At 47.9% G+C, this 288,358-nt stretch overlaps 1 long non-coding RNA gene and 1 pseudogene across 1 annotated transcript; both read left to right on the top strand.

Annotated features, from left to right (window-relative positions):
* Positions 1-12,600: 12,600 nt before the first annotated feature.
* On the top strand, positions 12,601-12,719 carry LOC134930561 (5S ribosomal RNA; annotated as a pseudogene).
* A 46,382-nt stretch (positions 12,720-59,101) lies between these two features.
* On the top strand, positions 59,102-274,955 carry LOC134928448 (uncharacterized). Its single transcript, XR_010177927.1, has 3 exons — positions 59,102-59,266; positions 191,826-191,998; positions 274,863-274,955. It is a non-coding gene; the product is annotated as an uncharacterized LOC134928448 (long non-coding RNA).
* The last annotated feature ends 13,403 nt before the right edge of the window (positions 274,956-288,358 follow it).

Here is a 288,358-nt window from a genome sequence, read left to right as displayed (position 1 = left end):
TACAGGGTCTCTCTGGACATCAAGGATGCTTACCTGCATGTCCCCATTTACCCTCCGCACCAGGAGTACCTCAGGTTTGTGGTACAGGACTGTCACTATCAGTTCCAGACGCTGCCGTTTGGGTTATCCACGGCACCGAGGGTCTTTACCAAGGTAATGGCCGACATGATGATACTCCTTCGCAAGAAGGGAGTTTTTAATTATCCCGTACTTGGACGATCTCCTGATAAAGGCGAGGTCCAAGGAACAGTTGGTAGTGGGGGTAGCACTTTCTCGGGAAGTGCTGCAACAGCACGACTGGATTCTCAATATTCCAAGGTCACAGCTGGTCCCGACGACACGTCTTCTGTTCCTGGGAATGATTCTGGACACAGACCAGAAAAAAGTGTTTCTTCCAGTGGAAAAAGCCGAGGAGTTGTCATCTCTAGTCAGAGACCTCCTAAAACCGGGACAGGTGTCGGTACATCAATGCACACGAGTCCTGGGAAAAATGGTAGCTTCGTACGGAGCAATTCCATTCGGAAGGTTCCACGCAAGGACTTTCCAGTGGGACCTGTTGGACAAATGGTCCGGGTCCCATCTCCAGATGCAACAGCGGATAACCCTGTCGGCAGGGACCAGGGTGTCGCTGCTGTGGTGGCTGCAGAGGGCTCATCTACTAGAGGGCCGCAGATTCGGAATACAGGACTGGGTCCTGGTGACCACGGATGCCAGCCTTCGGGGCTGGGGTGCAGTCACACAGGGAAGAAATTTCCAAGGACTGTGGTCAAATCAGGAGATTTCGCTTCACATAAATATTCTGGAGCTAAGGGCCATTTACAATGCCCTAAGCCAAGCAAGGCCCCTGCTTCAGAACCAGCCGGTACTGATCCAATCAGACAACATCACGGCGGTCGCCCATGTAAACAGACAGGGCGGCACAAGAAGCAGGAGGGCATTGGCAGAAGCCACAAGGATTCTCCGATGGGCGGAAAATCATGTGTTAGCACTGACAGCAGTGTTCATTCCGGGTGGACAACTGGGAAGCAGACTTCCTCAGCAGGCACGACCTCCACCCGGGAGAATGGGGACTTCATCCAGAAGTCTTCCAAATGCTGGTAAACCGTTGGGAAAGACCACAGGTGGACATGATGGCGTCCCGCCTCAATAAAAAGATATTGTGCCAGGTCAAGGGACCCTCAGGCGATCGCTGTGGACGCTCTAGTAACACCGTGGGTGTACCAGTCGGTTTATGTGTTTCCTCCTCTGCCTCTCATTCCCAAGGTACTGAGAATAATACGAAGGCGAGGAGTGAAAACTATACTCGTGGTTCCGGATTGGCCAAGAAGAGCTTGGTACCCGGAACTTCAAGAGATGCTTTCAGAGGACCCTTGGCCTCTGCCGCTCAGACAGGACCTGCTGCAGCAGGGGCCCTGTCTGTTCCAAGACTTACCGCGGCTACGTTTGACGGCATGGCGGTTGAACACCCGATCCTGAAGGAAAAGGGCATTCCGGAGGAAGTCATCCCTACCCTGATCAAAGCCAGGAAGGATGTCACCGCAAAACATTATCACCGCATTTGGCGGAAATATGTTGCTTGGTGTGAGGCCAGGAAGGCCCCAACGGAGGAATTTCAACTGGGTCGATTCCTGCATTTCCTGCAAGCAGGGGTAACGTTGGGCCTCAAATTGGGGTCCATTAAGGTCCAGATTTCGGCCCTGTCGATTTTCTTCCAAAAAGAACTGGCTTCACTGCCTGAAGTTCAGACTTTTGTCAAAGGAGTTCTGCATATTCAGCCTCCTTTTGTGCCCCCAGTGGCACCTTGGGATCTCAATGTGGTTTTGGAGTTCCTGAAATCACATTGGTTTGAACCACTTAAGACTGTGGATTTGAAATATCTCACGTGGAAAGTGGTCATGCTGTTGGCCCTGGCTTCGGCCAGGCGTGTGTCAGAATTGGCGGCTTTGTCCTATAAAGGCCCTTATCTGATTTTCCATATGGATAGGGCAGAGTTGAGGACTCGTCCTCAGTTTCTCCCGAAGGTGGTATCAGCGTTTCACTTGAACCAGCCTATTGTGGTGCCTGCGGCTACTAGGGACTTGGAGGATTCCAAGTTACTGGACGTAGTCAGGGCCCTGAAAATTTATGTTTCCAGGACGGCTGGAGTCAGGAAAACTGACTCGCTGTTTATCCTGTATGCACCCAACAAACTGGGTGCTCCTGCTTCTAAGCAGACTATCGCGCTCTGGATTTGTAGCACTATTCAGCTGGCGCATTCTGCGGTGGGACTACCGCAGCCTAAATCTGTAAAAGCCCATTCCACAAGGAAGGTGGGCTCATCTTGGGCGGCTGCCCGAGGGGTCTCGGCTTTACAACTTTGCCGAGCTGCTACTTGGTCAGGGGCAAACACGTTTGCAAAATTCTATAAATTTGATACCCTGGCTGAGGAGGACCTGGAGTTCTCTCATTCGGTACTGCAGAGTCATCCGCACTCTCCCGCCCGTTTGGGAGCTTTGGTATAATCCCCATGGTCCTTACGGAGTTCCCAGCATCCACTAGGACGTCAGAGAAAATAAGAATTTACTCACCGGTAATTCTATTTCTCGTAGTCCGTAGTGGATGCTGGGCGCCCATCCCAAGTGCGGATTGTCTGCAATACTTGTAAATAGTTATTGTTACACAAATCGGGTTGTTATTGCGAGCCATCTGTTCAGAGGCTCCTTTTGTTATCATACTGTTAACCGGGGTTCCTATCACGAGTTATACGGTGTGATTGGTGTGGCTGGTATGAGTCTTACCCGGGATTCAAAATCCTTCCTTATTGTGTCAGCTCTTCCGGGCACAGTGTCCTAACTGAGGCTTGGAGGAGGGTCATAGGGGGAGGAGCCAGTGCACACCAGATAGTCCTAAATCTTTCTTTAGATGTGCCCAGTCTCCTGCGGAGCCATCTATTCCCCATGGTCCTTACGGAGTTCCCAGCATCCACTACGGACTACGAGAAATAGAATTACCGGTGAGTAAATTCTTATTTTTTACCTTAAGGGAGTGGATGCATCACTTCTAGAATAGCATCATACAGTACTGCTGGGATCCGAGGATTCTCTTTCAGTCTTAAGGTTGCAAAGTACAGTAATTGTTGCCATGCAATTAAAAGTAGTGTCAGTGCTGAGGAGCTACACTGGCACCAACATTATTTGACAAGTACAGTACTTTTCCTTAAATAAGTGACACCTAAAACTACCTTTCAAGGATGAACTGCAGCTCATGGACTATTGTGATGAACTTGCTCCCTAGGTTAAAATTTGCCAGTTAGAATCTGATTACTGGGGTTTTTCTATGGGGTATATTCAATTGAGGTCAGATCCATTCCGACATGCATTTGGTATTGCTATTGCTATTCAATACCCATCTCAATTCGACTTTAAAAAAGGGATCGGAGAGGGGGGAGACGGGGGACAGCAGCGCTGCAGGAGGATGTGGCATAGCCGCCAGACCTCACGGCAGCGTCCACCCAGCTCCACCAAGCGGGTCCTCACTTGCTGGAGCCGGGTGGACGCTGCTGTGTGCGGCGGCTGTGCCACATCCTCCTGCAGCGCTGTGCTGTAGCGCTGCTGTACCCCGTCTCCCCGCGGCTTTCCCCCCTCTCCCCCCTCTCCTCCTCTCAGGTCCCTCATCTCAGTTCGACTTTTTATAAGTCAAACTGAGATGGTCGGAAACGGGGCCAAAACCTGTCGAATTTGGCCCTGTTTCCCTCAGGAGCGCGTGAATCGGCAGCTATACCGCCGATTCACGTACTATTCGACAAGTCGAATTCCCCGACTTGTCGAATAAAAAAAGCTGAGGACTGAATAGGTCGGAACCCCTTCCGACCTGAAAAAGTCGAAAACTGCCGTCTTCTCGACAAGACGGCGGTTTCGACCTTAATTGAATATACCCCTAAGTCTCTAGTTTAAGGAATTATGAGAAAAATAATGGGATAATTAGAGTTATTTAGATAGAAAAAAAAAAGTAATCTTTAACCTGTGCTATATATTTTTTAAACCATTTCACTACTGTATACCTACCAAAATAAAATGCCAATACGAAATATGTAGGTTACAAAAAGCAGTCAAGAATAACATTTATCCCCCCATTAAAGAAATGCACAAACAAATTATAAAATACCCCAATGAAGGCTTGACTAGTACAATAATAATAAAGGGGCATTTTGAGATGCATTAAAATATCTGCTTTCACATATTTTGGATCAAATATAATTTAAACCAGAACAGGCAAGAGACGAGATTTACTGAAAGATTATGTATGCAACCTTGTTTTTGGATCCCAACTTTGCAGGAAGATATAAAGCAAAATTGAGCTGCTTATCTCTAGTTTTTCTCTGTTATGGTCTATAGTTTTTGAAGGTCACTTGCATTGATTTTAGCTCATCCTCTTGCTGTGTAGCCTTTAGTTTTGGCCATTCCTTTTGCTATGTATAGTCTTTAGTTTGTCTCTTCCTCTTGTATTGTACAGACTTTGAATCTTTCTCTTGCTGTGTACTGTATGTAGTTTTGGATCTTCTTTCTGTTTATAGCCTGTAGTTTTGTCTCTTCCTCTTGCTGTTTAGTCTAGTTTTGGTTCTTCCCTTTTAAGACTAGTTTTGGATCTTCTTTCTGTATACAGTCTTTAGTTTTCACTCTTGTTTATAGTCTGTAGTTTTGGATCTTTCCATTTAGTCTTTTATTTTGGCTCTCTCTTCCTCTTGCTTTTTACAGTCTAGTTTTGGATATTCCTGTTCACAGTCTGTAGTTTTGGATCTTCTTGATATTTATAGTCTAGTTTTGACTCTTCTTGTTTACAGTCTAGTTTTGGCTCTTTCTGTTTACAGTCTAGTTTGGATTTTCCTTTTTACAGTATGTAGTTTTGGAACTTCTTGTTAACAGTTTGACAGGCATGAAAGGGAAGCGTAAAATAATCTGTGATTGTTTAGCAGATCTTTTCCTTTCTCCTGTTCCCTTCCTTTGAGGGTTTCTCTACCATTGGTGCTGGTTATGTTGCACTTTGGTTGAGTAATATGACTGCACTAGGAAGGTATGATAGACCGTTTACTAGGTGCCTTTAGACATAGTCATCGATTTGTTAGGATTGTTTTTTACAATAGTTCTTTTTTTTATGGTTAGGGTCCTAGTACTAAAGGATTTACATCTGCCAACTACCTTCAGTTCTATTCTGGGTACTTTATGCACCATGTGGAAGGACTTGTATTATGTGATGGGAGCAGTATTATCACCAGACAGTACTAGATGTTTTGGGGTTTTTTGTTTGTTTTTTTACCTTTATATGCAGTACAAATTTTCTAGAAAAATAGGTTCAGGGACTACGGGTTTGTGAATGCAGCTATTAAAAAAAGTGATAGATTATAGATTTTAGAAAAGAAGGCACTTAAAAATAGACTAAAATAAAATCTATTTTATAGAATATAAATTTTGGCCTATGAGAGGGTCAGGAACCAAGTTCCTGATTGTCATATTTATTGAGAGGTTCAGGAACTAAGTCCCTGCTAATAAATAGCCCTGCTTAAATGTATATGCTTTACTTTATGTTTTTCACATAACATTCTGTGAATATATTACACTATATACTGTTCCCCTCTTTCTTTTTAGACGTGAAGTTTTCTTTCAGGTGGTATATCCCTCCAGGAGTATTGGAGGACTCTGATGTTTTTTTTTTAGAGGGGGGGTTTGCTCTTTATTATACTGCATCAGTAGAGGCCTTCTTTCATTTATTATAACCAATAATTCATTTTCTCCAGCAGGGTCCACAGGTTATCCACAGGATAACATTGGGATATGATGGAGCGACAGCGGATTGGTACCAAACGATCACAAGCTTTCTGGGCTTCCAGAATGCACCAGGCTCGTCCATATAATCCCGCCCACTGACTCAGTTAAATCAGTTTTTTGTTTGGTGCGGCAGGAGCCGGACCATGGTCACAGGGCTGCTGTATTTGGCAGCCTAAGCTTTATTTGATTTCTTTTTATAGTCTTACTATGTTTTTTGAGTGATCTTTCCAAACAGCGTCTTACACGCATATTGGAAAGAGTCGCTCCAACAACTCTCCGCCGGGTCGCAACAACGCTTACCCATGGTACAAGTGCTGTCTCGACGGGCGTCTGTGTCGGATATACTAGCAGGTCCAGCAGGCATTACCAGGCTGTGGCCAGAACACGGGGAGAAGGTAAGGCATCGGTTCCGCTTAGAAGGGGAATACGGACACAGCTGCACTGATTTGGGAGGAGACTACCAAACAGTAGCTGGCGCGCCACCACCACGGGTGCTCTAGCGCTAGGCTCTAGGGATCATAAGGCGCCAGGATTAGTTGAGGCTGTGATCCCTAGGGTTGATGTCAGAAGTGGGGAGTCAGACGCCCTACTGGTCATCCCTCCCCCTAGTTCACAACCAGTTACCGTGCGTCTCCCACCATGAACTGATTGCCTCACTTCCGTCTCAGACGCTACCACGAGGGGACTCGGTCGCAGCATAGGCCGCTGTGTCTGTATACACTAAGGGTTACCACTAAGAGACTGGGTCGCGATCATGAGCGTCTGCATGCACTAACGTTCACTGAGCGTCTGTGTCCACAAATAATGACCAGAGTGGCAGTGTACACTAGTAGCATCTGGATCCACTCAGCATTCGCTAACGTATTGATCGATCCTGGAAGTGGGGTAAGTCTCCCTGTATCCCACTCTACTGAGTACGGGTTATACAGCACTAAAATTCTATCTACTTTTGTTAGTATGAATAGTTAAGTTTAGTGCCTATTGCATATGAGTTTTATGCACATTCCTGTGGTTTTCTTTGCAATGCGTCTGAATACTTTAAAGATCTGCATAGAACAGAATTCAGTTATATGTACTCCTACATGCTTTGAGATGTGATCGTAGTTGATCTGCTCATATGATGTGTGTGTGTATGTATGTATATATATATATATATATATATATATATACTAGGTGCTTCATCGCGCCCTACGGGCGCTCTTCACACCGTCGCAAGGGGCTACGCCCCCTTAACCCTTGCATGCCTTTCTGGGGTTTAATATTTGTATTATATGGAGTATTACCTGCATTCCTTTGTTAGTGGTTAAATATTGCACAATGAAAGGGCGTGCGATGGTGAAGGAGGCGCAGCCCCTTGCGACGGCGTGAACAGCACCTGCAGGGCATGATGTACAGAATGTAGCGGGTGCGGGGGGGACTGCGGATGGTGTCTGTAGATGCTGCGGGTGGAGGGGAGGCAGAAGTGGGGGTGGGGCCCGGATGGGGAAGGTTCGGGAGGTGCTGCGCGTGGGGGAGGGGCAGAGGAGTGGGGGATGCAGATGGGGGAGGGGTCCGGAGGCACCGCAGGTGGGGGAGGGGCAGGGGTGCCACGGGTGGGAGAGGGGCAGGTGTGGGGATGTTGTGGATGGGTGAAGGGTTCCGGAGGTGCTGTGGGATGGGAAGGGATGGGTGTGCCGGGGGTTGGGTAGGGGACCGCAGGCACCATGGGTAGGGTAGGGGCAGGTACGGGTGTTGCGGCGGATGGGAAAGGAGGTCCGGAGGTGCTGCAGGTGGTGGAGGGGCAGGTGCAGGGGTGCCATTGGTGGGGGAGGGGTGGGTGAGGGGGGGACCACTGATGGAGGAGGGTGTCTGCAGATGCTGCGGGTGGAGGGGGGCAGGTGTGGGGGGAGACGTATAAGGGGGGTGAATGGTGGAAGGGGCCTGGAGGTGCTGTGGGTGGTGAAGGGGTGGAGGAGTGGGAGCCACGGGTGGTGTAGGGGGTCTGGAGGCACAGCATGTGGGGGAGGGGTGGAGTGCCGCATGTGGTGGAGGGGAAGGTGCGGAGGTGTGGTGCATTGGGGAGAGGTCTGGAGGCGCTGCGGGTACTGTACATGCCATAAAAGGTAGTTGGAGGGTATGCAGTAACAGGGCCAGGACAGGGGTGACAGGGTCAGTACAGGGTTGACGGGGCCAGGACAGGGGTGACGGGGCCAGGACAGGGGTGACGGGGCCAGGACAGGGGTGACAGGGCCAGGACAGAAATGATAGGGACAGGATAGGGGTGACAGGGCCAGGGTAGGGGCGGCAGGACCAGGACAGGGGTGACGGGGCCAGTATAGGGTTCACAGGGCAAGCACAGGGGTGACAGGGCCAGGATAGGGGTAACAGGGCCAGGGTAGGGGCGGCAGGACCAGGACAGGGGTGACGGGGCCAGTATAGGGTTCACAGGGCAAGCACAGGGGTGACAGGGCCAGGATAGGGGTAACAGGGCCAGCATAAGGGTGACAGGGCCAGGATAAGGGTGAAAGGGCCAGAATAAGGGTGGCAGGGCAAGGCCAGGGACATGACAGAACACAGGGCACGGGAGAGATTGGTATTAGGGACAAAACAGTGGTAACAGACAGATGTGTCTTACCGGAGTCACTGCTGCTGGCTGCTGCTGTTCCATTCCAACCTGTTGGGATCTGCTGCTGCTGGAGACTTGGCATGGCTGACTCTCTCAGGCTGGAGTCCTGCTTTCTCTGCCAGTCCGCATCCCTCCCCCCCTCCTCAGTCACACACCGCAGACCTCGCGCAGCTGCCGGGCACTGTGGTAAGGTGAGACTGGAAATGACTGGTTAGCCCCTAGGAGATGCTGCAGCTGGAGGGAGGAGGGGGTCATAGCATGCACGTGGCGCGGACCTCACGGCTTCCGGGCACTGTGGTAAGGGGAGACTGGGAGTGACTGGTTAGCTCCCAGGAGACGCTGCGGCTGGAGGGAGGAGTGGGTCAGAGCCTGCAAGCAGCTCGGATTTCTGCAGCGCTACCCGCCAGCTAAAGTGTGTGAATGAGCTGGGCGCACTCCACTGCGGGTGGCAGCGCTGCAGCTAGCGGTGGGGTTGCCGGGGCTGGAGATAACAGAGGCAGTATGGAACCTGCACAGCGGCAGGTGCCTCACTAAACTGCAGCTAAGAAGCGTGGAGTGTGTCAGAAAGTGACGCTCCTCCGCACCAGAGTGACCCTGCTGAGTATGCCGATGTGGGGGGTCAAGCACACAGTGAGCCGGTGCCCGTCTGTCTGTATGACATACCCCTCACACACCCCCATACCTCCCAAATGTCCCGATTTTCGCGGGACAGTCCCATTTTTTGGGGTCTGTCCCGCTGTCCCACCCGCGGGTCGCAGTGGGCGGGGGGGGCAGTTGGGAAGCTCCTGTACTCGCTGTTCTGCTTAGCAGAGCAGCGGTGAATAGTGGAGACAGAGGGAGAGGGGGCATCAGGGGGTACGGATTAATGGGGGGGTTCCAGCAGCAGAGCCGGATTAAGGAGGGGGGGGGGGGGCGGGGGATACGTACCGTTGGCCCCACAGTTTTAGAGGCCCCCCCGGCTGGAGTAGCTCTGTCCCAGCTCAGAAGCTCCCCCCCCCCCGTCCTGCCAGCAACAGTGGCAGCATTGTGCTACAGTCGGCACACGCTGCTGCATATTGGCAGGTCTGTGGTGTTGCAGGGAGGCAGCAGTCTCCCTGCTTTCTTCTCCCTGTGCGGGTGTGTAGGGGGGAGCGACCACCTCCTCTGGATTTAGCCCTAGCTGAGGGGCCAAAATCCCATAAAATAAATAAAAACAAAAATCGGAATTTGCATAAGGGGGCGTGGCCGCGCGGTCCGCGAGGTCCGCGATTAGGCCACGCCCCCAACCACCAGCAGGCACAGCAATGAGATAGGGCACCCCTGTCTCAAGTGCCCTGGGCCCCCCGGACTCATAATCAGCCCCTGGGGGCATGCCAGCAGCTCACAGAGCGCTGGGCATGCCCCCTCACTGACGAAAACGGGGACCCTCCCGTGAAGCCACGCCCCCTTTTCGCCGAGTGTTTCCCTCCTTCTGCCTGGAGAAAGCTCCTGCAGAAAGCTGGGAGGTATGCAGCCCTGTCTGACATGCCCAATGTCCATGCTATCTGCTTCTGCTACTAGTCTCCTGTAGATTTGGCCAGATCTCTGTGACTCATTTGAATAACTCCGCCCACTGTTGTGACTCCGCCCAGCGTTAGCAAATGAATCACAAGGTCACAGAATAGGGCTATTATATAGGAGATATATATATAAAAATATGTGACTGTTAGTGTGATGCTGACTTAATAATAAATGATTGTCGGTTGATACTTCTGATCCTTAATGCAGGTGCATGGGAAGGGTCACACACATCACTTTAGAGAAAAGTGATTACAGTCACAAATTGTGTAGTACACTTTGAAAGTGTTGAGTATTTATCATGACTAAGGGCGGCATATACTGACAAAATAAAGCAAACACTCATATGTTGTTGTTTGGCAAAAACTGTATTATCCTCTATGATCTGGTACAGGATGGTTATGTGTAAAAATGATTTGTTGTTTAGCATAATACATTCCTGATTACATCAGGTATAGATAGAGCCATTGAGGCGATGTTTTGCACAGACCTTATACAGTTTAGCTGAAATGTTAATTCTTATATCATTAACACATGCTGCTCACTGATTGTGATATATCCCCAACAGCATCTCGAATAAGACAAGCTGATGACCAAATGTAGATAAATCATCGACTTCACAGGTTACACATGATAATCATCAGATGATGAAAGCTCTATGGGGGTATTTCTGAGTTGATCGCAGCAGGAATTTTGTTAGCAGTTGGGCAAAACCATGTGCACTGCAGGGGAGGCAGATATAACATGTGCAGAGAGAGTTAGATTCGGGTGGGTTATTTTGTTTCTGTGCAGGGTAAATACTGGCTGCTTTATTTTTACACTGCAATTTAGATTGCAGATTGAACACACCACACCCAAATCTAACTCTCTCTGCACGTTATATCTGCCTCCCCTGCAGTGCACATGGTTTTGCCCAACTGCTACCAAAATTCCTGCTGCGATCAACTCAGAATTACCCCCTATATACTCTACTTCAACATACGAAGAACAGGTAAAAGATATCAGCTAAGTAAATAAGCTGAATATATGAGAGCAAAAATAGGCTAGTCTGTCAATAGAGGCAGCAGAGCCTGGGGTAAAAAATAAGGCACTTCTGTTTAAAATGTCCCAAAAGACCCACCTGTTTCAAAAAAAAAATCTGCACGAGGGCAGAATTCAGGAAAAAGGTTTGGGTTACACCCAATAAAGCAGAATGCCCGGTAAATGGGATTCCAATATCTTTTTCAAGCTAGGGACTATTTAAAATAGGGAAGTGCCTCCCAAAATAGATATGCATATCATTTGATAATGCAAAAATCTATAGGGCCTCTGCCATCAAAAGAATAAGACCATATTGTCTTTGTCTGGGGCAGCATAAGGCCAGCCAGGACTTCACCTTGAAATCTACGACTACTCCACACTGGATAGGCCCAATCTCACTAGATTTTGGAAGCTAAGCAGTGTTTGGCCTGGTTAGTTCTTGGAGGGGAGACCACCTTGAAATACCAGGTGCTGTAGGTACATTGGGCTGAAGTACTGGAAGACCGGTTTCAGCGCCTGCAAGGGAGTAAGAATCCCATATAGCTCATATGGACACTAATGTTCTAGGGCATAAGCATAACAATAGCTGTTCAAGAACAGTTTGGTTCACATACATGGGAAGCTGATTCAGAATCTAAGAAGGTTCTGGAAATTTTTTGCCATGGCTGGAAGTTTTCTGTTTGAGTTAACAGTCCAGAATTAAAAACAGACTCCAAGAAGGTCACGTTTCCTTCCACATATAACCCCAAGTCTATGGTCAGGTTTGGCCTTGTCGGTCATAAAGGAACGTAAAGGCCCGTACACACTGGTCGATATATCGGCCGTTCTCTTAGTGCTAAGAGTGTGCATCTGCATCTCTCTTCCCCCAGGATCGGGCAGTGTGTATGCACAGCACACCGCCCGATCCGTACATAGATATATCTGCAGATCAATTGATCTGCAGATATATCTATTAGTGTGTACCCACCTTTACAGCCCCAATACAATAAAGTTTGGTAAGGCAAAGAAGCAAAGGCAACCAGAGGCCAGCTTCCAAACCAGAAGCCATCAGCAGGATGGTGTGGGTCTCCTTCTGGCAGATTCTAGAAGGATAAGGGTCCGACTTCTTCAGTTTGCACAGATTTGATAGCAATCTACAGATATATGCCTGGGTGCAAGAAGCAGTATTTCTAAGGTTATACTTTCCCTTCTGGAACCATTCTCCTAAAAGGTTTCGGTCTCAGCCCATCTCGGGTAGAGGCGTAGGCGAGGGATTGTCTTGAAGCAATTCAGAAAATGTTTTGTCTGGAGTAGTCATTCCAATAACTCATGCACAATCGGGGGGGGGGATGGGGGTTATTCCCACCTGGGTCAAAAACAATCCCTCGCCCCATTAGGAGAGTGGTTACAATGTCAAACAATATCAATTCACGCAGCAATGCGAATGATTGGTTTGGTGGTGTTAACAATACACATGATGGAGTGGGCATAATTCCACTCAAAACTTTTTCAACATCTCCATCTACAGCCGCATCACACTTGATATGCCCAATCACATTTGATGTTGGAAGTTTAGCAGTGTTGTGCCTGGTTAAATTATCTGATAAGAGACCACCTGTGAATACCAGGGGGTGTAAGTGGGCTAGATGGACAATAACCATCTACAGCCATACCACACTAGATATGGCTAATCTCACCTGATCTTGCAAGCTAAGTAGTGTGGGGTCTGGTAAGTACTTGGATGGTAGACCACTTGGGAACACCAGGTGCTGTCCGTATAACACAAGCAAGTACGTGGTACTGGCAGAAAGGGTAAGAAAGTAGCCTGGGGACTACAGACATTCCATCTAGGCCAGAGGACACCTTTTTGGATATCAGGTTGGGAGATCCTGACAACAAAGGCCAGTCTTCAGGGCTGTGGGGGCCATTGTCCGGAGGAGGATGATTCCGGGGACTATGGGCCACAGAAGAAAGTTGCCTGCTAATAAACCTGTTAGCACCTCGGGCCATATACTGGGTCCTGATTCAGGCACGGGACATTCCTATAGGAAGATCGTTCCAGATCCTCAAGGACAAGGAAAAGACAGTAGTGTACCTCAACTTTCAGAGAGGAACACGTAGATAAGTAGCAAGAAAGGAGGTAAATCACATACAGTATTAAAGTGTATAGAACTCCATCTTCCAGCCTTGTCCGCAAGGTTTGTTCCGGGAGTCCTAAACTGAAGAGCTGATTTCTCAGTCGACACGTCATTCAGGTAAATGAATGGGCTTTTTCACCCTAAAGTCGTTTCAGACTTGGGTAGACAGATGGACTTGGCCAGAAATAATTCTCATGGTGTCCCATTTGAACAAAAAAGAGCCATAATCGGGTCAGTAACAAAGGAAGTGATCTTTGTGGATGTCTTTTTTAAGGGGAATTTTATTTCTCTTATGTGTTTCTCAAATCATCCTGCTACTCCGGATAGTGAGGAAAATATGACAAAGATGCCAGGATTCTAATAAGCCCCGGCTTGGCCCAGAAGGCGTTGGTACACAGATCCGCAGATAATGTTGAATACCTTTTCTGTTTCCTCTACACCCAGACTAAGACAGGGTCCTTGATTATCACAGATATCTGGATCAACTGTTTTGATGGCGTGACTCTTGAAATCTATATACTGAGGTCCAGAGGATTCTCACAAATGCTCAGAGCAAGGAAAAACTTCCTTGACTCGTATTTATCACCAAAGAAGGCAAGCTTATATGCATTGATGTAATGAAAAAGCTATGAGTTTCCAGGGTTTTAGCAATCCTTCAACCAGCATTAGATAAAGGTTTAGCGGTGGCTTCCTTGGAAATACAAGTGTCAGCATTGACTGTATGGTTCCGAAAGAAATATGCCAAATTGCAGGATGTGCGCACTTTTACCCAGGAAATGCTGTGCATTCAACCTTCCCTTTTCCTACTACAGGGTCAGGGAATCTAAATCTAGTCCTCAAAGCCTGTCAAGTTGCTCTGTTTAAACTACTAAGTGAAGTGCATTTTAATGGTTGACAGCTAAAGTTCTCCGGCTGACTATGGCATCAGCTAGGAGAGTGTCGGATTTAGGAGTACTGTCATGTTAATCTCCTTTTCTGATGTTATCCAGATAAAGTAGTTCTCAGAATTAGGTCTGGGTATCTTCTTAAGGGGTGATGTATATTCCACCTTAATGAAGATATTATAGTCCCGGTTTTCCAGGAATCTGGATTTTCTGCGGGAGATGCGTCGCTGGACGTAGTCCGGGCATTAAGTATCTACATGAATCGTACCAGTGCCATTAGAAAGACAAATTTTCTTTTCATCCTCTATGGTTTTCACAAGAGGAGATGGCCTGCTACTAAACAGACGCTAGCAAGATGGCTTCGAATGACTATTTCAGACTTAAGCTGATCTCCCTGTCCCGGCTAATGTCTCTGCTCACTCTACATGTAAGGAAGGTCTTTCATGAGTAGCACAATATTGTGCTTGAGCAGAACAGATATGTAAGGCAGCCACATGGCTTCCAATAAACACATTCAATCAGACATCTTTGCCTCTCATGATGCTCAATTCGAGCGTAAGGTTCTCCTTTTAATCAGGAGCGTCCCCACCACTAAAAATTGCTTTGGGAAGTCCCAATTTTATACTGTGGATAACCTGTGGACCCTGCCGGAGAAATATACGTTATGGTAAAAATTTACCGTTGATAACGGTATTTCTCCTAAGTCCACAGGTTTCCACAGGGATCCCGCCCTGACGCACCTGATTTGAGAATCTTTATACTCACTAAACTCTTCCCTCTTGCATGCAAGAGTGTGCATGTGTGTTTTTTGCATAATGCTCCTGCCTTAATGCTTGAGAAACAACTGATTTGACTGAGTCAGTGGGCGGGATTATATGGACGAGCCCAGTGCATTCTGGGAAGCCAGAAAGCTTGTGATCGTTTGGTGCCAATCCACTGTCGCTCCATCATATCCCAACGTTTGGTGCCAATCCACTGTCGCTCCATCATATCCCAATGTTATCATGTGGAAATCTGTGGACTTAGGAGAAATACCGTTATCAACGGTAAGTTCTTACCATAATAACGTATATATTTTATACCAAATTGTGTCTACATCCTCTGGACAATAACCTTACACTTTCCCTTTTGATAACTGCATATAATAAATTTGGCTGATGATAAAATTATGTCATCATGTTGGAATGTAATGACAGTTGGTATGAACTCTGCCCCTCCCACTTTTCAGTGGCGCTACAGGAAGTAATGCTGGGTATACCTAGGCTGACGTATTGGCCATTCGGCTCATCCGCCTACCTATCTGACAATCGGTAAGTACATACTCACTTACCGTATGGACAGCCCAATGTTTTGTGCCTGACGTCACAACTAAGCAGGGATTTACATGTGCCTGCCTAATCATGCTGTAAGTCACAGGTAGGCTCTGCAGCAAGTGTGCCGACTGCCCGCACACATAGCGCGATGCACCAATATATCTGCAGATCTATCGAGCATCGGCTCAGCTGCAGGGCCTGCGCGATATGTCTCTGAGCAACATTGTTCACAGACATATCAGGGGTACATACTCACCGATGTTGCCGCGATACATATGCCATTCAGTTGAATGGCCAATATATTGGCCATTGTATAACCAGCTTAAGAGACAGTGGGTTCAGGGAGGAGAGGTGGGGAGAAATTTTGGGGGTGACGAAATGAGAATTGGGGAGAGGGAGATAACGATAAAGGAATGGGGGATGGCGACCGAGAAAATCTATGAAGAAGACATTATATCTAGCGTTAATTAAGTGAGATGATGAAAACTCAATAAAAAATTGCAAACACTTGATCCCTGTTACTGATAAAGACAGCCACGTGTAACATCTATTATATTTTAGATATCCTCATCATAAAATAGTTAATTAAACAATGTCTTACAGAACATTTAGAGGGCAAACTAATCCATCGATGGTAAGCACTATCCATTATCCTCACCGATTAACAACATTCTACCTCTGTGATTGTATGAAGTGTATAACCTTCTGGAGAATATCCATCGAAGCTTTGTCAGCGAAATTCATATATTTAGTACCAGGTCAGAAGTAGGTTGTGTGAATGCCGATGAGAAAAAACATTGTAATCTTGCAGCTACCAGCCTACAGGACCACAAAAGTAAAAGGTCTATGTACTACCAGCCAATCGGAACCTAACTGTCGTGTTTGAAAACTGAAGTTAGGAGCTAATTGGTTAGTACTTTATCTCCGTCCACTTTATCTCTCTCCAATGCTTAAGGTGGGTATACAACAGAATGATGGGTAAATGGTCGGACTGAGGACTGAATTCCCTTTGACCCAGACCATGTCTGATTGCCCGTCCACACCAACCTGATGTAATGAAGAATGGAACGATCGCTGTTCTATTCTTCATTACAAAGAGCCGGGTCGCATGCAATATCTTCTGGTTGACTGTGCAGCACAGCCAACCGGAGGATGTGGCATATGACCAGCAGGAACACGCAATAGTGAGAACACACTAGACGATGTACATGATTTGTCATTCCAATGCAGCAAAACGGTCCAATATCGTCCTGGTGTGTACCCACCCTTAGTACGTAGACCCCAGGGGAGATGCAGTCATCCTGTCAAAATTTACAATGTTTACGGTCCTAATGTCGACACCGTAATGTTGACCGTTATGATGTTCTCAGAATGCCGACAGTTAGGGTTAGGATAAGGATATGTCATTATTAATTAATCCATAGGCCCCGGAAGCTCACAGTGATACAGAAAAATGTACATTAAAAAAAAAAAAAGTGGGGGGGTAATTAAGCTAAGTTTAAGTGATGTATATACAATAATGTGAGAAAAGCAACACCGTGACAACAGAGTACACGGGTTAGTGGCACAGGACATTTTTTCTCATTTTTTGTATATCAAATTGCCTTTTGTGTTCCCGCTGTACACTGCCTGTTTTTTTTTCTAACATTAATTTCTCTAACGTCCTAGTGGATGCTGGGGACTCCGAAAGGACCATGGGGAATAGCGGCTCTGCAGGAGACTGGGCACAAAGTAAAAGCTTTAGGACTAGCTGGTGTGCACTGGCTCCTCCCCCTATGACCCTCCTCCAAGCCTCAGTTAGGATTTTGTGCCCGAACGAGAAGGGTGCAATCTAGGTGGCTCTCCTGAGCTGCTTAGAGTAAAAGTTTAAATAGGTTTTTTTATTTTCAGTGAGACCTGCTGGCAACAGGCTCACTGCATCGAGGGACTAAGGGGAGAAGAAGCGAACTCACCTGCGTGCAGAGTGGATTGGGCTTCTTAGGCTACTGGACATTAGCTCCAGAGGGACGATCACAGGCCCAGCCATGGATGGGTCCCGGAGCCGCGCCGCCGGCCCCCTTACAGAGCCAGAAGAGTGAAGAGGTCCGGAAAATCGGCGGCAGAAGACGTCCTGTCTTCAATAAGGTAGCGCACAGCACCGCAGCTGTGCGCCATTGCTCTCAGCACACTTCACACTCCGGTCACTGAGGGTGCAGGGCGCTGGGGGGGGGGGCGCCCTGGGACGCAATGAAAATACCTTAAATGGCTAAAAATACATCACATATAGCTCCTGGGCTATATGGATGTATTTAACCCCTGCCAGTTTTCCACAAAAAAGCGGGAGAAAGGCCGCCGAAAAAGGGGCGGAGCCTATCTCCTCAGCACACAAGCGCCATTTTTTCCTCACAGCTCCGTTGGAGGAAGGCTCCCTGACTCTCCCCTGCAGTCCTGCACTACAGAAACAGGGTAAAACAAGAGAGGGGGGGCACTAAATTGGCATATTAATATATACAGCAGCTATATTAGGGAAAAACACTTATATAAGGTTATCCCTGTATATATATAGCGCTCTGGTGTGTGCTGGCAAACTCTCCCTCTGTCTCCCCAAAGGGCTAGTGGGGTCCTGTCCTCTGTCAGAGCATTCCCTGTGTGTGTGCTGTGTGTCGGTACGCTGTGTCGACATGTATGAGGAGGAAAATGGTGTGGAGGCGGAGCAAATTGCCTGTGTTAGTGATGTCACCCCCTAGGGAGTCGACACCTGACTGGATGGTCTTATGGAAAGAATTACGTGATAGTGTCGGCACTTTACAAAAGACTGTTGACGACATGAGACAGCCGGCAAATCAGTTAATACCTGTACAGGCGTCTCAAACACCGTCAGGGGCTATAAAACGCCCGTTACCTCAGGTCGATACAGACACTGACACGGACACTGACTCCAGTGTCGACGGTGAGGAAACAAACGTATTTTCCAGTAGGGCCACACGTTACATGATCACGGCAATGAAGGAGGTTTTGAACATTTCTGATACTACAAGTACCACAAAAAAGGGTATTATGTGGGGTGTGAAAAAACTACCCGTAGTTTTTCCTGAATCAGATGAATTAAATGAGGTGTGTGATGAAGCGTGGGTTTCCCCCGATAAAAAACTGCTAATTTCTAAAAAATTATTGGCATTATACCCTTTCCCGCCAGAGGTTAGGGCGCGTTGGGAAACACCCCCTAGCGTAGATAAGGCGCTCACACGCTTATCAAAACAAGTGGCGTTACCGTCTCCTGATACGGCCGCCCTCAAGGAACCAGCTGATAGGAAGCTGGAAAATATCCTTAAAAGTATATACACACATACTGGTATTATACTGCGACCAGCAATCGCCTCAGCCTGGATGTGCAGTGCTGGGGTGGCTTGGTCGGATTCCCTGACTGAAAATATTGATACCCTGGACAGGGACAATATATTATTGACTATAGAGCATTTAAAGGATGCATTTCTATATATGCGAGATGCACAGAGGGATATTTGCACTCTGGCATCAAGAGTAAGTGCGATGTCCATTTCTGCCAGAAGAGGATTATGGACGCGACAGTGGTCAGGGGATGCGGATTCCAAACGGCATATGGAAGTATTGCCGTATAAAGGGGAGGAGTTATTTGGGGTCGGTCTATCGGACCTGGTGGCCACGGCAACGGCTGGAAAATCCACCTTTTTACCCCAAGTCACCTCGCAGCAGAAAAAGATACCGTCTTTTCAGGCTCAGTCCTTTCGTCCCCATAAGGGCAAGCGGGCAAAAGGCCACTCATATCTGCCCCGGGGCAGAAGAAGGGGAAAAAGACTGCAGCAAACAGCCTCTTCCCACGAACAGAAGCCCTCCCCCGCTTCTGCCAAGTCCTCAGCATGACGCTGGGGCGTTACAAGCGGACTCAGGCACGGTGGGGGCCCGTCTCAAGAATTTCAGTGCGCAGTGGGCTCACTCGCAAGTGGACCCCTGGATCCTGCAGGTAGTATCTCAGGGGTACAAATTGGAATTCGAGACGTCTCCCCCTCGCCGGTTCCTGAAGTCTGCTTTACCAACGTCTCCCCCCGACAGGGAGGCGGTATTGGAAGCCATTCACAAGCTGTATTCCCAGCAGGTGATAATCAAGGTACCCCTCCTACAACAGGGAAAGGGGTATTATTCCACGCTGTTTGTGGTACCGAAGCCGGACGGCTCGGTGAGACCCATTTTAAATCTGAAATCCTTGAACACTTACATAAAAAGGTTCAAGTTCAAGATGGAGTCACTCAGAGCAGTGATAGCGAACCTGGAAGAAGGGGACTATATGGTGTCTCTGGACATCAAGGATGCTTACCTCCATGTCCCAATTTGCCCTTCTCACCAAGGGTACCTCAGGTTTGTGGTACAGAACTGTCACTATCAGTTTCAGACGCTGCCGTTTGGATTGTCCACGGCACCACGGGTCTTTACCAAGGTAATGGCCGAAATGATGATTCTTCTTCGAAGAAAAGGCGTCTTAATTATCCCTTACTTGGACGATCTCCTGATAAGGGCAAGGTCCAGAGAACAGTTAGAGGTCGGAGTAGCACTATCTCAAGTAGTACTACGACAGCACGGATGGATTCTAAATATTCCAAAATCGCAGCTGATTCCGACGACACGTCTGCTGTTCCTAGGGATGATTCTGGACACAGTACAGAAAAAGGTGTTTCTCCCGGAGGAGAAAGCCAAGGAGTTATCCGACCTAGTCAGGAACCTCCTAAGACCAGGCCAAGTGTCAGTACATCAATGCACAAGGGTCCTGGGAAAGATGGTGGCTTCTTACGAAGCGATTCCATTCGGCAGATTCCACGCAAGAACTTTTCAGTGGGATCTGCTGGACAAATGGTCCGGATCGCATCTTCAAATGCATCAGCGGATAACCCTGTCTCCAAGGACAAGGGTGTCTCTCCTGTGGTGGTTACAGAGTGCTCATCTCCTAGAGGGCCGCAGATTCGGCATTCAGGATTGGGTCCTGGTGACCACGGATGCCAGCCTGAGAGGCTGGGGAGCAGTCACACAGGGAAGAAATTTCCAGGGCTTGTGGTCAAGCATGGAAACGTCACTTCACATAAATATCCTGGAACTAAGGGCCATTTACAATGCCCTAAGTCAGGCAAGACCTCTGCTTCAGGGTCAGCCGGTGTTGATCCAGTCGGACAACATCACAGCAGTTGCCCACGTAAACAGACAGGGCGGCACAAGAAGCAGGAGGGCAATGATGGAAGTGGCAAGGATTCTTCGCTGGGCGGAGAATCATGTGATAGCACTGTCAGCAGTGTTCATTCCGGGAGTGGACAACTGGGAAGCAGATTTCCTCAGCAGACACGATCTTCACCCGGGGGAGTGGGGACTTCACCCAGAAGTCTTCCACATGATTGTGAACCGTTGGGAAAAACCAAAGGTGGACATGATGGCGTCCCGCCTCAACAAAAAAACTGGACAGATATTGCGCCAGGTCAAGGGACCCTCAGGCAATAGCTGTGGACGCTCTGGTAACACCGTGGGTGTACCAGTCAGTGTATGTGTTCCCTCCTCTTCCTCTCATACCAAAAGTACTGAGAATCATAAGAAGGAGAGGAGTAAAGACTATACTCGTGGCTCCGGATTGGCCAAGAAGGACTTGGTACCCGGAAATTCAAGAGATGCTCACGGAAGACCCGTGGCCTCTACCTCTAAGAAAGGACCTGCTCCAGCAGGGACCATGTCTGTTCCAAGACTTACCGCGGCTGCGTTTGACGGCATGGCGGTTGAACGCCGGATCCTGAAGGAAAAAGGCATTCCGGATGAAGTCATCCCTACCCTGATCAAAGCCAGGAAGGATGTAACCATACAACATTATCACCGTATTTGGCGTAAATATGTTGCGTGGTGCGAGGCCAGGAAGGCCCCTACAGAGGAATTTCAACTGGGTCGTTTCCTGCATTTCCTGCAAACAGGACTGTCTATGGGCCTCAAATTAGGGTCCATTAAGGTTCAAATTTCGGCCCTGTCAATATTCTTCCAAAAAGAACTGGCTTCTGTTCCTGAAGTTCAGACGTTTGTCAAGGGAGTACTGCATATACAGCCTCCTTTTGTGCCTCCAGTGGCACCTTGGGATCTCAATGTAGTTTTGGGATTCCTAAAATCACATTGGTTTGAACCACTCACCACTGTGGACTTAAAATATCTCACATGGAAAGTGGTAATGCTGTTAGCCCTGGCTTCAGCCAGGCGTGTCTCAGAATTAGCGGCTTTATCCTATAAAAGCCCTTACCTAATTTTTCATACGGACAGGGCAGAATTGAGGACTCGTCCTCAATTTCTCCCTAAGGTGGTTTCAGCATTTCACTTAAACCAGCCTATTGTGGTGCCTGCAGCTACTAGGGACTTGGAGGATTCCAAGTTGCTGGACGTAGTCAGGGCCCTGAAAATATATGTTTCCAGGACGGCTGGAGTCAGGAAATCTGATTCGCTGTTTATCCTGTATGCACCCAACAAGCTGGGTGCTCCTGCTTCTAAGCAGACGATTGCTCGTTGGATTTGTAGTACAATTCAGCTTGCACATTCTGTGGCAGGCCTGCCACAGCCAAAATCTGTAAAAGCCCATTCCACACGGAAAGTGGGCTCATCTTGGGCGGCTGCCCGAGGGGTCTCGGCTTTACAACTTTGCCGAGCAGCTACTTGGTCAGGGGCAAACACGTTTGCTAAATTCTACAAATTTGATACCCTGGCCGAGGAGGACCTGGAGTTCTCTCATTCAGTGCTGCAGAGTCATCCGCACTCTCCCGCCCGTTTGGGAGCTTTGGTATAATCCCCATGGTCCTTTCGGAGTCCCCAGCATCCACTAGGACGTTAGAGAAAATAAGAATTTACTTACCGATAATTCTATTTCTCATAGTCCGTAGTGGATGCTGGGCGCCCATCCCAAGTGCGGATTGTCTGCATTACTTGTACATAGTTATTGTTACAAAAATCGGGTTATTGTTGTTGTGAGCCATCTTTTCAGAGGCTCCTTCTGTTATCATGCTGTTAACTGGGTTCAGATCACAGGTTGTACGGTGTGATTGGTGTGGCTGGTATGAGTCTTACCCGGGATTCAAAATCCTTCCTTATTGTGTACGCTCGTCCGGGCACAGTATCCTAACTGAGGCTTGGAGGAGGGTCATAGGGGGAGGAGCCAGTGCACACCAGCTAGTCCTAAAGCTTTTACTTTGTGCCCAGTCTCCTGCGGAGCCGCTATTCCCCATGGTCCTTTCGGAGTACCCAGCATCCACTACGGACTATGAGAAATAGAATTATCGGTAAGTAAATTCTTATTTTTTATTTTAGATTTATTCATTACTTTAATTCAGCTTAAGCACACCTTTGCGGAAAATAATTAGCAATAACCTTCTTGGCTTTGAAGAGATTCTGCAAATCTGGTAACAGGGTTTGTGAGACTAGAACAGATGAGTTTGTGGTGCTGATATTCACTTCTTAGGCTTACCTAGGGTGCCAAAAATTCTTGCTCTGGCCCTGGTGGTGAGCCATGGATATACTGAAAACCTGGACCGGTGGGGTGCCTCGAGGAGCTCGTTTCAGAACCTCCGGTTTAAAGGAAGGTCACTGTCATCAGGACCTGGCTGTATAGTGTCATTCAACGATCATCTACGCAGTTATTATAGTTACCATTACACTTAACTAAATGAGTGTATTACAGGCTTTACAAGGTCTGCCTGCTGCATTTTTCTGACAAGTGAAGGATTTCATTACTGTAAAAGATGAAGCATATTCTCTGAAGCATTACTTATGCTCTCTTAAACTGATTAATATAACACCATTTACAATGTGGTTTGTAATTACGTCCAGTGATCCTTATTAGATAAGATGATGGACTTCCATTGCTGCAAATGTTGAATGACCATTTCCACACATGCTCTTTCTTATTAGAATCACACATCTGACCGAATCGCCATCATGGGTGCTGAATTTACCAATGCAAAATTTGCATGCAAAAGCAGTGTATTTCACCCATAAGCAGAGCGCGGAATGTGTACAACTTCGTATCTGAAGGATATGCGCCTGTGCTAAGTGTACATTACATTCACTTACATCCCACATGTGCTCATATTTTAAACCATTCTATTACAAAAGCATTTGCTACAAAGCATCAGTGATCCTGTATCATACAGTACAAGCAACTCCCCTGTCTGGTTTTTGCTTAGACACATACACAAAGGCATAACATATGTCCCAGTGATGAAGAAAGCACCAATCAGGGAAGGGATGGCCATCGATCATCAATATTTCCTAATCATCAATGTTTTATGGTCAATGATGAATACTTTTGCCATCAAATGGTGAGAACCAGAGGGTTGCTCGCTATTGATGGTTGCTGATAAACATCCTGGATCTCAGGGCAATTTACAATGCTCTTCTGCAGGCTTCTCATCTCCTAAAGGATCAGTCGATCCAGGTTCAGTTGGACAATGCCACGGCGGTGGCATACATATACTGACAAGGGGGAACAAGAAGCAGAGCGGCGATGAGAGAGGTATCAAAAATCCTCCTCTGGGAGCAGGCCAATGTAAGGGCCATATTCATCCCAAGGGTGGACAACTGGGAAGCAGACTTCCTCAGCAGGCATGACCTCCATCCGGGGGAATGGGGCCTACATCCCCAGGTGTTTCAATAGTTAATTCACCGGTGGGTCTGTTCGCAGATAGATCTGATGGCTTCTCGACTCAACAAGTAGCTATGCCGTTACTGTTCCAGGACGAGGGATCCGCAGGCGGTTGCAGTGGACGCACTGACGACGCCGTGGATGTACCAGTTTGTATACCTGTTCCCTCCTCTACTGCTAATCCCTAGGGTTCTCAAGAGACTAAGAAGGGAAAGCGTTCAGACAATTCTAATTGCCCCGGATTGGCCTCGACGGGCATGGTACTAGGACCTCCTAACCATGGCTCTGGAGGATCCCTGGCCTCTACCGCTCCGAGATGATCTTCTTCAATAAGGTCCGTTCATCTATCCAGACTTACAGCGGCTTCGTTTGACGGCTTGGATGACCTTCAGTTTGGTCAAGCGGTTTTACAGGGGTCTCAGCACTCTCCCACCCATTTGGAAGCTTTGGAACTTCCCCATGGTACTAAAGTACAAGACCCCAGTATCCACTAGGACGTAAGAGAAAATAGGGATTTAATACCTACCGGTAATTCCTTTTCTCCTAGTCCTTAGTGGATACTGGCCGCCCGCCTCAGTGCTTTGTTCCTGCTTACCTGTGTAAGTGTTGGTTGGACCGATGTTGCGGTACCATTCTGTTGTTGGGATAGCTGTGCTGTCCGGGTTAGGTTGGTGTTGCTATCCTCTGTTCTGGTTAGCACTCTCTTTTTGTTTCTGGTTGTGTGTTGGCTTGTTGCCTCACCGCTGTTCTATTGTTTCTTCTCTCATATCATGTCCGTCTCCTCGGGCACAGTTTTCCTGGACTGAGTCTGGTGGGGGGCGGGGCATATAGGGGAGGAGCTAGCACACACTAAAAGTTTTAGGGTGCCAGACTCCAGTGGACCCGATCTATACCCCATGGTACTAAAGTACAAGACCCCAGTATCCACTACGGACTAGGAGAAAAGGAATTACCGGTAGGTATTAAACTCTTATTTTTAGCTATATATCATTTAACAGTTTGTATGTGTTTGCAATTGGGCTAAATGTAATTGCCTGTGGTTAAAGGCATAGGAGAATTTTCATCGATTTAGCTGCTAGATTAAAGCGCCGAATATTTAAAAGGAAAACCTGGTTGGTTTTGCCTTTTAAACAATTGGCGTATTAAAGCTAGTTGCTTAATTAACAGAAACTCACTGGTGCCTGCAAGTCGCAAGCAATTATTTATTTTTCATGCATCAGAAATTCCTCTTCCTTCCTATCTAGACGCAGGCATGCAAAAGTGGCAGGGTCACACAAATCTACTACACACAACATACACTACACAAGCTGCCGTACTACTCACTCCGCATTAGCTCCAATATAGGGCCTAATCCAGACCTGATCGCAGCAGCAAATTTGTTAGCTAATGGGCAAAACCATGTGCACTGCAGGGGGGGGGGTCAGATATAACATGTGCAGAGAGAGTTAGATTTGGGTGGGGGGTGTTCAAACTGAAGTCTAAATTGCAGTGTAAAAATAAAGCGGACAATATCTACCCTGCACAGAAACAATATATAACCCACCCAAATCGAACTTTCTCTGCAAATGTTATATCTGCCCCACCTGCAGTGCACATGGTTTTGCCCAACTGTTAACAAATTTGCTGCTGCGATCAGGTCTGACTTAGGCCCATAGTCCCCTTATTATCAAAAAGTGCCTGTGAATGCGGAGTATCTGTCACTGGCAGCCACATGCTGCACCCCCCTATCAGGGCCGGCCCCAGGCATGTTCGAATAGAGTGGCCATGCGGGGCGCCACCCTTAATGGGCGCCGCCATATTCGTACCTGGAGCCGACCCTGTGCAGCTCTACCTGATCTTAAACTGTCTGTGCTCGCTATGCGGCGCCGGCGTCTGACGTCCGGCGCCGCGCAGCGCGCATAGAGCACACAACCGTTTTGGAAGAGTCCTCCAGTCCCGCGCCCTCAGACAGCAGCACTCCCCCTCCTGGCGCCGCAGCAGGTATTGTGGGGGGCATTTATGGATCTATCGCTGTGGGGTCATATCTGGCACTGTGGGGCATATCTGGCACTGTGGGGTCATCTGCACTGTGGGGGCATTTATGTATCTGGCACTGTGGGGGCATATCTGCACTGTGGGATCATCTGCACTGTAGGGGCATATATGTATCTGGCACTGTGGGGGCATATCTGCACTGTGGGGGCATTTATGTATCTGGCAGTGTGGGGGCATTTATGTATCTGGCACTGTGGGGTCATATCTGCACTGTGGGGGCATTTATGTATCTGGCACTGTGGGGACATATATGTATCTGGCACTGTGGGGGCATATATGTATCTGGCACTGTGGGGGCATATATGTATCTGGCACTGTGGGGGCATATATGTATCTGGCACTGTGGGGGCATTTATGTATCTGGCACTGTGGCGGCATTTATGTATCTGGCACTGTGGCGGCATTTATGTATCTGGCACTGTGGGGGCATTTATGTATATGGCACTGGGGGCATTGATGTATCTGGCACTGTGGGGGCATATCGGCACTGTGGGGGCATTTATCTGGCACTGTGGGAGCATTTATGTATCTGGCACTGTGGGGGAATATCTGGCACTGGGGGGGCATTTATGTATCTGGCACTGTGGGGGCATATCTGCACTGTGGGGGCATTTATTTATCTGGCACTGTGGGGTCATTTATTTATCTGGCACTGTGGGGGCATTTATTTATCTGGCACTGTGGGGGCATTTATGTATCTGGCACTGTGGGGGCATTTATGTATCTGGCACTGTGGGGGCATTTATGTATCTGCCACTGTGGGGGCATTTATGTATCTGCCACTGTGGGGACATTTATGTATCTGGAACTGTGGGGGGCATGTCATGTGTATCTGGCACTGCTGGGGGGGCATGTCACGTGTTGCTGGCACTGCTGGGGGGCATGTCATGTGTTGCTGGCACGGCTGGGTAGCATATCATGTAGTGTTCCCGCTAGGTGTCTGTGGCTAGGCAATGTGTCTCAGTGCTCTACCTGGCGCAATGTGTCTCAGTGCTCTACCTGGCGCAATGTGTCTCAGTGCTCTACCTGGCGCAATGTGTCTCAGTGCGCTACCTGGCGCAATGTGTCTCAGTGCGCTATCTGGCGCAATGTGTCTCAGTGCGCTACCTGGCGCAATGTGTCTCAGTGCGCTACCTGGCGCAATGTGTCTCAGTGCTCTACCTGGCGCAATGTGTCTCAGTGCTCTACCTGGCGCAATGTGTCTCAGTGCTCTACCTGGCGCAATGTGTCTCAGTGCTCTACCAGTGCTCTTCCTGGCGCAATGTGTCTCAGTGCTCTTCCTGGCGCAATGTGTCTCAGTGCTCTTCCTGGCGCAATGTGTCTCAGTGCTCTTCCTGGCGCAATGTGTCTCAGTGCTCTTCCTGGCGCAAAGTGTCTAACGTGCTCTGCCTGGCGCAAAGTGTATAGGAGGTTCTACCTGGTGCAATGTGTATTAGCTGCACTACTGTGTGGTGTTATGCGAATTGCCACTATTATGTGGCCACGCCCCTTCCCCATGAAGTAACTCCCCTAAATTTTTGCTGCGCGCCTTCTTTGGCGCGCACTGTCCATGCTTTAGCATGTGGGTAGGTGAGCACCAAGCATTACAGTATGTACATAATTTTGCCCTCCTAACTTAAAAATGTGCCCTCCCTGTGATCAGCACCCTGCCCTAAAAAGTGAACACTATCAAGTGTAGCTGGCACTGCTGGGGGGCATATTCTGTGTAGCTGGCACTGCTGGGGGGCATGTCATGTGTAGCTGGCATGGCTGCGGGGCATGTCATGTGTAGCTGGCACTGCTGCGGGGCATGTCATGTGTGGCTGGCACTGCTGGGGGGCATATCATATCTATCTGGCACTGCACATTAACCCCACCGCTGACCGCAAAGTTCCCACCATTGAAACTAATGGAGGGAGCTGTGCAATGCGCTGTCTGCCAGCTTAGACGCGCAAAGCCAATCAGGAGAGTGCCACGAAGTGGCGCTTCCTGATTGGCTTGAGGGACCTTCTGTGACAGGAGTCACGGGGGGTCTCTGCATTCGGGGAAAGGGGTCCCATGTGTAAACATGGGACCCCTTTCAGTCCGTCTGGTTCGGGTAAATGCGTTTGTTTGTTTTTTGCCAAGTACGTGGATTATAATAAAAGAACTGGACACTGGATCAGGTGAGTATAATTTTATTTTCAGGTACCCCGGACGTCGACATTGGAGACGAGGCCAGAGTCGGCATGTCAACATAGGTAAGTATGTGTGTTGGCATGTATGTAATAAAGTTATACTTTCACGGTGTCTGTGTCCTGTTTTTATTTGGGTATTTTTTTTGCAGTAGAACTACAGGTACCAGCGGGCCCGTTTCCCCCCCCCCCCCGCATGCTGGTACTTGTGGTTCTCCAAGTACCGGCTTGCGGGGGAGGCTTGCTGGGACTTGTAGTTCTTCTGCAAAAAAAACATTATTCTTACATTTTTACACATGGCTATTAGCCCCCCATCCGCAGCCCTTGGATGGGGGGGACAGCCTCGGGCTTCACCCCTGGACCTTGGGTGGCATGGGGGGGACCCCTTGATTGAAGGGGTCCCCACTCCTCCAGGGTACCCCGGCCAGGGGTGACTAGTTGGGTATTCAATGCCACGGCCGCAGGGCGCTGTATAAAAGTGACCCCCGGCTGTGGCATTATCTGTCCAGCTAGTGGAGCCCGGTGCTGGTACAAAAAATACGGGGGACCCCTACTCTTTTTGTCCCCCGTATTTTTTGCACCAGGACCAGGCGCAGAGCCTGGTGCTGGTTGATAAAATACGGGGGATCCCCTGTCATTCCCCCCCCCCCCCGTATTTTGGCAACCAGGATCGGCTCAAAGAGCCGAGGCTGGTTATGCTTAGGGGGGGGACCCCACGCAAATTTTTTTCGTTTTTTTTTACCGTTTTTTGACCATTTTTAAAAATCGGATCAAAATCCGTCAAATCGGCCGTTTTTCGACAGCGGGACTGTCGAATTCGTTTTTTATTGAATATGTCGAATTCCGGCACCCACCTGCCGGAATTCGACCGCAATTGCATATACCCCTATGTGTATCTGGCACTATACTGGAGACATTATGTGTATTTGACACTATACTGGAGACATTGTGTGTAAGGAACACTACTGTGTAAGGCTGCTAATTGTGTGCGTAGAGGGGGGATGAAAATATATTTATAGTCTGATAATATGAAGTTACGAGGCCACGCCCACTTTTCCTGGAGCTAGCGAGCATAGGGGTTGTGGGGGGGGGGGGGCGCTTTTACATTTACTCGCTCAGGGTGCTAGTAAGCCTGGAGCCGGCCCTGCCCCCTATCTAAAGAATGGGTGGTCTTCAGTATGCCGAATGTCGGGATCCCGGCGCACAGTATACCGGCGCCGGGATCCCGACACCCGGCATACCGACAGCTATTCTCCCTCGTGGTTGTCCACGACCCCCCTGGAGGGAGAATAAATAGCATGGCGCGTGCATCGCTCCACCGTGCCCGCAGCGTGGCGAGCGCAGCGAGCCCGCAAGGGGCTCCTTTGCGCTCACCACACTGTCGGTATGCTGGCGGTCGGGCTCCCGGCGCCGGTATGCTGGTCGCCGGGAGCCCGGCTGCCGGCATACCATACTACACCCCTAAAGAATAACTCCAAATGTAATACTGTGGCTGCAGTGAAGGAATTTTGTGTGTGTGTGTGAATGCTTTAATCAGTGGCGGATCAAGAGAGTGTGTGTGTGGGGGGGGGGTGGCTGTGTTCAGCCCCTGGTTGCCTCTCTCCCATGTCTCACTGGGGAGCACATTAGACTCTGGTTTCCTCTTTGTACAGATTTGTGAATTAGTAGCCCATAATCTACTATATGATAATGCCTGTTAGAGATGGTGTTATCCTATCGGGACCAAGCTTGGTAATTCTGACAGCGGTCGCAGTCCCCATAGAAACCTACGGGAGCTGCAGCTGCTGCTGTAAATGGAGGGATCACAGCAGATACTGGAGATATCTGCTGCAGTCTCTCCATAGTTAGGCTTACCATACTATCCCTTTATACCGGGACACTCATGAATCTTGCAGGTTCTGTGGCTGGCTGATTTCATGCCTGCTTTTCACCTAGTTTTAATCAGCCACAGAACTTGAGTAATTCATGAGTTTCCTGGTTTAAAGGAATAGTATGGTAAGCCTATCCATAGTGCAACTGGGGGATCCTTAATATTTGCAGGTATCCCCCTAAAATATACACCAACAGAAAACGTGAGGAAGAGATGGCGCAACTTGTCACTTCTATGGACACACAGAGATGCTTACATAAAATATTCTCACAGCCGGAGAGAAAATGGGTGAATTGAGATTCACCTTCCACAAATATGAAATCTCCTATTTTCTCAAGACGTCACGTGAGGCTGATTGAAGTCACCACGTTGAGCACCCGCCAGCCTCCTTTTCAAGGCTCATCTTCATTGTAGCAGAAACGGGATCCACAGGTCACGTACACCACCAACCCTCGGTTTCACAGCTTTAGACGTATCTGCCTGCCCGCTAGTCTTTCAGCCCGGTTAGGGGTTTTAAATCGGTCACATGACGTGAGCCACACGTCATGTGACCGATTTAAAACCCCTAACCGGGCTGAAAGACTAGCGGGCAGGCAGATACGTCTAAAGCTGTGAAACCGAGGGTTGGTGGTGTACGTGACCTGTGGATCCCGTTTCTGCTACAATGAAGATGAGCCTTGAAAAGGAGGCTGGCGGGTGCTCAACGTGGTGACTTCAATCAGCCTCACGTGACGTCTTGAGAAAATAGGAGATTTCATATTTGTGGAAGGTGAATCTCAATTCACCCATTTTCTCTCCGGCTGTGAGAATATTTTATGTAAGCATCTCTGTGTGTCCATAGAAGTGACAAGTTGCGCCATCTCTTCCTCACGTTTTCTGTTGGTGTATGTTCTTGAAGTGAAACCACGGTGAAGGTTTCTTTGTGTGGGACGAGAGGCTGACACTTGTTAAAAGCGCAAGAAAGATCTCCTTTCTTTTTCTAACTATCCCCCTAAAATAGGCTGACCATATTAGCCCTGTAAACTGGGACTCTCATGAATTACACAGGTTCTGTGGCTGGCTGACTTCAAGCCTGCATGTCACCTGGTTTTAATCAGCCACAGAACCTGTGTTATTCATGATTGTCCCAGTTTAAAAGGGCTAATATGGTCAGCCTACCAAAAATGGCTTTTTGGGGTGGAATATCTTGCAAATATTATTTGCTAAAGAGACACCTTAAACGTATATGGAGTCTATCACAATCTGCTCAATCCTAATCATTAGTTCTTTTGTATCATCTGCTGTTCATCCCAATCCTTAATAAAATCCACAATCTCTGTACTACAACGCCAAGGGGGAATTGAAATAGGGTTTGAGAATCAGAAAGTGAGAGATTTTGGTAAAATTCTCCTGTTTTTTTTTTTTTAAGTGGAAAACATTTACATGGCAAAATCAACCTGGTTTTGCCATGTAAATGATTGCCACTTTAAAAACAAATAAACAGGAGAACGTTACCAAAATCTCTCACTTTCTGATTCTCACACCCTTTTACATATCCCTCCAAGACTCTGGTAGGGTGAAACCATGGGCCCACTCCGTCTCTCTGTAGAAATGCAAGCCATTTTCATCTGTGTCTAAGCATAACATGTTCTGATCATTACATTATTCCTAATTCATATCAGAATTACTGAGAGGCACATTAACAGCAGCAAACCGGAAGGTCCCTCTGCCTCCCCGCACTCTCCTCCTGTGTCTGCCGTGCTGCCGATCTCTGCTGATCGGTCAGCACGGCAGGATCCCCCCCCCCCCCATCCAGCGGCTGCAGACAATGGCTGCCGCTGGGGAGTGTAAATGAACCCTCCCAAGCCACCCCAGACACCCCCCTGTATACCTGCAGGCTGTCCCGGCTTTCAAAATGAAAGCAGTGATTGTCGCAATGTTCCCAATCGATGTTTCGATGTTTGCAAAAAAAAATATATATATTTTTTTATAATAAAAAAAACTAAACTAAAACTAAAAAAAACACGACAATTTTGGAGCAATTTTCGGCGAAATAAATAGTCAGTTAAGTGGTTAAGGAACTATTATCTTAATTGATTCATTTGTAACATGAAATTAGAATGGTCAACCTGTGATTTTCTAGAAATGGTTTGGGAGCCATAGCTTGTTGGCAGTAAATGTGTAACTGCTAACTCACCCCATGACATCTCTTAGGTAATCTCTGTCTGGGTTTTGAATAAAGGCTCTGATTTATCAAGCCCTGGAGAAACATAAATTGCACGGTGAAAAAAACCCAACAATCAGCTCCTAACTGTATCTTTTTTTCCCCAACACAACCTGTAGCGTGGCAGTTAGGAGCTGATTGGTTGGTACCTTATCACTTTGCAATTTATCACTCTCCAAGGCTTGATAAATCTGGGCAATAGTTCCATGTGAATGTTATAAAGTGATGATTGAAATATAGTATAATAATAATAAGCCATCACAGAGGTTTGCAATAAAAATGAACAATGTCACAAATTTTAATTTTGTCCTTGAAGAGTCACTGACTTGAAAACTTCTTTTTTGGGCACCATGCCCACTTATTAAGGAGAAAGCCGAAAGACATGTTTAAAAGGCTTTGCCAAGACATGACATTAATGTTATTCGTGTTAAGGAAGATTGAAATTCCATTTCCCAGATGAGGTAAGTCACAGTATGTAGATAGATTCCCTAGAAAGCCATAATATTTGTAATTAGCAGATATATAAATTCCAGTAACCATATGTCCTCTAGGCTGCAAAAATCCATACTTTACTTCCCGTAAGTATATGCGTGATGCAAAATGGACAGGTTGTTGGTGCGCTGAATACCCAATTGAATTGCTGTGATAATATTCAGAAATCACATCAAATGATTATGTACACTAAACTGTAAATCGTATAACACTGTTTAAAAGCAGTTGCAAATAACATGCTAGAGGACACAAAGACTCTGCAGGTTACGTAGATGAATTTGTAAAGTACAAGTTGCATTAAATAATGATTAACATTTATTTCTCTGACGTCCTAGTGGATGCTGGGTACTCCGTAAGGACCATGGGGAATAGACGGGCTCCGCAGGAGACTGGGTACTCTAAAAGAAAGATTAGGTACTATCTGGTGTGCACTGGCTCCTCCCTCTATGCCCCTCCTCCAGACCTCAGTTAGAATCTGTGCCCGGCCCGAGCTGGTTGCACACTAGGGGCTCTCCTGAGCTTCTAGTAAAGAAAGTATTTGTTAGGTTTTTTATTTTCAGTGAGATCTGCTGGCAACAGACTCACTGCTACGAGGGACTGAGGGGAGAGAAGCGAACCTACCTGCTTGCAGCTAGCTTGGGCTTCAAGGCTACTGGACACCATTAGCTCCAGAGGGATCGAACACTGGGCCCGTCCACGATCGTCCGGTCCCGGAGCCGCGCCGCCATCCCCCTTGCAGAGCCAGAAGCAAGAAGAATATCCTGAAAATCGGCGGCTGAAGACTTCGGTCTTCATTAAGGTAGCGCACAGCACTGCAGCTGTGCGCTATTGCTCCCTATGCACACCACATACTCCGGTCACTGATGGGTGCATGGCGCTGGGGGGGGGGGGGGGGGGGGCGCCCTGGGCTGCAATTAGAGTACCTTACATTGGCAAACAGCACATAATATAGTCTAAAAAACTATATATGTGCAAAAATCCCCCGCCATAATATAAATATAAGAGCGGGAGAAGTCCGCCGAGAAGGGGGCGGGGCTATCTCCCTCAGCACACTGGCGCCATTTCCTCTTCACAGCTCCGCTGGAAGACAGCTCCCCAGGCTCTCCCCTGCAGTTTCCAGGCTCAAAGGGTAAAAAAGAGAGGGGGGGCACTAAATTTAGGCGCAAACTGTATATGTAAAGCAGCTATAGGGAAACATCACTTTGTGTTAGTGTAAATCCCTGATTATATAGCGCTGTGGTGTGTGCTGGCATACTCTCTCTCTGTCTCCCCAAAGGACTTTGTGGGGTCCTGTCCTCAGTCAGAGCATTCCCTGTGTGTGTGCGGTGTGTCGGTATGGCTGTGTCGACATGTTTGATGAGGAGGCTTACGTGGAGGCAGAGCAGGTGCCGATAAGTGTGATGTCGCCCCCTGCGGGGCCGACACCTGAGTGGATGAATATGTGGAAGGTATTAATCGACAGTGTCAACTCCTTACATAAAAGGTTCGATGACGCAGCTTTGGGACAGCCGGCATCTCAGCCCGCCCTGCCCAGGCATCTCATAGGCCGTCAGGGGCTCAAAAATGCCCGCTACCTCAGATGGCTGACACAGACGTCGACACGGAGTCTGACTCCAGTGTCGACGAGGATGAGACAAATATACAATCCACTAGGGCCATCCGATGTATGATTACGGCAATGAAAAATGTGTTGCACATTTCTGACATTAACCCGGGTACCACAAAAAAGGGTATTATGTTTGGGGAGAAAAAGCACCCAGTGACTTTTCCCCCATCTGATGAGTTAAACGAATTGTGTGAAGAAGCGTGGGGTTCCCCAGATAAGAAACTAGTAATTTCTAAGCGGTTACTAATGGCGTACCCTTTCCCGCCAACGGATAGGTTACGCTGGGAGACATCCCCTAAGGTGGACAAAGCGCTCACACGCTTATCAAAAAAGGTGGCACTGCCGTCTCAGGATACGGCCGCCATAAAGGAGCCTGCAGATAGAAAGCAGGAGGCTATCCTAAAGTCTGTGTATACACACTCAGGTACTATACTGAGACCTGCTATTGCTTCAGCATGGATGTGTAGTGCTGCAGCAGCATGGTCTGATTCCCTGTCAGATAACATTGATTCCCTTGACAGGGATACTATTTTGCTAACTATAGAGCATATTAAAGACGTAGTCTTATATATGAGAGATGCACAGAGGGACATTTGCCGGCTGGCATCTAGAATTAATGCAATGTCCATTTCTGCCAGGAGAGTATTATGGACTCGGCAGTGGACAGGTGATGCTGATTCTAAAAGGCACGTGGAAGTTTTGCCTTATAAGGGTGAGGAATTGTTTGGGGACGGTCTCTCGGACCTCGTGTCCACAGCAACAGCTGGGAAGTCGACTTTTTTACCTCGGGTCCCCTCACAGCCTAAGAAAGCACCGTATTATCAAGTACAGTCCTTTCGGCCTCAGAAAGGCAAGCGGGTCAGAGGCGCATCCTTTCTGCCCAGAGACAAGGGTAGAGGGAAAAAGCTGCACCAGACAGCCAGTTCCCAGGAACAAATATCCTCCCCTGCTTCCACTAAGTCCACCGCATGACGCTGGGGCTCCACAGGTGGAGCCAGGTGCGGTGGGGGCCCGTCTCCAGAACTTCAGCGACCAGTGGGTTCGCTCACAGCTGGATCTCTGGGTTCTACAGGTATCTCAAGGATACAAGCTGGAGTTCGAGACGTCTCCCCCTCGCCGTTACCTCAAATCAGCCTTGCCTGCTACTCCCAAGGAAAGGGAGGTGGTACTGGCGGCAATTCACAAACTGTACCTCCAGCAGGTGATAATCAAAGTTCCTCTCCTTCAACAGGGACGAGGTTACTATTCCACAATGTTTGTGATGCCGAAACCAGACGGTTCGGTGAGACCCATTCTAAATTTGAAATCCTTGAACACTTATATAAGGAAGTGCAAGTTCAAAATAGAATCGCTCAGGGCGGTTATTGCAAGCCTGGAAGAGGGGGATATTATGGTGTCACTGGACATCATGGATGCTTACCTACATGTCCCCATTTACCCACCTCACCAGGAGTACCTCAAGGTTGTGGTACAGAACTGCCATTACCACTTCCAGACGTTGCCGTTTGGTCTGTCCACGGCACCGAGGGTATGTTCCAAGGTAATGGCCAAAATGATGATACTCCTTCGAAAGAAGGGAGTTATAATTATCCCGTACTTGGACGATCTCCTTATAAAGGCGAGGTCCAAGGTGCAGTTGTTGATCGGAGTAGCACTATCTCAGGAAGTGCTACAACAGCACGGCTGGATTCTGAATATCCTAAAGTCGCTGCTGGTTCCTACGACGCGTCTGCTGATATTGGGTATGTTTCTGGACACAGAACAGAAGAAGGTGTTTCTCCCGGAGGAGAAGGCCAAGGAGTTGTCATCTCTGGTCAGAGACCTCCTGCAACCAAAACAGGTGTCGGTGCATCATTGCACGCGAATCCTGGAAAAGATGGTAGCTTCTTTCGAAGCAATTCCCTTTCGCAGGTTCCATGCAAGGAATTTTTTTAGTGGGACCTGTTAGACAAGTGAGGATCGCATCTTCAGATACATCGGCTGATCACCCTGCTCCCGAGGGCCAGGGTGTCTCTGCTGTGGTGGCTGCAGAGTGCTCATCTTCTCGAGGGCCGCAGATTCGGCATTCGGGACTGGGTCCTGGTGACCACGGATGCAAGCCTCCGAGGTTGGGGAGCAGTCACTCAGGGAAGAAACTTCCAAGGACAATGGTCGAGTCAGGAGACTTCCCTACACATAAATATTCTGGACCTAAGGGCCATTTACAATGCCCTAAGGCAAGCAGAACCCCTGCTTCAAAACCAGCAATTGCTGATTCAGTCAGACAACATCACGGCTGTCGCCCATGTAAACCGACAAGGCGGCACAAGAAGCAGGATGGCGTTGGCAGAAGCCACAAGGATTCTCCGATGGGCGGAGTATCACGTGCTAACACTGTCAGCAGTGTTCATTCCGGGGGTGGAAAACTAGGAAGCAGACTTCCTCAGCAGGCACGACCTCCACCCGGGAGAGTGGGGACTTCATCCAGAAGTCTTCACGCAGATTGTGAACCGTTGGGAATGGCCACAGGTGGACATGATGGCGTCCCGCCTCTACAAAAAGCTAAAAAAGTATTGCGCCAGGTCAAGAGACTCTCAGGCGATAGCTGTGGACGCACTAGTGACACCGTGGGTGTACCAGTCGGTTTATGTGTTCCCTCCTCTTTCTCTCATACCCAAGGTACTGAGGATAGTAAGTAAGAGAGGAGTAAGAACTATACTCGTAGTTCCGGATTGGCCAAGAAGAACTTGGTACCCAGAACTACAAGAAATGGCCTCTGTCTCTCAGACAGGACCTGTTACTGCAGGGGCCCTGTCTGTTCCAAGACTAACCGCGGCTGCGTTTGAAGGCTTGGCGGTTGAACGCCGGATCCTAACGGAAAAGGGCGTTCCAGATGAAGTGATTACTACGCTGTTAAAGGCTAGGAAAGACGCTGCCTGAAGCTCAGACGTTGTTAAGGGAGTGCTGCATATTCAGCCCCCTTTTGTGCCTCCAGTGGCACCTTGGGATCTCAACGTAGTGTTGGATTTCCTAAAATCACATTGTTTTGAGCCACTTCAGAACGTGGAGTTGAAGTATCTCACGTGGAAAGTGGTCATATATATTTGGCCTTGGCTTCGGCTAGACGTGTCTCAGAATTGGCGGCTTTGTCATGTGAAAGCCCTTATCTGATCTTCCATAGGGACAGGGCAGAATTGAGGATTCGTCCCCAATTTCTCCCTAAGGTGGTATCAGCGTTTCATTGAACCAACCTATTGTGGTGCCTGCGGCTACTCGGGACTTGGAGGCCTCCAAGTTGCTGGATGTAGTCCGGGCCCTGAAAATCTATGTTTCCAGGACGGCTAGAGTCAGAAATACTGACTCGCTGTTTATCCTGCATGCACCCAACAAGCTGGGTGCTCCTGCTTCTAAGCAGACTATTGTTCACTGGATCTGTAGCACGATTCAACTTGCACATTCTGCGGCTGGACTGCCGCATACTAAATCAGTAAAAGCCCATTCCACGAGGAAGGGGGCTCTTCTTGGGCGGCTGCCCAAGGGGTCTCGGCATTACAACTTTGCCGAGCTGCTACCTGGTCAAGGTCAAACACGTTTGCAAAATTCTGCAAGTTTGATACCCTGGCTGAGGAGGACCTTGAGTTTTCTCATGCGGTGCTGCAGAGTCATCCGCACTCTCCCGCCCGTTTGGGAGTTTTGGTATAATCCCCATGGTCCTTACGGAGTACCCAGCATCCACTAGGACGTCAGAGAAAATAAGAATTTACTCACCGGTAATTCTATTTCTCGTAGTCCGTAGTGGATGCTGGGAGCCCGTCCCAAGTGCGGATTTTCTGCAATACTTGTATATAGTTATTGCTTAACTAAAGGGTTATTGTTATAAGCCATCTGTTCAGTGAGGCTCAGTTGTTATTCATACTGTTAACTGGGTATAGTTATCACGAGTTGTACGGTGTGATTGGTGTGGCTGGTATGAGTCTTACCCTGGATTCCAAATCCTTTCCTTGTAGTGTCAGCTCTTCCGGGCACAGTTTCCCTAACTGAGGTCTGGAGGAGGGGCATAGAGGGAGGAGCCAGTGCACACCAGATAGTACCTAATCTTTCTTTTAGAGTGCCCAGTCTCCTGCGGAGCCCGTCTATTCCCCATGGTCCTTACGGAGTACCCAGCATCCACTACGGACTACGAGAAATAGAATTACCGGTGAGTAAATTCTTATTTTATATAGCACCAGTATATTCCATTGCACTTTTATAAATTGGTACAAAACAGTTATAAAATGAGACTAATACTAGACAGAGAAAGAGGTCAGAGGGCCCTGCTCATAAGCTTACAATCTATAGGGAAATAGGGATGTGACGCATGATGATAAGTGTTGCATATTGCAGATTCAACTGCATCAACTCCAGCAGTCTTCTGCCACCTGATACTTATTCCAGTGTCATCTGCTGATGTAACTATGTTTATTTACCCTGTACTTGTCCTATACTGTCATCAACTGTAAGTTGCTGTTTTCCTGTTTGATTATTCATGTACTCTGTAATTGGGTGCTGCGGAACCCTTGTGGCGCCATATAAATAAAGGATAATAATAATAATAATAATAATAATAATTAATCAGCGGGATGTGAGTGCAGATAGAGATCCTATGTAAAGGTGTAAATGATAAGATATCTTCTGCACTCCAAAAGCAGGGGTGCTAATCACCAACCACCATATAAAGCATAATGAGGAAGCTTAAGTTTACATATTGTTTCTTATGTGCAAATCCAATATACAGTGCCTTGCTAAAGTATTCACCCCCCTTGCCTTTTTAACTATTTTGTTACATTACAACCGGTAATTTAATTTTTTTGAAATCTGAATTTTATGTGATGGATATGCACAAAAGTTGGTGAAGTGAAATGAGAAAAATGTATATAATTTTTTTTTTATAAATACAAAATTTGAAAATTGGCATGTGCATATGTATTCACCCCCTTTGCTATGAAGCCCACAAAAGTTCTGGTGCAACCAATTACCTTCAGAAGTCCCATAATTAGTGAAATTAAGTTCGCCTGTGTGCAATCTAAAGGGCCCTACACACTGGCCGATCCGCCGCCGAGCTGCCCGACGGCGGATACGGCCGACGGGCGACTCGGCGGCGGAGGGGCAGTGATGGGGGGAGTGAAGTTTCTTCACTCCCCCCGTCACCCGGCTGCATTGAAGTGCAGGCAAATATGGACAAGATCGTCCATATTGGCCTGCATGCACAGCCGACGGGGGACCAGCGACGAACGAGCGTGGGGCCGCACATCGTTCATCGCTGGAGCCTCCACACTGCACGATATGAACGTTATCTCGTTCATTAATGAACGAGATCGTTCATATCGTGCAGTCATGTCGGCCAGTGTGTAGGGCCTATAAGAGTCACATGATCTGTCAGTATAAACACAACTTTTCTGAAAGGCTACAGAGGCTGCAACACCACTAAGCAAGACACATCATATTATGAAGACCAAGTAGCTCTCCAAACTGGTCAGGGACAAAGTTGTTGAGAAGTAGAAGTCAAGGTTAGGTTATAAATATAATATCCGAATCTTTGATGATCCCGGAGAACCATCAAATCCATCATTTTCAAATGGAAAGAACATGGTACCACAACAAACCTGCTGGAGGGCCGGCCACCAAAACTCAAACCGGGCAAGGAGGGCATTAATCAGAGAGGCAGCGCAGAGGCCAAAGGTAACCCTGAAGGAGCTGCAGAGTTCCACAGCAGAGACTGGTGTATCTGCGCATTTGACCACAATAAGCCATACACTCCATAGAGCTGGGCTTTATGTAAGAGTGGCCAGAAAACAGCCATTACTTAGTGAGGGTGCTCTGTCATAATAAATGTTTGAGACATACCAACATTCCTGTCTTTGTTAAATTTCCACCTTACATAGCAGCAACTGAGGCATTCAATGTACTATTAAATGCATAGTTCATGTCTGTCTCTTTTTAAATGGATGCCCTTGCAGCACAAGCAAAAACTAAAAAATGTATTTAGAGGTTGTGTTTCTCCTAAAAACTGCAATGTAATTGTGCTTGAAGTTATATGTTCAAGCATCTCTAATGAGTAGTCCACAATAGGACAACTGGGACTTACAGTATCCTCCAGTTGAGCTGAGAGCCTATTATCATGCTGATGGAAATGCCAATCTGCCTAATCCTAAACTGGGTGTAGATGTTAGTTTATGAGGGTAGATGAGATGGAGTTTTCCAGCTGTACTCACAACAAGGTGATCCTGTCTGTGTAAAACAGACAGGGGCCAGCCCTTGGGCGCTCACTTTAATACTAAAGTGTCTCAGACAGGCACTACATCCGATCTGTCACAGTTGTACTTGGACACACACAAGACCAACATCTCTCCAAAGGGAGAACAGAAAAATTAGCGCTGCATGTCCTTGGTCCAGGAAAACAGTGGTCTGGGCATGGGTGACCTTCACTGGGTTTACTTTTAGCCTCAGACCTCGGTGACCTTCTACTGGGGGTATGGCCTATTTGCCACCTGAACACAATGCCTACTGAAATTAGTTTTTCTCATGAGAACCTGGGCTCTGGATTCCCAATTCATTTTTACATAATGCTGATCAGCTCTAGTCTCATTATAGCCCTAATTCCTTAGGAATTAAAGGAGGAAAGGGTCTTATATAATATGACTTGGCAGTCTTCCCTGTTTTGGGACCAAAATGGAGATTGGGTTTGGTGGAAAACCGATTTTAATAATGAAAACTCCTAACTCCTTGCGGTCCAGTGAATGGTCTGGGGGTTGGTAATTCCCTCACACCAGAGACACCTTATAGGTGTAACAATGACATGGCCCTACTGTCTGAATGTAATTGGTTCATGTGCCTACTGACATTTTTAATATAAGGCAACAGCATAATGCAGAGTTTATGCATGCCAAGGGCCTAGTATTCAACTTCATATATGCCACGGCCTAATGCGAGACCATGGTGGCCTATAGGGAATAATAGGTAGGCATACAGAGCCCACAGTTGCTTACTTCTGTTGTATTAAGGAATATACCTTCCGCTGACCAGTGAATTCCATCCTAAACATTATTGCAGTATATTTACCTAAGCTGACCAGTCCGGTGGGAGTCCGGATTCTTTAAAGCCGGTTTTTCTTGAATCTCTCTTATGAATATACAGGTGTATATCAATTCATAAGTTGATCGAGATAACAAGAATTTCTATACTTTCGCTCTCAGACTAACGTCGAACATAAATACTCACTCACAACCAGTGGGTGTGCTGTTAAATTTTCTGCCACCTACTTTACATCCAGTGAGTGACATATCACCATATTGTTATTTAATACTTGTTTTAATCTTTTTTTTGCTGTTATTTATATACAGCAATAGTTTTGTAATTTTATTGTCTTTTCGTCTGTCTAAAGTAATAAAAGTTAAGTTTTATTTATTTTTGCACATACATTGTACAAGTACTATCATTTCACCAATTAGTCAATCAATAACAAAGTGTGCCCCAGAGAGACACAAAAGTAGTCTTCTTTTTTTGCTTCTTTGCAAAACAACCCTCCAATTCTGTTGGGAGATGCCAGTGTGGGAAGCTTCCTATAGCTCTTTTTGCTTCCACCATCGAATGCCCTCTTTAGTTCTTGGTCCTTTCCTTGCCCCTTGATGATAGCTACTGTCTTCAAAGCAAAGTTTGGGAGTCTTCTACTGCCACCCCCAGGTCTTCTGTCATGACCACAGCATCTTCTGATTATTTTCTTGGGCCTTCCACTATCACTGCTGGATACTGGCAAATTGCCTTCTCTCTTCTTGTGGTGTCTAACCTAAAGAGGCAGAGGGGCAGTGCTAAATGTGACAAGCTAATCACGCATGATTGGGATTGGCAGTCTGAAGCACCAAATTCAAAAGGGACATTTATGATTGGTCGGATTCAAAGTATGGCCATGGTTGGTGTCATATTCAAGCTCGCCAGTGCTGTGAAAGGCATGATAAACCTCTGAAAGCCCCATTGGTAAGATTGCCTCCTCAGCACATACTGATCATTGATATCTGATCAATTAGTTATTACTAAAATATATCTGTCCAACAAGACAGCGTGTTACTACTCTATAATTCTTCCATACAGTATATCTCACAGCAGTGGCTGTAGGATTATACTGCATTGGAGATAGTAGCTAATACCTGACAGTGGACACACTGACATATTATAATGTAGCATCTATTACACTACACATGAGGCTGTAACATACCCAGGTTACATAACTATAACTGCAGCTATAAAATGCTTTGCACCTCTGAATATTACTTTATTATACTTATTAACGTAATATACTAATTAACGGTTATTATACTATTTGCTTTAGTACTTATAAAATACCCCAGTAACTGCCATTTTGTGCTGTTTTATGTGAATCTGAGCATCTCGGGGTATACAAGTATATTTATTTCTTGCTAAGGCACAACAATTATTAATGTGTGATTATTTATTAACCCTTTCATGCATAGAGGCCACTACAGTGGACAGCTGTTTTTAAGTCATTTTCTCCTATATAAACTTTCTTCTGGCATGGTGTCCTCCTCTTTGGACCTCCACTAAACTTAGAAGGTACGCCACCTAGTGGCAGCTTTTAATTCCTACAAAAAAAACAATAAAGTGAAAATTAAATGCGTGAGAAAAGTTCACCAGCACTGAACACTTCAGGGATTTCTGTAAAATATTTTTACTCAGACATCAGATCAGGTTAAAAAAAAATATTTAAAGAAAAGTAATGTTTAGTGCATAATATGGTAGATGCTTTGATCGAAAAAAAAAAAATTTTTAATGCTGGAGTAGAGTCATATGTCCACTTCAGTTGACGTCATGCAGAATAAGGATCCATACTGCCTGTAAGGCTTATCCTGACATATAGGCCTAATATAAATATGTTCCTCATATAATAGCCATACTGTATATGCCACATGGATCAGTGCGTGGTGATGTACCCACACGGGTGCAAAAACAGGAGATTCAGGTGTTCTTTCACTCTTGACGTGACCTGTGTAAATGCATGGCTGCTGTATCGGATGGCTGGTTTCAATTACAAGAATCAGTTGGATTTCAAAGCATCCTTTGCTCAAGCATTGATGAACACTGGCTCTATGGAGCAACGTCGAAAGAGGAAGACCAAGTGAGACACCACCTTCATTAAAGCATAGGGCCATGTCAAAGGCATCAGGTTAAGTGTGGGAAATCACTGGCCAAAGCTTATGGGTGCAAAACATGCTACCAGGTGGCACAATGCAGCTTGTACACGTAAAACTAAGTTCATCTGCATGCAGTGCCTTGGGCCTGTGCCCAGGGTGCGTCTCCAATTTTCACTTCAAGCGTTAAAAATAGTCAGTTTGTAAAAAAGGATAACTTTCTACATATAAAGCAAACTCAGAAGTAAATGAAAATATTTGTGTTATAAATACTGAGGACATCTGGATGAATATATCCCTAAATAGGCATAAAAATGTATTGTTTTGAGTATTTTTGTTTATGGAGAACAAATACAGTGAGCAACATGATCAGAACAAACTGGAACCATACCAGACATTTTTTATTTTTTTATTTGACCTTTTATGCAAAAAGAAAAAAATAATCCATTCATGGTTAAAATACTCAGGGTGGTCTGCAACTACCTATGATTTTGGCCTATTATCAGGCATCAGTCTTACCTAGGATCTTAGTTGCGTCCAGGGGTACAGCAGGGAAGCAGTGGATGAAATTGTAGTCCTCCTCTATGGATCCTTGCCTGTACAACCTGCTGTGGTGCTCTAAAATTATAGGCTTGGTCCTCCAACGGTAGGCCTCTCCTCTGAGATATCTTCACTCACGCCCATTCTTGATAACCCTCTCTTCCCTACTGGCACATCAGACTGGGTGGCAATCTTATGGAGGAAGGCATGTATTACCAGACTTGATCATCTGGATATTAATGGGGTGTTTAGGTCCTTCTCAGAACTCTGTATGTCTTCTGGTATTCCTGAATGAGATTGCTGGTTTTATTTTCAGGTACACCACTTTGCCTCAGGGGAATTTCTCGATTCAATAGGGCCCTTACTCCATTTGAGACTGTGTTCTCAACCCACAGATCCCTCTGCATAATTTCTGGTATCTATCAGTTCCTCTTACATGGCCACTTTCCTCTTAACCCGCATTTTGTGAAGCAAGGGAAGATGACCACATCCACTGTGGTATACACGTACACTGGGAAAAGCTTGTCAAATAACCTTTGCATATTCTTCTAGCCCAGAGGTACTTGAAACTCAATAAAAACTTTTGATGTAGTGGTACAGGTGCCTAGTCACATTACATACTTTTCCCTACTGTGTCCCCTCTGTACTGGAGATGTGGCAACAATAGAGAGACTCTGATCAACAAAGTGGGACTGCCCCCCAAAATTATAACACTGTCGTCCAAAATCCTGGGTTCCCAGGTCCAGACTGGACCTGACTTCTGGTAACTTTTGGACTCGGACACCCCTACTGTATATCCCACAATAAAAAAAATCATCTTTAAACATATGAATAATGTAGCAAGAGGGGTTGTCCCAGTTCGTTAGCGTTCAGTGGTTGCCCCTTTGATTTGGTATTGATGTCAACGATTGGACTTTTATATGAACATGGAGGATGTGACGTCCTTCACAAGCCCTATAGAAACACTCAGACTTTGTCACAACTTAGTTTAGCTGGATGGAGTTTTAGTCTTTTTCTCCATGTAAAGCCCTAGTGCCTTGGCAGGTCCGAAACTAGGATTTTCATCACCCGGGGCAAGGCAGTAATTTGCCCCCCCCCCCCCCCCCCCCAAACAAACAAAAAATACAAAGCACAAAAAACCCTGTCAGACTAAAATAATCAGACCCCTCAGTAACCAAATCTTGATTCCATGTGCCCTGTGGGGTTTATTTACTAATACCCGTTTTCCACTAGCTTTTTAAACACTGGTAAATGCGTGGGGGCATTCATGTGATCTCCCAGCGCCGCCCCTGCCTTGTCACTAGCAGCGTCACCAATATGCCGGTTTGGTGAGCGCTGTGTGAAAGGGGGCTGCAGCACGGGTTGCAGCCGTGCTACACAGTGGAAAAAGGGATATGAATGAAGGGTTATAAATCCCATCACTTCCAATTGTATTATGCCTGAAATTTAAAAGAGCAATACTTTTACTAGTCGTGTTTTGCTTGTAAAATCATTGCCCATTTAAATATTGGGCATAAACATGATTGGAAGTGACAGGTGTAAGAACCTAATACTTAGAAATGAAACCCCTATGTGGTAATGCACTCATTCAACATCTGCCTGTTAGGGTGAGATGTATCATAGAATGGAGAGAGATTAAGTACCACCCAATCAGCTTCTAACAGCCCTTCCAGGCCCACTCAGGTCCCCGCCAGGTGAAAGTGTAGTATACATGTACAGACTGACCGCCACGCATGTGCGTTACATAGTACTCCGTTGCCGGCTCAGGTAGAGTGGATGACACCATTGAGTAGAGGTAAGTAATGTTAAATACCAGTGATATAATCATTAGTATCACTGAACGAAATATGCTGCTGGTAACGAGGATCATTAATAAATGGCAGGGGCGTATCTACTCCTTGGCTAGGATGGCAGTCGCCAGGGCGCCGCCCAAAGGGGGGCGCAGCCACCCATGGCCAGGGATTAGAGTCACACCCGGATGCGGCATGTCCCTCTCCCACACCTGCCCACAGACGCAGAAAAAGCAGCGATCACGAACGCGTTCGCGATCGGAGCCACTGCTACAGAGAGCTCTGCTTGGCAGAGCTCTCTGTATACAGGATGCATGCTGTCCAGCCCCAACAGCAGCTCTCTTCGGCCTGGTTTCTGTCACGCTGGCCAAGGTGAGATGTACAGTAGCTCAGTAGCTGTGTGTCTGTTTAGATGTGTGTGCTCTATACAAAGTTCAAGCCAGCCCTCCAGCTTTCATTAATCCAGTATGGTCTTGGTGCCTTCCACGGCTGTTTCTACAGCCAAATATAGACAGGTATAATCAGAGGTGGCACTCTCAGGACTTTGCTGAAAATATGTTACATATTTTCAGCAAAGTCCTGAGAGTGCCACCTCTGATTGTACATTATATATACTGTATATATATATATATATATATATATATATATATATAGAAATGCAAAGATTGTCAGAGAAGCGCTCAAATTCACTTGAAAGTTCTTATAAATTCTTGTTGCACTTTTCTTTCAGAACGGTAGTTAGATGGAGCTGGTACCTCTGAAACAGACCCTTGCACCAAATCACCCAACAACAATACCACTCATTAGTTCATATTCTTCCAAAAAATTTATTAAAAAGTTTTTGTTAAAAATTGGATAAGACTCTTACATTAATCTTGACCTTAGTGGGTTAGTTGGTAACACTTGGGACATGCTGTCTCCCCCAGCTGGGAGGAGCTCCTAAGGCAGCCTGTCCACCCACTTAGTCTAAGATTGGCATCCAACGCGTTTCATCTATAAGACTTCCTCAGGGGTGTCTTTGAACAAGAAATCAAATCATACTTTGTTCATATAATATACAATCATAAAAAAACAATAAAAAGTGGCAATACAAAGGAAGAGTGGTGGCATAGTGGCTAATAAGTAAAACTGATTAGCACAAAATATCGTACTCAGAAATTGATTACGGCTGATGATAGTTCAACTTCTAGCTTCTATACAAAAAGATTACTTTTTAGATCATATGGGAGGATAGTTCTACTGTGAAGATTTGACAGCTTTTTACTATACAAAAATGTATAGCCACAATAAGCACTGGTCAATTGTATGATATTTTCTTAATAATTATGTTCTTATAATAATTTTTTAAAGTGATATTTTTAGTTAAAAAAAGTCATAATAATTTTTTTATTTTTTTTATTATTAAAACATTTCTACTAAGAAAACATTTTTTTTTTACTAAAAATTATCACTTTCAAAATTATTATAAGAACTTTTGAAAGAAAAGTGCAAAAATAATTTATAAGAACTTTCAAGTGAATTTGAGCGCTTCTCTGACAATCTTTGCATTTCCATACGTATTTGGACCTGTCTGGGATTAGCTGCCAACTCCCCCAAGGATTATTGTACCTTGGGTGGTTTTACAATCAAGTGTTAGCGCAATTTGGATATTTTGTTTATATATATATATATATATATATATATATATATATATATACACACACACATACAGTGGGGCAAAAAAGTATTTGGACAGCCACTGATTGTACAAGTTGACCCACTTAAAAAGATGAGAGAGGTCTGTAATTTCCATTATAGGTACACTTCAACTGTGAGAGACAGAATCTGAAAAAAAAACAGGAAATCACATTGTATGATTTTTAAAAAATGTATTTGTATATTCTTGCAGAAAATAAATATTTGGACAATCAAAAAGTTTAATTCAATACTTTGTAATATAACCTCGTTTGGCAATTACAGAGGTCAAACGTTTCCTGTAGTTCTTGACCAGGTTTGCACACACTGTAGCAGGTATGTTGGCCCACACTTCCATGCAGATCTTCTCTGGATCTGTCATGTTTTGGGGCTGTCGCCGGGCAACACGGACTTTCAACTCCCTCCACAGATTTTCTATTGGGTTGAGGTCTGGAGACTGGCTAGGCCACTCTAGGACCTTGAAATGCTTCTTACGGAGCCACTCCTTAGTTGCCCAGGTGGTGTGTTTGGGGTCATTGTCATGCTGGAAGACCCAGCCACGGCCCATCTTCAATGCTCTTACTGAGGGAAGGAGGTTTTTGTCCAAAATCTCACGATACATGGCCCCATTCATCATCTCCTTAATACGGATCAGTCAGCCTGTCCCCTTTGCAGAAAAGCAGCCCCAAAGTATGATGTTTCCACCCCCATGCTTCACAATGGGTATGGTGTCCTTGGGATGCCATTCATCATTCTTCTCCCTCCAAACACGGCGAGTGTAGTTTATACCAAAGAGTTTGATTTTGCTCTCATCTGACCACATTACATTCTCCCAATCCTCCTCTGGATCATCCAGATGGTTACTGGCACACTTTAGACGGGCCTGGACATGTGCTGGCTTAAGCAGGGGGACCTTTGCAGCGTAGGATCTACTAATGGTAACCTTTGTGACTGTAGTCCCAGCTCTCTTGAGGTCATTGACCAGGTCCCCCCTGTAGTTCTGGGCTGATTCCTCACCGTTCTCAAGATCATTGATACCCCACGAGGTGAGATCTTGCATGGAGCCCCAGGTCGAGGGAGATTGTCAGTGATCTTGTATTTCTTCCATTTTTTTATAATTGCGCCAACAGTTGATCTCATCTTGCCAAGCTGCTTGCCTATTGTCGAGTAGCTCATCCCAGCTTTGTGCAGCTCTACAATTTTCTCCCTGGTGTCCTTAGACAGCTCTCTGGTCTTGGCCATGGTGGAGAGGTAGCAGTCTGACTGTTTGAACTGGTTATCTGTATAAAAGACACCTGTCCATACCCTCAAACAGGTGCCATTAATACAGGTATCGAGTGGAGGATAGAAGAGCTTCTTAAAGAAGAAGTAACAGGTTTGTGAGAGCCAGAAATCTTGCTGCTTGGTAGATGTCCAAATATTTATTTTCCACAAGAATATGCCAGTAAATTGTTTAAAAATCATACAATGTGATTTCCTGGTTTTTCTTTTTCCAGATTCTGTCTCTCACAGTTGAAGTGTACCTATGATGGAAACTACAGACCTCTCTCATCTTTTTAAGTGGGTCAACTTGCACAATCGGCGGCTGTCCAAACCCACTATGTGTATATATATATATATATATATATAGTATGTATATATGTGTATATACAGTATATATAGTTTGTATATACTCTATAAATATATCCTGATGGGTCCACGGTTATGTTGGCTAGTTTGCTGCACCTAGGCACAACATGGTTTATTAACATAAACCCTTCATCTATTGTTCTCAGCTGCAATACAATACAGAGAACAATACAGCAGGGGATTAAGTCATTACAGCAGGGGATTAAATCCGACTGCTCAATCTCAGTTAATCCTATTAAAGGTCAAGATAAACATGGACCCATCTGTTTTTGATTAGAATTACAAAAGAACCAACCGACACTCTACATAAGGATTCAGATACCCCAGCGCCATCCACAGATAGAAGCAATGCAGTGGTGATTAGAGGTGGCACTCACACGGACTTCCAGATAAATAACAATTACTGTAGCCGCAGTCAAATCAAACTGCGGCTACAGTGTGTGTTTTTTGTCTGGAAGTCCATGTGAGTGCAACATATATATATATATATATATATATATATATATATTTCATTGCAGATGCAGGCAGTAGGCAGCGATGCTTCCATTACCCACAGAAGGAAGAGCTGGAGGAGCTTAGTCAGCGGGGATAGCAGGAAGCTATGCTTCCGCTACCCATAGTTTTTTTTACTGATACTCTGTGGCACTAGAGGGAGTGTGTGTAAGCACGCTCCTGCGACTAGTAGCAGGACAATTGTGAGCTAATTGCTGCGGGAGGTGATTCATGTGTCGCTGCAGTGCCGGGGTAAGCAGCAACAATATAAGAGGACACATATATATATATGGAACCCCCACCCCCCGGTAATTCCTGCGTTTGCCCCTGAAAACCCCCACTGACGGCACGCAGGGCAATTACTATCATGTGGCATATGTGTAAGGGGCACTACTGTATGGCATAATGTGTAAGGTGCACTACTACTGTGTAGGACTAATGTGTGGTATAATGTGAACAAGGGGATTACTGTGTGTCATAACGTCTAAGGGGTTACTGTGTGGTGTAAAGTAAATAACAGGCCCTACTGTGTGATATATTATGAATACGAGATATTAATATGTGGTGTAATGTGAGTAAGGGGCACTACTGTGTGGAATCATTTGAATTAGAGGTACCATTGTGCGGCCATGCCCCTTCACCACAAGGCCATGCCACTTTTTTGAGTGCTGCCCCTCCATAAAATATGGGGGAAAGGGGCACCAGTGTTTGTACTAGCACAGAGCATTATTATAGGGCTAAAAAAATTCCCAGAGGACTGCGAGTCCGCAATGGCCCCACTATAGGAAAGCATGATCCTGCATTTTGCAGGAAGTGGGTGTCCATTGTTAATAAATGCTCATTTGACCTCATGTTACTCATAATAGAGTTTTCTAATAAAGAGGTTAATATCATGCAAGAAAAGGTTAATTCATTTGAAACCATCCATAAACCTAACCTCATTGAAGACGCTAATACTGATTGGTATGCCAAACTAAATGCACAACTGCAGGTGTATAAGAGGGATCTTATTAAATTCAAGAAGGCTAAACAGGTTAAGGTGGACACTGACTATGAGCTGAATACTGTCTATCAATGGACATACCCAGCTAGGGGTAATGATTACAAGAAGCCCTTTTTTAGACGTAATAGAGGTAAGGGTGAATATCAAGTGGACTCTTCTACGGATTTTTATTCATCAAGTGATAATGACCGTAATACTAAAAGCAACAAAAGGAGCACTAAACGAGGCCAAATTGACCCTTTAGGGGTCACGACTCGGGCACGATATTCCCGCGACGACGACGATACACCCGGAGGGGCGGCCAAAACAAAAGGCAGAGGACGTGGAGGAAAAGCTGCAAACAAAACGTAATCGTTAATTTGTCATCATACGAACTGTCTGGGATAGAAATAGAAGTACTATCCAAAGGTTTATCGTTTGTACCGTCTACGAGGTTTAACATGTTAGATTGGAATGTGGAGAAACATAAATTGCACCGCCAACTGAAACTTAGTGAGTTTTATGGTAAACGTGACACCACTGCCAATATTCAAGTTGATAATGAAGCTACCTCTAAAATGGAGCTTCCTCCGCAATTATCTAAAATTCTCCCCAAATCTACATTCGAACCTCAGTCCTTTAATCCCTCCATCAAGACCTTCATGCGCCTTTTGGACGAGGAAACACAGATGGCGATACCTCAGTTACCCCCACAGCGCCAAAATCTAACCCCTGGACAACAGCTGGCTTTGGACAATCTATCTAAGAATAAATCTTTGATCTTTCGTCCAGCAGATAAGGGGGGTGCCCTGGTCATACAGGATCTTGCTCAATATAAACTCCAAGTAGCAGCACATCTTAATGACTGTATCACCTATAGGCGACTGCCTCAAGATCCCACGGTACTGTTTAAAAGAGAACTATCGACCATTCTACATACTGCTTTTGAAAATGGAACTATCACTGATCAACTGAGCAAAGCATTATTACCTGCATTCCCTTTGGCTCCACTATTTTACACCCTTCCGAAAATACATAAATCTGTCACAGACCCCCCGGGTAGACCAATTATTGCGGCCCGGGGTGGTTTGTCACAACCCATTTCTGTGTATTTAGATAGCCTGTTACAGCCATTTATTACAAAACATCCTAGATATCTTTTAGATACTACGTCCTTGTTGATTAAATTGAGAGCTCTCCCCAGACTAGATCCTGATACAGTGATGTTCACAATTGATGTTACCAGTTTATACACTGTCATTCCGCACGAGATGGGTTTGGCAGCTGTGGGTCGTTTTTTGAATGATCAGGCTGATTATAATGGTCCAGCAATCACATTTGTTTTGACATTATTACAGTTTATTTTGACACGTAATTTTTTTCTTTATGATAGTGCATTCTATCTTCAACTAATTGGTTGTGCGATGGGGGTGGCGGTAGCCCCCTCATACGCCAACATTTTCATGTTTGATGTTGAACAGTCAGTGTTCTTTTCAGATCCTGCCATCTTTTCGAACATTATTTTTTTCTGCCGTTATATAGACGATCTCCTGATCTTTTGGAAGGGCGACAGTAGTATTCTAATCGATCACATTAATTCTCATAATGCTGGTGAGAGCCCTGTAAAATTTACTTTTGATTATAGTTCTGACAAAATACACTTTTTGGATGTAGCAATATCTATTTGTGATGGGCTTATTTCCACAGATTTGTATACTAAACCCACTGATCGCAATAACCTTCTCTTGTCTACTAGTTGCCATCCCAGGTCTCTTGTTAAAGGCCTTCCCTATTCTCAATTTTTAAGGGCTAGACGTATTACATCCGATTCTACACAAGCTATAGTTCAAATCGATACTCTATTCCAAAAATTTTTAGAACGAGGATATGACCCATCTTTATTACAGGCAGCTAAATCCAAGGCCCTGGCACTTGACACTGAATTACTTTTACATCCTAAAAAAGTTGATCAAACACGCATTATGCCCTGGGTTACACAGTATACTCCAGCCAGTCAGACTATTAGTCTGATTTCAAAGAAACACTGGCCCATCATAAAGTCAGATCCTGATTGTAACTTAACCGATACAAAACTTATGTCATGCTATAAACGTGGCCGGAGTCTGCGTGACATCCTAGTGAGGTCGGATATTTCTGAAATTCCACCTAGTATATATAGAGGTAGTCTGGGCTGTATTCGTTGTACATGTGTCACTTGTAGGTTTTTAATCCCTGGTGGGACTTTCTACCACCCTCACACTGGGAAGATTTTACATATTCGTCATAGATTGACGTGTAACTCCACATTTACAGTGTACCAAATTATCTGCCCATGCGGCTTGTCTTATATTGGGAAAACCGAACGTCCTTTTAAAGAAAGGATGGCCGCCCATAGGTCATCAATTAAGTTAGCCATTAAGTGACTTACCTGTGGCCAGACATTTCTTGCTTGCATCTCATAATCTTACTACCCTTAGATATCGGATGATTGACCATGTGCCCCCTTCTTTAAGGGGTGGTAATCGTGGCCTGAAGCTTTTGCAGTTTGAGGCTCGCTGGATCCATCGGCTAGGAACCCTTACCCCTGGTGGTTTAAATGAGCAGTCGGGGATCAGCATATTAGCCAGTAGTAATTAATATGTCATCTTGATAGATTAACAGCTTCAATTACTGTGTTTATATTTTATGCTATATGAATTTTTTTGTCTTTTGCTCCTAACCTAATGTCTGTTTGATTTACCAGCTATCTATTTGTATGTATCGACTAGGCGATTGCTCTTAGTTATATATGGCATTGTAACATTTTATTATATACACTGCTATTTTTCTATTTGCATTTATTCCAAAGTTAACAGCCACATTATAGTAGCGTACGGCAGCTGGTATGTTGATAAGTGTTGTCATGGTGACGGTTCTTACACGTGTCGTATGACTTCCTTCTACAGGACGTCATTACGTCATTTTCAGTGCGCTCCCGCCGGGTGTGCAGTCCCGTTGCGGTAATTGGCACTTCACTGGGTGATACTTGCTATATAAGGTAGGTTGCTTTATGTTTTTGTTATATCCTGATGAAAATGCCTAAATAAACGGCATTGAAACGTTGTGTTTTATTAAGCTATACGATTGCTTCATTGGAGTGCCGCACCTACCCTTTGTGTATATATATATATATATATATATATATATATATATATATTTATTTCATTGCAGATGCAGGCAGTAGGCAGCGATGCTTCCATTACCCACAGAAGGAAGAGTTGGAGGAGCTTAGTCAGCGGGGATAGCAGGAAGCTATGCTTCCGCTACCCATAGTTTTTTTTACTGATACTCTGTGGCACTAGAGGGAGTGTGTGTAAGCACGCTCCTGCGACTAGTAGCAGGACAATTGTGAGCTAATTGCTGCGGGAGGTGATTCATGTGTCGCTGCAGTGCCGGGGTAAGCAGCAACAATATAAGAGGACACATATATATATATGGAACCCCCACCCCCCGGTAATTCCTGCGTTTGCCCCTGAAAACCCCCACTGACGGCACGCAGGGCAATTACTATCATGTGGCATATGTGTAAGGGGCACTACTGTATGGCATAATGTGTAAGGTGCACTACTACTGTGTAGGACTAATGTGTGGTATAATGTGAACAAGGGGATTACTGTGTGTCATAACGTCTAAGGGGTTACTGTGTGGTGTAAAGTAAATAACAGGCCCTACTGTGTGATATATTATGAATACGAGATATTAATATGTGGTGTAATGTGAGTAAGGGGCACTACTGTGTGGAATCATTTGAATTAGAGGTACCATTGTGTGGCCATGCCCCTTCACCACAAGGCCATGCCACTTTTTTGAGTGCTGCCCCTCCATAAAATATGGGGGAAGGGGGCACCAGTGTTTGTACTAGCACAAAGCACCAAAATGTGGTGGCAGGGAGGGGGAGCACCAATCCCTTACTTTGTCAGGGGCGCTCGGACCCCTAGATACAGTCACCCCTGATAAATGGGAACCTTTGTTTAAAAAATGACAGGATCTGGTTGGTTAGTGCTTGATCTCCCCCACTGGATCTCTCTCCAAGGTTTGATACAACTCCCACTTACTAAGAAGCATATCTACGAAACATGAATGTGAGGTGTCACATGTGCCATATGTCTTGCATTTGCATAACAGAGCATGACAATGACCTTTCAGATATATGCTGAGCTGAACTGCGGGCCTGATACCGATTTGCAAGTGAAGCAAAAATTTAAAAAAACAAGTAACTGTGAACCTGGGCATAACCATGTTGCGCTGCAGGTGTGTTGAAACTGAAATAAAAAATGCAGCGTAAAAATAAAGCTATCTAACATTTGTGGGCTACATGCAAAAGCAGCCAGTATTTACCCTGCACAGAAAAAAGTAAAAATGTATTTGCTCCCCTTGCATGGCAACATGGTTTGTTCCAGATAAGTTATGATAAAGCTAAATATTTATCTTATAACATTCACTATATATTGGTAAGAGACTCAGTACGCAATGGGCGTACGGGGTACCGTAAGGGTACGCACTTAGCGTAGCAGACGCTAGGCCGTGGTCGAGACGCACGAGCGACACGTTCGCTCACGGCTTACGCTGGGTATCGAGCACGCTATAGGCGCTCCGAGTACCGTAATGCTACGCTACTAGCGTAGCGGACGCTGTGCCCACAAGAGGAACACGAGCGGCGCAGACGCTCACAGGATGACACACAGTAAACCTTGTATGCAACACAATGAAAGGCTGAGCCTATACTGTAAACCTTGGTTTTGTAATGTGAACACAATGCAATGCTAATTAACCTCTATTATATAAAAGCCTCTTGAGCGATTGAGACGCTCTGAATACTCTCAGCAATGTAATAAACACACAATACCTTGCTAAGGTTCCAAAACCTTTACTAACGAGATTATAGTATGTAAAAGGGGAAAATACAGTTAACAGTTTATACACTACAGGCTAACATCAATATCTAAACATAATAACTACACATATACAATATACAACAGCGTAACAATAACAGAGAGAGAGAGAGAGAGAGAGAGAGTATGGCAAATACAAACAGAGAACAAGTTGGTTACAGAGAAAGACTTACACACTGGGGAATGATCGCTGCGCAGTCCTGGTCACCAGCTCTCAAGTTAGTCAGTGATGAAAACCTTTTGTGGAGAGTAGACTGAGCTGGCCCAAGCTGGCTGCCTCATATACACTGCATACAGTACACTACAAAGGGGCCTACAATCTCATTGTTCATTGGACGCAGGAATCTGTCCTTACATTATAACAAAAGGTCATAGGTTGATTCAAACAGGTGGGCTGTGACTATTTCATACTGCTCAGGTGGGAGGGAATCTCAGGATTCCCGCCGCATGGATAATGAACTGCAAATATAGTAAATGTCCATAAACTTCTTATAAACATAACTATTCGCAGGAGCGATTAATTTCTCTCAAACCAATACCGGAATGTTTCTAATAATATACTATGCATACCAAACACCACTGCTCAAAACCTGTCTGACCCTTCGTATCATGCAAAGAGGGATTTCTCTGTCCATAAACCAGTTACACTAAACAAACTTACTGATATTATTAAGGAGACCATAACCTACAAAATGCACTATTTGGATTAACTATGTGACAATTGAGTCGCCCGCCAGACGCACACAAACTCTACCGTAAATGCACATACCATGCGCTTGATCGCATATCCGTGGAGGCGCCGTAACGCAACTGCGAATATGCGCACGCACGGGAGAGAATGTGCACGTGCAGCGGGCAAGCGCATGGGGTTAGTACAAGGCATGAGAATAACGATATTTTTCGACTTTGACAGTCCACCCTTTGGCAGTCACCAATAACTGCCACTTCCTAAACAAAACAGAAAAATATATATCATCATGTAAACACCTTTTTATGATTGGGTAAGGGGAGGAGAGGAGAAGGTAGGAAAAGTATGACCTAGTGAGATAGTAAAAGCATGTGTGTATGAAATCCATGTTTGAGGGGTCATGTATCATCGTGCTCGTACGTGTTTTAAATCAAGCTTCGAGGTATTGCGAAGTATATATTGAATCCTTCTTATCCCGTATCAAGGGTCTGTGGATGGGCTGTCAAACTCTACCGAGCTCTTTTCGCCTTTTGGTTGCAACAAATGGGGAGCTCATTTAGTTGATGATACATGAAGGGGGGGGAACATGTGAATGCTGATATATGTGTCTATATTCCCTGTCGACTATGTGTGTCATTACCTGGAGGTTGTAGAGATGAAGATAAGAAACAATCATTATAAATGCAGTCGTAAACTATGTGAGTTTAAATAAACAGTCGCCGATTGAGGTCTTGTCTGATGTCTTGTCTTGATGTACATGTTGTCTGATGTCTCTCGGTGCTATTGCTATAAATAGCGAGCAAAAGCTTTTCCATTGTCCATAAAGTTACAGTCTCTAAAGCAGCGTTTTTCAACCACTGTGCCGCGGCACACTAGTGTGCCGCAAGCGGTTGTCAGATGTGCCGCTGCCCGCCCACCAGTGATGCCTACCACCCCAATGCCAGCTGCAGCAGTCGCTGCGTCGGGCTTCGGTACCAAAAAGCTCTTCTGCGGCTTGGGCCATGACCTAATGTATGCTGACGCGGCATGACTCATAGGTCACGCACGCCATGTGACATCACCTTCCCACCCGCCTAGTGCTGCTCCGTGGTGCTCTGCTCACTGCTCCAATGTTGGGATGGAATGCTGCTCTTCACTGCCCGATGGTGAGAAGGGAACTTGAATTTTATAGTGAGGTTGGAGCCAGTGTTTTTTTTTAACATTTATTTGATTGTTGGGGGAAGGGGGTGCAATGTGGGGGACAGTGTGCGGCATTACAATGGGGTGGGGGGCAGTGTGTCACATTACAATGGGGAGGACAGTGTGTGGCATAACAAGGGGTGGGGCTGTATATGGCATTACATGGATGGGGGCAGTGTGTGGCATTACAAAGAGGGGGGCAGTGTGTGTTGCATTACAATGGGGGGGCAGTGTGTGGCATTACAAGGAGGGGGCAGTGTGTGGCATTACAACGGGGAGGAACAGTGTGCAGCATTACAATGGGGAGGAACAGTGTGCAGCATTACAATGGGGAGGAACAGTGTGCAGCATTACAATGGGGAGGAACAGTGTGCAGCATTACAATGGGCAGGAACAGTGTGCGGCATTACAATGGGGAGGAACAGTGTGCGGCATTACAATGGGGAGGAACAGTGTGCGGCATTACAATGGGGAGGAAAAGTGTGCGGCATTACAATGGGGAGGAACAGTGTGCGGCATTACAATGGGGAGGAACAGTGTGCGGCATTACAATGGGGAGGAACAGTGTGCGGCATTACAATGGGGAGGAACAGTGTGCGGCATTACAATGGGGAGGAACAGTGTGCGGCATAACAATGGGGAGGAACAGTGTGCGGCATTACAATGGGGAGGAACAGTGTGCAGCATTACAATGGGGAGGAACAGTGTGCAGCCAGGGCCGGCGCTACCACTAGGCAGCTTTAGGCAGCTGCCTGTGGGCGGCGACCACTGGAGGGCGGCACCGCCCAGTGAATGAAAGACGCTTCAGCTCAGCCAAACTCCTCCTATTTTTTAAGAGACGAGGAGCAGCTTGTGGGCGCCCGCCAAGTCTGTCTTCAACGTGCGTGACTGACTGTGTGAGGGAGTCCTGTTTTTGCAACCCTGCCGCTACCCCCCCCCCTCCCCCCTCCCCCCTTCCCCCTTCCCCCTTCCCTCTGCGATAGCAGCACCTGACCCGGCATAGATATACGTACCGCTGCGGTGCAGCCCTGCATAGTGGAATGTTCAAATAGGCTGCTGCAGGCAGCATGTGCTCCCGAGTAGTCCTACATTATCATTATGAGCTGGCTGTCTCCCGCGGCGCGTCGTCGTCATGATGCCCGCTCTGGTGTCCCGCCCCCACCCTGCATTTGGGCTCTGTAAGCAGTTCCCCGCTGGGCCGCTCCGCTGCCGCATCTTATTACCCGCTCCAGCGTGTGTGTCCCTGAGTTGTGGCTTACGGATCAGTCATCCACTGGGCTTGTTACCCGCTCCGACGCTCTCCCCCACGATTGGCTCCTGCAACTAGTTGTCCACATGCCCCCCTCACCGAATGGTACCTGCTGCCTCCCCGAGTCCCCCTCCTGCATCTTGTGACCTGATCCCCCCACAGCTGTTGGGCTCCCGCTGCCTCCCTCCCCCCTTCCCCCCTCCTGCATCTTGTCACCGGCTCTTCTCACGGCTATTAGGCACCCGCTCCCTCTCCCCCCCTTCCTGCATCTTGTTAATAGGTTCCTCTTCCCCCCAGAATAGGGCTCCCCCATGTTGCCTCCCCCCCCCGTATCTTGCTGCTAGCTTCCCCAATAACACCCCCCCCCCCCCCGCAATTGAGCTCCCACAGCTTCCCCCCCCCCGCAATTGGGCTCCCACATGTTGCCTCCCCCCCCCCCCTCCTGTATCTTGTTACTAGCTCCGCCCCCCCCCTCCGCAGTTTGGCTCACACATGTTGTCTCCCCCCCTCCCCCTCCCTGGCAGGAGCACCCAGTACCAGGGGAGTACTAGGAGGACGTCTCCTCAACGTGAGTCGGTGAATGCATTCTTAACAGTCTTCGGGCTGTGTCTGGATCCGCGAGAGAGCTACACTGCACCTGAGGTTGATTGGACATGCGGCGGTGAGTGACTGGAGAGCCCTGTGCCCTCCTAACCCCCCCCCCCCCCCCGTGTGTGGCCCCTGTACTCCCTGCCCCTGTGTGTTTGTGTCCTCTTCCCCTCACCATGGTGTGTGGCCCCCTGTGCCTCCCTGCCCCTGTGTGTGTGACACCTTGTGCCGCCCTCCCCCATGTATGGCACACTGTACACCCTCTGCCCCTGTGTGTGTGAAACCCTGTCCTGCCACCCCCCCATGTGTGATTCACTTTGCACCCCCTGCACCTCTGTGTTTATGGTGCCCTGTGCCCCCTACCCCCCCCCCCCCCCCCCTTGTGGGACACACTGTACACCCTTTGCCTCTGTGTGTGTCACCCTGTACCGACCGCAGGGGTGTGTTTTTGATCTGTGGGAGGGGTTAAATTGGCATTTTTGTTGTATTTTTTTTCCTGCCCTCTTTCTAATCATGTCCTGTGTCCCTGTCTCCCGGTCGGCGTCCATCGGTTCCTCTGTCCCCTGGTCACAGCCAATCACAGTCCATCATCCCACACCCTTTGCCTCCATAGTCAGGGCCCGTCAGCCCAAAGCCCCTGCCTCGTAGTCGCAGCCGAACACCCATGACCAGGAATGTGCTCACCTCGGTCACAGCCCATCGCCCAGGGACCTCTGCCTCACGTCGCAGCCTGTACCCACACACCTACTGCCCCTGCTCACGGGCTCTCGCCTGACACAGTCTGACACCCTCTTACACCATCTGTCCACTGGTTGCAGCCAGTTGTCCCATGCATCTGCGCACAGGTCGCCCCATGACCTCAGTCTCCTGGTCGCAGTCCACCAACCTGTTGCCACATTGCCTCTGAAACTTATAGATGTATTTCAATGAGGGTCTGGCATTTTGGGTGTGGTTTTGTGTGAATCTGGTTTGTTGTTTGTGAATTTTCAGTGGATCTGGATTTTTTTTTCTGTGTATTTTTCTGGATCTAGCGTCTTTCTGTGTATTTTTATGTGGATCTGGCTTTATGTGTTTTTGGTGGATCTGACTTTGTTTTGGTCTATTGTGTGGATCTGCATCGGGGATCTGGCTTTTTTCAACATGTCTTTATGTGGATGAGACCTTTTTGGTGTATTTTTATGTAAAACTGGATTTTTTAGATGCATTTGTATATAGGGGGTCATTCCGAGTTGTTCACTCGCAAGCTGATTTTTGCAGTTTTGCACACGCTAAGCCGCCGCCTACTGAAAGTGAATCTTAGCTTCTTAAAATTGCGAACGACGGATTCGCAATATTGCGATTACACACCTCGTCGCAGTTTCTGAGTAGCTCCAGACTTACTCGGCATCTGCGATCAGTTCAGTGCTTGTCGTTCCTGTGTAGACGTCACAAACACACCCAGCGTTCCCCCAGACACTCCCCCGTTTCTCCGGCCACTCCTGCGTTTTTTCCGGAAACGGTAGCGTTTTTCCCCACACGCCCATAAAACGGCCTGTTTCCGCCCAGTAACACCCATTTCCTGTCAATCACATTACGATCGCCAGAGCGAAGAAAAAGCCGTGAGTAAAAATCCTAACTTCTTAGCAAATTCACTTGGCGCAGTCGCAGTGCGAACATTGCGCATGCGCACTAAGCGGAAAAACGCTGCGATGCGACAAAAAATACAGAGCGAACAACTCGGAATGAGGGCCATAGATCTAGCTTGTTTCAATGTGGTTTGTGTGAATCTGTCGTTTTCAATATATATTTTTTTAGTGAATCTGGCTTTTTTCAATGTATTATGTGGATTTGTTTTTTTCCGTGTATCTTTATGTGGATTTGGCTTTTTCAATTTGCTTATGGGTCTGGCATTTTCAATGTATTTTCTCTATCGTCCTAAGTGGATGCTGGGGTTCCTGAAAGGACCATGGGGAATAGCGGCTCCGCAGGAGACAGGGCACAAAAGTAAAGCTTTTACAGGTCAGGTGGTGTGTACTGGCTCCTCCCCCTATGACCCTCCTCCAGACTCCAGTTAGATTTTTGTGCCCGGCCGAGAAGGGTGCAATTCTAGGTGGCTCTCATAAAGAGCTGCTTAGAGAGTTTAGCTTAGGTTTTTTATTTTACAGTGATTCCTGCTGGCAACAGGATCACTGCAACGAGGGACAGAGGGGAGAAGAAGTGAACTCACCTGCGTGCAGGATGGATTGGCTTCTTGGCTACTGGACATGAAGCTCCAGAGGGACGATCACAGGTACAGCCTGGATGGTCACCGGAGCCACGCCGCCGGCCCCCTCACAGATGCTGAAGCAAGAAGAGGTCCAGAATCGGCGGCTGAAGACTCCTGCAGTCTTCTTAAGGTAGCGCACAGCACTGCAGCTGTGCGCCATTTTCCTCTCAGCACACTTCACACGGCAGTCACTGAGGGTGCAGGGCGCTGGGGGGGGGGCGCCCTGGGAGGCAAATGAAAACCTTTAAAAAGGCTAAAAATACCTCACATATAGCCCCAGAGGCTATATGGAGATATTTACCCCTGCCTAAATGTACTAAATAGCGGGAGACGAGCCCGCCGAAAAAGGGGCGGGGCCTATCTCCTCAGCACACGGCGCCATTTTCTGTCACAGCTCCGCTGGTCAGGAAGGCTCCCAGGTCTCTCCCCTGCACTGCACTACAGAAACAGGGTATAACAGAGAGGGGGGGCAAAATAAATGGCAATATATTAATATAAAAGCAGCTATAAGGGAGCACTTAATCATAAGGCTATCCCTGTCATATATAGCGCTTTTTGGTGTGTGCTGGCAGACTCTCCCTCTGTCTCCCCAAAGGGCTAGTGGGTCCTGTCTTCGTATAGAGCATTCCCTGTGTGTCTGCTGTGTGTCGGTACGTGTGTGTCGACATGTATGAGGACGTTATTGGTGTGGAGGCGGAGCAATTGCCAAATATGAGGATGTCACCTCCTAGGGGGTCGACACCAGAATGGATGCCTTTATTTGTGGAATTACGGGATAGCGTCAACTCGCTTAAGCAGTCGTTTGCCGACATGAGGCGGCCGGACACTCAATTAGTGCCTGTCCAGGCGCCTCAAACACCGTCAGGGGCTGTAAAACGCCCCTTGCCTCAGTCGGTCGACACAGACCCAGACACAGGCACTGATTCCGGTGGTGAAGGTGACGAATCAACCGTATTTTCCAGTAGGGCCACACGTTATATGATTTTGGCAATAAAGGAGATGTTACATTTAGCTGATACTACAGGTACCACTAAACAGGGTATTATGTGGGGTGTGAAAAAACTACCAGTAGTTTTTACCGAATCAGAAGAATTAAATGACGTGTGTGATGAAGCGTGGGGTGCCCCGATAAAAAACTGCTAATTTCAAAGAAGTTATTGGCTTTATACCCTTTCCCGCCAGAGGTTAGGGAGCGCTGGGAAACACCTCCTAGGGTGGACAAAGCGCTAACACGCTTATCAAAACAAGTGGCGTTACCCTCTCCTGAGACGGCCGCACTTAAAGATCCATCAGATAGGAGGATGGAAAATATCCAAAAAGGTATATACACACATGCAGGTGTTATACTACGACCAGCTATTGCGACTGCCTGGATGTGCAGTGCTGGGGTAGTTTGGTCAGAGTCCCTGATCGAAAATATTGATACCCTGGACAGGGACAATATTTTACTGTCGTTAGAACAAATAAAGGATGCATTTCTTTATATGCGTGATGCACAGAGAGATATCTGCACACTGGCATCACGGGTAAGTGCTATGTCCATTTCGGCCAGAAGAGCTTTATGGACACGACAGTGGACAGGCGATGCGTAGAGGAGTTATTTGGGGTCGGTCTATCGGATTTGGTGGCCACGGCTACGGCCGGGAAATCCACCTTTCTACCTCAAGTCACTCCCCAACAGAAAAAGGCACCGACTTTTCAACCGCAGCCCTTTCGTTCCTTTAAAAATAAGAGAGCAAAGGGCTATTCATATCTGCCACGAGGCAGAGGACGAGGGAAGAGACAGCAACAGGCAGCTCCTTCCCAGGAACAGAAGCCCTCCCCGGCTTCTACAAAAGCCTCAGCATGACGCTGGGGCTTCGCAAGCGGACTCGGGGGCGGTAGGCGGTCGTCTCAAGAATTACAGCGCGCAGTGGGCTCACTCGCAGGTAAATCCCTGGATCCTGCAGATAATATCTCAGGGGTACAGGTTGAAATTAGAGACAGAGCCACCTCGCCGTTTCCTGAAGTCTGCTTTACCAACGTCCCCCTCAGGAAGGGAGACGGTTTTGGAAGCCATTCACAAGCTGTATTCTCAGCAGGTGATAGTCAAGGTACCTCTTCTACAACAAGGGAAGGGGTATTATTCCACTCTTTTTGTGGTACCGAAGCCGGATGGCTCGGTAAGGCCTATTCTAAATCTGAAGTCCTTGAACCTGTACATAAAGAAGTTCAAGTTCAAGATGGAGTCACTCAGAGCAGTGATAGCGAACCTGGAAGAAGGGGACTTTATGGTATCCTTGGACATCAAGGATGCGTATCTCCACGTTCCAATTACCCCTCACACAGGGGTACCTCAGGTTCGTTGTACAAAACTGTCACTATCAGTTTCAGACGCTGCCGTTTGGTTTGTCCACGGCACCTCGGGTCTTTACAAAGGTAATGGCCGAGATAATATTTCTTCTTCGAAGAAAAGGCGTATTAATTATCCCATACTTGGACGATCTCCTAATAAGGGCAAGGTCCAGAGAACAGCTAGAGATGGGTTTAGCACTATCTCAAGAGGTGCTAAAGCAGCACAACTCGTCTGCTGTTCCTGGGGATGATTCTGGACACAGTTCAGAAAAAGGTTTTTCTTTCCGAAGAAAAAGCCAAGGAGTTATCTGACCTGGTCAGGAACCTCCTAAAACCAGGAAAGGTGTCTGTACATCAATGCACAAGAGTCCTGGGAAAAAATGGTAGCTTCTTACGAAGCAATCCCTTTCGGCAGATTCCATGCAAAGGGATCTGTTGGACAAATGGTCAGGGTCGCATCTTCAGATGCACCTGCGGATAACCCTGTCGCCGAGGACAAGGGTATCCCTTCTGTGGTGGTTGCAGGAGGCTCATCTATTGGAGGGCCGCAGATTCGGCATGCAGGATTGGATCCTGGTGACCACGGATGCCAGCCTGAGAGGCTGGGGAGCAGTCACACAGGGAAGAAATTTCCAGGGAGTGTGGTCGAGCCTGAAAAAGTCTCTTCACATAAGCATGCTGGAACTAAGAGCAATCTACAATGCTCTAAGCCAGGCGGAACCTCTGCTTCAAGGAAGACCGGTGTTGATCCAGTCGGACAACATCACGGCAGTCGCCCATGTAAACAGACAGGGCGGCACAAGAAGCAGGAGGGCAATGGCAGAAGCTGCCAGGATCCTTCGCTGGGCGGAGAATCACGTGATAGCACTGTCAGCAGTATTCATCCCGGGCGTGGACAACTGGGAAGCAGACTTCCTCAGCAGACACGACTTTCACCCGGGAGAGTGGGGACTTCATCCAGAAGTTTTCCACATGCTATTAAACCGTTGGGTAAAACCAATGGTGGACATGATGGCGTCTCGCCTCAACAAAACACTGGACAGGTATTGCGCCAGGTCAAGAGATCCGCAGGCAATAGCTGTGGACGCGCTGGTAACACCTTGGGTGTATCAGTCGGTATATGTGTTTCCTCCTCTGCCTCTCATACCAAAGGTATTGAGGATTATACGGCAAAGAGGAGTAAGACTAGTGGCTCCGGATTGGCCAAGAAGGACTTGGTACCCGGAACTTCAAGAGATGGTCACGGACGATCCGTGGCCTCTACTTCTGAGAAGGGACCTGCTTCAGCAGGGTCCTTGTCTTTTTTAAGACTTACCGCGGCTGCGTTTGACGGCATGGCGTTTGAATGCCAGATCCTAAAAGGAAAAGGCATTCCAGAAGAAGTCATTCCTACCTTGATAAAGGCAAGGAAGGAAGTCACCGCGAAGCATTATCGCCGTATTTGGCGAAAATATGTTGCGTGGTGCGAGCAGCGGAGTGCTCCGATGGAGGAATTTCAACTGGGTCGTTTTCCTACATTTCCTGCAATCAGGATTGTCTATGGGTCTCAAATTGGGATCTATTAAGGTTCAAATTTCGGCCCTATCAATATTCTTCCAAAAAGAATTGGCCTCAGTCCCTGAGGTCCAGATTTTATCAAAGGAGTACTGCATATACAGCCTCCTGTGGTGCCTAAGGTGGCACCGTGGGATCTAAATGTAGTTTTAGATTTCCTCAAATCCAATTGGTTTGAACCACTAAAGAATGTGGATTTGAAATATCTCACATGGAAAGTGACTATGTTACTGGCCCTGGCTTCGGCCGGGAGAGTATCTGAACTGGCGGCTTTGTTTTATAAAAGCCCTTATTTAATTTTCCATTCGACATAGGGCAGAGCTGCGGACGCGTCCGCATTTTCTCCCTAAGGTGGTATCAGCGTTTCACCTGAACCAGCCTATTGTAGTGCCTGCGGCTACAGACGACTTGAAGGACTCCAAGTTGTTGGACGTTGTCAGAGCCTTAAAAATATACATTTAAAGGACGGCTGGAGTCAGAAAATCTGACTCGCTGTTTATACTGTATGCACCCAACAAGTTGGGTGCACCTGCTTCTAAGCAGTCGATTGCTCGTTGGATTTGTAACAAAATTCAACTTGCACATTCTGTGGCAGGCCTGCCACAGCCTAAATCTGTTAAGGCCCATTCCGCAAGGAAGGTGGGCTCATCTTGGGCGGCTGCCCGAGGGGTCTCGGCATTACAACTCTGCCGAGCAGCTACGTGGTCAGGGGAGAACACGTTTGTAAATTTTTACAAAATTGATACCCTGGCAAAGGAGGACCTGGAGTTCTCTCATTCGGTGCTGCAGAGTCATCCGCACTCTCCCGCCCGTTTGGGAGCTTTGGTATAATCCCCATGGTCCTTTCAGGAACCCCAGCATCCACTTAGGACGATAGAGAAAATAAGAATTTACTTACCGATAATTCTATTTCTCGGAGTCCGTAGTGGATGCTGGGCGCCCATCCCAAGTGCGGATTATCTGCAATACTTGTACATAGTTATTGTTAACTAATTCGGGTTATTGTTTAGGAAGCCATCTTTCAGAGGCTCCTCTGTTATCATACTGTTAACTGGGTTTAGATCACAAGTTGTACGGTGTGATTGGTGTGGCTGGTATGAGTCTTACCCGGGATTCAAAATCCTCCCTTATTGTGTACGCTCGTCCGGGCACAGTACCTAACTGGAGTCTGGAGGAGGGTCATAGGGGGAGGAGCCAGTACACACCACCTGACCTGTAAAAGCTTTACTTTTGTGCCCTGTCTCCTGCGGAGCCGCTATTCCCCATGGTCCTTTCAGGAACCCCAGCATCCACTACGGACTCCGAGAAATAGAATTATCGGTAAGTAAATTCTTATTTTTGTTTAGATCTGGCTTTTTTAAATGTGAGACAGAATTTCGCATACTCCGCCATCCAGTCCGGGTTTGGGGATGGCCATGCTTTAGCACAGGTGACTTAGTAGCCATGCTTGAGCACAGGTGATTTAGTACCTCTCTTTGATGTAGCTATCTGGACTCAAGTATGGATATCCTGGGGACCTGGACTGTAATGGCGGAGTATGGGGGGCTCTGATGGGATCCGTGGTGGCAATGTCGTCAGTTCATAATTCATCTATTCCAGTGGCTACCTGCCCATAGTGGTGCACCTTTTGCTTCCTTGTATCTCAGCTGTAGATTGTAAGCTTGCGAACAGGGCTTCCCTACCTCTCTGTTAATACCCAGTTTTGTTTTATTAGTGTTGTTTCCAATTGTAAAGCGCAACGGATTTTGCTGCGCTATGTAAGAAACTGTTAATAGATAAAATAATATTGTGTACTGAGAATTGTGGTGCTATTTGTTACCTGTGCTCTGGTTTTAGTTTTTTAGTTACTGTAATGTTAAGTTCTGTGAACCCTGTTTTGTTCTTGGGTGTGCCGTATGTACGGTGCTGCAAAACACTTGTAACACCTTATAAAAGAATATGTAATAATGATATGGGGGGGCGCGCAGGTTAAAGTTTTGCCTAGGGTGTCGAGAAACCTTGCACCAGCCCTGTGTGCAGCATTACAATGGGGAAGAACAGTGTGCAGCATTACAATGGGGAAGAACAGTGTGCAGCATTACAATGGGGAAGAACAGTGTGCGGCATTACAATGGGGAGGAACAGTGTGCAGCATTACTATTACTGCGTTTTATGTCTGTGGGGGCAAATGTATTTTTGTCAATATTTGTTCTATATTTATATTATATTTGATTTAAAACTGACGGTGTGCCTTGGCATTTTTTAAATGTTGTTTAATGTGCCGCAAGTTTAGAAAGGTTGAAAATCACTGCTCTAAAGTATTGGGCTATCGTAAAAGTTAAAGTCACTAGGGATATTGGGGGCTTGTGGCATAGTTCATCAATGGTCTGTATAAAAGAGGTTGTCAAATTCTTCTTCCAAGCGGATGTCTTTGTACCTTGGAGGAAAACAAAGGAGAAACGGGTGAAAGAAACGGACCGTGGAATCACATTTTCATCACAACATTGTCTCTATCGTTGGGTCATAAATCAAATTAGTTGTTGTTATTACAGTGTCCTCGCTCCCCAGACTCATCACTCTGGTACTACCTTTACACTTCGTTAAAGTCCGAACGCATCTAAATATCAGGCCAACCAATATGACGACTCCCAGAATACACAAGAGAAATATCCCTACGTCCATTATAATACCTTGGGTCCATTCTCCTAAACCAGAGAACCAATTTCGTGGGTTCAACCATGACACCCAACTGGTCAGCTCATTACCCACAGCAGCGAGTGTGAGATTGTGTTTCCTTCGAAACTCCCACTTCAATTGCAAAATGTCATCCATCTTTTGGTCTATGACCTCGGCCGGGTCCTCAGTGCTGTTTGTAATATACGTGCAGCACTTTACCCCATACTGAGTTGCTAGGGTAACACAATACCCGCCTGTCACTGCTGTGAGATAATTGAGAATCATCCTATGCTGAACCAGCTCTGTTTTGTAGGCTTGTAACTCTTTCCCAGTGTACCTGAACGTGTCGTCATACATTTCGGTGATATTGTCTAACAATTTCGCTAGCGCAGATATATATTTATAATTTATCACTCCTCTGGCGGTACGAGTGATATCTAACGCGAGTAGGAATTGAATCCCGGTGGATTCATGGATCAGATCAGAGGCCGAGTGCTCTGTCCTCTCTATCAGGTGCCTTTTAACGACGTGCTCGTAATGAGTGTGAGTATAAGGAGCTTGGGCACCAGGGTGATTGTCTTTCATTTTGTTATGGGATACAGTCATTACTTCAGGCAGTACTTTTCCAATGTAACACAATCCCTCTGAGTTTGGGGCAAGCCACTTATACGCCTTTCTCCCGCATATGAAATATGCATCATCGGGGAGAACATATGGGACAGAGTATGACATTACCAACTTACAAATTTTCCATGTGAAATCTCCTAACCCTAACTCTCCCATCTGTCTAGTACACGTATCAGGTTTACGATATGTGCACAGTATCCTGGTGATACTTCTCCAACTCGCATGGTCCTACTTCCTAGAGCAGGGGTGGCCAATCAGTCAGCGACAAAGAGCCAAGAAAGATCTTTGGGCATGCCAAAGAGCCGACACCATGTGCACGCCAAAGGCACGCGTGCAAAAATGGGGCGTGGTCTTGTGCCTGCTAGGCCACGCCCATTATAAAATACATTGAAAAAGCCAGATCCTAAATAAAATACATAGAAAGGGACAAATCCACATAAAATACATTTTAAAAGCCAGAGCCAAATAAAATACATTGAAAAGCAAGATTAACATAATACATTTCAGTTCCTCCATGTGTCACTCCAGTCCCCCATGCCACTGTAGTAGCCCTTCATGTGACCAGTAGCCCCTGCTCCAAACCCGTGGTGGTCTATGCTGAGGTAGCTGTAGTGCCCCTTTGCTTGCCAGTGGGTTCTCACCTAGTATCCGGTTCCCTCAGTCCACTTAGTGACACTGGCAGTGCGTGCCCAGCTGGAGCACAGTGGTTTCTGGATCATTTGCGGTCACCTGACCTCAAGTGTCAGGAGCCGCATCTGAATGAAGAAAGAGCCACATGCGGCTCAAGAGCCACTGGTTGGCCACCGCTGTCCTAGAGTATACCTATACCGGAAATATTTTCCACTGTTGGCGATCTGGCGTATAAGCTCTGTGTCTATGGGCATTCTATCGGCTCTATATGAAAATGTCATGGTTTGATTACTCCATGACACTTCCCAATTTCCTGGCTTTCGGGGATTGGAAATGTTAAAGCATACTAAGGACTTATCCACGTGTTACTGGTGGAGCTTCAAACTAGGAGGACTAGAGATATTAAACCTCTTGTCCACCGGCCTCCCACCACTTAACTCAAGTACCTCTCCTACAGTTAAAGGGAATGGTACTAGTCCTGATTTGCTATGACCTTGAGGTACTTGAGAGCATACCCAACAGTCTGTCTGATTTAACACTTTACCCACTAAGGAGTGATAGTCACTCAATGGATGCCGGTCCATGTGGACATTAAAACTGGACTGACATTTCTTGATGCACCCATCCTCAACTATATTGTCACAAGGCCTACAGATGCAGTTCTCTTCAGCTAACAATACTTCACAATTCCTTCTATTGTCAATGCTACCAGATCGTTTTCTGATACTCGCCTTTACTCGGTGATTATGTTGCTCTTGGAAAACTACGCCTCCATCCTGGTCATCAGAACCCATTCCAGATCCTTTCTCGACCTCCATGGTACTCTCACCGAAACAGACTGCTCTGGTCAACATCATGGTCAACAGGAAAATCCGGATCACAGTCTCTTGGGGCAAGTCCATCTTATAGGAGGAAAAGGAGACAAATAAGACGGGGGAAGGAGAATAGGAGGGAGATGGGAACTGGAGAAATTAACAAAAGGGAAAAAGAAATCTGGCTCGACAAACGCCTCCGGTCTTATTATTCTCAGCGCTCAGGTGTCGTCTCAACCTTCCCGGAACAGACACTCTAGTGATACAACCTCTACCGTCTGTTCTTTATCACGGGACCTCTCTGGGTCAGCAACCTTTTTACAATGAGACGAATGGACCCAAGTCTCTCTCTCGGCAACCTTCAGTGCTGTTGTGCTGGTCAATAAGACTTGATATGGTCCTTCCCATCTGTCAATAAGGCAACCTGAGCGTAGAAAATTTCGTATCATTACATAATCCCCAGGTTCAATGTCATGACAATTACTGTCTGGCAAATCAGGAATCACCAACTTTAGATTATCATTCTGATTCCTCAATTGCTTACTCATTTTAACCAAATACTTTACAGTGACTTCATTGTTACATTTCAAATCATCCTGGGGGTTAATCATAACATGGGGTTGACGACCAAACAGAATTTCAAAAGGAGACAGATTAAGAGGGAACCTGGGAGTGGTTCTGATGCTGTATAATACGACTGGCAAAGCTTCGGGCCACAACAATCCTGTTTCAGCCATTACCTTGCTTAATTTGTTTTTAATAGTGCTGTTTACTCTTTCCACTTTCGCACTCGCCTGGGGGCGGTACGGAGTGTGCAGCTTACTATTAATTCCCATCAACTTACACATTGCTTGAAAAACTTCACCTGTAAAATGGGTACCCCTATCACTCTCAATGATTCTAGGGATACCGTACCTACACACAAATTCCTGCACAATTTTCTTTGCAGTAAACACAGCGGTATTTGTGGCCGCGGGAAATGCTTCAACCCAATTTGAGAACACGTCAATACAGACCAATACATATTTTACATTTCTACAAGGTGGCAATTGTATGAAATCAATTTGTATTACCTGGAAAGGACCATCTGTAGGAGGGATATGGGATGGCTCTGTTGGTATTGCCTTTCCGATATTCTTCCTCAAGCAGGTGAGACATGTCATCGCTCTTTTACCCGCATGGGAAGAAAATCCTGGGGCGCACCAATAAGCTCTTACCAACTTACACATTCCTTCTTTGCCTAGATGAGTCAGTCCATGTGCCGCTTCCGCTAGACTTGGAAGGTATGCTCTGGGTGCCACTGGCTTACCCTGTCCATCTGTCCAGAGTCCTGAGGACTCCTGGCCATATCCTTATGACCTCCAAACTGCCTTTTCTTGTGGTGAACACAAATCTTGCATTTCATATAATTTCTGTGTGTTTACAGTATTAAATACCATCAGTTGTGTGCTGTCTGTCTGTATGGGATTACTGGCTGCTGATTTAGCAGCTTCGTCTGCTCGGCTGTTACCAAGTGATACCGGGTCTTGGCTATACGTGTGAGCTTTACACTTGATAACAGCCACTCTGTCGGGTTCCTGTATCGCTGTTAGAAGTCTTTTGATGTGGGCTGCATGTGCTACGGGTGTGCCAGCTGCCGTCATGAAATTTCTGAGGCGCCATAGGGCCCCGAAATCATGGACTACTCCGAAGGCGTACCTAGAATCTGTGTAGATATTGGCTGACTTGCCTTTAGCCAGCTCTGGTTAGGGCAACCAGTTCAGCAACTTGTGCTGAGTGTGGTGGGCCTAGGGGTTCCGCTTCTATGGTACCTTGGTCATCTACGACTGCGTATCCAGTACACAAGTCTCCCGAGTCCGTCTGTCCGTGACAACTGCCGTCAAAATTTACATCTTCCAGTGGGTTGTCACTGATGTCAGGCCTTGCCGTGAAATTTTGGGCCAAATATTCCATACAATCATGTGTGTCATTTTCCTTACTAAATCCTCCTTCACCATCACTCTCATCCTCTACCCTTTGTGCCTGTCCAGGCACACCTCGGAGATATGTTGCAGGATTTAGTGCGCTGCATCTCCTTATGGTGATGTTTACGGGGGCCATCAACGCCAATTCCCATCTTGTAAACCGTGCTGATGAGACGTGTCTGGTTTGGGCCGAATTCAGTAAAGCTGACACTGCATGTGGTGTATGAATTGTGAGATTGTGTCCTAGCACTACATCTTCGCTTTTACTTACTAGCAATGCTATTGCTGCAACACTTCGCAAGCATGTGGGGAGGGATCGCGCTACCGTGTCTAGCTGAGCGCTATAGTAGGCTACCGGCCTGCTGGCATCACCATGCTTCTGGGTTAAGACACCTGCCGCGCACCCAGCACTCTCTGTTCCGTACAGCTCAAAGGGTTTTCCATAATCTGGCATGCCTAATGCTAGTGCCTGCGTTAGGCACTGTTTAAGTCTCTCAAATGCCATCTCAGACTCGTCTGTGTGCGAAATCCGATCAGGTTTGTTTGAGGAGACCATCTTCTGTAAAGGCAAGGCCAGTATGGAAAAACCTGGGATCCAGTTACGGCAATACCCACACATTCCTAAAAACGTTCTAATCTGTTGCTGGGTTTGTGGCAGGGTCATGTCACAATTGCTTGAATTCTATCAGCGGTGAGGTGTCTCAGTCCTTGTGTCAGACAGTGTCCCAAGTATTTTACCTTGGTCTGGCATAATTGTAACTTGTCTTTGGAAACTTTGTGTCCGGTGTTTGAAAGAAGAAACAGGAGTTGTTTCGTATCTCTCAGAGATGATTCCAGTGAATCTGAACACAGCAGTAGGTCATCCACGTACTGTATTAATATTGATCCACTCTCAGGTTGAAAAGACTGTAAACAATCATGCAAGGCTTGTGAGAAAATACTTGGACTGTCAATGAAACCTTGTGGTAATCGAGTCCAGGTGTACTGAACTCCTCTGTATGTAAATGCGAAATAGTATTGACTGTCAGGGTGCAGAGGTACCGAGAAGAAGGCGGAGCAGAGGTCAATCACAGTGAAAAATTTGGCAGTGGGAGGGATTTGCATAAGGATGACAGCTGGATTTGGCACTACGGGGTATTGACTCTCAACTATTTTGTTGATCCCTCTTAGATCCTGCACTATTCTGTAACCCCTCCCCCCACTCTTTTTAACAGGGAAGATGGGACTATTGGCAGTGCTGGACGTTCTTACCAGAATGCCCTGTTGTAGCAAGCGCTCTATTACAGGGAAAACTCCTAACTCCACCTCTGGCTTCAGAGGGTATTGTGGGATTTTTGGAGCTATCCTACCATCTTTTACTTGTACAACTACTGGGGCTACGTTTGCCATTAATCCAGTGTCTTGTCCATCCTTGGTCCAAAGTGATTCCGGTATCTGGGAAATCATTTCCTCTACCTCGGACGGACACCTATTTACAATAACAGTGTGTGACATTAATATTGTTGGGGAGTCTAGCATATCCTGCACTTCCTGAGCGTGGTTTTCGGGTATGTCCAAGAACACACCTTCAGGAGTACAATATATGACACATCCCATTTTGCACAGTAAATCTCTCCCTAGGAGATTAGTCTGAGCCGATGCAGCCAGCAGAAAAGAATGCTTGGTATGCAAAGGCCCTATCGTAATCTCTGCAGGTTTGCTTAAAGGGTAGTGCTGTACTACTCCTGTTACTCCCATGGCTGGAATTGTTTTACCAGTGGTTCTCATGCCCACGGTCGAATTTATCACTGACTTGGCCGCCCCCGTATCTACAAGGAAATTTAGAGATTTACCAGCTACATCAATTGTGACCTCGGGTTCACTTCCAAGGCTCGCAATTAATTTCACTGACTGCAGATTACAGGTGTGGCCCCACCCCTATTGTATGTGGTGACCTCCCTGTATTGCGCTGGCGGCTATTACCTGTGAAGGGGGTAAATGGGAACTATCAGAGACTTGCCAGTCTCTTCTTGGGGGATACCTTTTTGTTTCCCCTGCGTGTGGCTCATAACTCAGTCTCTGCGGTCCTCGATCCCAATTTCGTGTGTCATGTCGTTGTCTAGGGGGTTGATATGAGTTTTGTGTACTTTTAAATCTACAGTCTCGTGCAAAATGTCCCTCTTTATGACAGTAATAACAAGTTACCACATTTGACTTACCCACAGGGGTCTGAAACTTATGCTGAGTTGGCCTTGTGGTAAGGGCCTGTATACTTACAGCCATCAGCTTATCACTCTGCAACTCCCTGTGTCTGGTGATATTCCGATCATGGTCAATAGCGGCCTCTCTCAAAGTAGCCACCGACAAACCTCGCCAACATGGTTGGGTAGTCTGACCCTCGTTCTCAATACTTCCTTTAAACCATCCATTAACACAGATACTGCTACTTCTCTATGATTCACATTTGTCTTAATGTCTTCTATCCCTGTATACTTAGCCATTTCCTGTAGTGCCCGATGAAAATAATCAGCAGCTGTTTCTCCCTCCTTTTGCTTGATGGTGAAAATTTTGTTCCATTTAGTAACAGCTGGGAAATATACTCCCAGCTGCAAATTTATTCTTTTCACATTATCTTGGTTGTACTCCTCAGTAAGGGGTACTTCTTCATCTAGTCTACAGTCAGTTATAAAACTCGCTGAGTCGACATTGGAGGGTAAACATGCCCTCAGCAATGTCCGCCAATCTTTGTTATTGGGCTCTACAGTATGTCCTAGCTCTCTAATGTACTTCTGGCTTGCAACTAGATCTTTCCTAGGATCAGGGAATTCAGACACCATTGATCTTAATTCCGTTCGGGAAAAGGGGCAGTGCATGGCGATGTTTCTGACAGGAGTGACTCCTGAAGTGTCAGTTTTCCCATTTGGTACTGCAATTACCCTAACGGGATTAAGTTCAATAACATCATTCTGAGTAGATTCTACAACATGTGGTGTAATGGTTTCAGCATAGTGTACAGTGCCGTACTTACCAGTTGATACGACCTCACCTGTCCCTCCACTAGGGGCCTTTGATACTGCTCTTACTGGTTTGGACGTGCCCACTGTTGTTTCTGCTATGGTGGCTGCTAGAGAGAGTGCCGATATTGTTGTGGGTTTATCCTCTTGGTCACAATCCTGGGGAAAGTTTAAAACAGGGTACAGCTTGCACAAGTAAGTATTAGCATCAACAATCTTAGTTACATTATTCTTAACATCTATACAGTTACTAAGTGCATGTTTATCATACACCAGTGTGCCATTCTCTGTAACCACCTTCTCTCCCGTTATGTATGGTGGTGGTGGAGCGGTGGCTATCAGTTTTCTGATAGGGTTAGATCCAGCCGCTTGAGCCAATCATCTCTGTATTTCACCTTCCTGTTGCCATAATTGTAAATAATCATAATGTTTGATCCATCTCTTTGCAGATTTAATGAGACATATCCTTCTCCTTAGATTTTGTAACACCTCGGGGCTAAAACTGCCTACCCATGGGAACTTTTCCCCGTCATGCACAGTCATTCTTTCCCATTCATCGCACAAAACCTCTGTGTGTGAACCGTATTTCTCACACATGATATACCTTGCCGACCCGATTGGTCGGTTTACTGAATCAACTTGGACCAGGGTTGATCGCCCCCTACCTGAACAACTGGCCCCCATCTTTGCAGGTGTTGCTTTCGCTACCTCTGACCTTCAAATCAGGGTCTTCAGCGAACCCTTACAAAAACCAAGATGTCCGGGGTAGACTGACGGTGAAAGTTTACAGAGTACCTCCACTCACTCCGCCCACGTCGACCAATACGCCCACACACTGCCTTAGCGCTGGCGTACTCAACCTAGGGCCCCTGCGACCTGAACCTCTATTTACTGGAACATGTGGGTGTGATCCGAAGAGCACTTAACCCTTTCCAGTAAACATCAGTTGCTGGAGAATTCCTGAGTGACCAGCGAACCTCCCTTAAAATAAAAAAAATTACACAAATCACGTTAGAATGTACAAATAGCGTTTATGACCCCTCTAGCGTACGCAAATGGTACTGGGTCAAGTTACTAACTAATGCACACAATTACATGCGGTACAATCGTTCTGCACATAAGCAACTAATCTTATGTGCGGAACGACCAGTGGAATCGAAAATTGTGGCTGCGAATTCCTTCAGCCAGAGCTTAATGGCCTATATGGGTATTGAACCAACCCTCCTGGTGTTGTGCTTCTTGACTCTTATCTGTAGCGGACTTCCTAGTCCGCTGTACCTAGACCTCCTGGTCCGTTATCTCTAATGCTCTTTTTTTTTTAAATATGTTAAGGGATGCCTCCCAAGCCACCGTGCCGTCACTTGCACGTATGTACCTCACGAGAACTCGATTTCCTGTGATTCCACCCAAAAATGAGAAACTTATATATATGTATACACACTCTTTCACCTCATATACTCTTTACTTTAGTTTCTGCGCAGAAATCCCTTTAATTCGGTATCACAGTCTAGTCCCGAAAGGAGTTACAACTAGAGAAGGATTATTTACGCTAAAATTTAGGACACTGAGATTGACTTGCGCTATTATCGCGTTGCCTCCGTATCGCCTACTAAAACAATACTATCGTGTGATTTGTATTACGTGGGCGTACCCATACGCTCCGTTGCGTAATATACGCTACGTGCGTCAGCCCTTGCGTCGCGTACGCTTGTCCCGCCCTTTGTTAGGGACACATGTACACAGGCCAGACACGTCCACAGTAACACAAGTAACACGTTTATATCAATGTAAATGATCTTTAACTGTAATCATTTACTGAACACCACACAGAACTTCCTTGTATCTTAGGCAAGCCGTGTGCGTTTTTTACAAATTACTCCCTTACGTATTAATTTTACTTTTAACTACCAATAGCAACAAATCTTTCTCAGCGCGTTATCAATGATAAATGGCAAAACAGGAAGGCGAGATGTGAAAATTACACAAATGACAAATGCAGGTGTGTGCGTGTGTTGTGTACGCAATGCATATCAAACAGAAATAAAACAGTTTTAAAAGACAATAGCGTACTGTTCTTACCTTCCGGTTCCGGATTCCACCAGCACTCCTACAGCGTAGCGATGCAGACGCTTATCTAGTCAGCACTACCGTATCCCTCACCACCAACACGGATACAAAGGGATACGCCTTCCCGCCCTTTGCTGACAGATAAAGTCTGCTTGTGTTCGCTAGAGCGGATATGTGGAGGACGTACAAGCCGCCAATTGATAAAGCTAAATATTTATCTTATAACATTCACTATATATTGGTAAGAGACTCAGTACGCAATGGGCGTACAGGGTACCGTAAGGGTACGCACTTAGCGTAGCAGACGCTAGGCCGTGGTCGAGACGCACGAGCGACACGTTCGCTCACGGCTTACGCTGGGTATCGAGCACGCTACAGGCGGTCCGAGTACCGTAATGCTACGCTACTAGCGTAGCGGACGCTGTGCCCACAAGAGGAACACGAGCAGCGCAGACGCTCACAGGATGACACACAGTAAACCTTGTATGCAACACAATGAAAGGCTGAGCCTATACTGTAAACCTTGGTTTTGTAATGTGAACACAATGCAATGCTAATTAACCTCTATTATATAAAAGCCTCTTGAGCGATTGAGACGCTCTGAATACTCTCAGCAATGTAATAAACACACAATACCTTGCTAAGGTTCCAAAACCTTTAGTAACGAGATTATAGTATGTAAAAGGGGAAAATACAGTTAACAGTTTATACACTACAGGCTAACATCAATATCTAAACATAATAACTACACATATACAATATACAACAGCGTAACAATAACAGAGAGAGAGAGTATGGCAAATACAAACAGAGAACAAGTTGGTTACAGAGAAAGACTTACACACTGGGGAATGATCGCTGCGCAGTCCTGGTCACCAGCTCTCAAGTTAGTCAGTGATGAAAACCTTTTGTGGAGAGTAGACTGAGCTGGCCCAAGCTGGCTGCCTTATATACACTGCATACAGTACACTACAAAGGGGCCTACAATCTCATTGTTCATTGGACGCAGGAATCTGTCCTTACATTATAACAAAAGGTCATAGGTTGATTCAAACAGGTGGGCTGTGACTATTTCATACTGCTCAGGTGGGAGGGAATCTCAGGATTCCCTCCGCATGGATAATGAACTGCAAATATAGTAAATGTCCATAAACTTCTTATAAACATAACTATTCGCAGGAGCGATTAATTTCTCTCAAACCAATACCGGAATGTTTCTAATAATATACTCTACCGTTGCATACCAAACACCACTGCTCAAAACCTGTCTGACCCTTCGTATCATGCAAAGAGGGATTTCTCTGTCCATAAACCAGTTACACTAAACAAACTTACTGATATTATTAAGGAGACCATAACCTACAAAATGCACTATTTGGATTAACTATGTGACAATTGAGTCGCCCGCCAGACGCACACAAACTCTACCGTAAATGCACATACCATGCGCTTGAGCGCATGTCCGTGGAGGCGCCGTCACGCAACTGCGAATATGTGTACGCACGGGAGAGAATGTGCACGTGCAGCGGGCAAGCGCATGGGGTTAGTACAAGGCATGAGAATAACGATATTTTTCGACTTTGACCGTTACTTGCTTTTTTTGCTTTACTTCCAAATCAGAGTCAGGCCCTGAGACATTAACGGAGAATAGTCTTGGTTTGACTTAAATATGACACATTCAGCTAATTGTCTACATTAGCTGCTCAAATTACGATGCATCTCCAAGCAATAGTATGGAATGATTATAGTAATGAAGTCCTTGGGGAAGACTGCGAGAAGCTTCTTCAAATCCCAGGGAAAGTGACCTTTGATTCAAATCCCAGGATGTTTTTACCGGGTAAACCGACAGATTGATCTCCAACCTGTAACTCCCAAATCTCCTGCAAATTATTGCATGATATACAGCCACAGGTTACCGTAGTCACAGCCTGGAAACCTACATCCTATGACTGTACACATCCAACCAGGCTCAATACTGTTAATAATCTGAAATGTATTTATTTTGAGTCGTTAGAAGAATTTAAATAAATAAGTGGAATACTTTTTTTGATGTCACTTTATGTACCATAATAATTGTCACTTGTTCCCAATTCCAGTCCTCGGAGGCTGTCAGCTGCCCACATGGCTCCATAAATTATCTCTCCTGTGTGCTACAGCTTGCTTGGAGAAAATAACAACAGATGTGAAAGGTCTAATATATATACTCCTGTACTGCATTAGCGTAACATTCATCAAGTCTGGTATTTGCTGCCATTTGAATATATTGAACTTTTTTGTGGTTATTAAAATGCAAACTATAATTTTGTTAAATTCAAGTACTGGGTTCCATAGCCACCCCTTCATATAATACCTTTCTCCATACCTCCCAACTGTCCCGATTTTCGCAGGACAGTCCAATTTTTATTTAATTATTTATTTGGGGGGGGGGGGGGGTCTGGTTGCCCATATTCCCTCCTCCTCTTGTCCTTTTGGCAAGTGGCTCAAATTATGACAACAATAGCAATGGTACATAATACGATTACAAGAGCTGCCACCACATCATGCAGTTTAAGGGACAGAGCAGAGCTGCTGCACATGCCCAGTGGTAACAGCCTTTTCTACTAAGTTTGCTGTGTGTGTGGATTTGAGTATTCAATAAGTGCATTGGACGAGAGAGTAGCTACCAGGCAGAAGAGACAGGAGCCTTACCTCGAGGTGGGAGAATGTGTGCTTAGAAAGTTCAGTACTGGTTCTATTGTTTGTGTATTTATTTATTATTGTATGTTTAAGATTTTCCTGACCACTTTTTTTATTATTTAAATGTTTGATACAGCCTATACTATAGACTGGGTTACGGTCCTTAGGTCTGTGATGTTAGTGTATTAGAATGCTTAATATTTGTAGACACTCCCTTACTAATATGTGTAAGCCTGAATCTTCAGTGATGCTGCATGTGGAGCTGATACAGAGGCTGACAAAACTAAGGCATCCATTTTTCTTCATGTGATAGGAGAGGATGTGCTGGACATTTATAATACTTTTTAGTTTGCTGAGGGGCAGAATATGGTGCTATCTTCTATAATACAAAAGTTTGAAGATTACTTTGTGCCAAGGAAAAATGTGACATATGAAAGATATAAGTTTTTCACATGTGATCAGAAGTCTGTAGATGGATTTGATCAGTATGTTACAGAGCTGCAATCACTCAGTAAAACCTGTGAGTTTGGTGATTTAAAGGATTCACTGATTAGAGATCGTATTGTCAGTGGAATACCTGATAATGGAGAGAGAGATTGCTGAGAGAGCAAGACCCTAACACTAGAAAAGGCAGTGACTATGTGCAGATCTGTAGAAATAACTAGATTTCAAGCCAAAAAGTTACACAAGCAAACCTGTAGTGCAGGTAGTGCAGAAAACAGAGCCAAGCAAACCTCCATTCTCAAGAATGAAGCAGTCTAAGCCACAGTCTAACAAAGAAATGTGTAGTAGATGTGGAAATGCTCACAATCCTAAAATGTGCCCGGCTTATGGTAAAACCTGCATGAAATGTGGTAGACTTAATCCCTTTGCCAAATGCTGTAAAATGAAAAGTGAAACCAAAGTGCATGCTATTAAACAGAGGAATTATTTGTGGATTGCATTGAACTTTGCAGTGCAGATAAGAAAGAATGGATTGTCCATTTAACTGTGAACAAGATTGTCATTCCCTTTAAGCTTGATACTGGCGCGCATGTGAATTTAATATCGTTTCAAGACTATAAAACTCTTAGAGTAAAACCTAAAATTCATCCAGCCAAAGTGAAAGTTACAGGGTACACTGGGGAGGAAATTCCTGTGCAAGGTACATGCTTAGTGACACTGAAATATAAGGGACAACAGTTTAAAACATCTCTACTGATTGTGGATAAAAATGTGCAACCGATTCTAGGATTAAGTTCCTGTGAGAAACTAAGATTGCTAAAGAAAGTTTTTATGGTGACATCACAAGTAGACGATGACTGCAAATCGATGTTTACAGAATACAGAGACTTGTTTGAAGGTCTAGGTTGTTTGCCTGGAGAGCATAAAATAAATATAGACACGCAAGTTTCTTCAGTGATACACCCCTGTAGAAAAGTGCCGTTTGCGCTGAGAGAAAAACTGAAACAAGAGTTAAATCGCATGGAAGCCTTGGGTGTGATACAGAAAGTTGATGAGCCTACTGAATGGGTAAGCTCCTTAGTAATTGTTGAAAAGAAAAATGGACAACTCAGAATATGTCTAGACCCCAGAGATTTAAACAAAGCTATTAAACGAGAACATTTCAAACTACCAACCAGAGATGAAATCATGTCGCAATTTGCGGGAGCAAAATGGTTCAGTAAATTGGACGCCTCTTCAGGATTATGGCAAATGAAGCTAGATGAGGCCAGCCCAAAGCTTTGTACATTTAATACACCAGAAGGTAGATACAGATTTCTTCGACTACCATATGGAATATTGTCTTCTCCAGAAGTATATCACAAAAAGATACACATGATTGTTGAACATATTCCAGGTGTTGAAACAATGATGGATGACATTATTGTCTGGGGATCTACAAAGGAAGAACATGATTCTAGATTGAGACAAATAATGGAACTTGTCAAGAAAGTGAATCTAAAGCTAAACAAGGACAAATGTGAATTTGGCGTGAATACACTTACCTTTATGGGCGATGTGGTCTCGGATCAAGGTGTAAAACCAGACCCAAGGAAAATATCAGCCATAGTGAACATGGAACGTCCTAACAACAAAGGCGATGTCAGAAGATTCCTAGGAATGATTACTTACTTAGGAAAGTTTATTTCTCAACTCTCTGAACGAACAGCCTCTCTTAGATGGTTGTTGGACAAAGATAACGAGTGGATGTGGTTACATGAACAAGAAGAAAGTTGGCAAAACTTGAAACAGATCATTACAGAGTAAACAGTGCTAAAATTCTTTGATCCTGCGAAAAGAACAAGGATTTCAGCAGATGCTTCGCAATTTGGCCTAGGCTCAGTGCTGAATTTAGACAATTTGCTGATGAGTGGGAATTTGTCCATACTACATCAAGTCCCCACTATCCACGCTCAAATGGGTTGGTAGAAAGTTCAGTAAAAACTGTAAAGAGTCTCATGAAAAAAGCTCAAGAAGGTAAAGAAGATTTCTACAAAAGTCTTTTAATCAACCGCAGTACACCTTTACAGAATGGACTTTCTCCTGCACAAATGCTGATGGGTTAGGAGGATTAGAGCAAATCTCCCGATACATGATGAACTGCTTAAAACACATAACTCAGCATTGGTCAGACTGAGTAAGGAATGTCAACAGGTGAAACAGAAACTGTTTCATGACAGGCGAACAAAAAGCTTATCTGATCTAAAATCAGGTGACCAAGTCCATCTCAGAGATCACGAGAAAGGTATTTGGGTGCAGAAAGGTATTGTGCAAGCACAAGTAGCACCAAGATCTTATACTGTACGTACAGAGCGTGGAACGGAAGTAAGAAGAAATCGGGTGGATTTAAGATCTCAACCTAACCATAATGAAGACAACATGACTGAAGAATACCCTTCATTTGACATGTATGATGATCCTCATAATGGTGAACAAACCACGATTCTAGAAAGGTCCAACAAGGTAGATAAAACACAGACTGTGTATGAAAGACCCAAAAGGGAAATACGCAGACCTGAGAGACTCATTGAAACGTGTTAGATGATGTTCTTAATATGACGTTGTTAATTGTTGCATTGAAGCGTATAGGGCTTATCTTTAAAGAAAAGAGGATGTGATGTTAGTGTATTAGAATGCTTAATATTTGTAGACACTCCCTTACTAATATGTGTAAGCCTGAATCTTCAGTGATGGTCCCTGGGACCAGGGGGATGCTGGGAAGTGGGTGGTCCAGTGTGCAGTGTGTCTGGAGTTGGTGATGGAATAAAACAGCACAGCAGTGAACTCACATGTCTCTGTGTCCTTATGACTGGATTTACAAACATATGAACAAAACAAGGTCGACCTTACTTAGGTTGACACCCAATAGGTCGACCATTATTGGTCAACATGCATTAGGTCAACACCTGCAAAAGGTCTACATGGCAAAGGTTGACATGTGAAAAGGTCGACATGAGTTTTTACCTTTTTTTTTTACTTTTTCATACTTTACAAACCACGTGGGCTACGAGGACACCTTGCCCGAAGCATGGTGAGTGAAGCGAGGGGACACAGTGCACTGATTGGGGTTCCCGGTTACTTTATGATGAAAACAACACCAAAAAAATGAAATAAAAATCATGTCCACCTTTCTGCTGCGGGGTACACTGGGCTCCACAAGGATAGACATTGGGGTGTAGAGTAGGATCTTGATCCGAGGCACCAACAGGCTCAAAGCTTTGACTGTTACCAGAATGCACAGCGCCGCCTCCTCTATATCCCCGCCTCCCTGCACAGGAGCTCTGTTTTGTAGTTGGTGCTGCAGTAAGCAGGCACATAACAGAGGGGCTGCTCCAGGCAGCCCTAAGAAGAGCTTTTTTTTTTTAAGAAAAAAGTTAAGACTTCAAGGGCAGCAGCGGTGGTAAATGTCAGAAGACATTCACTGCTGCAGCTCCAGCTATCCCCAGCGGCGCTGTACACTTCCGAGCCCTGGTTGCCGGGTAACTACAGCAGGAGGCTCCGGTTTTCTTCACGTCAGGCAAACACGACGGGGGCTCTCTGGGATTGCGTGGCTGCGCTTCGGGAGGTGGAGAGTGGGTCCCGCTTGCGGGACCCGGTCTTTATCGCGATCCGGCGCTGTCAGTGGGAGGCGGGCCGCGCGCGCTGGCGGTGGACACTGTGTACAGGCGATCCCACAAGATCACCAGGGCATGGGTGCAGGTCAGGTTTTCTCTCTAAACCATTTTAAGTAGCCCACAGTACCAGGTGGTTTTGCCAGCAGGGGAATAAGGCTTAGACCTGAAGCCCTTCCCCCAGCCCCAGGGCGCCATTTCCCGCAAATGTTCCCACCCAGGACCTGCATATCTTTCTCTCCCTCACTCCCTGTCAGTGTCTGGGAGCCATTATCTCTCCGCTTCACTGTTCCTGGGACTGCTTGTTCCTGTGTAAAGCCGCCTGGTTGTCAGTGCTGTGACTTTACATGACACTTAAGTATTCTACCTGCCTTTTTAGACAGTGCTAGTTAAGAAAGAGTGCATTTAGTCAGGGTTTTCTAGTACAATTACCCTGTGATATACATCCAGTTCTTACTGTGCAGTGTTATATCTATTGACTATATAGCTATATATATATAAGCTAGTCCAGTGCAGTATTATTGTTAGTAATAACCCCTGCATTGTACAAACTGACTATCTGTGTGTGCATTAGATAGCTGAGTGGTGTCCATTTCGTGTCTTTCACTCAACTTGCTATCCCTATATTCTATAACCTGAGGGAGCTTGGTGCGTCAGGTTTTATATTGATATAGGATTTTCACAAAGATATACTATAATACGTATTTTTCTCTGTGATTTAGTCACCATATCTCTCCTTTATCTATGCTAGTGCTGACTACACTGCACAGGGGTTTGGGTATAAGGTATTGTGCTGCTGCCAATTTTGCTGTGTTACCTTATACTGCAAGTTATATCATGTCTGCTTCTGAGGGTAACGGTTCTGGGGCTGAACACACTGCCGGTGTTGCTGAAGCCACAGATCCCTATGAGGAGAATATAGCAGCTGTGGGCTCTGGTTCTGGGGGCTCCTTGCCCCCCAGTGGGACTGTGGCAACGGAGGTACATAATGACCCACCGTGGGCCGCTTTTTCCACGCTTCTACATACGCTAGTTAATAAACTAACACCCCCTATGGGAACCTAAATGCCGGTACAACCGTATGTGGTCCCTGCAGCTAACTCGCCGTGGGCGGACGATTTATCTGCTCAATTGAAGAAGTTGAACTAGTCCCTGACTACTAAAAAGTCTGACCATCGCTCGCCTAAGTCAAAGGGGTCCTCTAAGCGAGCTTTGGTCTCCTCACAATCCACTGCTGTCACTGACACCTCGTCTGATGAAGACGGCACTTACACTGACCACACAGGTTCTGACTCAGATACTGCTGATGGGGAGGGTAGTTCACATGTGGATGTTCCTTTTGGAGGCTATTAAGCTAATTCTATAGATTACGGATGAGCCCGAGCCATCCGTCCCTCCTAAGAAACCAGATAGGTTCAAGCGTCAGAAGGTGGTTAAACAAGTTTTACCTCACTCTGATCACCTCATGGATATATGTCAGGAACCCTGGGAAAACCCGGGTATGAAGTGTGTGCCTCAAAAGAAGATGCTGGCTCGCTATCCCCTCACACCAGAGCTGTCTAAGAATTGGGAAACGCCTCCTCCAGCAGACTCACATGTGGCTAGGATGGTCTACCTGTCACTACCGTCACGTCTCTAAAAGAGCCAACGGATAACCGTGTGGAGGGTTGTCTGAAAGTGATTTACACCCTCACGGGTGCTGCACAAAGGCCCACTATTGCAGCAACATGGGCTGCAGAGGCTATTGAAGCATAGGCCTTGGAGTTAGAAGCTGAAATCTCTTCTGACCATGCTAGACAATGCTTGTCATATATTGTCACAGCTTCTCGCTATATTAAAGAGGCGGCTTCTGATGCTGGTATCCTAGCAGCCAAGGCCTCTACTACATCAGTCCTGGCTCGCCGGATATTGTGGCTGAGATCCTGGTCTGTGGATCTGGACTCTAGAAAAACCTTGGAGGTACTCCCTTTCAAGGGAGATATTCTTTTTGGGGAGGACTTAAATAAGTGGCTGACTTGGCTACTGCCAAAACTGCCTGTATGCCAAGTACCACTCCTTCTGTGTCGAAAGCTAAAGGTACTTCCTTTCACCCCTTTCGTCCTTCAGGTAAAGCAAAAGGTCAGGCGTACATCAAGCAGGCCCGCACTTCCAAACCTGGTAAGCCAAAGCCAAAAAGAGCCTGGGCGGCCCGTCAGCCAGCTTCCAAGGCCGATAAGCCTGCCGTATGACGGGGCATGCCCCCCCTGGGGGATCCCAGGGTGGGGGGCCGGCTTCTTGGGTATATCCAGGAATGGTTGAAGACCACTTCAGATGCCTGGGTACGGGAAGTCGTCACTCGAGGTTATGCCATAGCCTTCAAAAACCGACCTCCTCATCGATTTTGCCAGACAGACGTCCCGCTGGACCAGACAAAGGCAAACACTTTGCATTCGGTGGTACAGACCCTCCTGGATACAGGAGTCGTAGTACAGGTGCCTCTTGCACAGAGGGGCCGGGGGTACTATTCTCCGCTGTTTCTAGTCCCGAAACCGAATGGGTCCTCCCGGCCCATTCTCAACCTCAAGGCATTGAACAGGTTTGTGAAGGTTTCCAAGTTCCGTATGGAAACCCTTCGCTCTATAGTTCTGGCCTTGGAACCTGGGGACTACATGGTCTCCCTGGACATACAGGATGCTTACCTGCATATTCCTATAGCAGCGTCACATCAGCAATACCTGAGGTTTGCTATTGGCAACCTCCATTACCAGTTTTGGGCGTCACCTTTTGGTTTAACAACGGCTCCTTGAGTCTTCACCAAAGTTATGGCGTTGATGACAGTGGTACTCTGCTGTCAAGGGGTCAGGATACTGCCGTATCTGGACGACTTGTTAATCCTGGTAAATTCCCCAGAACTTCTCCTACGTCATCTAGATATGACGGTCCGGTTTCTACAAGCCCACGGGTGGCTCATCAACTGGAAGAAATCCTCCCTGATCCCTGCTCAGAGCATGGTGCATCTGGGAGCGCTATTGGACACTCACAACCAGAGGTTGTTCTTGTGTCAGGAGAAAGTCCTGAAGCTTCAGGACAGGATTCGTTGCTTCCTTTCTCATCCGCAAGTGTCGATACATTCGGCGATGCAGGTGCTGGGCCTCATGGTATCAGCATTCAACATGGTGGAGTATGCTCAATTCCATTCTCGCCCCCTCCAGAGGCTGATTCTAGCCAAGTGGGACGGCCTGCCTCACCGGATCAGGTCTCAAATTATCTCATTGACTCCGGAGGTCCGTCTGTCGCTGCTCTGGTGGCTCCAGGACCAACAATTGTGCAGGAGCCGTCCCTTTTGGATATCCAACTGGGTCCTGTTGATCTACAAAGAAATATGAGTAGGCGCTGGGTCCTGTTGATGACAGATGCCAGTCTAAGAGGTTGGGGCGCGGTGCTGGAGCAACACTCCCTTCAGGGTCGGTGGACCAAGGAGGAGTCCCTCCTCTCAATCAACATTCTGGAATTGCGGGCGGTCTTCAATGCATTGAACCTAACCCAGCATTTAATTCGGAACCGTCCTGTTCAAGTGCAGTCGGACAACGCCACCACAGTGGCTTACATAAATCATCAAGGCGGCACTCGAAGCCGTCTGGCAATGAAGGAAGTCTCACGGATTCTACATTGGACGGAACGCCATCTACCGGCCATATCGGCAATCTTCATTCCGGGAGTCCTGAATTGGGAAGCGGACTTTCTCAGTCGTCAGGATGTACATGCCGGCGAGTGGGGCCATCCAGAAGTGTTTCAACTCCTAGTGGAAAAGTGGGATCTTCCAGACGTAGATCTGATGGTGTCTCGACACAATCACAAGGTTCCGATCTTCGGAGCAAGGACAAGGGATCCTCAAGCAGCATTCGTGGATGCGCTGGCGGTGCCGTGGAGGCTTCGGCTTCCGTACGTGTTCCCTCCGGTGTCACTCCTGCCCAGGGTAATTCGGAAGTTCAAGCAAGAAAAAGGAATTCTGCTTCTCATAGCTCCAGCGTGGCCCAGACGGCACTGGTTCTCAGACCTGCTAGGCCTATCATCAGAGCGTCCAATTCTACTTCTACAATGCCCAGACCTCCTCGTTCAGGGCCCCTGTGTCTACCAGGACCTAGCCCGGCTGTCTTTGATGGTGTGGCTCTTGAAGCTTTCCGTCTTAAGGGCTAAAGGGTTTTCTGAGGCGGTAATTCAAACTATGTTGCGGGCCCGGAAACTGGCTTTGGCTCGGATTTACTATAGGGTCTGGCATTCTTACTTTGTTTGGTGCGCATCTAACGATTATGTCACTTCCAAGTTTAGTATAGCTAAGTTGTTGGCCTTTCTTCAGCAGGGCCTGGACTTAGGCCTCCGTCTGGCCTCCCTCAAGGTTCATATTTCTGCCTTGTCGGTGTGGTTTCAGAGAAAAATTGCGACCTTACCTGATGTGCATACCTTTACTCAGGGTGTGTTGCGTATCCAACCTCCCTATGTCCCGCCTGTGGCTCCTTGGGACCTGTCGGTGGTTTTGGAGGCGTTACAAGAGTCTCCGTTTGAACCTCTTGGTTCAGCTGATCTTAAGTGGCTTTCCCTTAAGGTGGTGTTTCTGCTGGCTATTGCTTCGGCTAGAAGAGTGTCGGATTTGGGTGCCTTGTCCTGTAGTTCCCCATATCTGATATTTCACCGTGACCGGGCGGTTCTTAGGACTCCTCCCGGATATTTACCTAAGGTGGTTTCCTCGTTCCACCTTAACCAGGAGATTGTGGTTTCGGCACTTGTTTCTCCTGATCTGTCTCCCAAAGAGAAGTCTCTATGAAGAGACGGAGAGTATCTATGTGAAGAGAACTGCTTCCATTAGGAAATCTGATTCTCTCTTTGTACTGTTTGGATTTCACAAACGGGGCTGGCCTGCTCACAAGCAGACTTTGGCCAGATGGATTAGAATGGTGATGGCACATGCTTATGTGAGGGCTGGTCTGTTGGCTCCTGCTCACATTACGGCCCATTCTACTCGGTCTGTTGGACCTTCATGGGCGGCCCGCCGTGGTGCGACCCTTGAACAATTGTGCAAGGCGGCTACGTGGTCGTCAGTGAACACGTTCATAAGGTTCTATGTCTTTGATACTGCCGCTTCCCAGGATGCTTCCTTTGGACACCGGGTTCTTGTGCCCGCTACAGTGCATCCCCTCCCATAAGGAACTGCTTTAGGACATCCCCAATGTCTATCCTTGTGGAGCCCAGTGTACCCCGCAGCAGAAAATGAGATTTATGGTAAGAACTTGCCTTTGTTAAATCTCTTTCTGCGAGGTACACTGGGCTCCACAAGGCACCCACCCTGACGCACTTAGCTTCTTTGGGTTGGTATGGCATTAGCCGCTGACACTTCTCCTGTCATGAGAGTGTGGTGTATGTGGCTACTAACCGTTGTCGTCTCCTTTCCTGCTACTGCATTGGGCTGGTTAACTAAAAACTGAGCTCCTGTTCAGGAAGGCGGGGTTGTAGAGGAGGCGGCGCTGCGCATTCTGGGAACAGTCAAAGCTTTGAGCCTGTTGGTGCCTCGGATCAAGATCCTACTCTACACCCCAATGTCAATCCTTGTGGTGCCCAGTGTACCTCGCAGAAAGAGATTTAACAAAGGTAAGTTCTTACCATAAATCTCATTTTTCCCATGTCAACCTTTTCCATGTGTCGACCTACTGCCTATCGACCTAAATATGGTCGACCCAACAAACCCATTCCATGATAGGCCATCTATAGTGTTTAATATTAATACTGTATTACATACAATATCCAGTGTATAAAAAGACCAATGTTTACATTAATGTCTGGGGTCATTATTAGGTTCTTCTACTGCTCCCCCAAATTCCTGCGCTTGCTCCAATGTTATGCAGAGTGGGAAATTATGGATTGCATTTGGAAACCCCCCTCTATACATCCTGCATTTGCCACTGTACGTTGCAGATATTCCCACTATCACTGTACACTATTACGCAACAGTCCAGCCATGAGGTTTTTTTTATGAATCCCTCCACATTTTCCAAAACCTCTGCAGTTTCTTAGAAACTCCCGGTCCTCGAGAATATTCTGTTTAAAGTGTAGACAAAGAAAAAGTTTTAATTCACTCTAAAGAGGAAGTCTGAAAAGTTTTATACCTCTTGTGGACAGAGAAAAAAACATTATATGGATAATATTTTGATAAATGTAAAGAGTTTAAGAACATAGAGATATTTTTCATTTTGTTTGTTAAACATTACAAATTACAGTTTTAAAATGTCAAATGACAAGGCACCTATTCTTGGATTTAACCGATATTCAAGGTTTCAATTGATGTAAGTCTTAAGAGATGCTGTAATCAAGAGCTCTGTATACATAGTCAACTTGAAGAAGATACCAGGTAGGAAATGAAACGCATTGGCAAGCATACTTTATGCATAAAGCTCTGGCCGGGGAGACAGCTGATACTGAAATCAGTATACACCACAGGTGTTCCCGGGTACCCCGCTGTGCAAAGGACTCTTACTCCATATTCTATTACCTATGTTTAGAAAAGTCTCTATGTGGTAGGTTGTATTAAAAAGGATAATTCTGTTATAACAAATGTTTTTATCTGTAAGCGTTCTTCTTTGCTTTGATCTATTAAAGGTTTTAAAGATAATGCACCAGGTTGGCTCTTTTTCTGCTTTTCATACGAGAAAATACTAATTAACAGGAGGAAACAATATAAGAATGGCACACTACTGTGCTTTTCACAGAAATCTATGAGGTAATCTGATGGAGAAACTAGAGACATGAGCTGGAAAAAGACCCTCTAAAAGTTCCTACTGGTGTGGTACGAGTTCTCGACAATCAGACCATCAACATTTGTTATGACAACACTGTAATGTCGACACAGACAGAATGATGACATTTGACATGTCGATACTCACAATGTTGACATTGCTATAATGTTAACATCTTCTTTATGTTGAAAGTCATTATATAAACATTTCTATTTTAGCCTAATCTAATGTGTCAATATGTTTACGGTGTCAAGAATTTCAAACGTGTCAACATTTTACCTACCACATGTGCATAAACAGTAGCATTCATGTTTTTTGTTGGGCGCCAATGAACCTACCAGTATATTTTTGGATTGTGAGTAGAAACACAGGGAGAATATACAAACTCTACACAGAGCCGTTGGGGAAATTGAACACATGACCTCAGTGCTGTGAGGCTGTAATGCTAACCATTACACCATCCGTGCTGCCTCCCTCTGAATAACTAACGTGTGTCTAAATTGTCCAGTGGAATTTCAGGGAATATGGGTATCTTTAATTACTAAAGGATAACTGTGATCCTGATTGCCTTTTTATATAGTCTTCCATCCAAGAAGTCTGTTCTGCATAGATACGGATGTTTCCCGTAGTTTATATCCTTATCTTAAATGTACAGTGTTACTGAGAACTTCCCTTAATTATCTACTTATCACAGTTATTGATGTCTGGTTTATACATAGAACCTTGCATGATGATTTAAGATGTAAGAAAGGAACATTTAATATTACCCCGCTAAGAACTGATTTGTCCAAACTGGTATCATTTGATTAAACGCTAAAATATAGATTATATTTTATTTCATGATTAACTCATCTAATAGATTAGCTGCAGCTGTTTTTATATAAATAAATTGTCTGTCAATTGCATCTGCTTGTCTCAATTAGCGTTAGTTGAAAGTTTTACCTAACAGGAATATCTGTACAGTATGTATTTGTTGGCCTGGTTGAAAAATATGGTAAATATACTCAGGGCCGGATTAAGGGCCACATGGGCCTGGAGCTGAACATTTTCAAGGGCCAATACCGTGAAGAGGAGGAACTGTGACCAGTGCTGTGTGGGTGTGGTCAGAGGCATGTGGGTGTGTACACCCTAATATACACTATGACTCCCAATGTCTCCATAAATACATAAACGTACAAAAAATTGGCATAATTTTTTGGGGGGAAATTGCAAAAACTATTTTAATACTTATGATTTATGATTGCCAGGATAATGGACCTATTTTTATGTGGAGGCCTGGAGCTGGAGCTCCATCCGCTCCATTGTTAATCTGGCCCTGAATATACTATCTACATCACTGAGTCAGACACTACAGGCAAATTGTGGTAAATACATACTGTATCTGGGTTGGGTATGAAATACCGGCAGGGAAAATCCTGATGGTCAGGATGCCAACAGTGGTATACCAACAGCCAAAATCGCGGTTGATCCTGGTAAGTATTTAATCCCGACCCCTAACCATCCCCTCCCGCAGCCTAACCCTAAATATCCCCTCCCGCAGCCTAACCCTAAATATCCCCTCCCACAGCCTAACGCTAACCATCCCCTCCCGCAGCCTAACCCTAACTATCCCCTCCCGCAGCCTAACCTTAACTATCCCCTCCCACAGCCTAACCCTAACCATCCCCTCCCGCAGCCTAACCCTAACTATCCCCTCCCGCAGCCTAACCCTAACTATCCCCTCCCGCAGCCTAACCCTAACTATCCCCTCCCACAGCCTAACGCTAACCATCCTCTCCCGCAGCCTAACCCTAACCATCCTCTCCCGCAGCCTAACCCTAACTATCCCCTCCCACAGCCTAACCCTAACCATCCTCTCCCGCAGCCTAACCCTAACCATCCCCTCCCACAGCCTAACCCTAACTATCCCCTCCCGCAGCCTAATGCTAACCATCCCCTCCCGCAGCCTAACCCTAACTATCCCCTCCCGCAGCCTAACCCTAACCATCCCCTCCCGCAGCCTAACCCTAACCATCCCCTCCCGCAGCCTAACCCTAACTATCCCCTCCCACAGCCTAACGCTAACCATCCCCTCCCGCAGCCTAACCCTAACCATCCCCTCCCGCAGCCTAACCCTAACCATCCCCTCCCACAGCCTGACCCTAACCCTTCCCTCCCGCAGCCTGACCCTAACCCTTCCCTCCCGCAGCCTAACCCTAACTATCCCCTCCCGCAGCCTAACCCTAACCATCCCCTCCCACAGCCTAACGCTAACCATCCCCTCCCGCAGCCTAAGCCTAACTATCCCCTCCCGCAGCCTAACCCTAACCATCCCCTCCCGCAGCCTAACCCTAACCATCCCCTCCCACAGCCTAACCCTAACTATCCCCTCCCGCAGCCTAACCCTAACTATCCCCTCCCGCAGCCTAACCCTAACCATCCCCTCCCACAGCCTAACCCTAACCATCCCCTCCCGCAGCCTAACCCTAACCATCCCCTCCCACAGCCTAACCCTAACCATCCCCTCCCACAGCCTAACCCTAACCATCCCCTCCCGCAGCCTAACTCTAATCTTCCCCCTAGTACCTAACACCCCATACTTACCGGCAGGATCCCACTGTCAGTATTCTGACTGTCAGAATCCCGGCTTTCGGGATCCTCATCACATTCCTTTAAATTAATGTATAGTACATTATAGTTTTAGGACTTTATCTAGTTTTATGTTAGGACTGTATTTTTTTTTTTTTTTCATATATTTTTTTTGCCGAGCGCACCTTGTTTTTATTCCAGAGCTCTCCTATCCATTTAAGGCTACAGGGCAGATTTATTAATAGCTGAAATTTATCCCCATTAATTTTAATTTCTTATTGCTGCAAATAATGTCAATAAGATATTCTGCAGAATGCGGACATTAGGGTTAGCCTGCGGGAGCAGAGTGTTATGGTTAGGCCGGAGTACCAGTGCCACAGCCTTTTCTCCCTCTGTGGGTGTCCACCTGTGGTGAGTGCAGCAAACTACCATGACCACAGCATGGAGAGCGCAGTGAGCCTACAAGGACCTTTCTAGCGCTCACCCCGCTGCTGGCATACTGGTGGCCGGGATGCCGCTGTTGGTATACCAGCCAACAGTAATTCATACTGTACTGGAGCCACAGATGAACACATACTCTGAAGCCACAGATGAACACATACCCTGGAGCCACAGATGAACACATACCCTGGAGCCACAGATGAACACATCCGTGGCAGCTCCTTGCTGCCCTTGCAAGGACAGCACACATTGCTCAGCGCCAGCAAAATTACCTTGTTAGATCCCTCCTAGTCCCAGGCTCCTGTTCACCTTTCATTTCTCCCATTCTCCTTCCTGGGACGGCCCCCCCCAGGCTCCGCCATTCCTGGAAATGTCACAAAGAGAAGTTCTGCAGACTGTCGGGAATTGTAGCTTAAAACGGATACACGTTTCATGCTATTTACAGAGGGCAAATCAGTGAGCTAGACTACAACTCCCAGCAGCTCCCGCGGTACTAAGCGACGTGCACCCATGCTGTAATAGAAGCCTGGTTGTCATGTGTTATTAGTGACAGCTAGAACCATACAATACAGTACACGAAAGCAAGAGATGACAATCTGATTTTTAAGGTTAAAATGCACAAGTGAGACGAGTGATGATTCTATCACTAAAATAACCTTATTATAATAACACACACCTAAAAAACGACGTTGATTTTGTTGAAAAGTTCACTCATTAATAAAATTTCAAAAAGTTGCTTAAGGGCCCTGTAGCTTAAGCTTCATTAGTTTCATTGTAGATCCGCCGCTGGTGTCAACATGCCGTTTGTCAACATCATGAATGTTGACAAAATACACCTAACTCAATCAGAGACGAATAATTACAAATTACTTGAACATAAACCCAAAACATGGTTTATATGATATGTTATTTCACTTCTACAGAGAGGCAAGAAAAGAAAACATTTGACTAAAATGTTCTACACTCAGTGTAGTAATTAGATTCCTCGGAAACGCAATCTATTTCTTGTTTGCCACTAGCTTGGAGTGAGTCACACATCCAAGGGACCTGAGCGACTTCTATTACAAATGACAATTTGGCAGTAAAATTAGATTTGCAGTTTAGTGACACTTTGCAAAGTGTTTTCCGATGAAATGCAGAAATGTTTCCTGTGCAAGGTGGATATTCATAAATTTCCTTTACTCATACAGACCTCTCTAGACCTGGAAATGCTTTTCTATTATTGGTAGAATATTGTGATAACATTATTCACTTCACTGACAAAGTCCCATATTTTTTAAGTAAATGGCACAACAATATAAATTAAAACCTGCAAGAACCCAGCTTGCAGGGTGTGCGGTGCTGGTATATAGACCAGCATGAAATCCCTTTGAGATTTCAGTTTTAAAGTTTGGAACACTCCACATAGGGCATTCCATGCGTATACACCTATTTGTTATTTATTTATTAACAGTTTCTTATATAGCGCAGAAAATTCCATTGTGCTTTACAACTGGAAACAACAGTGATAAAACAAAATGTGGTAATAACAGACAGTCATAGAGGTAGGAAGGCCCTGCTCGCAAGCTTACAGTCTATAGGGAAATAGGCATTGATACGTATAGGCAGGGGTTAAAGTGAGGCGGAACTGCGTTCCATCAGTTCCACTTGGAGACGGAACGCAGTTCCGCCTCCTCCGGCTCACCTAACCCAATGTGTGGCGGCGCCGCAGGGAGATGTCGGGCGCCCACTGTGTTATCAGCGGCGCCCGGCTCTCCCTGCACAGCCGGCGGCAGGAGCTCACTAATGAGCTCCTGCTTCTGGCTCCCGGCTCAGTGCGCGCTATGAAGAGAGACATGTCTCTCATAGTGCTGGGGAGCAGAGTGATGCCAGGAGGATCACAGCGGGAGCGGGGATTGGTAAGTATGGTGTTTTAAACGTGTGACTACTACTGGGGGCATTACTACTTGGGGCAAACTGCATGGGGCAAACCTACAGGGGCACATTACTACTGAGGGCATAACTACAGGGGCACATTACTAGTGGGGGCATAACTACTGGGGGCATAACTACAGGGGCTAAACTACTGGGTGCATTACTACTTGGGGCAAGCTACTGGGGGCATTACTACTGGGGGCAAACCTACAGGGGGGCATAACTACAGGGGCATATTACTAGTGGGGGCATAACTACAGGGACGCATTACTACTGGGGGTTTAACTACAGGGGCATTAGTACTGGGGGCATAACTACTGGGGGTATAACTAGAGGGGCATTACTACTGGGGGCATAACTACAGGGGCTAAACTACTGGGGGCATTACTACTTGGTGCAAACTACATGGGGTTAAACTACATGGGTGCATTACTACTGGGGGCATAACTACAGGGGCGCATTACTGCTGGGGGCATAACTACAGGGGCGCATTACTACTTGGGGCAAACTACATGGGCTAAACGACTGGGAGCATTACTACAGGCGACATTACTAATGGGAGCAATACTACACAGGGGCATTACCATTAAGGGCACTACTAATGAGGGCATTGTAAAGGGGGCACTTCATAAGGGGCATCACTCCCGGGAACATAACGGGCACTACTACTGGGGGCATTGCATAAGGGGCACCACTACTATGGGCTCTATGTAAGGGGCACTACCACTGTGGGCACTACCAGTACAGTGGACATTGCATAAGGAGCACTACTACTGTGGGATTGTAAAAGGGATGCTACTGCTGTGGGCATTGTGTATTACGGGGTGCTACTACTGTCGGCAGTATGTGTATTGGGGGTGCTACTACTGTGGGCATTATTACTATTGTGTGACCATGCCCCTTCCTTTTTAGACCACAACCCCTTTTTGGGGGGGAGCACCTATGGCGCGCGCAATACCTTTATTGCATGGGCGCCGGGAGGGGGGGTGAGTTCCACCACCTCTCTCTACGACCACTTTAAGCACTGCGTATAGGTGTTATTCATTGCAACATGGTCCACCGGATTGCAAAGGTTCTTGGTGCACTGTATGATATGGTCAAAGAGTAATTTTGCCTGGGAACAGGAAGATGGGAAAGGGAAGAGAGAGAAAATATGCGAGGATATGTGTGGACTCTACAGTGGGGATGTAAATTGATAGGAAAGTTTATAAAGTTTATGTATTAAGGATTTTATATTGAATATGGTAGAATGTAGGTAACCAATGGAGGGACTGACAGAGTGGATCTGTAGACAATGAATGACTAGTGAGGAAGATTAGCCTCGCAGCTGCATTCAGAATGGATTGTAGTGGTGAGAGTCTCCAAGTGGTAAGACCAATAAGAAGAGTATTGGAATAATCAATACAGGAGATAATAAGAGCATGGATTAGAGTTTTGCAGTGTCTTGTGTAAGTTATGGTCGTATTTTGGATATTTTTTTTAGATACATGTATCCAGCGGCGGCTACTACCATACCGGTGAGGAAAGGAGAGTCCCGTGTCCTGCGCAATGGGCTGACAACCAGGCATGGAGTGGCTTCCCACAGGAAGCCAGCTCTCTGCTAATCGCAGCCTGGCCTGGCAGTCCCGGAGGAAGGAAACACGGGTGTAGTGAAGACCACCCGGAAACACCCCCCAATGGGAATACCTGTCCCGCAGGTGACTGGCAGGTTGGACTTCCAATAGGAAGTCGCTGCCAGTCACAGTGCAGCAGTGGCGTGCAGTGAGGTCAGTGGCTGGTGAGGCACTACAGCCATAATGTACGCCGGATCCTGCCGATGACCCCTACCGCCACCGAGCCAATGCCCACTACTGCCTCTGAGCCGATGCCTGCTGCCACCGCCAATGGCTTACAAACTTGCCCACCATCAACTGACCCAGCCCTCTGCCACTAATTTGCATCTCAATCCGATGCAGCCAATGCCCGCTGCCTGCCTGCTCATCATACTTGTGATATATTGTACATTTTTATAGAGAAAAAATAAAAATTAATGTTTGAGAATGGGAAGAGAGTGGGAGGAGGACATGAATGCAATTTTGTTGTCCAGGGCTTCCATTAACTTAATGGAGAAGGGACTGAATGGGTTAAAAAATTAAAAAAAAATGCGTGAGGTCCCCCTTCCTAAGTATAACCAGCCTCGGGCTCTTTGAGCCGGGCCTGGTTGTTTAAATACTGGGAAAAAATTGGACAGGGGTTCCCCGTATTTAGACAACCAGCACCGGGCTCTTAGACCGGTCCTGGTTCCAAAAATACGGGGGATGAAAGATGTAGGGGTCCCCCGTATTTTTGATACCAGCACCGGGCTCCACTAGCCAGGGACATAATGCCACAGCCGGGGGACACATTTATGTAGATCCCTGCAGCCGTGGCATTGCCCTCCCAACTAGTCACCCCTGGCTGGGGTTCCCTGGAGGAGTGGGGACCCCTTAAATCAAGGGGTATCTCCCCTTCAGGCACCCAAGGGCCAGGGGTGAAGCCCGAGGCTGTCCCCAGCACCCCTGGGCGGTGGGTGCCGGGCTGATAGCTATAAATGTGTAAAAAAAAGAATATTGTTTTTTGTTGTGGAACTACAAGGCCCAGCAAGCCTCCCCCGCTTGCTGGTACTTGGAGAACCTAAAGTACCAGCATGCGGGGAAATAACGGGCCCGCTTGTACCTGTAGTTCTACAACAACAAAAAATACCCAAATAAAAACACAACACACACCGTGAAAGTAAAAATTTATTAAAACACACTTACACACTCACACATACTTACCTACATCCCACGCCGGTCACGTCCACTTGTCCATGTAGAATCCAATAGGTGGTTCCTGTAAAAATGAGAGACAGATTACTTACCTACATTCCACGCCGGTCACGTCCACTTGTCCAGTAGAAACCAATAGGGCCGGTACCTTTAAAAATGAAAATTATACTTACAAACGAAGTAATCCACAGGAGGAGAGAGAGACAGAGAGAGAGAAATGAATGAATGAATATTATACACTCGCTGATGCGGGAGGACGTTAGCACAGACAGAGGAGAGTGCTGCTGCTGGCTGGGATGATGGAGCAGGCTCCCCCAATAGTTGTGAGCCCAGTAGCTGTACCCCCAGTAGCTTTGCCCCCTGCAGCAGTGCCCCCAGTCGCTGTGCCCCTTGTATCTGTGCCCCCTGTAGCTTTGCCCCTTGTGGCTTTGCCCCCAGTAGTTGTGACCCCTGTAGCTTTGCCCCTTGTAGTTGTGCCCCCAGTCGCTGTGCCCCATGTAGCTTTGCCCCTAATAGCTGTGCCCCCTAGCTGTGCCCCGAGTAGTTGTGACCCCTGTATTTGTGCCCCCTGTTGCTGTGCCCCCAGTCGCTGTGCCCCCAGTAGTTGTGACCCCAGTCGCTGTGCACCCTGTAGCTTTGCCCCCAGTAGCTGTGCCCCTTTTGGCTGTGCCCCCAGTGGTTGTGACCCCTGTAATTGTGCCCCCAGTTGCTGTGCCCCTTGCAGCAGTGCCCCGAGTAGTTGTGACCCCTGTAGTTGTGCCCCCAGTCGCTGTGCCCCCAGTAGTTGTGACCCCAGTCGCTGTGCACCCTGTAGCTTTGCCCCCAGTAGCTGTGCCCCCAGTAGCTGTGATCCCTGTAATTGTGCCCTAAGTAGCTGTGCCCCTTGTGGCTGTGCCCCCAGTAGTTGTGACCCCTGTAATTGTGCCCCCAGTTGCTGTGCCCCCTGTAGCTGTGCCCCTTGTAGCTGTGCCCCCAGTTGCTGTGCACCTTGTAGTTGTGCCCCCAGTTGCTGTGCCCCTTGTATTTGTGCCCCCCAGTTGCTGTGCCCCTTGTTGCTGTGCCCCTTGTAGTTGTGCCCCCAGTTGCTATGCCCCTTATAGTTGTGCCCCCAGTTGCTGTGTCCCTTGTTGTTGTGCCCCCCAGTTGCTGTGCCCCTTGTAGTTGTGCCGCCAGTTGCTGTGCCCCTTATAGTTGTGCCCCTGTTGCTGTGTCCCTTGTTGTTGTGCCCCCCAGGTGCTGTGCCCCTTGTTGTTGTGCTCCCCAGTTGCTGTGCCCCTGTTGCTCTACCCCCAACACAAACACATAAAAAAAAAAAATACACACACACATACTTACCGCTCCTGCAGCGCTGTCCTCCGTCTCCGTCCGCCGGCTCGTCTCTACTATGGGAGAGACGTCATGACGTCTCTCCCATAGTAGCACCGCTCAGACACTAGGGGTCAATTATGACCTCTGGTGTCAGTCAGCGGCGCTGGCTGCCACGGGCGTCCACACAGCACACGGCGCCTGCTGCAGCCGGGAAGGGGGATCGCTAGTGATTGGACAGCGGATCCAGCACAGGATCCGCTGGGCCAATCACATCTGGGGCAGTGACAGGGGCGTGCATTCATCGGGGCTGAATGCACGCCCCTGTCATTGAGGCACCTGTAGTGGTGCCGCTTCACCATTCATTTTCAATGGGCTTTCACAGGCCATTGCTGCGCCCCGCCCCCTGCCCGCCCCCCGCTGCTCGGACTTTTAGTGTTAGCAGCGGGAGGCACCTCTCCCGCTGCCTCACACCATCACACGCAGCCATAGCAAGAGGGGAAAAATGATGACAATAATAAAAGAAGATATTTATCACATACTCTGTTATAAATATCTTCTTTTTATTATTTTAATCACTATGGCACTGCCTCCCCTGCCTCCCCTGACTGCACGTCCCTGCAGTGCAGCCACTGAGCCAGAGCAGTCACACAAACTGCAACTGGCTCACCTGAGCTCGCTGAAGTGGCAGATTTCACAGGGGGGCTGCAGTCCTGCAGCCTGTAGGTAAAATCCACCGCTGTATGCAATTTTGAGACAGACTGAATGTGGGGAACAAAGGACAGTTCAGAGTCAAGGATGACACAGTGGAAGCGACCTTGTGGATTAGGCTTAATTGTCGAGTTCTCAATAGTGATAGAGATATCAGGTTGGTAACTACTATTGCCCGGAGGAAATATAATTAACTCTGTTTTGGAAATATTATATGACATTCAAGATGAAATGGCAGAAAGGCATTCAGTGACATGGACCAGATGGTGATAAATCTGGGGAGGAAAGGTAGATTTGGGTATCATCTGCGTACAGATGATACTGAAATCCAAAAGAGCTTTTAGTTTGCCAAGAGATGTGGTATAGATTGAGAGAAGCAGAGGACCTAAGACTGAGCTACCTCTGTCAGTTGGTACTCGGACATGCATCGTAGAGAACCTTCTAAAATTGACAATGGGGTCTGGCCATTGGCCCTCATTGCGAGTTGTTCGCTCGCTACCTGCTTTTAGCAGTAGTGCAAACGCTAAGCCGCCGCCCTCTGGGAGTGTATCTTATCTTAGCAGAAGTGCGAACGAAAGGATCGCACAGCGGCTACAAAATAATTTTGTGCAGCTTCAGAGTAGCTCCAGACCTACTCCTAGCTTGCGATCCCTGCAGACTATTTAGTTCCTGTTTTGACGTCACGAACACGCCCTGCGTTCGGCCAGCCACGCCTACATTTCCCCAGCCACACCTGCGTTTGCATCTGGCACGCCTGCGTTTTTCCGCACACTCCCTGAAAACGGTCAGTTGACACCCAGAACCACCCACTTCCTGTCAATCACTCTGCGGTCAGCAGTGCGACTTAAAAGCTTCGCTAGACCTTGTGTGAAACTACATCGTTCGTTGTAAGAGTACAACGTGCATGCACCGCATACGCATGCGCAGAACTGATTTTTTTTTGTCTGATTGCTGCGCTGCGAACGAAAGCAGCTAGCGATCAACTCGGAATGAGGGCCATTGCCTTTTATGCCCCTGCACTAGTCTAAATATTTTAGTGGAACGAACTCGATAGGGAAGCTTAATGTCCAGTCCGCCAGACACACAGGGCGCGTGAGTAGATAACATCTATTGTTCCTATTCATCTCTAATGTCCTTCGAGTCATGGCTGCATATACAGCGGTCGACCTCTATTTGCTGCTTTCTGTGATGCGATCACAATTGAACTGCGATCGAATCGATGGACGGCGCTACATATTCTGGGCTGCCCAGGGCAGTCGAGAGCCGGGCTGGGCCCAGGTACTTTTCAAGGGGCGTGGCCTAATCACAGGAGGTGTGGTCATGTCTTTTTAGAAAAAAAATAGTGAAACAAATTGTATTTTAAGAACTTCCATGGCAGCACAGCAGAGTGTGCTGGGCTGAGGAGATTAGCTGCAGCTAAGGCTGCCAGGTAAGGGGGAGGGGGTCTGGGCCCCTACTGGACCCTCACTGGGCCCCTCCATCAGACCTGGGCCAAGTAATTTGTACCCTATCCCCCCCCTTTCTCAACACCAATGGGGCTGCCTTGCTTTCTGCCTGGCGGCCCCCATCATGCAATTTTATCAGTAGCAGTTTTCGCTATGTTAGCAAAACCGGTACTGACTCTAAATATTACCGAGCCCACAGCGTGGAGAGCGCAGCGATCCTGCAAGGGGACTCTTTGCGGTCGCCCCGCTGCCGGCATTCTGGTGGGCGGGATGCCTCTCTCAGGGTATGAACAGCCGGCATTCCGCCTGCCGGTAAATCATACTGAATCCATCACAGGCACATGTAGAGGCACTGCAGAGAGCAGTGACTTGTTTGCCTTCCAGCAGCAGAGCCCAAATTTCCTTGTGGCGTGTCACTGGTTAAAACTTGGGGCTCATTAAACTCCGCACCTGTGTTATTGCCAGCACAAATCCAGTTTGGTGCAAATGAATCCAGTAAAACCACCTTGAACCAAGCCATGAAGTTAAGATTGTCTCTATTATATGTCACTACCCTGTATCTTATATTTTAATGTTTTATAACCTGCAAAGGATTGCTTTACTATTGCTTTACCTTATAATTTGTGCTAGTTGCAACAACTGTACGTAGTGGTAGTAATTGTTGGGGGCCGAAAACCTCATGCAGCTGTATAAAGCCAGTCCTTTTTGAGATGAAACAGGCTCTGTGATCCTACCCTCACCAGTGAATGCTCCTGTATATGCATACTGACCAGGATGGAGAAATGGGTCTTTGCAGTCATTTTTTTAAAAGCTGAAGCATGTGATTTGTTTATGCTTTTCAATACCTGCTATCATGTTAGTGTAGACCATCCTAAGAGAGCATACAGATAGAGCCACAGGCGGGGGCGAGCGGCGCGCCTGCACCTCGGCAGGCCGCAGAGCGCACAGAGGCGCTCCCATTCACTTTGAATGAGGCGCGTCTGCCATGCACGCGCGACCTGTTCATTTCCGGCGGTCTGCCTCGCCAGGCGCGCCCAGGCACAGGCAGAGCCATGATTAGCGTCATCTGTATACTACTGTATATACAGTATGTTAATTATGAGCTTGACACTGGACTGCAAGCTTAAATGTTTTGATCAAATATTAACAAAATCCTCATTTGTTATTTGCTAGACACACAGATTTGCAGTATATTATTGTTAGAGCCCTAACCACATCCAAAGAACAATCTTCAGCCGACAAGTCTGAAGAGATAAAGGACGGGACCACAATCTCTTGGTTAAGGTGAAAAGAGGAAACCACCTTAGGAAGGTAATCAGGTCTAGTTCGGAGAATTGCCCTGTCACGGTGGAAAAATCAAAAAGGGGTGATGACAGGACGATGCACCTAAGTCCGAAGCCCTCCTTGCAGAGACAATAGCCAGTAAGAAAAGAACCTTGGCCATCAGCCATTTAAGGTTCACAGATTCAGGAGGTTTGAATGGGGCTTCTTGAAGAGCCTCCAACACAACAGATAGATCCCATGGAGCCACTGGAGGGACATAGGGAAGTTGAATGTGAATAAACCCTGAAGAAATGTGTGTACATCAGGAATGCAGGCAATCTTGCATTGGAACCAGACAGACAAGGAAGAAGTGTGTACCTTGAGAGAGACAAGACGAAGACCTAAGTCTAAAACTCTTTGAAAAAATGCCAGAATTCTGGAAGTCCTGAACTTAGAGGCGTGAAAAATGCTTAGCAGCGCACCAAGTGAAGTTAGCATGCCACATTTTATAATAGATACGGGCAGAGGCCAGTTTGCGGGTCCTCAAAATAGTCTAAATGGCAGCCTCGGAAAATCTTTTTGTCCTTCGGAGCAATGCTTCAAGAGCCATGCCATCAAAGAAAGCCGGGCCAGGTCCGAATGAAGACATGGGCCCTGATGTAGAAGGTCCCATCATTGAGGAAGTAGAAGGGGTCACTCTGCAGAGAGGCCCTGGAGATCTGAGAACCAGTGACGTCTGGGCTACGCTGGAGCAACTAGAATATGTTTTTCTCCTTCTTGTTTGAACTTCCGAAGGTCCAGAGGCAGAAGTGACAGAAGGGAAAATGTAAGGCAGGTGAAAGGTCCACGGGACTGCCAATGTGTCCACAAACGCTGCCTGAGGATCTCTGGTTCTTGATCCGAAGACATGAACCTTGTGATTGTGTCGAGAGGCCGTGCGATCCACGTCTGGAAGACCCCATCTGTCAACCAGGACTTGAAAGACCTCGGGATGAAGAGCCCTCTCTCCAGTGTTAATATCTTTATGACTGAGGAAGGCTGCTTCCCAGTTGAGTACACCCGGAATGAATACCACCGATGTGGCTGGTAGATAACTTTCGTCCCAATGCAGAATCTTGGACACTTCTATCATCGACATGCGGCTGCGAGTACCGCCTTGATGGTTGATATAAGCCATGATTGCGGACTTGAACTGGTCTGTTCTGTAGAATAGATCGAGCCATGGTCAATGCATTAAACACTGCTCTCAACTCCAGAACATTGATTGTAAGGTAAGATTCTTCCCTGGGCCAACGTCCCTGAAAAGAGTGCTGCTCTGTTACCACTCCCCAGCCATAGAGACTAGCGTCCGTTGTTAGAAGGACACAGTTGGGGATCCAGAAAGGACGGCCCATGCTCAGTCACTAGTCACTATTCCATTTTGGAATAAGACTGTAACATAACAAAATGTGGAAAAAGTGAAGCGCTGTGAATACTTTATGGATGCACTGTATATCAGACAACCGTAGACCTGTTTGAAGGCTACCGTCAGTTGGAGATGACTGAGGAGAACTTCTTATGAGCTCGCCAGAATCAGCAAGTCGTCTAAGTATGGAAGAATCCGTACACCTTGGCGATGGAGATGAGCCGTCATAACGGCCATGACCTTGGTAAAGATGCAAGGGGCCGTAGCCAGTCCAAGCGGCAGAGCCTCGAATTGGTAATATAGGTTGCCAATAGCAAACCGAAGGAACTGCTGATGCGAAGTGGTAATAGGAAAATGCAGATACGCATCCTGTATATCCAGGGAAACCATGTACCATGGCCAGAACTATGGAGCACAACGTTTCCATTCAAAATTTGGAGACTCTCACAAACTTGTTCAAGGATTTGAGGTTGAGAATAGGCCGGTGTGACCCATTCGGTTTTGGAAGCACAAACAGGGTCGAGTAGTAGCCTCTGCCCCTTTGGGACCGAGGAACTGGCACAATCACTCCTGAATGAAGGAGAGAACTGACCGCATTTTGTAAGATTTGCGCCTTTGTTGGGTCCGAAGGACGTCCCTTGAATGAGACAGCATACCCATGAGACACAACTTCTAGCACCCAAGCATCTGAAGTGGTTGTGCGCCAACCCTGAGCAAAGTGCTGAAGTTGGCCTCCCACCCTGGGGTCCCCCAGGGAGAGGCCCGTCCCATCAGGGTGCAGGCATGTCTGTTTTTGCGGCAGGCTGATGGGTCGCCCAGGGATGTTTGGCCTTGGGCTTAGAAGATTTGAAAGGGTGAGATTGTCTAGGGAATGACTGTCCCTTAGCCTTTTTTTGTGGGCGAAAGGAGGTATTTTTAGCCTTCTGAGCAGGGTTAGTTGGGGGTAGAAAGGCTGTCTTGGCTATCGCCAAGGAAGTCACAATTTTAATCAGTTCTTCCCCCAAAAAAATATCCCCTGTGAAGAGAAGAATTTCAAAGGTTTTCTAGGAATCTAGGTCCACCTTCCAAGGTTTTAACCACAGAATACGACGTAGCAGACGCCTTGGTGACCAACACTCCAGCCTCATATGATGCTTTCTGAATATAATAAGAAGTAGTTTTAAACTTCCGGTGGGCGGTGCATCAAGGTGGCCGCATTTTAGACTAGCTCTGTTCCCCCTCTCTACAATCTGGCTGCATCCTTGATTAACATCGCTGATTACGGGGACTTACCTCCTCCTATACACGGAGGGGACGACGCTTTTTCATTAAAGCCGAAAATCGGGAGCTTTAGAGCTATATTTCCGCCGGAGTCTGGCCTGCAGTGTATCAGGCCTCGCCAACAATCTGTGGTGTGTCGTGGCTCCAATATCGGGAGGAACAGTGCTTCTTTGAGAAGAGCTGCCGCACCTCTTACCTCACCCTACTGTTACTAGGGCTTGGCGTGGATGTTCCCCCAGCTCCGGGACTACTGAGGAGCCGACGGTGAAGGGGTGCCTGTGACCGCGAGACGCCACCGGCGATACCGCTGCCTCTCCGGGGATCCACTAGCTTCCTCTCTGGGCGGAGAACGGCGGTGGTACGGTGAGCTCAACTTCACTTCCCCAGACCTGCTGAGACGACGGAGCCGCATGGTGCCGCTTGCTGCGGGCGCGCTATCTCATAGCCCCGCTTCGCCTGTCTATCTGCAGTGCTAGTGACCGGGCCACGCATCTACCTGCTGGGAGACCTTACAGATCTGCCTGCGGGACCATTGATCGTCCGGAGGTGCAGAGGTCGCTGCCCCGTGGATGCTGCTCCTGTGCAGTGATCTTGCCCATCTGCTTACTGCCCCTGATGTCCGGAGACATTGGCTGCTGGAGTCTGAGTGACCGGGGCGAAGCCTTCAGACCCCCCTGGCCGTCATCTGCTTGGAGCTTGCTGACTAGAAGCACCTGTGTTTCACCACTGTGCAGCATCGTTTCCTACTAACCCAGTATTTGTCTCCCCCCTACTAATATTTCTTCCCTTCCCACCTAGTGTGTTCTCCCGCCCCCCGATCCCCAGCTTTCCCCTTTGTTTTTCTTACCCCCCCCTTTTTCTCTTTACATATCATTGGTGGCTACTCCCATTTCTGGTCCTGGGCCCTAAAAACTGTTCCTAGTGGACAAACTTACGAGGACTCTCCTGCTGGACAGCACCTGTATTACCCTGCACTTCATAGGGGTTTTACGGTGTGTTTTGCTCGGTCACCTTGCACAATTTCATTCTTGGAGTGACTGCGTCTACTACACATCTTGGGCTGCAGGGACATACCCTCACTACCATTATCATTTATTTATTTTCAGTTTTATTGTGGGTGATTTGTTAATCCTTATTGCAGCAGTTTAGACGCCTGTGTATTGTCACCATTCATAATTAATGTAACACTGCCATCTAGTGGCTCAGAACCTTCTGATTGATTCTCACCTGTCCTTGATAGAGTACAGCACTGGAAATATCTCCACAGGTTCTTTGGCTGCACTCCTACATTTTCAAGGTGCTACCTGGAAATTGTGTGTAAATTTATTTATTTAATTTTCTTTTTTTAAATAAAAAATTGTGTTGTCACATTTATTTCTCTGTATGTCCTCACCTCTATATCTCGTAAGCTACAGTTTGTGGTCAATACTCTATAAGTGCGATCACAACTGAATGTTTAGGCACCACGATCTGAACGCATCCGTGGTTCGCTCATATGTGACGTTTGTTATTTTTATTTGATAATTCCATTCTGTATTGCTTGACATTTTATATTGTTTTCAGATATGGGTTTGCGCCCCGGCTGGGGTCTCCCATAGTTTGTTGCCTGGGTCGCCTCCCAGACTCTTTCGCAGGTTATGGACCATTGTAAATAATTGCAGCTTTCTTTTCCTTCGATGGGAAGGTTAATGTACTGTAGTATGTTCTGAATAATTTGGTTGGTTTCGCACTTCCGCTCGAGCTCCATATATAATTATTTTTGCTTTAGTATCATTGCCTGTACCTGTGGGACCACTGCCCATAGAAGACGCTGATTGTTCCACATCTCATTCCCTGGGGTATGGACAAATACCATGACAAAGCCATGCCCCCGAAACAATCCACCAATTCTTGTAAAGCGGGGAAGGGGAAGGACGCTCCCCCTAAGTCGGGACCGCCCTCCCCAGCTGAACATGGGTCGGAATTCTCTAGTTTACCTAGTGATAAATCCTCTCCCCTGACAGCTAAAGAAATTTCCGATTTTTTCATGCCCTTGCTTGATAAACGATTTGACGACTTACAAGCCCGCTTGGACACGGGCTTAGCTCGCATAGATTCCCATGCAACGGGCATAACCGCGTTGAAGACGAGGCTGAGTGACACTAAAGACTTGGTCCAGTCTTGTCGGGAGGCGGTACCAACCCAGGACAAATATATTCAACAACTGCAGGATAAGGTTGAGGACCTGAAAAATAGATCTCGTAGAAATAACCTCAGATTTATTGGTATTCCAGAGTCCTTGACGGGCCCGGCTCTTTCCTCCTATCTTAGTGTAGACCTCCCGACCTCATTGGGAATCGTAGATGATATTGAAGTCCCATATATCGAAAGAGCACATAGGCTGGGAGCGATGCAGGACGGGGCGTGGAAGAGTTCTCGACCAGTCATCGCCCGCTACTTAGACTACAGGGCCAAGGAACAAATTCTCGCAGCGTACCGTAAAAACAGAGAATTGTTAGTCAAGGGCCACAAGATCCTGATATTTCAAGATTTCACGGCAGCTGTGGCTCAGAAAAGAAAATAATTTTCTGACGTCTGCTCTCACTTGCACAGTAAAAATATCCGATTCGCCCTGCTGTACCCAGCTAAATTGCGGGTCTTAGAGAATGGAAATAAGATGTTTTATACTGACCTGGAGGTGGCACGGTCTCGCTTCCTGACTCACGGATCCCCGTCAAGGTCGTCTGTTAGTTAGGATATCAGTCAGCGGGGCGCAAAAGGTTGAACGGTTCGGGTACCACCGCTCGGGCAGATATGTGTTAACCTACCTTATAAATTTTTATTTTCTTTTTCTCTTTCTTATTCTAGTTGATTCTGTATTTACCTATAAGTATTTATTCTTACTAATTCAGTGATTATTTCTCTGACGTCCTAGTGGATGCTGGGGACTCCGTAAGGACCATAGGGAATAGACGGGCTCCGCAGGAGACATGGGCACTTTAAGAAAGAATTTAGATTCTGGTGTGCTCTGGCTCCTCCCTCTATGTCCCTCCTCCAGACCTCAGTTTGAATCTGTGCCCGGACGAGCTAGGTGCTGTTCAGTGAGCTCTCCTGAGCTTGCTGTAAGAAAGTATTTTGTTAGGTTTTTTATTTTCAGGGAGCTCTGCTGGCAACAGACTCCCTGCATCGTAGGACTGAGGGGAGAGAAGCAGCCCTACTCTCTGAAGCTAGGTCCTGCTTCTTTGGCTACTGGACAGCATTAGCTCCAGAGGGATCGTACACAGGATCTCATCCTCGTCGTCCGATCCCAGAGCCGCGCCGCCGTCCCCCTCGCAGAGCCGGAAGACAGAAGCCGGGTGAGTATGAGAAGCAAGAGGACTTCGAAACCGGCGGCAGAAGACTCCGTTCTTCACATGAGGTAACGCACAGCACTGCAGCTGTGCGCCATTGCTCCAAACACACCTCACATACTCCGGTCACTGTAAGGGTGCAGGGCGCAGGGGGGGGGGCGCCCTGGGCAGCATATGGACCTCTTTTGGAAAAAGTACACATATATACAGTTGGGCACTGTATATATGTATGAGCCCCTGCCAAGAAAATTTATATTTAAGCGGGACAGAAGCCCGCCGTCGAGGGGGCGGGGCTTCTTCCTCAGCACTCACCAGCGCCATGTTTTTTCTCCACAGCACCGCTGAGAGGAAGCTCCCCAGCCTCTCCCCTGCAGATACATGGTAGAAGAGGGTTAAAAGAGAGGGGGGGGGCACATAATTAGGCGCAAAAATCAATATAAACAGCAGCTACTGGGTTAACATTAAGTTACTGTGTTATTCCTGGGTTAATAGCGCTGGGGTGTGTGCTGGCATACTCTCTCTCTGTCTCTCCAAAGGGCCTTGTGGGGGAATTGTCTTCAGATGAGCATTCCCTGAGTGTGTGGTGTGTCGGTACGTGTGTGTCGACATGTCTGAGGTAAAAGGCTCCCCTAAGGAGGAGATGGAGCAAATGTGTGTGTGAGGGGTGTCTCCGTCGACAACGCCGACACCTATTTGGATATGTGTAATTAAGTGCTAAGGTGAATTTATTGCACAAAAGATTAGAGAACAGACAGGGAATCTACCCATGTCTGTCCCTATGTCGCAGAGACCTTCAGAGTCTCTCAATGCTCACTATCCAAAATAATAGACACTGATATCGACACGGAGTCTGACTCCAGTGTCGACTACGATAATGCAAAGTTACAGCCAAAATGGCAGGAAAGTATTCAATATATGATTATTGTAATAAAAGATGATTTGCATATCACTGATGACTCATCTGTCCCTGACACAAGGGTACACATGTTTAAGGGGAAGAAAGCTGAGGTAATTTTCCCTCCTCTCATGATGAAAAAGAGCGGGAATCTCCAGACAAGAGACTGCAGTTTCCCACAAAGATTTCTCAGGGAGTATCCTTTCCCTACTAGGGCCAGGATACGATGGGAATCTTCCCCTAGGGTGTCACGTTTGCCCAAAAGGTAGCCCTGACTTAACAGCTATCCTCAGGGATCCTGCAGATAGCGTGCACATTCTGGTACACTACTCAGACCGGCGATTGTGTCGGCATGGGTTTATAGCGCTGTAGCAGCGTGGACAGGTACCTTATCAGCAGAGATTGAGACCCTAGTATGTATATATATATATATGTATATATATAGATATATATATTAAAGATGCTGTCTTAAGATATATATATATATATATATATATATATATATATATAAAACATGCCCAAAGAGACATTAGTCTACTGGTTTCTAGAGTAACGCTATGTCGATTTCTGCTTGACGTGTCCTGTTGAATATGCAATGGACAGGTGATGCCGACTTAAGAGGCATATGGAAGGCTGAGGATTGTGTGGAGAAGGGATCTCGGACCTGGTCTCCACAGCTATAGCTGGTAATTCTGATCTTTTGCCTTATATTCCTGCACAGCCTAGGAAAGCACGACATTGTCAAATGCAGCCTTTCGATCACAAAGAAACAAGAAAGTCCGAGGTGCGTCCTTTCTTGCCAGAGGCAGGGGCAGAGGAAAGAAGCTGCACAACACAGCTAGTTCCCAGGAACAGAAGTCCTCCCCGGCCTCTACAAAATCCACCGCATGTCGCTGGAGCTCCACAGGCGGAGCTAGGCCCGGTGGGGGCACGTCTTCGTAATTTCAGCCACAAGTGGGTTCACTCCCTGTTGGATCCCTGGGCAATTGATATTGTGTCTCAGGGATACAAGCTGGACTTTGAGGAGATGCCCCCTCACCGACGGCCCTGCCGGCTTCCCCCCACGAGAGGGAAATAGTGTTAACTGCAATTCACAAATTGTATCTTCAACAGGTGGTGGTCAAGGTTCCCCTCCTTCAACAAGGAGGGGGTTATTATTCGACCATGTTGTAGTCCCGAAACCGGACGGTTCGGTCAGACCCATATTGAATTAAAATCCCTGAACATATACCTGAAAAGGTTCAAGTTCAAGATGGAATCGCTAAGAGCGGTCGTCGCAAGCCTGAAAGGGGGAGAATTTATCGTGTCTCTGGACATAAAGGATGCATACCTTCATGTCCCCATTTATCCACCTCATCAGGCGTACCTCAGATTTGCGGTACAGGATTGTCATTACCAATTTCAGACGTTGCCGTTTGGTCTCTCCACGGCCCCGAGAATCTTCACCAAGGTAATGGCGGAAATGATGGTGCTCCTGCGGAAGCAAGGTGTCACAATTATCCCGTACTTGGACGATCTCCTCATAAAAGCGAGATCAAGAGAGCAGTTGCTGAACAGCGTATCAATTTCTCTGGAAGTGTAACGGCAACACGGCTGGATTCTAAATATTCCAAAGTCGCAGTTGGTTCCTACGGCTCATCTGCCTTTCCTAGGCATGATTCTAGACACAGACCAGAAAAGGGTTTATCTCCCGATAGAGAGAGCTCCGGAGCTCATGACACTGGTCTGGAACCTATTAAAATCAAAACAGGTGTCAGTGCATCACTGCACTCGAGTCCTGGGAAGGATGGCGGCATCATACGAGGCCATTCCCTTCGGCAGGTTCCATGCGAGGACCTTTCAATGGGACTTACTGAACAAGTGGTCCGGATCACATCTTCAGATGCATCGGTTAATCACCCTATCCCCCAGGGCCAGGGTGTCTCTCCTGTGGTGGCTGCAGAGTGCTCACCTTCTCGAGGGCCGCAGATTCGGCATTCAGGACTGGGTCCTGGTGACCACGGATGCAAGCCTCCGAGGGTGGGGAGCAGTCACACAGGGAAGAAATTTCCAAGGTCTGTGGTCAAGTCAGTAGACTTGCCTTCACATCAACATCCTGGGACTAAGGGCCGTATACAACGCCCTACGTCAAGCGGAGACCCTGCTTCGCGACCAACCGGTTCTGATTCAGTCAGAAGCCACCAGAATTCTTCGCTGGGCGGAGAAGCACGTAAGCGCACTGTCAGCAGTGTTCATCCCGGGAGTGGACAACTGGGAAGCAGACTTCCTCAGCAGGCACGACCTCCACCCGGGAGAGTGGGGACTTCATCAAGAAGTCTTCACGCAGATTGCAAGTCGGTGGGAACTGCCACAGGTGGACATGATGGCATCCCGTCTCAACAAAAAGCTACAGAGGTATTGCGCCAGGTCACGAGACCCTGAGGCGATAGCTGTGGACGCACTGGTGACACCGTGGGTGTTCCAGTCGGTCTATGTATTTTCTCCTCTTCCTCTCATACCCATAAGAAAAAGAGGAGTGAGAACAATACTCATTGTTCCGGTTTGGCCAAGAAGGACTTGGTATCCAGATCTGCAAGAAATGCTCACAGAGGACCCGTGGACTCTTCCTCTAAGACAGGACTTGTTGCAACAAGGGCCCTGTCTGTTCCAAGACTTACCGCGGCTGCGTTTGACGGCATGGCGGTTGAACGCCGGATCCTAGCGGAAAAAAGGCAATCCAGATGAGGTCATTCATATGCTGATAAAGGCTAGGAACATTATCACCGTATATGGCGAAAATATGTTGCTTGGTGTGAGGCCAGGAATGCCCCTACGGAGGAATTCCAGCTGGGCCGTTTCCTTCACTTCCTACAGTCAGGAGTGACTTTGGGCCTAAAATTGGGTTCCATTAAGGTCCAGATTTCGGCCCTATCCATTTTCTTTCAAAAAGAGCTGGCTTCTCTACCTGAAGTTCAGACGTTTGTGAAGGGAGTGCTGCGTATTCAGCCCCCTTTTGTGCTCCCGGTGGCACCTTGGGATCTTAACGTGGTGTTGAGTTTCCTGAAATCCCACTGGTTTGAACCACTCAAAACGGTGGAATTGAAATATCTCACGTGGAAGGTGGTTATGCTACTAGCATTGGCTTCGGCTAGGCGTGTGTCAGAATTAGCGGCTTTGTCACATAAAAGCCCCTATCTGGTTTTTCATGCGGATAGAGCAGAATTGCGGACCCGTCCACAATTTCTGGCAAAAGTGTTTTCAACCTTTCATATAAACCAACCTATTGTGGTGCCTGTGGCTACTACTGACTTTGGAGGATTCCGAGTTACTTGATGTGGTCAGGGCTTTGAAGGTTTATGTAGCCAGAACGGCTAGGGTCAGGAAAACAGAATCTTTCTTTATCCTGTATGCTTCCAACAAGCTTGGTGCTCCTGTTTCCAAGCAAACTATTGCTCGCTGGATCTGTAATACGATTCAGTAGGCTCATTCTGCGGCTGGATTGCCGCTTCCAAAATCAGTTATGGCCCATTCCACTAGGAAGGTGGGCTCTTCTTGGGCGGCTGCCCGAGGGGTCTCGGCATTACAGCTGTGCCGAGCGGCTACTTGGTCAGGTGCAAACACGTTTGCAAAGTTCTACAAGTTTGATACCCTGGCTGAGGAGGACCTTGTGTTTGCTCATTCGGTGCTGCAGAGTCATCCGCACTCTCCCGCCCGTTTGGGAGCTTTGGTATAATCCCCATGGTCCTTACGGAGTCCCCAGCATCCACTAGGACGTTAGAGAAAATAAGATTTTACTTACCGGTAAATCTATTTCTCGTAGTCCGTAGTGGATGCTGGGCGCCCGTCCCAAGTGCGGACTTCTTCTGCAATACTTGTATATAGTTATTGCTGCAATAAGGGCTATGTTATTGTTGCATCAGGGTTGAACTGATGCTCTGTTGTTGTTCATACTGTTGACTGGGTAAGTTTATCACAAGTTATACGGTGTGATTGGTGTGGCTGGTATGAGTCTTGTCCTGGATTTCCAAAATCCTTTCCTTGTACTGTCAGCTCTTCCGGGCACAGTTTCTCTAACTGAGGTCTGGAGGAGGGACATAGAGGGAGGAGCCAGAGCACACCAAAATCTAAATTCTTTCTTAAAGTGTCCATGTCTCCTGCGGAGCCTGTCTATTCCCCATGGTCCTTACGGAGTCCCCAGCATCCACTACGGACTACGAGAAATAGATTTACCGGTAAGTAAAATCTTATTTTTTGATAGTGTTCAGTGTGTGCACCACTAGGCCTAGTTGGTGCCCACCATAGTTTTGGTTGTTAGGAAAATGTTAGAAAATAGAGGTACGAGATATTATGATACACAATTGATATCTCAAATACTGAGACTGTGCATTGCATTTCATGTTATACTGATGTCACTGCTGTCGAAATATTTGCTACCCTGGGGATCTTGGGTTAGGAGGGGAGCCGCCAATATATGCTTACTTATGTTGTTTATCCGTCAGATAATTTACAGCCCTGAGGGGAGTGGGTAGCCATGAGAGTCTTCCTCATCTGAGGTAATATCCCCGAAGCCACTACAATTCATCTCTTGGAATGTAGGAGGACTTAATTCCCCTGTCAAGCGACGACGTGTGGTCACGCACCTTAAACGTTCTTACCCGGATGTGATTTTCTTACAGGAAACACACTGGCTGACGGATGAGGAAAATGTATTGAAAGCTCCATGGCTTGGTTCTTGTATTGCTGCTCCTTTCCGTATGAAATCCAGAGGGGTTGCCATACTTTTTCGAAAAAATCTCCCCGTCACTGTTTTGACAGAAACCATTGACCCCGAAGGCAGATATATCATAATGGACATAGAGCTTTTTCATTCCAAATTTACCCTTGTCAACTTATACGCCCTGAATGTTAATACACACATGTTCCTTCAAGACATCACCCACATTCTTCTAGGCAGAACTAATTATTCTCTAATAGTGGGTGGAGACTTTAACATGGTAGACGACCCTACAGTTGACAGGTCACCGACTATGCCAAGAACCACTGACTCCCAGAGCAGACATTTACTGACATTTAGAGATTCCCTAGACATCTCAGATCCATGGAGATTGCTACACCCAACCGACAAAATGCACACCCATTTGTCACTGGCACATGGAACGTTGTCTCGTATTGACAGGTTCTCAATTGCCGATGACTTAATGTCCCAGGTTGCTGGGGTGGACATACTTGACATATTAATTTCTGATCATGTCCCTGTTGTCACTGACCTAGGTTGGGGGTGTTGTGAACTCGGGGGTTCTCCCGATGGTAGGGGAGAGGAACCACAGTTGGGTCGGAACAGGGATGGCTTGATATAGGTCTTCCTCATACAGGACTCTGACAGTAAAGCTTGGTGAAAATATTAAAGAACTTTATTGCAGGAAGGGAGCAACACAATGTCACACAGCAGAGAAGGAACGTATGGGGGGAATGTCCAGGCCTATAGGAGAACTAATATAACAAATAACTGGGCGCTGACAATAATTAATATGATATTGAATATCACTGATTGAGACTGCTGCTTCACCAAGAGGTCACTGCCAACCTCACAAAAAATTCCAAAAGATATGTACAAATAATGAAGCGCTGTCCAAATCAATGTGTATTTAAAACATATAACATTTATTTAACAAATACATGACAAACATAGATCACACGGCCGGTGTTATTCTATTATCACTTAAAACATATATAATATATATAATGTAGCCACTCCGGGGTTAATAAGCTTAATTAGTGCACTAGATGTTAGTAGCCATTAATCATGCCATAATGGAAAACTTAGAATCATCAAGGAAAATTCAAAGCATGAAACTCTTTCAGCTGATGAAGATTTTGATTAAAATTCAAAGCATGGAATTTGTTAGTAACAAGCGTATTAATGCAGGAATCCCTTTGCTCCAATGTATCCACTGCAAACAGCTTTTGGTAATGATTAAGTACTTATCAGTCCAGCGTGGCCACGCTTAGCAAGCAGCAACTCGGCGTGTCTTCAGACCTGGATGGTGATTATCCGGGTTGACGTCTCACTCCTTATGCTCCTAGCCGGTCCTCACGCTTGTGGTGCTGGTTGAAAACGACAATTGATCCCAGCCGAGGATAGCACTCCTCTAACGCGTTTCCCTATGTGCGACTCGGCGGCTTCCTCAGAGAGAATGAATGAATGAATGAATGAATGAATGAATAAGTGATAATAGAATAACACCGGCCGTGTGATCTATGTTTGTCATGTATTTGTTAAATAAATGTTATATGTTTTAAATACACATTGATTTGGACAGCGCTTCATTATTTGAACATATCTATAGGAGAACTTGTAAGCAATGTTAAAGATTCCAGGAAAAGAAGTACTTGTGAGTGTTGGTACAAGATAATAGTGACTGAAGAACTTGTGAGTGATGTTTTAAAAGATACTGATGATTTGAAGAACTGATGAACGGTGGTTAAATACTATGATGATTTGAAACACTTGTGAATGGTGGTTAAAGACACTGATGATTTGTATGACTTGAGAGTGGTGACTAAAGATACTGATGATTTATAGAACTTGAGAGCAGTGGTTAAAGACACTGATGATTTGTATGACTTGAGAGCGGTGATTAAAGACACTGTAGAACTTGAGAACGGTGGTTAAAGACACTGATGATTTGTATGACTTGAGAGCGATGATTAAAGACACTGTAGAACTTTGGAGCGGTGGTTAAAGACACTGGTAACTTGCAAAACTTGGGAGTGGTGGTTAAAGACACTGGTAACTTGCAAAACTTGGGAGCGGTGGTTAAAGACACTGGTAACTTGCAAAACTTGGGAGCGGTGGTTAAAGACACTGATGACTTGTAGAATTTGAGAACGGTGTTTAAAGACACTGATGACTTGTAGAACTTGAGAGCTGTGTTTAAAGACACTGATGACTTGTAGAACTTGAGAGCGGCGTTTAGCCTGCAGCCCACGCTGACTCCAAGAAGCACTGGTGACTGGATTGCAGAGGAACACACCAGCCGCTGTATACGCTGGAACTGTGCAGCAACTGGCACCTGGAAGTGCCGGAGACACTGGGGTACGACTTGCAGAGAGATTCGCCGGGAACAAGAGCACTGGCATCCACTTCAGGGAAAAAGACGATACTCAGGCGCCGAGGCTCTGCCCGGCATCTGCCTTTGAATCTCCCGCCTCCGCTGGATTGGCGGAACAGTCTGATGACGTCACCTGCTCCCCGCCCACGTGATACTGGGTGTCATGGCGGCGCCCCTGCCCTGGGGAACCGCCGGGAGCCGCGCCAGCCAGACGCCGGAGCCGGTGGACCATTGAAGGCCGCAACACAGACCAGCAGGCACGCAGGGGTAGCGCGGTGAACGCCGCCTATGGCGTGTGACAGTACCCCCTCCTCCAGGAGTGGCCCCCGGACACTTTCTAGGTTTTGTTGGATGTCTGGAATGGAAAATCCGCACCAGTCGGGGAGCCATAACTTCAGTAGCCTTGACCCAGCTCCTCTCCTCGGGGCCAAAACCTTTCCACTCCACCAAATACTGTGGATTCTTGTGAAGATAACGAGAGTCAAGAATAGCTTTGATTTCAAAGTCTGTTCCAGCTTCAGACTCTGCAGAGGTTGGCCTCGGGGACTTTAAATGGAACCGGTTTAAAATAAGGGGGCGAAGGAGAGAGACATGAAAGGAGTTTGGTATCCGGAGGTGGGAAGGCAATCCCAATTTGCAGACAACCGGGTTCAGGACTTGTAACACGGGGTAAGGACCAATAAACTTTGGGGCGAACTTCATAGTGGGCACCCTTAACCGGAGGTTGCGGGTGGAAAGCCATACCCTGTCAGCAACCTTGTATTGGGGAGCTGCTCGTCGCTTCCTATCCACAAAGAACTTATAGCGGACGGAGACTCTCTTGAGATTAGCATGAACTCGACTCCAAATTTGGCTGAAGTGCCGAAGAGTAGAGGCTGCAGCAGGAACATCCTCCGGAGGACAAATGGGTAATTCAGGAACTTGAGGATGGAACCCATAATTAATGAAAAATGGGGACTCACCAGTCGAAGAGTGGTACAGATGATTATGGGCAAACTCGGCCCATGGCAACAGTTCCATCCAATCATCTTGCGAGGGAGAAAGATAAACACAGAGAAAAGTCTCTAAATCTTGATTGACGCGTTCAGTTTGCCCATTGGTTTGTGGATGGTAAGCGGATGAAAACTTGAGTTTTATTTGTAAGGCTGTACAGAGAGCTCTCCAGAATCTTGCAGTGAATTGTCAGAGACGATTTCCTGAGGTAAGCCATGCAGGCGGAAATGTTCTAGGATAAATAAAGCCAACTTGGGAGCTGATGGTAACCCGGTCAAAGGTACAAAATGTGCCATCTTAGAGAAACGGTCGATAATTACCCAGACAGTATTGTGACCCTTGGAGAGGGGCAATTCGGTGACAAAGTCCATAGAGATATGGGCCCAAGGCCTCTGAGGAATGGACAGTGGATGCAACAACCCCACAGGAGGCAAACGAAGAATTTTGTGCTGAGCACACTGAGGACATGAGTTGACATAATCTCGAATATCCTTCTTCATAGTGTCCCACCAGTAAGACCTTCATAGAAACTCCCACATCTTTTGAACTCCAGGATGACCGGAAAACTTGGAAATATGAGCCCACTGCAACAACCTTGGTCGAAATTTAGCTGGCACAGACATTCTCCCAGGAGGAGGACCCAGAGCGGTGGGAGCCGCTCACATAGAAACTGGACTGAGAATCAAAGCCTTCTCAACGGAATTCTCCTCATCCGAAGCTGTTAAGGAACGGGATAAAGCATCAGCCTTGGTGTTAAAAGTCCCAGCCCGGTACTTAATAACAAACGAAAACCGAGTAAAGAAGAGCGCCCATCTAGCTTGATGGGGATTCAAGCACTGGGCCGTCTTGAGGTACAGCAAATTCTTATGATCAGTGAAAATTGTAATTAGGTGTTTAGCACCTTCCAAAAGATATCTCCATTCCTCCAAGGCAGATTTTATTGCCAAAAGCTCTTTGTCTCCAATGGTGTAATTCTGTTCCGCAGGAGAGAATTTGCGAGAATGGAAACCACATGGATGTAACTTCCCATCTGGAGCGTACTGCGAAAGCACTATGCCTACCGTGGAAGCATCAACCTCCAAAAAGAATGGTTTTGAAAAATTTGGTTGTTGAAGTACTGGAGCGGACATAAAGGCTGCCTTTAACTGAGTGAACGCTGCTACAGCTTCGGAGGACCAATGACTTGGGTCAGAACTCTTCTTGGTTAGGGCAGTAATAGGTGCCACGATGGTAGAGAATCCCTTTATGAATTTCCGGTAGTAATTTGCAAAACCCAGAAATCGTTGTACCGCTTTCAAGGAAAGAGGCTGAGCCCAGTCCCGGATGGCAGTGAGTTTCTCTGGATTCATACGAAGCTCCGTGCCCGAAATGATGTAACCAAGAAATGGAATAGAAGGAACCTCAAAAGTACATTTGGAAATCTTGCCATAAAGATGATTCTCTCGCAATCGAAGAAGTACCTTTTTGACCTGTATTCTGTGCTCTGTGAGATTTTTAGAAAATATCAGAATGTCATCCAAATATACCACTACACTTAGGTATAGCATATCCCGAAAGACTTCGTTAATGAATCCCTGGAAGACGGCAGGGGAGTTGCTGAGGCCAAACGGCATTACCAGATACTCGTAATGCCCATCCCTGGTATTGAAGGCCGTCTTCCATTCGTCCCCCTGTCGGCTACGTATGAAATTATAAGCTCCCCTTAAATCAAGCTTGGTGAAAACTCGGGCTCCGCGAACTCTATCAAAAAGCTCCGTAATGAGCGGCAAAGGATACTTATTCTTAATGGTGACATCATTTAGACCACGATAGTCAATACATGGTCTCAGCCCTCCGTCCTTCTTCTTCACAAAAAAGAAACCCGCCCCCGCCGGGGAGGTAGAGGGGCGGATGAATCCTTTCTGCAGATTAGACTTGATATAGTTCGACTTAGCTTGGGTCTCAGGCAATGATAAGGGATAAGTGCGCCCCCGAGGTGGCATTTTCCCCGGAATGAGCTCAATGGGGCAGTCCCAGGGTCTATGCGGTGGTAGCTGATCGGCCGCTTGCTCCGAGAACACGTCAGAAAACTCCCGATAGGCCTCCGGAATGAGCCCTTCATCTGACTTGGAAGATACACGGAGCGGAAAGACAGGGGTGAGACAATTTGAATGACAAAAAGAACTCCAAGATGTTATTTGTGTCGAACTCCAGTCAATGTGAGGGTTGTGAAGTTTAAGCCAAGGAAGGCCAAGAACCAGATCGTGGGGCATCTCCCGAATCACTAGGAACTCCAGGTTCTCGGAGTTCTTGATGCAGAGCTCCCACTTGCAGTTTGATTGGTACTGTACAACTTGAAATCAGACCGTTAGAAATTTGGGTCCCATTGATAGCAGTCAACGTAATAGGTCGTTCGACCGACCGTAGCTGAAAACCCAGATCCTGGGCACAGGAAAGGGAAATAAAATTCCCTGCAGCCCCTGAGTCCAGCAGAGCCTTAACGGGTTTGGCTATTGACTCGGAGAACAGAGACACGGAGAGTAAACAGTCCACTGGCGGAGAAGGTTTAGAAGAAACCCCTAGCTCGACTCCTCCGGAACAAGCTAGGACTGCCCGTTTCCCGGGCAAGACTTGCAAAACTTGAGAAAGTGATCCGTGGCTCCACAGTAGAGGCAGAGTCTACCCTCACGACGACGCTGACGTTCTTCTGGGGACAGCCGAGATCGATTAATCTGCATGGGTTCATCAGGACTTGGAATAACCGTTTGCTTAGACGGAAGAGATCGGACCCTTGATCTATCTGACCGACTACGTTCGCCACCTCGTTCCTGCATGCGAAGATCCACCTTTACACAGAGCGAGATCAACTGTTCTAAAGAATCCGGCAAATCTCTAGTGACCAACTCGTCCTTTAGACGATCGGAGAGCCCGTTCCAAAAGGCAGCCCGAAGGGCATCATTATTCCAGCGCAGTTCTGAGGCTATGGTCTGAAAATTAATCACATACTGTCCCACTGAACGAGAGCCTTGTCGGACACGAAGCAAGTCTGCAGAGGCAGCGGTCGTCCTGCCGGGCTCATCAAAGATCCTCCGGAATGACGTAATGAAATTGGTGTAACTAGAAACCAATGGGTCAGATCGCTCCCATTTCGGAGACACCCAATCCAACGCTGAACCCTCGAGCAAAGAAATAATGTATGCCACCTTGGACCGATCAGTAGGGAAGTTATGTGAAAGAAGTTCAAAATGTACCTCGCACTGATTGAGAAAACCACGGCAATTCTTTGGATTCCCATTATAGCGAGAAGGAGTAGGGAGCTGAAGGCGTGACCTGGTTCCAGAGGAGGATGGAACATTACTAGAGACAACCACTGGAGCTGGGGCCGGTACTACTGAAGCCAGAGAAGTCTGAATTTGATCCAGCCGGCCAGATAATTCCTGGAGATAATGCATCACCTGGCCCTGTGCTGCTTCCTGACTTTGTGCTCGAGAAATCAAGTTCTGGATGGCACTTGCCTCATGTCCATGAGGCCTGAGTATACTGTCACTGACCTAGGTTGGGGGTGTTGTGAACTCGGGGGTTCTCCCGATGGTAGGGGAGAGGAACCACAGTTGGGTCGGAACAGGGATGGCTTGATATAGGTCTTCCTCAAACAGGACTCTGACAGCAAAGCTTGGTGAAAATATTAAAGAACTTTATTGCAGGAAGGGAGCAACACAATGTCACATAGCGGAGAAGGAACGTATGGGGGGAATGTCCAGGCCTATAGGAGAACTTGTAAGCAATGTTAAAGATCCCGGGAAAAGAAGTACTTGTGAGTGTTGGTACAAGATAATAGTGACTGAAGAACTTGTGAGTCATGTTTTAAAAGATACTGATGATTTGAAGAACTGGTGAACGGTGGTTAAAGACTGATGATTTGAAACACTTGTGAACGGTGGTTAAAGACACTGATGATTTGTATGACTTGAGAGCGGTGACTAAAGATACTGATGATTTATAGAACTTGAGAACGTTGGTTAAAGACACTGATGATTTGTATGACTTGAGAGCGATGATTAAAGACACTGTAGAACTTTGGAGCGGTGGTTAAAGACACTGGTAACTTGCAAAACTTGGGAGTGGTGGTTAAAGACAAGTTGGGAGTCTTAAGCAAAAATGATAATGACATAGCGGACACACTAAATGAGTTTTTTTCAACAGTATTCACTAGAGAGGACCCAATTCAGGGACTGACACACAATCTCAATAATGAGAATATCACACTGATAGGTACTTATTTAAGCGAGGAAGTAGTCTGTGACCGATTAAAACATTTAAAGATTAATAAATCACCAGGGCCCGATGGTATTCATCCAAGGGTTCTAATGGAGCTTCACTCTGAACTGGCAAAACCGCTATCTTTGATCTTTGAGGATTCAGTTATATCAGGTATGGTTCCCAAAGACTGGCGTATAGCGGAAGTAGTGCCTATATTCAAAAAGGGAAGTAAAGCTGAACCAGGTAATTATAGACCAGTTAGTCTTACATCTATAGTGGGGAAAGTATTGGAAGGTATTCTAAGAGATAGTATTCAGAAGTTCCTTGAAACCAATAAGGTCATTAAAAGGAATCAACATGGGTTTATGAAGGACAGATCCTGTCAAACCAACTTACTTGGCTTTTATGAAACAGTAAGCGCAAACCTAGATCAGGGTAAAGACGTGGATGTAATCTTTTTAGACTTTGCCAAAGCGTTCGATACTGTACCACACATGAGACTTATATACAAGCTACAAGAATCAGGGCTAGGAAGCACAATATGCACTTGGGTCAAAAACTGGTTAGATAATAGGAAGCAGCGCGTTGTGGTTAATGGATCTTTTTCAACTTGGACTGAAGTGCTAAGTGGTGTGCCGCAAGGCTCAGTATTAGGACCGCTATTGTTCAATATTTTCATTAACGACCTAACAGAAGGTCTAGAGAGCATGGTGTCAATTTTTGCAGATGATACCAAATTGTGTAAGGCTATAAATACAGAGGAGGATGCCAAGTCTCTTCAGAACGACTTAGTTAAATTAGAAGCATGGGCAGCCAAATGGAGAATGCGCTTCAACACAGACAAGTGTAAGGTAATGCACTGTGGTAACAAGAACAAAAATTACACCTACCTACTAAATGGGGTAAAATTAGGGGATTCTGTACTGGAAAAGGACTTAGGTGTCCTCATAGATAGCAAGCTAAGCAGTAGTACCCAAAGTAGGACTGCAGCAAAGAAGGCTAATAAGATATTAGCATGCATAAAACGGGGTATTGATGCTAGGGCCGAGAGTATTATACTCCCGTTATATAAATCACTAGTGAGGCCACACCTTGAATACTGTGTACAGTTCTGGGCACCGTACTACAAAAAGGATATCCTGGAGCTTGAAAAAGTACAGAGGAGGTGGCCTGGCTGTATCCTGGAGCAGACGTGCTGCGGAGGAGCTCCCAGGGATAAAACTAACTAAACCCCTTATTTACAGCCAAACCTGGAATTAAACACACCCAGGTGGGTTACTTGCCGCAGGAGAGTGCCCTGCTGTACGTCCCTGGACAGCCCCGACATATTGCGGACGGATCCGGCATTGCGGCCTACGCCGACCACTGAAGCCGGGGCCTCGAGTTTGGAGGAGGCCCGGCGGGAAGCTCCGGAACGGCGCGCGGCCGCGGCGGGACCCGGGACGCGCCCTACGGACACCCTTTGGGCCCCACAGTAGTCTGGAGACCTCCCCAAGACCCTCAGGTACCTGGCTGTAGGGAGGGAATCATCCAGGGACCCACAGGCTCCATACACAAGGAGACATCCTCCAGCCTGTCACAGCTGCGGCGGCCATCTTGACTCCTAAGTTACAGTGCACACAGGCTGCTCACATAGAGAGCCTCTTCTGAGTTATCTGGCTCATAACTCCACACCTCACCAAACTGATCCAGGACTGTTATATTAACTAAAGCTCACTCACTCCCCACTGCCTGTGGGGGTGTCTGGAGCTGTGGGGTGATACACAATATGGGCCATCTTGCCGAACCCCGCTGAGGTCATCGGCCACCATCATTGCCCGCTGACAGACAAAGCGGCTCCTAGACGCCACCGGACCCGACGGGTGAGCCCTCACGCGGCCCGCTGCCTATTGCGGGACCCGCGACTCCTCTATTTCACCCCCTCGAGCAATAGCCCGTCTGAAGCCAACGACACAGGACCCCTGGACCTCCTGCGACACCGTATCCTAACCTAGATTCCTGGGGAGTACCCGCGTTCTAAAGGCACGGACTCGCCGACCCTCCACCCTCCCCTCGCAAACTACGAGGAAAGCTGCGGTCCCACAGTGCAGGTGCTTGGATAGCCCTCACCCCACCTACCCACCGCAAGAGCGACCTGCAAGTGTGACCTGCACTCCATTACCAAACCAAGTTTCTCTCCCCGCTCGCTGAGCCTCATAGAGCTCATGGCTCCTTAAGCATAACGACCACGAAGTGACAGGGGGCTCTGCCATACATATTGCATTATTCTATTACATCGATACAAAGCGCCTTATTTACAATGTCGCAAAAAAACCGCAAGAACTCTCAGATACCTAAAGCTAGTATCCTGCGAGCTTGGGAGAAGTCCGGCTCCTCCACCCGGAGCTCTCCATCAACTGAACAATCCTTTGATCCTGCTGACATCGCCACCTCCAGCAGCCCACTGACCACTCAGGATGTGGTGGCTATCGTTACAAAAACGATCCAGTCAGAAATGAGGTCGGTATTAACTGAGTTCAGATCCGAAATAGCCGACTTGGGCTCCCGCACAGATACATTAGAGCGCAAAATGGACGACGTCTGCCAATTTCAAACGGTGGTGGAACAGGAACTTTTGGATATTCGGGCAGATATGGAAGCGTACAAAGAACAACTAGAGGATATGGACAACCGCAATCGTCGGAATAACATCCGAGTCCGCAACATCCCTGAAAATGTGTCCCCTAGCTCTCTCCCTGAATATCTGGAGAGCCTTTTTTTACAACTGGCGCCGGATGTCCCCGAGGCCCTTCTCCAGCTAGACCGAGCCCACAGGGCCCTCCGCCCTAGACCGCCTCCGACACAACCGCCACGAGACGTCATTATACGTTTTCATTACTACGCCACCAAAGAGCGAGTCATGCTGGCGGCTAGAGGTCTACCGACGGTGTCTTATGCGGGCTCCCAGTTACAGCTGTTCCAGGACCTTGCCCCCTCTACCCTCAAAAAGCGCAGAGACCTAGCACATATTACCAAGGTTCTCCGAGCCCATTCCATAAAATATAAATGGGGCTTCCCCTTCTCACTGCAGGTAACGCAGAATGGGAAGACTTTCACAGTCAAGACACCAACGCAAGGGGCTGATCTACTTAAAACTTTCGGCATTTTTGAAGATCTCCCTGAATCAACCGAAGACCAGATGTCACCCTCAGTCTCAAGCCCACGGGCCCCAGCCCCGGAATGGTCTTCTACTTGAAAGATTTCAGATACTCCAAGTTACTACCCTTGTTAAATGTACACTCAATAATTACTGAAAGCTTACATACCTCGGTTCGCCACGTATTCATATACGTTTTTCAGGCTCTCCGCGTGACCTGCTGGCTGCGGCGCCATGGGCGGTGCTCTCCACTTGGTTACACGTGAGAGTCAAATAGTTCTCCATTTATATTTTTGTCTTATTTATTTATTTTTATTTTTTATTTCTATAGTATGAAGGCCTTCATACCTCAGTTTGCCACGTTTTCATATATGTTTTTCAGGCTCTCCGCGTGGCCGACTGGCTGCGACGACATGGGCGGTGCTGTCCACTTGACTACGCGTGAGAGTCAAATAGTTTTTCATTTTTATTTTATTTATCTATTTTTACTTCTATAGTATGTTCTCATGTCTGTTCATATTGGTTTGTGATTAGCATGGTGCACATTTGTTATTGTTATTATTCATAATCTGGTTAGACTGAGGTCGATTTTGACCCAAGACCAGACGTCACCCTTAATCTCAAGCCCAAGGGCCCCGGCCCCGGAGTAGTCTTCTACTTGACTGCTCGCAGGCACCCCATGATACAGTCCTTGTTAAATGTGATATGTATAGTCGCTGAATGCTCTAATCGGCATACTTTACTGCCTTGACGTGCTACGTAACCACATGTGTTTACTCAGGCCCTCTACGTGGACGACTGGCTGCGACGCCTCGGACGATGCGGTCCACTTGGCTACACGTGAGCGCCCCCCTTTTTTTTTTTTTTAATTTCTATAGTCTGTTTTCATGTTTGTTCATGTTGGCCCATGATTAGCGTGGCGCTCATTTGTTACTGTTCATGGTCTCCTGGTAAGACTGATGTTGGTTTAGTATCCGACACCACTGCATGCTTTATCCTTCTCCCTCATCATGTCTATACCGCTCACACTACTCCTATTTATCTCAATAATGCGATCCTCCTCGCTCCCTTTATTCCCCCTGTCACTTGGTCGTTCCTATTACAACCTCTCCCTCCCCTATGCTCCTCCTTACCCTATTTATCGTTCTGTCACAATGCCACGTCCCCCCCCGAAGGATACGCCAGGATGGCGTTTTTCCTTTTAGTGTTAAACCTGGCCCTTCTACAGGAAAAGGTTCTCCCCCTCTGTATTCTCATACAGTCCCTTTCCCCTTTTCTCTCTGCCTCTATTTCTCCTTTCCCCCTCTCCATCCCCATGGTCGGACCGCTCCCATCCCGCCCCTCTATTTGCGTCACCCACAGTTCTTCCCACCATGACCCTGAAAATTATATCGGTTAATGCTAATGGCCTCAACTCTCCCACCAAACGAGCCATGGCCATCCAATTCATTAACAGACAAAAGTCTGATGTGGTACTAATTCAGGAGACTCATTTTAAACCCCCACGCCCCTCTATGTCCTGCAAACAATTTCCACATGTCTATTATTCAAGCATGCCTACCAAACGAAGGGGAACCGCTATTATGATACGTCGAGGCCTCCCTATAACTGTTCATGATACTATCTCGGACCCCCAGGGCCGTTACGTTATCCTTTCATGTTCCTATAACCAAGCTCCCCTGATCTTGGCCTCCATATATGCCCCTAATGCGCAGCAGGGTTCTCTATTTACAGCCTTTTTCGACAGCCTATCCCGCCTTCCTACGGGCACGACTATAATTGGTGGAGACTGCAATGTCACGCTGGATCCACTCCATGACAGATCTCGCCCCGCCCCTACTACCTCTACTCCCGCCAAACTGGCCAAGCGTCTGCAGACACATTTAACACTATATAACCTGTATGACAGCTGGAGGACCTTGTACCCCTCAGCGAAGGGTTTCACTTACTACTCCCCGCCCCACGACCTCTATACCCGCATAGACTATATGTTCGTCGACCGGGACACTACTCGTAAACTCCTCAGTGCCCAGACGCTCCCTATCTCCTGGTCGGACCACTCCGCTGTTTTGCTCGAGATCTCATCCTCTTCACCCCTCCCCACCAGATTCTGGCGGCTAAACGAATCTCTTCTGCTTAAAAAATGCACCGTAGCTGATATTGCCACCGCCTTAGCTAACTATTATGCGGAAAATGCGACTCCTGACGTCTCTCCCTCCCTAATATGGGAAGCACATAAGGCTACCTTATAAGCCTTTCAGCTGCCCAGAAGAAAACTAAAGCTCAACGGATCCGAGTTTTAGAAACAGAACTTGCCGCCTTGACCCTTCTGCATCAGCGCCGCCCCAGAAAAAAAACGTATTCCAAACTCCTAGCAGTTAAAGGTCAGCTATCCCAAATCCTCACCAAAAAGGCAGTCAAGGCACTCTTATGGGCACGCCAAAGGTTCTATGAGAAATCTGATAAGGCTGACACTCTGCTAGCCCAAAAACTAAGAGCGAAACGCACTCAAAATCGCATTGTATCCCTACGCTGTGCGGACGGGTCTGCCACATTTGATCCATCGCGAATGGCCGCCCAATTTCGGGATTATTATACATCCTTGTACAATCTCCCTTCCACTCTTGATGCTGATCCTGAGCACGTCTCTAAACTCCGAGACTATCTTTCCACTTGCAAACTCCCTAAACTTTCCGACTCGGATATATTGACACTCAATGCCCCCATTTCCACAGAGGAAATCTCAGTGGCCATTCAGCAGTTACGCCGCACCGCAGCCCCTGGCCCTGATGGCTTCACCGCTCTATAATATAAAAAATGTACTACCTCTTTGCTCCCCATGCTCCAATCTCTGTTTAACGCAATCCTAGATGGGGACTCATTCGACGCAGCCACCACTAGGGCCAACCTTATCCTCATTCCGAAACCTGACAGGGACCCGATGGAGATGAAGAACTATCGACCCATCTCGCTCTTGAATGTGGACCTAAAGCTTTTCGCCAAAATCTTGGCTAATAGACTTGCTCCATTCTTACCCGCCCACATTCACCCCGACCAGGTTGGTTTCATTCCCTCCAGACAAGCCGCAGATAATACTAGGCGCCTCATTGACCTCATCCAGTTGGCACAAGACAAGTCTCTCCCGACGCTGGTCGTTGCTCTCGACGCAGAAAAGGTCTTCGATAGAGTGGCTTGGCCATTCCTACAACAGACACTCCTAAATATGGGCCTGCATGGCGCCTTCTATAAAGGCGTTACTTCGCTGTACCAGAACCCCTCAGCCTCTATCTTAATTAATGGCCTTTCCTCCGATCCTCTTCCCATACGCAACGGCACCCGACAGGGCTGTCCCCTTTCCCCCCTACTCTTCGCCCTTATTATGGAACCGTTAGCAGCTAGAATTAGACTAAACCGTAACATATCTGGTATCATATCGGGAGCTCACAACCACAAAATTGCTCTATATGCCGATGACGTCATTCTCCCCCTGACTGACCCACCTGCCTCCCTCCCACATCTGATAGAGGAGATAGCTACTGTACGTACAGCAGGTTTTCAAATTACAACATTAACTCAGACAAAACAGAAATATTGGCCCTACATGTCGCGGGCCCAGATCTTCGACTCCTACAGGCCGCCTTCCCATGTGCTTGGCGAGCTGATAAGCTCAAATACCTGGGCATCAATCTCACTAAGTCCTACTCTGGTCTCTATGCTGCTAACTTTCCCAGACTCTTAACCTCTATTAAACACGATATGACAAGGTGGAATAAATACATCCTGTCTTGGTTTGGACGGATGACAGCCGTTAAGATGACACTACTGCCCCGTCTGTTATATCTGTGGCAAACTCTTCCCATCCACGTCCCCACCTCAATCCTTAAAAATCTTCAAGCAGACCTCACCAGATTTATCTGGGCAGGGCGAAAGCCCAGAGTAAAGATGCGAATCCTCCAAAAGCATCGTCTAGAAGGGGGTCTAGGAGTTCCTGACCTCCTTAAATACTATAGAGCTGCTCACTTAACCACGTGTGTCCTTTGGCACGATAATCCTGGACACAGAATCTGGACGCAACTAGAGGCTACCACACTCCACAGATATTCCCCCTACAGCTTGCTCTGGTGTCGACCGAATAGCCGTCCCCCAGCTTCCTCGCTGTTGCCCACAGTGAAATTCACCCTTGCCATATGGGACCTCTGCTCACGTCTTTACCGGCTACGCTCCTTTCACCCTCTACTCACCCCTCTGTGGAACAACCCGGCATTCCCGCCAGAGGAGAACCACTTAGCTTTTGATTCCTGGACCAGCCATAACTCACTTTTCCTTCTAGACATCGCCCCGCTACAAACGTTCCCCACGTTTGACGACTTACAATCCCGTTTCTCGCTCCCACGCTCAACCTTTTATCAATTCTTGCAGATGCGCCACTTTTTTGCCTCTACCTCCGGAACACCGCCCGTGGGAGATAAAACGAGCTTTGAATCCCTCTGCTGTACCTGCCGATCAACTAAAGGCTTACTCTCAACTATATATCAAATCTTATTAGCTCACAACTCGCCTCTGAAGGAACCCCACGAAGTAGCGTGGGAGCGGGAGGTGGGTGAAACCCTGACGACAGATGAGTGGTCTGAGATCAGGCAAGAAATTTCCACGAGCTCCATTTCGGTCCGAATTAAAGAAAATGCCTACAAACTATATTACCGTTGGTACCTGGTACCATCGCGTCTCCATTCAATTTACCCCTCCTGCTCGGATAACTGTTGGCGTCAATGTGGCCAGCGCGGAACCCTGCTGCATATTTGGTGGAACTGCCCGCAAATTAAGGGGTATTGGACTAGGGTCCATAGACTTATTTTTAAGGTCCTCGGATTGACGATCCCGATGTCTCCTTTCTATTCCCTGCTCTCTCGCCCAATACCTCACACCCCTCGCCACCAACAAAAGCTAATTAAGCATATTTTAAATACGGCCAAATGCCAAATTGCGGCCAACTGGAAATCTCTGTCACCCCCCACGACCCCTGCTACCATTAATGCTATATGGCAAACCTATAGATTGGAACGTATTACAGCGGTTCTCCGGGACACCCCAGATAATTTTACCAATACGTTGTCACCCTGGACGTCACACTTCGGTGCTGAACCTCCACTAACTACCATATAAGATAATGGGAACCATCACAATACCCTATCCAACTGAGGATAATCTGACGCACTGCCCAGGCGACTGGGACCGCCCGACCATTCCTCCCTCTCCACCCTTCCCAATCCTCCCTCCCTTCTTTTCTCTTCCCCCTCCTTGCCTCTTTTCTCTTCTACCTCTAATCTTAAGCTTACTCTTTGTTTTTCTTTTATAAGCTATAATGCTTCATTAAGAGTTATTCCTTCGCCCTTAGCTACGGTACACACCAAATGTATTACACTATCTATTGACAGCTTTCTATACATCGGCATGCATGCCTGTTTGATTCTTCACTCACTCGATATTGTACATAGATAGATATCCTGCCACTGCTATTTGACAGTTAACTGCGAGATGTACCAATGTGTGATACCTGTAATGTATATCTTACGAATATCTTGTTAAAAGTATAAAATTCAATAAAAACTTTTTCTCAAAAAAAAAAAAGAAAAGGTACAGAGGAGGGCGACCAAACTAATTAAGGGCATGGAGACGATGGAATACAAGGAAAGGCTTGAAAGACTAGGCATGTTTACATTGGAAAAGCGGAGACTAAGAGGGGATATGATCAACATCTACAAATATATAAGGGGACAATACACAGAGCTTGCGCGGGACCTGTTTTTGGTTAGATCAACACAGAGGACTCGTGGACACTCGCTCAGGTTAGAGGAAAGGAGATTCCGCACAATACGGCGTAAAGGCTTTTTCACGGTAAGGACAATACGTGTTTGGAATTCCCTGCCCGAGGGAGTTGTAATGGCGGAATCTGTCAACACCTTTAAGAATGGGTTAGATAAATTCCTATTGGATAAGGATATCCAGGGGTATGGTGCATAGTCATGCATTATAGTTACTATAAATAGGGATAAAATGCAATGGCTGACAGCAGCATCAGTCAGAAATTTTAGTCAAATCATCATGCATAGGACACCACTAATAGGTTGAACTCGATGGACAATTGTCTTTTTTCAACCTCAGATACTATGTTACTATGTTAAAGACACTGGTAACTTGCAAAACTTGGGAGCGGTGGTTAAAGACACTGGTAACTTGCAAAACTTGGGAGCGGTGGTTAAAGACACTGATGACTTGTAGAATTTGAGAACGGTGTTTAAAGACACTGATGACTTGTAAAACTTGAGAGCGGTGTTTAAAGACACTGATGACTTGTAGAACTTGAGAGCGGCGTTTAGCCTGCAGCCCACGCTGACTCCAAGAAGCACTGGTGACTGGATTGCAGAGGAACACACCAGCCACTGTATACGCTGGAACTGTGCAGCAACTGGCACCTGGAAGTGCCGGAGACACTGGGGTACGACTTGCAGAGAGATTCGCCGGGAACAAGAGCACTGGCATCCACTTCAGGGGAAAAGACGATACTCAGGCGCCGAGGCTCTGCCCGGCGTCTGCCTTTGAATCTCCCGCCTCCGCTGGATTGACGGAACAGTCTGATGACGTCACCTGCTCCCCGCCCACGTGATGCCCGGTGTCATGGTGGCGCCCCTGCCCCGGGGAACCTCCGGGAGCCGCGCCAGCCAGACGCTGGAGCCCGTGGACCACCGAAGGCGGAGACCGCAACACAGACCAGCAGGCACGCAGGGGTAAGCGTGGTGAACGCCGCCTATGGCGTGTGACACCTGTCACGTTGGCATTAACCCACCCCCATATGCACTCGACAGATCGTATCTGGAGATTCCCACAAAAATTAGCAGACTCAGAGGATTTTAAATTGTATCTTGGACCAATTATGTAGATTATAATATAGATTACTGGGATAGACCTGACATCTTCACTTCTCTGGAATTCCCTACCTCTCCCACTCAGACTCTCCACCTCTCTACAAAACTTCAAACGGGCTCTCAAGACCCACTTCTTCACCAAACCCAGCCAAATCTCATCCTAACCCTCTGTTCTACACTCTCTATGTACCCCATCTGTGTCACCCCTGTCTGTCTACCCCTCCCCTTTAGAATGTAAGCTCTCATGAGCAGGGCCCTCTTCCCTCATGTGCTTATCCTTTCTTACTTTAATAATCTTCAACTGCATCAACTCCAGCAGTCTTCTGCCACCTGATACTTATTCCAGTGTCATCTGCTGATGTAACTATGTTTATTTACCATGTACTTGTCCTATACTGTCATCAACTGTAAGTTGCTGTTTTCCTGTTTGATTATTTATGTACTCTGTAATTGGGTGCTGCGGAACCCTTGTGGCGCCATATAAATAAAGGATAATAATAATAATAATAATAATAATAATCTTTTGGAACGCCTCCAAGGCAGTGATGAGGGGTCACATTATTAGTTATGTCACCCGGAAAAAAAGGGAATCCAAACTGGAATACACTGCGTTAAAAGCGGCAATGTCCACAGCCTTCCAAACATGCACTTCTACTCCAACAGAGCTCACCCTTACTGAGTACATGCAGGCTAGGTGCCTGCTTGAAACTTATTTAGCCACCCAGGTGAAACACTCCTTGGACTTTACCAAAAATAAATTTTATAGATGGGGCAATAAGGCTGGTAGATTATTGGCGGTCATTTCCCGGCCTCCCAAAACACGACACATTATAACCACTATACACCACCCCAGGTCCAGTCGTATTATCACCAAATCTCAAGAAATAGTGGAACAATTTCAATCCTATTTTCAATCCTTGTTTAGCTCGGCACATATAGATACTGACATACAATCACAGCTGCTCACAGATGAGGTATTGACCCTCTGACTCGAGACCAGAGAGAAGCTCTTGTGGGAAAAATAACGACGGAGGAAATTAACACTGTTATCTCCAATTTACCTCATGGTAAATCTCCGGGTCCAGATGGCCTGTCGGGAGATTACTACCGCATGTTACAGGCCCACATTGTCCCCACCCTATTGGAATTGTTTCAAGCTATACATGAAAGGAGCTCTCCATCTCCTTTCTTTAATGAGGCATTTATTACACTTATAACCTGGTAGGGACGCCAATTTTCTTTCCTCATACAGACCTATTAGTCTATTAAATGTTGACTACAAAGTGTTGGCCAAGATAATGGCGATGCGGCTTCAGTCCATTCTCCCTGATATACTCACTACAACACAAATGGGTTTTGTAACTGGTCGACATGCGGTTAAAGCAATCCGCATGGCGGTGGCGGCATCCCAGTCTCCATGTGCAGATTCGAATATGCTTCTCAGCCTCGATGCCAATAAGGCCTTTGACATGGTCTTGTGGCCACATTTGTTTACTGTGTTGGAGAGAAGAGGCTTTGATACGGGCTTTATTAATTATGGCCCTCATTCCGAGTTGTTCGCTCGTTCTTTTTCATCGCATCGCAGTGAAAATCCGCTTAGTACGCATGCGCAAAGTTCGCACTGCGACTGCGCCAAGTAACTTTACTATGAAGAAAGTATTTTTACTCACGGCTTTTTCTTCGCTCCGGCGATCGTAATGTGATTGACAGGAAATGGGTGTTACTGGGCGGAAACACGGCGTTTCAGGGGCGTGTGGCTGAAAACGCTACCGTTTCCGGAAAAAAACGCAGGAGTGGCCGGAGAAACGGTGGGAGTGCCTGGGCGAACGCTGGGTGTGTTTGTGACGTCAACCAGGAACGACAAGCACTGAACTGATCGCACAGGCAGAGTAAGTCTGGAGCTACTCTGAAACTGCTAAGTAGTTAGTAATCGCAATATTGCGAATACATCGGTCGCAATTTTAAGAAGCTAAGATTCACTCCCAGTAGGCGGCGGCTTAGCGTGTGTAACTCTGCTAAATTCGCCTTGCGACCGATCAACTCGGAATGAGGGCCTATGTCCGATACATCTACGACAATCCATCTGCCTCATTATTAATAAATGGGATCAGGGGCCAACGGTTCCTTTGGAAAGGGGTACCCGTCAGGGATGCCCTCTATCGCCGCTGCTATTTAATCTGGCCCTCGGCCCGTTGCTTAGGACACTGCAGGATTGGTTGGTTTTTCGGGGTATAAAAGTGGGTGGACAGGAAATTAAGCTGTCCGCTTTCGCTGACGATATCCTTCTGTATATATCTGACCCTGAGCATTCCCTTAATTTGATCCTAGACAAGATCCAATTATTTGGCCGCATTTCAGGTTTTAGTATCAATATGGATAAATCTAAAGCGCTACTGTTGTATGGTAATGTGACATGTCCGAGTTGGACCTCACACTTTCCCTTACACTGGGTGTCCACTTATATTATATATTTGGGGGTTATGGTGCCACGCTGTATGTCTGAGCTATACAAAATCAATGTAAGCAAGGCCATACACACTCTAACTGATGATATTAAGATATTAAGAGATGGGAACGTCTTCACTGTCATATCTAGGCAGGGCTAAGCTGCTAAAAATGGTGGCTATACCGCGCATATTATATCCACTGCAAACACTTCCCATACTACTGACTAAACAGGACGTCCAAACGATCAACAAACTAATCAGAACCTTTATATGGAAGGGAGGCCGGGCACGTATTGCTTTGCGTAAACTTGCCCAACCTAAGTCCAATGGAGGTTTCAACTTTCCAGATGTAGTAGTTTATAACCACGCTGCACTTCTGAGACACTTGAGAGATTGGCTGCAAAATAGCTCTGTATATACGAACACATCCCTCGAACCGAATTTTTTAGCACATGTGGGTCTGACATGTTTTCTTCACCAACATGATTGGGAGAACCCGGACCATATCAGGTCTAACCCACTTTTGTGGTCTACTAGGAAAATGTGGCACATACTGCGCCACAATGCAAAATTGAATCAATACTACTCCTTACACTTGCCCTTAATTAAAAACCCAGAGTTTTTGGATGGCATGGCTGCCCATCCCTTTACAACATGGAGGGAGGCTGGTATAACATCGATTCGGTCATTGGTATCTGTGGAGGACCACCGTTTGCTCACCTTCTCAGAGGTTTCAACGAGACATGCTGTAGTCGTTTCGTCTCCCCTTCCATTTTTGCAAACACAATTTTACAATAGGCATATTCTTACACATTTTGCGGAGGGGGATTGGACTAATCCTCTAGATAGCCGCTTACTGCACCCAGTACCGAGACACAAGGCCATATCCATATACTATACTTTTTTGAGGACAATATTAGATCACGCCACTGTGACAGGTGGCATGTCCAAATGGTTGGCTCACTTTCCTGGACTGACCATACCAACAATGGAAAAAGCACTACTATACTCCCGAAAGGTCCTCCCAGCAAGCATGTACACTGAATTATTTCTTAATGTGTATCATAACACTTATCTATCCCCGTTACGACGCTACCATATGGGAACGTCGGAAACACACTCTTGCCCAAGATGCCACCAGAGTGAGGCTGACACATATCATTGTTTGTGGGCATGCCCAATTGTACAGTATTTTTGGCATCTCATTAGGAGATATGCGGAGGCTAATTTAATAACCTATGTGCCCTTTACCCCCGAATGGGCAGTTCTGGGTATCATTGATCCCACTCTTCGCATGCCATCGGAATGTAAAAAATAGAGATGAGCGCCTGAAATTTTTCGGGTTTTGTGTTTTGGTTTTGGGTTCGGTTCCGCGGCCGTGTTTTGGGTTCGAACGCGTTTTGGCAAAACCTCACCGAATTTTTTTTGTCGGATTCGGGTGTGTTTTGGATTCGGGTGTTTTTTTCAAAAAACACTAAAAAACAGCTTAAATCATAGAATTTGGGGGTCATTTTGATCCCAAAGTATTATTAACCTCAAAAACCATAATTTACACTCATTTTCAGTCTATTCTGAATACCTCACACCTCACAATATTATTTTTAGTCCTAAAATTTGCACCGAGGTCGCTGTGTGAGTAAGATAAGCGACCCTAGTGGCCGACACAAACACCGGGCCCATCTAGGAGTGGCACTGCAGTGTCACGCAGGATGTCCCTTCCAAAAAACCCTCCCCAAACAGCACATGACGCAAAGAAAAAAAGAGGCGCAATGAGGTAGCTGTGTGAGTAAGATTAGCGACCCTAGTGGCCGACACAAACACCGGGCCCATCTAGGAGTGGCACTGCAGTGTCACGCAGGATGGCCCTTCCAAAAAACCCTCCCCAAACAGCACATGACGCAAAGAAAAAAAGAGGCGCAATGAGGTAGCTGTGTGAGTAAGATTAGCGACCCTAGTGGCCGACACAAACACCGGGCCCATCTAGGAGTGGCACTGCAGTGTCACGCAGGATGTCCCTTCCAAAAAACCCTCCCCAAACAGCACATGACGCAAAGAAAAAAAGAGGCGCAATGAGGTAGCTGTGTGAGTAAGATTAGCGACCCTAGTGGCCGACACAAACACCGGGCCCATCTAGGAGTGGCACTGCAGTGTCACGCAGGATGTCCCTTCCAAAAAACCCTCCCCAAACAGCACATGACGCAAAGAAAAAAAGAGGCGCAATGAGGTAGCTGACTGTGTGAGTAAGATTAGCGACCCTAGTGGCCGACACAAACACCGGGCCCATCTAGGAGTGGCACTGCAGTGTCACGCAGGATGTCCCTTCCAAAAAACCCTCCCCAATCAGCACATGATGCAAAGAAAAAGAAAAGAAAAAAGAGGTGCAAGATGGAATTGTCCTTGGGCCCTCCCACCCACCCTTATGTTGTATAAACAAAACAGGACATGCACACTTTAACCAACCCATCATTTCAGTGACAGGGTCTGCCACACGACTGTGACTGATATGACGGGTTGGTTTGGACCCCCCCCAAAAAAGAAGCAATTAATCTCTCCTTGCACAAACTGGCTCTACAGAGGCAAGATGTCCACCTCATCTTCACCCTCCGATATATCACCGTGTACATCCCCCTCCTCACAGATTATCAATTCGTCCCCACTGGAATCCACCATCTCAGCTCCCTGTGTACTTTGTGGAGGCAATTGCTGCTGGTCAATGTCTCCGCGGAGGAATTGATTATAATTCATTTTAATGAACATCATCTTCTCCACATTTTCTGGATGTAACCTCGTACGCCGATTGCTGACAAGGTGAGCGGCGGCACTAAACACTCTTTCGGAGTACACACTTGTGGGAGGGCAACTTAGGTAGAATAAAGCCAGTTTGTGCAAGGGCCTCCAAATTGCCTCTTTTTCCTGCCAGTATAAGTACGGACTGTGTGACGTGCCTACTTGGATGCGGTCACTCATATAATCCTCCACCATTCTATCAATGTTGAGAGAATCATATGCAGTGACAGTAGACGACATGTCCGTAATCGTTGTCAGGTCCTTCAGTCCGGACCAGATGTCAGCATCAGCAGTCGCTCCAGACTGCCCTGCATCACCGCCAGCGGGTGGGCTCGGAATTCTGAGCCTTTTCCTCGCACCCCCAGTTGCGGGAGAATGTGAAGGAGGAGATGTTGACAGGTCGCGTTCCGCTTGACTTGACAATTTTGTCACCAGCAGGTCTTTCAACCCCAGCAGACCTGTGTCTGCCGGAAAGAGAGATCCAAGGTAGGCTTTAAATCTAGGATCGAGCACGGTGGCCAAAATGTAGTGCTCTGATTTCAACAGATTGACCACCCGTGAATCCTTGTTAAGCGAATTAAGGGCTGCATCCACAAGTCCCACATGCCTAGCGGAATCGCTCCCTTTTAGCTCCTTCTTCAATGCCTCCAGCTTCTTCTGCAAAAGCCTGATGAGGGGAATGACCTGACTCAGGCTGGCAGTGTCTGAACTGACTTCATGTGTGGCAAGTTCAAAGGGCATCAGAACCTTGCACAACGTTGAAATCATTCTCCACTGCGCCTGAGACAGGTGCATTCCACCTACTATATCGTGCTCAATTGTATAGGCTTGAATGGCCTTTTGCTGCTCCTCCAACCTCTGAAGCATATAGAGGGTTGAATTCCACCTCGTTACCACTTCTTGCTTCAGATGATGGCAGGGCAGGTTCAGTAGTTTTTGGTGGTGCTCCAGTCTTCTGTACGTGGTGCCTGTACGCCGAAAGTGTCCCGCAATTCTTCTGGCCACCGACAGCATCTCTTGCACGCCCCTGTCGTTTTTTAAAAAATTCTGCACCACCAAATTCAAGGTATGTGCAAAACATGGGACGTGCTGGAATTTGCCCATATTTAATGCACACACAATATTGCTGGCGTTGTCCGATGCCACAAATCCACAGGAGAGTCCAATTGGGGTAAGCCATTCCGCGATGATCTTCCTCAGTTGCCGTAAGAGGTTTTCAGCTGTGTGCGTATTCTGGAAAGCGGTGATACAAAGCGTAGCCTGCCTAGGAAAGAGTTGGCGTTTGCGAGATGCTGCTACTGGTGCCGCCGCTGCTGTTCTTGCGGCGGGAGTCCATACATCTACCCAGTGGGCTGTCACAGTCATATAGTCCTGACCCTGCCCTGCTCCACTTGTCCACATGTCCGTGGTTAAGTGGACATTGGGTACAACTGCATTTTTTAGGACACTGGTGAGTCTTTTTCTGACGTCCGTGTACATTCTCGGTATCGCCTGCCTAGAGAAGTGGAACCTAGATGGTATTTGGTAACGGGGGCACACTGCCTCAATAAATTGTCTAGTTCCCTGTGAACTAACGGCGGATACCGGACGCACGTCTAACACCAACATAGTTGTCAAGGACTCAGTTATCCGCTTTGCAGTAGGATGACTGCTGTGATATTTCATCTTCCTCGCAAAGGACTGTTGAACAGTCAATTGCTTACTGGAAGTAGTACAAGTGGGCTTACGACTTCCCCTCTGGGATGACCATCGACTCCCAGCGGCAACAACAGCAGCGCCAGCAGCAGTAGGCGTTACACGCAAGGATGCATCGGAGGAATCCCAGGCAGGAGAGGACTCGTCAGAATTGCCAGTGACATGGCCTGCAGGACTACTGGCATTCCTGGGGAAGGAGGAAATTGACACTGAGGGAGTTGGTGGGGTGGTTTGCGTGAGCTTGGTTACAAGAGGAAGGGATTTACAGGTCAGTGGACTGCTTCCGCTGTCACCCAAAGTTTTTGAACTTGTCACTGACTTATTATGAATGCGCTGCAGGTGACGTATAAGGGAGGATGTTCCGAGGTGGTTAACGTCCTTACCCCTACTTATTACAGCTTGACAAAGGGAACACACGGCTTGACACCTGTTGTCCGCATTTCTGGTGAAATACCTCCACACCGAAGAGCTGATTTTTTTGGTATTTTCACCTGGCATGTCAACGGCCATATTCCTCCCACGGACAACAGGTGTCTCCCCGGGTGCCTGACTTAAACAAACCACCTCACCATCAGAATCCTCCTGGTCAATTTCCTCCCCAGCGCCAGCAACACCCATATCCTCCTCATCCTGGTGTACTTCAACACTGACATCTTCAATCTGACTATCAGGAACTGGACTGCGGGTGCTCCTTCCAGCACTTGCAGGGGGCGTGCAAATGGTGGAAGGCGCATGCTCTTCACGTCCAGTGTTGGGAAGGTCAGGCATCGCAACCGACACAATTGGACTCTCCTTGTGGATTTGGGATTTCGAAGAATGCACAGTTCTTTGCTGTGCTGCTTTTGCCAGCTTGAGTCTTTTCATTTTTCTAGCGAGAGGCTGAGTGCTTCCATCCTCATGTGAAGCTGAACCACTAGCCATGAACATAGGCCAGGGCCTCAGCCGTTCCTTGCCACTCCGTGTGGTAAATGGCATATTGGCAAGTTTACGCTTCTCCTCCGACAATTTTATTTTAGGTTTTGGAGTCCTTTTTTTACTGATATTTGGTGTTTTGGATTTGACATGCTCTGTACTATGACATTGGGCATCGGCCTTGGCAGACGACGTTGCTGGCATTTCATCGTCTCGGCCATGACTAGTGGCAGCAGCTTCAGCACGAGGTGGAAGTGGATCTTGATCTTTCCCTAATTTTGGAACCTCAACATTTTTGTTCTCCATATTTTAATAGGCACAACTAAAAGGCACCTCAGGTAAACAATGGAGATGGATGGATTGGATACTAGTATACAATTATGGACGGGCTGCCGAGTGCCGACACAGAGGTAGCCACAGCCGTGAACTACCGCACTGTACTGTGTCTGCTGCTAATATATAGACTGGTTGATAAAGAGATAGTATACTCGTAACTAGTATGTATGTATAAAGAAAGAAAAAAAAACCACGGTTAGGTGGTATATACAATTATGGACGGGCTGCCGAGTGCCGACACAGAGGTAGCCACAGCCGTGAACTACCGCACTGTACTGTGTCTGCTGCTAATATATAGACTGGTTGATAAAGAGATAGTATACTCGTAACTAGTATGTATGTATAAAGAAAGAAAAAAAAAACACGGTTAGGTGGTATATACAATTATGGACGGGCTGCCGAGTGCCGACACAGAGGTAGCCACAGCCGTGAACTACCGCACTGTACTGTGTCTGCTGCTAATATAGACTGGTTGATAAAGAGATAGTATACTCGTAACTAGTATGTATGTATAAAGAAAGAAAAAAAAAACACGGTTAGGTGGTATATACAATTATGGACGGGCTACCGAGTGCCGACACAGAGGTAGCCACAGCCGTGAACTACCGCACTGTACTGTGTCTGCTGCTAATATATAGACTGGTTGATAAAGAGATAGTATACTACTAATATTATATATACTGGTGGTCAGGTCACTGGTCACTAGTCACACTGGCAGTGGCACTCCTGCAGCAAAAGTGTGCACTGTTTAATTTTAATATAATATTATGTACTCCTGGCTCCTGCTATAACCTATAACTGGCACTGCAGTAGTGCTCCCCAGTCTCCCCCACAATTATAAGCTGTGTGAGCTGAGCAGTCAGACAGATATATAATATATATAGATGATGCAGCACACTGGCCTGAGCCTGAGCAGTGCACACAGATATGGTATGTGACTGACTGAGTCACTGTGTGTATCGCTTTTTTCAGGCAGAGAACGGATATATTAAATAATAAACTGCACTGTGTGTCTGGTGGTCACTCACTATATAATATATTATGTACTCCTGGCTCCTGCTATAACCTATAACTGGCACTGCAGTAGTGCTCCCCAGTCTCCCCCACAATTATAAGCTGTGTGAGCTGAGCAGTCAGACAGATATATATAATATTATATATAGATAATAGATGATGCAGCACACTGGCCTGAGCCTGAGCAGTGCACACAGATATGGTATGTGACTGAGTCACTGTGTGCTGTGTATCGCTTTTTTCAGGCAGAGAACGGATTATAAATAAAACTGGTGGTCACTGGTCACTATCAGCAAAACTCTGCACTGTACTGAGTACTCCTAATGCTCCCCAAAATTAGTAAATCAAGTGTCTCTCTAATCTATTCTAAACGGAGAGGACGCCAGCCACGTCCTCTCCCTATCAATCTCAATGCACGTGTGAAAATGGCGGCGACGCGCGGCTCCTTATATAGAATCCGAGTCTCGCGATAGAATCCGAGCCTCGCGAGAATCCGACAGCGTCATGATGACGTTCGGGCGCGCTCGGGTTAACCGAGCAAGGCGGGAAGATCCGAGTCGCTCGGACCCGTGAAAAAAAACATGAAGTTCTGGCGGGTTCGGATTCAGAGAAACCGAACCCGCTCATCTCTAGTAAAAAACAACTGATAGCCCTTAGTGCGGCCGGTAAAAAAACGATTCTACAAGGGTGGATAGATAGCATGCCATCACAGATACCATTATTTTTGAGTAAACTACACCATATATTCAGGATGGACTGGGTGGAGGCTATTGTTGATAGAGGTAAACAAGTAGACAGGTTTTTCAATCTATGGGAATCTTATATATCCACTTTGCCCCTTACTACACGGCTACACATTCATAACAGCCTCAAGAACACTACATGGTACTTAACTAGACTGGCTGCGCAGGACCAGCCTCTATCTTTGGTTTAAGAATAGACAACTGTGACGGCTCCCCTTATAGATACGTCTGTGATGTATAATACCATCAGTGTATTGACAGATTACTCAATTATAATGCAAAAGTCTTTGTGGTTTGACATATGTGAATTTGCTGTACGACCCCTGGCTATAATCCCTTTACGTTATTGTATTTTACATTCTCTGTACATCTTTATTTTGTAATGTGATATCAATGATGTCTCAATAAAAAGTTTATTGAAAAAAAAAAGAAGTAGTTTTAATGTGAGTCAGATACAGTCTACCTTCATCAGAAACATCCATAGGCAGCTCTTCCTCAAGCACCTGTACCCAAGCTTCTGTAGCCTTTGCGGCCCAAGAAGCAGCTATAGTGGATCTATATATAGCCCCTGTGAGGCAATAAATAGAGTTCAGGCAACTTCAATACGTTTATCCATCAGTTCCCTCAGGGAGGTGACAGTGGTAACAGGCAGAGTGGATGACACCACGAGGCCGTTGACATGAGAATCCACCGGAGGTGAATTTTTCCATTTGTTGTAGATATCTACCGGCAGAGGATAACAAGCTAGAGCCCGTTTAGACAAAGGGAACTTTTTACCTGGAGTGGTCCAGGGCTCCCACCTAATGTCTAGTAAATGATCTGAATGGGGTAATTCAGTCTTAGTTATCCTCTACTTTTTAAACATATCAGTTTTCTTAGCTACCGTAGAGGGTTTCTCCTCGTCCGTGAGTTGTAGAATCTGCTTTATAGCGTCTACAAGAGCAGGGACATCTACTAAAGTAAGGCCTTCTTCCTCAGCAACACAGGAGTCTGTGTCAGAAAGAGCTGTATACTCCCCCTCCTCTTCAGATGAAACATCAGTGAGAACAGTGGATTGGGAGGATGAGGTACAGGTAGCCTGCTTATAGTGACCAGAGACACGTCTGTGTCCTGTTGGAGCCTTATGTCTAGCCATTGACTGATTCAGTTGTTGCAGTCGATTAGACAAAATTTCTGCCCAAGACAGATTTACAGTAGGTACCATATTAGGACGTAGCGTCACAGGTGGACCCATAGGGAGCTCAAGGTGTTCCACCAAAGTGCGCGGTGGCAGGGGCAGCAGACTGGCTAGGAGGTGTGTAACAATTAGCACAGAGACCATCATTTATCATATCCTCCTCAGTTAAACCTGCTGAACAAACTCTGCATGATAAAAACACAGGTTTAGCATGCTTGTGGCCCTTTTTGTTAGACATAGCAGTAAAACAAAAGAGACACTGTACAATAAATGCAATGAAATAAGTACAGGGCAGTATGAGAATGAAAACACAGATATAAGTATACTTACATAGATATATTCTGTGAGCTGTACATTAAATGCAATGAAATAAGTACAGGGCAGTATGTGACTGAAAACACAGATATAAAGATATATATTCTGTGAGCTCTGACCCAAACAGCACCTTAGCCATACCTCCCAACTGTCCCGATTTTCGCGGGACAGTCCTGTTTTTTTTGGTCTGTCCCTCCTGCGGGCCGCAGTGTCCCGCGGTGGGGGGGCAGTTGGGAGGCTCCCTAGCACTTGCTGCTCTGCTCAGTTCAGAGCAGAGCAGCAGTGAATAGACGCTGTGCACATGCGCACAGCATCTATTCCAGTGAGGCAGAGGGACTGGGGGCATTGCCAGCAGCTCACAGAGCGCTGGGCATGCCCCCACTGTGATAAAAATTGGAGGCGTGGCTCGCAAGCGCGTAATCCTCGTGAGGCCACGCCCCCTTTTCAATAGGCCACACTCCTTTTCCGGGGTCCCTCCTTGAGACATCACAAAGTTGGGAAGTATGCCTTAGCTCAGGCTATAGAATAGCAGTGATAGTCATCTGAGATACACTAAAAGTGAAACCAGACAGCAGAATCAGCACACACAGTCACACACAATGCAGAAAATGATACATTATAATTATAACGGCAATGAACACTTATATCAACTACTCAGCCATTATAAGGCAGGTTGGATGTTTAAGTGATGTAAAAAAACCTGGCCTGTTCAGACGTTTTTACAAGGAGACATAGCCCAGCAATCCCGCAGACCTGCTTGCTGCTTTGCAGTAAGATGACCGTCCGGTCTCTGTGAGGAAAGAGGGAGACTGATGCAGCTCAAGGGCGGGACATCTGCAGTAGATGGCACACAGAGCTGGGGGAGGGGCTACAGGTCAAAGCGCAACCTCCCTCTATGCTGGACTTGAACCCCAGGTACAATTGGGCCTTAATAAATAGGTGTTAACACACCTGGACCCATAGGCATTGGAACGGTGTTGGGGGGGAGGGCAAGGGGACAGCTTGACCCCCCCCAAACATGATGGAGGCGCAGGTGTGGGGAGCGCTTACTTCCGCATCGCCGTGGGCAGCTTCAAAAGTAGTGTGCTGCCGCAGGCAGGGAGCAGTGTCCCTTCTGTACTACCTGGCTGTCTCTTCACTGGTGATGCATTACTGGGAGGATGCGTGGCTGTGGCCCCGGAAAGCCACGCCTCCTCCCAGTAATGCATCACCAGTGAAGAGACAGCTGGCTAGTACAGAAGGGACACCGCTCCCTGCCTGCGGCAGCACACTACTTTTGAAGCCGCCCACGGGGATGCAGAAGCAAGCGCTCCCCCGCACTGATTGGGGGAGGGGGTAGAAGGAGAGGAGACCGGCACCACAGCAAGAGCGCCAAAATAAAATTCAAACTTGGCCTCCCCCAGTGTGAAATCATTCTGGTGCCCCTGCCTGGACCTGTGCCCATATGCCCTGGTGGTCTAGTGGGGTCCCTGCTCTAAGACAGTGTCCACAGCAATGCCGCGGTCCGTCTCTCCAAACTGCAGCGGATCGCGATTTAGCCATGAGTCCCACAGAGGGAACCCTCTTACCTGCCTCCCCAGCGCTGGCCACGCAGTCCTGGGTCCACACTGCAGCGTGTGCTAATAACTGCGGGTGTCCCCTGCCACAAGTACCTGTCTGAGAGGTTTCGGTGGCGGCTGGGAGGTGATGGAGCTGCAGTGCTGAAGTCACGCCGCCTATCGGACGCCCAAGCCCGCCCGCTGAGATGGTGAGGAGAAGCCATTATGCTGTCCTCCCGCCCGCATATTTTATCTAAAATCAGTAAGATCTATTCACTCAGTGTCATCGTATTTGATACTGACTGGTATGCAGAGATGTCTTGTAGGGAGTATTGTCCAGCACTCATAGCCAGGTTAGGTTTTGCATGTGCCCACGTAGGCAATCTATGTAATGTGTATATGCGGTTCCTCTGTGCTGTAACGTGTATAAGCGTCTCTACTGTGGTGTGGCATGTATATTGGGCTCTACTGTGCGGTGTAATGTGAATTGATACTATTCTGTGGCCATGCCTCTTCCCCATGAAGCCATGCCCCTATATATTTTACTAAGGGGCGCCAAAATATATATTCACATACCCAAAAAATTAGGCTTGGGCCAGGCTTGCAAGGTAAGTATGTCCTACCCCCTAACCCTAGCCCTGCCTTCCCGCAGCCTAACGCTAAACTCAACCCTTAGTGCCTAACCCTAACCTACCCCCGGTGGTGCCTAAACCTAACCGCCCTTCCGCACAGCCTAACACTACCCTCCCCCTTAGTGCTTAGACCTAATCTCCCCCTGGTGGTGCCTTACCCTAACCACTCTCCCCGCAGCCTAACCCTAACCCTCCCCCAACAGCCTAATCCTAAACCAAAGCTCCCCTGGCCCTAACCCGCCTGCTATACTTACGGTCAGGATGCCAGCTGTCGGTCTCATGACCCTGATGGGTTCCGACTTCGGCATTTTGATGGGTGTCTGGATTCTGGCATCTGTATTCCAACTGCCGGGATCCCATCTGCCAACATCTTGCCCACTTCACTTGCAGAAGGTGGGTGGTCCACTGCAAGGGGTGTGGGGGCTGCACATGGGCACCCTGGGCTTTAATACACTTCTGCAAAAAGTGGAATGTCACCTCTCCTGACCATTTGTTTACTTTAATGGCAGAATGACAATGGGCACTCTACTAATAGTCTATGGATAATATCTGACAATACGACTGAGGACATAGCTGAAAAATACATGTGAATAAGGACTTATACCATTGCTTTAAACAGAATACGATAGAAAACGTTAGAAAAACATTGTGCAAATTCTCTATCTCAGCTTAAGAATTGGGCAGTTTTGTTAAGCATGTGCAGCTCTCATCCTGTACCCTGCCCACACTTGCCTACTTTCGAAAAAGTGTTTCAGGGAGATTGTGAAAGTAACACCTATCAGCGGGGACGTGTACTGCTACATTTGAGAGGCGTGTCATAAACATGACTTACATCCAAATGTAAATGAGCCCCGAAGTTTATAAGATCTACTTGTTACAGAAAAGACACTTATATTGAGCAGAATTTTTTGTGTATTGTGCTTTACAAGAGGTTCAATATACAGTAAGTGGCCACGAGAAACTTTATTTAAAATGTATGTAGCCATAGGGATCATTGGGGCAGATGTATTAACCTGGAGAAGGCATAAGGTAGTGATAAACCAGTGATAAATGCAAGGTGATAAACGAACCAACCAATCACCTCCAATATGTAAATAAACAGTTAGGAGCTGATTGGCTGGTGGGTTTATCACCTTGCACTTATCACTGGTTTATCACTTCCTTATGTCTTCTCCAGGTTAATACATCTGCCCCATTGTGCCTTATAACCAATGCAGGGAAATAGCACTGATGTTCTCATTTAAATATATATGTATCTGTAATTTACTCCCCCCCCCCCCAAGAATGTAACAGCTGCATAATGGGGTTAAGGTGCAACCAGGGAGATTGCTGGACTATTCAGGGAGTCAGGGAGATTGTTGCTATTTCAGGGAGTCTCCTACAGAATGAGGGAGGGTAGGCAAGTATGACTTAATGTGACTGCTCTGCAAAGGAAACTAATTGAGGCAGAGATTCTAACGGGATGTGGTGCATAGGCGTGCGCAGCACATATTATTAGGGGGTGCACCATCGGAGGGGTGTGTCTAGCACCGCCTTTTGGGCGTGTCTAGCACCATCTATGGACGGTCAACGCAATATAAAATATCCACCCTTGTACCAATCCTAATAAAGCAGATATATTGTCAGATGTTGTGGTGTGCACCAAACAAACACCCCTGATGGCACTCACTGCAGTTACAGTGCTCCTCCTCAGCCTGGTTTGGCCCCCACTCTCTTTCCCCTGCAAGCTGCAGCAGCTTACTTACAAGTCAGTCACTCACTGACCTGACAGTCGCAGACTAGTACTGCTGCTGCTGGAAAAACGAGTGACGTGTCAATGCTGCTGCCAACCACCTGCCAGTATTGAATTTGTCTTCCTAAGAGGAACCCTGGCTGCATGCTGATACTCATCAGTGGCTGGCGTTGGCATAGCATAGAAGGAGAGAGGTGGGCATGTGGCAGGTGTGGCGGGTGGGCGTACGAGTAGCATGACGTAATCACATCACATCACGCTGTTTTTGTACATGGAGGTGGAGACAGGAGTTTGAAAGCCGTTGGCAGTGGCACCCTTCATTAACCCAGGCGTCCAGTCCGTAATGCAGTCCTGACAGGGTGCAGCGCAGAGGGGACAGTAATCAGCCCACAGAGGGGACAGTAATCAGCCTGCTCGGCGATCGCTGCATCAGGCATGTGAGATCGGGGTGCCAGACATTAGGGGGTGCACACCAGGCACCCCCCTGTGCACACCTATGATGTGGTGTACGTGAGACTGTGTTTATAACAAAAAGGTGGCGTGGTCTCGTAGGTAGGGGCGTGGTCTCAAGGCCCGAATCTTCGTTTTTATCGCCCCTGAGTTGCGGGCTGCACTCAGGAACTAGTGTGTGCGGTGCTGGCTCCTGCACAGTGACAGGAGCTGGGTATTGCACATAATGTCACAGTGCAAAACCACTTTGGTGTCACCCATAGGCGTCGGAATGTGGGGGGGGCAAGGGGGCAGCATGCCCCCCCCCCTAAAAATGACAGAGGCGCAGGCGTGGGAGCGCTTACACCCCAGATCACCGCGGAGACTGTGACTTCAAAACTCCGGCGCTGCAGCGTGCTGCCCCGTGTCCTGTCCAGCCGGCTCTTCACAAAGAATTACTGGGAGGAGGCGGGGATGTCCCAGCAGGCTCAGCATGGCCACGCCTCCTCCCAGTAATGCATCTGAGAGCCGGCTAGGACAGGAGGACACGGGGCAGCACGCTGCAGTGCCGGAGTCTTGAATCAGATTCTCCGCAGTGATCTGGGGGGTAAGTGCTCCCCGCGTGGAATGGGGTGGGGGTGGATAATCGTGGGGGGAGCGCCAATTTTTTTTAAAATCTATGCTCCCCCCCCAAGAACAACACGTTCTCGTGCCCCTGGTGTCACCCCTTGGTGGGTGATACTCGGGTGTGGGCCGCACCCTTGTTGACCCATGGGAAGCTTTACGTGGCTTGTCCATGTGTTAGTAGCCCTAAGCATCTTTTATGTTAGTCCCTGAAGAAAAACTGCAAATATTGTTCACAAATAAATTTTGTGATAAATGGGCCTAATTCAGTAAGGATTGCAAATTCTGCAAATTCTGCTAAGTAGTAGAATTTGCAATCTTTTTGATCACATGCTGGGAGTCGCCCATCGCAGGGCAAGGCCGCCCAGCATGCCGCCTCCCCCCCTTGACCACGCTGAAATTGCGGTCGCACTGGAATTTCAGTGTGATCGTCACAAAAATGGGGTAGCCCCTTAAGGCGCAGCCTGGCTGCACCCACAGGAGGCCCGCCGCCATTTTTGTGATAGCTGCAGCTGCGTGTGCCGCACCAACCACGCCCCCTGTTTCTCCATTGCCGCCCCCATTTTGAAGCCTCTCCCCTGCCCTGTGACCATCTCTGCCTGATTGACAAGCAGAGACAATCGCATTTTCTGTGGGGCACCACAGAAAATGTGGGCGCATGCGCAGGACGGGCCCTGCGCATGAGCCCGCATCCTCTTAGCAATTTTTGCGGTTGGATCGCTGAAGGGTTAAACATGCTATATGAATTGTTATGTGTTTGAATAGACACGTACGCACTCTCTACAAGATGCCTTTGTCTGTTCATATAATATAAGGCTTGTGTGTGTCTTATCTTCAAGGACAATTACATACTAGATCAAAACTGTTACTTCTGTGTGTTACTAAAATATCCCGCATGTAATGTCGTATGCTACTTCTATTTATCCAATCATATGCTTGCACATATTGTATACACCCATGTTTCTCTTCTATATAGTACGCTGTAATTTATTAAATAAACAGAGTGATTCTTAACTACATGGTGTCGTGTATTATCTGTAACGTTAAGGATTGCTCTCACTGACGTCAGTGGCCATCACATCGAGGTAATCAAAGAGAGGTAGGGATCCTTTCAGCTGGGGGCTCTATGTCCGGAATTCAGTGATCGTCCCTGAATGGTAAGAATAGAGAATTTATTGTCTGTCTTTGCCATACAGGATTGCGGTCATACACTGAAGCTGAATCCGTGTCAGTGTTCCGGGAACACGTGACAAGGTAATATTTAAGTCCGGGACTTAATATTACGAAGTTTTATGTAAAAAACATAAAACAGGTATCAGGGATACCATAGAATCTTTAATGTCTGGGACTTAAAGATACGTCTGAGAAAGGACCAGGAGTCCAAGCGCAATTCTCCAAAGACGTTAGTATCTGGGATACTTAAAAAAATATATAGACCTGGGGTCTATACATAACGTAGATTATACCTCGATCTGATCGTCTATATATATATTCTTGTATGTTGTAGTGAGATAAGTTCTTATATTTGGTTCAGACGGCTGGTAAGTTTTCGTCTGCCAGATATCTTTACTCAAAACTCTTTTCTTGCTTCCTGTTTAAAACGCTGTATTTTTCTGACATCTTGTACGAATGGTAAGCGTACCCGTCAAAAGATTTCATGTTCTCATTATACAGATAATATTGTGATATTGTCAATGACTAATTAACTGGTGTTAGCTAATGCATGCATAGAAAGTTTTTGTAAATTGCATAGAAAGTATTTTTGTTGTGATATTGCATAGACAGTTGTTGTAAGTTGTTGTAGAAATTGCGTAGAAAGCTGGTGTAGATTGTATTCTTTACTATGGGAGGGGGTCAGAGTAAGACAGTCATTTATCCTCCACCTTTACCAGGAGAGACATGTAAGGAGTATGTAGCCCGTAACTCCACCACAGATTATTATCTAGTTAACCCTTGGGTAGATAACTTAGCGGGGTGGACAGAGAAAGTTGGCAGCCCCAGCCCATTCCCCCGTGATGGTATTAATTATCCATTTTATATGGACATGATCAAAGGGCTTTGTCTGGGAGACAAGGAAGCCTGGCCGTGGTATGATCATGACCCACAATGGGACATGACATATATGCGCGCTGGAGGAGAGCAATGGCTCACGATAGCACCTCATTGGTATGACAAAAATATCAAGCAGAAACAGCGTAGAATAAAATCTGTAACTTCCCGACTACACAAAGCTGAGGAATTTAGAAGCAACAAGTTTCTGAAAAACTCTTCTCCTCCGCCCTACAGTCCCCTATACCCCTCCTTAAAAGACACAGATCTTTTAGCTGCAGTTGCTTTGTCACGAATGCCGATGCAAAGGGGAGGGGGAGGAGGGGAAGGGGAAGGAGAAGGAGGCTCAGTTGCTTTGTCACGAATGCCGATGCAAAGGGGAGGGGGAGGAGGGGAAGGGGAAGGAGAAGGAGGCTCAGGAGGAATAGCCCCCCCTGACAGTACCCTCCACATAGACGTAACCACCCCCGCCCCTAGTGCCCCTACTCCTAACAGACAAACCGTCTCCCGCCGCAACGCTGACTTAACTATTGCTACTGACAACCCTCTCACCCCCTCCACAACGCGATCCGGCACTGGTTTCCTCGGTGTCGCCACCCACCTGCCCTTCATGACAGTAGGGGATCAGTTGTTAAAGAAACCCATTGAAATAGAGGATTTAGACAGAATTGTTAAGAACTGTCCCAAACCCACTGTTGCACCTGACGGCTGCATAGCTTACTTGAAAAAGGCTTGCACAGGACGCAGCTATACTCAAGAAGATATGAAGCTGATCATAGATGGGGTTATAGACCATTACAACGGGTGGGATTGGAAAAAGATTCCCACCATAAACACTCCTACCACCCTTAACGATGCCGTTCGCTACCCTCTCAATACTGGGGACGGTGTAACGGAGATGTGGAAGGAAATTGAGACCCATATGAAAGAGATTTTTAAAACCCGGGCTTCTCTTCCCATTGCCGTAGCATGTAAACAAAAGCCCACTGAAACTGTCACTGAGTTCTGGAAGAGGTTTAAAAAGTGTTGGTCTGAAGATGCAGGTCTCACTCTTGTAGATACAGACCATTTACTAATTTCTACCTTTGTAAATAACTTGTTGCCATCTGTTATGGTCCCAGTTAAGCAAGGTGTTTCTTCCTGGACCTCTGATAATATTAAGGAATTTGAAAAGCACTTATATGAAAAGGAAGCTGCAGGATGCTTTGATGTTAAAAAACCCTTGCAGAATGCCCCAACTCATAATTACCAAAATCAGAGAGGTCGGGGAGATAGACGCCAGCAGCACTCCACTGGCCCACCCCGTAATCCAGCCCGATATCAAAACCCACAAGCCAGGCCACCCCACCCCCCTGACTCTGCCAGCAGGAAACAAACCTCCTGCTTCAACTGTGGAAGGGACGATCACTGGGCAAGGGATTGCCCTTGTCCCTCACAAAACCACCGACAGCCCCAAGCTCCGGCTCCCTCCCGGGATCATCCCCGACAGTCACACAACAACCCCTTTCAGGATCATGTCCGATTCCGAGTTGACTGGCAGGACCCCTCCCACTGACGGGGCCCGGAGGAGGGTATCCCAGCCTTTGCCCAGCTCACCAGACACTGGAAGGACCCACCGCTACTAACCTTGATTATAGGAAAGAGAGCAATCCCTTTCCTGGTAGATAGCGGGGCAACTACTAGTGTTTTGTGTGTCGACCTGTACGATGGTCATTTGGTAAAGACTGCTCCTTCAATGGGAATCAATGGGATACCCACAGATGCTTACCTGACAGATGCCCTTAGTGTCAGAACCACGGGAGGCACATATATGGGTAAACACAATTTCACTGTAATACCTGAATGTCCAATTAATCTTCTGGGAAGGGATCTTCTTAGCAGGCTCGAAATCTCCATTCTCCCTTCACCCACTGGCAGTGGCCTGGAGGTTGAGTCCCCACACCTACCGGTGTGGGAAGCAACAGACATTACACCTGATTTTGACAAAGTAAACCCTGCTCTATGGTCGGAGGGTCCCTATGACACTGGCCTCATTCCTTGCACACCATATAGAGCAACCCTGAAACCTGACACACAACCTGTCTATCAAAAGCAATACCCCTTGTCACAAGAGAAGATTGAAGGTCTTAGACCAATGATACAACAGTTTCTCCAACAAGGCATTCTCAGACACGTAATTTCACCTTACTGCACACCAGTCAACCCAGTTGCTAAGTCAGATGGCAGTGTAAGGTTTGTACAAGACCTTAGGGCAATTAACCAACTCATTGTGCCTATAGCACCCATTGTACCTGACATTAACTCACTCATTTCAGCTATCCCTGCAGATGCTGCATTTTTTTCGGTAATTGATTTAAAAAATGCATTTTTTAGCATTCCAGTGGATGCACAGACACAGTTACTTTTTGCATTTTCTTTTGAGGGCAAGCAACTCACCTGGTGTCGTTTACCCCAGGGCTTCATTGACGCACCTGTTGTGTATAGCATTGTACTCCAGGCCACATTGGGGCCCTGACACCCTCACCATGGTTCAGTCCTGCTACAGTATGCAGATGATCTGCTGCTCTGTAGTCAAACTGAGGAGGCCTGCCGGGAGGATGGTATATCACTGTTAAACTGGCTCTGTGAATGTGGACACAAGGTGTCCAAAACAAAAATGCAATGGTGTAAGAAGCATGTGGATTACTTGGGTTTTGTGCTCACTCAGGGGGAAAGGAAAGTCAGTCCACAGCGCATTCAGTCTGTATTGGGCCTGGTCACCCCAACTACCCAGAGGGAACTGCTGTCTTTTCTGGGTATGGTAAATTACTGCAGACAGTGGATATCTGATTGTTCCTATTATGATAACATTTTGAGACAAGCCACACTGAAAGACAAACCTAATATTGTACAATGGTCACAAGAAATGTTAACTGCATATGAAAGCTTAAAGTGTATGTTAATGAAAAGTCCGGCACTTGGCCTCCCCAACTATGTACTACCTTTTCATTTGTTTGCAAGGGACAATTGTAAAACCATGGCGGGGGTGCTCACACAGTTTCATGGAGGAAAGTTGCGCCCAGTGGCATTTTTTTCCAAAGTAATGCCTGTCACAGTGCAAGGTATGCCTGCTTGCCTCAGGGCACTTGCAGCCTGTGCAATGGTAACTGAAATGGCCACCACACTCACCCTAGGCCACACAACAATACTTCACACCACTCATGATGTTCTAACCATTTTAAAAGGGTTACACACACAACACATGTCAGCTCAGCGCCTCAGTGGATATGAGGTTCTCCTTTTAAACAACCCCTCCCTCACCATTAAGTATGCCACCAACTCTTCAGGTCCTGCACCCATTCTCAACGCTCTACTGGGGCTCAAAGGTCCTGAAGACCACCCTCCTGAACCCCATGACTGCTCAGCTTCCATTGAGTCAGAAACATCCCCCAGACTGGACATGTCCCCTGTCCCTGTCCCCGACGCGGATGTCATTTTTGTAGATGGTTCCTGTAGCAGACCCAATGACACCACGTACCAAGCGGGTTATGCTATTGTCACTCTCCCTGACATTATTCTGGAAGCACAGCCCATTCCTTACCAGTCAGCACAGGCTGCAGAGCTCATTGCTCTCACAAGGGCTTGTCACCTTTACCAGAATAAACCAGTCACCATCTACACTGACTCCAAATACGCGTACGGCGTCGTGCATGACCATGGGGTCATTTGGCGACGCCGTGGTTTCCTTGGAGCTGATGGAAAAGGCATATCACATGCCCAACTCATCTCTGACCTTCTGCATGCCATAACCCTGCCCTCTGACATTGCAATCCTCCATTGCAGGGCACACACGGGGGGGAAGGATGCAGTCTCCCTTGGAAATGCTCTTGCTGACTCTGCTGCCAAACATGCGGCCTCACAGCCCATCACTCAGGCCCACATGTCCATCATGACCCCCCCAGCTCTCGACAACCACTACCTGATCACCCAGTTACAGGCCTCAGCCTCCAAAGCCGACCTAGCTGACTGGACTTACCCAGTTTTGCAGAAGAATCCTAAAACAGGATTAATCTGCAAAGAGGGGAAACCTTGTATACCCCAGTCCAGTGCACCCTTGTTTATTGCCCACTACCATGGCATAGGACACCACAGTAAGGCAACAACTACCTTACTCTTACGTAATGATTTCTATGTCACGGATGCCAAGTCATTAGTAGATCAGTATGTCAGTAGATGCATCACTTGTCTGCGAAACAACCCCAACAACCCTGACAAGGCAAAACATCAGCATCTTGAATACCCCACCACACCCTTTACACACCTGCAAATTGACTTCACCCATATCCCAGGTACTGGTAAACAGGAGTATGCCCTGGTCATTGTAGACATGTTCTCTCGATGGCCAGAGGTATTCCCCACTAAATCTGAGGATGCAAAGACAGTTGCTAGGATCCTAACTCAGGAAATCATCCCCAGATGGGGGTGCCCATTGCAAATCAATAGTGATAAAGGCTCCGCCTTTACAGCAAAAATTACACAGGCCTTGGTAAAGGCCCTGCAGGTGGAATGGAAATTCCACATCCCGTATCACCCGCAGAGTTCAGGGGTCGTAGAACGCATGAATAGGACCCTCAAAGACAAGCTTAGGAAGGCCACAGGGGGTACCTTCCATAAATGGAAGAAGGTCCTTCCTATTATCCTAGCAGAGATCAGAATGACCCCACAAAAGACTCTGGGTTACTCCCCATTTGAAATACTAATGGGTAGGCCTTTTCCTACACCCTGGGCTAAGAAACCACTAGTAATACAGGAAGGAGATCTAGAACTCATCAGAGAAGAGTATGTCAGGTCCCTGATAACAAAACTGAATGAAATTGAACATGAGGTTGTTTGTAAAAACCCTTTGAATCCACAGGAACCTACACACCCCTTTAAAGTCGGAGACAGAGTCGTGGTGAAGGTGCTCCCCAGGAACAAGAGCCCAGGAGACTTCACCTATGGTCCAGAGACAGAGGTCGTAGCAGCTACCCGAACAGCAGTCCTGACAGAGGAAAGTCCTACCTGGATCCATGCATCCCGAGTAAAAAAGGTTCCTAGACCAGACCTAGAGAGGGAAGCAAGTGATTCCAGTGAGGTACGAACCGGGGCAGACAGCCCTGACCTCCCACCTAGCGAAGACAGAAGAACAGAAAACGATGAAGAACCTGCCCCCTATCTCTATCCTGGGGACTATCTCGATAGCCCTACTGGCCCTCATTCACCTCACAATATGTGAAGTCAGCATCACACAAACAGATGGGGTCCCCACCTTGTGGTACAATTCCTCTAACACACACGTAGCCACATATATCCTTGACTATTTTATGTTCCCCAAAATTGCTGATGACAAATATTATATACAACAAAGGAGGAAATCAGGAATGTCTGAGACAATGTACATTTGTGTCACTGATGAATGGTGGATGGAAATATCCTATCATGGATCCAACTGTGATTACTGGGAATCTGTGGGGTGGAATACAGGAGCAGATTGGAAATATGGCCCATCATTTGCAAAAAATAGATGGAGCAAATATGGAGTACCCCTACTTTCTAGACTATCCATTCATAAGATGGATGAAGGCCCAAATTCATACAGGTTTAGACTAAACATAGTGAACCCTAGCAGAAGCGACAATGAGACTTATGTACTTGGTATATGGTGGCAAGCAGGGTACTATAGTGCAAGACAAAGGTTTTATTTATGGGATATGTACAAAAACCCAAAATACCAGCCTAAAATTGCTCCCCAAAACAAACCTTTAAAGCCCCATATTGCCACTTCTAAAGATATGGTGGCTATTACTAACCCTACCTTTGAAGACACCCTAGCTATTGAAACTGGTTTCTCTGACATTAATTTTTGGTTGGAATGGATGAAGTATAGTGCTAACAAACACAATAAAAGCAACTGTTATGTCTGTGGCAAATCTAGGCCCCACCTAGGTACAGTGCCCCTTAATATACCCCTAGAACAGGAAAATTGTTTTTTCAGCCTTTTTAATGACACCAAAACAAATGACAGTCAGTGCGAAATGTGGAAAAGGGAATATCCCATATTGTCAAAAAATCCCAACCCAGGAAATACCATAACCATATATCCTGGAAACTATACCTGTTATACATCTAACATCACCCCAGGGAGAAATTTAAAAACCTTCCCACCAGGGTATTGTGCAAATAAAAGAACAACTGTTTTAGTCAACCAAACTAGATCACTAGGCGACATTTATTATATATGTGGGGATATGAAGCTTAGAACTAAATTAGACACACCATGGTATGGTGAGTGTGCCCTGGCCAAAGTCATAATGCCACTCCTAATGATCACCGATGACCCCAATCCTCCCTCTAATACTCCTGCTAATCGAAAGAAAAGAGCACTCCCAGGAGGTAGCTTTGACCCCCACGTGTACATTGATGCTATAGGGGTCCCAAGAGGTGTTCCAAATGAGTTCAAAGCTAGAGATGAGGTGGCTGCGGGTTTTGAGTCATTGTTCCCTATAGTAACTGTAAATAAAAACGTAGCCTGGATTAATTATATATATTATAATCAACAAAGATTTGTTAATGATACCAAAGATGCTCTTAAAGGTATAGCTGAACAGCTAGAAGCCACTTCCCAAATGACATTTCAAAATAGAATGGCCCTTGACATGATTCTAGCAGAAAAAGGCGGTACATGTGTTTACATTAGTAAGGTGGAAGGCTGTTGTACATATATTCCTGACAACACTGGTCCCAATGGTAAGGTTACTTTAGCCATAAACAAGTTAGAAACCTTATCCATAGAACTCAAGAAAAATTCAGGTATTGATAACCCATGGAGCCAATATTTTGGGTGGTTTGAAAATTGGAAACAGGCTCTTGTGCAAATAAGCATATTCATACTTGTAACTTTAATTCTTTTAGGCATTATAGTTTATTGTGTAATTCCCTGTGGAAAGAAACTTACCTCCAAAGGCATTGATAAGGCCCTGATGTACTATGATATAACCCCCAGTCCTGTCACCTCCTCTGATAGTAAGGGACCCGACGATTATGCCCAATATCTCAAGAACTGGAGGAACAAGAAAGGAGCCTCACTTAAGAATCATGTCATATAACAATCATGATTCTAAGAGGGGATTGAAGGGTTAAACATGCTATATGAATTGTTATGTGTTTGAATAGACACGTACGCACTCTCTACAAGATGCCTTTGTCTGTTCATATAATATAAGGCTTGTGTGTGTCTTATCTTCAAGGACAATTACATACTAGATCAAAACTGTTACTTCTGTGTGTTACTAAAATATCCCGCATGTAATGTCGTATGCTACTTCTATTTATCCAATCATATGCTTGCACATATTGTATACACCCATGTTTCTCTTCTATATAGTACGCTGTAATTTATTAAATAAACAGAGTGATTCTTAACTACATGGTGTCGTGTATTATCTGTAACGTTAAGGATTGCTCTCACTGACGTCAGTGGCCATCACATCGAGGTAATCAAAGAGAGGTAGGGATCCTTTCAATCGCTTAGTGCGATTGCGATTCAACCTGAATCAGGCCCTATGGGTACAATATAAAATATACATCACAATATTAGATGCCACTAAGCGAGCAAAACTGCGGGCAAACGCTAGTAATAAAAATATTGTAATCTGAATGTAATAGTTTTAAATAATAAGTGAAATCACATTTCCCTTAGGTCAGTCATGTAAAAGACAACAGGGGCCTCAAACCAGAAATAACCAGTTTTGGCCGGTCTGGTGGGGTGTGTGAGGTCATACTGATGTCATAATGACAACTGCCTATATCAGAGCTGTGCTGTCTCTCACATATGCCTCCTGAGGCCTGGGACGGCATAGCACACTGGCAGAAGCTTAGTTCAAATTGTCGGCAGACTTTTAGCATGACTACTATAATATATGACTTATGACCTTGGGGATAGCATAGTATTGGATAAAAACAAAATCTCACATCTATTGGGACAGCGTCGTTACCTAACAACTAGAGATGAGCGGGTTCGGTTTCTCTGAATCCGAACCCGCACGAACTTCATGTTTTTTTTCACGGGTCCGAGCGACTCGGATCTTCCCGCCTTGCTCGGTTAACCCGAGCGCGCCCGAACGTCATCATGACGCTGTCGGATTCTCGCGAGACTCGGATTCTATATAAGGAGCCGCGCGTCGCCGCCATTTTCACACGTGCATTGAGATTGATAGGGAGAGGACGTGGCTGGCGTCCTCTCCATTTAGATTAGGAGAGAGAGAGAGAGATTGACCTGAGGCTGATACTGTAGAAGAGAGTGCAGAGTTTAGTGACTGACCACAGTGACCACCAGCAGTGCAGTTGTTTTATTTAATATATCCGTTCTCTGCCTGAAAAAAACGGTACACACAGTGACTCAGTCACATACCATATCTGTGTGCACTGCTCAGCCCAGTGTGCTGCATGCCTGCATCATCTATGTATATATTATATATCTGACTGTGCTCAGCTCACACAGCTTATAATTGTGGGGGAGACTGGGGAGCACTGCAGTGCCAGTTCTAGGTTATAGCAGGAGCCAGGAGTACAAGACAGTCACATACCATATCTGTGTGCACTGCTCAGCCCAGTGTGCTGCATCATCTATGTATATATTATATATCTGACTGTGCTCAGCTCACACAGCTTATAATTGTGGGGGAGACTGGGGAGCACTGCAGTGCCAGTTATAGGTTATAGCAGGAGCCAGGAGTACATATTATATTAAAATTAAACAGTGCACACTTTTGCTGCAGGAGTGCCACTGCCAGTGTGACTGACCAGTGACCTGACCACACTGACCACCAGTATAGTTAGTAGTATACTATATTGTGATTGCCTGAAAAAGTTAAACACTCGTCGTGTGACTTCACTTGTGTGGTGTTTTTTTTTTTATTCTATAAAAAACTCATTCTGCTGACAGACAGTGTCCAGCAGGTCCGTCATTATATAATATATATACCTGTCCGGCTGCAGTAGTGATATATATATATTTTTTATATCATTATTTATCATCCAGTCGCAGCAGACACAGTACGGTAGTTCACGGCTGTAGCTACCTCTGTGTCGGCACTCGGCAGTCCATCCATAATTGTATACCACCTACCCGTGGTTTTTTTTTCTTTCTTCTTTATACATACATACTACTACATCTCTTTATCAACCAGTCTATATTAGCAGCAGACACAGTACAGTACGGTAGTTCACGGCTGTGGCTACCTCTGTGTCGGCACTCGGCAGTCCGTCCATAATTGTATACCACCTAACCGTGGTTTTTTTTTCTTTCTTCTTTATACATACATACTACGACATCTCTTTATCAACCAGTCTATATTAGCAGCAGACACAGTACAGTACGGTAGTTCACGGCTGTGGCTACCTCTGTGTCGGCACTCGGCAGTCCGTCCATAATTGTATACCACCTAACCGTGTTTTTTTTTTCTTTCTTCTTCATACATACATACTACGACATCTCTTTATCAACCAGTCTATATTAGCAGCAGACACAGTACAGTACGGTAGTTCACGGCTGTGGCTACCTCTGTGTCGGCACTCGGCAGTCCGTCCATAATTGTATACCACCTAACCGTGGTTTTTTTTTCTTTCTTCTTCATACATACATACTACGACATCTCTTTATCAACCAGTCTATATTAGCAGCAGACACAGTACAGTACGGTAGTTCACGGCTGTGGCTACCTCTGTGTCGGCACTCGGCAGTCCGTCCATAATTGTATACCACCTACCCGTGGTTTTTTTTTCTTTCTTCTTCATACATACATACTACTACATCTCTTTATCAACCAGTCTATATTAGCAGCAGACACAGTACAGTACGGTAGTTCACGGCTGTGGCTACCTCTGTGTCGGCACTCGGCAGTCCGTCCATAATTGTATACCACCTACCCGTGGTTTTTTTTTCTTTCTTCTTCATACATACATACTACTACATCTCTTTATCAACCAGTCTATATTAGCAGCAGACACAGTACAGTACGGTAGTTCACGGCTGTGGCTACCTGTGTGTCGGCACTCGGCAGTCCGTCCATAATTGTATACCACCTACCCGTGGTTTTTTTTCTTTCTTCTTCATACATACATACTACGACATCTCTTTATCAACCAGTCTATATTAGCAGCAGACACAGTACAGTACGGTAGTTCACGGCTGTGGCTACCTCTGTGTCGGCACTCGGCAGTCCGTCCATAATTGTATACCACCTAACCGTGGTTTTTTTTTCTTTCTTCTTCATACATACATACTACGACATCTCTTTATCAACCAGTCTATATTAGCAGCAGACACAGTACGGTAGTTCACGGCTGTAGCTACCTCTGTGTCGGCACTCGGCAGTCCGTCCATAATTGTATACTAGTATCCATCCATCTCCATTGTTTACCTGAGGTGCCTTTTAGTTGTGCCTATTAAAATATGGAGAACAAAAATGTTGAGGTTCCAAAATTAGGGAAAGATCAAGATCCACTTCCACCTCGTGCTGAAGCTGCTGCCACTAGTCATGGCCGAGACGATGAAATGCCAGCAACGTCGTCTGCCAAGGCCGATGCCCAATGTCATAGTACAGAGCATGTCAAATCCAAAACACCAAATATCAGTAAAAAAAGGACTCCAAAACCTAAAATAAAATTGTCGGAGGAGAAGCGTAAACTTGCCAATATGCCATTTACCACACGGAGTGGCAAGGAACGGCTGAGGCCCTGGCCTATGTTCATGGCTAGTGGTTCAGCTTCACATGAGGATGGAGGCACTCAGCCTCTCGCTAGAAAAATGAAAAGACTCAAGCTGGCAAAAGCAGTAGCACCGCAAAGAACTGTGCGTTCTTCGAAATCCCAAATCCACAAGGAGAGTCCAATTGTGTCGGTTGCGATGCCTGACCTTCCCAACACTGGACGTGAAGAGCATGCGCCTTCCACCATTTGCACGCCCCCTGCAAGTGCTGGAAGGAGCACCCGCAGTCCAGTTCCTGATAGTCAGATTGAAGATGTCAGTGTTGAAGTACACCAGGATGAGGAGGATATGGGTGTTGCTGGCGCTGGGGAGGAAATTGACCAGGAGGATTCTGATGGTGAGGTGGTTTGTTTAAGTCAGGCACCCGGGGAGACACCTGTTGTCCGTGGGAGGAATATGGCCGTTGACATGCCTGGTGAAAATACCAAAAAAATCAGCTCTTCGGTGTGGAACTATTTCAACAGAAATGCGGACAACAGGTGTCAAGCCGTGTGTTCCCTTTGTCAAGCTGTAATAAGTAGGGGTAAGGACGTTAACCACCTCGGAACATCCTCCCTTATACGTCACCTGCAGCGCATTCATAATAAGTCAGTGACAAGTTCAAAAACTTTGGGTGACAGCGGAAGCAGTCCACTGACCAGTAAATCCCTTCCTCTTGTAACCAAGCTCACGCAAACCACCCCACCAACTCCCTCAGTGTCAATTTCCTCCTTCCCCAGGAATGCCAATAGTCCTGCAGGCAATGTCACTGGCAATTCTGACGAGTCCTCTCCTGCCTGGGATTCCTCCGATGCATCCTTGCGTGTAACGCCTACTGCTGCTGGCGCTGCTGTTGTTGCTGCTGGGAGTCGATGGTCATCCCAGAGGGGAAGTCGTAAGCCCACTTGTACTACTTCCAGTAAGCAATTGACTGTTCAACAGTCCTTTGCGAGGAAGATGAAATATCACAGCAGTCATCCTGCTGCAAAGCGGATAACTGAGGCCTTGACAACTATGTTGGTGTTAGACGTGCGTCCGGTATCCGCCGTTAGTTCACAGGGAACTAGACAATTTATTGAGGCAGTGTGCCCCCGTTACCAAATACCATCTAGGTTCCACTTCTCTAGGCAGGCGATACCGAGAATGTACACGGACCTCAGAAAAAGACTCACCAGTGTCCTAAAAAATGCAGTTGTACCCAATGTCCACTTAACCACGGACATGTGGACAAGTGGAGCAGGGCAGGGTCAGGACTATATGACTGTGACAGCCCACTGGGTAGATGTATGGACTCCCGCCGCAAGAACAGCAGCGGCGGCACCAGTAGCAGCATCTCGCAAACGCCAACTCTTTCCTAGGCAGGCTACGCTTTGTATCACCGGTTTCCAGAATACGCACACAGCTGAAAACCTCTTACGGCAACTGAGGAAGATCATCGCGGAATGGCTTACCCCAATTGGACTCTCCTGTGGATTTGTGGCATCGGACAACGCCAGCAATATTGTGTGTGCATTAAATATGGGCAAATTCCAGCACGTCCCATGTTTTGCACATACCTTGAATTTGGTGGTGCAGAATTATTTAAAAAACGACAGGGGCGTGCAAGAGATGCTGTCGGTGGCCAGAAAAATTGCGGGACACTTTCGGCGTACAGGCACCACGTACAGAAGACTGGAGCACCACCAAAAACTACTGAACCTGCCCTGCCATCATCTGAAGCAAGAAGTGGTAACGAGGTGGAATTCAACCCTCTATATGCTTCAGAGGTTGGAGGAGCAGCAAAAGGCCATTCAAGCCTATACAATTGAGCACGATATAGGAGGTGGAATGCACCTGTCTCAAGCGCAGTGGAGAATGATTTCAACGTTGTGCAAGGTTCTGATGCCCTTTGAACTTGCCACACGTGAAGTCAGTTCAGACACTGCCAGCCTGAGTCAGGTCATTCCCCTCATCAGGCTTTTGCAGAAGAAGCTGGAGACATTGAAGGAGGAGCTAACACGGAGCGATTCCGCTAGGCATGTGGGACTTGTGGATGGAGCCCTTAATTCGCTTAACAAGGATTCACGGGTGGTCAATCTGTTGAAATCAGAGCACTACATTTTGGCCACCGTGCTCGATCCTAGATAAAAAGCCTACCTTGGATCTCTCTTTCCGGCAGACACAAGTCTGCTGGGGTTGAAAGACCTGCTGGTGAGAAAATTGTCAAGTCAAGCGGAACGCGACCTGTCAACATCTCCTCCTTCACATTCTCCCGCAACTGGGGGTGCGAGGAAAAGGCTCAGAATTCCGAGCCCACCCGCTGGCGGTGATGCAGGGCAGTCTGGAGCGACTGCTGATGCTGACATCTGGTCCGGACTGAAGGACCTGACAACGATTACGGACATGTCGTCTACTGTCACTGCATATGATTCTCTCACCATTGAAAGAATGGTGGAGGATTATATGAGTGACCGCATCCAAGTAGGCACGTCACACAGTCCATACTTATACTGGCAGGAAAAAGAGGCAATTTGGAGGCCATTGCACAAACTGGCTTTATTCTACCTAAGTTGCCCTCCCACAAGTGTGTACTCCGAAAGAGTGTTTAGTGCCGCCGCTCACCTTGTCAGCAATCGGCGTACGAGGTTACATCCAGAAAATGTGGAGAAGATGATGTTCATTAAAATGAATTATAATCAATTCCTCCGCGGAGACATTGACCAGCAGCAATTGCCTCCACAAAGTACACAGGGAGCTGAGATGGTGGATTCCAGTGGGGACGAATTGATAATCTGTGAGGAGGGGGATGTACACGGTGATATATCGGAGGGTGATGATGAGGTGGACATCTTGCCTCTGTAGAGCCAGTTTGTGCAAGGAGAGATTAATTGCTTCTTTTTTTGGGGGGGTCCAAACCAACCCGTCATATCAGTCACAGTCGTGTGGCAGACCCTGTCACTGAAATGATGGGTTGGTTAAAGTGTGCATGTCCTGTTTTGTTTATACAACATAAGGGTGGGTGGGAGGGCCCAAGGACAATTCCATCTTGCACCTCTTTTTTCTTTTATTTTTCTTTGCGTCATGTGCTGTTTGGGGAGGGTTTTTTGGAAGGGACATCCTGCGTGACACTGCAGTGCCACTCCTAAATGGGCCCGGTGTTTGTGTCGGCCACTAGGGTCGCTAATCTTACTCACACAGTCAGCTACCTCATTGCGCCTCTTTTTTTCTTTGCGTCATGTGCTGATTGGGGAGGGTTTTTTGGAAGGGACATCCTGCGTGACACTGCAGTGCCACTCCTAAATGGGCCCGGTGTTTGTGTCGGCCACTAGGGTCGCTAATCTTACTCACACAGTCAGCTACCTCATTGCGCCTCTTTTTTTCTTTGCGTCATGTGCTGATTGGGGAGGGTTTTTTGGAAGGGACATCCTGCGTGACACTGCAGTGCCACTCCTAAATGGGCCCGGTGTTTGTGTCGGCCACTAGGGTCGCTAATCTTACTCACACAGTCAGCTACCTCATTGCGCCTCTTTTTTTCTTTGCGTCATGTGCTGATTGGGGAGGGTTTTTTGGAAGGGACATCCTGCGTGACACTGCAGTGCCACTCCTAAATGGGCCCGGTGTTTGTGTCGGCCACTAGGGTCGCTAATCTTACTCACACAGTCAGCTACCTCATTGCGCCTCTTTTTTTCTTTGCGTCATGTGCTGATTGGGGAGGGTTTTTTGGAAGGGACATCCTGCGTGACACTGCAGTGCCACTCCTAAATGGGCCCGGTGTTTGTGTCGGCCACTAGGGTCGCTAATCTTACTCACACAGTCAGCTACCTCATTGCGCCTCTTTTTTTCTTTGCGTCATGTGCTGATTGGGGAGGGTTTTTTGGAAGGGACATCCTGCGTGACACTGCAGTGCCACTCCTAAATGGGCCCGGTGTTTGTGTCGGCCACTAGGGTCGCTAATCTTACTCACACAGTCAGCTACCTCATTGCGCCTCTTTTTTTCTTTGCGTCATGTGCTGATTGGGGAGGGTTTTTTGGAAGGGACATCCTGCGTGACACTGCAGTGCCACTCCTAAATGGGCCCGGTGTTTGTGTCTGCCACTAGGGTCGCTAATCTTACTCACACAGTCAGCTACCTCATTGCGCCTCTTTTTTTCTTTGCATCATGTGCTGATTGGGGAGGGTTTTTTGGAAGGGACATCCTGCGTGACACTGCAGTGCCACTCCTAAATGGGCCCGGTGTTTGTGTCGGCCACTAGGGTCGCTAATCTTACTCACACAGTCAGCTACCTCATTGCGCCTCTTTTTTTCTTTGCGTCATGTGCTGATTGGGGAGGGTTTTTTGGAAGGGACATCCTGCGTGACACTGCAGTGCCACTCCTAAATGGGCCCGGTGTTTGTGTCGGCCACTAGGGTCGCTTATCTTACTCACACAGTCAGCTACCTCATTGCGCCTCTTTTTTTCTTTGCGTCATGTGCTGATTGGGGAGGGTTTTTTGGAAGGGACATCCTGCGTGACACTGCAGTGCCACTGCTAGATGGGCCAGGTGTTTGTGTCGGCCACTAGTGTCGCTTAGCTTAGTCATCCAGCGACCTTGGTGCAAATTTTAGGACTAAAAATAATATTGTGAGGTGTGAGGTATTCAGAATAGACTGAAAATGAGTGGAAATTATGGTTTTTGAGGTTAATAATAATATGGGATCAAAATGACCCCCAAATTCTATGATTTAAGCTGTTTTTTAGTGTTTTTTTAAAAAAACACCCGAATCCAAAACACACCCGAATCCGACAAAAAAAATTCGGTGAGGTTTTGCCAAAACGCGGTCGAACCCAAAACACGGCCGCGGAACCGAACCCAAAACCAAAACACAAAACCCGAAAAATTTCAGGCGCTCATCTCTACTAACAACCACAAGCGGCTGCAAATGGGCCATTGGAGATATTTGAAGAGTGTTCTCTAGATGGGCCTATAATGTTCCTAATTACATGCGAATGGGGCACACACGTCCAGACGTACGCGGTGCGGACGCGCCTAACAAGACGCAATCGCGGTAAGATGTAGCCACGATGAGAATGGCTACATTTGTACAGTTGTAATCCCTGTTAGCGTCAGAAATTAATGCTATGGTGGTTATGACTGTCCCCCTCCCCTGCCCCTCACTCACATCCATCTCTTGCTCTCTTTCTTCACTCTCTCACCATTGACGTGTAGGTGCGTTTTTCTCTGGCCAGGTAAATAGGTAAAAATAACAGATTTGAGGCGACAGAAGGGATGACTGGGTTAGTGCAAGGTTAGTGGGTGGGCAGGTGGTTTGGGCAAACTCTGCATAGTCTCTTAATGCCTAGAGGGATGGGCAGTCCTTCAGCCATGGGTCCCCAGAGGTTTCCTCCACAAGGGTTTTTTCCTCTCCTGAGTGCTGAAGGATGATTCTTCATGAGTTATGAGGCTTCCACCATCTTGTTCCTCTTATAGGACAAGTTTGTATGATTACTGGACCAATCTTAGTCCGAAATTCCCTATTTTAGAATGCAGAGTAAATAATAATATTAATAATGATGACAAAATATTAATAATCATCATAAGAAGAAGACAAAGAAGAAGAAAAAGAAGAACAAAAACAGGCTAAATTTAACTTCAAATAAAAATAGACATTAATTTTTTAACACAGTCAAAATCCCTAGTGCTTAAAAGCCACCCACCTATCCTGCTCAGTTTTTGGCATACAGAATTGTTATGAATATGCAGCTCCCAAATGACACCACTGAAGTGCCAGAAACTTAGACTATAAAGATGAAGATATTACAAATATCAAGGGAGCGCTATGAAAAATAAATACAAATTTATTAGTTAAACCTTGAAGATATAATAATTTAAAAACACTATAACATACATAGTAGTATACATATCCTCTGAGAAACCGCCGATATACAGGTGTGGAGAAACGCGTAAGTCACAAGAAATTGCACCCATGGGTCACATCGTCTCACCGGCACTGTTCCTCCAACAAAGCCCAGCCAGCAATTCACCTGCTCTCATCACGCTGTTATTGGAGCAAAGACTACCGCCAGATGCCCACAATCTTACGGCTACCTGGACCAGAGGCGTCACCAGGTGTGGTGACACCCGGAGTGCACTCTGTATTATCACCCCCTCGAGGGAGACCAAAAAGGGGCGTGGTCTAACAAAAAAGGGGGCGTGGACTCGCAGAGCTATTTTTTCTTCGCTCCGGGGGTTATGTCCAGCTACCCCGAAGATGCTGGCTGCCCCTGGAGACTGCTCAGAGTGCAGTGCCGGCTCTTATCTGTGACAGGAGCCGAGTGCTGCAGGGGTTTATCTCACTGCAGCACTCGGCTCCTGTCACTACAGAAGAGCTGGCACTTTGGTGTCACCCCTTCTGAGGGGAACACCCGGGTGCGGGACGCACCCCCGCACCCGCCTTCTGACGCCACTGACCTGGACACTGACACTGAGGGCATAGGTGGAGCATAGCGCCTAACGCTATAGAACATTTCCGGCACCCTCCCTCAGCCTCTACCATTGCAATAACTTACACTCAAGTAATGGAGGAGGACAACATATCGGTTTCTATTGCCGTTATAACACCTCATGATTTGCCGTTCAAACCTTAATACATTGCATAAAGGAAATCAATAAAGGTGAGCACAACATTAGGTCTACCTCTTGTCTGGATAAGACTTTTAAAAAGAAGATCTGCAATCTACGTGCCACATACATCCCTTTTTAAAGGACATTACAAGGCACTGATCCAGGGCCGGCGCCACCACTAGGCAGCTTTAGGCAGCTGCCTATGCGAATGCTTCTCCTCTTCCTTAAGAGGAATATGACGGGCGTTACCTCGGAGAGGAGCGGAAGACAGTTGCTATAGCAACTGTAACAATATCCGGCAGCACGCTGCTTACTCTATGTGCATAGAGCCGCTGCCGATGGGTTACACTCACACTGTCCGTGCTGCCGGCTGATAACAGTTGGTCGGCCGTGGCATCCCTTTAGCACGGACAGTGTAACCCATCGGCAGCGGCTCTATGCACATAGAGTAAGCAGCATGCTGCCGGATATTGTTACAGTTGCTAAAGCAACTGTCTTCCGCTCCTCCCCGCGGTAACGCCCGTCATACTCGGTAGCATCTAGTACTCCTGCCCCGCACCACAAGAACAGACTGCCACAAGCTCACCCCACATATTACACCCTGCCCCCCACGATAACAACCCCCGTGCAATTGTAAGAGCTTCAATGAATATATAAAGTGGGAGGGGGGAAATACTTAGGGGGTGGGGGATCATTAAATCTATACAGTGGGGGGGGGGGGGTGTATATTTAAATATGTAAGAGGTAGAGGTGATGGGTTGCTGGAAGGGGGAAAGGAATGACATATATATAATACACTAGTTCGAGGCCCGTCAGAATGACGGAACATCGTAACTGTAATGTCAGTGCCGGTGGCTGTGTGCACCCGAACGGAGCAACACTTTAACTACTCGATCAAGCACCATATAGTCACCGCCAGCACGCAAAACACTTGAATTCCCCCCATACAGGTGAGGAGCAGCATTAGTCTTTTATTACATAGTGTGTGTGTGTGTGTGTGTGTGTGTGTGTATATGTGTGTGTATATGTCACTGCATTCCATTCCACACACAGGAAGCCTCAGTGTCCGTAGAGAACAGTTCACATCCCCTTGATGAAGTCCTGTGCCATAGGACGAAATGCATTGGGACTGGGACTTGCTGCTTAACCCTGAACTTCCCAGAGTGGACAGATAAGCTGTTTTTATTTGTTTTTCCTGTACGTTTGCTACCTGCATTTGCTTCAGGATTATACCTCTATTTGTCATACTTTTGTATGGGATCGGGATTTGCTGTTTTAGCCTACTTTCCCAGTGGACAGATAAGCTGTTTTTATATATTTATCCTGTACGTTTGCTACCTGCATTTGCTTCAGGACTGCTATTAAATTGTCTTTTAATTTAACCAACATCTCATTTAGTTTCTGGGACCAGCAAGGTTCCTAATTAAGAAGTATTTGGTTTATGCAGTACACACTATGTTTCTCTTTTTTTCTTTTTTAATTTACATGCATCAAAGTGTCATCAGAATAGAAGACGTTTAGAGAGATAAGTTGTTCTCTGAAATATTTTACATTATTTCACGTCTCACATGGTGAATTATCACACATTTAACTATTCTTATGCCAAAACACCAGTAGGCGCTCTCGTGCACTTCATTTTGTATATATATATATATATATATATATATATATATAGTGGTCGAAGTGGGCTGGTATGCGGCGGTATGGCATACCGGCACTTCTCCACAGACCAGGAAGGTTTTTTTTTTATCACACTCCTGCTATGGCCGAGCATGCTCATGTTCCCCCCACCGCTGCTCCCAGTCACGGCAGTTGGTGCCGGAGCTCTGAGCCACACTACTCCCCAGCAGTTACGGCGGACACACAATCCCATCTCCCTCCACCAGCAGCCGCTCGTGCACAGTGCACAGTGCCTCGATTCCTCCAATTATTTAACCTGGCGGCTGCATAGACGCTGGCGCTCGGATCCTCCTGCTGCCGGCCTCCTCTACGGGCTGTGCCTGGGTCTGCGCCGCAGGACTCCCTGCAGCTCAAGCTAAGGTTGACTGGACATGGCGGTGGTGAGTGACTGCTGGAGAGCCTGGGCCCTCTGGCCCCTCTTCATTCCCCATGTGTGTGGAACTTGCCTTTGTGTGTGTGTCACCCAGTGCTCCCCTACCCCTGTTGCCCTGTGTGATGACACCCTGTGCCCTCCTGCCCATGTATGGTGCTCTGTACACCCCCTGCATGTGTGACACCCTGTCCCTCATGTTTCGGCTCATACTGTCTGCTATAATGTGAATTTTGGCTCATTCTGTGTGCTATAATGTGAATGTCGGCTCATACCGTGTGCTATAATGTGAATTTCTGCTCATACCATGTGCTGTAATGTGAATTTCGTCTCATACCTTGTGCTATAATGTGAATTTCGGCTCATTGTGTGTGCTATAATGTGAATTTTGGCTCATACCTTGTGCTATAATGTGAATTTCGACTCATTCTGTGTGCTATAATGTGAATTTTGGCTCATACCATGTGCTTTAATGCCAATCTTGTCTCATACCTTGTGCTATAATGTGCATTTTGGCTCATTTTGTCTGCTATAATGTGAATTTCGGCTCATACCGTGTGCTATAATGTGAATGTCGGCTCATACCGTGTGCTATAATGTGAATGTCGGCTCATACCGTGTGCTATATTGTGAATTTCTGCTCATACCATGTGCTGTAATGTGAATTTCGTCTCATACCTTGTGCTATAATGTGAATTTCGGCTCATTCTGTGAGCTATGCGGGTAATTCCAAGTTGATCGCAGCAGGATTTTTGTTAGCAATTGGGCAAAACCATGTGCACTGCAGGGGAGGCAGATATAACATGTGCAGAGAGAGTTAGATTTGGGTGGGGTGTGTTCGATCTGCAATCTAATTTGCAGTGTAAAAATAAAGCAGCCAGTATTCACCCTGCACAGAAACAAAATAACTCACCCAAATCTAACTCTTTCTGCACATGTTATATCTGCCTCCCCTGCAGTGCACATGGTTTTGCCCAATTGCTAAAAAAAATCCTGCTGCGATCAACTTGGAATTACCCCCTATAATGTGATTTTTGGCTCATACCATGTGCTGTAATGCGAATCCCGTCTCATACCTTGTGCTATAATGTGCATTTTGGCTCATTCTGTGTGCTATAATGTGAATTTCGGCTCATTCTGTGTGCTATAATGTGAATTTCGGCTCATTCTGTGTGCTATAATGTGAATTTTGGCTCATACCTTGTGCTATAATGTGAATTTCGGCTCATTCTGTGTGGTATAAAGTGAAAGGGCACCAGTACTAGATAGTATAAGGGGGGGTGGTATTCATGTGACCGGCGGTCGGGAGACCGACGGTCACATGACCTTCACCGACATCCCGCCCCCTCACTATCCCGATGGTCGGCATGCCGACCAACAGGGACTATTTCCACTCGTGGGTGTCCATGACACCCATAGAGTGGGAATAGAATGGTCGCCACCGAGCCCGCAGCGTGCCCCTCCCCGCCAGGATCCCGACGTCGGTATCCTGCCGGGATCCTAGCGTCGGTATGCTGACCGGCGGTCTCCTGACCGCCGGTCAGACATACTACACCCATAAGGGGTCCTACTACACTGAAGGACACACACCCTTTTGAGTGGCCACTCCTGCTTTTCCGGAGCGCGCGCACCTTAGGCGTGCGCATAGTTGCAACCTTTACTTTTACATACACCCAGTTCAAAATTTCCACTTCGACCACTGTATGTGTATTTATATATACAGCACCTGTCTAAAGTGCCCTGGGCCTCCTGAAGGCTTAATCCAGCCCTGGTCTAGCAGTTCTTGCGCACCCTGGGTAGATTGCCTGCAGCATTACAGCAGCAATCTGTCCTGAAGTTCCCACTAAGAGTCATCTGGATGGGATGTACTAACAATAAAATGTGATAAAACTAGTTTTCTGGGATTTACCGCATTTCCTGTATGTATTAAGACTCGGTGTGTGGTTTGGGAAGGCAGGGGGGCGCAGCGTGCGCCTCTCCTGCTCCTCAGTCCGGTCTCCAGCGGCGGCGCGGGTATCTTAAATCAAGTGCCGGTTCATGAGCCAATCAGTGCTCGCGGACCGGCAGCCAATCAGGAGCAATGCCAGAGTCTTTGCTTTCTATGTGCGGCGCCATCTTTCCGAAGAGATCACCGGGAAGATGGCGCCACTGACTGGCTACAACACAGGCATACTGGGGAGGGGTAGCAAACTGGGGGCCCTATCGGGCCCCTTCAGCAGCACCTCCACCAATGAACGTCTTTCGGCGTTTTTTGGGCGTTTTTAGAACATGGTGACGACACTGTAACACAGAGATTTTCAACCTTTTACAACTCGCGGCACACTGACAAGATTTAAATATTGCCAAGGCACACTCAAATATACTGGTGATGCATGGTGCAGTTGCGTGTCCTAGGATGTCATGTCGCAGCTTCTCCATAGGTAACACCTGAGCCACATCTGAGAAAGCCAGAAGAGCCCAACACTGCCCGGGCCCAAAATTAGAACTGTCTCTGCAACCACTAAACCCACCAGTATTGATCGTTCCAGGGCCTCAGTAGTGGCAGCACGCTGACAGGCCTGGCTCTGCTTCTATGGCGGCACACCTGGAGACTGCTCAGGGCACACTAGTCTGCCACGGCACAGTGCTTGATAAACACTTCTGTAGCATATGAGGAATGAAGGAGAGAGAAGAGCACCGGCCACCGCCGCACATACTCCCAGCTCTGGTCTTCCTGACGGATTAGCTGCACTTGGTTCTGCAACCTCCCTGGTGTCAGCTGCGGCGTGGTAAGGGAATGAGATCACCAGGCTGCGGCTGTTATTATCAGGCTCCCTCCACCACAAGGTGAGTCAGGGGGATGAGGAGGAGAGGGGAGATAATGGAAATCGCTGTAATGTGATCCTGGTGTGTGACTCTGAAATGCGCCTGGTCCTGCTCCTGTCCCCCCCCCCCCTCCCCGTCCTGCCACATAGGGGTGATTGGACAGCAGATCCAGCACTGGATTCCCCTGTCCAATCACATCTGCCTCGCTGACACGTGTGTTCTTTGATGTGTGCTGAAAGAACGTCCCTGGCAACGAGGCACTTGTGTAGGTGCCGCATTCCCCCACTTTATTTAATGGGCTTTTACAGCCCACTGCTTGGCCCCGCCCCCCGCTTTATCCCCATTCCAATTGTCAGCGGGAGGCACTGCTATCAGTGCCTCCCAAACTAATTTACTGTATTAAAATTATTGGAATAATATAAAGAAAATACTTATGACACAGAATATGTCATAAGTATCTTCTTTGTATTACTTTAATCATTAATGACAGGGGAGGCACTGCCTCCCCTGACTGCACGTCCCTGAAATCTATACATATAATAAACCTGTAAGGGTTGTGTCTGTACATAGACATTTTTGTGAGAGAATTATACTTCTAGGGACGGTTTATGGACCATCCAGACAAAAAAATATAAAAGAATAAAGTGAAATTTAGTCTGTCTGTCCGTTCTGGCATCACGCAAAAACTACTGTATGAATTTATATCGCATTTTCACTATTGTATAGCTTAGTGACCTAGAAAAGGACTGAGGTATGTATGGTCTCCATCTGACATCAGGGAGAGGAACAATAAATGAAAAAACCAGATGCTTGCAGTGTGCAGGCTCCTCAATTCCAAAAGGGATGCGGTTATGTGACCGGCAGTCTCACAATACCGGTGCCGGCATCCCGAACACTGACTAGCCCGCCGGTTGGCATGCCGACCAACAAGGATTATTCCCATAGAGTCGGAATAGAACCTGTGATGAGCCCTCAAGGGGCTTTGTTACCAGGGCCGGATTAAGGGCCACATGGGCCTGGAGCTGAAAATATTCAAGGGCCTATTGTGAGAAATGGGGAGGTGTGATCAGTGCTGTGTGGGTGTGGCCAGAGCCATGTGAGAGTGTACACCCCTACTCTGTCAGCCTACTCTGTCAGCTCCAGTGTCTCCCTAAATATGTATAAATATAAAAAATGGCATCATTTTGTGAGAAAAATAGAAATAGAATCTTAATAGTTATGATTTATGGCTGACCATGTGGCCAGCTACTGGCTAGTGATCATCATGCTGTCATGATGATGGGCCTATTTTTATGAGGAGGCCTGGAGCTGGAGCTCCATCCGCCCCATTGTTAATCTGGCACTGTTTGTTACGCTCACCCCCCGCAGGCCATCTAATAGAGGGATCCCAGCGTCTGTTTGGTGACCGCCAGTCACCCAATACCAGCCCGTCCAAAATAACTATACAGTATGAGTGGAATTATTAAACTCACTTAGGGGGTAAATCAGACCTGATCACTAGGCTGCGTGTTTTGCATCCCTGCGATCAGGTAGTCGCCGCCTACAGGGGGAGGGGGAATTCGCTGTGCAGGGGTGCGACTGCATGTGCAGAGAGCTGCACAAACAAAAGTTTGTGCAGTCTCTGCACAGCCCAGGACTTACTCAGCCTCTGCGATGATCGGGGCCGGAGCTGACGTCAGAAACCCTCCCTCCAAACGCCTGGATCCTCCTGCATTTTTCCGGACACTCCTCTAAAACGGTCAGTTGCCACCCACAAACGGCCTCTTCCTGCCAGCTTGTGATTGCCCGTGCGATCACTTTGTTCGCACCATCCCGTTGCAGCCCGTCGCTCCCCGTCGCTGCGGACCAACGCGCCTGCGCATTGCGGTGCATACGCATGCACAGTTCAGACCTGATCGCCCGCTGTGCGAAAAATCCACAGCAGTGATCGGGTCTGAATTAGGCCCTTAGTGCAGCTGGACTTCCAGCGTACAGCACTGCACCCAGTTGGTGTTCCAGTCATGCTTCTGCGGAACTTGACTCTGCCCAAGTTATACAACAAAACCCTACTTAGTGTAGGGGGTGCAAACCCATGTGCACTGCAGGGGAGGCAGATATAACATGTGCAGAGAGAGTTAGATTTGGGTGGGTTATTTTGTTTCTCTGCAGGGTAAATACTAGGGATGTGCACTTGAAATTTTTCGGGTTTTGGTTTTGGGTTCGGTTCCGCGGCCGTGTTTTGGGTTCGACCGCGTTTTGGCAAAACCTCACCGAATTTTTTTTGTCGGATTCGGGTGTGTTTTGGATTCGGGTGTTTTTTTCAAAAAACCCTAAAAAACAGCTTAAATCATAGAATTTGGGGGTCATTTTGATCCCAAAGTATTATTAACCTCAAAAACCATAATTTCCACTCATTTTCAGTCTATTCTGAATACCTCACACCTCACAATATTATTTTTAGTCCTAAAATTTGCACCGAGGTCGCTGGATGACTAAGCTAAGCGACCCTAGTGGCCGACACAAACACCTGGCCCATCTAGGAGTGGCACTGCAGTGTCACGCAGGATGGCCCTTCCAAAAAACACTCCCCAAACAGCACATGACGCAAAGAAAAAAAGAGGCGCAATGAGGTAGCTGTGTGAGTAAGCTAAGCGACCCTAGTGGCCGACACAAACACCTGGCCCATCTAGGAGTGGCACTGCAGTGTCACGCAGGATGGCCCTTCCAAAAAACACTCCCCAAACAGCACATGACGCAAAGAAGAAAAAAAGAGGCGCAATGAGGTAGCTGTGTGAGTAAGATAAGCGACCCTAGTGGCCGACACAAACACCTGGCCCATCTAGGAGTGGCACTGCAGTGTCACGCAGGATGGCCCTTCCAAAAAACACTCCCCAAACAGCACATGACGCAAAGAAGAAAAAAAGAGGCGCAATGAGGTAGCTGTGTGAGTAAGATAAGCGACCCTAGTGGCCGACACAAACACCTGGCCCATCTAGGAGTGGCACTGCAGTGTCACGCAGGATGGCCCTTCCAAAAAACACTCCCCAAACAGCACATGACGCAAAGAAGAAAAAAAGAGGCGCAATGAGGTAGCTGTGTGAGTAAGCTAAGCGACCCTAATGGCCGACACAAACACCTGGCCCATCTAGGAGTGGCACTGCAGTGTCACGCAGGATGGCCCTTCCAAAAAACACTCCCCAAACAGCACATGACGCAAAGAAGAAAAAAAGAGGCGCAATGAGGTAGCTGTGTGAGTAAGCTAAGCGACCCTAGTGGCCGACACAAACACCTGGCCCATCTAGGAGTGGCACTGCAGTGTCACGCAGGATGGCCCTTCCAAAAAACACTCCCCAAACAGCACATGACGCAAAGAAGAAAAAAAGAGGCGCAATGAGGTAGCTGTGTGAGTAAGATAAGCGACCCTAGTGGCCGACACAAACACCTGGCCCATCTAGGAGTGGCACTGCAGTGTCACGCAGGATGGCCCTTCCAAAAAACACTCCCCAAACAGCACATGACACAAAGAAAAATGAAAGAAAAAAGAGGTGCAAGATGGAATTGTCCGTGGGCCCTCCCACCCACCCTTATGTTGTATAAACAGGACATGCACACTTTAACCAACCCATCATTTCAGTGACAGGGTCTGCCACACGACTGTGACTGAAATGACGGGTTGGTTTGGACCCCCAACGAAAAAGAAGCAATTAATCTCTCCTTGCACAAACTGGCTCTACAGAGGCAAGATGTCCACCTCATCATCATCCTCCGATATATCACCGTGTACATCCCGCTCCTCACAGATTATCAATTCGTCCCCACTGGAATCCACCATCTCAGCTCCCTGTGTACTTTGTGGAGGCAATTGCTGCTGGTCAATGTCTCCCCGGAGGAATTGATTATAATTCATTTTAATGAACATCATCTTCTCCACATTTTCTGGAAGTAACCTCGTACGCAGATTGCTGACAAGGTGAGCGGCGGCACTAAACACTCTTTCGGAGTACACACTTGTGGGAGGGCAACTTAGGTAGAATAAAGCCAGTTTGTGCAAGGGCCTCCAAATTGCCTCTTTTTCCTGCCAGTATAAGTACGGACTGTCTGACGTGCCTACTTGGATGCGGTCACTCATATAATCCTCCACCATTCTTTCAATGGTGAGAGAATCATATGCAGTGACAGTAGACGACATGTCCGTAATCGTTGTCAGGTCCTTCAGTCCGGACCAGATGTCAGCATCAGCAGTCGCTCCAGACTGCCCTGCATCACCGCCAGCGGGTGGGCTCGGAATTCTGAGCCTTTTCCTCGCACCCCCAGTTGCGGGAGAATGTGAAGGAGGAGATGTTGACAGGTCGCGTTCCGCTTGACTTGACAATTTTGTCACCAGCAGGTCTTTTGAACCCCAGCAGACTTGTGTCTGCCGGAAAGAGAGATCCAAGGTAGGTTTTAAATCTAGGATCGAGCACGGTGGCCAAAATGTAGTGCTCTGATTTCAACAGATTGACCACCCGTGAATCCTTGTTAAGCGAATTAAGGGCTCCATCCACAAGTCCCACATGCCTAGCGGAATCGCTCCCTTTTAGCTCCTCCTTCAATGCCTCCAGCTTCTTCTGCAAAAGCCTGATGAGGGGAATGACCTGACTCAGGCTGGCAGTGTCTGAACTGACTTCACGTGTGGCAAGTTCAAAAGGTTGCAGAACCTTGCACAACGTTGAAATCATTCTCCACTGTGCTTGAGACAGGTACATTCCACCTCCTATATCGTGCTCAATTGTATAGGCTTGAATGGCCTTTTGCTGCTCCTCCAACCTCTGAAGCATATAGAGGGTTGAATTCCACCTCGTTACCACTTCTTGCTTCAGATGATGGCAGGGCAGGTTCAGGCGTTTTTGGTGGTGCTCCAGTCTTCTGTACGTGGTGCCTGTACGCCGAAAGTGTCCCGCAATTCTTCTGGCCACCGACAGCATCTCTTGCACGCCCCTGTCGTTTTTTTTAAAATTCTGCACCACCAAATTCAAGGTATGTGCAAAACATGGGACGTGCTGGAATTTGCCCATATTTAATGCACACACAATATTGCTGGCGTTGTCCGATGCCACAAATCCACAGGAGAGTCCAATTGGGGTAAGCCATTCCGCGATGATCTTCCTCAGTTGCCGTAAGAGGTTTTCAGCTGTGTGCGTATTCTGGAAACCGGTGATACAAAGCGTAGCCTGCCTAGGAAAGAGTTGGCGTTTGCGAGATGCTGCTACTGGTGCCGCCGCTGCTGTTCTTGCGGCGGGAGTCCATACATCTACCCAGTGGGCTGTCACAGTCATATAGTCCTGACCCTGCCCTGCTCCACTTGTCCACATGTCCGTGGTTAAGTGGACATTGGGTACAACTGCATTTTTTAGGACACTGGTGAGTCTTTTTCTGACGTCCGTGTACATTCTCGGTATCGCCTGCCTAGAGAAGTGGAACCTAGATGGTATTTGGTAACGGGGGCACACTACCTCAAGAAATTGTCTAGTTCCCTGTGAACTAACGGCGGATACCGGACGCACGTCTAACACCAACATAGTTGTCAAGGCCTCAGTTATCCGCTTTGCAACAGGATGACTGCTGTTATATTTCATCTTCCTCGCAAAGGACTGTTGGACAGTCAATTGCTTGGTGGAAGTAGTACAAGTGGGCTTACGACTTCCCCTCTGGGATGACCATCGACTCCCAGCAGCAACAACAGCAGCGCCAGCAGCAGTAGGCGTTACACGCAAGGATGCATCGGAGGAATCCCAGGCAGGAGAGGACTCGTCAGAATTGCCAGTGACATGGCCTGCAGGACTATTGGCATTCCTGGGGAAGGAGGAAATTGACACTGAGGGAGTTGGTGGGGTGGTTTGCGTGAGCTTGGTTACAAGAGGAAGGGATTTACTGGTCAGTGGACTGCTTCCGCTGTCGCCCAAAGTTTTTGAACTTGTCACTGACTTATTATGAATGCGCTGCAGGTGATGTATAAGGGAGGATGTTCCGAGGTGGTTAACGTCCTTACCCCTACTTATTACAGCTTGACAAAGGCAACACACGGCTTGACAAATGTTGTCCGCATTTCTGGTGAAATACTTCCACACCGAAGAGCTGATTTTTTTGGTATTTTCACCAGGCATGTCAACGGCCCTATTCCTCCCACGGACAGCAGGTGTCTCCCCGGGTGCCTGACTTAAACAAACCACCTCACCATCAGAATCCTCCTTGTCAATTTCCTCCCCAGCGCCAGCAACACCCATATCCTCCTCATCCTGGTGTACTTCAACACTGACATCTTCAATCTGACTATCAGGAACTGGACTGTGGGTGCTTCTTCCAGCACTTGCAGGGGGCGTGCAAATGGTGGAAGGCGCATGCTCTTCACGTCCAGTGTTGGGAAGGTCAGGCATCGCAACCAACACAATTGGACTCTCCTTGTGGATTTGGGATTTCGAAGAACGCACAGTTCTTTGCGGTGCTTTTGCCAGCTTGAGTCTTTTCAGTTTTCTAGCGAGAGGCTGAGTGCTTCCATCCTCATGTGAAGCTGAACCACTAGCCATGAACATAGGCCAGGGCCTCAGCCGTTCCTTGCCACTCCGTGTGGTAAATGGCATATTGGCAAGTTTACGCTTCACCTCCGACAATTTTATTTTAGATTTTGGAGTCCTTTTTTTACTGATATTTGGTGTTTTGGATTTTACATGCTCTGTACTATGACATTGGGCATCGGCCTTGGCAGACGACGTTGCTGGCATTTCATCGTCTCGGCCATGACTAGTGGCAGCAGCTTCAGCACGAGGTGGAAGTGGATATTGATCTTTCCCTAATTTTGGAACCTCAACATTTTTGTTCTCCATATTTTAATAGGCACAACTAAAAGACACAGTGGTAGCTACAGCCGTGGACTACCGTACTGTGTCTGCTGCTAATATAGACTGGATGATAATGAGATGAAATCAATATATATTATATCACACTAGTACTGCAGCCGGACAGGTAGATATATTTATTATGTAATGACTGATGACGGACCTGCTGGACACTGTCAGCTCAGCAGCACCGCAGACTGCTACAGTAAGCTACTATAGTAGTATGTATAAAGAAGAAAGAAAAAAAAAAAAAACACGGGTAGGTGGTATACAATTATGGATGGACGAGCGACTGCCGACACAGAGGTAGCTACAGCCGTGGACTACCGTACTGTGTCTGCTGCTAATATAGACTGGATGATAATGAGATGAAATCAATATATATTATATCACACTAGTACTGCAGCCGGACAGGTATATATATTTATTATGTAATGACTGATGACGGACCTGCTGGACACTGTCAGCTCAGCAGCACCGCAGACTGCTACAGTAAGCTACTATAGTAGTATGTATAAAGAAGAAAGAAAAAAAAAAACCACGGGTAGGTGGTATACAATTATGGATGGACAAGCGACTGCCGACACAGAGGTAGCTACAGCCGTGGACTACCGTACTGTGTCTGCTGCTAATATAGACTGGATGATAATGAGATGAAATCAATATATATATATATATAATATCACTAGTACTGCAGCCGGACAGGTAGATATATTTATTATGTAATGACTGATGACGGACCTGCTGGACACTGTCAGCTCAGCAGCACCGCAGACTGCTACAGTAAGCTACTATAGTAGTATGTATAAAGAAGAAAGAAAAAAAAAACCACGGGTAGGTGGTATACAATTATGGATGGACGAGCGACTGCCGACACAGAGGTAGCTACAGCCGTGGACTACCGTACTGTGTCTGCTGCTAATATAGACTGGATGATAATGAGATGAAATCAATATATATATATATAATATCACTAGTACTGCAGCCGGACAGGTATATATATTTATTATGTAATGACTGATGACGGACCTGCTGGACACTGTCAGCTCAGCAGCACCTGCAGACTGCTACAGTAAGCTACTATAGTAGTATGTATAAAGAAGAAAGAAAAAAAAAAAACACGGGTAGGTGGTATACAATTATGGATGGACGAGCGACTGCCGACACAGAGGTAGCTACAGCCGTGGACTACCGTACTGTGTCTGCTGCTAATAAAGACTGGATGATAATGAGATGAAATCAATATATATATATATAATATCACTAGTACTGCAGCCGGACAGGTATATATATTTATTATGTAATGACTGATGACGGACCCGCTGGACACTGTCAGCTCAGCAGCACCGCAGACTGCTACAGTAAGCTACTATAGTAGTATGTATAAAGAAGAAAGAAAAAAAAAAACCACGGGTAGGTGGTATACAATATTATATATATATATTATATACAATTATATATATATATATATATACATTAAACTCACTGGTGGTGATTATTAAACTGGTGGTCAGGTCACTGGTCACACTATCAGCAACTTGCAAGTAGTACTCCTAAGCAGACAATCACAATATATATTATACTGGTGGTCAGTGTGGTCACAATGGCAGTGTGGCACTCTGGCAGCAAAAGTGTGCACTGTACGTTATATGTACTCCTGAGTCCTGCTCTCAGACTCTAACTGCTCCCCACTGTCAGTGTCTCCCCCACAAGTCAGATAATACAGTCACACTATCTATCACTTCAGCAAGTAACTACTAGTACTCCTCCTAATGCTCCCCAAAATTACTACTGTGTCTCTCTCTACTGTCTCACTCTCTTCTCTATAAACGGAGAGGACGCCAGCCACGTCCTCTCCCTATGAATCTCAATGCACGTGTGAAAATGGCGGCGACGCGCGGCTCCTTATATAGAATCCGAGTCTCGCGATAGAATCCGAGCCTCGCGAGAATCCGACAGCGGGATGATGACGTTCGGGCGCGCTCGGGTTAACCGAGCAAGGCGGGAAGATCCGAGTCGCTCGGCCCCGTGTAAAAAAAACTGAAGTTCGGGCGGGTTCGGATTCCGAGGAACCGAACCCGCTCATCCCTAGTAAATACTGGCTGCTTTATTTTTACACTGCAATTTAGATTTCAGATTTAGCACACCACACCCAAATCTAACTCTCTCTGCACTTGTTATATCTGCCCCCCACTGCAGAGCACATGGAGCCTAATTCAGACCTGATCGCTCGCTAGGGTTTTTTTGCATTGCTGTGAGCAGATAATTACCCCCTACGGGCGGTGACTAAGAGTTGGTCACAGCAGCAAATTTGTTAACAGTTGGCAAAACCATGTGCACTGCAGGTGTGGCAGATATAACATTTGCAGAGAGAGTTAGATATGGGTGGGTTATTTTGTTTCTGTGCAGGGTAAATACTGGCTGCTTTATTTTTACACTGCAATTTAGATTTCAGTTTGAACACATCCCACCCAAATCTAACTCTCTCTGCACATGTTATATCTGCCCCCACTGCAGTGAACATGGGGGGTCATTCCGAGTTGTTCGCTCGTTGCCGATTTTCGCTATACTGCGATTAGTCGCTAACTGCGCATGCGCAAGGTTCGCAGAGTGCATGCGCTTAGTTATTTTACACAAAAGTTAGGTATTTTACTCACGGCATAACAAAGCTTTTTCATCGCTGTGCTGATCGTAGTGTGATTGACAGGAAGTGGGTGTTTCTGGGCGGAAACTGGCCGTTTTATGGGAGTGTGCGGAAAAACGCAGGCGTTCGAGTTGCAAAACGCAGGAGTGGCTGGAGAAACGGGGGAGTGGTTGGACAAACGCTGGGTGTGTTTGTGACGTCAAACCAGGAATGAAAAGGACTGAGCTGGTCGCAATGGCTGAGTAAGTCTGGAGCTACTCAGAAACTGCAGGGAATTATTTAGTAGCAGTTCTGCTAATCTTTCGTTCCGAATTCTGCTAAGCTAAGATACACTCCCAGAGGGCGGCGGCTTAGCGTGTGCAATGCTGCTAAAAGCAGCTAGTGAGCGATCAACTCGGAATCACCCCCATGGTTTTGCCCAACTGCTAACAAATTTGCTGCTGCGATCAACTCTGAATTAGGCCCATAGGGGAGTGTATTTTTGCTTTGCTAGTGTGCGATCGCATGTGCAGCCGAGCACTACAAAAAAGTTTTTTGCAGTTTCTGAGTTGCCCAGAAATTACTCAGCCGCTGCGATTACTTCAGCCTGTCCGGGCCCGGAATTGACGTCAGACACCCGCCCTGCAAATGCTTGGACACGCCTGCGTTTTTCCAAACACTCCCAGAAAACGGTCAGTTGACACCCACAAACGCCTTCTTCCTGTCAATCTCCTTGCGATCGGCTGTGCAAATGGATTTTTCGTAAAACCCATTGCTCAGCAATGATCTGCGTTGTACCCATGCGACGCACCTGTGCATTGCGGTGCATGCGCATTTCTGACCTGATCTCAGCGCAGCGAAAAAACCTAGCGTGCGATCAGGTCTGAATGGCCCCCATGGTTTTGCCCAACTGCTAACAAATTTGCAGCAGCAATCAGGTCTGAGTTAACCCCTTAAAGCATACTTGCCTACTTTTGGAAAAGCATTTCATGGTGACAGTAACACCTATCAGCGCGGACATGTACTGCTACATCTGAGAGGCGTGTCATAAACATGACTTACATCCAAATGTTAATGAGCCCCAAAGTTAGTAAGATCTACTTGTTGAAGAAAATACACTTATATTTTGCAGAATTTATTGTGTATTGTGCTTTACAAGAGGTTCCATATACTGTAAGTGGCCACGAGAAACTTTATTTAAAATGCATGTAGCCATAGCCATAGGGATAATTTTGCCTTATTATAACCAATGCAGTGAAATTGCACTGATATTCCCATTTGAATGTATATATCCGTGATTTATTTCCCCCCCCCCCCACCCCCCAAGAATGTAACAGCTGCATAATGGGGTTAAGGTGCAATCAGGGAGATTGCTGGACTATTCAGGGAGTCAGGGAGATTGCTGCTATTTCAGGGAGTCTCCTGCAGAATGAAGGAGGGTAGGCAACTATGGGGCCAATTCAGACCTGATCGCTAGGCTGCGTTTTCTCACAGCCTGCGATCAGATCTGAACTGCGTATGCGTATTTTCCGCAGCAACGGGAATCGTCGGTTAGCGACGGGATGGTGCGAAAGTTCGAAACGCACCGGTGATCGCAAGGAGATTGACAGGAAAAGGGTGTTTTTGGGTCGCAACTGAGCATTTTAAAGGAGTGTCCAGGAAAACGCAGGAGGGACCAGGCGTTTGGAGGGAGGGTTTCTGACGTCAGCTCCAGCCCCGATCATCGCAGCGGCAGAGTAAGTCCTGGGCTGAGCAGAAACTGCACAAAGTTCTGTTTGTGCAATTCTGCTACACATGCGATCGCACCCCTGCACACACAATACCCTCCCCCTGTAGGCGGTGACTACCTGATTGCAGGGATGCAAAAAACGCACCCTAGCGATCAGGTCTGATTTACCCCCTATGACCCTGCCACATCAGTGTTAGCAAAACAGCTGTACAGGATTCAGCATATCATCACTCAATGAGCATATGCACACAGAAATATATATTTACATGCTGGTCTGCTTTGGGTCCATTTGCATGACCACGCCCCTTGCTGTGCTTTGCCTTTGTGAGATAGCGCCCCCTTCCCCTCCCCTCATCCCCCCTCTCCGGTGGTAAGTGGAGATGCATTCAGAATACGGTTGCTTGCATGTACTCATTTAATGACCATACACAGTGCAAATTCACAAAAAAATATGCTACGCAGACAGGAGTATATTCAATTCTCAGCATTACCCTATTATGCAGTAAAACACCCTGTTGTTCAGAAAAATTAAAAGTGTTTCTTTGTTTCTCTCAGTTTCAGAAAATATCCTCAGATCTCCTCACTCTTAGAGTTGGTTTATATACTCTTACTTTCAGTTAAAACTTTAAAGGCTCTTAAAAACATTTTTGCGATCCCCCTTCATCTCCTCACAGCAGGGATTTCACTGGAATATCATAAAAGATAAACGTGGGAAATATATAGCGCAACACGGATTATTACAGATAAAAAATATTGTATATAACAGTTTGCTGCTTACATGAGAAGTATGGGGGTCATTCCGAGTTGATCACTCGCCATGGATTTTCGCAGCGTAGCGATCATGGCAGGACAGGGCTAATCTGCGCATGCACCGCAATACGCAGTACGATTACACAGTGGTTCATTACCCAGCGATGGCTTCTACGACAATTCCGTTCGCACAGCCGGTCGAAAGGAGATTGACAGAGGCCGTTTGTGGGTGTCAGACCTGATCGCACGCTAGGTTTTTTCGCTGCGCTGCAATCAGGTCAGAACTGCGCATGCGCGTGCACCGCAATGCACAGGCGTGTCGCATGGGTACAAAGCAGATCATTGCTGAGCAATAGATTTTACGAAGAATCCATTCGCACAGCCGATCGCAAGGAGATTGACAGGAAGAGGGCGTTTGTGGGTGTCAACTGACCGTTTTCTGGGAGTGTTTGGAAAAACACAGGCGTGTCCAGGCGTTTGCAGGGCGGGTGTCTGACATCAATTCTGGAAACAAAAACACTGAAGTGATCGCAAGGACTAAGTAAGTTCAGACCTACTCAGAAACTGCACAAAATGTTTTTGCAGAGCTCCGCTGCCCACGCGTTCGCACACTTGCAAAGTGAAAATACACTCCCCCATGGGCGGCTACTATGCGTTTGCACAGCTGCTAAAAGTAGCTAGCGAGCGATCAACTCAGAATGAGGACCTATATTAGAGGGCTTAAAGAACAAATCATTAAAAGCTGGACCTCCTACCAGAAATAGGATTGTATTGGGTGCATCAATGCACAGTGAACCAGATGGGTCCTTTCGCTGAGTGCAGACTTGTCTCTCCATCCCAATTTCAAGATAAAGTCCAAATCCAAGCCCCCTAGGTGGCAAAGAGCGTTTCAGTCACTTTTCAAACAAAGCCATTTGAAAAAGACTGTTGAGATTGAAACGCGTCAAGGCACTGGACAGTGTGTGTGGCCAAAACTGCAGCAGGGTTGCTACCATTTGGCTTGTCAGATGTCAGGTACTTTTCTTACTAGAGCCCCCTCTTGCCCCTTTGAATGTCTAAAAGCCCATCATGCAAGCAAACAAAATAGATTGGACAAAGGTGTCTGTCTCAAATTGCCCCATTGCCTGAGCTGTGTTCCGTTCATCTTCTGAATGCAGGTCAATGTACATACCTTTATTAAGTGATCACAAATAATATACATTATCATACTAATGGGAAGTCATTTATGAGATCAAACTCATTTGGGAACTAATACAAGAAATGTTAAGAATCTGGCCTGTGAGATGTTTTCTGTAGTTGTGCAACCATAACTACTGTATTTAGAGCCTAATTCAAGGTTGATTGCAAAACAACATTTTCCTGTAGTAGGCAAAACCATGCGCACTGCAGGTGGGGCATATACTGTATATGGTGTTCAGAGAGAGTTAGATTTGGGTTGGTTATTTTGTTTCTGTGCAGGGTAAATACTGGCTGCTTTTGTTTTACACAACAATTTAGATTTCAGTTTGAACACACCCCACCCAAATTTAACATTCTCTGCACATGTTATATCTGCCCCCCTGCAGTGCACATAGTTTTGCCCATTAGAGGAAAATGTTGTTTTGCAATCATCCTTGAATTAGGCCCTTAGTATAAATGTAATAATCCTGTAAATCAGTGGTCCCTTTACCAAAAGAAAGTCATCAGGGTGGTTTTCTGGGTACTCAGAACCCCACCTGAGTGCGCCAGTGTCCAATCATAGGATTCCAGATGGAAAATCCAATACTAACATCATTTGGGTTAATAATGCTATTGTTATATGAAATGTAGGTTGTGGACAATAAGTCAGTTAACTCTATCCTGAGAATGGATGAATTAAACACTTCACACTTTTGTCCAACTCCACATGAGCTCACTGAACATTGCTTATAGGAGAACGTCCCATTACAGCTTAGTTATGGATACGCAGTGCAAAAACACGCAAAATATACTTCGCAATCAGGTCATCCCATCCCTACTGTAATCAAAAGTATTTTACACATTTTTCCCCCCCATTACTCTTATCATGTTTTTTTTTGTTTTGTTTTTTTACATAAATGACACAATTGTAATTATATTTAAACTAAAGTATATTTATTTATTTCTTGGCTTATCTTTTATACTACAGCTTTGCTAGTCAGATATTCCTGAGTTATAGTTTTCTAGAAAGCATTCTTTTTGTTTGTCTGAACCTATTTTGTGGCTTCTGCGTTCTCATATCTCTATAAATCTCGCTATTATACTACATAGTCCTTTGAAACTGCAAAAGTCTTTATGTAAAAAGAGGGTTGACAAAACCGTGCTATTTAAGTCTTGGCATTACTCCCATTCAGACCACAAGCGATACTGAGAATAAAACTAGCACACTATAGCGACAATAGAATTCTTTCTACAGCTTCCAGTTTCCTCTGGTTCCTTTTGTATAAAGCAAGCCACAATACAGTGTTTTCCTCTTCTACATAAATAATATCCAGTTAATTATCACCCAATCCGGGTCCAATTTATTTCCTTTGTGGTCTTTTATTTTTGGATGCGAGAGAGCTACAGAAACGAGGAATAGGGAATGTAGTTCTGTTATTCATGAATCCACTGTATGGTGAAGTAATGCTTCTTTCAGACGGCAAATGCCGGATCCTACCCGGTAAGACAAACGTGTAGTTACCGGGTGGGATCCGGCATTTGCGCTCCGCTGCTGGCTTTCCGACCCGGCAATATACCGGGTCGGTTGCCATAGCAGCGGAGGGAGCAGCAGCAGCAGGGGCGGGGGTGGAGGCGGCGCCAGGAGATGAGCTCATCCCCTGCGCCGCCTCTCCCTATGCTGTGAATGGGAACCGCGTTGCATCGACACGGCTCCCATTCACACCGCACCTGACCCGGTAATCAACCCGGGTAAAACCCTTCTTTTTTACCGGGTTGAATTACCGGGTCAGGCGACCCGCTAAAACGACCAAGGACCTTTCACATCGCACACTGACCCGGTCGACACGGCAATATGCCGTGTCGATACCGGGTTATTTGTGCGATGTGAAAGGGGTATAAGACTCCCAGTCATGTGACTATTATCAGGACAGTCAATAGGTTACCTACTGTACTTATGGTACGATTGTATTACCATTAAACCTGGCCAAGATTTTTCAAGCCTTGGAGAGTGATAAACAGTACAAGGATAAGTACCAACCAGTCAGCTCCTAACTGTCATTTTTAAAAACACAGCCTGTAACATGTAAGTTAGGAGCTGATTGGCTGGTACTTTGAAAAATAGCATGGTGATACTCTCCAATGCTTGATAAATAGGGGCCTAATGGTATGATTACTATCCAGGGGCAGAATTTCATACCAGGAGCCCAGAGGCAAAACAGTTGTTGTTCCTGCTCTGGGGCACTTAAAGCAGAACATAGAGCAATGGAGGAAGTCAGGGTACCCACATCAGGGCCACCTCCTCCCATTGCGTCCTACATTTATATTTACGTCCCTGTTACTATCCATTACATTTCTTTTTTTTTTTTGCAGAGTTGCTGTAATTTGCATTTTTGGCAAATGTTTTTTTCCCATGCTTTTCTCCACTTTCCACATACTAGCACCTGTATTAGGATTGCAAATAACAGGATACTACAGATGTAGCAAACAGCAGTGCATCTTATGTGATAAGCTCTTAACTAAACACTAGTACAAAAGAAATGTGGTTTAAAAAATAAAAAAAATAAGTTAATGGGGCCAAAATCCCTTTTAATTTACTTTGAATAAATCTGCTCTATTTTTTGGAAATTGTTTTTATTTTTATAGTATGTCAAGGAATGGAACACAGTGACTTTACCAATCCTTTTCCAACTAACCCTGTTCCCAGAGGCTTACCTAGAACTTTGTGGGACCCATTGCAACATTGATGAAGGTGCACCCGCCCCAATACTTCTAGAGCAGTGGTTCTCAAACTTGGTCCTCAGGACCCCACACAGTGCATGTTTTGCAGGTAACCCAGCAAGTGCACAGGTGTATTAATTACTTAGACACATTTTAAAAGGTCCACAGGAGGAGCTAATTAGGTCACTTGGGATTCTCTGAGGAGACCTGCAAAACATGCACTGTGTGGGGTCCTGAGGACAGAGTTTGAGACCTGTGTTCTAGAGAGACACTTCTCCACAGCAGTTGTTTATTACAATTCACCTGCCTCTAATGTGTGTCAGGTGAATTACGAGAAGAGGATTACCACTGGAGATGCAGTAGTTACACAGCAATGAGCCAGTGCTTGAATACAGGACCAGAATGTATCACAATCACTGTAGCAGATAATGAATGTCCACAGATGTGAGGAAATACTAGGTACTTTATTGTAGCAGTGATATAATAATGTATGGCAAAGGAATTACAGTAACAATCCAAGGTACAATATGAGCAGATAGTAAATGGTTATCCAGAATGAGACTTGCAGCAAAGTAATGAAATAGTTGAACAAGAATCCAGAGTAATATAATCCACAGAACTCAGATTGCAGGATTTGCAAAATAAATCAGAAATGCATGCAGCATAGAGGAAGTCCACATTAATAAGTAAACACAAGTAATGAATGCTTAGAGCAGGAATTCCCAACCGTGGTCCTCAAGGCACACCAACAGTGCAGGTTTTAGTGATATCCAGGCTGCAGCACGGATGGTTAAATCAAAATAACTGAGCTACTAATTAAGTCACCTGTGTTGAAGGCTGGATATCACTAAAACCTGCACTGTTAGTGTGCCTTGAGGACCGTGGTTGGGAATGCCTGGCTTAGAGAATCCACAGGGCACAGTGAAAGTCCATAATACTTAGCTAAGGTATTCCTGGAACACAAACTGCCAAGAACAGGAGTTGTTGGATAACATGAACTGGCAGACCAGGTTTCTTGGCATGAACAGGCGTGAAGACTAAGACATCAGACAATGCCAACAGTTCAGGGAAGAAAATAGTATAATATCACCAGTGTGGAAGAACTCAGCGACACTAACAAATAAACAAAGCCAGGCTGGGAGTGTTAACTTTAATAACAAACCCTGTGCACCTGCTGAACTGCATGTACACAGAGCCTAAGGAACAGAAAATACACTGATGGATTGTTAATGTCAGCTGACACCAGGTGCATTCAGAAGAGAGGGAATACATGCCCCAACAGAATTATAACATTGTTAATGTTATGCCCTATAATAGTGCCCTAGCTCATTTTCATACCCTTAGTAGTGCCTAAGTTAATGTTATGCCCCATAGTAGTGCCCTAGTTCATGTTAAGTCACATTGTAGAGCTGCCATTACACATTCTGCATCACAGTACTCCCAATTCACATTGATATACAGTGTCCCCAGTTCATATTATGCCACACTTTAGTGCCTCCATTTCAGATTGTGCCACATTAGCGTGCCACAGTTCATATTATGTAACATTATAATGCACTCCAGTTATTTTATACCACACTACAATGAGCAGATCCAGAGGTATAACTAGATATATTGCAGGCCCCAAGGCAAAAGTTTATAAGGGCCCCTATGTACCGCCCAATGGTGAAAAATATATATAACACATGCAACTTTGACAGAGAAGGTGGGCCCCTCTTAGCTCTGGGCCCCATAGCAGCTGCACTCCTTGCACCTATGGTAGTTATGCCCTTGCCTGATCCCTGGGGTTGCCGAGTGATGAGCACCACATGTCCAAGGTACCTCTGTTGATCCCTGGCAGTCACTTATTAGTACCCCCATCATCAGTGCTGTAGAGAGCACTGCTGGCCTGGGTAAAATGTTGGGGGTATGGTCTAAAAAAAGTACTTGCAGAGACAAGGGCACATTAAGACCATCAGTCAGGGGCAAATCAAGGGGGGACACTGCAGCCCAGTACATAGCAGCTGGGCCGGTGAGAGAGGATACTGCTGCTATTAGTTCAGAGGGTGGCGGGCGGCAGATTTGTGCGCCTTCGAGGCCCCTCCAACAAGCCGGTCCCGGGAAATTAGTATCCACCCCACCTCTCGGTGGCCATGCCAATCTTGCCTGTGCCATCTTGCTTATGACGGCCTCTATCACTCATTTTGGACTCCTAGAAAATACAAAAGATGGAATATGAATGGTAACAGTTTAAATGTAATGGGAAATTTAAAGAAATCTCATGTCCTGAATGCCATAAATAGGGAACAATACAGGATGCTGCAAGTCAGTTAAGAACATTGCTGTATGTTAATTAGCAGAATTATACTAAAATAGCGGCTGGTGTGTTTAGTTTATGGAATCTGCTTACTGAACTAAGATTACATTCAGACAGGAAGTGTGTTGCCATAATGAGAAACACATCCATACAGCCCTACCATATAGATTTGATTTCACAAGGCCGACCCTTCTAGAGCATACAGATGCCTGCTTCCTGTTGGGAGCAGAACAGAAGCCACAACACATGGCTAATTATTATTTCAATTCTTGTGTGTGGATATTTATTTATGTATGTCTATTTCTGAACTACACATGGCTGATGGATGCCTAGAAAATCGTCTGTACAAGGTACATTTTTTGGCAATGTAAATAAAACAATTCCAGTTCCTTCTCTAGGAGAACATCTGTGCACAAGGAGGTTTGTTTATCATCAATCTCAGCATTTGGCATTTGACATATAGTAGGCATTACAAAAGACAGAGGTTTTGGCACCAGTTCATGGGATCTTTTGATATTTTATCCTACTAGAACTGGTAGGAACATCATCAACCTTCAGCTGTTTCTCTGAAATAAAAGAGGGGAATATACAGAACAAGAGAGCGTGGTTATGAATCTTAAAAGATTGATTTTATTTCGCAGCACGATTTAAACAAAAAAATGTTGATCCACCAGGAAATTTTTCCATGAATAAATATAGTTCCTTATTGAAGATTGTTTATGTTTCAACTTTTAATTGATGTTTCTCTCTTTCAAAGATGTTGGACACCAGGGACCTCTACCGTTATTAAGAATGGTTGTCACACTTTCTTAATTCTCCAAACCTTTCTGCCTGGAAGATATATTCTTGAGTATTTGTTTTCTAGAGGAAGACGATCATCATCTACAGTGAGGAATTCAGCTTGGGTGGCATTCAGAACTGTATGTTAAGGTGAAGTAAAGAACATTATTTACCTTCAGTGTGAAGTTCACCGGATCTGTTGGGCAGGTTGCCCATGTAATCTAGTGCAGACTCTCCTAGTGCTGCTTGTTGCACACTGGTAGGAGTGTTTTTGATACCCATCTTCTGGGGATTCCACAGCGTCATGGCAACAACAATTCTGTTACCTGTTTGGAAGTTGGAACACAATATTGCTGGACATATGAGACAATTTTCTCGATAACTCAGCAAGTGTGGCCCCAACATGGCCTAATAATAATCTAATCCAAATCAAATGGATCATTATTGGGCATGATGGATATGTTTGATGTCTCAAAGTAACAGCTACCAATTCATTTGTGCGTTATAGCAATCTCATTTGTTCTGAGTGTTGAAAGCTTGTTTATAATACAATTGGACCACCATTTTTAGTGTATCACTGGAAGGCCTCCACAGGACTTCAGGTGTCTGGCCTTCTCAGACCAGGCCTAATTCAGAGGGGTGCGCAGTAGAGTAGCTATTGCACCTGAAGGGTAATGATGCAGCCGATGGGTGTACTATTGATATAGCCACAGGCCGTGAAGCAAATCCACGTAACTACATACAAAGACACACTATTGGCAGATCAGTCGGCCGCACCGTCTGACAATCCATCTGCCTATAGCAGGCACAGATTGTCAGATCGTTTATGGCCGCCTGTGTCAGTGGAGTTGCATCTTTAGATGCAGTCACCGCCTAGGAATGCCCACTGAAATTGCATGAATATCCATGCAATTTCGATATGCGTAACCATTGGGACACGTGTAGTGAGTCTCGGACTCATGCGCAGAAGTAAAACATTGGGCCCTTGCACCTAGCTTCTACGCCTGAATCAGCCACACAGTGAGGTCCTGCTGAATTGAACAAAACAGATTCCAGATTTGGTCATCACAGCGCTTAAATTTTAGGAGCTTTGGTCCACACACTACTACAGTAGTCATCTTTAAACTTCCAGCGCTGGTATCTTATTACTACCAAGCAGAACCTACAGCCTAGTACAGGCATGCATAAATCATCCAGCTACAGAAACATGTATCCAATAAAGTTCATGACATTTACGGCTAATGAAATCACCAAAAGGGATCTTGGCACTGTCAGCTGCCCAGAGGCATTCCATGCTAAATGACCCGATAAGAAGTAATGAGGTTTTGATGGCTTTGTAGCTCATGCAATGAATCATAAGATGGCAAAGGGTATTCCCGCTATAAATATAGAGGAAGCAATGCACCACAGACTACTTCATTGCTAACATCTTATGTGTGTAGTCAGGAAGCACAGACAACATAAATATGACCTAATTGCACGTTTCTTTCCATATAAAGTAATTACTTTTAAAGCATGCAAGACAGTGTTTCTCAAACTGTGTGCCTAGGCACCCTGGGGTGTCTTGGGGCCAGTGGCGTAAGTTCGTTCCAGTCGCCTGGAGGCAAGATAAATATTGGTGCCCCCCTATATTTAGATAAATATATGTATTTAATATATATGTGTGCTTATATATATGTGTGTGTGTGTGTGTTTGTGTGTATATATACATTTCATTATCTTTTATTATAAATCACACATTTCTTAGCAGTCATACCCAGGATTAGAACCCATGGCCTGTTACACTGCAGCAGACACTTTACTGAAACATAGAAACATAGAATTTGTCGGCAGATAAGAACCACTTGGCCCATCTAGTCTGCCCCTTTTTTTTTTATATTATTTTTATCTCTAACCTTATTTGATCCTTATTTCTTTGTAAGGATATCCTTATGTCTATCCCATGCATGTTTAAATTGCTCTACTGTCTTAGCCTCTACCACCTCTGATGGGAGGCTATTCCACTTGTCCACTACCCTTTCTGTGAAATAATTTTTCCGCAAATTTCCCCTGAACCTCCCCCCCTCCAGTCTCAGTGCATGTCCTCGTGTCCTATTGCTTCTCTTCATTTGGAGAATGTTTCCCTCCTGGACTTTGTTAAAACCCTTGATATATTTGAAAGTTTCTATCATGTCCCCCCTTTCCCTTCTCTGCTCCAAACTATACATATTAAGATTTCTTAGTCTTTCTGGGTATGTTTTGTGATGTAGGCCATGCACCATTTTAGTTGCCCTCCTTTGTACAGTTTCTAATGTATTAATATCCTTTTGAAGATATGGCCTCCAGAACTGAATACAGTATTCTAGATGAGGCCGTACCAATGACCTATACAGTGGCATTATAACTTCTTTCTTTCTGCTGCTGATTCCTCTCCCAATGCAGCCAAGCATCTGACTAGCCTTCCTCATTGCCTTGTTACATTGCTTACCTGCCTTTAAGTCATCTGAAATAGTAACTCCTAGATCCCTTTCCTCCTCAGTAGTTTCCAGTATAGTGCCATTAATACTGTATTTAGCTTTAGGATTTTTGAGACCCAAGTGCATGATTTTGAATTTTTTGGCATTAAACTGTAATTGCCAGACTCTTGACCATTCCTCTAGTCTACCTAGATCCTCAATCATTTGTTTTACCCCACCTGGTGTGTCTACCCTGTTGCATACCTTTGTGTCATCTGCAAAAAGGCATACTTTCCCTTTAATGCCATTTGCAATGTCACCAATAAAGATATTAAAAAGCACTGGTCCAAGTACAGATCCCTGGGGTACTCCACTGGTAACATTTCCCTCCTGTGAATGCACTCCATTTACCACAACTCTCTGTTTTCTATCCTTCAACCAAGATCTTATCTATTCAATAATCCTAATATCCAATCCCAAACTTTCAAGTTTATTTAGCAGTCTGCGATGTGGAACTGTGTCAAAAGCATTACTAAAGTCTAGATAAGCTATATCCATGGCTCCACCTTTATCCATCACTTTAGTCACACAATCAAAAAAGTCAATAAGATTTGTTTGACATGATCTCCCCCCAGTGAATCCATGCTGTTTGGGATCCAGTAAATTGCCGGATTTGAGATAATCTACAACTCTTTCTTTTAAGAGTGTTTCCATCAATTTCCCTACTACTGATGTAAGACTCACTGGTCTGTAGTTGTTTGCCTCTTCCTTGCTTCCACTTTTGTGCAGTGGGACTACGTTTGCTCTTTTCCAGTCCCCTGGAATTACTCCTGTAGCTAATGACTGGTTGAATAATTCTGTCAATGGTGCTACCAGCACCTCTTTAAGTTCTTTTAGTATCCTTGGATGTATCCCATCTGGCCCCATAGCTTTGTCCACTTTCAGCTTTGAGAGTTCTGTTAGGACCTTCTCCTCTGTAAATGTACTTGTTTCATTTTCCTGAATATCCCTGCAACTTAACTGTGGCCCCTTCCCCTCTCTTTCAGTAGTAAATACTGAGCAAAAATAATCATTAAGATGATCTGCTATTAAATTGTCTCCTTCAACAAGACTCTCAGTGTACGTCTTTAGTTTTATAATTCCGCCTTTTGTTTTTCTCCTTTCGCTTATATACCTAAAAAAAGTTTTGCCTCCTTTACCCAATGACTGGGCCATTTGCTCCTCAGCTTGTGCCTTTGCACATCTGATTACCTTCTTTGTCTCCTTCTGTCTAACAAGATATATCTTTTTGTCTTCATTATTTTGTGTCTGCTTATATTTCCTATATATTTGCTCCTGTACAGGAAGCATGAGAATTCTAACTATATGAAGTTACATTTAATTGTCAGAGAAGTAACTTCATATAGTTAGAATTCTCATATTTCCTATACAGGAGCAAATAGCTTCATCAGTAAGGTGTCTGCTTCCAGTGTAATAAATTAAGATTTCTAATCCTGGCTATGACACTTATAAAATGTGTATATTCATTATAATAAAGAGGGTGTGATTTGTAAGGTGCAGGGACCAGTGAGGAAGTCGGCCACTGAAGAGACAGCAGCAGCTGTCAATTAACTTAATTCAATGGTGTCGCAGAATGGGAGGCAAGGTGCCCCCCTTCAGAGCAGGAGCCCGGCGGCAGATGACTCCGTTGCCTCCCAGAGTTACGCCTCTGCTTGGGGCACTTGCAGGGGTGCCCTGGGTTGGTGGTCCAAGACAAATTGAAATTATTTATGGTCAGTGTAATAGGCAAAACCAGTGCTGGTGGCTGCCAATCATAAAATATGTGGACACACAGAAGGAAATCTTGTCCCTCACCACATAACTGAACCTAAGGATGACATATAAACACAATTTAATATTTATTTCTAAATTTTTCAATAAGTAAATTTTGGCCTATGGGCTGCTGTGAAACAAAATTCTGATACTCTAGGATGCCATGATTCAAAAAAATTTGGGAACCACTGATTTAAGACATTATGGTGTTTTATCAGTATCAGGTTGTCTCAGGGGGTGGTATTCAGTATGCCGGCTGTTGGGATCCCGGCACGCAGTATACCTGCGCCAGAATCACGTCACCCGGCATAGCGACATCTATTCTCCCTCTTGGGGGTCTACGACCCCCCTGGAGGGAGAATAAATAGCGTAGCACACCACCGTGCCTGCAAGGGGCTCATTTGCGCACGCCCAGCTGCCGGCGTGCCGGCGTTCGGGATCCCGGCGCCTGTATACCAGGCGCCGGTATCCCGACCACCGGCATAACATACTACACCCGTCTCAGGTCCATGTTTGGAATTATTACTGCCCTAGACAATGTGAATGACCATGCTCTGAGGGCCTTATTCTGGTTAGCAAACCAAAAAAGCACGCTAATGGGCAAAACCATGTGCACTGCAGGTGGGGCAGATGTAACATGTGCAGAGAGAGTCAGATTTGGGTGGGGTGTTTTCAAACTGAAATCTAAATTGCAGTGTAAAAATAAAGCAGAAAGTATTTACCCTGCACAGAAACCACCCAAATCTCTCTTGATAAAGCTGAATCTATTTATCGTATAAATATCCCTTTAAGAGGTCTAAGAACACTATACGCTGACTACGTAAGAAGTACCATAAGGGTACGCTACTTGCGTAACGATCGCTCAGCCGTAGGCGAGACGCTCAAGCGTCGCGTTCGCTCACGGCCCAGAGATCACAGTCTGGCACACTATTGGCTACAGGCAAACGTAACGATTCGCTATGGCGTAGCGGACGCTCGAGACCACGAGGAGATCACCAGCGGCGCAGACGCTCACAACGCTAAACCTTTATATCTATACCTTTAACAATGAGATACACAGTATACCTTAGTGTAGAGACAATGTGTAAGTGCAACCTGGTGTAACCTGATTAACTACAAAGCTGTTTGAGCGTCACCGACGCTCTGTGAACACTTAACACTATGAGAAAATACACAGATACTTGTTTAGGGTCCAAAGCCTATTAAATGTATTATAACTAATATACTTGTAAAAAGGAATCACAGTACAAATGATACACTACAATATAACAGAGACTTCCTAACCAAATAACTACACTATGAATACAAAACAATTCAAGATACTTTAAGGAAAATATGAGAGAAAGAGTAGAGAGAGAGAGAGAGAGAGAGAGAGAGAGAGAGTTGAGATGAGAGAAATGGCTCACAGTAAGACAATATGATCACGGAGAAAAACTTACGCACAAGGGGAAACGATCGCATGCGCCTGGACATCCAGCACCCGATTTTCAGCAATGAGAACCGTTGAAGAGTGAGAGCTGGATGTGGTCGGCCTGCCTATTTATGCCCCACACACAATGCAATCCAATGGTCCCTACAATCTTGTCGTCCATTGGACACAGGAATTCAGCTTCGCATCATAACAAAAGGTCATTGGGTAATTCATACAGGTGGGCTGTGACGATTTCAAACAGCTCAGGTGGGTGGGAAACTGGGTTTCCCGCCGCATACCTGAGTAAGAGTAAATAATAGTAATGGACATAAACTTCTTATGTCCATAACTATTCGCACGAGCGATTAATACGCTCCAAACCAACACCGGAATATTGCTATTTAAATACTCTTCCGATGGGTACCAAACACTGCTGTATGACTCCTGTTAGACCCTTCCTACAATACAAAGAGGGATTCCTTCGTTCAGGGACATTCTATATTAACCAAACTTTCAGAATCTATCAAAAGGACCATGATCTATAAACTACGTTAATTGTGGAAATATGTAACGATTGGGTCGCACGCTACGACTACATACTCCTTACCGTAAATACGCATACCGATGCGAGCGGGTGCACGCATCAGCGGGTATGCGCTATCACGGGAAAGCGCACGCATGCGCAGTGCGGACCAGTGCAAGGTGCAAATATGGCTGCGTGTATAGGGATATTTCTCTGACTTTGACAGTCCACCCTTTGGCAGTCAATAATAACTGCCACCTTCTAAAACATTTCAAAAAGAGAAAAATATATGTCAGGGGTTAATTCATTTCCATGGTTGGGTAGGGGAGGAGAGAGGAGTAGGTGTGAAGAGGGTATGACCTAGTGAGATAGCAGAAGCATGTGTGTATGAGTCCATGTTTGAGGGGTCATGTATCATCGTTCCGTACGTGTTGTAAATCAAGCTTCGAGGTATTGCGAAGTATACATTTGAATTCCTTCTTATCCTGCGGTACAGGTCTGTGGATGGGCTGTCAAACTTTACCGAGCTCTTTTCGGTTTTTTTTTTTGAACAAAATGGGGAGCACATTTTAGTTGATGATACATGAATGGGGGAATATGTGATTGCTGATATCTGTGCCTGTATTCACTAAACTATGTGTGTTATTACCTGAGGGTTGTAGAGATGAAGATGAAGAACACTTATGGAAAATGCAATGATATTCTATGTCAGGTAAATGTACATCTGTCGTCGAAGTTTTGTTCGGTATCAGTTGAAAGTCGTCTTCTTTGCGCTGTTTTGCTCCTTAGGCATGAGCAACAAGCTTTGTCAGTGCCATCAGATTTACAAAAAATGTTGGGCTAGCGTGAGTTTAAAAATACTAGGGAAACTGGGGATCCATGGCAAAGTTCATCAAGTGTCCATTTCTCAAGTGGTCAAAACTCTTTCTTTGGTCCATCCGTTGTCTGTATAGCGTCTCGTCAACTTCCTCGTCCAAGGGGGTCTTGTTATCTTGGAGAAAAGCAGAAAAACAGGTGAAAGAAACGGACCGTATAATCGCATTTTCATCACATCCTGGTTTCTATCATTGGGTCATAAATCAAATCCAGGTTAATTACAGTTTCCTCACTCCTCAAACTCATCACTCTTGTACTTTGTTTGCACCTCATTAAAGCCTGCCCGCATCTAAATATCAATCCAATAGATATAACAACACCTAAAATACATAGGAGAAACTTTCCAACATCCATTATGACTCCTTGAGCCCAGTCTCCCAAACCGGAGAACCAATTTCGCGGGTTCAACCATGACACCCAACCAGTCAGCTCATTACCTACAGCAGCAAGAGTGAGATTGTGTTTTCGGCGAAATTCCCACTTCAATTGGAGAATATCGTCCATCTTTTGGTCTATGACCTCTACCGGATCCTCGGTGCTATTCGTGATGTACGTGCAACACTTCACGCCGTACTGTGTTGCCAATGTAACACAATATCCGCCTGTCACTGCTGTGAGGTAATTAAGAACCATTCTATGCTGTACCAGTTCTGTTTTATAAGCTTGAAGTTCTCTTCCAGTGTATCTAAACGTGTCATCATACATTTCAGTGATATTATCTAACAAATTGGCGAGTGCGGAAATGTATCTATAATTCATCACTCCTCGAGCGGTGCGAGTGAAATCTAACGCCACCAGAACCTGAATCCTGGTGGATTCATGGATCAGATCAGAGGCCGGATGCTCTAACCTTTCTGACAGTTGTCTTTTAACGAGGTGCTCGTAATGAGTGTGAGTATAAGGAGCTTGGGCACCACGGTGTATGTCTTTCATTTTATCATGTGTTACAGTCATCACTTCAGGCAATACTTTTCCAATATAACACAATCCTTCAGAGTTTGGGGCAAGCCACTTGTACGCCTTTCTCCCGCATATGAAATATGCATCATCGGGGAGAACATATGGGACGGAGTAGGACATTACCATATTACATACCTTCCAGGTGAAATCTCCTAGCCCTAATTCTTCCATCTGCTTAATGCACGTATCAGGTTGTACGATATGTGCACAGTATCCTGGTGATACTTCTCCAACTCTAGTAATCCTATTTCCTAAGGTATATCTATACCTGAAAGATTTTCCTCTACTGGCTATGTGGCGTACAAGCTCTGTATCTGTAGGCATTCTATCTGCTCTATGCGAGAAGGTCATGGTCAGGTTGCTCCATGACACTTCCCAATTTCCCGGCTGTCGGGGATTGGAGATGTTAAAACATAAGAGGGACCTATCCACATGGTATTGGTGGAGCTTCAAGCTAGGAGGGCTGGAGATGTTAAATCTCCTGTCCACCGGTCTCCCACCATTTAACTCAAGTACCTCCCCTATCGTTAAAGGAAATGGTACTAGCCCTGATTTGCTATGACCCTGAGGTACTTGAGAGCATACCCAACAATCTGTTTTGTTTAACACATTACCCACTAAGGAGTGATAGTCACTCAATGGATGCCGGTCCATATGGATATTAAAACTGGATTGGCATTTCTTTATGCACCCATCCTCAACCAAATTGTCACAGAGCCTACAGATACAGTTTTCTTCAGCTAACAATCCATCACAATTTCTTCTATCGGATCGTTTTCTGATACTCGCCTTTGCTTGTTGGTTAGGTTGATCTTGGAAAACTACGCCTCCATCATCATAATCGGAACCCATTCCAGAACCTCTCTCGACCTCCATGGTACTCTCGCCGGAACAGACTGCTCTAGTCAACATCATGGTTAACAGGAAAATCCGGATCACAGTCTCTTGGGGCAAGTCCATCTTTGAGGAGGAAATGGAGAAGAATGAGAAGGGGGAAAAAAGAAATTTCAAGGGAGAGGGGATGGGAAGTGGAGAAAAACAATAAAAGGGATTGGGGAGTCGACAACTGCTTTCGGTCTTCAAGGCTCAGGTGCCGCCTCAGTCCTCCTGGAACAGACACTCCAGTGATACAACCTCTACCGTCTGTTCCTTATCACGGGACTTCTCTGGATCAGCAACCTTTTTGCAGTGGGATGAATGGACCCAAGTCTCTCTCTCAGCAACCTTCAATGCTGTGGTGCTAGTCAATAAGACCTGGTATGGTCCTTCCCATCTATCAATAAGACAACCTGAGCGTAGAAAATTTCGTATCATTACATAATCCCCAGGTTCAATGTCATGACAATTACTATCAGGTAGATCAGGAATCACCAACTTCAGATTTTCATTTTGGTTCCTCAACTGTTTACTCATGTTAATTAAGTACTTTACAGTTACTTCATTGTTACATTTCAAATCATCCTGAGGGTTAATCATGACATGCGGTTGTCGACCAAACAAGATTTCAAAAGGGGACAGATTAAGAGGGGACCTGGGAGTGGTTCTGATGCTATACAAAACAATGGGTAAAGCTTCTGGCCACGTCAATCCTGTCTCTGCCATTACTTTACTCAATTTATTTTTAATCGTGCTGTTCACTCTTTCGACCTTCGCACTCGCCTGTGGACGGTACGGGGTGTGCAGCTTGCTATCAATTCCCATCAACTTACACATTCCTTGAAAGACATCACCTGTAAAATGGGTACCCCTATCACTTTCGATTATTCTCGGGATACCATATCTACATACAAATTCCTGCACAATTTTCTTAGCTGTAAACATAGCGGTATTTGTAGCCGCTGGAAATGCTTCGACCCAATTCGAGAAAACATCTATACAAACAAGTACATATTTCAAATTCCGACATGGGGGTAATTGAATGAAGTCAATTTGTATTACCTGAAAAGGGCCGCCGGCAGGTGGGATATGGGATGGTTCTGTAGGTATTGCCTTTCCAATATTCTTTCTCAGACAGGTAAGGCATGACATTGCTCTTTTACTCGCATGAGAGGAGAATCCTGGGGCGCACCAGTATGCTCTTACCAATTTGCACATCCCCTCCTTGCCTAGATGAGTCAGCCCGTGTGCTGCTTCAGCCAGACATGGAAGATATGTCCTGGGGGCCACTGGTTTACCATGTCCATCCGTCCAGAGCCCTGAGGACTCCTGGCCATATCCCTTTGCCTTCCAGACTGCTTTTTCCTGTGCGGAACACAAATTCTGCATTTCACACAACTTCTGTGTGTTGATGGTATTGAATACCATCAGTTGTGTGGTGTCTGTCGGTATGGGGGTAGCAGCTGCTAACTTAGCAGCTTCGTCTGCTCGGCTGTTACCAAGTGATACTGGGTCTTGACTATATGTGTGTGCTTTACATTTGATAACAGCCACTCTGTCGGGTTCCTGTATCGCTGTTAGAAGCCTTTTTATGTGAGCTGCATGCGCTATCGGTGTACCAGCTGCCGTCATGAAATTTCTGAGGCGCCATAGGGCTCCGAAATCATGGACTACCCCGAATGCGTATCTAGAATCGGTGTAGATATTGGCTGACTTACCCTTAGCCAATTCACATGCTCTGGTTAGGGCGACCAGTTCGGCAACCTGGGCTGAGTGAGGTGGGCCTAGCGGTTCCGCTTCTATGGTGTCTTGGTCATCTACGACTGCGTATCCAGTACACAAGTCTCCCGAGTCTGACTGTCTGTGACAACTACCGTCCGTGTAGAACGTGAGTTCTGCATCTTCCAGTGGATTGTCACTGATGTCCGGCCTTGCGGTAAAATTTTGGGTCAAATATTCCATACAATCATGTGTATCTTCCTTTGTATTAAATCCTCCTTCCCCAGCACTCTCACCTTCCACCCTTTGTGCCTGACCAGACACACCTGGGAGATATGTTGCAGGATTTAATGTACTGCATCTCCTTATGGTGATGTTTACTGGGGCCATTAGCGCCAATTCCCATCTTGTAAACCTCGCTGATGAGACGTGTCTGGTTTGGGCAGAATTCAATAAGGCTGACACTGCATGTGGTGTATGGATTGTGAGGTTGTGGCCTAGCACAACATCTTCGCTTTTTGTTACTAGCAATGCTATTGCAGCAACGCTTCGCAAGCATGTGGGGAGGGATCGTGCTACCGTGTCTAGCTGAGCGCTGTAGTATGCAACTGGCCTGCTGGCATCACCGTGTTTTTGGGTTAGTACACCTGCTGCGCAACCAGCACTTTCTGTTCCGTATAGTTCAAAGGGTTTCCCATAGTCTGGCATACCTAGTGCTGGCGCCTGCGTTAGGCACTGTTTGAGTCTCTCAAATGCTGTTTCGGATTCGTCGGTATGCGAAATCCTATCAGGTTTGTTTGAGGAGACCATTTCCTGCAAAGGTAGCGCCAATATGGAAAACCCTGGGATCCAATTACGGCAATACCCACACATTCCTAAAAACGTTCTGATCTGTTGCTGGGTTTGTGGCAGTGTCATGTCTCTAATTGCTTGGATTCTATCAGCGGTCAGGTGTCTCAGTCCTTGTGTTAGACAGTGTCCCAAATATTTTACCTTAGTTTGGCATAATTGCAACTTGTCTTTGGAAACCTTGTGTCCTGTGTCTGAAAGATGAAACAGGAGCTGTTTCGTATCCTTCAGGGATGCTTCCAATGAATCAGAACACAGTAGTAAATCATCCACATACTGTATCAATACTGATCCACTCTCTGGTTGGAAAGACTGTAAACAATCATGCAAAGCCTGAGAAAATATACTTGGACTATCTATGAAACCTTGGGGTAAGCGAGTCCACGTGTATTGGACTCCTCTGTATGTGAATGCAAACAAATATTGGCTGTCAGGGTGCAGAGGTACTGAAAAGAAAGCGGAGCAGAGGTCAATAACAGTGAAAAATTTCGCAGTGGGAGGGATTTGCATTAGGATGACAGCTGGATTTGGCACTACGGGGAACTGACTCTCAACTATTTTGTTAATCCCCCTTAGATCCTACACTAGCCGGTAACCCCTCCCCCCACTCTTTTTCACAGGGAAGATGGGACTATTAGCAGTGCTGGACGTTCTTACCAGAATGCCCTGTTGTAGCAAGCGCTCTATTACTGGGTAAACTCCTAACTCCACCTCTGGCTTCAGAGGATACTGTGGGATTTTTGGAGCTATCCTACCATCTTTTACTTGTACAACTACTGGAGCTACGTTTGCCATTAATCCAGTGTCCTGTCCGTCTTTTGTCCAAAGTGACTCTGGTATTTGAGATGTCATCTCTTCTACTTGGGATGGATTCCTATTTGTCATAATGGAATGTCACATTAATTTTGATGGGGAGTCTAACATGTCTCGTACTTCCTGAGCGTGATTCTCAGGTATGTCCAAGAATACACCTTCAGAAGTACAATAAATGACGCACCCCATTTTACATAGTAGGTCTCTTCCCAGGAGATTGGTCGGTGCCGATGCAGCCAGCAAAAAGGAATGCTTGGTATGTAAAGGCCCTATTGTAATCTCGGCTGGTTTGCTAACAGGGTAGTGCTGGACTACTCCTGTTACTCCCATGGCTGGAATTGTCCTACCAGTGGTTCTCATGCCCACTGTCGAATTTATCACTGACTTGGCCGCCCCTGTGTCTACAAGAAAGTTTAAAGTTTTACCAGCTACATTGATTGCAATCTCTGGTTCACTTCCAAGACTGGCAATCAATTTAACTGGCTGCAGATTACAGGTATGGCCACACCCCTATTGGGTATGCTGACCTCCCTGAATCCCGTTGGCAGCAACTACTTGTGAGGGAGTTAGCTGGGAACTACCAGAGGCATGCCAATCTCTGTTCGGGGGGTATCTTTTTGTTTCCCCTGTATGTGGCTCAAAACTCCGCCTCTGTGGACCCTGCTCCCAATGTCTTGTGTTGTGTCGTTGTCTAGGGGGTTGAAAAGATCTTTGTACACTCTTTATTCTACAGTCTCGTGCATAGTGTCCCTGTCTGTTACAGGAATAACAAGTTATTTCAGTTGACTTACTTACAGGATTCGATGGTACATACGCAGGCTGCTTTGTGGTCAGCGCCTGTATACTTACTGACATTAACTTATCACTTTGCGATTCTCTGTGCCTGGTGATGTTTCTGTCGTGATCAATAGCAGCCTCTCTCAAAGTGGACACTGACAGACCTCGCCAACATGGTTGCGTGGTCTGTACCCTAGCCTTTAATGTTTCCTTTAAACCATCCATCAGTACAGATACTGCTACTTCTTGATGGTTTGGGTTGGTCCTAATGTCTTCTATACCAGTGTATTTTGCCATTTCTAATAGTGCCCGGTGGAAATATTCTACTGCCGTTTCGGACTCTTTTTGTCTAATGGAGAATATTTTGTTCCATTTAACAACGGCTGGGAAATACTCCTTTAACTGTAAATTTATCCTTTTTACGTTATCTTTGTTGTACACATCTGAAAGCGGTACATCTTTATCTAGTCCACAATCAGCCAAGAATTGAACTGAGTCGACATTTGAAGGTAAACAAGCTCTTAGCAGTATCTGCCAATCTTTGTTGTTGGGCTCTACAGTGTTCCCTAGATCCCTGATGTATTTTTGGCTAGCAACTAAGTCTTTCCTGGGGTCAGGAAATTCGGACACTATGGTTCTTAATTCCATTCGGGAAAATGGTGTGTACATGGCAATGTTCCTTATGGGAGTGGCTCCTGATGCATCTGTTTTCCCGTTGGGAACTGCTATTACTCTAACAGGGTTAACTCTAACAACCTCATTCTGTGTAGATTCTACAGCTTGTGGTGAAATTGTTTCGGTATAATGCATGGTGCCGTACTTACCCGTTGACACGACCTCACCTATCCCTCCGCTAGGGGCCTTCACTAATCTCGTGAGTGGTGCAGTTCCTACTGTGGTTTCTGATATGGTGGCCGCTAGAGAGAGCGCTGAAATTGTTGCCGAATCGTCTTCTTGATCACACTCCTGAGGAAAGTTTAGAACAGGGTACAACTTGCACGGGTCAATAATTGCATGGGTTACTTGGTTAACATCATTAACATTTACAGGGTTGCTAAGAGTTTATGTTTTTCTCCGCAATCAACTTCTCTCCTGCAATGTATGGTGGTGGCGGGGCTGTGGCTATCAGTTTCCTGACTGCCCCAGATCCCGCCGCCAGAGCCAAACCTCTCTGTATCTCACCTTCCTGTTGCCATAACTGTAAATAATCATGATGCTGGATTCGTCTCTTTGTTGATTTTATGAGACATATCCTCCTCCTTAAATTTTGTAACACTTCTGGACTGAAGCTACCTATTCTTGGGAATTTCTCCCTGTCTTGTACAGTCATTCTCTCCCATTCATCACATAAAACCTCTGTGTGACTTCCGTATTTCTCACACATGATGTACCTTGCCGACCCGACTGGTCGGTTCTCTGAATCAACCCGAACCGAGGTTGATCGCCCCCTACCTGAACAACTGGCCCCCATAATCTGCAGGTGTTGCTTACTACTCCTTTGATCTTTATATCACGGTCTTCAGCGAACCCTTACAGCAAACCAAATTATTCAAAATAGGCCGGCGGTGGCGGTTTACCGAGTACCCCACTCACTCGCCCACCTCGACCAATACGACCTGATCACACCGATATGGTGCTGGCGTACTCGATACAGGGCCCTACCAAAAACCTTCTGTTTACTGGAACATATGAGGGTTACCCGCAGGACACTTACTCTTTCCAGTAAAGGTGGGGTTGCTAGATAGTTCCTGAGTGACCAGCGAACTTCCCTTTAAAAATAAAAAATTACACAAATCACGTCAGAATGTACAACTAGCGTTTATGACTTTTGTACGCAAAATGATACTAGTCAGGTTTACTAATGCACACAATGACGTGCGGTACAATTGTTCAGTACATAAGCACTACCTGTTATGTACTGAGAGATCAGTGGAATCGAAAATTTCGGCTGCGAATTCCTTCAGCCAGAGCTTATACGGCCTATATGGGTTCTGCACCAACCCCCGGGGTTGTGCCTCTTACCTTTATAGCGGACTTCTTTGTCTCCTTATGACCTCCTGGTCTTGTCTGTACGACCTCCTGGTCTGACCTCCTGGTCTTGTTCTATACTGGTCCGCTATACTCTAATGCTCAAATATTATGTTTAACCAAGGATGCCTCCCTAGCCACCGTATATGTCACTTACACGAATGTCCCTTACGAGTACCCGATTTCTTTTTGGTTCAACCTCTTATGTGATAAAAACACACTCACTCAACACATGTACACTTTCGTTTCTATATCTATTTCTGCGCAGAAATTTTCTTCAGCCCAGCTGTGTTACCAATTAGGAGCAGGATCTGTTAAACTAAATTTCAGATTTTCCAAAAATAGACTTGCGTTATTTATCGCCTTTTGCGCAATTTACCGCTTAGCGCTAACTATCGCCTTTGCGTTAAAATTCAACTTTTCGTGATTTGAGCTACGTGGGCGTAACCGGACGCTCCGTTGCGTAATGTACGCTGCGTGCGTCGGCCTTTGGATTGCGCACGCTAGTCTTTGTTAGAGACACGTGTACGCAATGCAAAGATCCACCGTAACACAATGTACTTTTATCAATGTAGACGATCCCTGATCATCTACCGCGTACCCCACTGGCTTTGCCTTATCTCCCAGGCAAACCTGTGTGTTTCTCTACACTTTTAACTATTACCTCTATTCTTAAACTATAAAATAACAGCAAGTCTCTTTTAGCACTTTTCTATCAACTATAAAATTGGCAAACAGGATAGTGATATACGAAAATGAAAAAGAAATGCAGATATATGTATGCGTGCGTGTGTACGCAAGACAGAAGACAAATAAACAGTTTTAAAAGACACAAGCGTTTTGTTCTTACCTCCGGTTCCCGGATTCCTTCAGCACTCTTTATCTAAGCGAAGCAGACGCTTATCCCGTCAGCACTGTGAGACAACCTCCCACCCTTTGCTGGGGGATAATGTCTGCTGATCTACCTAGTGCAGATATGTGAAGGACAGGACGAGCCGCCAATTGATAAAGCTGAATCTATTTATCGTATAAATATCCCTTTAAGAGGTCTAAGAACACTATACGCTGACTACGTAAGAAGTACCATAAGGGTACGCTACTTGCGTAACGATCGCTCAGCCGTAGGCGAGACGCTCAAGCGTCGCGTTCGCTCACGGCCCAGAGATCACAGTCTGGCACACTATTGGCTACAGGCAAACGTAACGATTCGCTATGGCGTAGCGGACGCTCGAGACCACGAGGAGATCACCAGCGGCGCAGACGCTCACAACGCTAAACCTTTATATCTATACCTTTAACAATGAGATACACAGTATACCTTAGTGTAGAGACAATGTGTAAGTGCAACCTGGTGTAACCTGATTAACTACAAAGCTGTTTGAGCGTCACCGACGCTCTGTGAACACTTAACACTATGAGAAAATACACAGATACTTGTTTAGGGTCCAAAGCCTATTAAATGTATTATAACTAATATACTTGTAAAAAGGAATCACAGTACAAATGATACACTACAATATAACAGAGACTTCCTAACCAAATAACTACACTATGAATACAAAACAATTCAAGATACTTTAAGGAAAATATGAGAGAAAGAGTAGAGAGAGAGAGAGAGAGAGAGAGAGAGAGAGAGTTGAGATGAGAGAAATGGCTCACAGTAAGACAATATGATCACGGAGAAAAACTTACGCACAAGGGGAAACGATCGCATGCGCCTGGACATCCAGCACCCGATTTTCAGCAATGAGAACCGTTGAAGAGTGAGAGCTGGATGTGGTCGGCCTGCCTATTTATGCCCCACACACAATGCAATCCAATGGTCCCTACAATCTTGTCGTCCATTGGACACAGGAATTCAGCTTCGCATCATAACAAAAGGTCATTGGGTAATTCATACAGGTGGGCTGTGACGATTTCAAACAGCTCAGGTGGGTGGGAAACTGGGTTTCCCGCCGCATACCTGAGTAAGAGTAAATAATAGTAATGGACATAAACTTCTTATGTCCATAACTATTCGCACGAGCGATTAATACGCTCCAAACCAACACCGGAATATTGCTATTTAAATACTCTTCCGATGGGTACCAAACACTGCTGTATGACTCCTGTTAGACCCTTCCTACAATACAAAGAGGGATTCCTTCGTTCAGGGACATTCTATATTAACCAAACTTTCAGAATCTATCAAAAGGACCATGATCTATAAACTACGTTAATTGTGGAAATATGTAACGATTGGGTCGCACGCTACGACTACATACTCCTTACCGTAAATACGCATACCGATGCGAGCGGGTGCACGCATCAGCGGGTATGCGCTATCACGGGAAAGCGCACGCATGCGCAGCGCGGACCAGTGCAAGGTGCAAATATGGCTGCGTGTATAGGGATATTTCTCTGACTTTGACACTCTGCACATGTTACTTCTGCCCCACCTGCTGTGCAGCATGGTTTTGCTCATTCGTGTGCTTTTTTGGTTTGCTAACAAACCTGAATAACCACCCAAGTTACTAGATTACTAGGCACATTACATATCACCCTCCATCATTATTGCCTGGGATTGATAAATTGTTGGAAGACTCAGTAGCAAGTGACACTCATTTTTTCTTGGATTGACTGCAGGGACATACTGGGACTCTCCAACAGCCCTGGCATATTAGTGTGCGTGTGCATGGCAAAGGGGCATTTTCACGGCTAATGGCGGCATGCCACGAGTCACAGGGGCTTAGCTTCATGGCACACCCCTATCTCTCTATGAAAGGCAGCCAGTCAGAGCACTGGGGGCGGAGCTTCCCAGCCAGCCCCTGTCTCTGTGAGCAAGACAGCCGAGCAGATCACCAGGACACTGAGCTGTTTGGCCAACTTCAGTCTCTCTGGGTGGCCGCACTTGCCCATCAGCTAATTGGACCTTCTGGCATTTGGCAGAAGTGGCGGAGAGCCAGTCCGGCCCTGATTGACTGTATTGATCTTTATCATCACTTCTAACCTGTGCATTCATAGGGGCATAAGCACTAAGCCATGGAGAGAGCTAAACTGTCAGCCAATCAGCTCCAAACTGTCATTTTTCAAACAAGGCCTGTAACATGGCAGTTAGGAGCTGATTGGCTGGTACTTTATCTCTCTTCATTTTATCACTCTCCAAGGATTAATACATATGCCCCATGGTCAGAAATACTGGAATGCCATGGGTGGATGGTGGGCTGAGTACAAATTTTTGTGGTTAGTCGTAGTTGAAACGTATCAAAAGACTCTTTTCACAGAGTATCACACTACTATTCACCGATTCAAGAGGGGATTCTGCATACAGGGTTTCAAAGCTTAAATGGCAGTAAGAGGTATAATTCTCTCCACATAAATTTAATTCAGGTCTCAACTCCCAGTAAATTGTCTCGAATGAGCTCAATGTATAAATCCAAAGAAATGCTACAATAAATATAGTTCCACTCCATATGCACTTTCATGTGCAGTGTGTATTCATATTGGGGATTAATAAGATAGCAAAGGTGCTTAACTGTGTAGGCGGTAGCGGGAGCTTGATGGTGGTAGCTTACCCGCGTCTAAGCTTCTGAGGAAACTGCCCCACCTGTAAGGCTGAGAAACGCGTCAGTTTAACCCTATTAGTGATGCCTGCAGACGTCAATTAGCCACGCAAGACAACTCCCGGCTCCCAGCTTTTCATCTGTGATCTAAACAGACGGTCTCACCCGGCGCCAGCGGCAGAGACCCAGGGTGATTGACCAGATCATTAACAGCCTCATTGAGAAGCTCCACACTCCGGACATCTCACAGAGCTTCCGGCTCACAACTGCGTGCTGACGGGAGGAGAGAGATATCCAAACACTGCAGCTAGCGTGGTGTAACAAGACTGCAATACGGGACCCCCGGCGGTGCATGGCAAGATGCGGGCAAGACTAGCACAAATGGTTATATATATATATATATATATACACACACACACACACACACACACACACACACACGCACACACACACACACACACACACACACACACACACACACACACACACACACACACACATATATTGCTCTACTAGTCATTAGTGCCTCTAGTCTCCAAACCTTTAAACGTTCCCTGAAAACTCACCTCTTCAGACAAGCCCATCAAATTCCAGACCCACCCACATAACCTTCAATGCTTCCCTATCTAATTACATCCTCTCTGTACAGTACGCATAACATCACATGTCTTGTCTTTCTTTACTCTCACACCCTCCTGACACTTGGCCAAAATTGCGGGGTATCATCATACAACCCATTAAGACAGTGGCGTAAGTTCGCCCCAGTCGCCCGGAGGCATGATAAAATGTTGGTGCCCCCCCCCCACCCCTATACATATAGGGATATATATATATATATATATATATATATACATACATACATCATACATATATGCCATATGTAGATATCTGGTACACAGGGTGAACAGTAGCAGCGTACTCAGGTGCCTTTCACAATAGTATAGATACACACACCTTTCGCTTACACACACATTCCTCTTTTCCTTGCACACACATGCCTTTTTCACTGAAAACACACACCTCTTTCACTTGCACACGCACACACACACATCCTATTCACTAACTCACACGCCTCTTTCACTTACACACATGCCTCTTTCATTTACACACACGTCTTTTTCACTTACACACACCTCTTTCAGTAACTCACACGCCTCTTTCACTTACACACATGCCTCTTTCATTTACACACACATCTTTTTCACTTACACACACACACACACACACACACACACACACACACACACACACACCTCTTTCACTAACTCACACGCCTCTTTCACTTACACACACACCTCTTTCACTTACACACACACACACCTTTTTCACTTACACACGCCTTTTTCACTTACTCACAATTACACACCCACGCCGCTTTCACTTACACACGCCACTTTCGCACAATTACACACACACACTTCACTTACACACACAATTACACACATGCCTCTCTCACTTACACACACACACACACACACCACTTTCACTTACACACACGCCACTTCCACTTGCACACAATTACACACACACACACACACACACGTCACTTTCACACACAATTACACAAACACACACATGCCACTTTTACTTACACACAATTACACACACACATGCCTCTTTCACTTAAACACACAACTTTCCTTTAAAAAACAAAGACACGCACCTCACTTAAAAACATTCACACACACAAAAAAAAACATTCACACACATAAACACAGTGCTGCCAACATTTATTAAAGATACACCCAGTAATCACCCCCCCCCCCCCCCCCCCCACACACACACACACACACATACACCACACACACACACACACACACACACACACACACACACACACACACACACACAATGCAGCAGCTTGAGGCAGGTGGTGCCAGTGCCTACCTGTTGCTATCCTCATGATGGAGGAAGAGAGAGCTTCAGCCGGCCAGCTCTATTGGAAGTCCTGTGAGCAGCTGTGCACTGGAGCTCCCCCTAGCTGCAGCCAGCTGTCAGCTGAGCTCACTCTGCGCATACGAGGAGACAGCTGCTGCTGCCGTGTCACGATAGTGACACCGCTCCTCTGTCCACTCCAGTCAGATGCGGCGATGGATTGTCGGGTGGGAGGCAGGGGCGTCAGAACGTTTTTAGGTTGGGGGGGGCAAGATATAATCTCAATTTGGCGCCCCTAAATTGCTGAATCGCTAAAGGCCAGATCAACACTAAATTCCACAACCAGAAAAGCAAACTATTGTTTTGGCTTCCTCATGTACAGATGTAGCCACACTCATCATCACGACATGGATGGCGTGCCTAGTGTGCCCGCATCTATGGCGTGCACTCCATAGGCTTCAATGGTGCAATCGCCGGCTGCGACTAGTTGCAGCACGGCGTATACTGCAGCTTGCGGCGATGCGTATATCCATGCATATGCATCGCGGCAACGATGAGTATGGCTATAACCGTAATTAGTGACCAGAATGTCTGATTGTATGATGTCACTTCAGCTCTCCCATGTCACTCTAGTTTTCTACCACGTGCCCAATGTAGCAGGGAGAGTATATCAAGCACTACCAGTGACCAGTGCAGTGCTGGCGCCGAGGTGACTGATAGTAGTGGCCGTGGAGTTACAGGGAGGACGAGGGCAGGGGTGCTGAGGGAGAGTTACAGGGAGGGCGAGGGCAGGGGTGCTGAGGGAGAGTTACAGGGAGGGCGAGGGCAGGGGTGCTGAGGGAGAGTTACAGGGAGGGCGAGGGCAGGGGTGCTGAGGGAGAGTTACAGGGAGGGCGAGGGCAGGGGTGCTGAGGGAGAGTTACAGGGAGGGCCAGGGCAGGGGTGCTGAGGGAGAGTTACAGGGAGGGCGAGGGCAGGGATGCTGAGGGAGAGTTACAGGGAGGGCGAGGGCAGGGGTGCTGAGGGAGAGTTACAGGGAGGGCGAGGGCAGGGGTGCTGAGGGAGAGTTACAGGGAGGGCGAGGGCAGGGGAGCTGAGGGAGAGTTTCAGGGAGGGCGAGGGCAGGGGTGCTGAGGGAGAGTTACAGGGAGGGCGAAGGCAGGGGTGCTGAGGGAGAGTTACAGGGAGGGCGAGGACATGGGATGCTTAACTGCTGTGGCAACCCCCCCAATGACTAATTAAGAAATTGGAATTTTCCAATTACCTTAATTAGTCTTTAATTACTCACCTTCCGCAGCACTGCCTCTCCTGCAGATCTCCTCTTCTTCTCACAAAGCGATCTTCCAGGGACCTGCCAACACCACTGTAAGGGACTTGTGGTTGTTGTTGTTGTTATTATTATTATACGGCAACAGTGGACATATAGCAGCAGCGTATACCACTGTGACTGCCTCGTCACTGGAATGACTGATAAGACAGGACACTACCACTAGTCTGATGCAGCACAAACACAGCAACACTGTAAGGGACTTGTGGTTGTTGTTGTTGTTATTATTATACGGCAACAGTGGACATATAGCAGCAGCGTATACCACTGTGACTGCCTCGTCACTGGAATGACTGATGAGACAGGATGAGACAGGACACTACCACTGGTCTGATGCAACACAACACAACACAACACCACTTTATACAGCTACACTGGATATATGGCAACAGAGGGCACCAACACTGTGACTGGCTGGACTGATGCAGCACAATACACTGACTACACTGGACTGGACAGCACAACACAGCACCACTTTATACAGCTACACTGGATATATGGCAGCAGAGGACACCAACACTGTGACTGGCTGGACTGATGCAGCACAATACACTGACTACACTGGACTGGACAGTACAACACAGCACCACTTTATACAGCTACACTGGATATATGGCAGCAGAGGACACCAACACTGTGACCCACTTTCCTGCCTCCACACAGACACTGAACACTGAGGACACGTCCTCTCAATACACTCTCCGAGACTGGAGTGAAAATGGCCGCGACGCGCGGCTCCTTATATGGAATCCAAATCCCGCGAGAATCCGACAGCGGGATGATGACGTTTTGCCGCGTTCGGGTTTCTGAGTTAGGCATGAAATCCCGAGCCAGACTCGGAACCAAACTCGGAAGGCAAAGTCCGGTAGGGTTCAGCTCTCTGAGAACCAAACCCTCTCATCTCTAATATATATATATATATATATATATATATATTGCTAAAAAAAACTAAAGGGAACACTAAAATAACACATCCTAGATCTGAATGATTTAAATATTCTTATTAAATACTTTGTTCTTTACATAGTTGAATGTGCTGACAACAAATTCACACAAAAATTATCAATGGAAATCAAATTTATTAACCCATGGAGGTCTGGATTTGGAGTCACAATCAAAATTAAAGTGGAAAAACACACTAGAGGCTGATCCAACTTTGATGTAATGTCCTTAAAACAAGTCAAAATGAGGCTCAGTAGTGTGTGTGGCCTCCACGTGCCTGTATGACCTCCCTACAATGCCTGGGCATGCTCCTGATGAGGTGGCGGATGGTCTCCTGAGGGATCTCCTCCCAGACCTGGACTAATGCATCCGCCAACTCCTGGACAGTCTGTGGTGCAACGTGGCGTTGGTGGATGGAGCGAGACATGATGTCCCTGATGTGCTCAATTGGATTCAGGTCTGGGGAACAGGCGGGCCAGTCCATAGCATCAATGCCTTCGTCTTGCAGGAACTGCTGACACACTCCAGCCACATGAGGTCTAGAATTGTCTTGCATTAGGAGGAACCCAGGGCCAACCGCACCAGTATATGGTCTCACAAGGAGTCTGAGGATCTCATCTCGGTACCTAATGGCAGTCAGGCTACCTCTGGCGAGCACATGGAGGGCTGTGCTGCCCCCCCAAAGAAATGCCACCCCACACCATTACTGACCCACTGTCAAACCGGTCATGCTGGAGGATGTTGCAGGCAGCAGAACGTTCTCCTTGGCGTCTCCAGACTCTGTCACATCTGTCACATGTGCTCAGTGAGAACCTGCTTTCATCTGTGAAGAGCACAGGGCGCCAGTGGCGAATTTTCCAATCTTGGTGTTCTCTGGCAAATGCAGGACGCACGGTGTTGGGCTATAAACACAACCCCCACCTGTGGACGTCGGCCTCTCATACCACCCTCATGGAGTCCGTTTCTGATCGTTTGAGTAGACTCATGCACATTTGTGGCTTGCTGGAGTTCATTTTGCAGGGCTCTGGCAGTGCTCCTCCTGTTCCTCCTTGCACAAAGGCGGAGGTAGCGGTCCTGCTGCTGGGTTGTTGCCCTCCTACAGCCTCCTCCACATCTCCTGATGTACTGGCCTGTCTCCTGGTAGCGCCTCCATGCTCTGGACACTACGCTGACAGACACAGCAAACCTTCTTGCCACAGCTCGCATTGGTGTGCCATCCTGAATGAGCTGCACTACCTGAGCCACTTGTGTGGGTTGTAGACTCCGTCTCATGCTACCACTAGAGTGAAATTACCGCCAGCTTTCAAAAGTGACCAAAACATCAGCCAGAAAGCATAGGAGCTGAGATGTGGTCTGTGGTCACCACCTGCAGAACAACTCCTTTATTGGGGGTGTCTTGCTAATTGCCTATAATTTCCATCTGTTGTCTATTCCATTTGCACAACAGCATGTGAAATTGATTGTCAATCAGTGTTGCTTCCTAAGTGGACAGTTTGATTTCACAGAAGTGTGATTGACTTGGAGTTACATTGTGTTGTTTAAGTGTTCCCTTTATTTTTTTAAGCAGTGTATAGATAGATTACATATATATATATATATATATATATATATATATACATATATATATATACATATACACACACACACAAACACACACACATGCAGGCCAATCTAGAGTCAGCGATAGGGCCGCGCATTGCTATCGGTATGGGGCATACACACAAAGAGTGATCCATGCTTAATTTTAAGCATACATCTCTACGTGTGTACCCCCTTACCTTTAGAGGGGATTCTGCCACTAGAGGGGGGTACACACTGAGCGATCTAGCACAGACCTATCAGCACACATCTCTTCTCCCGCTCATCACACAGTGCGATGTGTGTTGAGCGAAGGAGGAGGGGGGGGGGGGGACACGCTCACTTCACCCAGCGGTGAAGTCAGAGATCTAGCTAGACTTCGCATGAATGCATGCCAAATCTAGAGCCGGTGATAGCGACGTGCGGGACTGCGCATTGCTGTCGTTGGTACCCTACACATGGAGCGATGTGAGCTTAATGTCTAAGCAATCTAGTGAGATTGCTTAGAAATTTAGTAAAAATCTCTCTATGGTGAGTACCCCCCTTAAAGGTGCCCCCACACGGTGAGATTTGTGCTAGGTGATCCCATACAATGTGTGCTATGTGATTTGAACTAAGGGGGTCATTCAGACCCGATCGCACGCTGCAGTTTTTTGCAGCCATGCGATCGGGTCTGAACTGCGCATGCATGCAGGCTGCAGTGCGCAGGTAGCGACGAAACAAATGAAAGAAGCGAACGCCACGGTGATCACAAGACGACTGACAGGCAGAAGGTGTTCGTGGGCGGCAACTCACCATTTTCTAGGAGTGTCCGGAAAGACGCAGGCATGCCCGGCAGTTTTCAGGGAGGGTTCCTGATGTCAGCTGCTTCCTCGATCATCGCAGCGGGTGAGTAAGTCCTGGGCTGTGCAGAAACTGCATTAACTTTTGTTTGTGCAGCTCACTGCACGGCCAATCGCACCCCTGCAAATCCCTAACCCCCTCCCCTGTAAGCGGCAATTACCTGGTCGCTGCAGTGCAAAAAATAGCCTGCGTCCAGGTCTGAATTAGGCCCTAAGTTCTATGCGATTTGGACTGTACACACGGCGCGATTTGAACTACACCTGATTTTGACTACACTACAATATAAATTAAAATAGTGGACTGGTTGCGATTTAGTATAAAAATACCTGAATGCACATACTATTTTGCTTAGCGATATTGACTACGCTGGAGCGCGCATCGCATCGCAAGGGAAAATAAACACGGTGCGATTGAACTAGACGCAATGCGATTTGAACTAAAATGATCAAATCGCATGCGATAATCGCACCGTGTGTGGGCACCATAAGAGAATACTCACTAAGGTCAGCATATCCCAAATCATCCTGCTTTTGGAGGCATCTCCCCACTTTGCACACCCTGTTAGGGGTGGGTCATGATACATGTAATTGGAGGTATGGTTTCTGCAGCGCGGGGGCTCAGCTTTTGTCCCACTTTTGCCTGTGAGGAGGTATAGGTGCGTCTAACGAAGGTAGTAGCTCTAAGGGCACCAAGGGTTTTGTGCCAACGCTTTTTAATTATACTGGGGGAGATTTATCAATGCTTGGATATAAAGTGGAGAGAGGTAAAGTATTATCCAGTCAGATTCTAACTTTCATTTCACAGGCTGTGTTTGCAGTTAGTAACTAATTGGTTGGTGCTTTAGCTCTCTCCACTGTATCTCTCTCCAAACTTCAATAAATTTCCCCCACAGACCTCTTCAATAATAAACTGCTTAGATTAGCTAAGGACTGACTAAGTTCGAGGCTATTTAAGAGCCCCATTTTTTGTGATTGGTTGTTAGTGACTAAGCAGTTGCTAGGTGGTTTTCAAGGGTCCTGGTGTTTTTTTTTTCCATAGGTGTGTTTTTATGTCAATCAGGAATTTAAGGCATAGGCTTATGGGCCCTACACACTGGCCGATATTTTGAAAGATATGAACGATCTCGTTCATAAATGAACGAGATCTCGTTCATATCTTTCAGTGTGGAGACTTAAGCGATGAACGATGCGCGTCCCCGCGCTCGTTCATCGCTGGTCTCCTGTCGGCTGTGCATGCAGGCCAATATGGACGATCTCGTCCATATTTGCCTGCACGTCTATGGAGCCGGGTGACGGGGGGAGTGAAGAAGCTTCACTCCCCCCGTCACTGCCCCCCCCGCCGCCGGGTCGCTCGTCGGCCGTATCGGCCGTCGGGCACCTCGGCCAGTGAGTAGGGCCCATTAGAGTAGTATATAATCCTCAGTCACAGGCCCTCCAACATGACCCGCCCCACTAGGTACAAAATGGTCTGTTCCTGGACTTCCCTCTTAATTTATGATTTCCATCACCTGTGTTGAACTAGTTAAATGATAAGAAAGCTGTTTCTTCACAGGTGATGGCAATAATAAATTAAGAGGGAAGTCCAGAAACAGAGCATTTTGTACCTAGTAGGGTGGGCATGTTGGAGGGTATGCAGTCATGTGCCTCAGACTTCCTCTTGCCATTTTTTGTAATGCAAACAGGCTGAGTAGTGTCTTCTCCTCACCCATTGGTGGTCATTCCGAGTTGTTCGCTCGTTGACGATTTTCGCTATGCTGCGATTTGTTGCTAAATGCACATGCGCATGGTACGCAGCACGCATGCGCTTAGTTATTTAACTAAAAACTTAGCAGTTTTGCTGTTGTTCGTGCAACGCTTTTCAGTCGCACTGCTGATCAGTGAGTGACTGACAGGAAAGGGGTGTTTCTGGGAGGTAACTGAGCGTTTTCCGGGAGTGTGCTAAAAAACACAGGCATTCCAGGTAAAAACGCAGGAGTGGCTGGAGAAATGGGGGAGTGGCTGGCCGAACGCAGGGCGTGTTTGTGACGTCAAAGCAGGAACTAAACGGACTGAGGTGATTGCAATCTAGCAGTAGGTCTGGAGCTACTCAGAAACTGCATGAAAATTTTTAGTAGCAGTTCTGCTAATCTTTCGTTCGCTATTCTGGTAAGCTAAGATACACTCCCAGAGGGCAGCGGCCTAGCGTGTGCAATGCTGCTAAAAGCAGCTAGCGAGCAAACAACTCGGAATGAGGGCCATTGTCTATCACTGTTTAACCTTCTCCTCCTCTCACCACCCACCTTATTCTGTCCTCCCAGCCAGGCCTCCTTTGATTGTTGCTCCCTGTCCTCTCAATTCCCTCTATAATGCTCCGACCGCGCAGGGCAGCCCCCTCCCCCCGGCATCTTGCAGAGGCCGCGCACCAGCTTACATCAGTGGGATACAGGCGTCCTTACGCCCGCATGATGCCTGCATCCCCCTCCGTGCCTTCTCCTGCCCCTGGGTCCCGCAGGTTGCCGGGCGCTCGGATACGCTCCCCTCCTTCGTCTCGTCAGACTGGCGGGTGGCGCGGGGTCCCGGTCCTGGCGGCTGTTGGCAGGGCGTGGTCACGTGGGCGGGGATCTGCCCCAACGGCCGCTGTTCCTCCGGCGGCTGTCCCTGCCGCATCTGCCTCTCCTCCTGGGTCCTGCTCCCCGTCCGCGGCTCCGGCCGGCAACTGTGGCACCCTCGTGGTGACCGGTGGCGCCTCATCAGGGGGGGTGCGGACCAACACAGGTGCGGCGGTCTAAGGGGTCAAATTATGGCGCACATGAGGGGCCCCCCATGCGGGGGAGCCATGCCCGGCACCAGCTCAGGAAACTGGCATACTGCCAGCCACCCCCCTTTCTGCTGCGGGGTACACTGGGCTCCACAAGGAAAGACATAGGGGTGTAGAGTAGGATCTTGATCCGAGGCACCAACAGGCTCAAAAGCTTTGACTGTTCCCAGAATGCATAGCGCCGCCTCCCTGCACAGGAGCTCAGTTTTGTAGTTGGTGCCGCAGATAGCAGGCACATAACAGAGGGGCTGCTCTGGGCAGCCCTAAGAAGAGCTTTTTTGAGAAGAAAAGTAAAGACTTCAAGGGCTGTAGCAGTGTGTACATGTCTTGTGACATTCACTGCTGCAGCTCCATCTCTCCCCAGCGGCGCTGTACACTCCCGAGCCCTGGTTGCCGGGTAACTACAGCAGAAGGCCCCGGTTTTCTTCTGGTCAGGCACACACGACGGCGGCTCTCCGGGATTGCGTGGCTGCGCTTCGGGTGGTGGTGAGTGGCTCCCGCTCGCGGGACCCGTACTTTATCGCGATACGGCGCGGTCGGTGGGAGGCGGGCCGCGCGCGCTGGCGGTGGACACTGTGGCAGTACAGGTGATCCCACTAGATCACCAGGGCATGGGTGCTGGTCAGGTTTTCGCTTAAAACCTTTTTATGTGTAGCCCGCAGTACCTGGTGGTTTTGCCAGCAGAGGGGATAAGGCTTAGACCTGGAGCCCCTCCCCCAGCCCCAGGGCGCCATTTCCAGCAAATGTTCCCGCCCTGGAGCTGCATATATGTCTCTCCCTCACTCCCTGTCAGTGTTTGGGCACCATTTCTCTCAGCTACACTGTTCCTGGGACTGCTTGGACAAATCCTCCTTTGTAAAGCCGCCTGGTTGTCAGCGCTGTCACTTTACATGACACTTAAGTATTCTACATGTCAATTAGACAGTGTTAGTTAAGAAAGAGTGCATTTAGTCAGGGTTCTCTGGTACAAGTACCCTGTGATATACATCCAGTTCTTACTGTGCAGTGTTATATCTATTGACTACATAGCTATATATATAAGCTGGTCCAGTGCAGTATTATTGTTAGTAATAACCTCTGCATTGTTTAACTGGGACTATGGGGGTCATTCCGAGTTGTTCGCTCGGTAAAAATCTTTGCATCGCAGCGATTTACCGCTTAATGCGCATGCGCAATGTCCGCACTGCGACTGCGCCAAGTAAATTTGCTATGCAGTTAGGAATTTTACTCACGGCATTTTCATCGTTCTGGCGATCGTAATGTGATTGACAGGAAATGGGTGTTACTGGGCGGAAACAGGCCGTTTTATGGGCGTGTGGGAAAAAACGCTACCGTTTCCGGAAAAAACGCAGGAGTGGCCGGAGAAACGGGGGAGTGTCTGGCCGAACGCTGGGTGTGTTTGTGACGTCAAACCAGGAACGACAAGCACTGAAATGATCGCAGATGCCGAGTAAGTCTGGAGCTACTCAGAAACTGCTACGAGGTGTGTAATCGCAATATTGCGAATACATCGTTCGCAATTTTAAGATGCTAAGATTCACCTCCAGTAGGCGGCGGCTTAGCATGAGCAAATCTGCTAAAATCCGCTTGCGAGCGGACAACTCGGAATGACCCCCTATATGTGTGTGCATTAGCTTGCTGAGTGGTTTCCATTTCGTGTCTCTCACTCAACTTGCTATCCCTATATTCTATAACCTGAGTTGGGCTTGGTGCGTCAGGTTTTATATTTATATAGGATTTTCACAAGATGTACTTTAATACATATTTTTCTCTGTGATTTTAGTCACTATGGGGTATATGCAATTAGCCGCGAATCGCGGCAATTTTTCGCCCGTTTTTTAATTCGACACAATTCGACCATCGAATTCCGGTAAGTGGGTGCCGAAATTCAACATATTCAATAAAAAACGGATTCGACAGTCCCGCTGTCGAAAAACGGCCGATTTGACGGATTTTGATCCGATTTTTAAAAAACGGTAAAAAACCCGAAAAAAATTGCGTGTGGTCCCCCTCCAAAGCATAACCAGCCTCGGGCTCTTCGAGCCGGTCCTGGTTCTAAAAATCCGGGGAAAAAACTGACAGGGGATCCCCAGTATTTTTAAAACCAGCACCAGGCTCTGCGCCTGGTGCAAAAAATATGGGGTACAAAAAGAGTAGGGGTCCCCCGTATTTTTTACACCAGCATCGGGCTCCACTAACTGGACAGATAATGCCACAGCCGGGGGTCACTTTTATACAGCGCCCTGCGGCCGTGGCATTAAATATCCAACTAGTCACCCCTGGCCGGGGTACCCTGGGGGAGTGGGGACCCCTTCAATCAAGGGGTCCCCCCCCAGCCACCCAAGGGCCAGGGGTGAAGCCCGAGGCTGTCCCCCCCATCCAAGGGCTGCGGATGGGGGGCTGATAGCCTTGAGAAAATTGAAAGAATATTGTTTTTTTCCAGTAGTACTACAAGTCCAAGCAAGCCTCCCCCGCAAGCTGGTACTTGGAGAACCACAAGTACCAGCATGCGGGAGAAAAACGGGCCCGCTGGTACCTGTAGTTCTACTGGAAAAAAATACCCAAATAAAAACAGGACACGCACACCTTGAAAGTACAACTTTATTTCACACATGTCGACACACACATACTTACCTATGTTCACACGGCGACCTCTGTCCACTTGTCCAAGTAGAATCCATGTGTACCTGTGAATAAAATTATACTCACCTGATCCAGTGTCCAGATTATAATCCACGTACTTGGCAAAAAAAACAAAAACGAACACCCGGACCAAACGGACTGAAAGGGGTCCCATGTTTACACCCCTTTCCACGAATGCAGAGACCCCCCGTGACTGCTGTCACAGAAGGTCCCTTCAGCCAATCAGGAAGCGCTACTTCGTGGCACTCTCCTGATTGGCTGTATGCGCGTCTGCTGTCAGACAGCGCATCGCACAGCTCCCTCCATTAGTTTCAATGGTGGGAACTTTGCGTTCAGCGGTGGGGTTACCCGCGGTCAGCCGCTGACCGCGGGTGACCCCACCGCTGTCCGCAAAGTTCCCACCATTGAATATAATGGAGAGGCTTTGCGATGCGCTGTCTGACAGCTCAGACGCGCATAGCCAATCAGCAGAGTGCCAGGACGTTGCGCTCGCTGATTGGCTGAAGAGACCTTTCTGTGACAGCAGTCACGGGGCTTCTCTGCATTCGTGGAAAGGGGTCCCATGTGTAAACATGGGACCCCTTTCAGTCCGTTTGGTCCGGGTGTTCGTTTTTTTTTTGTTGCCAAGTACGTGGATTATAATCTGGACACTGGATCAGGTGAGTATAATTTTATTCACAGGTACACGTGGATTCTACTTGGACAAGTGGACAGAGGTCGGCGTGTGAACATAGGTAAGTATGTATGTGTCGACATGTGTGAAATAAAGTTGTACTTTCAAGGTGTGCGTGTCCTGTTTTTATTTGGGTATTTTTTTCCAGTAGAACTACAGGTACCAGCGGGCCCGTTTTTCTCCCGCATGCTGGTACTTGTGGTTCTCCAAGTACCAGCTTGCGGGGGAGGCTTGCTGGGACTTGTAGTACTACTGGAAAAAACAATATTCTTTCAATTTTCTCAAGGCTATCAGCCCCACATCCACAGCCCTTGGATGGGGGGGACAGCCTCGGGCTTCACCCCTGGCCCTTGGGTGGCTGGGGGGGACCCCTTGATTGAAGGGGTCCCCACTCCCCCAGGGTACCCCGACCAGGGGTGACTAGTTGGATATTTTATGCCACGGCCGCAGGGCGCTGTATAAAAGTGACCCCCGGCTGTGGCATTATCTGTCCAGCTAGTGGAGCCCGATGCTGGTGTAAAAAATACGGGGGACGCCTACTCTTTTTGTCCCCCGTATTTTTTGCACCAGCACCAGGCGCAGAGCCCGGAGCTGGTTTTAAAAATACGGGGGATCCCCTGTCATTTCCCCCCAGCCGGATTTTTAGAACCAGGACCGGCTCGAAGAGCCCGAGGCTGGTTATGCTTAGGAGGGGGGACCCCACGCAATTTTTTTTCTGATTTTTACCATTCCATTTAAAAAATAAAAATTAAAAAATAATAATATTTTTAAAAATATATAAATAATACTTGTGCCTCCAAAATAGACAAACCAAGTACCTAATCCCTTCTAATATAAATAGATATGCTATTACCAATAAAAAAAACACCAAAAAAAACATGTTTTTACATTTTTTTATTAGATTCCGCCACCAAAGTGTGGCGGATTGAAAATGACGAATTTACTATCTAAAAGCACTGTTGTCGAATTTCCAAACTTCAATTGAATATACTTTTGGCGAATTGCCGCATTTGTACCATTGCAGAAATGTCGAATTTGACAAATGTCGAATTTCAAAAAGTCGAATTTGGAAAGTCCGTTTTTTTGACGGAAAGTACTGAATTGCATTGTCGATTTTTTTTTTTTTGGCGAAAAAGTCCAGTTTTTCGACAATTTCGGGAATTCGACCGCAATTGCATATACCCCTATATCTCTCCTGTATCTCTGCTTGTGCTGACTACACTGCGCAGGGGTTTGGGTAAGAGGTATTGTGCTGCTGACAATTGTACTATGTTACCTGATACTGCAAGTTATATCATGTCTGCTTCTGAGGGTAACGGTTCTGGGGCTGAACACACTGCCAATGTTGCTGAAGCCACAGATCTCTATGAGGAGACTATAGCAGCTGTGGGCTCTGGTTCTGGGGGCTCCTTGGCCCCCAGTGGGACTGTGGCAACGGGGGTACATAATGACCCACCGTGGGCTACTTTCTCCACGCTTCTACATATGCTAGTTACTAAACTAACACCCCCTATGGGACCTCCTATGCCGGTGCAACCGTATGTGGTCCCCGCAGCTAACCCGCCGTGGGCGGATAATATGTCTGCTCAATTGAAGAAGTTGAACCAGTCCTTGACTACTAAAAAGTCTGACCCTCGCTCGCCTAAGACCAAGGGTTCCTCTAAGCGAGCTCTTATCTCCTCACAATCCACTGCTGTCACTGACACCTCGTCTGATGAAGATGGCGCTTACACTGACCCCACAGATTCTGACACAGATACTGCTGATGGGGAGGGTAGTTCACATGTGGATGTTCCTGATCTTTTGGAGGATATTAAATTAATTTTACAGATTATGGATGATCCCGAGCCATCCGCCCCTCATAAGAAACCAGATAGGTTCAAGCGTCAGAAGGTGGTTAAACAAGTTTTACCTCACTCTGACCACCTAGTCGATATACGTCAGGAACCCTGGGGAAACACGGGTAAGAAGTTTGTGCCTCAAAAGAAGATGCTGGCTCGCTATCCCCTCGCGCCAGAGCTGTCTAAAAATTGGGAAACGCCGACTCCAGTAGACTCACATGTGGCTAGGATGGTGGTTTCCTCAGCTCTACCTGTCACTACCGTCACGTCTCTAAAAGAGCCTACGGATAAACGTGTGGAGGGTTGTCTGAAAGCGATTAACACCCTCACGGGTGCTGCACAAAGGCCCACTATTGCAGCAACATGGGCTGCAGAGGCTATTAAAGCATGGGCCCTAGAGTTAGAAGCTGAAATCTCTTCTGACCATGCTAGACAATGCTGGTCATATATTGTCACAGCTTCTCACTATATTAAAGAGGCGGCTTCTGATGCCGGTATCCTAGCGGCCAAGGCCTCTACCACGTCAGTCCTGGCTCGCCGGATATTGTGGCTGAGATTCTGGTCTGTGGATCTGGACTCTAGAAAAACCCTGGAGGTACTCCCTTTCAAGGGAGATATTCTGTTTGGGGAGGACTTAAATAAGATAGTGGCTGACTTGGCTACTGCCAAAACTGCCTGTCTGCCAAGTACCGCTCCTTCTGTGTCGAAGGCTAAAGGTACTTCTTTTCGCCCCTTTCGTCCTTCAGGTAAAGCAAAAGGTCAGGCGTACAACAAGCAGGCCCGCACTTCCAAACCTGGTAAGCCGAAGCCCAAAAGAGCCTGGGCTGCCCGTCAGTCAGCTTCCAAGACCAATAAGCCTGCCGCATGACGGGGCACCCCCCCCCCTGGGGAATCCCAGGGTGGGGGGCCGGCTTCTAGGGTATACCCAGGAATGGTTGAAGACCACTTCAGATGCCTGGGTACGGGAAGTCGTCGCTCGAGGTTACGCCATAGCCTACAAAAACCGACCCCCTCATTGATTTTGCCGGACAGACCAGACAAAGGCAAGCACTCTACATTCGGTGGTACAGACCCTCCTGGATACAGGAGTCGTAGTACAGGTGCCTCTTGCTCAGAGGGGCCGGGGGTACTATTCTCCGCTGTTTCTGGTCCCGAAACCGAATGGGTCCTCCCAGCCCATTCTCAACCTCAAGGCATTGAACAGGTTTGTGAAAGTTTTCAAGTTCCGTATGGAAACCCTTTGCTCTATAGTTCTGGCCTTGGAACCTGGGGACTACATGGTCTCCCTGGACATACAGGATGCTTACCTGCATATTCCTATAGCTGTGTCACATCAGGAATACCTGAGGTTTGCGATTGGCAACCTCCATTACCAGTTTCGGGCGTCACATTTTGGTTTAACTACGGCTCCGCGAGTCTTCACCAAAGTTATGGCGGTGATGACGGTGGTACTCCGCCGTCAAGGGGTCAGGATACTGCCGTATCTGGACGACTTGTTAATCCTGGCAAATTCCCCAGAACTTCTCCTACGTCATCTGGATATGACTGTCCGGTTTCTACAAGCCCACAGGTGGCTCATCAACTGAAAGAAATCCTCCCTGGTCCCTGCTCAGAGCATGGTGCACCTGGGAGCACTATTGGACACTCACAACCAGCGGTTGTTCTTATCTCAGGAGAAAGTCCTGAAGCTTCAGGACAGGATTCGTTGCTTCCTTTCTCGTCTGCAAGTGTCGATACATTCGGCGATGCAGGTGCTGGGCCTCATGGTGTCAGCATTCGACATGGTGGAGTATGCTTAATTCCATTCTCGCCCCCTCCAGAGGCTGATTCTAGCCAAGTGGGACGGCCTGCCTCACCAGATCAGGTCTCACATGATGTCATTGACTCCAGAGGTCCGTCTGTCGTTGCTCTGGTGGCTCCAGGACCAACGATTGTGCAGGGGCCGTCCCTTCTGGATATCCGAATGGGTCCTGTTGATGACAGTTGCCAGTCTAAGAGGTTGGGGCACGGTGCTGGAGCAATACTCCCTTCAGTGTCGGTGGACCAATGAGGAATCTCTCCTCTCGATCAACATTCTGGAATTGCGGGCGGTCTTCAATGCATTGAACCTGGCCCAGCATTAATTTCAGAACCGTCCTGTTCAAGTACAGTCAGATAGCGCCACCACAGTGACTTACATAAATCATCAAGGTGGCACTCGAAGCCGTTTGGCAATGAAGGAAGTCTCACGGATTCTACATTGGGCGGAACGCCATCTACCGGCCATATCGGCAATATTTATTCCGGGAGTCCTGAATTGGGAAGCGGACTTTCTCAGTCGTCAGGACGTACACGCCGGAGAGTGGGGCCTCCATCCAGAAGTGTTTCAACTCCTAGTGGAAAAGTGGGGTCTTCCGGACGTAGATCTGATGGCGTCTCGACACAATCACAAGGTTCCGGTCTTCGGAGCAAGGACAAGGGATCCTCAAGCAGCATTCGTGGATGCGCTGGCGGTGCTGTGGAGGTTTCGGCTGCCGTACGTGTTCCCTCCGGTGTCACTCCTGCCCAGGGTAATTCGGAAGTTCAAACAAGAAAGAGGAATTCTGCTTCTCATAGCTCCAGCGTGGCCCAGAAGGGACTGGTTCTCAGACCTGCAGGGCCTATCGTCAGAGCGTCCAATTCTACTTCCACAATGCCCAGACCTCCTCGTTCAGGGCCCCTGTGTCTACCAGGACCTAGCCCGGCTGTTTTTGACGGCGTGGCTCTTGAAGCTTCTGTCTTAAGTGCTAAAGGGTTTTCTGAGGCGGTCATTTAAACTCTGTTGCGGGCCCGGAAACCGGCTTCGGCTCGGATTTACTATAGGGTCTGGCATTCTTACTTTGTTTGGTGCGCATCTAACCTTTATGACGCTTCCAGGTTTAGTATAGCCAAGCTGTTGGCCTTTCTTCAGCAGGGCCTGGACTTAGGCCTGCGTCTGGCCTTCCTCAAGGTTCAAATATCTGCCTTGTCGGTGTGGTTTCAGAGAAAGATTGCGACTTTACCTGATGTGCATACCTTTACTCAGGGCGTGTTGCATATCCAACCTCCCTATGTCCCGCCTGTGGCTCCTTGGGACTTGTCGGTAGTTTTGGAGGTGTTACAAGAGTCTCCATTTGAACCTCTTGGTTCAGCTGATCTTAAGTGGCTTTCCCTTAAGGTGGTGTTTCTGCTGGCTATTGCTTCAGCTAGAAGAGTGTCGGATTTGGGTGCCTTGTTTTGTAGTTCCCCATATCTGATATTTCACCGTGATCGGGCAGTTCTTAGGACTCGTCCCGGATATTTACCTAAGGTGGTTTCTTCGTTCCACCTTAACCAGGATATTGTGGTTTTGGCACTTGTTTCTCCTGATCTGTCTCCCAAAGAGCTGTCTCCGTATCTATGTGAAGAGAACTGCTTCTATTAGGAATCTGATTCTCTCTTTGTGCTGTTTGGATTTCACAAACGGGGCTGGCCTGCTCACAAGCAAACTTTGGCCAGATGGATTAGAATGGTGATTGCACATGCTTATGTGAGGGCTGGTCTATCAGCTCCTGCTCACATTACGGCCCATTCTACTCGGTCTGTTGGACCTTCTTGGGCGGCCCGCCGTGGTGCGACCCTTGAACAATTGTGCAAGGCGGCTACGTGGTCCTCTGTGAACACGTTCATAAGGTTCTATGCCTTCGATACTGCCGCTTCCCAGGATGCTTCCTTTGGACGCCGTGTTCTTGTGCCCGCTACAGTGCGTCCCCTCCCATAGGGAACTGCTTTAAGACATCCCCTATGTCTTTCCTTGTGGAGCCCAATGTACCCCGCAGCAGAAAACATTTGTTAAAACTCTTTCTGCGAGGTACACTGGGCTCCACAAGGCGGCCACCCTGACGCACTTAGCTTCTTTGAGTTGGTATGGCATTTGCCGCTGACACTTCTCCTGTCGTGAGAGTGTAGTGTATGTGGCTACTAACCGTTGTCTTTTCCTGCTACTGCATTGGGCTGGTTAACTAAAAACTGAGCTCCTGTGCAGGGAGGCGGGGTTATAGAGGAGGCGGCGCTATGCATTCTGGGAACAGTCAAAGCTTTTCAGCCTGTTGGTGCCTCGGATCAAGATCCTACTCTACACCCCTATGTCTTTCCTTGTGGAGCCCAGTGTACCTCACAGAAAGAGTTTTAACAAAGGTAAGTTCTTACCATAAAACTCGTTTTTTTGAGGTGTCGTGGGCGCCACCTGCTGGACACTCTGGAGTGTTGCGGTGGTGCCTGCACAGAGCTCTCTGGCCGCCTCAAGGCCATTATTGGGCCACCCTTCCCTGTATGCCAGGGGCCATTTCCCAGCAGGTTTCGCTGGAGCGCAGCCATTTGCGGTGCCCCAGCCATTCCCCGTACCCCCGGGACACGTCAGCAGGGGGCGCCGGTTTCCGTAGTACCCCTTTTTTCCCCCTATTTTGCGGGTTCGTTATCAGGTGTCCAGCCCACATGGTCCTTTAGCGGACCTTAATTTTCTATTCCCCCCACGGCATTTCCCGGGACATACGTGGGGGGTTTCACCCCCATGTCATCCACGCACACCCAGTTTTGTCTGTCACCTTTTGTCCCGGGGCAGTTTCCACCGGCCCCACAGTTGGATCCCTGGGGTCTTGCATATGTCGTTCCCCCCCCCCCCCCCCATCAGGGCCACTAGCTTACAGCATCGGGACCCAAGCACCTATCAGGACCTTTCCTTCGGCCACAGTATCCTCCCCTCAGTTCGTTCCTCTCACCCCGCCTCTTCCCCCAGGTCCTCCTCCGGTGGTAAGTGGGGAGTTGCCCCCCCTTCCTCCCTTGCCGCCTGTGGCAATTGTTGATTTACAGTCGTTAACTGCCATTGTTGTGCCCCCTAAGTCTTCCGTGCAGGTGTCAGCGAGTCCAGCAGGCCCAGTGTCTACGCCACAAAGGAGTCGGAGATCTAGGAGAGGGACAGTGGCGGCGTCAGCCGAAGGCGTGGCGCCAGGGCCAGTGGAAGAAGCGGATGGGGCTCCGGGCCCCTCAGGCACGGGTGAGCATGCTGTTATTTCTCCTTGTTCATCCAGTACTTCTTCTAGCTCTTCCACTAGTGTATCCTCAGGTTCTCCCAGGCGCCCGTGTAAGTTGGCTAGGCTTATAGCGCACCGCATAGAGAAGGAAACTAGGAAAGACAAAGTACCGTCGGCCATGGTTCCCTCAGATCCCCTGCGTTTCACAGAAATGGAACATTGCGCCAATACACGGATTCTCAAAATAAAAAGCTTCTTACCCCTAGCGTTTCAGGTTCACGCTTGGTGGCAAAAGGCAGGTGTTTTGCATTTAATGAGGTCAGGCGGAAGGTGGAGGCGGAGATTAGTTTGGGACGCATGTGCGGACCCTATGCTACCCCTCCACTGCCCTCCTTGTGCATCTCCTCCGTCGGGGTGGTGCCCAAAGTGTCCCGGGCACTTTCCGCCTCATCCAGCATTTGTCCCATCCACATGGGGGTTCGGTGAACAATGCCATCTCCGAATCAATTTGCAGAGTGCGTTATCAATCTTTCTCGAGGCTCTGAGTTTGGTTCGGGGCTACGGCCCGGGGGCCTTACTGGCTAAGCTGGACGTAGAGTCCGTTTTTCGCCTGCTTCCCCTTCATCCGGATTCCCTCCGGTTCCTGGGTTTCAAGTTGGGTAAGGATTTCTATGTGGACCGGTGTCTTCATATGGGCGGTTCGGTCTCATGTGCCTATTTGGAGAGATTCAGCACCTTTCTGCATTGGTGTGTCCAGGTCGCCTCCGGCCAACCCGGGGTTGCTCATTGCCTGGATGATTTTCTCTTTATGGGCCCGAGGGACAGTTCGGTTTGTCGCGATGTGCTGGCTTCCGCAAGATCATTATTCTGGGAACTGGGCGTCCCTGTGGCCTCTTTGAAATGCGAGGGCCTTGCCAGCCGCCTTAGTTATTTGGGTGTTAAAATTGTTACGGTGGCGGGTTGCTGTTGCCTCCCCGCTGACGAGGTGCGTAAGCTTCTAGGGTTGATCGACGATTGCATGGGCAAATGCAAAGTACGGCTTAAACAGGTCCAATCTTTGCTGGGCTCTTTCAATTTTGCATGCAGGATCATCCCCATGGGGAGGGTTTTTTTGCCAGAAACTTGAACGAGCCACGGCGGGGACGGTCAGGCAGCATCACAACATTTACCTCTTCCGTGAGATCAGGGATGATTTGCGGGTCTGGTCCTCGTTCTTGGTTTCTTTTAACCGGGAAGTTCTGTGGCCTTTGCAGCGCTGCACCAACACTTGCCTCCAGCTGTTCACAGTCGCTTCAAGAAGTTTCAGGTTCGGTGCCTTCTTCGCCGGCGAGTGGTGTGCTTCTCCCTGGCCCGCTTCCTGGGTCTCCCGTGGGTTCACCAGGAACCTTCTGTTATTGGAACTTTTCCCCATTATTGTAGCCTTAGACTTGTGGGCTACCAAGTTTTCGGATCGGAACATTTTTTTCCGCTGTGACAACATGGGGGTGGTCCACGCTATTAACAATCAACGTTCCTCCTCCCCACAGGCCTTGCGCCTTTTTGCGGTATGTAGTACTTAAATGCTTAAGACACAATAGAAATTTCAGGGCTCACCACGTCCCCGGCATTGACAACAAGACAACGGATGCTTTGTCTCGCTTTCAGTTTGATAAGTTCCGTGAGTTGGTGCCAGGGGGGCGGCTGAGGGTTTACTGTGCCTACCTTCTTTCTGGCAGATTATCGAGCTGGATTAGCTGAGTTGTCCAGGAAAGCTTTAGCTCCTTCCACGCTTAGGGCGTACGATGCGGCCTGGCATGATTGGACGGCATTTGCGAGTAGGTATGGTTCAGGGGGTAAGTCATCCACTGACTGTTTGATGGCCTTTGTCTGGAGTAATTATGAAGCGGGTAGGTCCAAGGCGTCCATGGGGTCTGCCCTTGCGGGAATTTCCTTCTATGTGCGGGTGTGTCGACAGGCGGACCCCACCAAGTCTTTCATCCTGTCCAAAGCACTAAAGGGTTGGGCTAAGGAAAGCTATGTGCCTGCGGATTCTCGGAGGCCTGTTACTTTGCAGATGTTATCAGAATTATTAGGGGTGCTACCTAATGTGACCAAATCCATTTTTGAAGTGGCTCTCTTTAGTTTGGTTTTGCGCTTGCTTTCTTTGGGGCTTTTAGGATCAGTGAGCTAGTGGCGAGTAGCAAGTCGTCTCGGGACTCTGGCCTCCTCTGGTGTAATGTGATGTTGCAGGACGATAGGTTGCTATGCAAAATTCCACGTTCTAAGACGGACCAAGCTGGCCGTGGTCGCTGGGTGTCCCTTGAGGCACGAGGGGGTGAAGCTATTTGCCCGTTGCGTCTGGCGAGGGAGTATGTACAGTTGCAACCCCCAGGGGGCGAGCAATTGTTGCTGCATGCAGGCATGGGTCCGCTCACCAAGTTCCAGTTTGCCGCAGTGTTTCGGCAAAGTTTGGGGGCCTTGGGTTTGCAATGTGCCGATTTTGGTACCCATTCTTTTCGGATTGGGGTGGCTACCCAGGCGGCTGCGGCAGGCTCCTCAGCGGCAGCGATTCAGGCGCTGCGCCGCTGGAAGTCTGCTGCATATAAGTCTTACATACATTTGGATAAGGTTCAGTTGCGCCTGTTGCGCTAACCCAGAAACTATGTTTACCCGTCGGTTTTTGAATGAGTAGCGTTCAGGAATCGGGGGTGTGAAGTGAATTTTTTTATTTTCCTCCGAGGGGGCCTAATTACAATTGCCATTCATAAGGTCCACGGGAGGTTTTTTTGAGTTTTCTCCTTCACCTGGGTCGACGATCCATCGGTACAAGTGTGGCTAGTTGTCCATTCTTATATTTTTTGGGCGGCAAGGCATCCCATGGCACATAGGTCGGGTGACATTTCTGGGCGCAGGGTTGTCCGGTGGTTAGGTGTTAGAGGTTTGAGGTGGGGTGATTTGCTGAGGCTCCTTTTTAATCATGAGTGAAGGTGGGGCCGCCTGTAGTGGATTGTTTTGCACCTGGGCGGCAATGATATGGGTCGTGTGAAGGGCCTCATTTTGTCAATGAAGGCAGATTTGGTGGCTTTGTGCTGTCATTGGCCTGGGGTCCATTTTGGTTGGTCCGAGATGGTGCCCCATTTTCATTGGAGTGGAGCTGTTCATTTCTCAGCCATTGAAAAGGCACGCAAGAAAGTGAACTCGGCTGTTTCTTTGTTTGACTCTGCTTTAGGGGGTGCGGTGGTCAAGCATCCATTTTTGGTTTTGCATAATAGGCAGTTTGGTGCCCAGTGGTGCAAGTAGAAAAAAATGGGCGTGGCCAATGAAAATAGGGGGCCAGATACACACATGCCGCCACAGTGCCAGATATGACCCCACAGTACTAGATATGCCCCCACAGTGCTAGATATCTCCCCACAGTGCCAGATACACATATTCCCCCACGTTGCCAGATATGCCCTCACAGTGACAGATACACACATGCCCCCACAGTGCCAGATAGGCCCTCATAGTGCTAGATATGCCTCCACAGTGCCAGATACACATATGCCTCCAAAGTGCCAGATAAGCCCCCACAGTGCCAGATATGCCCTCACAGTCATATTGTCATAGTCCCCATCCCCATCCCAGCACATAGCCATAGTCCCCTCCCAGTAAATAGCCATAGCCCCCACCTCCCCAAGCAATAGCTGTAGTCCCCCCAGCACATAGCCGTAGTCTCCAGCTCTCCCAACACAGCCATACAGTAGTCCCCACTCCCCTCCCATCACATAACAATAGTTCCCTGCCAGCATAGATAGCCATAGTCCCCCTCCCTGCACATAGCCCCTCACATCCTTAAGCACATAGCCATAGTCCCCATCCCCCTCCCAGCACATAGCTGTAGTCCGCCCTTAGCACATTGTAGTAGTCTCCCCCACTCCCAGTACATACATAGCCTCCCCACACAGCACATAGACCTAGGCCCTCATTCTGAGTTGTTCGCTCGTTGCCGAGTTTCGCTATATATTGCAATTAGTCGCTTACTGCGCATGCGCAAGGGTCGCAGAGCGCATGCGCTTAGTTATTTTACTCAAAAGTTAGGTATTTTACTCACGGCATAGCGAGGATTTTTCATCGTTCTGGTGATCGGAGTGTGATTGACAGGAAGTGGGTGTTTCTGGGCGGAAAGTGAAACTGGCCGTTTTATGGGAGTGTGCAAAAAACGCTGGCGTTTCTGGGAAAAACGCGGGAGTGTCTGAAGAAACGGGGGAGTGCCTGGGCGAACGCTGGGTGTGTTTGTGACGTCAAACCAGGAACGAAACTGACTGAACTGATCGCAATGGCTGAGTAAGTCTGGAGCTACTCAGAAACTGCTAAGAAATTTCTATTCGCAAATCTGCTAATCTTTCGTTCGCTATTCTGCTAAACTAAGATACACTCCTAGGGGGCGGCGGCCTAGCGTGTGCAATGCTGCTAAAAGCAGCTAGCGAGCGAACAACTCGGAATGAGGGCCCTAGTCCCCACCCCACAACATCTCAGCAGATAGCCGTAGTGTCTGGAAATACCTGCTGTGCTGAGCTGCCTGGGATGGAGGGCAGAAGATCGCTCTGCAGTCAGGAGCTGGCGCCGGTGTCGGGCACCGCACCAAACTACGTGAAGAAACTGGAAAAAAAAACTACAGCTCCCAGCAGCCCTTGCTGCCGGGGGCTCCCGACAGCAAGGGTTGCTGGGAGTTGTAGTTTATTTTCAGTTTCTTCCCTGTAGTGCATTGCGGTGCTGGACACTGTCACCAGCTCCTGCCTGCTGAGCAATCCTCTACCCTCCATCCCAGGCAATGCACAGGCAGCTCGGCACAGCAGGTATTGCCAGACACTACGGCTTAAGGGATTCCACCCATTGGCCGAGGGTGGCACTGTCAGGTGGCGCCCCCTGCTCAGCTGGCGCCCCTGGCGATTGCCATCCTGGCCAATAGGTAGATACACCCTTGGTCCAAGGTAAGGGAAAGAATCTTGAGACAGCGACAGCTGGTAATAAGCAATGGGGAATGATAACAATTGTATTATCTATATAAAACACAAGCCGAGTCCAGTGGTAGCGTGTACTGGCAGGCTTATTTACAGCTTTTCAAACATTAACTTCTCAACAACTGTACTCATAGCCAGATTAAGAGGGTGGGTGCAGGGCATACTATACCCCAGGCCCCCCTTTATCAGAGGGCCCCCCTGGCCGGAGCACGCTGACATCAATAGCTTTTCCTCTTATACAGCAGCAGAACCAACCAGCCAGCCAGAATGCAAGCAGGACAGTGGGCCTAATTCAGAGTTGATCGCAGCATCAAATTTGTTAGCAGTTGGGCAAAACCTCTGTGGTCATTCCTAGTTGTTCGCTCGCTAGCAGTTTTTAGCAGCCGTGCAAACACTATGCCGCCTCCCACTGGGAGTGTATTTTAGCTTAGCAGAAGCGCGAAGGAAAGAATCGCAGAGCGGCTACAAAAAAAGATGTGCAGTTTCAGAGTAGCTTCAGACCTACTCAGCGCTTGCGATGACTTCAGACTGTTCAGTTCCTGTTTTGACGTCACGAACACACCCTGCATTCGCTCAGCCATGCCTGCGTTCTTGCTGGCAAGCCTGCGTTTTTTCGAGCACTCTCTGAAAGCGGTCAGTTGACACCCTCTTCCTGTCAATCACTCTGCGGCCATCAGTGCGACTGAAAAGCTTTGCTAGACCTTGTGTGAAACTACATCGTTCGTTGTAATAGTACGACGCGCATGCGCAGAAGTGTCATTGTTTTGACTGATCGCTGCGCTGTGGACGAAATCTGCTAGCGAACAACTCGGAATGACCACCCATGTGCACTGCAGGGGGGGCAGATATAACACGTGCAGAGAGAGTTAGTTTTGGGTGGGGTGTGTTCAAACTGAAATCTTAATTGCAGTGTAAAAATAAAGCAGCCAGTATTTACCCTGCACAGAAACAAAATAACCCACCCAAATCTAACTCTCTCTGCACATGTTACATCTGCCTCCCCTGCAGTGCACATGGTTTTGCCAAACTGCTAAAAAATGTCCTGCTGCGATCAACTTGGAATTACCCCCAATACAGGGACGTGCAGTCAGGGGAGGCAGGGGAGGCAGTGCCTCCCCTGTGATAAGAAGATACTTATGACACATATTCTGTGTCATAAGTATCTTCTTTATTGAATCCTAATCATTTTACTGCTTTAAAGTACTTTGGGAGGCACTGATAGCAGTGCCTCCCGTGTATAATGGGAACGGGGACAGTGCGGGGGGCGGAGCCTAGCACTGGGCTGTAAAAGCCCATGAAAAAACATAGGGAAAGCGGCACTGTTTCAAGTGCCTCGCTGACAGGGACACCACCCCCATGTCAGCGAGGCACCTGTGATTGGACAGCGGATCCAGGGCTGGATCCGCTTGTCCAATCACCCACATGCGGCGCTGGAGGCGGCGGGTCCCGGCGTTAATGATAGCCGGGAGTAGCAGTGGGCCTTCAGAGTGTGCAGCTCTCCCCGCCCACAATCCCCCCCCCCCTCCCGTCCTCCTGCTCCCGCTCTCCTCACTACCAGCAGCGATGGTCCTGCGGAGCGTGTAGCTCTCCCCCCGTCCTCCCCCTCTGGCTCTGTCCTCCCGGCTCCCAATCACCTGACAGGCAGCAGCGGTGGCCGTGCAGTACGTGCGGCTGTCCTCCTCCGCCGGCTCCAGCAGCAGCAGGTTAGTTTGCGTCTCTCTCTCTCTCTCTTTCTCCCCTTTCCCCCTCCTGTGGATCATATGTCAGTATAATGTTCATTTTTACAGGTGCCTCTACCCCTTTGGATTCTACTGGACAAGTGGACGTGACCGGCATGGGATGTAGGTAAGTAATCTCTCTCATTTTTACAGGTACCCCTATTGGATTCTACTGGACAAGTGGACGTGACCGGCGTGGGATGTAGGTAAGTATGTGTGAGTGTGTAAGTGTGTTTTAATAAAATTTTACTGTCACGGTGTGTGTGTTTGTGTTTTTATTTGGGTATCTTTTTTGTTGTAGAACTAAGGGGACCAGCGAACCCGTTATTTCCCCGCCTGCTGGTACTTGAGGTTCTCCAAGTACCAGCAAGCGGGGGAGGCTTGCTGGGCCTTGTAGTTCCACAACAAAAAACAATATTCTTTTTTTACACACATGGCTATCAGCCTGGCACCCACCGCCCAGGGGTGCTGGGGACAGCCTTGGGCTTCACCCCTGGCCCTTGGGTGCCTGGAGGGGGAACCCCTTGATTTAAGGGGTCCCCACTCCTCCAGGGTACCCCGGTCAGAGGTGACTAGTTGGGGGGGGGGGTAATGCCACGGCCGCAGGGACCTACATAAAAGTGTCCCCCGGCTGTGGCATTATCTCTCTGGCTAGTGGAGCCTGGTGCTGGTTTTAAAAATACGGGGGACCCCTACATCTTTTGTCCCCCGTATTTTTGGAACCAGGACCGGTCTAAGAGCCCGGTGCTGGTTGTCTAAATACGGGGAACCCCTGTCCAATTTTCTCCCCAGTATTTAAACAACCAGGACTGGCTCAAAGAGCCCGAGGCTGGTTATACTTAGGAGGGGGGACCTCACACATTTTTTTAAATTTTTTTTTAACCCATTCAGACTCTTCTCCATTAAGTTAATGGAAACCCTGGACAACAGAATTGCATTCATGTCCTCCTCCCACTCCCTTCCCAGTCCCAAACACTAATTTTATTTTCTTTTCTGATGAGCAGGCAGGCAGCGGGCATTGGCGGCATCTGACTGAGATAGAAATTAGTGGCGGAGGGCTGGGTCAGTTGATTGTGGGCGAGTTTGTAAGCCATTGTCAGTGGCAGCGGGTACCGGCTCAGAGGCAGTAGCGGGCATTGGCTAGGGGTCATCGGCAGGATTCGGCGGACATTATGGCTGTAGTGCCTCACTAGCCACTGACCTCACCGCACGTCACTGCCCCAATATGCAGTGCAGGCAGAGACACAGGAGTATCAGGTTTCATGAAATACCAATGAAGCTTTCCAACCAGAAGAGAGATAGGAGGGTGGAGAGAGCTGTTCAATGACACAGGGATCCCAGCTTGAACTCTTCCCTGCCTGGGTGTCTGGGTCCTGTGTTATAAAATAGTTGTCTTTCAATTAGCTGGAGCTATAAACAGTACTCAGGCATTGTTAAATTATTAGTTTAAATCTAATATTCCCCATTGATTTAAATTTAATATACACCCATACATCCCAACATGACCCATTCCAGGAGGGACAAAATGCTTTCTACCTGGACTTCCTTCTTAAGTTATGAGTGCAGTCACCTTTCTTATCAATTAAATCGGTCAACACAGATGACACAAATCATATATAAAGAAGGAAGTCCAGGTAGAGAACTTTTTGTCCCTCCTGGAATGAGTCATGTTGGGAGGTATGCACAGTCACAGTCCCGTGCACCCCCAAAGCTTAATCCGGCCCTGGCTGTATTAAAGACTATCCACCACTCAATGTTAAAGGTCTATAATATGAAAATTATAATAGAAACATAAGTACAGTATAGAAATGATTATTCCTTGCTGTAGTGTCAGGGGTCAATAACCCGCTGGGACCCTCTTCCCACTAATGCCCACCATTATGGCCCCTACTCATTCGCCTTCTTCCAACACGACTAATGGGCCCTACACACTGGGCGATATTAGTGAAAGATATGAACGATCTTGTTCATTAATGAACGAGATACCGTTCATATCTTTCAGTGTGGAGGCACCAGCGATGAACGATGCGCGGCCCCGCACTCGTTCATCGCTGGTGCCCCGTCGCCTGTGCATGCAGGCCAATATGGACGATCTCGTCCATATTTGCCTGCACTTCTATGGAGATGGGTGACGGGGGAGTGAAGAAACTTCACTCCCCCCGTTACTGCCTCCCCGCCGCCAGGTCGCCCGTCGGCCATATCCGCCGTCGGGCAGCTCGGCGGCGGATCGCTCAATGTGTAGGGCCCATAAGGAAGTTTCAAACGGTTATACAGATATTTTTACAGAAAGTAACATTGTACTGTATATTATGTGATATACGATCATGACTTTTATGTAAGTAGTTAACCAGGTGTACATAGCAAATACAATGGTGACAATCTAGGAGAGAATTTGAATGTGGAGTGGAACTGACACCTATCCCTTCCCTCCATGCATCCGGCCGTGTGCGGGGAGATTCAGGTGCCAGCATATTGTTCTTGTGCCCCTCCTGACTTATTTTCTAGTCTCTTAGATCTGTTACGGTAGCTGGGCACCCATGTGGGTGAGAGGAAGCAGGAGTCGGCATACTAGCTAATAGCCTTCTGCCCTCCCCTATCGGCACCCCTGATGACACCTCCACACACACCTGGCACCTGGGACACAAGTTCCACCAGCCCCCCCATCACACTAATTTCTCCACTGCTTCGTAGCCAGGCCTTTTCCCAGCCATTAGAGAAGAAGACTCAATGATGTTTTTGTGTCTTCTGATGTAATTGCTAGTTTGTTATATTTCCTCTTGTATTCAGGTTTTTACTGATGCATTGATATGATGTATCTGATACGCTTCCATGCTAGTTGTTCTGTTTTGTGTATTGCTGACTGCACGGCACTGCACAATCCTTGGCGCCTCATTAACTAACAATTAGGATGACTTTACTTTTGGATTTAGAAGTCTTTTTTTTTATAGCGAAAAGTTCATGGCCAATAAAAACAAAATAATCCTCAAAGTATCTTTTATTTTGCTTTGATTTGTTTCTTTCATCTCTCCAAAACAAACTCCGCTCCTATCAAATAACTTTTAAAAACACAAAAAGTTTTTAAATGGAGCGGACATGTTTGTCTTAAAATTCCTCTCCATTGCCAAGACCGTTTTACCACATAATTGCATAGCTGTATTGAAAAACTTTTTATTTTGATAAATAACGCGCGCAGTGGCCAGGCTAAAGATGCTTGGGCTCAGGAACTAGTTCTTAATCAGTGGCCATATCCTTAAATTAATTAAAACAAATTAACAAATCAATATTACAGCGCAATCAACTTTAATTCATAAGATACCATTACATATACAAAGAAAATTATTCCTATATAATAAAAGGCTATCTCCGCTCCTCACCTCTATGGGCAGAATTCAAGTGTTGTGCGCACCAACAGCCACTAGATGGCGCCCGAAGGAGCAATTCAGGTCTTGCTCCATTTGGGTGTTCACAGCCGCCGGCACTGACATTGCTGTTATGTTGTTCTATCATTTTGACGGGCTGGTAACTAGTAGTAAATAAAGTATGGGAAGATGTAATGCCCCTTACTCGTTTTACGATACACAATAGTACCCCTTATTCACATTATGCTACACAATAGTGCCCCTTATACACAATGCCCACAATAGTAGTGCTGCTTATACACACAATGCCCACAGTAGTAGTGCCCCTTACACATAATGCCCACAGTAGTAGTGCCCCTTACAAATAATGCCCACAGTAGTAGTGCTGCTCATACACATAATGCCCACAGTAGTAGCACCCCTTACAAATAATACCCACCATAGTAGTTCTGCTTATACAAGTAATGCCCACAGTAGTAGTGCATCTTATTCACATAATGCCCACAGTAGTAGTGCATCTTATTCACATAATGTCCACAGTAGTTGTGCTGCTTATACACATAATGCCCATAGTAGTAGTGCAGCTTATATATATTGCCCACAGTAGTTGTGCTGCTTATACACATAATACCCATAGTAGTAGTGCATCTTATACACATAATGCCCACAGTAGTAGTGCCCCTTACACATAATGCCCACAGTAGTAGTGCCCCTTACAAATAATGCCCACAGTAGTAGTGCTGCTCATACACATAATGCCCACAGCAGTAGCACCCCTTACAAATAATACCCACCATAGTAGTTCTGCTTATACAAGTAATGCCCACAGTAGTAGTGCATCTTATTCACATAATGCCCACAGTAATAGTGAGGCTTATACACATAATGCCCACAGTAGTACATAATGTTCACAGTAGTGCATCTTATACACATAATGCCCACAGTAGTAGTGCAGCTTATATATATTGCCCACAGTAGTTGTGCTGCTTATACACATAATGCCAATAGTAGTAGTGCATCTTGTACACATAATGCCCACAGTAGTAGTGCAGCTTATACACATAATGCCCACAGTAGTACATAATGTTCACAGTAGTGCAGCTTATACACATAATGCCCACAGTAGTAGTGCAGCTTATATATATTGCCCACAGTAGTAGTGCATCTTATACACATAATGGCCCTCATTCCGAGTTGTTCGCTCGGTATTTTTCATCGCATCGCAGTGAAAATCCGCTTAGTACGCATGCGCAAAGTTCGCACTGCGACTGCGCCAAGTAACTTTACTATGAAGAAAGTATTTTTACTCACGGCTTTTTCTTCGCTCCGGCGAACGTAATGTGATTGACAGGAAATGGGTGTTACTGGGCGGAAACACGGCGTTTCAGGGGCGTGTGGCTGAAAACGCTACCGTTTCCGGAAAAAACGCAGGAGTGGCCGGAGAAACGGTGGGAGTGCCTGGGCGAACGCTGGGTGTGTTTGTGACGTCAACCAGGAACGACAAGCACTGAACTGATCGCACAGGCAGAGTAAGTCTGGAGCTACTCTGAAACTGCTAAGTAGTTAGTAATCGCAATATTGCGAATACATCGGTCGCAATTTTAAGAAGCTAAGATTCACTCCCAGTAGGCGGCGGCTTAGCGTGTGTAACTCTGCTAAATTCGCCTTGCGACCGATCAACTCGGAATGAGGGCCAATGCCCACAGTAGTAGTGCAGCTTATACACATAATGCCCACAGTAGTACATAATGTTCACAGTAGTGCAGCTTATACACATAATGCCCACAGTAGTAGTGCAGCTTATATATATTGCCCACAGTAGTAGTGCAGCTTATACACATAATAAACCACTGTAGGAGTTCCCCTTACCAGGGCCGTCTTTACAGCATTGTAGGTTCTGGGCAAAACAATGCACTGGGGCCCCTACACACTCATTCACATGTACCAATTTAAAAAAAAAAAACATGCCCCTCCTGTGGTCCCACACTGACTCTCCACATGCTTCCATTCACTGTCTGGCTGCAGGCTGGGAGGCAGGTAGAGAATGCTGCCACTATGTGTCAGTCAGCATTATGCCTTTGTGTGTGTCAGTCAGTACAATGCCAATGTGTCAGTCAGTCAGTCTTCTCTGTGTGTCAGTCAGCACTGCGCCTGTGTGTGTCAGTCAGTCACTAATGTCAGTCTACTGTGACACAGCACACACTGGCGTAGTGTTTACTGAGACACCCAGAGAAGACATTATTATTGAGTGACTGTCACACAGGGGTAGTGTTGACTGCTACAAAGTCACCAACACTATGCCTTTATGTGTGACAGTAACTAATGATGTCACTCTTCTCTGTCAGTCAGTACTAACATCAGGCTAGTGTGTGTGTGTGTGTTTGTGTGTGTCAGTGGCGTGCGGTGAGGTCACTGGCTGGGGAGGCACTGAGATTTATATATATATATATATATATATATATATATATATATATATACATACATATACATAATATATATAGAAATATATATGTGTGCGTGTGTGTGTGTAACGTGTATCCGGCAATGCACTCTGTAAATTTACATATATATGTGCACACAGGGCCAGCAAAAGAAATCTTGGAGCCCGGCAGAATGACATGTCTGGACCCCGCGACCTCCTCCCCCCTAACCCCAGATCGACAAATCCACCTTGCATGTGCCGATAAAGAATAATATACAATTACACAATTTGTAGCCCTAGCACTTTAATCCTGCCTAAAATCCACACTAAATAGCCTCTTTAAATCCCAAACAGCCAAGGTATCCAAAAAAGTATTCTAACTTGCATACATTATATTATCCCTATGACATCACAATCCCCCTTCCACTTACCCCCCCTCGAACTCGCCCAAATCAGTACAGCAACCCCCGTGCATACACACAGTACATCTTACCAGCTTCCCTCCTCACCTGCGCATAAACAGTACAACACTCCCCCCCTCACGCAAACACAAAGTACAGCTCCCCCGTGCATACACAGTACAGCCTCCCTCCCATACCTGCGCATACATACTGTACAACTTCTCCCCCCCATACACCCCCCACACACACACATTCACACAGTACACAGCTCCCCTTCTCCCAGCGCATACACACAGCTTGATGAAGGGTGCATTACCAGCGCCAATCATGACGGAGAAAGAGCACGGGTCCCGCTGCCTCTTCACCCCGCCGCGCTACTGTACTAGTGACGGCTGAGCTCCACAGTAGCGCCGGGTACCGCTGCCGCTTCACCCCGCCACGTACAGGTGATTGGGTGAGCGGATCCAGCACTGGATCCGCAGTCCAATCACATCTGCCTCGCTGACAGGGGCGGGTTTCCCCTGTCAACGAGGCACTTGTACAAGTGCAGCTTTCCCCTCTGGTTTTTACTGGGCTTTTACAGCCCAGTGCTTGCCCCCCCCACCACCTTAACTTGTTCTTCTTGTTAACGGAAGGCACTGCTATCAGTGCCTCCCAAAAATCTTTTTTAGCATTAAAATGGTTAGGATAATATAAAGAAACTACTGCTGACACAGAATATGTGTCTGTATCTTCTTTATATTATTTTAATCATTAATGACAGGGGAGGCAGTGCCTCCCCTGACTGCACGTCCCTAGTGTGTGTGTGTGTGTGTGTGTGTGTGTGTGTGTGTGTGTGTGTGTGTGTGTGTGTGTGTCTCAGTACTAATGTGAGGCTACTGTGTATGTGCACTGACTGACGTGTGCATCTCAGTGTAAACCAGTAAGGTGTGTATTGGTGGAAATAACAATTTTATTACAAAAATGGAGTCACAATGCTCCTACAAATAAACATATATCAATTGCATATGAGGGGAATATAAAACAATTGCATATAAGGAGAAATATAAACCATTTGTACATAGGTAACAATATAAGTCAACTGCATATATAAGGGAACAGTTGTGTGGATAAAGTTGTGTCCCTGCCCCATCACCTCTCACTGCTCCCCCTTACACCTCACTGCTCTCATCATAATTTACTGCACCCCCTCACACCTCACTGCCCCATCACACCTCACTGCTCTTATCATACTCACTGCTCTCATACCTCACTGTCAGCATCATACCTCACTGCTTCCCCTCAAATGTCACTGCCCTTCATCACAGCTCACTACTCCAACTCCCTGCTTTCATCACACCTCTCTGCTCCCCCTCACACATCACTGCTCTAATCATACCTCACTGCCAGCATCACACCTCACTGCTCCCCCTCACACCTCACTGCTCTAATCATACCTCACTGCTAGCATCACACCTCACTGCTCTCATCATACCTTACTGCTCCCCCCTCACTGCCAACATCACTACTCACTGCTTCCCTTCACACCTCACTGCATTCATCACACCTCACTGCTCTCCCTCACATATCACTGCTCTAATCATACCTCACTGCCAACATCACACCTTACTGCTCCCCTTCACACCTCACTGTCAGCATCACTCCTCACTGTTCCCCCTCACACCTCACTGTCAGCATCACTCCTCACTGCTCCACCTCACTGCTCCCCCTCACACCTCACTGTCAGCATCACTCCTCACTGCTCCCCCTCACACCTCACTGCCAGCATCATTCCTCACTGCTCCCCCTCACACCTCACTGCCAGCATCACTCCTCACTGCTCCCCCTCACACCTCACTGTCAGCATCACTCCTCACTGCTCCCCCTCACACCTCACTGCCAGCATCACTCCTCACTGCTCCCCCTCACACCTCTGTCAGCATCACTCCTCACTGCTCCCCCTCACACCTCACTGTCAGCATCACTCCTCACTGCTCCATCTCACTGCTCCCCCTCACACCTCACTGTCAGCATCACTCCTCACTGCTCCCCCTCACACCTCACTGCCAGCATCATTCCTCACTGCTCCCCCTCACACCTCACTGCCAGCATCACTCCTCACTACTCCCCCTCACACCTCACTGTCAGCATCACTCCTCACTGCTCCACCTCACTGCTCCCCCTCACTCCTCACTGTCAGCATCACTCCTCACTGCTCCCCCTCACACCTCACTGCCAGCATCATTCCTCACTGCTCCCCCTCACACCTCACTGCCAGCATCACTCCTCACTGCTCCCCCTCACACCTCACTGCCAGCATCACTCTTCACTGCTCCCCCTCAAACCTCACTGCCAGCATCATTCCTCACTGCTCCCCCTCACACCTCACTGCCAGCATCATTCCTCACTGCTCCCCCTCACACCTCACTGCCAGCATCATTCCTCACTGCTCCCCCTCACACCTCACTGTCAGCATCACTCCTCACTGCTCCCCCTCACACCACACTGTCAGCATCACTCCTCACTGCTCCCCCTCACACCTCACTGTCAGCATCACTCCTCACTGCTCCCCCTCACACCTCACTGCCAGCATCACTCCTCACTGCTCCCCCTCACACCTCACTGTCAGCATCACTCCTCACTGCTCCCCCTCACACCTCACTGTCAGCATCACTCCTCACTGCTCCATCTCACTGCTCCCCCTCACACCTCACTGTCAGCATCACTCCTCACTGCCAGCATCATTCCTCACTGCTCCCCCTCACACCTCACTGCCAGCATCACTCCTCACTGCTCCCCCTCACACCTCACTGTCAGCATCACTCCTCACTGCTCCACCTCACTGCTCCCCCTCACTCCTCACTGTCAGCATCACTCCTCACTGCTCCCCCTCACACCTCACTGCCAGCATCATTCCTCACTGCTCCCCCTCACACCTCACTGCCAGCATCACTCCTCACTGCTCCCCCTCACACCTCACTGCCAGCATCACTCTTCACTGCTCCCCCTCACACCTCACTGCCAGCATCATTCCTCACTGCTCCCCCTCACACCTCACTGCCAGCATCATTCCTCACTGCTCCCCCTCACACCTCACTGCCAGCATCATTCCTCACTGCTCCCCCTCACACCTCACTGCCAGCATCACTCTTCACTGCTCCCCCTCACACCTCACTGCCAGCATCATTCCTCACTGCTCCCCCTCACACCTCACTGCCAGCATCATTCCTCACTGCTCCCCCTCACACCTCACTGCCAGCATCATTCCTCACTGCTCCCCCTCACACCTCACTGTCAGCATCACTCCTCACTGCTCCCCCTCACACCTCACTGTCAGCATCACTCCTCACTGCTCCCCCTCACACCTCACTGTCAGCATCACTCCTCACTGCTCCCCCTCACACCTCACTGCCAGCATCACTCCTCACTGCTCCCCCTCACACCTCACTGTCAGCATCACTCCTCACTGCTCCCCCTCACACCTCACTGTCAGCATCACTCCTCACTGCTCCATCTCACTGCTCCCCCTCACACCTCACTGTCAGCATCACTCCTCACTGCCAGCATCATTCCTCACTGCTCCCCCTCACACCTCACTGCCAGCATCACTCCTCACTGCTCCCCCTCACACCTCACTGTCAGCATCACTCCTCACTGCTCCACCTCACTGCTCCCCCTCACTCCTCACTGTCAGCATCACTCCTCACTGCTCCCCCTCACACCTCACTGCCAGCATCATTCCTCACTGCTCCCCCTCACACCTCACTGCCAGCATCACTCCTCACTGCTCCCCCTCACACCTCACTGCCAGCATCACTCTTCACTGCTCCCCCTCACACCTCACTGCCAGCATCATTCCTCACTGCTCCCCCTCACACCTCACTGCCAGCATCATTCCTCACTGCTCCCCCTCACACCTCACTGCCAGCATCATTCCTCACTGCTCCCCCTCACACCTCACTGCCAGCATCACTCCTCACTGCTCCCCCTCACACCTCACTGTCAGCATCACTCCTCACTGCTCCCCCTCACACCTCACTGTCAGCATCACTCCTCACTGCTCCACCTCACTGCTCCCCCTCACACCTCACTGTCAGCATCACTCCTCACTGCTCCCCCTCACACCTCACTGCCAGCATCATTCCTCACTGCTCCCCCTCACACCTCACTGCCAGCATCACTCCTCACTGCTCCCCCTCACACCTCACTGTCAGCATCACTCCTCACTGCTCCACCTCACTGCTCCCCCTCACACCTCACTGCCAGCATCACTCCTCATTGCTCCCCCTCACACCTCACTGCCAGCATCACTCCTCACTGCTCCCCCTCACACCTCACTGCCAGCATCATTCCTCACTTCTTCCCCTCACACCTCACTGCCAGCATCATTCCTCACTGCTCCCCCTCACACCTCACTGCCAGGATCATTCCTCACTGCTCCCCCTCACACCTCACTGCCAGCATCACTCTGATCTGCTAGTGGGTACTGTGCTCCGCAGACAGGATGCTCATACAGCCGCAGGGACTGGGGCCGTGACCTCCAGAAGGCCTGCACACCAGTGCGCCGGTAAGTGAGACATCACTGAATGCTGATTCCTGACAACCTCACTGCTCTCATCACATCTCACTGCTCCTCCTCACATCTCACAGCCCCATCACACCTCACTGCCAACGTCACACCTCACTGCTCCACCTGACCACTCTCCCTGCTGTCATCACACCTCACTGCTCCCCCCACAGTCAGCTCACTGCCCGCCCCACTGCTACCCTCATGCCTCAGAACTGTTCATGCCCTTGACTTATTCATTACTTCCAGGCAACAACTCAATCCCCCCCTCTTTCCCTCACAGAGTTATCCTGATACACACACACACACACACACACACACACACATACACACACACTTGTTTTTGTGACCTCATCGGGACCCATGTATGGAACATCCCTCACGGGACACAATTTCCCTTACCCCTGGAAGGGCCCAGCCTGGAGCCTGTGCAAGGGGACAGAGGGTGCGGGTGTGCGTGGCCTGGGAGGGGACCATGGGAACACAATATATGGATCAATTTATGTGTGACACCCTCCCCCCAGGTGGCCACCGGGTGCAATGGCACCCACATTTTATTATATATTGATTTATTTATTCATTTATTTATTTGTGTATGTATGCATGTGTTTGTTTACTTATTTTTTATTTATTTATTTAGTTCATGCTCTTTCTCATTATCGCAGTTATTCGGTTCTTTATGTAGAATTTAATTGAAAGCCAGTTCCGAGCCTTCAGTGCTTGGGTTTCAGCCCCTAGGCACGCATCACAATCCTTCTTGCCCGGAACCTTGCAGGAGTGGATGAACCGCATCATGTGTCTTTCAACGGCTCTGACTTCCGCTGGGGTCCATGGTTTTCTCTTAGCACCTCTGCTGTCACCTATGTGGGAGAGGAAAGGTCAGTCACCCTGCAAAGCCATCACCAGCCAAGGCCACCCCCCACCAACCCCCCCACCAGCATGGGAGGTTGCACCCACCTTTAGGAGTGGCTCCCTCCACTGCCACACTGTTTGCTTCTTTTTCGGTGTGCACCACTGTCACCTCACTGGCTTGCCTCTCTGGCTCATCCCCAGAGTCATCACTTGCCACCTGGATTGGTTCTGGAAATAGAGAAAGACAGTAAACCCCGTCACACCAGCCCACTTACAGTGTCAGTCCCTGGAGCCACTCGTCCAGTGATACTTACCATCTGGATCAATGGAGATCTCCTCCAGACTGCAGCCCCTGAACTCAGCCATTCTCCCTTGCTCCAGGGCCACAAAGAGCTTGCTTAACTTGGCCAGCTGCAGGGTACCTTCTGGAAGATGGTAATACTGTCGATGCACCCGTATGTCATGTCCGAGGAAATCGGCTAGCTGGTCCATCTCGGTGTCGCTTAGGTTGAGGACCCTGGAAAGGGTGGCTACATGCTTCCGGAGGCGGGTGGAGGACAGTGCTTTGGGATGCTTGGCCCCACACTCCCAGGCATAGAGACGAATGCAGTCGGATCCCCTGAAGTGTGATAAGGCGGCTGGCCTGGCAAACATGTAGAAATTGTCAGGGGTGACACCACACTCTGCCCTCTTCTCGGTCAGGAGCTCCATGGCTTTCTGCATGCATGGGGATAACAGGACGGAAACCTTCCTGCCTCTTCTACCAGGTATCTCAATACGGGTGAAGTGGTGACAGAGAGCCTTCTCCATCTCCGAGAGGGCCTGGGCCACGTCACCCTGCAGGTCGGCTGTGTGCCATGATTCAAATGAGGATAGCCGCATCTTGGACACCTCACCTTCCCTCCTGCGGTTGAAGAGGATCAACTTTGTGAGGGTGATCTTGGCCAGCATTGACCACTGCTTTGCAGAAGGGTGGGCAGATAACCCATCCAAGTACTCCCACTGCCGGTCAAGGAGGTACAGGTTCAATCGCTTCACGTCGTCAGTGAAGGGTAGGAGGAGTGGGGCATTCCATTTTATCTCTCGTAGGGTCTTCAGGGCAGCAGTTGAGATGAGCTCACTCCACCTTGCCTCGTACAGTTTCCTGAAGCTCCGTGCGCTCTCCACTGTCAGGGCACTGCCCTCCATCAGCGCCTGGCACTCAACCATGGCGGAAATCTTTTGCAAGCTGTGGCCCACCTTCAGGGCCAGCGAGGGGACCCTATAGGTGTTGGTCTTGTCATCGTAGCCAGCCAGGCTCCTGACGGCATGCACCACATGGAAAAAGTTGGGTGGGCGGATGAAATCTTCCATGCTCTGCAATGAAGTGACCTTCAGCGCATGCAGCAGGAGACGACCCACCTCTCGAAGCTTCTGGCGGATGTACTCGTGCTTGCCGACATCAGACCCCAGTCGGTTGTAGAGGTGCTGCCCGAATTGCATGATGCAGCTGTCCCCCTTGATCACAGGTACCACATCATCATAATTCATTTGGCTCAACAACTTCCACAGGCCGGTGCCAACACCTGGCGGAACGGGTGTGGCGTAAGTGCACAGGGACTGAACCCGAGTTCTACCAGGTTTGGGGTGGCCACCCCTTTTTCGAAGAGGGCACCTCTTCACATGTCGCCACAGGTGTCGCCTGGAGAACAGACCATGGCAGTGTGCGCAGTGCATGAAATCTTGGGGAGCTGCTGCTTTGGCCGGCTGCTTGCAAGGTAGTAGGACACCGCTGCCCTCGCGGAGAACACCAATATTATGTGCAAAGTTCCCCGGTGGCGAATTAGGTCCAGCTGCACTGACCTTTCCCTGGAGTTCTTGTCAAAGCTCAGTGCCCTTGCTACCTCTGGCTCACTGCGGTGGACGGCTTCCACGTGCCTCGCAATTTTGGAATATGGCCTCTCACACCATAGGCAGAAGTTTTTCTTCTTGTTATATGTTCTGGAACCATCCCCTTCTCATAGGGCTGGACTGGCCTAGATGGATGCAGCGTCTCCGTAGGTATGAGACGCTTGTCAGTGGGTGACGGCGGCAGTAGCGAGTCTGGTGGGGGATGGGTACGTGGGCGTCTGATTAAAGATGCTGGCCGGGTAGGCTCTCGCTGACCCGGCAGGGGCTGGCAGCGTCTATGCAATTATAGTGGCTCTTTTATTTTTTTGTGAAAGAGATGTGTGTGTACACTACAGTATGTATACTATGGTGTCAGATGTGTATGCTGTGTATATCTATGCTACTATGTGTGTCTACTGTATGTATGCATGTTGTGTACTACTGCTATGTGTGATGTATGTATGTCATCTATGTGTATGTACACTATTAATTGAGTTTACTGTGTCAATGTATGCTGTGTGTGTATGTGTACTACGTGATTGGTGACATGCTGTGATGTGGTTTAATTATTAACATCTCCTAGGGGTGCCGGCCATTGTTTTTTTCTGAAGATATATATATTATACAGGTAATAATGCAAAAGGACTCTGTTTAATCCATCCTACAGCGTTTCGGGGCTATACCCCGTCGTCAGGGACAAAGCGTTGTCCCTGACGACGGGGTATAGCCCCGAAACGCCGTAGGATGGATTAAACAGAGTCCTTTTGCATTACTACCTGTATCAGTCTGCTTGAGTGCCGCCGGATTTGTGTGCTATAAAGGGTAGGGCTGTCTACCCACGGAGGGCACCGCAGCAAGTAATCTCCTGTATCCAGTATTGAGTGCCAGGTGAATAGTTTTTCTATATATATATATATATATATATATATATATATATATATAGAAATTCCCCCCCCCCCCCATAAAAATCCTGCGTTTGCCTCTGCGCCGTGTCCTCACTGTTCTGTAACTGACACCGCCAGCCACACCAACATCACAGGTCCAGCCCGGGTAGCGTTCCTCTCATGAGGAATCGGATCCACCACCGGAGCGGAGAACAAAGCTGAGCGAGCCTGAGACAGTTCAGCACTCAGCAGAGTGTAAAGGTGCATACACACACTGGGCATTTTTGCCCAGCGTGTATGCACAGCGATGATCACTGGGCTGAAAATCGCCCAGCGATGTCAGCGGGGGTGAACGGCTATCAATAACAGGACGCTATGAAAAGCCGTCCACCCCGCCGTTCATCTTCTGGTAATACCAGAAGATGAACGGCGGCCTCCTGCGATGAAGCGTAGGCACGCATCAGCGCTCATCGTCAGGCATACACCCTGGGCGGTTTTGAGCTGAAAACACCAAAAGTGACCTGCTCTCAGCTCAAAATCGCCCAGTGTGTATGGGCCTTAAGACACGCTATCTGTCAGTGTGTCACTGAGACAGCTCTGTTTAATATGTTAAATTTGGATTTTTTTTATTACTATTGATTATTTGTAGCCCTCAAAATATTTATTATTAATGATGTGCTATACTATTGTAATAATAGTGAGCACTACGGGGGTATTATGTGTACAGTATCTGGCACTGCTGGTGGCATAGTGTTTGCATAATGTGAATTCCGGCTCATACTGTGTGACATAACGTGAGTTTTGGCTCATACTGTGTGGCGTAATGTGAGTTTCGTCTCATACTGTGTGGCGTAATGTGAGTTTCGTCTCATACTGTGTGGGGTAATCTGAATTTTGGCTCATACTGTGTGGGGTAATGTGAATTTTGGCTCATACTGTGTGGGGTAATGTGAATTTCGGCTCATACTGTGTGGCGTAATGTGAATTTTGGCTCATATTGTGTGGAGTAATGTGAATTTCGGCTCATACTGTGTGGCGTAATGTGAATTTTGGCTCATACTGTGTGGGGTAATGTGAATTTCGGCTCATACTGTGTGGCGTAATGTGAATTTCAGCACATACTGTGTGGCTTAATATGAATTTCAGCTCATACCGTGTGGCGTAATGTGAAGTTTTGCTCATACTGTGTGGCGTAATGGGAATTTCAGCTTATACTGTGTGGCGTAATGTGAATTTTGGACCTAGGCCCATCACTCTCTAGTTCCGCCACTGGGTCAGGGATAGATTGGGGAAGTGCAAGCAGTGAATAGGGTACAGCGTCAGCTAGCACTCAGGGTTATGCCGTAGTAGACCGTCAGTACTGCCTGGTGGTTGCACCATTATATTTCATTATTTTTCTCTGGGGTGTATTATATCTACTTTATTATTAGAGAGAAATTATACCAAGCCATATGATTATACTGCGAGAATGTAAAATAGTTCTAGACATGTCTATAGGTAGTGCTAGAAAGGCGGTCCTTGATATGCCCAAAAGGTGGTGCTAGACATGCTCCTCCGGGGGTGCACCCCTTAATAAAATTAGCTGCGCACGCCTATGTGTGTGATGCTGTGTGCTTTGACCCTGCCCAGTTTAAAAAAAAAGTGCAGCTGGGTTGTCCAATATCCCCATCCATTGCTGCAGCACAAGGGGGGGGGGGGGGGGGGAAACCCACGCAAAACCAAAAAGAACCCTCCCCTAATAAAAACACACACATAAATACACAAAAACAAACAATTTTTCAAACCACAAAAAGACTCCCCAAAATAAACAGTACGGGAAAAATACCTTGGCCGGCAGCGGGGTTTGTCCAGTATCCCCATCCGCCACTGCAGTGCATGGGGCAAGAACAACCCCCCCAACAACAAAAAACAAAAGAAAAACAACACCCCCCCCCAAAAAAAAGACCCCCCCAAATAAACAGTACTGGAAAAATACCTTGTCCGGCAGTGGGGTTTGTCCAGTATCCCCATCCGCCACTGCAGTGCCTGGGGCAAGAACAAGACACCATCCCCCTCAAAAAAAAAAGAAAAAAAAAGAAAAACAACACACCCCAAAACACCCAAAAACAAACAGACCCCCCAAATAAACAAGAACAAAGCCACCCCCCAAAAAACAACAACCCAAAAAACTAAAGAAAAACAACATACACAAAAACACCCAAAAACAAACTGACCCCCCCCCCCAAAATAAACAGTACGGGAAAAATACCTTGGCCGGCAGCGGGGTATGTACAGTATCCCCATCCGCCACTGCAGTGCCTGGGGCAAGAACAAGACACCCCCCCCAAAAAAAAACAAACACCCCAAAAACAAAAGAAAAACAACACACCCCAAAACACCCAAAAACAGACAGACCCCCAAAATAAACAAGAACAAAGCACCCCCCCCCCAAAAAAAAAACATACACAAAAACACCCAAAAACAAACAGACCCCCCCAAAATAAACAGTACGGGAAAAATACCTTGGCCGGCAGCGGGGTTTGTACAGTATCCCATCCGCCACTGCAGTGCCTGGGGCAAGAACAAGACACCCCCCCACAAAAAACAAAAAAAACAAAAGAAAAAGAATAAACACCCAAAAACACCCAAAAACAAACAGACCCCCCAAAATAAACAAGAACAAAGCACCCCCCCAAAAGAAACCCCCAAAACAAAAGAAAAACAACACACAAAAAACACCAAAAAACAAACAAACCCCCCAAAATAAACAGTCTGGGAAAAATACATTGGCCGGCAGCGGGGTTTGTCCAATATCCCCATCCGCTACTGCAGTGCATGGGGCAAGAACAAGACCCCCCCCCCCCCCCACAAAAAACAAAAGAAAACCAACAGCCCCCCCAAAAAAGACCCCCCAAATAAACAGTACTGGAAAAATACCTTGTCCGGCAGTGGGGTTTGTCCAGTATCCCCATCCGCCACTGCAGTGCCTGGGGCAAGAACAAAACACCCCCCCCAAAAAAAACACCCAAAAACGAAAGAAAAACAACACACCCAAAAACAAACAGACCCCCCTCCAAAGAACCCCCCCAAACAAATCCCAAAACAAAAGAACCCCCCCCCCCCTCCAGAAAAAAAAACAGTACGGGAAAAATACCTGTGGCGGCGTTGGAAATGCCAAGAATCCTAATCCGCTGACGCTGCAGCGCCTGCGTAGAGAAAAAAAAACACCCCGCCCCCCAAAAAAAACAACAACAAAAAAAAACACGGGACAGCAGCAGGTGTGTCCAGCCCATGGGAGGGGGGGAAATAAAAACCTACCCCCAATCCCCCCCAAAAAATGGGGAAAAAAAATCCCCAGGCTGGGGCTGTCCAGTATCTGCATTCGCCATTGACCCGCCGGCCGGCGGGTGTTCCCTGGATGTTCAGCCCTGGGAAAGGGGCAGCCCGCCTCCGACTATTAAGCCCGGAGAGCGGGGGCTCCGGCCGAATATTAAGCCCAGGGAGGGACCAGCCACCGGGGACGGGAGGACCAGGGGAGAGGCCCCTCCGCCGACCCACCCAGCCGGCGGAGGCGCTGACCCTCGTGCCGAACGTATTGTCCCCGGCTAAGTCCCCGGGATGGGACACTGCGCGCGCCGCCGGCCCCCGACTATTAAGCCCAGAGAGCGGGGGCTCCGGCCGAAAATTAAGCCCAGGGAGGGACAAGCCACCGGGGACGGGAGGACCAGGGGAGAGGCTCCTCCGCCGACCCACCCACCCGGCCGGCGGAGGCACTGAACCTCGTGCCGAACGGATTGTCCCCGGCCAAGTCCCCGGGACGGGACACTGCGCGCGCCGCCGGCCCCGCCGGCCGGCGGGTAGTCCCCGGCTGTTCAGCCCTGGGGAAGGGGCAGCCCGCCTCCGACTATTAAGCCCGGAGAGCGGGGGCTCTGGCCGAATATTAAGCCAAGGGAGGGACCAGCCACCGGGGACGGGAGGACCAGGGTAGAGGCCCCTCCGCCGACCCACCCGGCCGGCGGAGGCGCTGACCCTCGTCCCGAATGGATTGTTTCCGGCCAAGTCCCCGGGACGGGACACTGCGCGCCGCCGCCGGCCGGCGGGTGGTCCCCGGCTGTTCAGCCCTGGGGAAGGGGCAGCCCGCCTCCGACTATTAAGCCCGGAGAGCGGGGGCTCCGGCCGAATATTAAGCCTGGGGAGAAACCAGCCACCGGGGACGGGAGGACCAGGGGAGAGGCTCCTCCGCCGACCCACCCGGCCGGCAGAGGCGCTGACCCTCGTGCCGAACGGATTGTCCCCGGCCAAGTCCCCGGGACGGGACACTGCGCACGCTGCCGGCCCCCGGCTGTTCAGCCCTGGGGAAGGGGCAGGCCGCCTCCGACTATTAAGCCCGGAGAGCGGGGGGCTCCGGCCGAATATTAAGCCCAGGAAGCGACCAGCCACCGGGGACGGGAGGACCAGTGGAGAGGCCCCTCTGCCGACCCACCCGGCCGGCGGAGGCGCTGACCCTCGGTTCCCGTATGAATGGTCGACCATGTTATGGTCGACAGTCATTAGGTCGACCACTATTGGTCGACATTGACATGGTCGACATGGACACATGGTCGACACATTAAAATGGTCGACACATGAAAGGTCGACATATGAAAAGGTCGATGCGAGTTTTTTAACTTTTTTTGGTGTCGTTTTTTGCGTAAAGTGACTGGGAACCCCAATTAGTGCACCGCGTCCCCTCGCATGGCTCGCTTCGCTCGCCATGCTTCGGGCATGGTGCCTTCGCTTCGCTCGGCACACTTTACCGTTCCAATCGTAGTCCATGTGGATCGTAAAGTATGGAAAAGTTCCCCAAAAGAAAAAAAAGTTAAAAAACTCATGTCGACCTTTTCATGTGTCGACCTTTCATGTGCCGACCATTGTCACGTGTCGACCATGTGTCCATGTCGACCATGTGAATGTCGACCAATAGTGGTCGACCTAATGACTGTCGACCATAACATGGTCAACCATGTGAACGGATACCCTGACCCTCGTGCCGAACGGATTGTCCCCGGCTAAGTCCCCGGGACGGGACACTGCGCGCGCCGCCGGCCCACGACTATTAGGCCCAGAGAGCGAGGGCTCCGGACGAATATTAAGCCCAGGTAGGGACAAGCCACCGGGGATGGGAGGACCAGGGGAGAGGCTCCTCTGCCGACCCACCTGGCTGGCGGAGGCGCTGACCCTCGTGCCGAACGGCTTGTCCCCGGCTAAGTCCCCAAGACGGGACACTGCGCGCGCCGCCGGCCCCGCCGGCCGGCGGGTGGTCCCCGGCTGTTCAGCCCTGGGGAAGGGGCAGCCCGCCTCCGACTATTAAGCACGGAGAGCGGGGGCTCCGGCCGAATATTAAGCCCAGGGAGAAACAAGCCACCGGGGACGGGAGGACCAGGGAAGAGGCTCCTCCGCCGACCCACCCGGCCGGTAGAGGCGCTGACCCTCATGCCGAACGGATTGTCCCCGGCCAAGTCCCTGGGACAGGACACTGCGCATGCCGCCGGCCCCGCCGGCCGGCGGGTGGTCCCCGGCTGTTCAGCCCTGGGGAAGGGGCAGGCCGCCTCCGACTATTAAGCCCAGAGAGCGGGGGCTCCGGCCGAATATTAAGCCCAGGGAGAAACCAGCCACCGGGGACGGGAGGACCAGGGGAGAGGCTCCTCCGCCGACCCACGTGGCCGGCAGAGGCGCTGACCCTCGTGCCGAACGGATTGTCCCCGGCCAAGTCCCCGGGACGGGACACTGCACACGCCGCCGGCCCCGCCGGCCGGCGGGTGGTCCCCGGCTGTTCAGCCCTGGGGAAGGGGCAGGCCGCCTCCGACTATTAAGCCCGGAGAGCGGGGGCTCCGGCCGAATATTAAGCCCAGGGAGGGACCAGCCACCGGGGACGGGAGGACCAGGGGAGAGGCCCCTCCGCCGACCCACCCGGCCACGGAGGCGCTGACCCTCGTGCCGAACGGATTGTCCCCGGCTAAGTCCCCGGGACGGGACACTGCGCGCGCCGCCGGCCCACGACTATTAGGCCCAGAGAGCGAGGGCTCCGGCCGAATATTAAGCCCAGGTAGGGACAAGCCACCGGGGATGGGAGGACCAGGGGAGAGGCTCCTCTGCCGACTCACCTGGCTGGCGGAGGCGCTGACCCTCGTGCCGAACGGATTGTCCCCGGCCAAGTCCCGAGACGGGACACTGCGCGCACCGCCGGCCCCGCCGGCCGGCGGGTGGTCCCCGGCTGTTCAGCCCTGGGGAAGGGGCAGCCCGCCTCCGACTATTAAGCCCAGAGAGCGGGGGCTCCGGCCGAATATTAAGCCCAGGGAGAAACCAGCCACCGGGGACGGGAGGACCAGGGGAGAGGCTCCTCCGCCGACCCACCCGGCCGGCAGAGGCGCTGACCCTCGTGCCAAACGGATTGTCCCCGGCCAAGTCCCCGAGACGGGACACTGCGCGCCCTGCAGGCCCCGCTGGCCGGCGGGTAGTCCACGGCTGTTCAGCTCTGGGGAAGGGGCAGGCCGCCTCCGACTATTAAGCCCGGAGAGTGAGGGCTCCAGCCGAATATTAAGCCCAGGGAGGGACCAGCCACCGGGGATGGGAGGACCAGGGGTGAGGCCCCTCCGCCGACCCACCCGGCCGGCGGAGGCGCTGACCCTCGTGCCGAACGGATTGTCCCCGGCCAAGTTCCCGGGACGGGACACTGCACGCGCCGCCGGCCCTGCCGGCCGGCGGGTGGTCCCCGGCTGTTCAGCCCTGGGGAAGGGGCAGCCCGCCTCCGACTATTAAGCCCGGAGAGCAGGGGCTCCGGCCGAATATTAAGCCCAGGAAGGGACCAGCCACCGGGGACGGGAGGACCAGGGGAGAGGCCCCTCCGCCGACCCACCCGGCCGGCGGAGGCGCTGACCCTCGTGCCGAATGGATTGTCCCTGACCAAGTCCCTGGACGGGACACTGCACGCGCCGCCGGCCCCGCCGGCCGGCGGGTGGTCCCCGGCTGTTCAGCCCTGGGGAAGGGGCAGCTCGCCTCCGACTATTAAGCCCGGAGAGCGGGGGCTCCGGACGAATATTAAGCCCAGGGAGGGACCAGCCACCGGGGACGGGAGGACCAGGGGAGAGGCCCCTCCACCGACCCACCCGGCCGGCGGAGGCGCTGACCCTCGTGCCGAACGGATTGTCCCCGGCCAAGTCCCCGGGACGGGACACTGCGCACAGCAGGCGAGCAAGAAGCGGGTGGCCGGCGGGTGGTCCCCGGCTGTTCAGCCCTGGGGAAGCGGCAGCCCGCCTCCGACTATTAAGCTCGGAGAGCGGGGGCTCCGGACGAATATTAAGCACAGGGAGGGACCAGCCACCGAGGAATGGAGGACCAGTGGAGAGGCCCCTTCGCCGACCCACCCGGCTGGCGGAGGCGCTGACCCTCGTGCCGAACGGATTGTTCCCGGCCAAGTCCCCGGGACGGGACACTGCGCACAGCAGGCGAGCAAGAAGCTTCGGGTGCGAGGGCACGGGACGTCCCATATGCCCACCCCCGCAGTCAGCCAAATTTTGACTGATTTGGTGGCGTTTGGTCATAATTTCAGAGATTGTAGCTCAGGCTCCTCTAGTTTCTCAGCTTTACACGTGCAGCAAATGTTTGATCTTATAGTTACTCTCTTATAGAGAAGTTCAATGGTGACAACACATCATCAGTAGGCCGACACAAACTTAACCACCAGCGCCCAATATCTCAACCTGACACCAAAGTGAGAAATTATGACAGCGGACCCCCCCCCCACCTCCAAGGTGAAGGGGTTACGAAAACCTCGCACAGCGATGACATTCAACCATGGCCAATAAGTAAAGGAACCAGCAAACCTCAGAACCCTGCAGTCACCATCACCAACCTGCAGGGCCTGTCACACACCCCACCACCTAAGTGGGGAAAGTGGTAGCTATCACTCCTCTCCAGAATGGAGAGGAGTACGGACAACCTCAATCGAGAGCCCCCTACCGTGCCACTCACCCACAAGCAGGCATCGGGGAATCCAGCAGCCCTCTGGATCTTGCAGTGATGCGGGAGGAATCTTCAGACGGGGCGTAGGAGCGGCCAGTGGAAGTGACACCTCCGACCAACATCATCCGCACTGCGGAGCCTGTCCCGCACCACGCCGCCTAAGGTGGGCGAGGGCGGCTGTCAGCTCCCCCCCTCCGGGATGGAGGGGGGGGGGAAAGACATCCTCAATCCATCCCTGACCTGTGCCGCTCGGCCGCCAGCAGGCATTGGGGAATCCGGCAGCCCTCTGGATCCTGCAGGGATGCAGGGGGAGGCTGCAGACAGGGCAGAGGAGCGGCCGGTGGAGGTGACACCTCCGGCCGACATCACCGCACTGCAGAGCCTGTCCTGCACCCCCGCCGCCTAAGGGGGGACGAGGGTGGTTATCACCCCACCTCCAAGATGGAATAGGAACTGACAACCTCCCGCGACAGCCCCCAGCCATACCGCTCACTCAGCCTCGAGCAAGCATCGGGGAATCCGGCAGCCCTCCGGATCCTGCAGTGATACGGGGGAGACTGCAGGTGGTGCAACGGCCAGTGGAGGATACCCCTCCGGCCGACATCACCGCCCTGCGGAGCCTGTCCCGCACCCCACCGCCTAAGGTGGATGAGGGTGGCTGTCACCTCCCCTCCTCCGGGATGGAGGGGGGGCAGACATCCTCAATCCATCCCCAACCCGTGCCGCTCGGCCGCCAGCAAGCATTGGGGAATACGGCAGCCCTCCGGATCCTGCGGTGATGTGGGGGGAGGCTGCAGACAGGGCGGAGCAGAGACCGGTGGAGTTGACCCCTCCGGCCGACATCACCGCCCTGCGGAGCCTGTCCCGCACCCCCGCCGCCTAAGGGGGGACGAGGGTGGTTATCACCCCACCTCCGAGATGGAATAGGAACTGACAACCTCCCGCGACAGCCCCCAGCCATACCGCTCACTCAGCCTCGAGCAAGCATCGGGGAATCCGGCAGCCCTCCGGATCCTGCAGTGATGCATGGGGAGACTGCAGGCGGTGCAACGGCCAGTGGAGGATATCCCTCCGGCCGACATCACCGCCCTACGGAGCCTGTCCCACACCCCGCCGCCTAAGGTGGACGAGGGTGGCTGTCACCTCCCCCCTTCCGGGATGGAGGGGAGGGGCAGACATCCTCAATCCATCCCCGACCCGTGCCACACGGCCGCCAGCAAGCATTGGGGAATCCGGTGGCCCTCCGGATCCTGCGGTGATGCAGGGAGAGGCTGCAGACAGGGCGGAGCAGCGACCGGTGGAGTTGACCCCTCCAGCCGACATCACCGCCCTGCGGAGCCTGTCCCACACCCCGCCGCCTAAGGTGGACGAGGGTGGCTGTCACCTCCCTCCCTCCGAGATGGAGGGGGGGCAGACATCCTCAATCCATCCCCGACCCTTGCCGCTCGGCCGCCAGCAAGCATTGGGGAATCCGGCAGCCCTCCGGATCCTGCGGTGATGCGGGGGGAGGCTGCAGACAGGGCGGAGCAGCGACCGGTGGAGTTGACCCCTCCGGCCGACATCACCGCCCTGCGAAGCCTGTCCCGCACCCCGCCGCCTAAGGTGGATGAGGGTGGCTGTCACCTCCCCTCCTCCGGGATGGAGGGGGGGCAGACATCCTCAATCCATCCCCGACCCGTGCCGCTCGGCCGCCAGCAAGCATTGGGGAATACGGCAGCCCTCCGGATCCTGCGGTGTTGCGGGGGGAGGCTGCAGACAGGGCAGATCAGCGACCGGTGGAGTTGACCCCTCCGGCCGACATCACCGCCCTGCAGAGCCTGTCCCGCACCCCCGCCGCCTTAGGGGGGACGAGGGTGGTTATCACCCCACCTCCGAGATGGAATAGGAACTGACAACCTCCCGCGACAGCCCCCAGCCATATCGCTCACTCAGCCTCGAGCAAGCATCGGGGAATCCGGCAGCCCTCCGGATCCTGCAGTGATGCGGGGGGAGACAGCAGGCGGTGCAACTGCCAGTGGAGGATACCCCTCCGGCCGACATCACCACCCTGCGGAGCCTGTTCTGCACCCCGCCGCCTAAGGTGGACGAGGGTGGGTGTCACCTCCCCCCCTCCGGGATGGAGGGGGGGAAGACATCCTCAATCCATCCCCGACCCGTGCCACTCGGCCGCCAGCAAGCATTGGGGAATCCGGCAGCCCTCCGGATCCTGCGGTGATGCGGGGGGAGGCTGCAGACAGGGCGGAGCAGCGACCGGTGGAGTTGACCCCTCCGGCCGACATCACCGCCCTGTGGAGCCTGTCCTGCACCCCGCCACCTAAGGTGGACGAGGGTGGCTGTCACCTCCACCCATCCGGGATGGAGGGGGGGCAGACATCCTCAATCCATCCCCGACCCGTGCCGCTCGGCCGCCAGCAAGCATTGGGGAATCCAGCAGCCCCCCGGATCCTGCGGTGATGCAGGGGAAGGCTGCAGACAGGGCGGAGGAGCAGCCCCCAGCTGTGCCACTCAGCTGAGGGCAAGCATTTTGGGTTACAGCAGCCCTCCAGATTCTGCGTTGATGCGGAAGGCTACTGGCAGGATCAACAAGGTAGCTCTCGGTAGCCAGCGGTGACAGGGGGTGAGCCAGCCGCCATCTCGAAAGCAGCAGGAAACCCCACAGAGAAGAAGGAGCCACACACCAAGCAGGCACCAGCAAGAGGAGTAGGCCCGGTGGATGGCCATCAGTGCGTGCCAAGTGAGAAGTTCAGAGTCAGATGGACAGTGGGGCCCGCTCTGCATGGTGCCCAGGCACCAGTGCACATTGAACAGCCCCCAGATAAAGGGGGACAGCACCCACTCGATCTCACATTTTTCTCCTCACCCGACAACCCGTTCACTAGGAAACCAGTGCAAGCCGCCCTGGGGGACAGTTTGGGTAAGCAGTGATTTAAAAAGGTCACCTCAGGCCTCCCAACCCAGATCCCCGCCGGTCGAGGCGAGTGTGAGCCGTCTGCCCCCAGGGAACCCCGCTGCCCCCAACCCACCACATCCCAATCTACACCTCACTGGTTTCATCTTGTCCCGGGGGGGTGAAAGGGTGTAAAAGGTTCATATCGTAAAGGGCTGTGCCACTCTCCGGGATACCGTCAATGATACATGGGTAGTCCCAGGCCCACTCAGTGTGCAGCTTCCACTGGATCCCTCCAAAGGGGCCTCCCACTCTCCCTTTTTCTACTGACGGATTCCAGCCAGCTTTGCTCAGAGCCTGTGCTTCTCTCTCATGCCATACGAGACTCCCCTTTCTTGCACACTTTCTATCTCACTCTACCTCCATCCTGTCTGGCTCTTCTCTCCGCAGGGCCCCACAGCTGAACCCTTCCGTGCAGCCACCTGCGGCCATTGACAGACCGCATCATTGGTTCATGGTGGCACTTGTGCAGTTCCCAGGAAATCATGTGCTCCACCAGGGTCCAATGGTGAGCTTTGCTAGGTGATGGGGACGCTTCCCCAGCACCCCTGGTGTTGTCAGGCACCTGCTGGGCTGATAAACAGAGCAGACCATACTGACTGGAGTCAGAAATAAGGCCCACCCAGCTCTGGCCAAGAGCACTGGGCGGACATTTGGGGACTAGTAAACCCTTACAGTGGAGGGTTTCCAGGCACGCCGTGGGCAGAAGGAGGGCCTTGTTCGCCTGGAGCTGGCCGGGACCCCTGGGTTCCGGCCAAGCGAATGGCCCTCCCCGCCGGGGCGCAGGGAGCCACATCGATCGGGTTTGCAGGACAAAGAAAAGAGGACCTTCTATCGAGTACCCATCTTTTCCCGGCTGGACTCTGTTCTCATCCTGTGAATCTCTCAGCTGGGTTCTCTTGGACTTAGCAGGACAGGTGATGCGCGTGACACTTTTGCAGTACACTCTCCTATTTTCCCCAGGCTCTTGGAACCACTCCCAGCCTGAGGGTTCAGCCATACACACTCATCAGCATGACTTCCACGAATTGCAGTACCCAGTTCAGCACACGGGGGGCGCTGCTCCCAGGCATAGGGAGCCAGGCCAAGCCCTGTCCGCAGGCTCCAACCGATGCCCGGAGGAGCCCCATTTCAGCCTCGGAGGGGAGACTGGAAGTCCCGGTGGGACTGCACTTCCCCCATCTGCCACAGGGGGGCGCTGCACCAGGTTAGAGGGAGCCGGGCCAAGCCCGGTCCCCAGGCTCCAACTGATGCCCGGAGGAGCCCCATTTTGGCCTCGGATGGGAGGTCGGAGGAACGGGAGACTGGAAGTCCAGGTGGGACTGCGCTTCCCCTGTCTGCCACAGGGGGGCGCTGCACCAGGGGAGAGGGAGCCGGCCCAAGCCCGGTCCGCAGGCTCCAACCGATGCCCTGAGGAGCCCCATTTCAGCCTCGGAGGGGAGATCGGAGGAACGAAAGACTGGAAGTCCCGGTGGGACTGCACTTCCCCCATCTGCCACAGGGGGGCGCTGCACCAGGTGAGAGGGAGCCGGGCCAAGCCCGGTCCCCAGGCTCCAACCGATGCCCTGAGGAGCCCCATTTCAGCCTCGGAGGGGAGATCGGAGGAACGAAAGACTGGAAGTCCCGGTGGGACTGCACTTCTCCCATCTGCCACAGGGGGGCGCTGCACCAGGTGAGAGGGAGCCGGGCCAAGCCCGGTCCCCAGGCTCCAACCGATGCCCTGAGGAGCCCCATTTCAGCCTCGGAGGGGAGATCGGAGGAACGAAAGACTGGAAGTCCCGGTGGGACTGCACTTCCCCCATCTGCCACAGGGGGGCGCTGCACCAGGTGAGAGGGAGCCGGCCCAAGCCCGGTCCGCAGGCTCCAACCGATGCCCTGAGGAGCCCCATTTCAGCCTCGGAGGGGAGATCGGAGGAACGGGAGACTGGAAGTCCCTGTGGGACTGCACTTCCCCCATCTGCCACAGGGGGGCGCTGCACCAGGTGAGAGGGAGCCGGGCTAAGCCCGGTCCCCAGGCTCCAACCGATGCCCTGAGGAGCCCCATTTCAGCCTCGGAGGGGAGATCGGAGGAACGAAAGACTGGAAGTCCCGGTGGGACTGCACTTCCCCCATCTGCCACAGGGGGGCGCTGCACCAGGTGAGAGGGAGCCGGGCCAAGCCCGGTCCCCAGGCTCCAACCAATGCCCGGAGGAGCCCCATTTTGGCCTCGGAGGGGAGGTCGGAGGAACGGGAGACTGGAAGTCCCGGTGAGACTGCGCTTCCCCCGTCTGCCACAGGGGGGCGCTGCGCCAGGGGAGAGGGAGCCGGTCCAAGCCCGGTCCGCGGGCTCCAACCGATGCCCGGAGGAGCCCCATTTCGGCATCGGAGCTCTGGCTGGGTTGCCTCTGAAAGGGAAGACCTCTCTCTATTGTTCAGCCTGTATCCAGTCTCTGAGCTCCAAGGCATTTTTGTCACAGATCCTTATCTGCAGTTCTAGCCTCTCAGCCACATCACCATCCCCTGAGGATCTGGCCATATCAATATGCCCGAGGGGTTCTTTTCAGGGTAGCAGATCGGGTGGAGCGCACGTCATTCTAGTGGGCCATGCTCAGATTTTACCCTAGCTCCTGGAAACGTGTCCAGGCACGAGGGATACACGTCCACACTCATTTGGGGGAGTTCCAGAATGGGAAATTCAACACTTTTTATTGAGATAAGTCGAATAGCTCCTCTCCAGCGCCCGTGAAAATTGTAAGAAGGGCCCGGCTAGAGCCCGTACTGGGGAAAGTGGGAGGGGGCACGTGCGGCGCCCCCCATTGGCCGCTGGGTGGAACTGCAGCGGGCCCCAAAAATTATGGGAAGGCACCCCGGGTGCCCAAAATTACGGGGAGGTGCCCTGACTGCTGCTCCTGCAGGGGGCAGAGGGAGGGGGCACGCGCGGTGGCCGCCGGGTGGAACTGCAGCGGGGCCCCAAAATTATTGGAAGGCGCCTCTGGTCCCCAAAATTATGTGGAGGCACCCTGTCTGCTGCTACTGCAGGGGGGCAGATGGAGGGGGCACGCGCGGTGGCCGCCGGGTGGAACTGCAGTGGGGCCCCAAAATTATTGGAAGGCGCCTCGGGTCCCTAAAATTATGTGGAGGCGCCCTGTCTGCTGCTCCTGCAGGGGGCAGAGGGAGGGGGCACACGCGGTGGCCGCCGGGTGGAACTGCAGCGGGGCCCCAAAATTATTGGAAGGCGCCTCGGGTCCCCAAAATTATGTGGAGGCACCCTGTCTGCTGCTCCTGCAGGGGGGCAGATGGAGGGGGCACACGCGGCACCCCCCGGTGGCCGCTGGGCAGAACTGCAGCGGGGCCCCAAAAATTATGGGAATACACCCCGGGTCCCCAAAATTACGGAGAGGCGCCCTGACTGCTGCTCCTGCAGGGGGCAGAGGGAGGGGGCACGTGCGGCACCCCGGTGGCTGCCGGGTGGAACTGCAGCGGGGCCCCAACCTTATTGGAAGGCGCCCCGGGTCCCCAAAATTATGGGGAGGTGCCCTGTCTGCTGCTCCTGCAGGGGGCAGATGGAGGGGGCACGTGCGGTGCCCCCCGGTGGCTGCTGGGCGGAACTGCAGCGGGGCCCCACAATTATTGGAAGGCGCCTCAGGTCCCCAAAATTATGGGGAGGCGCCCTGTCTGCTGCTCCTGCAGGGGGCAGATGGAGGGGGCACGCGCGGCACCCCCCGGTGACCGCCGGTCAGAACTGCAGCGGGGCCCCAAAATTATTGGAAGGTGCCCCGGGTCCCCAAAATTATGGGGAGGCGCCCTGTCTGCTGCTCCTGCAGGGGGCACGCGCGGCACCCCCCGGTGGCCGCTGGGCAGAACTGCAGCGGGGCCCCAAAAATTATGGGAATGCACCCCGGGTCCCTAAAATTACGGAGAGGCACCCTGACTGCTGCTCCTGCAGGGGGCAGAGGGAGGGGGCACGTGCGGTGCCCCCGGTGGCTGCCGGGTGGAACTGCAGCGGGGCCCCAAAATTTTTGGAAGGTACCCCGGGTCCCCAAAATTATGGAGAGGTGCCCTGTCTGCTGCTCCTGCAGGGGGCAGATGGAGGGGGCACGTGCGGCGCCCCCCGGTGGCTGCTGGGCAGAACTGCAGCGGGGCCCCAAAAATTATTGGAATGCACCCCGGGTCCCCAAAATTATGGAGAGGCGCCCTGGCTGCTGCTCCTGCAGGCGGGAGATGGAGGGGGCACGTGCGGTGCCCCCCGGTGGCCGCCGGGCAGAACTGCAGCAGAGCCCCAGAATTATTGGATGGCGCCCCGGGTCCCCAAAATTACAGGGAGGCGCACTGTCTGCTGCTCCTGCAGGGGCACACATGGCACCCCCTGGTGGCCACCGGGTGGAACTGCAGTGGGGTCCCAAAATTATTAGAAGGCCCCCGGGTCCCCAAAATTACAGGGAGGCACCCTGTCTGCTGCTCCTTAAGGGAAAGGGGGAATGCGCGGCACCCCCGGTGGAACTGCAGTGGGCCCCTAAAATATATAAATCTATATTTTTTTAGAGAACCAATCAGTTGCTTTAACACATAATCTGCATTGCACACACATACACACAGTATGGTCTGGCAAATGTGATTCTCGAGGACATGCCCGATTTTGATGCTGGGTAGTTGGGACATGCCCTTACTATCACCTCCTGGGGTCTGACTTGTGGGGACCTCATTTCAGGTCCCCACCATGTTGAAAGTCCCACCAGTGTTGGTGTGCTGTCCGGTCTGTGTCCCCATAAGGATAGGAATACGAGTGCACACACACACACACACACACACACACACACACACACACACACACACTCTGTCTCTGATTCCCTTCACTTACCTAACAAAATCTGTCAGGCCGGTTCTGTAGCAGCTTCTCCTCTGACATACTGTACAGCAGCCCTGTTCACTTAGGGTGGGATGTACTAAAGGTAAAATTTGTCCAAAATCCCGTTTTCTGATTATGGCCACATTTCCCTTATGTATTATGGGGGTCATTCCGAGTTGTTCGCTCGCAAGCTGCTTTTAGCAGCTTTGCACACGCTAAGCCGCCGCCTACTGGGAGTGATTTTTAGCATATTAAAATTGCGAACGAAAGATTAGCAGAATTGCGAATAGACACTTCTTAGCAGTTTCTGAGTAGCTCCAGACTTACTCGGCATCTGCGATCAGTTCAGTGCTTGTCGTTCCTGGTTTGACGTCACAAACACACCCAGCGTTCGCCCAGACACTCCTCCGTTTCTCCAGCCACTCCCGCGTTTTTCCCAGAAACGGTAGCGTTTTTTCGCACACTCCAATAAAACGGCCAGTTTCCGCCCAGAAACACCCACTTCCTGTCAATCACATTACGATCACCAGAACGAAGAAAAAACCTTGTAATGCCGTGAGTAAAATTCCTAACTGCATAGCAAATTTACTTGGCGCAGTCGCACTGCGGACATTGCGCATGCGCATTAGCGACTATTCGCTCCGTTGCGACAAAAAAATAACGAGCGAACAACTCGGAATGACCCCCAATGCCCAGCAATGTGGTGGGTAACTCCATCTTTGGGTTCTTTCTGCAATGTGCTCTGAGAGGGAGCCAATCAGATCCCTCCCAGCAATCCCACCCCCCATATACCCACAGCCGCCGCATCCCTCTGATGAAACCTGGAAACGCTGGCATCGCAAATGACACCTTTTATCAGAATAGCTGTTCTGTTGCATATGTTACTACATATGAAACTGATATCAATGTGAATTGTTGTGGAGTGTACTGCCATAGGTTAGTACAGCCCGCCCTCAGACCTGTATATAGCTCCACCCCCTCAGTCCTGTGTAGCTCCGCTTCTTTTCAGGCACTGATCACTGATGCTTTCAAAAAGGGGTGGGTTGGCACTTCTGGCGCCACTGCCTGTCATATAGTTTGATAGGTGCAGCGGCAACTGACAGCAACAATAGATAGCAGCAGGGTAGCAGAGTGGGGATAGCGCTTTGCAGCCTAGCGCCTCCCTACTTTGCATACTCTGCTAAGCGTGTTGCGCCGGCCCTGGGGATTGTAAGTAGTATCATTCCTGGCTCACCTCCTGTTATGTTATATTGGGATTTTCAACTTTGGATTGCTGGGGCGGTGCTGTGATTAGGGGATTAACTGTGAATTTTGGTCATTACTACAACTTGTACCATGCCCCCTTCAGGGGGGGTTAGGTGGTCCGGGGGCAAACGTGTTGTGTGGTAGAGTCACCAACCTTACTGGAAACTGGGAGACTCCCGCCTCTCACCACAAATAGAGAGCATCCTGGCAGTACTGAGGGACAGGTCACATGTGAACAACAGTGGCGTAACTAGAAATGTTGCTTCCACAAGCAAAATAAGTTTCCGCCCCCCCCCCCATAGCCATTTCAAAAGTAATGAATTTGCCCTCCAATAAAGGGGCGTGGCCTCACTGGAAGAGGCATGGTATTGCAGGACAAGACTACCTTATACCCCAGTTTTGCAACCTGCTCGCACAGACCACCACAGGAAAAAAAATTCCTGATTGATGCCCCAAATAATTCTTACATTATTTGTCATTTTTTGTCCTTATAGTAATGCCCCTTACACATTATGTCACACACCGCAATGCCCATTACACATTATGCCACACACCGCAATGCCCATTACACATTATACCTCAAACCGTAATGCTCCTTACACATTATGCCACACACTGCAATGCCTGTGATACATCATGCCACACACTGCAATGCCTGTGATACATTATGCCACACACCACAATGCCTGTGATACATTATGCCACACACCACAATTCCTGTGATACATTATGCCACACACCACAATGTCTGTGATACATTATGCCACACACCACAATGCCTGTGATACATTATGCCACACACCACAATGCCTGTGATACATTATGCCACACATAATGTAGGGTTAGGGCTAGGGTGCAGGGAAGGGAAGGGTATGGTTAGGTACCGGGGAGGGAGGGTTAGGTTTCGGCACTTAGAAGTGGAGGTTAGGGTTAGGCACCAGGCGGGGAGGGTTAGGTTTAGGCAGCGGGGAAGGGAGAGTTAGGGCCACCGGAGAGGGTTAGGGTTAGGCACCACCGGGGAAGGGCTAGGTTTATGCACCCACAGGGGAGGGTGAGGGTAGGAGGCAGGGGATGGTCGGGAGTCCACTGTCAGTATTCTGACTGCCAGCATCCTGTCCATCGGGATATCATACTGTTCCCGTTCATGATAATGACCTATGCATGTAGAGGACCTAATTCTGAGCCCAACACAAGTCCAAAAGAGGGCACATCTAGTAGCAATTGTTAGAAAACACTTGGTCCGCACTTTGATGGAGGGTCTGTACGCGACCGGTTCACTCTGACCATGAAATGGGAATTTCTGGCAGTCAACCTTCAGGTGGAAAAGCACCCTGCAGCCAGTGTCACTGCTGCATTCTTTGGCTGCTCCAGACACACAGCCTGTACTCAGCACCTACAGCATCCTGAGGATGCTCCCGCGGTGCTGCTGTTGTTCACAGCACTGGCAAACCCTCTCCATCGGCATAATATCATGACATGATGTAATTAGGGTCTGTGTCCACCACAGGATTCCCAGAAGCCCTGGCAACAAACACATCCAGGAGATCCATTTCATGGGAGTGTCGTAGTATCGCCTTGCACATGTAGCCATGGTTCCATGCTATATGAGGTGTGCATTTGGAGGTGGGAAGACTGTTTCTGATGTATCCTATGCACCCAGCATGGGGGGTAATTCCAAGTTGATCGCAGCAGGATTTTTGTTAGCAATTGGGAAAAACCATGTGCACTGCAGGGGAGGCAGATATAACATGTGCAGAGAGAGTTAGATTTGGGTTTGGTGTGTTCAATCTGCAATCTAATTTGCAGTGTAAAAATAAAGCAGCCAGTATTTACCCTGCACAGAAATAAAATAACCCACCCAAATCTAACTCTATCTGCACATGTTATATCTGCCTCCCCTGCAGTGCACATGGTTTTGCCCAACTGCTAAAAAAAATCCTGCTGCGATCAACTTGGAATTACCCCCATGGTGTATGTGTAATTGGCAATACTAATACTAATTAGAGATGTGCACCGGACATTTTTCGTGTTTTGTGCTTTGGTTTTGGATTCGGTTCCACGGCCGTGTTTTGGATTCGGACACGTTTTGGCAAAACCTCCCTGAAAATGTTGTCGGATTCGGGTGTGTTTTGGATTTGGGTGGTTTTTTTTTTCAAAAAACCCTCAAAAACAGCTTAAATCATAGAATTTGGGGGTAATTTTGATCCCATAGTATTATTAACCTCAATAACCATAATTTCCACTCATTTCCAGTCTATTCTGAACCCCTCACACCTCACAATATTATTTTTAGTCCTAAAATTTGCACCGAGGTCGCTGGATGACTAAGCTAAGCAACCCAAGTGGCCGGCACAAACACCTGGCCCATCTAGGAGTGGCACTGCAGTGTCAGACAGGATGGCACTTAAAAAAATTGGTCCCAAACATCACATGATACAAAGATAAATTAAAGAAAAAAAGAGGTGCAAGATGGAATTGTCCTTGGGCCCTCCCACCCACCCTTATGTTGTATAAACAGGACATGCACACTTTAACAAACCCATCATTTCAGCGACAGGGTCTGCCACACGACTGTGACTGAAATGACTGGTTGGTTTGGGCCCCCACCAAAAAAGAAGCAATCAATCTCTCCTTGCGCAAACTGGCTCTACAGAGGCAAGATGTCCACCTCCTCCTCATCCTCCGATTCCTCACCCCTTTCACTGTGTACATCCCCCTCCTCACAGATTAATAATTCGTCCCCACTGGAATCCACCATCTCAGGTCCCTGTGTACTTTCTGGAGGCAATTGATGGTGAACGTCTCCACGGAGGAATTGATTATAATTCATTTTGATGAACATCATCTTCTCCACATTTTGTGGAAGTAACCTCGTACGCCGATTGCTGACAAGGTGACCGGCTGCACTAAACACTCTTTCAGAGTACACACTGGAGGGGAAGGGGGGGGCAACTTAGGTAAAATAAAGCCAGTTTATGCAAGAGCCTCCAAATTGCCTCTTTTTCCTGCCAGTATACGTATGGACTGTCTGACGTGCCTACTTGGATGCGGTCACTCATGTAATCCTCCACCATTCTTTCAATGGTGACAGAATCATATGCAGTGTCAGTCATCGTTGGCAGGTCCTTCAGTCCGGATCAGATGTCAGCACTCACTCCAGACTGCCCTGCATCACCGCCAGCGGGTGGGCTCGGAATTCTTAGCCTTTTCCTCGCAGCCCCAGTTGCGGGAGAATGTGAAGGAGGAGCGGTTGACGGGTCACGTTCCGCTTGAGTTGACAAGTGTCTCACCAGCAGGTCTTTGAACATCTGCAGACTTGTGTCTGCCAGAAAGAGAGATACAACGTAGGCTTTAAACCTAGGATCGAGCACGGTGGCCAAAATGTAGTGCTCTGATTTCAACAGATTGACCACCCGTGAATCCTGGTTAAGCGAATTAAGGGCTCCATCCACAAGTCCCACATGCCTAGCGGAATCGCTCCGTTTTAGCTCCTCCTTCAATCTCTCCAGCTTCTTCTGCAAAAGCTTGATGAGGGGAATGACCTGACTCAGGCTGGCAGTGTCTGAACTGACTTCACGTGTGGCAAGTTCAAAGGGTTGCAGAACCTTGCACAATGTTGAAATCATTCTCCACTGCGCTTGAGTCAGGTGCATTCCCCCTCCTTTGCCTATATCGTAGGCAGATGTATAGGCTTGAATGGCCTTTTGCTGCTCCTCCATCCTCTGAAGCATATAGAGGGTTGAATTCCACCTCGTTACCACCTCTTGCTTCAGCTGATGGCGGTGCAGGTTCAGGAGTGTTTGCTGGTGCTCCAGTCTTCGGCACGCAGTGGCTGAATGCCGAAAGTGGCCCGCAATTCTTCGGGCCACCGACAGCATCTCTTGCACGCCGCTGTCGTTTTTAAAAAAATTCTGCACCACCAAATTCAATGTATGTGCAAAACATGGGACGTGCTGGAATTTGCCCACATGTAATGCACGCACAATATTGGTGGCATTGTCCGATGTCACAAATCCCCAGGAGAGTCCAATTGGGGTGAGCCATTCTGCGATAATGTTCCTCAGTTTACGTAAGAGGTTGTCAGCTGTGTGCCTCTTATGAAAAGCGGTGATACAAAGCGTAGCCTGCCTAGGAACGATTTGGCGTTTGTGAGATGCTGCTACTGGTGCCGCCGCTGCTGTTCTTGCTGCGGGAGGCAATACATCTACCCAGTGGGCTGTCACAGTCATATAGTCCTTAGTCTGCCCTGCTCCACTTGTCCACATGTCCGTGGTTAAGTGGACATTGGGTACAACTGCATTTTTTAGGACACTGGTGAGTCTTTTTCTGACGTCTGTGTACATTCTCGGTATCGCCTGCCTAGAGAAATGGAACCTAGATGGTATTTGGTACCGGGGACACAGTACCTCAAACAATTCTCTAATTCCCTGTGAATTAACGGTGGATACCGGACACATGTTTAACATCAACGCAGCTGCCAAGACCTGAGTTATCCGCTTTGCAGCAGGATGACTGCTGTGATATTTCATCTTCCTCGCAAAGGACTGTTGGACAGTCAATTGCTTACTGGAAGTAGTACAAGTGGTCTTCCGACTTCCCCTCTGGGATGACGATCGACTCCCAGCAGCAACAACAGCAGCAGCGCCAGCAGCAGTAAGCGTTACACTCAAGACTGCATCGGAGGAATCCCAGTTAGGACAGGACTCGTCAGACTTGCCAGTGACATGGCCTGCAGTACTATTGGTTTTCCTGTATAATGAGGAAATTGACACTGAGGGAGTTGGTGGTGTGGTTTACAGGAGCTTGGTTACAAGAGGAAGGGATTTAGTTGTCAGTGGACTGCTTCCGCTGTCACCCAAAGTTTTTGAACTTGTCAATGACTTTTGATGAATGAGCTCCAGGTGACGTATAAGGGAGGATGTTCCTAGGTGGTTCACGTCCTTACCCCTACTTATTACAGCTTGACAAAGGCAACACACGGCTTGACACCTGTTGTCCGCATTTCTGTTAAAATAATTCCACACCGAAGAGGTGATTTTTTTTTGTAATTTGACCAGGCATGTCAATGGCCATATTCGTCCCACGGACAACAGGTGTCTCCCTGGGTGCCTGACTTAAACAAACCACCTCACCATCAGACTCCTCCTTGTCAATTTACTCCTCAGCGCCAGCAGCACCCATATCCTCATCCTGGTGTACTTCAACAGTGACATCTTCAATTTCACTATCAGGAACTGGACTGCGGGGGCTCCTTCCAGCACTTGCAGGGGGCGTGCAAATGGTGGAAGGCGCCACCTCTTCCCGTCCAGTGTTGGGAAGGTCAGGCATCGCAACCGACACAATTGGACTCTCCTTGGGGATTTGTGATTTAGAAGAACGCACAGTTCTTTGCTGTGCTTTTGCCAGCTTAAGTCTTTTCACTTTTCTAGCGGGAGGATGAGTGCTTCCATCCTCATGTGAAGCTGAACCACTAGCAATGAACATAGGCCAGGGCCTCAGCCGTTCCTTGCCACTCCGTGTCGTAAATGGCATATTGGCAAGTTTACGCTTCTCCTCAGACGCTTTTAATTTAGATTTTTGGGTCATTTTACTGAACTTTAGTTTTTTGTATTTTACATGCTCTCTACTATGACATTGGGCATTGGCCTTGGCAGACGACGTTGATGGCATTTCATCGTCTCAGCCATGACTAGTGGCAGCAGCTTCAGCACGAGGTGAAAGTGGATCTTGATCTTTCCCTATTTTACCCTCCACATTTTTGTTCTCCATTTTTTAATGTGTGGAATTATATGCCAGTAATATATCAATAGCAATGGCCTACTCTACTGTACTATATATGTATACTGTTGGTCACCAAAATGCTGCACTGTAATACTATATATACTGCTCACAAAAATGCCGCACAGATATGGAATGGATACGTGCAGTGACACAGAGCTGCAAGATACAGCAATGGCCTACTGTACACAACTATATACTGTTGGGTCACCAAAATGCTGCATTGTAATATATATATATATATATATATATATATATACATACATACATATACACATACATACTGCTCACAAAAATGCCGCACAGATATGGAATGGATACTTGCAGTGACAAAGAGCTGCAAGATACAGCAATGGCCTACTGTACTGTACTACTATAATTATTATATACTGGTGGTCCCCAGTCCCCACAATGCAGCACACTGAGCACAGATATGGAGCGTTTTCAGGCAGAGAGCGTAGATATTTGCAGCACACTGAGCACAGATATTTGCAGCACACTGAGCACAGATTACGGAGCTTTTCAGTGAGAGAACGCAGCCACGTCCTCTCCGTTCAATCTCCAAAGCACGAGTGAAAATGGCGGCGACGCGTGGCTCCTTATATAGAATACGAATCTCGCGAGACTCCGACAGCAGGATGATGACGTTCGGGCGCGTTCTGGTAGACCGAGAAAGGCGGGAAGATCCAAGGCTGCCTCGGAACCGTGTAAAATGGGTGAAGTTCGGGGGGGTTCGGATCTCAAGGAACCGAACCCCTCATCTCAAATACTAATGTTGACAGTTATGACTGCAGATGAAAACACACTGGGCGGTCCAACAGTATGCATGAAGCTGTATGGATTAGAGAAGGGTACAGACCCCCATGTTTTGGTTTTGGTTATAAATCATTGTCATGTTTTGACAAAATCACCCTGAATGGTTTTGAATAGCTTTCGAATTGTTAAAAGCTGCTAAAACCATTGTATTTGCAACTGTCTTGTTCCTACAGTATTATTAACAGTATTAATAGCATACATTTTGACCACTTCACAGCTCACAATATAATTTTTTGCTAAACTAGGCGACAGAGCAGTGGCACAAGCAGGATGAGGTCAGTATCCCGACAGTCAGAATGCAGTCAGCAGGATCCTGAAGATCAGAATCCCAATGGAACATGCCGGTAAGTATGGGGGTATAGGGTTAGGTACTAGGTGAGAGCATTAGAGTTAGGTTTCAGAGGTGGGGGATGTTTGGGTTAGACTGCAGGGGAAGGGGGAAGATAGGGTCAGGCTGCGGGATGGGATGGTTAGGGTTATGCTGTGGTGAGGGGACGATTACGGTTAGGCTGAAGAAAGGGTTAGACATAGGGGTAGGGTTTAAATACTTACCAGGATCCATCAGGATTTTGAATGTTGGGATGCAGCTGTCGGCATTCCTGACCGTTGGATTTCTCACTGCTGGGATTTCGTACCCAACCCGCACAAACACAGTTTAACAGACTATAGCACATCAATGAAACATAGGGGCACAGCAGTGGCAGACAGGATGGTCATTTAAAACTATACGACCCTATAGAATGTTCTCATCAATCAAGAACTAATAGCCTAAAAGTAAAAGCCTAGTAGAAAATATAATATATTACAACACACTTATTCAAACAGCAAATCACAAGCTTCAGTCCAGTACAGATGATTGCTGCATGAGTAAAGTCTAGTTGAAAACTAGATCCCCATCAAACTTACGGTTATGAGTAACCGCTGTGACTCTTTCCTGCCTGTATTCCAACTGTATCCAAGCAACTGGGATGCTGGCTACTATGTGCAGCAACTCACCTGTTTGGAATACCATGTTACCTGACTCCAGCCTGATGTCTCCTGTTATTGGTCTGTCTCCCTTATATTAGGAATTCTGGGCAGTTCCTGTTGCCGTGATATTCTCTAATTCATGTAACCTAGTGAGCTTGTCACAAGTTCACTGTATCCTGGATAATTCCCAATCTCCCTGTCTGTTCCTGTGTCTTGGTGCCCTGTAATTGTGTTCCCATATCCTTATAGCCTGCTTATGTCCTCAGTGTGCTGTCCCTGCCAGTCCTGCACCTGTGTCCTGTTGGATCCTTCCCTGAACCTGCTATCCTGTGTCCATTCCTGTTCCCTATCCTTGTCTTCCTTGGCCCTCCAATTACTCTCATGTCTGATCCTGATCCCTGTCCAGGCTCCTGTCAAGTCTCTGTAAATATACTTTGCTAGCTCTGGTTCTGTGTACATCAAGCCTGTGTGTCCATGGTTGATAAAAGGCAAAGTACATACACTCCAGCCGTGCCTGTAGACTGCAAGTCTGCAGTATTTACAGTACACCTGAACCTGTACTCAAGTTATAGCTTAGCTTTTTTGCAGACTGCGGCTCAGTCGCACAGTTCATCCAGCAAATCTCTCTACAGCTAGGCTAATGCTGTCAGCACTCTGCTTCCAATCCCAGTACACACCTAGCACCTGATCGTTTCCAGCAGTTAACCATTCCTTGGCTATATTCACCTAGTACTAACACTTCATTACTTCAGTAACCATTATCCAGCTCTTAATCCTGCACACTCTCAGTTCAGCAGTCTTCAATCAGCATATCCTGCTAGGTCTGCCTGCAATTAACTCCTGCTTTGCCTTGTATCCAGTATCATCAAGTCCTGCTGTCTTCAGTCACATCAGCTTAGTCTGCTTTATCCTTTACCAAAGTCTGTCTCCAGAGGTTCTCAAACTCGGTCCTCGGGGGCACACACAGTGCATGTTTTGCAGGTAACCCAGCAGGTGCACAGGTGTATTAATTACTCACTGACACATTTTAAAAGGTCCACAGGAGGAGCTAATTATTTCACTTGCGATTCTGTGAGGAGACCTGCAAAACATGCACTGTGTGTGCCCCCGAGGACCGAGTTTGAGAACCTCTGGTCTAGACGGCATCTCAAGTACCGGTGAATGCATACAGCTCTATGGGAACAGGAGCAGCTGTTATTAGCAGAAGATTCTCTCACCGGCTCCAGGGGTCTCACACAAATAGTACTGGAGTTCCCTAAACCTCACTCCAAACAGCAAATCACGGACTCGAGACCAGGTGATTGGAGGTGAAGTAGTGAAGTAGTGAACTTAGTGGAAGGTAAAGCATTGATTACTGTAAGGAAAAGTAAATTGGACACATGGACCAAACTATTAAAAACCAAGCTTCCAAATATGAGCTTTACAAATGCAAACTTCTCAAACCAGCAAATCACAAGTCTCAGGCCAATACTAGCGATTCAAGCCAGAGTAACAGCACATTGTTTAGATTTGGAGTGCCCTTTCTTACACCTTCTTCTTACCCCTTGACCTTCTTTTCTTTTCTTTTTTTAAAGAGTTGAAGTTTTTTTCCTAGAGAAAAAGGTTTTCTGTTTTTTTTCAACTGTTGGAGTGCAGCTAACGGGACCACCAGTAAGTACTGTAATATATGCTTCTCTCTAAAACACAGTCTGCCTCTCCAAAACACACCCGAAAATAACAGTAAACCCACCCAAAGAATAGACTGAGGGGATAATTCTGACCTGAAAGCTCGCTAGGTTTTTTTTGCAGTCCTGCGTTCGCATAGTCGCCGCCCATAGGGGAGTGTATTTTCGCTTTGCAAGTGTGCGATCACATGTGTAGCAGAGCTGTACAAACAGATTTTGTGCAGTCTCTGTGCAGCCCAGGACTTACTCAGCCGCTGCGATCACATCAGCCTGTCCGGGACCGGAATTGACGTCAGACACCCTCCCTGCAAACGCTTGGGAACGCCTGCATTTTTCCAGACACTCCCAGAAAACGGTCAGTTGACACCCACAAATGCCTTCTTCCTGTCAATCTCCTTGCGAACGCCCGTGCGAATAGATCCTTCGCACAAACCCGTCACTGAGCGGCGATCCGCTTTGTACCTGTGCGACGCGCCCGCACATTGCAGTGCATACGCAGTTTAGACCTGATTGCCCGCTGTACGAAGACACAGCCTAGCGATCAGGTCTGAATGAGCCCCTGAGTTTGGGAGAAGCATTGTGAGAAGATTACAATGATCTGTGCAGGCTTCATTAGGTGTAATAGCTTGGAATTAAACATTTTAAAAAAATCAGTGCAACTGGAGCCCAGCATAGTTACCTACTTTGCTGTCTCCTCTTCCGGGAGGAGGCAGCGTTGTAGGTGCCCCCCGCTGTGCCGTGCCGAGAAACGAGCCGCTGCATAGCGGGGGGCGGAGCTACGATGACGCGATTCAGCGCGAATCGCGTCATTGGACCCCCTCGGGCCGCCCGCTTGTTCTCTGCTGCGGGCGGCCGAGGGGGAAAGCGGGAGGCTTGCCCACCTTTCCGGGGGGCCGGGAGGGTCACCCGATTTTTGGGAGCCTCCCGGCCATTCCGGGAGGGTAGGCAAGTATGGAGCACAGTCAATTACCAGTCTGCGCTCTGGAGAAATCAGATACCTGCTGAAAGGATTACAACATGTGGGGGATAACAACCGATTGGTTACAGGGGCGGGTAAATAGAGAATGCAGCTATACACTCCTCACTGATTTTTGATAAAGCTATTGGATCGAAATGCATTAAGGGGCTGAGGACAGATCTGTTTTTGGACACTGGGGGTCATTCCGAGCTGATCGCTCACTAGCAACTTTTTGCAGCGCTGCGATCAGGTTAAATCTTGACAAAACTGCACTTGCGCATGCACCGCAATGCGCAGGCACGTCGTACGGGTACAAAGAGGATCGGTGCTGGGCGACGGATTTAACGAAGAATCCATTCGCACAACCGCTCGCAAGGTGATTGACAGAAAGAGGGCGTTTGTGGGTGTCAACTGACCGTTTTCTGGGAGTGTTTGCAAAAAAGCAGGCGTGTCCAAGCGTTTGCAGGGCGGGTGTCTAGCGTCAATTCCAGGACCAAAAAGACTGAAGTGATCACAGCGGCTGAGTAAGTCCAGAGCTACTCAGAAACTGCAAAAAACTTTTTTGTGCCGTCGGCTGCAAAAGCGTTTGCACACTTGCAAAGCAAAAATACACTCCTCCATAGGCGGTGACTGTCTGATCGCAGCGCTGCAAAAAGTTGCTAGCGAGCGATCAACTCGGAATGAGGGCCACTATCCAGTAGGGCAGGACAGAAGGAGTATTGGCTTCACAGACTCGGCTATTTGGCTGACATACTAAGGGACTTATTTTCCATTTGCTTCCATTGCACAGATATAATATCTTATAATTTCTATCTGGCAGGGGATCCCTTTTTAAAATGATTTGTTTTTATATACTGTATGTTGCATTGTTTTTCTATGTAATATATTTTTGCACTATATATGTTTTATATTCTCCTTTCATGATAACCATAAAATGATTGGGTTTGGGTAAGAGACAATAAAGGAGGATCTGTAAGAATATCTTGATAAACTTGTAAACCGATACCTTAAGGGAAGTTGTATGACTGTACCTACAGCTGGGTGTAGTGACTAGAGATGAGCGCCTGAAATTTTTCGGGTTTTGTGTTTTGGTTTTGGGTTCGGTTCCGCGGCCGTGTTTTGGGTTCGACCGCGTTTTGGCAAAACCTCACCGAATTTTTTTTGTCGGATTCGGGTGTGTTTTGGATTCGGGTGTTTTTTTCAAAAAACCCTAAAAAACAGCTTAAATCATAGAATTTGGGGGTCATTTTGATCCCATATTATTATTAACCTCAAAAACCATAATTTCCACTCATTTTCAGTCTATTCTGAATACCTCACACCTCACAATATTATTTTTAGTCCTAAAATTTGCACCGAGGTCGCTGGATGACTAAGCTAAGCGACCCTAGTGGCCGACACAAACACCTGGCCCATCTAGGAGTGGCACTGCAGTGTCACGCAGGATGTCCCTTCCAAAAAACCCTCCCCAAACAGCACATGACGCAAAGAAAAAAAGAGGCGCAATGAGGTAGCTGTGTGAGTAAGATTAGCGACCGTAGTGGCCGACACAAACACCGGGCCCATTTAGGAGTGGCACTGCAGTGTCACGCAGGATGTCCCTTCCAAAAAACCCTCCCCAAACAGCACATGACGCAAAGAAAAAAAGAGGCGCAATGAGGTAGCTGTGTGAGTAAGATTAGCGACCCTAGTGGCCGACACAAACACCGGGCCCATCTAGGAGTGGCACTGCAGTGTCACGCAGGATGGCCCTTCCAAAAAACACTCCCCAAACAGCACATGACGCAAAGAAAAAAAGAGGCGCAATGAGGTAGCTGACTGTGTGAGTAAGATAAGCGACCCTAGTGGCCGACACAAACACCGGGCCCATTTAGGAGTGGCACTGCAGTGTCACGCAGGATGTCCCTTCCAAAAAACCCTCCCCAAACAGCACATGACGCAAAGAAAAAAAGAGGCGCAATGAGGTAGCTGTGTGAGTAAGATTAGCGACCGTAGTGGCCGACACAAACACCGGGCCCATTTAGGAGTGGCACTGCAGTGTCACGCAGGATGTCCCTTCCAAAAAACCCTCCCCAAACAGCACATGACGCAAAGAAAAAAAGAGGCGCAATGAGGTAGCTGACTGTGTGAGTAAGATAAGCGACCCTAGTGGCCGACACAAACACCGGGCCCATTTAGGAGTGGCACTGCAGTGTCACGCAGGATGTCCCTTCCAAAAAACCCTCCCCAAACAGCACATGACGCAAAGAAAAAGAAAAGAAAAAAGAGGTGCAAGATGGAATTGTCCTTGGGCCCTCCCACCCACCCTTATGTTGTATAAACAAAACAGGACATGCACACTTTAACCAACCCATCATTTCAGTGACAGGGTCTGCCACACGACTGTGACTGATATGACGGGTTGGTTTGGACCCCCCCCAAAAAAGAAGCAATTAATCTCTCCTTGCACAAACTGGCTCTACAGAGGCAAGATGTCCACCTCATCATCATCCTCCGATATATCACCGTGTACATCCCCCTCCTCACAGATTATCAATTCGTCCCCACTGGAATCCACCATCTCAGCTCCCTGTGTACTTTGTGGAGGCAATTGCTGCTGGTCAATGTCTCCGCGGAGGAATTGATTATAATTCATTTTAATGAACATCATCTTCTCCACATTTTCTGGATGTAACCTCGTACGCCGATTGCTGACAAGGTGAGCGGCGGCACTAAACACTCTTTCGGAGTACACACTTGTGGGAGGGCAACTTAGGTAGAATAAAGCCAGTTTGTGCAAGGGCCTCCAAATTGCCTCTTTTTCCTGCCAGTATAAGTACGGACTGTGTGACGTGCCTACTTGGATGCGGTCACTCATATAATCCTCCACCATTCTTTCAATGTTGAGAGAATCATATGCAGTGACAGTAGACGACATGTCCGTAATCGTTGTCAGGTCCTTCAGTCCGGACCAGATGTCAGCATCAGCAGTCGCTCCAGACTGCCCTGCATCACCGCCAGCGGGTGGGCTCGGAATTCTGAGCCTTTTCCTCGCACCCCCAGTTGCGGGAGAATGTGAAGGAGGAGATGTTGACAGGTCGCGTTCCGCTTGACTTGACAATTTTCTCACCAGCAAGTCTTTCAACCCCAGCAGACTTGTGTCTGCCGGAAAGAGAGATCCAAGGTAGGTTTTAAATCTAGGATCGAGCACGGTGGCCAAAATGTAGTGCTCTGATTTCAACAGATTGACCACCCGTGAATCCTTGTTAAGCGAATTAAGGGCTCCATCCACAAGTCCCACATGCCTAGCGGAATCGCTCCGTGTTAGCTCCTCCTTCAATGTCTCCAGCTTCTTCTGCAAAAGCCTGATGAGGGGAATGACCTGACTCAGGCTGGCAGTGTCTGAACTGACTTCACGTGTGGCAAGTTCAAAGGGCATCAGAACCTTGCACAACGTTGAAATCATTCTCCACTGCACTTGAGACAGGTGCATTCCACCTCCTATATCGTGCTCAATTGTATAGGCTTGAATGGCCTTTTGCTGCTCCTCCAACCTCTGAAGCATATAGAGGGTTGAATTCCACCTCGTTACCACTTCTTGCTTCAGATGATGGCAGGGCAGGTTCAGTAGTTTTTGGTGGTGCTCCAGTCTTCTGTACGTGGTGCCTGTACGCCGAAAGTGTCCCGCAATTCTTCTGGCCACCGACAGCATCTCTTGCACGCCCCTGTCGTTTTTTAAAAAATTCTGCACCACCAAATTCAAGGTATGTGCAAAACATGGGACGTGCTGGAATTTGCCCATATTTAATGCACACACAATATTGCTGGCGTTGTCCGATGCCACAAATCCACAGGAGAGTCCAATTGGGGTAAGCCATTCTGCGATGATCTTCCTCAGTTGCCGTAAGAGGTTTTCAGCTGTGTGCGTATTCTGGAAAGCGGTGATACAAAGCTTAGCCTGCCTAGGAAAGAGTTGGCGTTTGCGAGATGCTGCTACTGGTGCCGCCGCTGCTGTTCTTGCGGCGGGAGTCCATACATCTACCCAGTGGGCTGTCACAGTCATATAGTCCTGACCCTGCCCTGCTCCACTTGTCCACATGTCCGTGGTTAAGTGGACATTGGGTACAACTGCATTTTTTAGGACACTGGTGAGTCTTTTTCTGACGTCCGTGTACATTCTCGGTATCGCCTGCCTACAGAAGTGGAACCTAGATGGTATTTGGTAACGGGGGCACACTGCCTCAATAAATTGTCTAGTTCCCTGTGAACTAACGGCGGATACCGGACGCACGTCTAACACCAACATAGTTGTCAAGGACTCAGTTATCCGCTTTGCAACAGGATGACTGCTGTGATATTTCATCTTCCTCGCAAAGGACTGTTGGACAGTCAATTGCTTACTGGAAGCAGTACAAGTGGGCTTACGACTTCCCCTCTGGGATGACCATCGACTCCCAGCAGCAACAACAGCAGCGCCAGCAGCAGTAGGCGTTACACGCAAGGATGCATCGGAGGAATCCCAGGCAGGAGAGGACTCGTCAGAATTGCCAGTGACATGGCCTGCAGGACTATTGGCATTCCTGGGGAAGGAGGAAATTGACACTGAGGGAGTTGGTGGGGTGGTTTGCGTGAGCTTGGTTACAAGAGGAAGGGATTTACTGGTCAGTGGACTGCTTCCGCTGTCGGCCCAAGTTTTTGAACTTGTCACTGACTTATTATGAATGCGCTGCAGGTGACGTATAAGGGAGGATGTTCCGAGGTGGTTAACGTCCTTACCCCTACTTATTACAGCTTGACAAAGGGAACACACGGCTTGACACCTGTTGTCCGCATTTCTGGTGAAATACTTCCACACCGAAGAGCTGATTTTTTTGGTATTTTCACCAGGCATGTCAACGGCCCTATTCCTCCCACGGACAACAGGTGTCTCCCCGGGTGCCTGACTTAAACAAACCACCTCACCATCAGAATCCTCCTGGTCAATTTCCTCCCCAGCGCCAGCAACACCCATATCCTCCTCATCCTGGTGTACTTCAACACTGACATCTTCAATCTGACTATCAGGAACTGGACTGCGGGTGCTCCTTCCAGCACTTGCAGGGGGCGTGCAAATGGTGGAAGGCGCATGCTCTTCACGTCCAGTGTTGGGAAGGTCAGGCATCGCAACCGACACAATTGGACTCTCCTTGTGGATTTGGGATTTCGAAGAACGCACAGTTCTTTGCGGTGCTACTGCTTTTGCCAGCTTGAGTCTTTTCATTTTTCTAGCGAGAGGCTGAGTGCCTCCATCCTCATGTGAAGCTGAACCACTAGCCATGAACATAGGCCAGGGCCTCAGCCGTTCCTTGCCACTCCGTGTGGTAAATGGCATATTGGCAAGTTTACGCTTCTCCTCCGACAATTTTATTTTAGGTTTTGGAGTCCTTTTTTTACTGATATTTGGTGTTTTGGATTTGACATGCTCTGTACTATGACATTGGGCATCGGCCTTGGCAGACGACGTTGCTGGCATTTCATCGTCTCGGCCATGACTAGTGGCAGCAGCTTCAGCACGAGGTGGAAGTGGATCTTGATCTTTCCCTAATTTTGGAACCTCAACATTTTTGTTCTCCATATTTTAATAGGCACAACTAAAAGGCACCTCAGGTAAACAATGGAGATGGATGGATACTAGTATACAATTATGGATGGACTGCTGAGTGCCGACACAGAGGTAGCTACAGCCGTGGACTACCGTACTGTACTGTGTCTGCTGCTAATATAGACTGGTTGATAAAGAGATGTAGTAGTAGTATGTATGTATAAAGAAGAAAGAAAAAAAAACCACGGGTAGGTGGTATACAATTATGGACGGACTGCCCAGTGCCGACACAGAGGTAGCTACAGCCGTGGACTACCGTACTGTACTGTGTCTGCTGCTAATATAGACTGGTTGATAAAGAGATGTAGTAGTAGTAGTATGTATGTATAAAGAAGAAAGAAAAAAAAAACACGGGTAGGTGGTATACAATTATGGACGGACTGCCCAGTGCCGACACAGAGGTAGCTACAGCCGTGGACTACCGTACTGTACTGTGTCTGCTGCTAATATAGACTGGTTGATAAAGAGATGTAGTAGTAGTAGTATGTATGTATAAAGAAGAAAGAAAAAAAAACCACGGGTAGGTGGTATACAATTATGGACGGACTGCCCAGTGCCGACACAGAGGTAGCTACAGCCGTGGACTACCGTACTGTACTGTGTCTGCTGCTAATATAGACTGGTTGATAAAGAGATGTAGTAGTAGTATGTATGTATAAAGAAGAAAGAAAAAAAAACCACGGGTAGGTGGTATACAATTATGGACGGACTGCCCAGTGCCGACACAGAGGTAGCTACAGCCGTGGACTACCGTACTGTACTGTGTCTGCTGCTAATATAGACTGGTTGATAAAGAGATGTAGTAGTAGTAGTAGTATGTATGTATAAAGAAGAAAGAAAAAAAAACCACGGGTAGGTGGTATACAATTATGGACGGACTGCCGAGTGCCAACACAGAGGTAGCTACAGCCGTGGACTACCGTACTGTACTGTGTCTGCTGCTAATATAGACTGGTTGATAAAGAGATGTAGTAGTAGTATGTATGTATAAAGAAGAAAGAAAAAAAAACCACGGGTAGGTGGTATACAATTATGGACGGACTGCCGAGTGCCGACACAGAGGTAGCTACAGCCGTGAACTACTGTACTGTGTCTGCTGCGACTGGATGATAAATAATGATATAAAAAATATATATATATCACTACTGCAGCCGGACAGGTATATATTATATAATGACGGACCTGCTGGACACTGTCTGTCAGCAGAATGAGTTTTTTATAGAATAAAAAAAAAAACACCACACAAGTGAAGTCACACGACGAGTGTTTAACTTTTTCAGGCAATCACAATATAGTATACTATACTACTAACTATACTGGTGGTCAGTGTGGTCAGGTCACTGGTCAGTCACACTGGCAGTGGCACTCCTGCAGCAAAAGTGTGCACTGTTTAATTTTAATAATAATATGTACTCCTGGCTCCTGCTATAACCTATAACTGGCACTGCAGTGCTCCCCAGTCTCCCCCACAATTATAAGATGTGTGAGCTGAGCACAGTCAGATACGAGTGTTTAACTTTTTCAGGCAATCACAATATAGTATACTATACTACTAACTATACTGGTGGTCAGTGTGGTCAGGTCACTGGTCAGTCACACTGGCAGTGGCACTCCTGCAGCAAAAGTGTGCACTGTTTAATTTTAATAATAATATGTACTCCTGGCTCCTGCTATAACCTATAACTGGCACTGCAGTGCTCCCCAGTCTCCCCCACAATTATAAGATGTGTGAGCTGAGCACAGTCAGATATATACATAGATGATGCAGCACACTGGGCTGAGCAGTGCACACAGATATGGTATGTGACTGAGTCACTGTGTATCGTTTTTTTCAGGCAGAGAACGGATATATTAAATAAAACTGCACTGTCTGGTGGTCACTGTGGTCAGTCACTAGTAAACTCTGCACTCTCTACACAGTTCTACAGTACTCCTAATCTCCAGTAAATCAGGTCAATCTCTCTCTCTCTCTCTTCTAATCTAAATGGAGAGGACGCCAGCCACGTCCTCTCCCTATCAATCTCAATGCACGTGTGAAAATGGCGGCGACGCGCGGCTCCTTATATAGAATCCGAGTCTCGCAATAGAATCCGAGCCTCGCGAGAATCTGACAGCGTCATGATGACGTTCGGGCGCGCTCGGGTTAACCGAGCAAGGCGGGAAGATCCGAGTCGCTCGGACCCGTGAAAAAAAACATGAAGTTCGTGCGGGTTCGGATTCAGAGAAACCGAACCCGCTCATCTCTAGTAGTGACTTGTCTTTCTTTGAATTTTTGGGGAAAAATGGATTTATTTATTTCTGCACATTTTTTCACCATTTTTTTAATGGAATAATTATTGTGTAAAGTATGGGTGTTATATAATTACATGTAATTGTTTCTGAGTGATTGGTATGTGCACAGCACTGAGTGAAAAGTATACACTCATTATATTATGCAAATTTGGGGCATTTAGTGTCACTCTATTTACTTTTCCTTTAGCAGAAGGGGAGAGTAGCGCTAGTTTAAAATACACTATTTAAATTTTATTTTTATTTTTGTCCATTTACAAGGTTTGTAAAACACACAAAACAAATGTCTTATGCGACCTGAAAATGTAACCACAGGCCAACCCCACACCACAGTATCCTACTGGGCTGGGCAGCATAACATATATGGTTCTACAAACACATAGTGGTATAAGCCAGCCATATATGAGCATGCCAACAATATATCACATGTAAAAACCCAGCCTGCTTGCATGGTGTACTGCTGCCATGGTTCCATGATCGTTCCTATGGTGGGTAATGGATGTTATAATAGTAAGGGGTAATGTAATGCGACATAAGGCAAGTGTCAGGTGTAGTCCTTGCTGGTAATGAATAATAAACTACTTGACACCTGGCCACATCCATAACTGCAGCTCACAATGCAGGAGCCCTGGTGACCCCTGGTGGTGCGGAAACATAACAGACCATTTCATGCCAGTAATCGCAGCACTGTGTAGTAGGGCCAGGCCGTGATGACACAATCGTGTCACTTTCACCATGATGACACAATCATGTCACAATTATGCCTAGTTTCCCATGACCCCCTCCCTGCTGAGTTGACGTGGCTGCTCCAAACCTCCCCCCACCCCCCCAGTGTCAACAAATGTGATAAATAAAAAATACTTGTCTAAGTATCAGTTATTTGAAGTGTATATACAGAGGGTAAAAACGGGGGTAAGGAAAAGGAACATGACAGGGTGGTGTAACTACTATCCACTGCTGGTGCAGATATGCTCCCTAGCTGAAGAAGGCACCCAGTGAGGCATGGACCCATTCTGATGTCAGCATACAATTTCCTCCTGGTACTGGTGCCTGGTCAATAACTTTGCGGCTTTTGTTAAATCACCTAGACATCTGTGTGTTTCTCCTTTTCTTTTGAACAGTAGTTATGGGGGTGGGGATTTTTCAGACGGTGCAGCATATTAAATATGTGTTGCAAGTGGGAACCTTTGTGGGGATGGTTGATTGGGTATTAGTTGAAAAATGTGGGTGTTGGTGATTGGAAATTCTGTTTGCAGTTATTTTATCATATATCCATTTGCAAGGATTCACATATGCCCGGCATAGCATATTAACTAAGCAATGATCAGAATACTGACTTGGCAATGAACAGCAATGGTGATTGCATGGTGCATTGGAAAAGGATGCGTTTAGTATGCTGTGTATACCACAGAACATGGTTCTGTCAGACAGTAAAATCATAATATGTGTGCTATGGCAAATAAGGATACACTTAGTATGCTGTCCAAGGCAGAGTGGGACAGCGCACAATGAAAGCACAGATACTTAGAATGCACGCTATGGCAAAATAAGACCTATACATACTATCATTATTTATTCTGCTGTACAATTAGTCTGGTTATTTAAAGCATGAATAATTGCAGAAGATACTGTGGGGCAAATGTATTAAGCCTTAAGAAGTAATAAAACAGTGATAAGTGGAATGTGATAATGCACCAGCCAATCAGCTCCTAACCAGTGGCGCAATCAGGGGGAGGGGGGGGGGGGTTCCGAGCATCCAGAAACACCCCCCCCCCCCCACCACCACCACCACCACCAAAAAAAAAAAAAGTAATAAAAAATTTTCTTCGTTTTTTTTTTTTTTTGCTTTATTTTGCGAGCCGAGTATTATTAATGGCTGTCTAGTGTCCTCTGCAGCCTACTGTCTTCCTGGTGGCACTTGTAAGTGCTTAATTAAAGTTTACTTTATTTTAATTATAGTACATATATATCCATGTGCATACATACTGTATATACACATGTATATACATACATATAAACACACACACACACGATATATATACATGTGTATATATACGTGTACTGTATGTAAGTATATATATATATATATATATGCAGCATGACTAATATGCTATGTGCATATATATATATATATATATATATATATATATGTGTGTATATACAGTATATATATTCGTATAGATATGTATATGTGTGTATACAGTATATATATATATATATATATATATATACACACACACA

This window comes from Pseudophryne corroboree, chromosome 5 (genome assembly GCF_028390025.1).
Source record: "Pseudophryne corroboree isolate aPseCor3 chromosome 5, aPseCor3.hap2, whole genome shotgun sequence".
NCBI lineage: Eukaryota > Metazoa > Chordata > Amphibia > Anura > Myobatrachidae > Pseudophryne > Pseudophryne corroboree.
Note: the sequence above shows the minus strand (reverse complement) of the source record. Positions and strands in the feature narration are given on the sequence as shown.